Here is a 233,172-nt window from a genome sequence, read left to right as displayed (position 1 = left end):
ATCAGGTGAGTGAAACTTGGCTCTGCCAGGCTCTCCACTGCACACAACATCCCACAAAAGAAATCCATCACTGCCTTATGTTGTCTGACATCAAATTATCCACCAGCTTTCCTCAGCATTTTGATGTCATTTTGTGCTGTGGTTGGGCTAGAAAATCCAGCTGGTGTACAGGAACATGGGAAAGTGCTTTGTTTCTTTAAGTCACTTGGAGTTGGGTATTTTGATGGTTTCTTTTCCAGAGGTTAACCTTGTAGATACTTTTCACCAGACCAAAGCAGCCCATTCCTTCAGCTAACCATTTTTCAAAAGCTCAGACAGCTTTGACTCCATTCTTCACATTAAGATATGACTCTGTGAGTGATTTGGCCAAAGGTCACCCTGACAGCAGCCTGCAGTCATGCAGTGAAACCTGTCTGTGTCTCCCCTGAACCTCCAGAGGAATGTGCAGCTCTGATGGCTTGGGTTAGCTCATGCCACCTCACGTGAGGATTTATTGTCATGCTCCACAGCCAGCAGCAGCAGCTGTAATACATGTGATGCCAAAGCAGCCCCTGCTTGAGGAGCTGTAAGCCTCTTGTTTGTTGTAACTCATTGAGGAGATAACCCTAGCAGTGCAGTGTGCACTGGAGTGCATACCAAACCCAAGAAATCTTCATGGTTGTCTCCTGCTGAAAAAACAATACAATACAGCCATTGATTTCAGGGGAAGTGCTGTGTCAGCAAAACCAGCAGGGCTCCCTCAGGAAGTGCTAGAATAGAACAGAAGAGAATTAACCAGCTTGGAAAAGACCTTTGCCATCATCCAGCCCAACCTCTCACCCAACACCATCTGATCAACTCAGCCACTATAAATGTTTTCTAAGAGTTTTGACCTTGTACTGAACACAGAGGTGATACTCAATCAGAGGTGATACTCAATCAGAGGTGATACTCAATCAAAGCTGATACTCAATCAAAGCTGATACTCAATTCAAAGAATTCCAAGTTCTCTTTAGTGAATTTAAATAAAGAGCAACTCTGGATGTACCAAGCAGCCCAGCCAGGCTCCTCCTGAACACCTCCAGGGATGGGGACTCCACCACCTCCCTGGGCAGCACATCCCAATGGCCAATCTCTCTTGCTGGGAAGAACTTCTTCCTCACATCCAGCCTGAACCTCCCCTGGCACAGCTTGAGACTGTGTCCTCTTGTTCTGGTGCTGGTTGCCTGGGAGAAGAGACCAATCCCCACCTGGCTACAACCTCCCTTCAGGGAGTTGTAGAGAGCAAGAAGGTCTCCCCTGAGCCTCCTCTTCTCCAGGCTAAGCAACCCCAGCTCCCTCAGCCTCTCCTCCCAGGGCTGTGCTCCAGACCCCTCCCCAGCTTGGTTGCCCTTCTCTGGACACCTTCCAGCACTTTTCTGTGTGGCCACATCCTGAGTGAGGTCAGTAGCCTTGCTCATGGCACTGCCACTCCTTTTGGGGAAGGCCCAAATTCCATCTAGGGAAAAAAGAACAGAACCAACATGTCTCCCATGGTGGAGCCAGGGGAGCCACTGCCTGCCTGTGGCTGACTAACTGCATTCTCTTAGGGACAGTGTGCCTCTGTGGCTGGGGTATAAAGTTTATCTTCCTTTGCATGGGCTCGTTAGTAGAGACCTGTGATATAGGAGAGTAGTGTTACCCATTCAGGATTCATACAGGATTCCAAGACAGTACTCCTGCACTTGGCAGGTGTTGTGGGTTTGGGATAAAGGCCCAGCCTTCTCCCCCCACAAAGTGAAGGAAAAAAATGACCACCGCTAAGCACAGCCGGATGAGCAAAGGGACGCTGCGTTTACAGGCGGGTTTAGGGGCTGCAGGGCATATGTACACAACCTGCAGTGTGTACAATATATGCACAGAGATGTACAGCAAAGGAACACAGGAGTGAGATTCCCCTCCCCCTGCTGGAGGAGGGTTCCCCCCTGTGCCCCCTTCTCTCCCCTTTTCCCCAGAGAGGGTTAGACAGAGAGGAAAGGAGCAGTTGTTAATTAAAAGCAGTTATAAATCAGAGCAAAATGTTCGTAGTTTGCAGGCCTCACACTTACCAGTCCAAGGTCAGTCTGGCAGAGAGCCCAGAAGCCACAAGCTGCAAAAAGGGAGGAGGGAAAGGTGCACACTGAGGAACATCTCAGTCACATTCAAAACTTAAATTTGCACTCTACCAACCCACCAATGACATTAGTTTAGACCTGTCTTTTGTTTACAAAACATCCAGCCACAGTGTCCCTTTCCTAAAGGCACAGCCTCAAACAGTCACAGCAGGTCAAAAGATGCACAAATACAGACATCATGATAAGAATTAAGGAGGTGCATTTCTGCAGCCTTTTCCATTTCATTTGCTCTGTTGCATGGGTTGGCCATTCTCTCTTTAGAATCATAGAACCAGTCAGGGTGGGAAGGGACCACAAGGATCAGCCAGTTCCAACCCCCCTGCCATGGGCAGGGACACCCCACACTAGATCAGCCTGGTCACAGCCTCAGCCAGCCTGGGCTTAAACACCTGCAGGGACAGGGCCCCAACCACCTCCCTGGACAACCCATTCCAGGGCTTCACCACTCTCCTGGGGAAGAACTTCCTCCTCACCTCCAGCCTCAATCTCCCCACCTCCAGCTTCATTCCATTCCCCCTAGTCCTATCACTACCTGAGATCCTGAGCAGTCCCTCCCCAGCCTTCCTGGAGCCCCCTTCAGATCCTGGAAGGCCACAATGAGGTCACCTGGGAGCCTTCTCTTCTCCAGACTCCAACTCCTTCAGTCTGTGCTCATAGCAGAGCAGCTCCAGCCCTCTGCTCATCCTTGTGGCCCTTCTCTGGACACCTTCCAGCACCTCCAGATCCCTCTTGCAATAGGGGCTGCAGAACTGGAGGCAGTGCTCCAGTCTATTTGAAGTCTGTTTGTTTTTTCCAAAGCTCTTTTTGAACATTCCTCTAGTAAAACTTTTGCCCTCTTGTCCCTTTTGCATCTCCCCCAACCCTGCAGCCCTTCCTGCCATGCAGCAGGGTACTGTGCCTGAGTTTCCTCAGCTCCAACCAATTTCTTTACCATAGTCACTATGCAAAGTCAGTCCTCAGTGTTCATACTGGCTGCACTGGATCTGGTAGCTGTTCCTTGTAGTGGCAGATGACAGATTTCTCACAATGTGAATCCAGAAAATCCTGCACAAATGTTTGCACTGGCACAGTAGGGACAAGAGTATATGGCCAGGGACACCCAGGTGTAGGACTTCCCTTTGAGATGACAGCTGACAATGTTTATAGGCAAAAGTGAATCTGGAACCATGAGGGCAAAAGGAACTCATGAGGGGACAATGATGTGACATGGGGACACAACTAGAGTGGCTTCATGACAAAAGCCATCACCTTGTGAAACCCTGGCAATCCTGACGTTTCTCTTAGCAGCATTACAGCATCAACCTAATTTTCCAGGTGAAAGTGCCATAAACAGGTTTCCCTAGTGCTCATAACAACTCTTTTTGGGTGACTTTAGTGGAACTTTATCGCTACAGGAGGGAGAAGAAGTGTTTCCACTCTGACACCTGTCAGGAGGGAAGCAATGCAACTCCTCAGCAACCCCAGTGTGGAGATACCTGGTATATTTGGATTTGCTTCTCCCCATAAAGTTGACTCAGAAGTGTCCTCTGGGCTTGCCTCAACCATTCATCTTTGTGTGTCAGCTCATGCAACCCTTCCAAAGCCTTGGCAGGATGCCATCGCCCTCAGAGATGCTGGAGAGCTGCAGTGGATAAAAATAACTTGCTACTTAATGGCTGACACTGGTGGCAGTCACTGCAGATGAGTTGCAAGCAATTCCTCTACAAAGATCTGCTTACCTCCAGAAGAAATGTGTTTAAGGCTGCAGTTTGTAGCTAACATCATCTACCATCCTCTGCTGTGGCCATGTCTGCCTTCACGGCGTTCCTACGGGACTGCCATTCCCATGACTGACACGCTGGAAGGCAGTCATTATGTCCCCTAGGGACTGCAAGGTCATGAGAAGCAAACTTGTTCCTAAACTTCGTTGTCTCTGGTGCATATTCATCCATTTGCAGTCTCAAATAGTGAGGCTGGAATGATTCTGGGTAGCTCTGCCAAGAAGAGGCAGAGCAGTCGTGGCCTTGCCTGTGCCGGCCCTGCTGGGTGGCCGCAGGGCAGCAGGCAGGAGTGCAGCGATGGGCTGGCTGCCTTGGAGAGCAGAGAAAACCTTTTCACCCTGGCTAATGTGACTGTTAAGACAGCTGGATAGTACTGATGTTACTCTCTGGTTGCATGGGAAGCGTTGTGCACCTTGCTACTCAGGTGAGAGTTTTGCCAGCACAGAGGCTGTGTCTCAGCATCTGCTGCAGCTGAGTGGGTTGGTTCAGCTGGTGTACAGTGCAGCAGCAACAGCTTTGTGAAGCACTCACATTCCCTGGCAGGAGCTCAAGGAGCATTTCCAGCAACCTCCAATTACAGTACTAATTACAAGAGACTATCAGGTTGCCCAGAATAGGCCCTGAGCTCCGTTTTGCATGCAAACTAGCAAGGACTTTCTTGTCCATGCAGGTAGAGCACTCTTCGGCATATCATCAGCCTGCTGACACAGCACCCATCGCTGTCAGCTGCCCTTAAACAATGACACCTTACACAATTGCCCAGTATGCAGAGCACATGCCTTTGAGAAAGCAAAGGCCATGGTGACTGAACTGCCAGGCTGGAGGATTTGAAAGGATATCTTAATGTCCATTTTGATGATTAGTAGCTGCTTTCTAATTCTGTCCCATGCATGGCCTTCTATGTGATGAAGTCTGGAGTCCTAATAATATAGGCACAGGAACTGCTCAAAGAGAAGCATCAGGTGCCTTAAGCAGAGAGCAGATTGCAGCACTAAGTGGCAGGAATGAGCAGGTTATCTTCAAGCAATATTTGTGTCTCTCTGCAGGAAGCCTACATCAAGAAATGCTCACGCTGATGTGGAGCTCGGCTTCCTTCCGCCAGTCCGAAGGCAGACTGCTTGGCTGCCTTACAAGTGGTGTGCTGCTGATCCACTGCAGATGGAGGAAACTCTGAATATTAAGTGACCTCAATGTCTTCTCACTCTCTTCAACTTAGATACCTGAAGACCTGAAGACAAAATGAAGTACTTATGGTGGCATACATCTCATCAGTCTTCTGCCATCTAAAAGTCGGAGGTGAAGTCCATAGCTGACCATCCTGTTAGAGGAGTGGAATAAAGGCACTGCCAGGAGGCAGCTCGTCCTAGAATTCCTACTGGGTCCTCTCCGCTGGCTTCATGGAAAGCTTGCATGATGGAGCATTCATTAGGTGGTTTGCACTCCTTTTTACCCCTACTGGCTTCACTGTGGCTTTTGACTTCTTTGCAGGTAATACTGAGTATGCCACAAATAAATACATGAGATGTCTTATCTTCACAGCTGGTGCCTGCAGGCATGTGGCATTTCATCCAGAGGCATACCCTTTTGGGTGACACATCAGGGACTTGCCAGTTACAAAGGCAGAACTGCCCAAGGGCTGGTTTAAATTTTGCACCTGAAGCAGAAGAACCTTTAGATTTCCAGTAATAAATCAGTGGTGGGATCTAGTTCATACCTGTCTCTTCTGTCTCATCTGCTCCTCTGTCTCCTTTCTGTATTCATGTTTTTGTCATGCCCTCTCCATTTCCCCGTGCAGATCCGTCTCTCAGAGGCTTGTGTTTCCCTGTAGCAGACATCACTACATTGGGATGCATTACTCCCCTTCCCAGACACCAGTATTAATCCAATTTTATTTGAACATGATGGGATTTGAACACAATTTCTGCTATCAGTAAGTGGAGATATTATGTCAGCACACCCCCCCGGGACAGTGGCTTGTGCCTGATTCATTGGCATGAGAAGTTGTTTTGAGAGACTTGAATGTGAGTGTGAATTTATGTCTTGGGCTCCATGCTCCAAAGTATGGGGCACAGCTTGAAGATGTCCCTGCCCATGGCAGGGGGGTTGGAACTAGATGATCCTTGTGGTCCCTTCCAACCCTGCTGATACTGTGATGACACTAAGATGTCACAGGGGGAGTTGTTGCCCATTGGAATGTGATGCCTTGGGAGATGGTGGAGTCACCATCGTAGGAGGTGTTCAGAAAGGGATTGGAAGTGGCACTTGAAGCCATAGTTTAGTAGTCATGAGGTGTTGGGTGAAAGGTTGGACTTGATGATCTCTGAGGCCTTCTCCAACCTCATTGATTCTATGATTCCATGTCCTTAAGTGCTTGGTAATTCATGGACAGAGTTTCTGTGTTTTACAAGGTTGAGCCAAAGTTTCTCCCTTTTGTTTTCAGTCACTGAAGTTAACAGAAGTACTCCTACTCCTCTCTACAACTACCTGCAGGGAGGTTGTAGCCAGGTGGGGGTTGGTCTCTTCTCCCAGGCCCCCAGCACCAGAACAAGAGGACACAGTCTCAAGCTGTGCCAGGGGAGGTTTAGGCTGGATGTTAGGAAGAAGTTCTTCCCAGAAGGAGAGATTTGCCATTGGAATGTGCTGCCCAGGGAGGTGGTGGAGTCCCCATCACTGGAAGTGGTTAGGAAGAGCCTGGGTGAGGCACTTGGTGCCATGGTTTAGTTGATTAGATGGTGTTGGGTGATAGGTTGGACTGGATGATCTCAGAGGGCTTTTCCAACCTGGTTAATTCCTATTCATAGTTTCATAGTTTCATAGTTTCATTCAGGGTTGGAAGGGACCACACGGATCTCGTTCCAACCCCCCTGCCATGGGCAGGGACACCCCACACTAGACCAGGCTGGACAGAGCCTCGTCCAGCCTGCTCTTAAACACCTCCAGGGACGGGGCCTCAACCACCTCCCTGGACAACCCATTCCAGTGCCTCACCACTCTCATGGTGAAGAACCTCCTCCTCACATCTAGCCTGAATCTCCCCACTTCCAGCTTCATTCCATTCCCCCTAGTCCTGTCACTACCTGAGATCCTGATCTATTCTATTCTATTCTGTTCTATTCTATTCTATTCTATTCTATTCTATTCTATTCTATTCTATTCTATTCTATTCTATTCTATTCTATTCTATTCTGTTCTGTTCTGTTCTGTTCTGTTCTGTTCCGTTCTGTTCCGTTCCGTTCCGTTCCGTTCCGTTCCATTCCATTCCATTCCATTCCATTCCGTTCCATTCTGTTCCATTCCATTCCATTCCATGCCATTCCATGCCATTCTCCTCAGGGATGAGTATTGCATCATCAGTTAACTTCATCTGCAGAAACAGGACGGCTGTGAAGAAAGAGGAAAGACAACTCTCACTGTGTCAGAGAGGAAGGATAAATTCCCTTCCTGAATTTGGAAAGAATAAGCATTAATTCCCTCATCAGCACTGCCTCAGCCCCATCCTGCCTCATTTTCCTCCAGGTGGTTAAGGGACCAAGCACTGGGCAGTTCTTTCAGACGCAGAGCCACCACAGAGTCCTCAGACACAGAAGTGGTTTATCAACTCTCCAGCTTCTGTAGGGCAGCTGGTGCTGTGCCTTTGAGTGAAGCACTGTGTTTTTAAAGAGTCCTTGGCTTAATGGGCAATTTCCCTTGAAAATGGTAAACTGCAAATTAAATGGCAAAAAGCAATTAATTATTGAAATGATAATATCCTTGGAAAGGTTAAGAGGAAATATAAATGAAGTTCCTGTGAGCACATTAATGGAATTGCTGTCTTTCCCCTTACAAGTGGCAACTGTAACAACCTGGCTAATCAGCTTTTTCATCAGGAAAAGGAACACTGACACACGTAGCTGTGCTGCAGAAGCACGATCTGGCACTCAGATATTTTGCTGCAGCACAATACAGGGACAGCCCTTCCACATGCAGCTGGGAGCTCTTCCCACAGCATGGCAGACTGGTGGAAAGAGGAACTGGTGCATTTGAATAGCACAGAAAGAGCCACTCATCATTTGGAAGGGTAACACAAGCCAAAGAGAAAGATTAAGAGGGACATGCAGGCCGAGATACACCTCTGTTCAACTGGCTGCAGCTTCCCTGTGAGCACAGGGCACGGCAGAACATGATCCAATCCTCTGTGGCTGAATAGGTGCCTGTCACTCGCCATGCACAGTTCAGGGCATGTGGCTGTGGCCTGCAGTCCGCTCTGAGTCTCAAGGACTTCCTGTGTAGTATTTTTCACATGTGGAGGTATAGGTGTTTATGGAGAACACATCAATATGTGCCCATGGGGGTATATGAATGCTGTATGCACACTGAATTTCCTGTTGACAAGCCTTTTAGAGAGCTTTCAAAGAGCGAGCCTGCATCTTCCCCACTGTGAACATGTTTTGGACACTGACATAGCAGGAATTTGGAACTGTTTGGGTTACAGCTGACAAGATTTGTCACTATGATTTTCTGTGAACGAATCTGTGTGGTATTTCAGAGGTTCCAGGGTCATGGAGTGTCTGAAATCTGTACAAAGCTCAGGGTCTGATGAGGAGGAAATCAGTTTCCACTTGTAATACGAATTGGCCTTTGTCTCTAGCAAGAGGATTTTCAGCTTTCATTTCTAAACCCCCCAGAAATCATTAGCCTCCTCCTTGGGAATGTGATCTAATATGGTGACCTAGATGCAAATGATTGCTGTAGCTCGGGGGAAAGCATCTCAGCTCCACTTTTGCAGCAGAAGCCTGGCAGGAAGGAACAGGCTGATGCCCTGCATCCTGTTCACAGATGCACACACTGTATGCAAATGGTGCCACTGAAATCCCTGTGGCATGATACACAAACACACCTCAGGAACCTCAAGAGAGTGGCACAGGGTGGTTTAGATCCACACACATTTTCTGAAGAACAGAAACAAGCTCAGCACTCTGCCCCAGCTTTTCACTCTCAAACCCTTCTCCATCGGCAGCCTGCATCAGACGCTCCTCTCCGTGTGCAGCCCTCCTCAAACGCTTCGGGAAGGGAGCAAGAACTACATCCGTGCCCTTTCACCGCGAGGTGTGAAGCCTCCCTGTGCTTGCAAGGCGGGCTGCCTTCGATTCCCGGCCGTCCAGCGAGTGTCACTGTCGAGCAGCGCAGGGCTGCAGCAGCCGCCGGGGCTGCAGCAGCCGCCGGAGCCGCAGCCGCTGGGCCAGCCAGAGGAGCAGCACGCTTCTGGCCCCGCTCTGAAAACGTCACTCTCCGCTGAAAGCCGATCCCTACCTGAGGCTTTAAATCAGAAAGAAAAAGCTTCTTACAGCTGCACGTGTAACCAGTCTCATTTCTCCAAACGTGCACAGGACAAAGGGCAAGAGGACACCAGGGAAAGTTCTGCTCTCTGGGTGCATTCCCTGCACCTTGCTTTGACAGCACCTGGGGAAGACAGACACACGTGTACCTGAGAGAGAAGATGCCACGGCTAAGTTATTTGTGTGGGGTCTGTATGCATGGAAACCAGGCTGCCTGTAGATGAGTGTTCCTTGTTGGGACATCACTTGCTCGCATCCATTTGTTAGGTTTTGAAGTCCACTTGGGAAGAGTGGAAATTCAGGATTGAAATCACACTCTTTTGTCTCCAAGTTTGTTCAGGACTATGCCGATTGGCCTGTGGGACGAGAACAGGTCTGGGACCTGTCATCCCGAAGCTCTGTCACCTTGGCAGTGTTTGTGAGGACAGAGCAGGCATTCCTCCCTTCAACTGCAGGGCTGGTGCAGAACAAACCTCTCTGGCCTTTCCCACAGCCACCAGGCTTGTCAGCAACAGGACACAAAAGAGATAACCAGTGGCTTGATTTGTTGTAGCTACTAGCTTAGAGCTCTGCAAAACAGAGCACCTGGGGCTTCATATGATAGATGAGCAATGGAAGAAGATGAAACAGCAAAAGGAGGGTTTGGGGCAAGTAATGAAGGATGCTTCTCTGCTTTTGTTTCACATTGAGGTATTATTTGTATGTGCATCCAGAGAGTAAAGGCTGATGCTAGCAACATAGCATTCTATCTGGTGAGACAACTGTCCTGCAGAAAAGTGTTAGCTTCTGTCCTGGAGCTGCCAGGAATAGGAGTTATAGAATTTATCAACACGAGAATCACCATAAAAATAAGTACTGATCCTTACATAGTACTGGAGTGGAAGTGGAGAGAGAATCTTTGATATAGAGCTAAGTTTTTAGGCCAGGACTCAGGTTTAGATGTGACAGCCCAACACCTTGGAGCTCTGGTTCCACCTGCAGTGGGAAACACACGATGTGTTTGACTTGGGAGAGACACTGTATGGATGTATGGGCTCTAATGACACGAGTTTGATTCTTACAAGCCTTCCTCTGGCAAATCTGCAGGTGCTAGTCTTGGGGTCCTCTTTCTGTCTGTTCAGCTGCTTGGTTGTGGGGGGTTTGGTGGTTTTCTTTCTTCCTAGCTGCTGCTGTGGATTAGACGTAATTTCAGGCAAATATATTCATCATCAGATGCTTTCCCTAACAGCTCTTGTCGGTCTGCTGTTTAGTGACTGCATTTGAATAACTGGGTCGACTCTCTGTTGTTCCCAGTGCACAGCCTCTCGACTTGGTGTGCCTGCACCTTTCTTTTTGATTTAAAATCGAGTGCAGACACGACCTGAAGATCCAGTTTTGTGAGATGCTTGGAACCGAGGCGGTGTAATGCCTCTCCTGTGGACCACAGGTGAAGGCAAGGTGGCGGCCTGCAAGATAACAATGTCTTTTTGTCTTGTCAAAGACTGAAGAATGAAATGGAGGCTGGCCAGCTGCTTTGTTTTCCCCAGGGTTTGGGAACATATATACTCCTCTGTGGCATTTCATATGACAGTGATTGTCTTGCAGGATATGTAGCAATGGAAGAGTCTGTGGCTGAGGCTGGGATGTGTGTATTAGCCAGGATTGATTTTGGTACAGTGACAGGATTTTCTCTGTTCTCTTGTGCTGATTAGCTTCATGGAGTTTGTAGGCCCCAGCTGTAACAGCTGCTTAGTCAATGGAGTGGGGAGAAGAGAAATGGTAAAATCTATAAGTACATTTTCCTGTCTCACTGCTGGTGCAGCCTTCTAACAGCATATTCATGGGTGTTTGATCCAGTCTAACTTCCAGTGGTCCCAGCATCTGCAGCTCAGGTTCCCTTGACCAGCTCTTAAGCTTTCTTAGAAGCAGACTCTCTTACATTTTGAAACACCAGAACCAATTTTCAAGCCAGCTGCTGTTTCAGCATAGACAAGGCTCTGAGGACTTTTGTCACCACTCTACTCTGTGGAGCTCTCTCTGCTTTGTTGGTACAAGAAAGACTGCAGATCCTGAAGCACCGTGTAACAACTCCCTTTGTCTTTCAGATAAGTCAGATGTGGATGGAAATGTTTTGGCTAACTTGCCCAGTAAAACTAATTCTAAGCACAATGTTCCCTGAAAGGGGCAGCAAACGCTGAGACACTTGAAGCATGCTGAGATGTAGACATTAGGGGAAATGGAATAAGGATCTGGATGTTACCTCATGCACACACTGAGTTGAATTTGTTTCTAATCAGAACAGAACCCCTCTGACAGCAAATGAATTGTAAAATAAAGCTTATTACTCTGCAAGTGATTGTGTCATGTAGCCAGCTTGCAGGGGCATTCAGAGAGGGTTGGCAGATAAGATGCTTCAGGAAAGATGCAGGATTCAGTGTATGGCTTCCATGAGGGAATGCAGAACGGCAGCAGCTCAGGGCATGAATATAAAACCATATAAGGGTAATAAATGAACTGCTGTAGAGATGCCATTAGCAGAGCTAACACTGACTTGGGGACCTTGGCCTATCTCATGGAAGAGATAACTTGCCTAAATAAATGCATACTTGTTTGCCTCTCCCTAGGTTTGCAAAGAGTTTTAACTGAGAAGCTGTTTCTGTGTGAAACAGAAGTTTTTCCACAGTCATTCCAATGCCAAGCAATTTCTACCCTCGTCTGATCCCAGTGCATGCCAAATCCAGACACATTTATCACAGGTTCTTTTTAACTGAGACCCATGGCTAAGGAGAGAATGTCAGACCAGCTCTTCTAAACAATTGTGGACTCACTAGTGGCACTTGATTCTTCTCTTTCTTTACACCTACAGCTCAGTTGTCACAGTGTTAGCTTAGTATCCTTGCCATTTCAAGTGTTGGTGAGACGAATAGCAGGAGGTAAAACACCTGAGTGAGCCAGGTGAAGGCACGAGAGCAGTCGGTGAAGAGCATCGGCACTCGGGAAGTGCGCAGTGCCTTGCAGAGGTGGAGACCTGAAAGCTGGGATGCTCTTGGAGGCAGAGGCTTGGCATCAGCCAGAAAGCTGATTTGAGGGAAGGGTGCTACAATGGTGCACTGCAGAGCAGGGTCTCAGCCTTGAGAAAGTTACACCAACTCCCTTTCTCTTTGCCACCCTCCATGGGCACATCCACCACATTCATGTTTTGGTGGGGATCAAGGGCGTGCTATTGGAGCAAACCTCCTGGTCATCCTTGCTTGTCACCTCTTGATTTACCCAGCAGTGGTGAGTACACAAAGTCAATGACGAGGACATTACAGCAGCAGGTAGGCACCAGGGGTTCGTGTAACGTGTTCTGAATGCTCACAGGGTGCTCAGACCCAGGCTGGAGTGAATCCAAAGAAAAACCCATGGAAAGGAGTGAACGTTGTTCAGGTCCTCAGCACCAACTGCTCGAATGAGATTGATCCCATCACATGCTAATATAGTTGTATGCCAGGTGGAGGTAGCACAGAGGTAGCCGTGGGGGGCATGGCTGTTTGGGGCACACAGCTTCGTTGTCTCCCTTGTGAGCACATTACTGCATGGATCCTAGCACTCAGCCTATCTTTAACCTACTTCTTTGATTTGAAGCACTTTTCCTTAAATGCACTTGAAATGTTTGGATGGAAAACTTGATCTTGCTAGAGAGTTTCCAATCCATTTTTTATCCCTTGAGAAAATGTGCCTGTTCAGTGGTGTTCTGATTTGAAGACTCTGCATTATGAGGGAAAAATTGAAAGCCTTCTTTTTCAGGTCCAGTGAAGGTGCTCTGTAATTTCATTCTGAACATGACTGTTGTTACTATTAAATGGTGTAAACACAGACTGAGTGCAATAAACCTCACTTCCATTTAGCATTAATAATATTAATGAACAGCACTTAAATCACATGCCGTGTTCCAGGACTGCAAAAGAAACATTACCAAAGAGGTTTTACATGTCTGGTGTTGACATAATTTACACTTGGCAGAAAATTGTCAACTGTCTTAAGGAATTTATTCAAGCTGCAGGGCGGAGAGGCAGAATAGGCAATCTCTTTCTCTCCCAGAGGCTCTGCGTGCACCACCCCTCTTCGCCCTCAGAAGGCAGCCCCTCCCCAAAACTTTACCACTTCAGACATTCTGGGAAAGGACTAGCGCTCCTGTCTCTCCGCTTGACCTAACTCAGCCAGGATGAGCTGCTTAGTACTCTGGTCACATTTACTCTCGCTGTAGACCAGCTCCCGAAACGTTGCAATCAAAATGCTGGATCAGCAGCTCGCATGCAGGCACACACACACACACTTATCACACGCACACCACCGGGAGATTAGCCCGTACTTTCCCATGTAAGGGCTGCAGCCTTCCCCCTTTCCTTCTATACCCCTTCCCCGCCGGCTTTTTTCCTCTCCTGCCTTTTTCTCTCCTCCATCCCCGGCTCCACCGCTCAAGGCACCCACCAGCTAGCGACGGAGCCGCGGCGGGTGGAACAGAACTGGGACCCACCTCTCGAGTCCCGTGGAACCGGGACCCACCGCCCTAGCACCACGAGGGCCGCGAGAGACGGGACCCACGTCCCGCCCCGACCCCTCGGAGTCAGGACTCCCGCCGCGTCCCGAGAGGGCTTGGGGAGGCCCTCCCCTTCCCCCGTCCCCTGCTCTCCCCCCGCGCCGTCTCTGCCGCCCGGCCCCTTGTCCCTGGCCCCGTCCGCGGCCCCGCAACTGCGCCGTCCGCGGCGGGTCCCGCCCGGGTAGGCGGCGGCGGGGTGAAGGGGAGGAGAGGCGGCAGAGTGTATTTTGCTTCCCGAGGAATCAAACCCGGGGAGAGAGAGGAAAGTGCAGAGGAAGGGAGGGAAGGACGGGCCGGGCTAGGGAGGGTCCGGGTCCCGGTCCCGCCCGCCTCGGAGCGCCCGCGTTGTCTCCGCGCCGGGACCGCGGTGGAGTCGCTTAGGGCGGCCGCCAGCCGCCGGCCCTGCACCCATGTGCTCCCGGCAACTGCAGAGGGCAACCCCCGCGTACGGCGTATCAGTAAGTAGCCCTTCATGTCCCCGGCACCTTGTCCAGCCCTATCCTGGCAGTCCTGGACCTCCCGCATTCCCTGCCCCTCCCGGTCCCCCTGCACCGGTTACTGTCCTGGACCTCTGCCCTCCCGCACTCCGTGTACGCTGCATGCCCTGTGCGACTCCAGATCCCCGACCCCTCAGAACCTCCTTCCCCTCCCAGGCCCCTACCCACCTTGCACGGCAACATCCCCTACATCCCCGGACCCTCATCCTCTCCTGTATCGCACCGACACCCTGCCCATCCCATCCTTTGCCCGTTCTACCGGAGCCTTCAGATTCCCTTCCCCTCCTGGATCCCCACCCCTCCCATCCTTTTGCCTTCCCACATGCTACCCCTCCCGGGCCCCCGTCCTTCCCGGATCTCCCTGCCACCCCAAACCACTCTCCCTTTTCGGCCCCCACCCTGTCTTCCTGGCTCTGTACTCTAGTCCTCTCGGATCCCCTGTTCTTCCAGCATCTCTGCCTTGCCAGCCCTTCCCCGCCTGCATCTCCCTTTCTACCCTTTCCTCTCCCAGCCTGTTTCTCCCGGGCCCCCTGTCCTCCCAGCCCCTGCCCCTCCTGTATCCCCTGCCCTTCCCGGACCCTCTGCACCCCAGCCTACCCCTCCCCGGACGCCCATGCACCCTCCCGGCCCCGCGGGCGCGGCGCTTCTCGCCCCGCAGCCTTTCCCTCCCATCATCTCGGCGAGTTTTGGTTCCCGGCCGCCGCCTTCCCTGCGGGGCAGCCGGATATCTCCTCCGCCCCCTCCTGCCCCGGGAGGGAGAGGAGTGGGGTTTCGGGGCCGGAGGGGCGATCCCGCCTCCCCGGAGAGCGCCTGGGCTGTGGGCTGGCAGTCTCCGGAGAAGCAAAACTAATGCCCCGCCGGAGCGGGCTGGTTTGCAGGGTCCTATCCCTGGAAGTCTGGATGTTGTCCCCTTTTTCTAGCCGTGCCTCCTCCCCCGATTCAAGGATGACCTCCCCCAAGTGCCGTGACCCACTTTTGCCTTAGGCGTTTGTTGTCGTGGCAAGACCCAGACAGACTTCTCCAGAAGAAGCGTCTGGCGGGATGGAGGCACCCTGTGCCCCACGCTCTTATCCTCAGGGATATGGTCTCTTGCCGGTTGAAAGGCATTTTCGTGGCTGGGCTAGGAACAGATAGGTGTGTGCTTCTTGAGTAGCCTCTCTTAAAATTATAGGAGAGACTTCTTAATGTTTGAAAAGTAAGCAAAACTTTTGTGTGGTGCACATGCTTCATTTGACTTACGTTCCCTCCTTGTGCTGAAGTAGTATTAATTTTATTGCCTGTACATCAATTAAATTCACTGACTGGCATCTAATCATGCTTAGGAAAGAGTCCCTGTAAATAGCTACTGCAATTAATTTGGCAGCAGCTGTCAGAAATGATCATAAGTTCACAAATGCAGTCAGAGTAATGATCCAGCATGGATCTAACAAGACCCCCCACCCCAGTCTCTGGGAAGCGGCATATGGGCTTCTTGACAGTCAAACACATTTGGTCACACTGATACTGAACTCAGAGGCTGGGAGTTGTCCAAGAGTGATGTAGAGAGGTTAAGGGTCCTGGATTTGGGCTGGGAAGAGGCAAAGAAGAGAAAGAGCTGAGCAAGGGCTATCAAGAGAGATCCCTGTGTTTCAGTCATGTACTGCTTGAGGCTGCATGAGGGTGACTCCAAAAGATGTGACTGTATCTGCTCCTACCAGGAGCCCACCTGAGGCTGGGGTTCCTGGCACTTCTGAACCGTTTGTACGGAGTTGCCAACAAGGGAGGGGTGGAAAAAATGTCATCTTAGACTTCTCATGGGGGTGTGCTAATGAGGTTTGCCTCTGCCACAGGCATCTGATCTGGAAAAGCCTTAGGCGCAGCGAGCAGTTTCCCTGAAGCTGCGGGGCCATGCCAAATGGGAAGTACTTTCCCTGCAGCATCACAGGAGGAAGGCCTGACTAGCTAAGGAGAGAGACCTCACCTTTTTTCTCTCTTGGTGCAGGAAAGACCAAGAAAGGTGTTGGAGAAATGTAAGTAGGCAAGTTCACAGGGAGCCCCTGAAGGTGGCTGCAGAGCATTCCTGTACATGCCAGCCCGCTGCTCCCACCACCATCCTGCTATCCGCAGCAGCCACTCTCCTTGGCAGTGATTCTAGTGTCTGCTTGCAAGGATGGGGCAGAGAAGTGAGGTGTCCTGATGAGCAGTCCGTAGGAAGGACCCTGGCAGAGAAACATTTTTCCCTAACATTATTTCTGAACCTTCTTTTTCTCATTTGTTTTTTGTGTGTGTTACTTAATTAGGAATCTTTGACACTTCATGATGGGAGGAAACATCCCCTCGGCTGTTAGGATCCAATCTTCTCCCAGTGCGAGGATTTGCCAAGGCTGAGAGACTCCGGATTATCCCTAACCCTCCTCTGACAGACACAGCTGCTTCTCTGTTGCCCGCTGGAGAGGTCTCTTGGAGCAGATACAGAGATGGCCTCCAGCCTCACCTGTGCTGGTATCATCTGGGCTTTCCTCTCCTTCCTCTGTGCTGCTGCCTCCTGTGTGGGCTTCTTCATGCCCTACTGGCTCTTGGGGTCTCAGCTGGAGAAGTCGGTTTCCTTCGGCACGTTCCGGAGGTGTTCGTACCCGGTGCGGGACGAGAGCCGCCAGGTGACCGTGATGGTGGAGCAGTGCGGCCGCTACGCCTCCTTTCAGGCCATCCCCAGTGCGGAGTGGAGGATCTGCACGGTGGTGACGGGGCTGGGCTGTGGCCTGCTCCTCTTGGTGGCCCTGACGGCGCTCATGGGCTGCTGCGTGTCTGAGCTCATCTCCAGGACTGTGGGCAGGGTGGCAGGAGGCATCCAGTTCCTGGGGGGTAAGTGCTTGTGTGAGGAGGCGATGGGAGTGTCCGGGCTCTTGATTTGCGTGTGTGGAGACTCCCCATCTGCTTTAGGATGGGGAGGGGCTGAGTCAAACGTCCTGCTGGTGTCAGAGTCCCCTTGGGCTCCTCAATGGTTGTGCTGGTTGTCTGCATGTCTGATTGTGGCCCAAAGATACAGGCACTTGTGGTCACTCATTTGTGCTTCAGTGCCTGCTTGGCTGTTGTGCAACCTTTGAGAGCTGCGTGGTAAGTCAGCTTCTGTGTGTCAGCATCTTCACAGTGGTTCTGTGGCTGTAGTTTGCAGCAGAGTTGAGCCAGGATGGAGATACCTGGAGAAGTGTGGGGGCTGCAGAGCCCCATGGAGTGCTGAGGATTTGCAGAGGAGATGCTATCTTCTTTCTCTTTCCTACCTCCACCACTGGCACAGCTTCCTCCACCTCTGCTCTCCGCAGCTGTGTGGATCTGGCAGCAAGTCTTTGGCCCGTGTTTGAAGCAGGGGTTGTTCATCCTCGGTGGAGGTGACCCACCATCTCCAATGGAGCCCTGCCAGGCCATCTGACCTGTGCTGCCTGCCTGTGGTGCTGCAGGTTTGTCCATGGGCTCCTCTCCTGTTTTACCTTGTGATTGCACGGAGCATTCACAACTGTGGAGTGTTTGAAGGGTATAAGACCATGAGCAGGATCCCCAGGCATGCTTTGCAGGGCAGTTTTCCTGGTAAATCATCACTCTTGTCATGTGTGACGTGGCTCAGCGGCACTCGCTTTCGCCTGGTGCAAGCGTTCCACCGCCCGCCGGTGCCTGGCCCTCTACGGGATGTCTTTCCCTGAGCCTGGGTGCTGGGGCAGCTCAGCTGCCAGTGTTCCAGGTGCCCGATAGAGTCTGGTCCCTGCAGGGTGCCCTGGCTCATGGCTTGGAGGAGCAGGCTGCAGTGGGACCCCCACCTCTCTCCTCTACCAACAGAAACTTGCTCTGCAAGGGCAGTCAGGATATATCCCAGATCTGCAGCAGTAAGGAAGCAAGAGACAAAAGCCCAGTGCTGTCCGGTTCAGAGTGGACACCTGAGACAAGGAGTGGGCCCTTTGCCAAGGCTCCAGCCAGGTGATGCCAGCAGAGCTGCTTCCCAGCTGCGCAGAGCCCTGACTACTTTTTGAGTAGTTTCTGCGCTCCAGAGCACTTCACCCTTCCCTCGGCTTCGTGACCCACAGGCATTCCTCTGCTTAATCTGGCTGACAATATGAATGTGCAGCAGCTGCTGGAGAGTTAACTCTGCTGGGAGCTGCAGCTTCTTGAAGCCTGCTCCATTATGCAATTCCAGCCAGGCAGTGAGGGGGTGGAGGCATTTTCAGTTCCATGACACGCTGTAAGCCTGCTTAGTCTGGCTGTATTCAGGCCATCTCAGGCTGGTTTGTCTCCTCTGGCTTTATTTTGTGTTTGTTCCCTTCCTTGTGGCCAGACTCTCCTGCCTGCCCACAGAACGGGGCCAGATGAGCTCTTGTCTGCTTATAGCCACCCTAAACACCACGCCAGCTCCAGTGGGGTGGGTGGCTGCCAGGGGATGCAGGAGGAGCTGCGTGCCCCTGTGATACTGATACGGGCTGAAAGTGTGCCTCCTTTTTGGATGTAGGACGGTGACTCCTGTGCAAGGAGGTGAGAGGTCACTTCAGACCACACTTTGGCCACCTCTGGAACTTGTCCCAGCTGACTGGGCAGCATGTCATCCTGGCTAAGTGTGAGCAGGTAGTGCATGTCCTTGCTAGGTGGCAATTCAAAGAAATGTGAACTGGTGACAGGAAACAAAAGAATTGCCAACAACTTTGCTTACAGTTCAGAAATTAGTTACACAGCATGTCTAATTTTCCACTCTGCTGGCTTGTATGGTTGCCTCTCATCTCACTCAGCTCTGCTGGAGGTGTGTCAGAAATGAGCACAGTGAATTCCCATCACTTCTCTACTTGCTTAAACCCCACTCTGGGGACGTGAGGGTGAAAGCCAGCGGTTTGGGTGAACCGAAGTGACATGCTAGGGCAAAGATCAAATCCTCACTCTCTTAAACAGGTCTGCAGCTGCTATAAATTAGTATAGCTTCATTGTTTAAACAACATGACTCTGTTTATTCAGATGCCTAAGCCAGGCACTATGATTATTAGGTCATTTGATGTCAAGATAGCCACAAGGTGATTGTTTTATTTACTAACCAGGAATGCCAGCTCTTTGTTCCTGGTGCTGCAGTTGTAGATTCAGTTACATGCCATGATGTGTGCTTTGAATATGTCTCAGTGACAGCACAGTAACTCTTATTTTAATTGACCTCCACTTGGAGATCTAACCAAACAAAACCCTCACAGATACATTTTTGACTAGGTAAAAGAATTTTCTCCTATCTTGATATGAAGAAAAGGCCTGGTGAAATAAACAGCCCACTGAGTGATGCTAATAATTCATCCTCTGTGTTAGGGAAAGGAGATGGCTCAGTGGCTCCACTTGGTTTTCAGCTGCGTCACCTGAACCAATACCCTGTGGTGGGGTTGCTCCCGTGGAGGATGATGAGTGTTAGAATTAACCATGTTGCTCTTGAAGTTAGAAACCAGTGTGAAGGTGCACTCAGCATAGCCACTTTGTGACCTCAGTGGTGTGCCGTTCGCCTGGGATCCCAGGGGCTTGCATAACGTGATTTAAAGACATGGACTCGATGAGGAGCTGAGCTAGCTGACGGTGGAGTCACCCCCCAAAAGTGGGTGACATGTACAAGTCCCTGAAGCTGTAGTGAGTCAGAGCACCAAAGCTGCTACAACTAACTTACTGCAACACTGGAATCATTTTTACTGCTGTGGTGGGGTGGCAGAGGTTTGCTTACCAGAGGCCTGATCCTCTTCTTACGGCAGTGCAAAGGAGGAGTGACTCCAAGTGGGTCAGTGGAATAACACCTGTATAAAAGTAGTGCAGCTTGCACCAGCTAAATGGTGCCAAGCTTTTACTGCTGGGATTTCCCCAAGTTGTGTAATTCACTCACAGGAGTGAATTATTCATGAGTGCTTGTACCATAATCTGCTGTTCTCATAGAGAGTGACTGGCAGAACCTGCAAGACACTGCAGATCCGTGCAGAGTGGAAAGGGTTCCTTAGATATTTGTGGATCATACCTACTTGGGCTGCATCTGCTATTTCAGATGATCCTGGCTGTAGAGCATGCATCTATTTTGAGCTGACAGGGATGATACATCCTGCTTCTGCTCCTAGGAGGAGGACTGCGTCATAGACTTTTCCTTCCAGTTGCAATTATGGGAACCACTTCCTCTCCCATGCACAATCAGGTGGCAGCACTGAAGCCATTCAAGCAATTGCTTACCAGAAAGACAATGACTGTTTAGCTTTTTCTGAGGCATTTTGGTAGTGGGTAACAAGGGGCAGCCAGCACCCCAAGGCCAGCCATTTCTGCAGTGGCTGGCAGTGGCTTGCAGTCCACGGCTGCTGAGCTGCTGCTACGTGTCTCAGAACATGCTGCATGGACCTTTCTGTTTGATTGCTTTGGAGAACTGACAACTGAGGTGAAAGTTATGCTGTCTGTAACCTCTTGAGGGCACAGCTAAGTAGATGGATACAGTCTTCACTGATAACAGTAAGTGCAGTGCTTCCAGCTGGTTTCCTGCGAGAGTGTGGAAGGCTTAGGAAAATGTAATGTAGCCAGAACAGGTTGCAAGGGTGTATCTTTGACCATAGCTTTGAGGACATTGACAGCTGGAAGTGAAGTTTAACAGATCTATGGCAAATTGGAGCCTGTAATTATTGATCCTCTTTCCATTGTGCCATGGCAAGTCAATTCCACTTTAATGGAGAGACAGAAATTTGCAGGTAGGTGACTCAGATGTGACAAACTAATTTGGTGAGTAGTTTCACCCTCTGAATGCAGAACAATGATTTTAAGAGCACAGCAGTAATTTTAAGAACATAATGAACTTAAAGGTTACCTAGTTTTATGAGAGGCAGTGGATCAGAGGACACAAGTATTACAAGGATGGTCAATTCAAATAGCGTTGTGCTGGCAAGGGGAAGCTCCTCATTAAAATGGACAGCATGGAGGAATTACAGATGAAATCTGCATTAGCTCAGAGCTGCCTTTGACTGCATAGGACAGCTAGGCCAAGCTCAGAGGGGCACTAGTCCAAGGGAACAAAGTATGAAAGAGCCTGCTGATGTAGACCTCTCCCTGAGCCTGGCAATTTGGCCCTGAGTCTGAGTGGCATGTGAGAGGTGAGCCCTTTCCATGATGGCTGAGTAACCATGAGGTCTGTACTGTTGTCTGTAGTACTGATAGCTCATTGATTGCACTCAAGCAGAGCACAAGTTGTGCTACTGCCTTTGGTAAATAAGCAAAGTTTCCCGCAGTGCCTTCTCTTCCTTTCCCTGTTTCTCTGTTTTGTTTCCCTTATGTCTCTTGGGAATGCTGAAACTCCTGAAACTGTGGTCCTTGAATTGCTGGCTGGAAACTCGGGAGAGCTCTTGAAGCAGAAGGTGTTGAGAGGAGTGTTTGGTCGTTTGAGAAGAGGAGGACTCAGATCCCAACAACTTCTGATTTTTTTCTCAGTTAAGAAAGTGAAGGGAGAAACCTAAGTCACGTCTGAAGCAGCGTGCCTGGCAGTTAAAGACAGCCTGTGGGGCAAGGGGAACGTCTAGTTTAGATTCTGAGACTGGCTAATCAAAAGTCATTAGGGACTTGGGTGAGAGTGGTTCCAGCTGGCTACAGGGACTAGAAACTCCTACAGAAGCTTGATGTGGAGCTGGAGGAAAAGAACTGCAGGCATTGACCAGTAACCTTTATTTTGTCTGACAGCTGAAGTGAAACTCTCTGTTTTCTGTCTGGAAGACTGAGGGCAGGATTATTTTCTGCCCATGGGGAGAAAATGTAACTGGGAAGAGACTTGCTGGGGAGGGAAGATCTGAGGTGATCAAGAGAATTCCATGAACAAATGGTTGCCCCAGACTCTTTTGCAGTTCTCCCAGGCCTATCTCAGCCATTTGCCCATCTATTCCTGTTCTTCCCAACTCCTCCTGAAATTTGTACCTGAAAAAACCCTCAGGTATGAAAGCATTCATGACCTTTTAGTCCTTTAAACCTAAAAATATGCTTTGAAGGGCTTCCCTGTTGGAAGAGGCTGTGGAGAAGCATGTGCTTCTGTCCAGCACCAAGCAGCCTTCACCACCTGCAAGTTAGCTGCCTGGGGCTGTGTTGCCACATCTTCCTCTTTTCTCTTGTGAGATACAAAGCTTTAGTGACTTTGCTGTGCTCAGGTGACAGGGCAATTCTCATTCTAGGCACAGGCAGGCTGCAGGCTGGGTGTCAGTACAGTGTAGCACCACAGGAGTGGCTAATGAAATGCCTTGCCCGGAGGTGAGGAGGAAACAGGGAGCAAGGTGCTGCCAGTCATTACTAGTGAGCGATTGCCTGCCGTGTCCTGGGCTGCCAGATGCAGCACAAGTAAGGTCAGCAGAGAACACTGCAGCGATTGATCTGCCTAGCATGGCTCATGGGACAGCCTTCATGTGATTTTGGTTTGGAAAAATGTATCTCTGAGTAAAAACCTTCTAGTCTGGATCGAGTTTGCTAAAGTCAGGATCTCCATGAGTGGTTCCAGTGGTGAATGACTGTGACTGGTTTTCTTCCAGGTCGATACCATGGCCAAGTCCTGTTTGCCTGAGGATCATTACATCGTTGTTATTTTTTGAGGTACAATGGTTAGGATGTTTTTAATCCATTTAAGCTGTGCTATGTTGTGATTTCTTTATCAGAATAGCCTGTGTAGAAAGTGCTTCACACCTCTCCAGTTTTCAGTAGACATCCACTACAAGATTAAGGATCGTTTATGGTTTTGCAGCTTCATCCCTTCTCAGGCTCACTCTGCCTTGCTAAACTGCATCCTGTGACTGCTGGTGCTATGCTCAGTATTTGCTTCCCCAGGCTGTGGGCTACCTTCACATGCTGTGGTAGAGCACAAAGTCAAATTCTTGGATTTAGACTTGGAATCCAGGTAAGTAAGGAAAGGAAATGTTACTGCCTGGGGAGAGGTGCAGAGCAAGAGGCTTTAAACACTGATGTTACCTTAACAGATTTCGTAGCATATGTTTTACTGATGATTAGCCATCTCCCTCTCTGCTGTATTTAGACAGCAATTAAAATACAAGACAAATTCAGGAGTGAATCTGAACTGATGCATTATAAGTCCTCTGTCACTCCCAGTGTATAAACAACATTCATTAGATTCCTGCTCTAGCCTGTGTTGCTTAAATCTTTCCTCTATGCACGGGACCCTGAATCTGCCTGAAGGGGAATGCAAGTTAGCAGGTGCTTATCTGAAATAACTGAAGAAGAGGTGCAGGCTTAGATACTGGATGCTCTTACGAGAGGATCCCATTGCCCGTGGTTGCCTTCTCCTTGCTCACAGAAGTTTGTGCTTCAGGCTTGCTGAAAGCTGCTGGCCCAACAGATCTAACAGCACAACTTCTGGTTGAGGTTGTCTCCTGAGGAGTCCTTCTGAAGGAGACTTGAGTGAGCCAATGTTTCCCATTTAAGCTAATGCCAACTGCTTTAACAGATCAGGTTAGCAAGGAAGACTTGGTAATAAACATCACTGGTCATAGAGTGCAGACTCAGTAGCTGTGAGTGGCCCATCTCTGCCAGCGAAGTCCATGGGCAGCACAGAGCAAGCAGGGAGCTGTAGTACTATTGGAACAGTGGAGATGCAACTTGAAGACGACAAATGATGTGGAGAGGATCCTCCATGTCTAGCAGTCTGTTTTTTCCCTTTCTGACTCCAGCAGCTTCAGATGTATCAGCTCTTAGTGTTTCTCTGATTACTGACAAAGCAGCAGGGCCCTGGTGGGCTGCAAACGCTTGCATGTCCTTTGAAGTCAGTGACAGCACAGGTCACACCTGGATTTCTGTCCTAGAAGTAAGATGAGTTGATTGTGACACTGGCCTGACAAAGGTGTGGTTTGAAGGCTGTTTATTCATGAAGATCTGCTCTAGTGAATTAGCCTGTTGATACTGTATTAGTAGTATCAGTCAGTCAGGGTTGGAAGGGACCACAAGGATCAGCTAGTTCCAACCCCCCTGCCATGGGCAGGGACACCCCACACTAGATCAGGCTGGCCAGAGCCTCACCCAGCCTGGGCTTAAACACCTCCAGGGACAGGGCCCCAACCACCTCCCTGGACAACCCATTCCAGGGCTTCACCACTCTCATGGGGAAGAACTTCCTCCTCCCCTCCAGCCTGAATCTCCCCACCTCCAGCTTCATTCCATTCCCCCTAGTCCTATCACTCCCTGATATGCAAACACAGTCATTTTGGGGGTGGTTGGTTTGGTTTGGTTGGTTGGTTGTGGTTTTTTTGTTTTGCTTGTTTGGGTTTTTCATTTCAAGACTCTTTTCTCCTAATGTAAATTTGGGCTAAATACATGGAAGGAGAGAACATGCAGAGTTTCAGCCTGAAGCAAGTTCTGCAAGTTAGATTTTAGGTGCTTTGGAAGCACATTTACAGTGGAAATGCTGATGTAGGAGGAAAATAGAAGGAAGACTCGCTCTGTTTTTGTTCCTTTTCCTGTTGATGTCGAGTATAGAAGTGGTGCTTTGAATATTGTTGCAGCTGTGTTGGATGGAGCAGAATTTTGCACTGAGAAGAGAATTTTTGATCTAAAGAAGTCCTAGAGTGCTGTTTTATTCATCTGTAGAATGAAGTTCAGACTTCTTTCCCCACCCCCCCTCTTTCATTAGAGAGGAACAATGATGCTCAGCACTTCTGTGACACTTTTAATTTCCAAAGGCTTTGCTTGCATAACCTAATGAAACTTCAGAAAATGTGAGGCAAGGGAGCAAATAATGTATTGTGCTGATGCAGAGTCAAGCTAAATTCAGAGTTCCATCACTTCAGATCCTTTGCATTTGTGTTGATTGGAGCAGAGTCTGGTGTGGAATTAGCCATTTTGTTTCTGCTCTGGAATGCCTGGCTTCTTGTGCTCCCTGAGCTCCATGAGGTATTTGAATATTGCTGGGAACTTCACTTAGGCATCAAAATGCTTCAGTATTTCCCAGTGCAGATGAGGTCATGTGCCCCACAGAGAGGAGAGAATTGTTCCTAGTGTTTTCCAGGGTTGTGCCCAGTGTTCAATGTCCACATAATCTGCCTGTATTGTTGTTGCTGTGTGTGTTTGCTTGGGTTTAATTTCTCTCAGGAAGCTGCTGAGCATTCCAGTTGGCATTTTTCACAGTACTCAATTGCATTTCCTACTCCTTGCTCCCACCCCTTGATTTCTCCAGTACACATTTTCCCTGTTTAAGCTCTTTGGCCCTGTAAAGTACAGTAAGACAATTTTCAGTCTCCTTCCTCATTTCAGTGAGGCCAGGCACAGAACTTGAGGGCAGGCAGTGTATTGTTTCCATCCAGTGAGCAGTGAGGAAGGAGCATGGCATGCTAAGAAAAAGTGCTGTGTTTGTACCACCAGAGGTGCCCCCACAGCTGCATCCCTTCTGTGGCCATCGTGCTGCCTGCGCCCCCTTCAAGAATTTTCCCTTGCTCTGTGGAGTACCTTCCTTGACTTCAGTGATGCTGAGCTTTCTGTGTTGCCAAAATGCAGTGTCCTTAAGTCACAGAGGACCAAGAAGGACATCCTCTCCTTGGTCTTGAAATGACTCTGCCACCACAAGACATCACAGGTCAGAGAGACAACACTGCATTTGACAAATCCCTTCTAGTAGCTGTCCTGTATCTTCTCAGGCGTGAAAAACTGGGCATGGTCAATGCACCCTGACAATGCTGGTGATAAGGCTGATTCACTAGGCTTGATTAGATCTCATTTACATTGTTTATTCCACTGTCAGTCCCCTGATGTCACAGGTGCATCTGAGAACAGAGTCAGACTTTCTTCCTTAGAGCCTGACCTGCTGCAGTCAACAGCAGTACTCCCCCTTGGGACTCAGGGGAGGGCAGGATGTGGAGCTCAGCTCCATTGCTCCTCATTGTGGCTAGTGGGATTTGGAAGAGGTTGCTGCTGTGTAGCCACTCAGAGACCTTCACAAGATGGCAGACCCTACCTGATTTCTCACTACAGGATATTAATTACAGCAGGACAAAACTCCTTGTCAAGGGAGTTGCTGTGCCATGAGCTGAGCTATGCTTTCCTTCATAATCCTGGTAACCTCCATTCTTCCATGGAGGCCATTCTGAATTGATTTAAAGGTACAACTCTTCCCTGGGCTCACAGACTCTTCAGTACTCTTGGCAGTGGTTTGTAGGAATATAAGGAAAATGTTAATGGAGAAAAGCCTAAGCAGTTAGCTCTTGGAAATCCTTGTTATTTTTATCTTGTCACGTGGTCCTGAAGGCTCTGGAGAGAATGAAGCAGGAAATGCAGAGTTCTGACAAACACTGTCTCATGTCTGTAGCTATGTAAAGGTTTGACCCTCTCCCTTGCAATCTGGCAGTTCAGATGTCTTGTCTTGTCTCCCAGTAAAGATGCTTCTGTGTGTGAAGTGCAATTACTGATTGGAGAGGAATGGTTCCTAATAAAAGTGAAGGGATATGGAGCTTGTCCCTTGCACTGAGGAGAAAGGCTTTGAGATGAAGCCATGAATTGATCAATCTAGAGTGACAAAAGCTGCTTCTGAAACACAGCACCCTGTGAAAGGCTGTGAAACTCACTGACATAGTAGAGTGTAAGAGAGAGCCTTGCAGCTTCTGCGAGTGTGACTTCTTCACAAAGTCAGCCTTCTGTCTGCATCTGCAGCTAACTGAAAGCCTATTTATGCAGAGATGTTTAAATTTGTTAAGTGTCTCTTTAAATCAGAATGACCTTGGTGCTCAGACGTCACCAGCAATGCAGGCCAGGTACAGTGCATCTGAGTGCCAGTTACTGGGAAGGGTTTACCAGGACACACTAACAAACGTTTGGCTTTCGGACTCTAGCAGCTGGGATAGAGTGATGGCGAGGGACCTTTGTGAGTGTGTGAGAGGAATTGTCTTTGTACTTTGAAACTTTCCTCTGACTCAGCCCAGGTTCTGCTGCATGCCTACAGCACTGAAATGCTTCCTGGAGATTAGCACATCTGCCTGGCAAATTGGCACAAACGTCCCCAGTTGTACAGTGCTGCTTCTGCTGTGGTGCTTGCTGTGATGGAGCAAAGTCTAGAAACCTGTCGTGCTGGGGGAAGAAGCAGAGACAGTTGCTGCTCCAAAGAGATCCTAACTGAAACAGCTGGACTAGGAAATTGAGGGTGCTTTGGGTATTCTTCATTTTTGACATGGTTAGAACTGCTGCTGACTGATTTCTTGTGCGCTTTGTAGAGGAGGGAATAAAAGAAAACCTCTAAGTGTTGGCCTAGCAGTAAATGACATGGATAGAGTTTCCTTTTCAGTAACCTGCATCCCCCAGAGGCCAGGGTTGCAGTTGGCAAAGCCAGCCAAGGGAGAGCATGGTGCTGTGGGGGAAAGGAAGCAGCCGGAGAGGGACAGGAGGGAGCTGCAAGAAGACCTTCACCTCCTTGATAAAGCCGCACTTGCCGTAGCCGCAGACAAAGGTATCTGCTGCTGCTGAGCTGCAGAGGGCCTTTCAGATCTTGTGTGGATTATGTACAGGGAAATGTAAGACTTCTGTGTTGCAGCATGTTTTAGATTTCAAGGAATGCTGTTAGTTTTCAAGTCCTTTTTCTGGCACAGCAGTGGGACCATGATGAATGGCACTAAGGGCTGAGATAAAGCTCTTACCAGCCAAGACAAACCTCCAAACTATTACAGGTGCATGTCACAAAATCAAGAGGCTGTCATGTAAGTCAGGATATTTGTATGAGAAGTTATTTTTGTACAACCCTGGTGGCTGGCTTTGGAGAGCTTTGTTCAGTTTTTAATTGGACACTTTCCTCTGGAAAATAGTCCAGGTTGTGGGCAGACCAGTGAAAGCAGAAGGCATCCGTGTGGGCCAGGCTGCAAGTCTGAGCAGACTGCAATGACAAAACTCCTCAGGGATGAAAAGGTGCAGACCCCGAGCCTCTGTATGGCCTGGGGCCAAGGCAAACACCAATGGTCCATTCCCAGTTGTCCTCCAAATTACTGGTAACTCCCCAAGCCACTGAAATGCCTAATGTAGCTGAAGCTGTTTCCAACAAAGAGGCTGCACAGCTTGTTTGCCTGTTGGTCTTAACCAGAGGGGTTACTCCCATGGATGAATGCAAGCACAGCTCTGTTTGTGAGATCAGGCTTTTCTTAATGCTATTTCAAAAGAATGCTGCTATAATAATAGAGAAGAAAAGTGAATTTTTACAGGCTGAAGTGATGCTTTAGAGACTGTGCTGCATGAGAGCACCGAGCTTCCGCCTTCCACATTAGTGTTATCTTCCACTTCCTATTCCCCTCCATTGCCTTCAGTTAATTTCCCAGGCTATGAAAGGGGACACGGTGGCTGCAGATAGCTTATGCTGAGCCATTCACAGCTCTGCTCAGCTTGTTCCCCTTTTCCATGACAATTTGCAATAACTACTGTGTCAGGAACGAGCTCGGTGACCTGCGAGGGCTGGGACAGCCTTGTGCTGGAGACGGCAAATTCCATTTGAGGCCATTGAGCCAGAGATCCGGTGCTAAGAACACAGGAAGCTGGGGGAATAAATACTGTAACTTTTCATCTCATGCATAAGAATTGCAGTCTATTTTGATCTGGTGATAGAGAAAAGTCATCCTGCTTATCTCATCTAGCATAGTGGCTAGTCTGATTACAAGCCTCTCTGCTTGGCATCTCTTTAAATTCAATTTGGCTGCCTGTGCCCTTGGCACACAGAGGCTTTCATTAAATTTCACAGCAGTTAGTTTTCATTCCCTCTGTGACACCTTTTTATCAACATTTGTCTCTAGTGTAATTTCAAGCAATTGTGCTCCTTTTGTGAAGTGCTTGTACCATAATAATTTACTGGAGCAGGTGGGGGAAGAAGATTCAGACACTGTGGCAAGTCTGTGTAGAAAGCTTAATATATGGGAAGCCAGGTCATCTTGCAGGTGTGTTTCACGTGTGATGGCCACAAGAAGGATCTGCATCCCTTCCTTCTCAGGTGGTATCACTAAGGGCTGTCAAAAGTGCAGTTGAAGAGCTTGCTGCAAGAGGGAGATTTTATTCCCTTCAGGCTAATCACAGTTCTGTTCTAAAAGCAGAGCTAGTAGGCTGCTGCTGGATTGACAAGTCAAGGTTGTGAGGCAGGCATTCTGCAACTTGGGCTGCTCAGCAAGTCTGTGTGAGTTTTCCTTTCAAAACCAGATGAGAAGGTTGCTTTGTTAGGAAAGTGTGTGTGTATGAGTGCAGGAATCCAGAGAACAAACCCAGCTGCTTTCCTTTCAGTCTCCAATACTCAGTTTTTGGTAGGTGGAATGAGGGAATGTGAGCACCAGTGTGGACCCAGCATCTCTGGTTCACATGATTGCCACCTCCTCATTTCCTCAAGTCTGTGTCTAAGTCTGAGGCAGATGCTGGGCAGATTTGTGCAAGTCTAAGTGGGTTTTGTAAGTACAAGTGGTTTTGAAGTGCACTCTGAAAGGCCTTTATTTGCAGAGTGCCAGCCCTCTGAAACGCCATCCCTTTCTCAGTCAGGCAAACCGAGCATCCAAAAACGATGTGCAGTGGCTTCCCAGTGGCATTTTTAAAAGGACCTCATTAAGAATTAATTCAAAGTGAAGTTTAAAAGCTTTTAAAAGTGAGCTTCACATTCAGGGGTAACTCAGAACTGACAGGCCTGTGCTTTCTGCAGGCCAAGCTTGTGAGACTGTGAATTATTTTCAGAATGAGACTACTGAAACTTTTCCTTGTGTCATTTAGAAGGAATTAGTTCAAGTCCATTCAGTTTAACTAATGGAGCATGTTGCTTTCCTTTCCCTAAGGTCTCTTTGGTCCCCTCCTAGACCAAATATTTCCAAAGGCTCACAGTCTTGAGCCTCCTTAAACCCTTCAGGTTTTCCTTGAACACCTCGGGAAATTTGCAGGAGGGACCTTTGTGCTCTGTCGCTGCCAGGGGGAGAAGACCTGCTGAGTGTTTTCCTTGGCAGGGATCTCTTGCTGGGAGATTTCCCATGGAATGGGACTGGCTAGCCCTGTGCGTGCACGGATTCAACATGCTTTTAGTAGGTGATGTCTCAGGCAGTGGCTTGAGTATGCTGAGGAGGAGGCCTCATTGTATCAAGAAAGCGAAGGCGTCTTGCCAGCAGGAGCTGCTGACGTCCCTCGTGTCTCCAGAGAGCAGTGGCTGCAGGGTACTCCAGGTGCCGCTTCTGAACTGGGTACGTAGCAGTGCAGATTGGCACAGTGCCTCTGAAATCAGCCTTGACTTGGGTCTGGCTGGAAGAGGTGGCCTCACACTCTCTTCTGGGCATGGAAAACATCTTTCCAGAGTACAGTTTCAGTACGTGGACTTCTGGCTGCAGCCTGGAGTCTTGCTTGTTTTTTCCAGGTTGGCTGAGTGCATTGGCTCCTGGATGAAGGCATCGCTAACAGCTTCGACACTTTCTTTTTGCCTTATTAGGTTGAAAGTAGGGATACAGATTATTCTTTGCTTAGTGGAAGGGATGAAGTTCAGCATATTTACTCTGTGTTTCCAGCCCAAAATGCTGCAGTGCAAGTGCAGGCAGACCTGGTACAGCAGACTGCTCAGCACTGCAATTACTCTGGGGCAAACTTTTTCCTCCTTCGCACAATTAGTGATTAGTTCACATCCTTCAGTCTGGAGATGCCTGTGAATTCTATACCTGGTGTAATGGCAAAGATCTGAACCACAGAAACCATTTTATGTTTGTAATCTGGTTATGCAGATATCTGGTAGACAAGATCACTTTAGTCATCACTACTTGCAGGAACGTTTTACAAGTGTGCCCAATGGCATCTCTGAAAGAGTAAATAATTAGAAGATCACTGACAATCCAAGCACACGTGAATCCTATGAGAGTTACACCTTAGTGTCTTATATCTCAGAAGACTTTAATGCAAGACTGCTTCCTTTTGTTTCAAGATTGTATGTTTCATGATCAGTGCTGGCGTACACCTGATTTGGTGGGTAGAAGGAAACCAGGCTGTTAATGCCATGTGGGTCCTGACTGGTGTCTCTGAGTATTTATGGGCCTTGCCTGTGGATGTTTCAAAACTGATTAACATTTCTGAACCTAAGTTTGTACTTGACATTTCAATAATATCGTGGCAAATTTGATCAGAGCTCCAAAGATATGCAGTCTTGCTGGCATGTTAGTGACAGTGAAAACAGAAACCATTGTGAAACAGCCTCCTGAAGTATAGAATCTAAGCTGGGTTTTGGAAGGGGGTCTGCAGAGCTGGCTTACTGCCATGGACAGACTGAGGTGGTGTGCAGTAGAGCAGCTGGCATTTTCTGACTCAGGTACCAATCACTCCAGGCTCTGCAGAGTTGTGTGTCCTGTAATAAAGTCACTTGGAAATCTTCTTCTGTGTGAAACATGAACATACTAAATCTGCAAACTAATCTCTTGATTCAGGTTCAGGTAAATGCTGTTTTTAAGTGCAGCTATTCAAGGTGTGTTTTTCAGCCAATGAAGCTCAGCAAGAAAATGCTTTCCTTTGGGTGGCCCTCACAAGAACAGTAAATGTGTGGCTGGTCGTGATTTTAGGCTGTGTGTCTGTCTGTGTAGTAAAAATGAGAAGGCTCAGGGGAGACCTCATTGCTCTCTACAACTCCCTGAAGGGAGGTTGTAGCCAGGAGGGAGTTGGTCTCTTCTCCCAGGTAACCAGCACCAGAACAAGAGGACACAGTCTCAAGCTGTGCCAGGGGAAGTTTAGACTGGAGGTGAGGAGAAAGTTCTTCACAGAGAGAGTTGTTAGCCACTGGAAGGTGCTGCCCAGGGAGGTGGTGGAGTCCCCATCCCTGGAGGTGTTCAAGAGGGGATTGGATGTGACACTTGGTGCCATGGTCTAGTCATGAGGTCTGTAGTGACAGGTTGGACTCAATGATCTTTGAGGTCTCTTCCAACCTTGGTGATTGTGTGATTCTCTGAATGAATTTGTCCTGAAGAGGTGGTGGGGTTTTTTGTGTGCTTGTCTTTGGTTTAGTTTAGTGATAGTCTTCACACATTTCAAAAGGCTGTTGATTCCAGTGGTGTCCCCCAGGGATCAGTGCTGGGCCCTGTCCTCTTCAACATATTCGTTGATGATCTGGATGAAGGGGTAGAGTCAGTCATCAGCAAGTTTGCAGATGACACAAAGTTAGGGGCAGATGTTAGTCAATTAGAGGGTAGAAAGGCTCTGCAGAGGGACCTCGACCGACTGGAAAGATGGGCAGAGTCCAATGGGATGGCTTTCAACAAGTCCAAGTGCCGAGTGCTGCACTTTGGCTATGGCAATCCCATGCAGAGGTATAGGCTGGGGTCGGAGTGGCTGGAGAGCTCCCAGACAGAGAGGGACCTGGGTGTGCTGATCGACAGCCACCTGAATATGAGCCAGCAGTGTGCTCAGGTGGCCAGGAGGGCCAATAGCATTCTGGCCTGCATTAGGAATAGTGTGGCCAGCAGGAGCAGGGAGGTCATAGTGCCCCTGTACTCTGCTCTGGTTAGGCCGCACCTTGAGTACTGTGTCCAGTTCTGGGCTCCTCAGTTTAAGAAGGACATTGAGACACTTGAGCGTGTCCAGAGAAGGGCAACAAGGCTGGTGAGAGGCCTTGAACACAAGCCCTATGAGGAGAGGCTGAGGGAGCTGGGATTGTTTAGCCTGGAGAAGAGGAGGCTCAGGGGTGACCTTATTGCCCTCTACAACTACCTGAAGGGTGGTTGTAGCCAGGAGGGAGTTGGCCTCTTCTCCCAGGCAACCAGCACCAGAACAAGGGGACACAGTCTCAAGCTGCGCCAGGGGAGGTTCAGACTCGAGGTGAGGAGGAAGTTCTTCACCGAGCGAGTCATTCGGCATTGGAACGGGCTGCCCAGGGAGGTGGTGGAGTCATCGACCCTGGAGACGTTCAAGGGGAGATTGGACGTGGCACTTGGTGCCATGGTCTAGTCATGGGGTCTGCGGTGTCAGGTTGGACTCGATGATCCTCGAGGTCCTTTCCAACCTAAGTGATACTGTGAAATACTGTGAAATACTGTGAGATTCAGCTTCTATGAAAGCTGCTGTGATCTAGTTTGAGTAGCATCAGGTGGAGCACCATGCCCTTCAAGAATTTATCCCTTTTATTTGTTTTGCAAAATAGAGCCCCAAATGAGGGATAAAGAGGAGTTTCCTTTCAATAGCACTCTTAGTACGGAGGAGTGATGGGCTGTGTGTGTAGGTGGGTCAGTAGGCATGCAGCCCTTTCGGATGTGATGGACCTAGGCAGCATTTTTAGGTGGAGAGGGAACATAAGCTAATTGTTAGATCAGTTGTGAAACTGCAAATCATTTGCCATATTTCCAGTCTCGAAGAAACCACCCAGGAAACAGGGCAGAAGTAACTAAAGAGGATTTGCAGAGAGTCAGCTGCCACTCAAACAGTAAAGCCAAGGTAGCTAGAGAGCACTTAGGAGGGGAAGAAATTTGGGATGGAAGAGGGATTGGACTACAGTATAGTTATTTTTCGCCTAATCTCTCCTGGTGTTCTACTTAGTCAGTGTGAAAGTTCTCTTAACTGAGAGTTTGACAAGAGTGTAACAGCCTCCAGTGCTTCATTTACCTCTGAGGTTGGTACCTGGTGACCTATGCACTGATCCACTGACACAGCAACCTGTATTTGATCCTAAGTCTAGAAACCATTCACATGTCTCCCGTGATACCACTTTGATTGCTTTTCATGTGTTTCCCCTTTCCTCCCAGGATGCTCTCTGAAGTACTTTATGCCTTATCCAGCAAGCATTCCTTAGTCACCCTGTGAGTGATGGTTCCCAGCTCAATCCGGATTGCTCAGATTCTCTTTGGAATATCAGAGCTTTTTCTGAAGCTGTAAGCACTCGAGGACAATGGAGAATCTCCAGTCCTGCAAACAAATGGTGAGATGTGGCTCCTCCCCATCAGGAATCCAGGTCCACTTTGAAAATAGAGTGGGACTGCTGTGAACCAAAGGGAAGAGGCAGGGAGGTTGGCGGTGATCTTGGAACAGGAGCAGAAAGCAGATGTGGACACGAGCCTAGGGTCTCAGCCAGTTTAGATGTGCATTCACAAGTTACAGTCAGAGTTCTCATTGTAGTAAAACTGTGAGGGCAGGTGCATCTTCCACAAAGCTAATTAAACTTTGAAATGGATAATGAGGGCAAAGCAGGATGGCAGCAACAACAACAAAGAGATTTGAGGGAGCTCAAGACTGCCTAATTGTGGGGGTTTTCCCCTTTGCTCTTTGAGTACACAATTTCATGTAGGCTCTGGCAAAGCTGATGGACAGAATTCAATATTCTAAGTTCTAAAAGCACACCTTTCTGCAAAATCTTTATCTTCACAGTGCCTCTTAGATTAGATGCAAGGAATATTATTTCCATTTTAAAGGTAAGAGGCTAGAAATTCACTGAAGTTTGTCTGTAAAACTTATGTTTAAAGGAGTGTTGAGCAGAGGCCTTGCAAGTCTCAGGTCCTCTGGACAAGCTGTCACAGGGGAGCACTGCCCAAGTACACAGGTATTGGGATGTGCCTCTTCCCTGCACAAGGCTACAGCTAGGAGATTTTCTTTCTGGTGTTTTCGAGGCAGACAGAAATTTATTCTGTGTGTAGCCTGAGCTGATGGGTGGCTGTGAAGAGTGTTGATTGCAAGCTAACACTCACTGTGTCTCAAGGCTATTTACCCCATTGAGCTCCTTGCTGCCATAATTAAATGGCTTGTTTTCAGTCTGGTTGCAGGGAAGACGTGTCCTAAGTGAAAGACACAGCTGATTTTCTGTTCTTCCTCAAGCTCTTGTAATAGTCAATGGTGTCCTGTGGTTCAAAAGAGGTCACAGCTTCTTTTATGTACAGAGATTATAATCTTTCTCCATGCTTGTTCAGGTGACTGTTTTTCAACCTTTTCCTGACTGGCTGACTCCTTAGACTGCTGCAAGGCAGGGCTGAGCTTGCTGTGCTTAGTTGCCTCTTGTGGATCCCTCACAGAGATCCACACAACCTCCGCAGTGTTTGGTCGCAGGCTGAAACCCACCCAAAGGCCACAGTGAAGGACGCCCAGCTTTCCATCCATGGGTTCATGGGCTAGAGCTGCTTTGTTGTGTCTGAGGAGTTTCAGTAAGGACATTTTCTCCTTCCTCTGTACAGAGTGCAATAATCCTGTATTCTTCTGGCCAGAAAAGCAAGCAAGCAAGCAAGTAGTGTATCTGCCACACGGATCAGCAAGGGGATCTTTAGATTAGAGATCTCATGGAGTCATCATGTGCTCATCCTGTGTCTTTGTAAGATATACAACTCCTGCATTTGTGATCTGTTGTGCCAATATGCACCTGGAAGGTTAATGAAACGTGGGTTATCTATTTCCAAAGAGTTAGTAGGGTGTTTCACCACACTTTCTAACTGCAGCTTTCACATGAGCAGTTAATGGCTCTGCAGATTGCATGGCACTGAACAAACAGTGCTTTGCAGCAGGCTGCACAACATCCCATTCACAAGGGAGGAAACGTTTAAGAGCAGTGGTGGACTGAACATGATTCTTCAACTGGCACTACTTCAAACCCTGTGTGATCTTTGAGGTCTCTTCCAACCTTGGTGATTCTGTGATTCTGAGCTACTTTTGAGATATCCCTGTGTTAGAGGAACATACACAGCAAGCCCTGCACAGCAGCTCTCACCACACACACTGTCTTCAGCATTTTAATCTTCAAGCTGCAGGAATCTGAAGTTTGTCTTCGTCTCAGATCTTCAGATTTCAGATCAGATGCTCTGTTGAACATGTCAGCCAAGGGTGAACAATCTCACTGAAATATTTAGAATAGAATAGAATAAACTTTTAGAATAGAATAAACCAAACCAGGTTGGAAGAGACCTTCAAGATCATCGTGTCCAACCCATCAACCAATCCAACCCACCCAAACAGCTAACCCATGGCACCAAGCACCCCATCAAGTCTCCTTCTGAACACCTTCAATGACGGCGACTTCACCACCTCCTTGGGCAGCCCATTCCATATCTCCCATATCTCCCTGACAGTGCAATGAGAAAAATCTTCTCCCTCACAGGATTTTGGGGGGCAGCAGGAAAGCACAGGTTGGTGCTTGCTGCCCTTAGACAGCTGCACGAGGCAAGAGTTTGTTATGTGAGGAGCATGGCAGCACGATCGATTGCCATGGCTTGGTGCTTGCACCTGGGGCACCTGGTGAGGTACAGCAGTGCTTGAATGTTGGTGGAAATGGTACCACTTACAGGAGTGGGGCCTTGCTACACTGTGTGACACGGTGACTTGGGGCCTACGCCTGATACCTGAGGAGGAGTGAAAGCTTTGGTACAGCTCACTGCAAAAGCCACAGGAAATGCTGTGTAGCTGAGCCTGTCGGGGAAGATCCAGCATAGCTGAAGTGACAGGGATGGCATCTCTATGGACTTGTGCCCAGGAAGAACTGGGGCAGCTCCTTCATGTGCTGGGAAATAAGGAGAAGTGCCAAACAAGAGCTGTGTGATGCTGTGACTGCAGTATTAATTAGCACTTAGCAGGGGACACGGAGGATTTGCGTTTGCATGTGGGAAGAGTGAGTCAGGATGGCTTTCTGGCTGCTGTCTGTTATGCAGGTGTCATCTACATCTCGTGGTGTTGGTTTGATTCTTCACTTTATTGTTTTCCTGATTATTGTCACTTTCTGAATTACCTCAGTGTGGAAACACATCACAGACAATGGTGATACTTTTTGTTTATGTCAGATGTTTAGCTTACACTTCTGAAGTTACTTTCCCAGCATTGTATTTATCTTGCAGTCATAATTATTCATTGCCTCTCCCACCTGCTTTTATTCAGTTATCCCTGCATAGGTAGCAGCCACACAGAGAAGTCTCTTCAGGTTTCTCAGTTGCACAGAGTGCCTTCCATGCACAGTCATGGGGTGACTAACACCTGGCAGTTAAAGGGAACAGACTTTTGTTGCTGTTCATGAAGGTTGGTGTGATACTAAGCATCCAGTGGTGTGGCTGGGTTCATAGAATCACAGAACCAACCACACTGGAAAAGACCTCAGAGATCATCAAGTCCAACCTATTGCCTAATACCCAACACCTCCTGACAACTAAACCATGGCTCCAAGTGCCACATCCATTCTCCTCTTGAACACTTCCAGGGATGGTGACTCTACCACCTCCCTGGGCAGCACATCCCCATGGCTAGCAACTCTCTCAGTGAAGAACTTTCTCCTCACCCTCCGCCTAAACTTCCCCTGGCACAGCTTGAGACTGTGTCCTCTTGTTCTGGTGCTGGTTGCCTGGGAGAAGAGACCAACCCCCACCTGGCTACAGCCTCCCTTCAGGTAGTTGTAGAGAGCAAGAAGCTCTCCCCTGAGCCTCCTCTTCTCCAGGCTAAGGAGTTCTCAGATGCGTGGCAGACTCTGCCGGTATGAAGAGGAGAGGTGAAATAAAGGATGGAGCTGCCAGCTGCCTCAGGCAGTCCTGTTTAGCTCCATAGCCCTGCCCTGCCCTGTGTCTGAGGTTTGATGCATTTTGTGTCAATGTCTTCTTCAGCCATTTCAGCTGTTGCCAGGGAGAGCCTCCTACTGAAGCCATTGCTGCATAGAACTCAGCTGTGCTTTCCAGTTCCTTTCTGAGGCAGGCTTTTCTGCAGAATAAAGCTAGTCTTTGTCGTGCTGCTGTATTTAATGCTTTCCTCTAGATGCCATCAGCAGTGGTGGAGTGACTGCTGTCTGTATGCTTGTCAGGTGAAATTATACTCTTGTACACCTGTTTACTGCTGGGACAATGCCACTGAGTCCTGTGGGATTTCCCCAGCTTCGCTCCTCAGGTAGCTGAACTCCAGATGGGCACCTGCCTGCTTCCTGGGGTGCAAAGGCTAATCCCAGTTCCCTTTGCATGAAAGGAATTTGACCCATGTGGGGTTTTTGCCTCTGGCTTGTGTGTATCCTAACACTTCACATACGTGGCTTGGATCTACAGAGTTGCTAAGATCAGTGGAAATAAAATGCTAAATTAAGAGTTTATTGACAGTTTTGTTACTGAAAATGTCTGTACTCCATGTCCACAAAGAGGCTTTGCCTTTCCTGTTACTGTCATTGTACCAATGTACTTGAAATCAGCCTCAAGACTTTGAGCCACTAACCATGTCCAGAGGTGAGTTCAGTTTGACATGGCAAAAGCACACACTTTCATTAATTTAGCAGTAAGCTACAATCTGTTTATTCGATCAAAACAGCGGAAAAACCTCCTTGAACTTACCTTAAAACAGTGATGAACCAAACTCATTTCTCAGCGGTTTCTAATGTGACTTTAATTTGCTCTGCCTTAATCCTCATCATACCACTCAGTTACCTACTGGGAAATATAAAAGGCAGCTCCCAGAGGCAAGAATTGCTTTCAAAACTTGTTTTTTATAATTTAGAGGAAATTAGATATGTATTTTTTAAACATTAAAGCTTCTTTCTGCCTGGTCACATCCTCCTGTTGCTTTTATTAGCAGGCTGCTGCTGCCTCACTCATCGCAGGAGCAGCAGCCTTTCCAAACAGACTGACAGGCAGCCATGCACACTGACCCCTGCCCAGAGAGCCTGGGGAAGTGCCTGGGGAAGTGCCTGGGGAAGTGCCTGGGGAAGTGCCTGGGGAAGTGCCTGGGGAAGGGGAGGCAGGTTTGTGCAGCTGGGCAGGTTTTTGCTGCTTTTGAGGGTCGCTGCTGAGCGAGCTCTGTGCTGGCTCATTGCTGGGCCCACATGGCTTTGTCTAGCAACTGTGACTCTGGTAGTTATCCCCTTCCCAAAGCTTAGTGAGAAACCCACCTCTTGGACTGAGGCTGCAAGATGAGACCATCGAGTGATCAAAGGACTGGTGGATGAATACTGTGGTGTGACCAGCTGACACGGTGGCTGGCTACAAGAGAGTTGTGTGTGAGTGACAGACTCGCCTGCAGGACAGCAGGTTTGAGCTCCTGACAGCCAAACCATTAGCACTGTCCCCTCCTGATCCTTCCACAGGCAGAGGGTGGACTGGCCAGGCTGTAACACGAACCAGTTTCAAGGCATGCTAAAGTCTGCTGAAATGACAGATCCACGGGTGTGAGAAACGTGTGCCAAAGCACGGCTCTGTCCTCCTGTCTGCAGAGGAGAAGCCTAACAGGAAGGGAGATGAAGGGAGCTGTTGGAAAGTAAATGAAGTCTGGATATCCTGTGACCAATTACAGAGTGCCTCTGTTGGCCAGAAGACTCTGTGGCAAGGAGACAAGCAGATGTTTGGTGCTGATGGCTTTGGTCTGTCTGCTGGGAGAAAAGAACTGTTTCCATTCTGGGTGGTTTTATATGCCAGACTTGCACATCTCCTCAAGAGAGAAGCTTAAGTTTGATTGTGAGGAGTAGTAACTCCAGGAGGGATAATCTGAACAGTTAGATGTACAAGTAGTGCAAAGCTTCCCAGAGTGGCATTTTGATGCTCCTTTCTACACGAGACAAAGCATTGTTCTGTGAATGATCCCTGTCCCCTCGAAGTGCTTACCCTGCTGCTTTTGTCTTGCTCCTTTGGTTTGCTGTCACCTTTGTTTCACATTTCCACACTGCAGATGACTTTGTTCCCCAGGCAGCTGTCCTGCTGCTGAGCCAGTGGATCACCTCACAGTCCTGCAACATCCTCCTCCTGAAGACAAAAAATTCAGAACATGTTGATAGATTCTTGGCCACCTTTGAACATTGCTTAGCAACTGGCAGCTAGAATGGGCCCCAAGACTTGCAATAGAGAACATATCCTGCAGTATCCCTGGAATGCTGCAGACCCATCGGTATCTGAGGAGCTCAGTGTTTACTTTACTGCCCAAGACTGACTCTGAGGTACTTCCTGTAATGCTCACCTGCCTCTCCATGCTTCTGTTTCTGCACTGTTTGCACTTGGGTACACAGGACAGTGTGAGAGACCAGAGGGTACTTGAGCCCAGTTCCGGCAGGCCTGTGGGAGACACTCAGTCTGGAAGTGTTGGCACCGTTCTGGTTGCCAAATCCTCACCTCCCACAATCTCTGGAACGTTTTCCAGTGCCTGCAATGCCTCTCACTGTTACCTTGCTCATTTTTAGCCTTCTTTCTGCTTCCTCTGCCCCTCAGCCACCAGCTGCTCATCTTCTGCTGTTTCTCCTCAGTCTTTCCCAGAGGCAGCTTCTGTTTCTGTCCCTTTCCTTGCACTGATAGCTGTCTCACCTGCCTTTTTTGTACTCATGTGGTCTGGATTATAGCATATGCTTCATTATTTTCTGTCTTCCTCAAGAGGGAAACACCTCACACCATGCCTGTGCTTCCTGGTATGCTTTGTAATGCTTCAGAAAATGATTACAAGCATCAAGAAGTTCTCCTCATGTTCTGTTTTGTTATTCAAGCCAGCACAATAAATTGCAAGCTTAAGAATCATGCCAGTAAGGCATCCTGCTCTCCCAGCTCTACCTCCCTGCCCACCAGCTTCCCACCACCCTCTACATCAGAAACAGCTCTGCCTGAAAAACCAAACAAACTTATTTTTAGCTGGATCAATTTCCCTATCTGATTTCCAGCACAACTGCATAAATGTTTGTGCTGGCACAATTGAGTGGATGCTGTGGGAGTGGGAATGAGCAGTCAGAGGTAGAGGAGGAGGAAGCCAGGGACTGTATGCATGGCCAAAAAAGGGTCTGTGCACTTATAGCCTGTCTGCCCCTGAACTCAATGGGAGTCTCTGTGGGGTCCTAAAAGGACTGATGTTTAAGAGTAATAGATATAAATGTAGGTGATGATGAATGTGGAAAGAGAGCATTTTCAGCTGAGGATGCAGCCAGGACAGTCTGAGAGGCAGTGGCAAGAGTTACAGAGTAGGAAGTCGTAACAGAGCTGTGCTGAACCCGAGGGCTTTTTTCCAGGGAGTGCAGCAGTATTGTCATGAAGTCAGCAGGTTGTCTTCTGTGGCCAGATGTTTCTGAGCACACACTGGAAGTGAGAAGTCATGTGATAAACAAGGCTGGATGCTGAATTGTTTAGAAAGGAAATAATTTCTATTATAATGATTTTTTCCAGTGGCAGCCCCTGGGTTCCCTGCCTTGTAGCATCTGTGACCCAGTCCTTAGTCACAGCTCAAGGCTGCGGAGCATTGTCATTACTCAGAGGATAATGCAGAGATTTCGATCATCCTCAAGGGGTGGTGAAAAAAAACAAAGAAAGAAAGAAGCCTCCTGCTGAGGAGATTTCCAAAGCCAGAATTTGTGCACTGTATATTTAATGAGCACGAGTGAAACAATTGTATTGATTCTTTGCAGGGTGGTGTGGAGCTTGTGCTGAGGAGTGCTGGCCATTGGGGTTCCTGCACCTAGCATTTGAGCAGTGCTTTCTGAAGAGAATAAAACAGAGATGGAATTCAGTGTCCTGGGTATTTTGTAATGCAGTTTTTCAAGTTTAATTTTGCATGTAATCATGGTGCAGTTTGACTCCCTCAGCGAGGCCTAATGCCACAATGCATCACAGCACTTTTCTCTGGGAGGTGATTTCCGCTGAACGCCTGCAGGTTGTGAAAATCTGAGGCTTTTTCTGGACAAAGTATGCACATAAAGCAGACGTTTTCCAGAGCTGTGTCAGCTGAAGTGTTTTGTTATTATGCTTGGTTGCTTTATGGTGCTCTTAGCATCCTCCTTACACACCACACCCAACTGATCCATCATCTCATGCGAGTAGCTTCACTGCTTAATCTGCCGTGCATTCGTGGTCTTGCATGTTAAACTTCAGACATGGTCCTCCAGATGTAGCAATCTTTTCTCTGTGGTTGTAAACCCCACGGAGAACAAGTTCTCTGGGGACTGCAGTATGGAAGATCTTTTGTTTACCAAGGGAGAATGGCAGAGGTGTCTGATTTCCCAGAGACTTTGATCCTCTGGAAGCTTTCTTTTCCCAAATAACGGAGCAGAAGGTCTCAGAGGCTCTAAAATTCTTAGCAAGCTACAAAGAAGTGCATTGGTATCCCAGAGTGAAGGGAATACGCTCAGTCTGTTACTAAGCACCACTAACTAGGACCATGGCTCTCTGAGTGTGTGCAAACATCAGACCCCCTCGCAGAGAGGCAGCGGATTTCAAGCCTCTCCCTTGGAGCACCTTTCAGTGTGATTTCTTTACACGTTTCTCCCTTTGATCTGCTGTCTGTTTGCTTACTTAAAGTCTGGCCTGGTGTCTGGCAGTGCCCGGTTACTGTGTAATTTTCAGAAGAACATAAATATCAAAACCACCATACCACAATTACAGCTGAACTTCAGTGTGCTCTGATTTAGCCTTCTCCTCCCAGCTCTAATCTGCAGTGGGCTGCTGCAGTTGGCTCCTACTGCGTGGCTGCCCATTGCGGAACCGGTGCCCAGCATCACTTGCTTTCTCTGTGGAACCAGCGGGGCACGAGGGGCAGCTCGTGATCTCAGGGACAGTGGCAACAATGCAGGACCAGAGTCTGATGTGCAGGGAAGCTGGAGGTGAAATTTGGCAGCCAAACAAAAAGAGGCAGTTTGGAGCCTGCGTGATGAATGATCTTAGCGCTTAGCATTACTGTGGAGCTGTGTTTGACACGTGCACAGTCTCTCACACTGGGGCAGCTCATGTCTTGGTTCAGAATAGCTACCTGATATTTGTGTATCCTGCATTTCATTACAACAAGGGTTTCACAAGCAGCTCTAAATGCCTCTTGATAATCTCCTGAAGCATGCCATAGACGTGGCAGAGCAGTTTCTCTTCAGGCAGTGACATTCCAGCAATAGGAAATTTCGCTCTTCTAGACCCTTGATCCTTGATGGTAGAAATGATTTTGTAACATCCAGGGTTAATTTATGTATTGTTAGTAAGCATTTATTTGGTCTTGGGCCAGCTGTTTTATTTATACAGACAACAATCTCAACTCAGACTTAGCTTTGATGTATTTTTTGTGAATCTTGAATTGTTTTATCTTCTAAGGCAGAGTTTGCAGTTGCTTGTCTCACCTTGTTAGTCCTTGTCACAAATTTGCACAAGTTTGTTGTTGCTCCTGGTTTTAATTTTGGCAGCCCTCAGTTCTTCAGGTGAATGATTTCAGCCAGCTGTCAAGGTTCTCCATGTTTAGTGAGAGGAGACAAACACTGCCAGTAGGAGCCTGATCCTACCTATATCCCACTAGTTAATATATTAAGAGAGACTAAATAGTCTGGTCAATAGGGAGAGAGCCTGAACAATTAGCTCATGTAAGATTCTTCATTATCAGTGGCTGAATTTTGGTGAGGTGAACCCTGCCCCCTCTGAACAACCTTATTGGGTAGCACTTGGTGTCTTGTGAGACTGGGGGATGATCTGTGAGTGCAGCTCTGCAACATGTTGATACAGTTCTCCAGCTTTAAGCTGTCTTTGTAAGGCAAGAGAGCACTCACAATCTTTCATAGCATCAGTTCAATGACACCACGGCATAACCCTTTATCATGCTACGCTGTGCTGCACCGAGTACATCCCATAGGACAGCTCTGCAAGGAAGTGGTTGCCTGCCGTCCATGAGGAAGGGCCATTTCCCTGATTGATTATCCAGCTGCACTTCACACTTCAGATCACCCTGGCCTGAGAGAACTCTGCCTGGTGAACGCTAACACCGGCACTCCAGGTTGTGCCTCACTTCACAGGAGGGTTTACATTGCCATTTCCTTACCTTAGTTTCAAGATCCTGGCTGGGCGATGCCGTGTCTGTGTGTGCGAATGATGGGAGGCACAGCACACCTGCCTGAAAGGGCAGTGCCAGCATCTTCTGTTCATTAATTGAGCTGCATCATCATAACCTCAGGATACTGTGCAGGATGTAAGCCTTAGACTCAGGATTAAGTGGACCTGTTTTTTTGGGAGTCACTCCAGAGGCATGGAATTGTGCCATGAATGGCAGGATGTGGTTGAAAAGACTCAAGTGGGATGCCGAGCAGTGTGGTTGTTAATGCCTTGAACAACTGTGGCTGTTGCAGTTATTTATGATGATACCTTCGAGCCTGCCAATAAACAAACTGTAATAGGGTTTCTTAAAAGTAATGAATTCCTAGAAATATGGGCTCTTCCTCCTGGCATAAATTAAAGCTTTGCTGAGAAGTGGGATGCGTCCCCGTGGGGGTAGGGGGGCTGGTGGGTTCTTGAAATGTGTGGATGGGGAAGCAAGAATTAATGAGCTGTTGTTATTTTTAGAAGCAACATCTGATCAGTGTTTCCTCTTCATTTATATTTGCAATAAACCAGGATTCACTTTGCTTCTCCTCAGCTAAAGGCTTTAGACTCAGGAATATTTCTTCCACAGAACTAAGATCCATCAGTATTTTAAGTGGGGTCTCCATTTTGTGCTAGAGTAATTATTCCTGATTTATGTTCCATCTGTTTTGCATACAGTGGTCCATATTCCTGCTTAAAATTCATCTGGCCCCACTCATGGGAAAGAGGCCTGGAACAGTTCAGAAGCAGAACAAGGTAGCTGTAGAGATGCCTGAGACCATGATTCACCTGGGATTTCCTTTGTGATCCTGAGCAAGTCACTCGGGGTGGGATTTATCCATGTGCAGACAGGGGAAATGCCTCAAACTATTCACCTGGTCTCTCTCTCCAGTCAAAGGAGAAAGCAGTTCATGGATTGGATGTTATTTATTCTACTCTAAAATTGTTGTCCTAGGTGATAGAGGCTTGATCATTTCCCGGTGCTCCTGCATGAATGTCAGGGACTGGTCCCAGAGACACCCTACTTGGGTGCTGATTCTCCACTGACAACCACTTCTCAAATCTTAGAGCCTTTTGAAATCCATTGTTTGTGCAAGTCAATGGTATTGATGTTGTGATAACTCCTACCACAGCTGCAGCTGCATCTCATCTGTGATGCCCCATCCGCAATGCTTATCTGTGTTGCTGCTCTCATGCCCAGGAACAGTGAGCAGTAACTGCCAGTCAGTGAGTTTTGCACCAGGAAGAAGTGGAAGATTGTACTATACACACCAGATGTCATGCATGATGTCTGTCTGTCTGCAGTGCTATCCCAGCACCTCTGATTGTGTTTCATACTGGGAGCCAGGGAGTGTCTTAATCACTGGGGTCCACTACTAGAGATTCTCCCTTTGGTGCTCATTTGTAAGCTTTAGCCTCTGTGATTATTTCTGGTCCCTGATTGCATTACTTAAACACTCCTGTATTGAAGAGCCTGAGTCAGTTATCATCCTGTAGATGAATTTATTCCAGTCTCTTCTGAACATGGCAACTTTTGTCCTCTGCTGGACAAAACCACCTTTGTGCCTCGTCTGACGCTGCTCTAATCGCCTCTGTTCCTTCCCTCGCCCAGTCCCAGTGCTCTCACAGGTAGCTGCTCTTTCCTTAGGTGGAAACCCTCTCTGCTGGCTTCTTCCAACTCCTGCCTCTGCTCTCTTTTTATTTTCTCTTCAGTCTTCAGTCTATTTTCTCTCTGTCTCCTCAAAATGGTATTTAGTGGTTTGCTTGATGGTTTCATTCCCTGTACATATGCCATGTTACAATAACACTAACTCAGATATGTAGATATCTCTCTCTGTTATTACCATTATTATGCCTGCCACTTTCATTGCTATCTGGCAGCCACAAGCTTTGCATAATAAATATTTTCCCCTTGAATACCTTTTATTTCTCCTCTTTCAAGTTTATTTTCCTCTCAGTGTACAGGACAAATGGTTTGCATAGCTGCTGTTAATGGTAATGGGAATTTTGTGTGCGTGTCTCCCTCCTCTTGAAAGGAGAACAGGCCTCCGTATTTCTTGTCACCTTAGATGCCATCCTGGTGGGCTTTCTCAGTGCTCTGCTTTTGGGGTTTCCCTCATCCTCATTCCCCTGGTATAGAGCACGCAGCTGGCAGAGGGCAGATGTCGCACAAGACACAGGACATTAAACCGGTGTCAAGATCCATACTGAAGGATGGCTAAGCTACAGTGGGGAAGTGCAGCCGCAGGGAGTCACTAAGGAGGATGAATGCAATTTGTGCCTTGAATAATTAGGTGAAACACAAATAAAGCAGTGACATGATTTGTTTCCCCCCTTACCTCACAAACAGGAGACACCAGCCCTGACTCTTCCTCACTGGAGGGGAAGCATTGAGTTCAGTGGTGTTACTCCTGATTTGTGCTGGTAAGAGTGAAGAAAATTCTGCTTTAATCTGAGAGGTGATGTTGAGGGAGCTGTTGAAGAATAATGAAGTTATTTGACTGTTTCATGTCTCCTCTTACAGCCTTGTGTGTGGGCAGAACTGACACTTGCCCTGTGTGATAAATCAGTATTTATCCTGGAGCAGATACATATATGTTATGATACCTATGTGTCTTGTGAGTGAGATGGGAGGATGAACCATGGCAGAAAGGAAACTGCGAGGGAACCAAGCCACTTGGCATGATAAAGAGAGCTATATTGTGAGAGAGAACAGATTTTAGTGCCAGAAAAGACCAGTGCCACGTGACAAGTGCAGTAGGGTGCTTAGCACCCTGAACAAAGCTGCCTCACTGAAACAAAAACATCTGACCACATTAGGAGATATCTTGGAAGGGGTGGGGGGCTGTGTGTTTTCTGTTTCAGAGGTCATAAACAGCAGACTGACTTTTCTTTCTGCATGTAATGAAGAGCTTACAAGTTGTCCTCTTGGTTTTGGGAGAATGAGTTGCTTCATGAGGGCTGTTTTTTGTGCAGGTTATTGTTCTCTATCAGTCTGCACAGCATCCAAACAGACACTGTGCAGTCATACACAATCAGGTGGTTTTGCCCCCTGAGGACCCTAGGAGTGCAGTTCATCTTAGCAGTGATTTTAGTGGGACATTTCAGGCACTTAAAATGAAATACCTATTGTGTCTAGAGTCAGACCTACAGAAGAGGCAGAGCTCATTCCTGCAAGGCTGTGCCACCTCCCCCACAAAACCTAAGTTCCTTCTTTCCCCTGTCAGCAGCTCGTGCAATCTATTGTCTGCTGACCCTTTGTATTTGGGACCTGACATGCAGGAAGTCCTGGAGCTGCACAGCTGCAGTTCTGCTCTTCAGAATACCCCACTAGAAGGTGGTGATGGAGCTGTTCCCTCCTGGTGCTTGTCTTGACAAAGATGCAGCCGTTGTGTAGGTCATGTGCTCAGAGGTGCTCTCCATCCTCAGCAGAGGATAGCAGCAAACCACCTCATGCTGCATCTAGACAGCAGGTAGATCACTGTCATTTCACAGATAGTTGGAAAGTGTTCCAGTGAGACGCAGTGAAGCTGTTACTGTGATGCATGAATTAGTTCTAACAGTGCTGTGGGGGTTATGTTTATTTATTCAGGACCAGTTCAGTCCAGGAATCAGAGCAGCAACAAGGCAAAACTTAGGATCAACCATGAAGTAAGGCTCTAAAGATACACATTTGATGTCATTTGGCAAGGAGATGGGTGCTGGTATGTGAGGAGAGGGCATGACTCAACTTTTGCACCCTTTTTTGGCTTTGTTATAATTCTGCTGGTGTCTGTGCTTGCAGTTATATGGCCATGTAAGGATTTACATCCTCTGAAGTGTTGAGCCTGAAAAGCACCTTTCACAGGCTGAGGGTTCTTCACAGCTCGGGCACCATTTCTATTTCACTTGAATGAAGCAATTCTGAACACAGAATTACAGGAATGAAGGTTTTGCTCAACCTGAAGTGAGTTTAACTGACTTCTTTTTGATGGTCAGCCTTTAAATCCTTCTAATTGAAAAAGCAACATTGTGATCTGCATGAAAATGGCAGGCAGCAGTCATAGCAATGATATCCAGATTTCATGTAGCATTTGTGTCTCTTGTTAGTGGTAGTTTCCAGCTACGATGGTAGTGTGTGAAACCATTTCCACAGGCTCATCTTCTTGCTGGGAAGATAGGAGCTCAAGCCATGGTTTTCAGTGAGGACTTTGTTATAGAGAATCTTGATTAAAAAAGGGTCACTTGGGAAGCAATTACTAATAATTACAGAATCCTTCATCACCGCTTTTGATCTTTCTTATGCATGGATCCAAGCCCCTAATATTCATGTTGCTGACAGTACAGCACAGTTCAACAATAGCTTTGATGCCAGTAAGAACAAAAGGGCTTTTTAAAAGTACTCAATTCAGCAATTACTGTCACAGCTCCACTCCTTGAGTACAGCTGTGTGTGTTCTTTGCAGCTCATGAATTCCTGCTGCCTTATACAGTGCACAGTGCTTTCTCCAGCTCTTACAGTTCTTAGATGCAAGCTGTCTCACCAGCGATATCCATCATCACTCGATTGCTGTCTTTGTCTGCAATGTGTGCAGTTGCTGTTGATCCATAGACCAGATAATAGTCAGGCCACTTCATGCCTTAGGCAGGGCACATCTGCCAGGCATGTATTGTACTCTACCCATAGGCCTTCAATCTTTCTCATCCCCATGAAATTAGCTTTTCCTGGGGCTCTAGATAGTTTGTCTTGTCTAATGAAAGTGCAGTCCTTTCACAGACAGAAGAGAGGATGACTGTGGGAGCTTGGGCTGTGGAAAGTGCTTGCCTTCTCTGTAGATGTTAAAAGCTGATTTGTTAAATGAGAGTAGTTTTCTGTGTCATTTTCTTGGGAATTGTGAAAAGAAAATGTAGGATGAGACAAACAGAATGATGTGCTAGGACAATGGTATTTGGAATGGTTCTGGAATGCAGAATATATCCATGAAATACGCAAGGCCTGTGTCTCCATGGCCCATGCCATGCATGGCTCATGTAGCTCATGTAAGGGGAAACACTGCCAACATCATTCACTCAGCTGTGAGTAATTTTAGACTATGCTGTCTTTGGGCCAAGACACCATCCCACCATGTGGCATCTCAACAGCTTCTCAGAGTGCTTCCAGCTGTCTTTGAGGTTGCTTCTGCCTGGTCACTGGAAGGTCTTCAACCACATAGAGAAGGTCACTCTGGGCCATACTGCAGCGATACAGCCTTTGCCTCCTCCACCATGAGGCAGAGATAATGTTCTGTGCCCAGGGGTCACCCAAGAGCTGGGCCTTGGCTGATGTGTGCACCATCTAGTAGAGCTTCTCAGAGCATGGGTCTGGGTTTGCTCAATTCTCCCTTGTCTGATGCATCTTTAAGATCACCTGTCCCACCTGTACCTATCTAGCAGATGCCCGGGCAAACTAACTCCTGTACCTTGCTGTGGGGCCATGGAACAGGAAAAAAGTTGTTAGACCAGAGCTCTTCATCCTGGAGAAGTCAACACAGGTGGGGTATGCTAAGGGACTACACAATCCTTGATGAGGAGAGGGTGGATAGGGGCTAAACATGCTCTGTTTGTTTTGGGCAAGGATGAACTTCCACCACGTTAAGCTACTGGGAGACAGGTTCAAAAGTGACAGAAGAGGGTGGTTCTCTGTGTCACAATCAGGAGCCTGTGGGACTCTGCAAAGAATGCAAAAGTTCAAGGAGACACTGGACAAGTACTTGGAAGAGAGGTATACAGAGAATTATACTGACTTCAAGCACATGGGGCTTAGAAAACCTCTGTGTGTAATGTTCTTCACTGGGCACAGGCTTATGACCACTGCTGGTGGCTGGGACTGAGCTGGGCAGACACTTTGAGCCAAGCTCACACATCCTCATGTGAACCAAAGTGCTGTGGTGGAAGGCAGTGACCAGGTCCATCCCCGGTACCGAGACAGCCATCGCTTAGTGCTTGTCCTGGAAGGATGACATGACTGGGAATCAGCTGAAGCTATGCATGTCTGGGGCTTTTGGGAACAGGCCCTGAGATCTGTCTAGCTTGGTTGTCCTTCCATATCCTTTCAGAGCCTTGAAGCCATTTGTTTCCAGAGGATTTTGAACGCCTGCTATGGCAGGCTGGAAGTTTGCCATGGTTGTTCTGCATCTGTGTCTCTGGGGATTTGTGAATGCTTTGGTTGAGTCAATGCCACTTCCAATACACTTCAAATTTTGAATCCCAGTGGCAAATTGAATCAGCAGCAATAAAACCAAACAGGTCTCCTTCCTTCCTGTGTGGACTCCTACGCCACACTTCCTGATACACTGCTCCCAGAGGATGAAGGGGCTGGAGAGTTTCAGTGACCTGGCTTATCTCCTTCTGGCAACTTAAACAAGACAAAACTCATTAACTGTGTAATTACAAGTTACACCCAGATAGGAGTCTGGAACCTGCTGGATTAGGGAGTCCTACCTGTCACTTTCTCCCCTTGAAACAAAACAATTTACCTCTGGCATCCACCCTGCTTCCTTGCCTTGCCTTTACAGTGGGCTTGTGGGCGTTCTTCCACATGAGGCAGTGCAGGTTTCACTCTCCAGTGAACCAGTCTTTTGTCATGTGTTGTTTCTGCTGCTGGGCTAATGCTGTGCTTCTCTGTAGAACAGTTAGGATACTCAAAGCCTCCGAAGTTGTATCCTAGCTCTAGCAGCTGCTTCACTAAGTAACCTGTTTCTTTCTGCAGCAGTGCCCATGCTCAGCTGTATGTGCTGAGAAGTGGCCAGTGCAGCAGGAGGGCTGTCACTGGCTTATTAAGAAACCCTTCCATAAACTCTTTTGATCTTAGAATGAGTTCCTATTCTTATGAACTTGGGTTCATTTGAAAAATCCTTTTCAGAGGCCTCTACAGTGAGAGACTAATGTCTGCCTTTTGTATTTCCTTCCTGTGCAGAATGCTGATAGCCTGGTTCGAGCCCATAGCTCACCTCACACTTTCTGAGTGAGTGTAGAAACAAAGATGATCACAGACCAGGCAATACCGAGGAGCTCCTTACTTTTATCTAATAGACATATTCCAGATCTGACTCTCTGTGCATTGCAGAAGGGAGCTCTGGCTTCACAGAGAGGCAAGGCCACATCCTGACTTGATGATGGAATTAGTGTGAGACCAGGTGCTGCCACAGGATTGGCAAGGAGACACAGTCAGTGCAGCCCTGAGCAAGATCTCTGGTGTACAACAGCCTGGTGAGAGGTTTCTTGGGCTGTGAAGACCTGAGATCTCCTTTGCCTTTCTCATCATACTGAAATGCTAGTATGCCCTGAAGAAAAGGCCTTGGGGGTGCTGGTGGATGAGAAGCTCCACAGGAGCCAGCAGTGAGCACTTGCAGCCCAGAGCGCCAAGCAGAGCCTGGGCTGCAGCAAGAGAAGTGTGGCCAGCAGGGCCAGGGAGGGGATTCTGCCCCTCTGCTCCACTCTGCTGAGACCCCACCTGGAGCTCTGTGTCCAGTTCTGGAGCCCCTATTACCTGGAAGGATCTGGAGGTGCTGGAAGGTGTCCAGAGAAGGGCCACAAGGATGAGCAGAGGGCTGGAGCTGCTCTGCTGTGAGGACAGAGTGAGAGAGTCAGAGCTGTTCAGTCTGGAGAGGAGAAGGCTCCCAGGAGACCTTATTGTGGCCTTCCAGGATCTGAAGGGGGCTACAAGAAAGCTGGAGAGGGACTTTTGTGGGTGTCAGGGAGTGATAGGCCTGGGGGGATGGAGCAATACTAGAAGTGGGTAGATTCAGATTGGATGTTAGGAAGAAGTTGTTGCCCATGAGGGTGGTGAGAGCCTGGCACAGGTTGCCCAGGGAGGTGGTGGAAGCCTCATCCCCGGAGGTTTTGAAGGCCAGTCTGGATGGGGCTCTGAGTGAGGTGTCCTTGCTCATGGCAGGGAGGTTGGAACTGGATGATCCTTGAGGACCCTTCCAACCCTCACCATTCCATGATTCCCTGAGTGCATTTGTTATGCTCGTCACCATACTGAGTGCCTGCAGGAGTCATGCTTGGCTTTTGTGTTTTGGTTGGGTTTTTTCCCCACACACTCAGCAAAGAGTAGATTAATGTCACTATCTGTTCCTCCTACTTTTCCTCTTACTCATTCATTTGCTTCAGGCTGCAATAAACTCAGCAATTGTAGCAGCAGCAGCCGCTGCTGCCAGCTTCCAAACAAGACATTTGGCTGGGAAGAAAGGCACTCTGCTCACCTGTCCCCTGCTGCCCAGCCCACAGTCAGGGCAGTCTGCACCTCCCAGCAGCCAGGAAGGCAAAGGTGCTAAGACAGAGGTTTGCAAACACTCTTGGCTTCCTCCCCTGCCAAAGGTAAACACTGACCTGGGTTGCAAACCCCTCTGAGGACAAGGAGCTGCTGTTCTCCACGTGGCTAAAAGTGCTTCCTCTTCCTCTGCCTGGGACAGCACTGCCACGTGGGTGAATCTCCAGTACCCTGCACAAAGTGACAGGTGATGCTGCGCCACAGCTCTGTTACTCACCTGGTGGTGTGCCTGTCACTGCAGTGTACGTGCTCTTTGCATGGTTACTCCATTACCAGCTTGTGATAAGCAGTGGTGAGCGTGGAACAGAGTCTGCTGGATCTCACCACTAGGGACAGGAGGATCTGCAGTGGCCATCAGGCCTTACCCTTTTCAAAGCTAAAAGGAAAATGGGGTTTTCCTTTCACAATAAATGATGTTAGCTCAGGAGCTGCCAAGATTTATGATGGGAGACTTTGGCCTCTGTTGACTTCAGTGGCAGCACCTCACATGCATCTAAGCATCGTCCACCTTGCAATGAGTCTCCTTCTTTCTATGTCAGCAGGTAGTGTTTTGAACTCAAATTGAAACTGCAAAGCCAAAGTCAAGTCCTTAATGAACATTTCTTCTTGGCTTTGTTTCCCCTGTCAGGGCCAGGTCAAATAACTGTCACTCACACTGAAAATGTGTTTATTTTTAGCTCCTGGGTGTGAGCTGGGGGAACCCTTTGCTCTGACAGTCATTCCTCTGTCTGAATCAAGAGTGTGAGTTCCTCCACCAGCAGGTCTCTTCATTTGCTATTGCGCTTTCTGAAGGACTAGTCTGGGGAATCCCTACTGGTACTCATTAACTCATTAACCCTAGCTCTGTTGTGCCTGCAAGGATGCCTCAGGACAGATGAGAGCTGTGCCTTCTGTAGCTAAAAATAATCAAATAAAATAGTACTGCTAAGTCAGAAAGTCAGTGAGGCCTTTAACCTTCAGAACAAGCACTGCCAGAGACAAAACACAGTGTCAGGGTGTTGTAAGAATTGAGTGTGCTCCTGAGCTCAGTGGGAAGAAAGCCAGCAGCTTAGGTGGAGGCTCTTGGAGTCTCTTGTTGATGACACTGCGATGAAAATTACAATCCCACGTTGCAGGCTCCTCTGTTCACCTCCCCCCACTCCAGGGATCTCTCTGTGATTACTTCACTTGGAAGAAGGAATCAGGTGTCCCAGAGATGCACAGCAGCCCCAGCAGCCGAGCCAGATGGGAACCCACAGACTCGGGAGGAGGTGAACCTCCTGTTGGGCAACAGGAAGAGAGAAGGCATGGAGGAGTCTGCTGCTTGGCAGGTGTAGGGCACTGCTTTCTAGGGCAGCTCTCTGTAGGCTGACAGAGGGGAAGCAGAATAATAATTGGAAATCAGGATGTTTTTACTGACTTAATATTCCTCTCCTTCTGCCTTTCAGAAGACTTTGGAGAGGTTGCCTCTGCCCCATTCCTTGCATAGCAGGATGGAGGATTTGTTATTTTAAGAGCATGGACAAATGTCAACACTGTCTAACTCCCCATTACATGGTGAGGATCAGCATTCTCTCTCTGTGCTCATACCAGGCCATGAAATGCAACATTAGCCATCCTAAGGCTGATAGCTGATGTTCCAGGAGTACATGAGGAGCCAAATAGGACATAAATCCCCTCTTCTTCATAACCAAATGTAAAAGCTACTGCAACTCTTCTGTAGAAAAGCATTTTCCATTCACCCATGTGTGACAGAAGGTCTGTTAAATAGCTCTCATGCTTAGACCTTCAGAAAGGAGTGCAGCAGGATCTCTGTGGACAATATATTACACTTTAAATAAATGAATTACCAGCAGAATAGGGAGGAGAATATACCTGAGGCCAAATGTCTCCATAAACCATCATAATGACAAGGAGACTGATCCTCCCTGTCTTCTGTTTGGGCTCTCTGTAGCTGCCCATTCTGCAGCACTCATCAGAAGCACAAAAGCCACCCTGACTTTTACTTAGCAGACACCAGCGACCATTGTCCTGTTAAGCTGAGCCATTGCTGCTTTCTCAGCCTATCCTTACAGATAGGAGAACAATACTGTGAAGAATAGAAAGAACAGTTGCCATGACTCTTCCTTGAGAGGCTGAGAATTAACTACTCACTTGCCCCATGGGCTCAGTCACAGCTGGGACCGGGGGGTTCAGTGCTTGGGTAGTCCGCTGATTTGCACAAAGGCAGAGGGCAGAGGCAGGAGCTGAGCTCTGGAATTCATGCCTCTCCAGACAGACCTTCTTCCACCCTGACCTTGAAAATGATGAATTCCAAATCCCTCTCCTCATATGCATTATTTAATAATGAGAGACCTTTTCTTAAGTATTCAGGAAGGCAGACACCTTGCATCTCCTCTCTGTTCTGCTGTGTCTGCGACTCTCACTCAGGAGCTAAGCCTATTTGAGTTCCCCATAATGATGCATATTGTAAACGTTGATTACAACAGAACTTAATGGCTGGGAAGCAGAAGTCTGCAGGCTGCAGCATTATATCAAAGGTAACCTTTCAACAGAAAATTTTGCAGACCTGGTAAATTTAATCCGAGTCAACTGTTCTGCTCCTCACTGTGTCTCTCTGACCTGGGGAGGGAAGAGGCCTGACTGCCCCTCTGCCTTGCAGAAATGTTTATGCTTCTGCAACACAGATGTGAAGTTCCTCCAAATCCTGGTGTCAGTTGACAGATAAGCTGAGAAGTGCAGAAGGAATCAAGAAGGAGGGGCTGGAAGAAGGACCTGCCCATGGTGAGTGAAGATCAGGTTCCTGGGCATGTGTTCAAGTCCATGGGGCCCTATGGGATACACCCATGGGTGCTGAGGGAGCTGGGGAGGAGGTTGCTAAAGTGTTCTCCATCATATTCCAAAAGTCCTGGCAGTCCAGGGAGGTCTCCACTGACTGGAAAAGGGGAAACATAACTCCCAGTTTCAAGAAGGGAAAGAGGGATCACCTCGAGGGAGGTGATTCTCACCCTCTGCTCTGCTCTGGTGAGTCCCCACCTGGAGCACTGTGTCCAGTTCTGGAGCCTCTGTTACAGGAAGGATCTGGAGGTGCTGGAAGGTGTCCACAGAAAGGCCACGAGGATGAACAGGTTGCCCAGGGAGGTGGTGGAAGCCTCTTACCTGGAGGTGTTTGCAGCCAGGCTGGATGTGGCTGTGAGCAACCTGCTGTAGTGTGAGGTGTCCGGGGCCATGGCAGGGGGGTTGGGACTGGCTGAGCCTTGAGGTCCCTTCCCAGCCTGACAGTTCTGTGATTCTGGATAGGTAAATCAAAATGAAAAATAAATGCAGTTTGTTATAGTCAGTCTTGTTCTAGCTTTTAGTTCTTGCCCTGAGGAGCACTAAATGGGCATCACTTAGACGCTCCCACTGCATCAGACCTGAGCTCAGAGGAGAAGGGGAGCACAGGCTCCTTTGAAAGCCTACTGCAGGCTTTCTTGCCTTGCCATGCCTTTGGCTTGCCTTGCCTTCCATTTGCTTGGGACACAAGCACAAGAGCTGCAGAAAGGATTGCCTGGACATCATAAGTTCTTGCTTTTCTGATGAGCTCCTGGATGGTCCTGACTAAATCTTCTTACAGCTCTGTACCTCAGCTGGTGTTAGGTTGATATTTGGACTTGATGGTCTCAAAGCTCTTTGCAAAACAGAATGATTCTGAGGTTCTGTGATTCCTTTTCCATAGCTGAGGCTCTTGACACTGACTTCCATTCTCAGAAGCTTTACCAGGTTATGGAAAAGGTCATGGGACTGTTTGATTTTGAGGGGTACTTGTCGTCTCCCATGCCCTGGAGAGGCAGCGTGTTAGCTATGCTGGGATATGCCATGACTGTGCTGTGGGTGTGTGATCTCCTCCTCCAGCAAGAGAATCCTGCATCCTGTTACTCTGAGAAACAAAGCACAGCATCTGGCTGTAGGCAGAACCAGAAGAGAAGCGCAGAAGTTCTCTGGGATGTGATTGCTGCTGGCTTCGCGTTGCAGGTGTCATAAAGCTTGATCCAGCATATATCACAATGTGACATTGATCTAGTGAAGTCCTTGCCCATCTTGAACAGAATTTCATTTCTCTGCTGCTTCTACTGTGGTTCAATCCTTTACCACTTCTGTCTTCTGATTACCTTGGAAACCTATTGTGTTCCTTCTATTACTCAGAAATTCTTCCACCCAGGGCTGTCATGATCTGTAGTGCACATCCTGAGCTCCAGGTGACGAATCACCTAGAGAGCGAGCCTAAGATTTCCCATGGCCAGGTGAATGCAAATTTTCTAGTCCCAGAGCCATGAGCTCCTCTATCAAAAAGGACATTGACCCCACACAGTTGGCAATACTACATCAATGTGGAGCCAAGCTTAGTTCCCACACAGCGTTTGGCCTTGCCGCTCTCTGGGTATGACTTCCCAGAGGGATGGAGTTAGCGCTCTGCCAGACTCTCTGACAGGGGCTACACAAATTGTCCTAAAATTGGGAGGCAGTTAAAGAGTTTAATGTCCTTTCTAAATGTAGTTTGGACCATTTTGCATCATGCCATGAGGCTGACATCACAGTATCACAGAGTATCACAGAGGCTGACATCAATCTCAGTGCAGAGAAATTGTTCAGAAATCCCCTGGAAAATGTTGGTTTATGTTAGGTTTTCCAGATGTTTGTAGCAAGAGCTTTAGGAAGTTTCATTACTGCAGCTCCCCAGTGGGTTGGGTTTTTTTTTCCTGAATGGAAACCCTCTGTTTAGTCCATTAAATCCTTTCTAAGTGTAATGCTCTCTGGACTCTTGGTTCTCCCTTGGTATGTTGATGTTAGATAGCCTTCACAGCTAATTCTCCTTTAAGTGCAAAGAAGGCCATTCCCAGGCTAAAGGGCAGCTCCTAAATAGATGTTTAATTTGGTTTAATGACTTCAATTTCAATGATCAGGTTCAGGTACTTTTATTAATGTTCTTAATTGCTTCCTGTGAGTAGGAATCTTGCCCTTATACAGACTTGCCTGCATTTGATTCCACAAAAAGCCTGCACAAAGCCTCGTTCAGACTTACTGGCACACATCTTTGTAGTGTGGAGGTACAAGGAGGACCGGATCATGAGGCTGAGGGAGCTGGGGTTGTTTAGCCTGGAGAAGAGGAGGCTCAGGGGAGACCTCATTGCTGTCTACAACTACTTGAAGGGAGGTTGTAGCCAGGTGGGGGTTGGTCTCTTCTCCCAGGCAACCAGCACCAGAACAAGAGGACACAGTCTCAAGCTGTGCCAGGGGAAATTTAGGCTGGAGATGAGGAGAAAGTTCTTCCCAGAAAGAGAGATTGGCCATTGGAATGGGCTGCCTGGGGAGGTGGTGGAGTCTCAGTCCCTGATGGTGTTCAAGAGGGGATTGGACGTGGCACTTGAAGCCATGGTTTAGTTAGTCATGAGGTGTTGGGTGACAGGTTGGACGTGATGATCTGTGAGTCTTTTCCAACCTTATTGATTCTATGATTCTGTGTTAAATAGATGTAGAGAAATAACATAACAGGATGCAGCAGCAGGTGCACGGTGTGCCTGCACGCGTGCTGGAGGTTTGCACAGCACCTCAAACCCATAATAATGGCTCTCAGCATTGTGGTGGAGGCTGTGCAGGACCTCTAATGAAGCTTCCCCAGGTGATAACTCATTTATCAAAAGAGATCTAAAATGTATCACTTTGTTATAGGGCACTCATTACACAGAATGATGGGGAATGGATTGATGGCCACCTCCTGCAGTGCTGTAGTCTTTTGTCTTTATGATATATGGGCGTGCCATCCTTCCAGCCCCTTGTAGCAGACGTGATACTCAGCGAGCAGCTGGGGCTTGAGGGAGCTGCTGGAAAGCTGTGTATGATGTGCAAATGAAAGGTCCTGCTCAACAGGGTACACATGTCCCAAATGTGGGTACATGAAACTCCACTTAATTCCTGCCTCAGCCTGTGAGGAACGCAGTGTATCAGATAAAGACTGAACCCCCCTGAGGAACTGCTTATCTTAATGTCACTAGCAGGGGTAAATTGAGTTTTCAGTCTGGGAAAGCTTTTTATTCAAAGTGAACAGCTTGACAAGTGCTGTAGCTCAGATGCAGGAGTGAACTCGTGAGCCAAAGGTTGGAAGTTATCATACCTAAGCAGAACGAGCAGGGAAAAACAGCCAAGTGTATCCTGAATGCCTAGCCTTGGAAACAAAGCTTGTAGCAAAAAACCCAAGCAACACATTCCTTGATAATCTTTTCTTCCTAGAGGTACATTAAAAATGCCTTTGCATTTACCCAGCTCTGTGGAGGCAAGAGAAGGAAGGGAGATGATGTGCCACTCAAAGAAAGACACATATCCTATGTGTGTCTGTTTCCTGCCAAACTGTGAAACACAGAGAAGCTGCTGCTGTTTGCAGGGAGGCTTTGTACCTGCCAAAGATCTACTCTGAACATCCCAAAACTAAGACAGGGTGGCAGATCTTGTTCCCAGCGTAGAGCATAATGCTTGAGATGATGTATCTTGGACTTCCATGTTACACAAACAGTGAAGTGGTTTAGTACAGTGGGAGGAATCAGATGATGCCATTAGAAGGAGCAGCTGTGTGTGAAGCCAAAATAATTCAGATCATGCAGTGTGCCTCTGTTTAAGCCACAGTCAAGACTAACAACCTGTGTTTGATTTGAAGTGAGTCACTTGGGAAATAAGGACAACTCACCCTGGGTAGAGCTGAAGAAATCTGGCCCTGCAACACCAAACCAACTGAAGCCAATCTTCCTCCCCCAAAGGCAGGAAGTAAAACAACTTGTTAATAAAAAAACATCTGCTTTGCCATACTCAGAGGCTGCATTAAATAGTCTCCTAGTGGGGGGCAGATTAAATCCCACCTTTGTTCAGGAGCACTTGAAACAGGGAAAACACTTGAAGTGAAATATTGAACGTTAGATCCAGAAGAGTAAGGACTAGTGTGCGAATCATCAGCTGGCCCAAAGGCAACCTGCACCTCAGGGCCTGGGTTTGTGCTTTGTCATTGTTGTAAAAACTGATTCTTCCATGCTTTGTGACTAATGAATGGAATGGAATGGAATGGAATGGAATGGAATGGAATGGAATGGAATGGAATAGACCAGACCAGGTTGGAAGAGACCTTCAAGATCATCCTGTCCAACCTATCAACCAATGCAACCCACCCAAACAACTAACCCATGGCACCAAGCACCCCATCAAGTCTCCTCCTGAACACCTCCAGTGATGGTGACTCCACCACCTCCCCAGGCAGCCCATTCCAATGGGCAATCACTCTCTCTGTGTAGAACTTCCTCCTGACCTCTAGCCTGAACCTCTCCTGGTGCAGCTTGAGACTGTGTCCTCTTGTTCTGGTGATGGCTGCCTGGGAGAAGAGACCAACCTCTGCCTGGCTACAACCTCCCTTCAGGTAGTTGTAGAGGGCAATGAGGTCTCCCCTGAGCCTCCTCTTCTCCAGGCTAAGCAACCCCAGCTCCCTCAGCCTCTCCTCTCAGGGCTGTGCTCAAGGCCTCTCCCCAGCCTTGTTGCCCTTCTCTGGACACCTTCAAGTCTCTCAATGTTCTTCTTAAACTGAGGGGCCCAGAACTGGACACAGGACTGGAGGTGTGGCCTGAGCAGTGCAGTTCATAGGCCAGGCTCACTGGTGGAATGGGGGATTCAATGAAAGCTTTTGTCTGCCCAGGTAAAATAAGGCTCAGGCACATGTTTACAGTGCCCTCGCTGCTCTGTACCAGCTCTCCACAGTCTCTTTACTGGTGAAATGTGTTGCACATATAAAAGCACCTGTCCTGCTTAGGCTGACTGGGACAGACTCCCTTGACATCCAAGAGGGAGAAATGGGTGCCTCCATGACAGAAGAGAGGAGATGATAGCTCTGTGGCGGTACACACCTTCCTTCCTGCATGCTGGGGGTCCACAAAGGGCTGCTGAGGCAGAATGTCTTGCTGCTAGGTGTAGGACAAATTGTGTTCACCTTCTGGACACGGCAGTTGCTCCTGCACTGCGTCTGCAGCAACCCATTTCAGACTAAAGCATTTGCAGACATCCCAGACTAGGGGCTTGTGTTTATTGGGGAGTTATTGTAGATTTGCTTAGGAGTAACTGAAAAGAGGTTTTTGGCCTATAGTGGCCAAAGGTTACTTATTCTGAAGGTAAAATTTTGGCATCTGCAGAGATACAGAAGGCACAGCCTGGAGCTTGGAGCATTAGGTTTATATGGAAACCTCCAATAAAATAAAGGGTAAAATACAAATTAATTTACTGGGATAGTGACAGGGGTGATAAAAAGTGGTAAGAGGGAATAAAAGTGTGACATTCAGGAATCCTGGCCAAAGATGACTTTCATTTTACGGATGCAGTGACCTAACAGGAGCAAATCTGGCTCCCTAGGCAGAGGTCAGACTTCATTCATCCCACTGTCACAGGAGTGATCACATAATTTCCCCAGGGAAGGCATTGCAAATGGCAAACCACGAAACATCATCATGAGATGTGCGACCCCTCTGCTGTCTTACCCTGGGATTTAACCCATTCCTGTACACTTGGCTACAAACTGTGCTGCTCTGCAGTGTCCTTGGTCTCTTTTCTCTGGAAGGATACAGACCAAGACAAAAGCCAGCCAATGTGGTGGGCCAAATGGCTTTTCTTTGAGCCACGTCTTGTGGCTTTTTGGTAAGAGGTGAGGATTGTGCAGCACACTAATGCCATTAATGTCATTAATTTCTTCTTCCTCTTTTGTATCCATCAGTGCTGTGAGCACTTGTGGACAGGAGGCAGAAAGTAGGGCAGTGCAGAAGCATCCCATTGTGCTCCTTTTTCTGGAGACGTGTCTTAGGTCTCTGGTGAGCACTGGAGCTTGCTGTCTTGAAGTCAGGCTTCTCTGTGGCACACTGAGTGCTCCTATCCACTACCCAGGACGTGCCTCCAGTCCACTGGATTGCAAAGTCTGCCTTTCAGGGGCTGCAACAAGACTGTGTCAGCACTGCAGGGTTTGTGATTTAGCTCTCCAGTTAATGTTCTTTCATCACAATTATCCAGCTCTTTTCCACAATGATTTAGTGCTGATTGCTGGGAAAATGATCGTTTTCCATGTGAAGTGCTGCTGCTGCTCAGTGCTAAGCTGACAGCATGTGTAACAAGAGACAGATTCCAAACCTAATTGATTAGGCTTTTTTCCCCCTGGACTGTCTGGGCCTCTGAGGGACGAAGGTGCTGTGATCTCATGTTCAGATTTCAGGATTCACCTTCCTCTCCTCTCTGTTTTTTATCTATTCTCATAACTATGTCTGGCACTTGATAGGGATGGAAGGAGATGAGTGGCCAGATATTTACAAACTGATTTGCATTCTAAGCCCCCCATGGTATTCAATTTACACAGCAAAACCTGACTGCAGTGCAGATGGTGTGGCTGGAATCTGGCACCCGAGGTCTATATGCTTGTGGGATGGTGCAGGAAGGTACAAAGACCCTGTGACAGCCTTTGCCAATAGTGAGACCTTTGGGTACTTGTTGCTTCTCCCAGGGAGTGATTTTGTCCCCAGGAGTGGCCATGGCCACATGTCTCTTGGGTAAGCATTTCCTTGCCCTGTCCCTCCTTGTCTGCCCTCTCCATCCAGGGACGTGGCCTCAGACGTAGCCGTGTGGGATTCAGTGAGAAGATGGAGATGCAGTTAAGGGCACAACTGGGCTGTGAGTCTGCTGAGGTTGGATGGTGATTGGACATCTGAAAGCTCCATCTTGAAGGCTCCTGCCTTAAAGCTGCTGCCATTAACTGGCACCACCTTGCCTTAAGGTTATATCTGTACCTGCATGACCATTGTTGCTGCTGCACCCCGCTTTCCAAAGGTGCTGAGCGCGGTCAGTCCATTCTCAGGAGCTTGAAGGTTACAGGACATGTTCTCCCAGACTCTTGCAGCCTGTGTCTGTGGCTGTCAAAAGCTGGATGGTGATATGGCATTTGGGAAAATGCTGTTTGCCCAGCAGTGCAAAGCTGTGCTTGTCTGAGGCAGCCTTTGATCTTTTGTTCTGCTGTGTTAAGAGGCAGGTAGCCAGTCTTCAGCAGCTTGGTAGCCAGAGCCTTTGGTAAGTAATCTGCTTTGAAAGCCAAGCCTCCCTGGCTGCCTGAAGACTCTTCCTCTATAAATTAGATGATTTTCTGGGAAGTGGATTCACATTTTAATCTTCATTTGAGCATCCACCTCGCAAATCCACTTAAGCAGCTTGCATTGCTTGGCATGGCAGCAGAGCCCCAGAGAGCACCTTAGCTTTCCCAAGGAAGAGTCTCACTCATGCAAATGTGGGCTCTGACTACTGCCAGCGAAAAAGCAGAACAAAGCAGGAACTCAGCCACCTCAAGAGGGATCCCACACTGCACCTGGTTGGCTTTGTTTTCCAGGTTGTGAATGAGCCACTGCAAGAGTGCACAGGAGCTCTCCCATGCCCGGGTAATGAACATACCATAACTCATTTAGGAAAATTAGAATACTGCAGGGCCCCGGGCAGCCAATTAAGCATTTTCCCCAGGTTCAGGTAATGCCTCAAGATCTATTTTTATACCTGCTGACATATTATACCTGCATTTTTTTTCTTCCTGAATATAATTCTTGGGCAGTTAGGCACAAAGTAACTTTCCATTGCTTCACTCAGGTGTTTTACTGTTTCCTGAATCAGAGCACTGTACTTCAGAGAGAAACGGGCCACTGAGGCAGGTAGCTGGGTAGGTGTGTGATCCTCCTGTAGTCTGATGCCTCATGAACTGCTGCCCTTGTAACAACTTTTAATTACTCTGCTCTCCATAAGTAACTCTCAACAGAACAGCTGTTCCGGGGGGGGGGGACTGGTTTTGTGCACCCCTCACAAACAGCAGCGTGCATATGGGAGAAGGCAGAGTTTTAGAGACACTGCTTTAAGAAGTGTTGTGTTCCTGGAGCTGCCTCTTTCAAGGATGCCTTTCTTCCCCCAGCCTCTGCTTATGCAGCATTACTAATTTACCTTGACAGCCGACACTTGTCACGTTTCCCACAACAGAATCCGTAGTGACTTGGTGCTCCTGTGTGTGCTGGGCGAGCAGAGGCACTTGTGTGCTCATCACTGCCTGACCCTCATTGTGCATTGCCTGTGTTCTGGCTGGGTGCTGCAAGGAGTGGTGATCCCTGTCATGCCATCTGCCTGACACTGTCCTAGTCCTTCAAAGTCACAAATGGATTTGTGTTGTTCAACACAATTTATGCATTTAACTGGCTCTCTGGCAACCTTTTGGGTCCCACGTCCTTACTGTAGGGTGGCAGGGAATGTGAGGGGGCTGTGCAACCTCCCACCTGCCCTGTGAGTAGCTGGGTACCAAATCCTTCTGATGTCTTTTGGATAAGAGAGAGGCTTTGGGTCTGTGCTACACACACGTGGGAGATGTGCCTCTGCTCATGGAGGAGCACAGATGGACCGCACGTGTGGGAGTCCTGAAGCCAGCCTGTGCCACCTGGCAACTCAGCAATGCCACCAGTCCTGTCCTACCACCTTTGCACTTTGTTTAATAAACTCAGGGAAACGAGCCTGCCCTTTTATCTCTGCTCTGGGAACACGGTCCTGGGGCTTAGGCTGGAGGGCAGGGTGAGAGGAGAAATCGCTCTGCTTGAAAATCCAGCGTTAATTACTGCCTGTCTCCCGCACGGCCTCCACCCCCGCGACTGGCACGAGCTTCAAACGGGGACCAGGGTGAAGCCTCCGAAACCGAATCAGCATTCATCCCCACCCTCGTGAACCAGAGCCCTGTGAGAGCAGCTGCTGCGCTGGTGGCACCCGTGGGGTGTGCGAGCCGGCAGCCCATCTCTCCACTGCAGCTGCTGCCTTTGTAAGCTCACTGCTCCTGGCTTGGCTCTCTGGTGGAGGAGCCACAGAGAAAGAGCCACCAGCAGACAGAAAGGATTTTGATTTTAGAGCACCCTGAGAGAATCTTCTCCAGCACCAGACACCACCATGCAGGGCCAAGCTGTCAGCAGCTTGGCGGAGCGTATGTGCAGCACAGGGAGCCCTCATCTACCTTAGATTGCCCTGGAAGAAATCCCATTTGTCTTCTTTCTTGCCTGTTCCACTACACAGGGTCTGATCCTGCGTGGCAGCTGCTTCTCTGACAGTGTGTGGGTGCCTGGAGGCCACAGCTGCCTGGGTGAAGGGTGGGGAAAGGCCATGCTGCAGGGAGTAATCATAGAGTCGACATTGGCGGAGTCGACATTCTCTCTGAGTCAGGAAATCTCAGCTGCAAAATCATGTTACAGGATAGGGAGAGGTTTTGTGCACAGATTTCTCTCTGCATCTCCTCTTCAGTCACACTGGCTTGTCAGCACCGTCCTCTGGCCCATCTGATAGAGTCCTGGGCTCGATGAACCTTCATTCTCCATCCACCTTGGCAAGGGGTAATGGTCTGCTCCTCACTTGGCATTTCTCGACAAAGCAAGTGATAGCTAAGGAGTTCAGTGCTGGCATTAAACATTACCAAAGGTATTTCAAACCATTATATAATTATAGTTCTTTATAATTATATATATAGATATAATTGTGTTTGTATATAATCATATACTTTTAAATTGTAATTGCATTTCTTCCTGAGGACACAAACCTGTGAAAGCCATTTGCATGTAGCGCTTGGCACAGGAAACTCTGGGAGAATGAATTTGTAGGCGAGTTTGTATGGCTTTTAGCAGCTAGGTTGCCAGTAAGAGCTTTGACATGGGCAAAGGAAGTCAAGCACACGTAAAGCTAATGAGAAAATTCCCAGAAGCCCAGTAATTAACAACTGCACTGGGTCACACACGTGTGGCTGCATCGCTGCAGTGTGCATCAGAGGTTACATCACAGTATCACAGTATAATAAGGTTGGAAGAGACCTCGAGGATCTTGCTGGATCATTCGATTAGGAGGAGAACAATGGACACACAAAGTCCTGATGAGGAATGGGTGGGAGGCATCAGCCCCCTGTCCTCTGAAGGATGCAGGAATGAGAGATGCCCTCCATGGGGAGCAGCTCCCTGTTGCCAGCGCTGCCTGGTTTGCTGTTGCAAGGGTGAGGAGAAGCACGGACAAGGCCCTCAGTGCTACATGGCCAGCGTGGACGCCATGCTTCACAGCACAGCGTGGCTGTTGCTCCTGCCCAGCTGCCCAGCTGAATGCCAGGAAGCTCTTCCCCTTCCCTCCAGGAATAATTAAGATTTTTCCTAAAGCAGGCCCGGTGAGGAGCTGGGATTGCCGCAGGTCATTTGGAAGCATTCGCTAATGACCTCCTCAGTCCCGGCGCTGAATGCTAATTTGCATTATGAATTTCACTTGACAGTTGTGCCTGCTGCCAGAAATGCTGACTCAATATGTGACGAGGGGAAGACACTGGAGCTAGCAAAGACATTTAATGAACCCACACAGGCTGCCCCAGCCAGAAAAGAAAGGGCTAAAGGTTCTAATTGAAAGCGGCATCGGTTAACTTCACCTAAGTTTTGTAATGCTTCTGAGGATGCCGTCACACTGAGGGGTCAGGTACTACCTGCACCTTAAGCTTCAGCTGTTAAACCCCCCTTCATTTCCTATCTAGATCTGATCTTGCTCTGTTTCCAGGAAAAGCAGTGAGGGTCTGAAATTCAGCAGCGTTTAGGATAATGTGCAATTGATGCCAAGAGAAGAAAACGTGGAATTAGCTGTAGTAACTTTGAAGGGCCTGAAACAAAGGGGGAATGTGCATGAGTAGCTGAAGATCCCTCAGATAACAGGAGTGTCATGAATTCAGAATGTTATAATGTACTTGGTAAGGCAAAGTCATTTTATATTCCAAGCTGAGAGCAAGTGCAAAGAGCTTTCCTAGGGCGTGCTGCAGATTAATGGATTTCAAGCAGGCACATCAAAGTAAATCTAACAATAGCACTGCCACAAATAAAAACCATGACGTGAGGAAACTCAAATATAAAGACAAAGGGCCAATTTTTTGCTGTCATTCTCCCCCTGTAAGCCCAGTATAACTTTGCTGATCTCTTCCTTGACTCCAGGTCCAGAGACAGGAGAGGAAAGGAACGGAATTCCACCCACGCTTGCAATAAAAACAGGGAGAGTGTGTAGCTCTGAACACAGAACACCCCGGGGCTTTAGGAGAGGAGAGATCTTGAAAGCAGGGAGAGGAGGAAAGCCCTGGAGGAAACGTTCAGAAAGGCAGAGCTGTCCTCTGCTGTTATCCTGGCTATAGGATGCCCATCTAGACTAATGCTGATCCACAAAGTGCAGGAGGAGTTGCTCCGGACGCCTGATGGATCAAAAGGGAGCTGGAGAGAGGGCCAGCTCTCAGAGATTTTGGAATTGTATGGGGGTGGGTGAGAATGTTAAGGGCAAACATGTCTTTGCTCCGAGAGAAAGCAAGAGGAAGAGGAGGGACACCCAAAGCAACTTACAGAATCAGAATTGTTACAGTTGGAAGAGACCTCGAGGATCATCCATTTCCAACACCCCTGCCATGGGCAGGGACACCTCACATTAGATCATGTTGCTCACAGCCACATCCAGCCTCTGGGTCATCTGCATGCAGGCTGCCCATGCCAGTGTGCAGAGTGCTGAGTGGGTGTGGGCTGGCAGCTGTGATGGGCAGGGCAGCTCCAGGGGGTGACAGAACAGCAGGCCACTGGTGGGTGAGTGCAGACACCATTAAGCTGGGAATAGAATAGAATAGAATAGAATAAACCAGGCTGGAAGAGACCTTCAAGATCATCACGTCCAACCTATCACCCAACACCACCTAATCAACTAACCCATGGCACCAAGCACCCCATCAAGTCTCCTCCTGAACACCTCCAGTGATGGTGACTCCACCACCTCCCCAGACAGCCCATTCCAATGGGCAATCACTCTCTCTGTGTAGAACTTCCTCCTGACCTCCAGCCTGAACTTCCCCTGGCGCAGCCTGAGACTGTGTCCTCTTGTTCTGGTGCTGGCTGCCTGGGAGAAGAGACCAACCTCTGCCTGGCTACAACCCCCCTTCAGGTAGTTGTAGAGAGCAAAAAGGTCACCCCTGAGTCTCCTCCTCTCCAGGCTAAGCAGCCCCAGCTCCCTCAGCCTCTCCTCACAGGGCTGTGTTCCAAGCCCCTCACTAACTTCATTGCCCTTCTCTGGACTCGTTCCAGCAAGTCAACCTCCTTCCTAACCTGAGGGGCCCAGAACTGGACACAGTACTCGAGGTGTGGCCTAACCAGCGCAGTGTACAGGGGCACAATGACCTCCCTGCTCCTGCTGGCCACACTCTTCCTGATGCAGGCCAGGATGCCATTGGCCCTCCTGGCCACCTGGGCACACTGCAGGCTCATGTTCAGCCTACCATCAACCAGCACCCCCAGGTCCCTCTCTGCCTGGCTGCTCTCCAGCCACTCTGACCCCAGCCTGTAGCACTGCATGGGGTTGTTGTGGCCAATGTGCAGAACCTGGCGCTTGGATGTGTTCAATCTCCTGCCCTTGGACTCTGCCCATCTGTCCAGCCTGTCGAGGTCTCTCTGCAAAGCCTCTCTACCCTCTAGCAGATCAACTCCTGCCTCTCTCTAGGCAGTGAAAAGGAAATGAGGGAGGTGGCTTTTGTGTCCTCAGGGTCATCAGTACTGCTTGGGACTGCTGAACATTTCAGATAAAATGAGTATGCAGAAGCAGCCACTTGCTGGGGTGACTCCAGTGACCAAGTGAAGATAAGCACTGGAGCCTGCACACAATGAAAGCAACAAAATATTTTTGCTGGAAGCTGTTCAGTTGTTACAATCAGGGAAAGCACAGCTAAGGCTGACGTGTCCTCTCCCTTCTGTTCACTTCATTCTCCATTGCAGTGGCTCTGTCATAACAAGCTCATGCACACACACACAAGAAAGGAGGCTGGGTAATGATGGGACCTGGCATCACAGCCTCTCTGGGTTCTGCAGCGACCTACTGAAGTGCCACTTGCCAGGCTGCTATTCACCCCGAAGGGATCAGGCAGGCAGCCTATCACACAGCAAAGGATTGCTTCAAAACAGAGAGGACTTGTGTCAAACTCAGAGGAAGCACTGATTGAAGTGAGAAGGGGAGTTAGTGCTTCCTTCAGTATTTCTAATCTGTCTAAATGACCTGCACAAAGAAACCAGCTGCAGACTGCTTGAGTTTGCTCTTACCTCTCAGTGCAGAGCAGGCAGCAGAAAGAAATCAAAGGGATGTCAGATGTACTGTGAAACTGGGTCATTGCACAGCAAATGGAACTTAATGTGGAAATATAAAGAGAATGGTAGGTAAAAACATGAAATAAATGAAGCTAATGAGAAGAGCAGACAAAGAAAGCCTTTGGAGCAGCAGTTCCTGGTTTACTAAAGGGACTGAACACTGGAGAAATTGTTTTCCTGGAAATAAGTCAAAGCCTGGAAAGCTGCTAAGAGTGACCACAGCAGTGGGCTCTCCAGCGTGGGAGCATTGCTTGCATCACAGGGGCTGTGGTCAGGGAGCAGAGAGCCAGGGTGGGGCACCTGCTCTGATTTTCTTAGCTTCCCCATCTTAGCTGCTCCTTAGAATGTGAGGAAACTTGGACTTTCTAGGGAGGGCTGCAGGGCTGATTGTGTCTGTAAGGGCAGGAGGAAATGGACTCTGCGAGGCTCTGAAAGAAATCCCATCACAAAGTCCACGGGGAATTGTAAAACATCCATGATTAGAGTTCTTGTAACATCCAGTGCAGTGCTTGATAAAACAAAGAACTCCTTGTTGAGAGCTGTGGGCTGCTGCAGGGGAGTGGGAGAAGGAAGCAGGGCAGGTCCCATGGAGGCAGATTGCTCTGCTGTGGTGTGGGATGGTTGGGAATGCTGCAGGCACATCCTGATGTGAGCAGGCAGTTGCAGGTCAAGGAGCTTTGGGGGATTTGCAGAGGAAAGTGGGAATGGAAAACCAGGGAATTTAACTTTAAATAGAGAGCTGTGAAAACTTTTTCCTCCTTCCAGCTCATGGCATTTAAACTCAGGATTAACCTCAGGGCATTTTGGCCAAATGGGTAGGACACGAGATGCCAGGTTTCAGCAGCAAAGAGGAGTCTGAGCAGGGACACACCTGCTCATTCCTCTCCTTTAGTCCAGGGCCAAAGGAGTTCTGGGGGGGGTGTAGTGTTGGGCCATGGGGTGGCAAGGGTGGTAAAAGCAAGGCTCTGTGTTACCTAACCCGATGGTAACTCCCAAGAGGGGCAGGGGCAAGTAGAGAACGGAGGAAGGGGTGGTTTGTGCTGGGTGCCTTCACCGCCAAGCTGGGCACGTGCAGGGCAGACCATAATTTCGGCTGGCTTTCCAGGCTGCAGCCACTGAGGGAGAAACACAGTGGAGTTTCATAGTTTCATAGTTTCATTCAGGGTTGGAAGGGACCACAAGGATCATCTAGTTCCAACCCCCCTGCCATGGGCAGGGACACCCCACACTAGATCAGGCTGGACAGAGCCTCATAAGCTGCCATCTTGGAGGAACTAGAGCGTTAAATGGAAAAGCTGAGAGAGTTGTGATGAACCAAATGGCCTCTGCTTGTTCAGTCATTTCTTACTCATTGCACCAGGTGGCTCCCTCTGGCTCCTGCGAGTTTGTACCCAAGTGCTCTGCTGTGTCTCAGAACTGTCACCTGGACTCTGATTACTGTAGGCCTCAGGTGACAGTGACAATCCATCCTCCCCAAGGGTTCTCTGATAGGCACCTTTGAAAGAAGAAGGACCACATGGGTATGGGCCATGGAGAAGTGCCCAGGGTGATGCACAGATAAGGGTGCTGGGAGTCACAGGCTTTGCTGCCGCCCAGGAACTGAGCAAAGCTGTTGGGCTGTGAGCCAGCCCCTCCAGTGAGCCACTGTCCCTTTCCTCTTCCCTGCTGGCTTTTTCATATTGCTTCACTCAGATTCTTACCTGGGCATGGGGGTCTGTGAGTGGGGGCAAGACAGCAAATGCCTTTCTGCAGCAAGCCCGAGACCATCACCCCCCTGCCTTTACTTTTGGGAAGCAATTGCAGATTAGAGAGCTTTTCTTCATGCCTTCAGCTTATGTTTTGCGTTACCTCAGATGCCACTGAGCCACCACAGCAAGGACAGTTTGTCCTTTAGATAGAGGATGTCAGTTGCCAATACAGAGTATTGATTTCTGCTGATTGCTAATGAACTGCAGCTTTGCATGGAGAAATGGAGCTGATTCAGGCTATTGGAAGAGTCCCTCGGAGTGCTGGAGGTTTCCTAGCTCACATTAAGCTGTGTACTTCTTTGGCACAGGCAGTTCCCAGGAGAAAGCTTCTTGTCCTATCTTCCCCTTGGTCTCTGAAGCAGGTTTTCGTGAGACTGGTGCCTCACCCTAGCCTGGGGCAGGGAATTCAGTGGCCAGGATCAGCCTTCTCATCAGAAAATGAAAGGACTTGACACATTAATATTTGTTAAGCAGCTGCTTCCGGTCTGCTGAAGTTCATCTGGCTTCAGAGCAGTATTTAGCATGGCTAATGGAGTGCACCTCCAAGGACAGTCAGTCACCTCCCACCCCTCTGGGCTAAGCAGCACCCTAATCTTATTTTCGTGGGTATTTAACCTGTACCAACTGCTAGCGTTAGGTCCCAGCCTCTGCCCTGCATGGAATCATTTATGATGGGTGCTGAAAGTACCTGGCCACATGTTGTAACAGGACTCAGCTGTGAAAGGCAAGCAAGCAAACAAAACCCACCAGCCAACCAATCCCCCCCACTCCCCTCAAACCATAAAAAGCCCAAAATGAACAAACAAGCAAAAAAACAGACAACAACAACAACCAACCAACCAACCAAACCCCAAACCAGCAGAGATCCCAAACCCACAAAGCAAAAGAGAAGAAAGGCACAGCAAACCTCCTGGAACCAAACCCACCCAGAGTTAAGAAGGCTGCTTAATGCAAGCAGGACAAGAAATCCTTCTGCATGAGTTGTGAGTGACAGAGCTGCTCTCATCCCTGGAGCTCTGTTCAGCTGAACGTTGATATTTTGATGTAACTCCTCTGTGCTTTGATGTTTTCCTCCCTGTCAGCAGTTGCATCTGAAGCAGCAGCTTATCCTTTGCAATTAAGCAGCACTTGGAAGAGTCACAGGCCCCCTTTCCCCCCTTTTCCTTCCAGTTTTCATCTCGTATTACTCTTGCAAAGTCAGTGGCAACTGGGAAACTAATCCTGTTAACCTCTCTGTAGCACTTCTGAAATGAACTTTCTAGGAAGGAAACTTGCTGCAGGTTGAGACTTCAGCATTACTCACTTCCCTTGAGCTGTGCTGCTTTGATATTCCTGGGATGGATGCTGTGTAAAACTTAAGGCAGGTATTCATGTTAACAACATTAGTCAAAACTCATGCTAGGATGTTGGTGTAGTCATATGGGATAAGACTAGGGTCAAGATTCACCTTCAAGTTGCTGCAGCAGAGCTCTTCAACTGATTACCCTGGGCAACCATGAATGTTTTCATGCCAAACATGATGGCTACTCTAGCAGCATATCAATCTTTCAGGTCTCTTCTGAAGGGGTGGACAGCTCAAAAAGCACCCTCTGTTTAGTCATGGTGTGTTCCCACCCACCCAGCTGCCTTATTCTGTGCTTTTGTGGTTTGATTTATTAAGTTTTAAGAAGGTCAGATGACTTTGAGGGACATAAGGTTTCAGCTTTGGTGAAATATCTGGTCCCAGTGAGCATATGGATGCTGAAGCCTGTGGAAAAGCTTTTGAGATGCCCTTTCTGTGCTGAGAAGGCAGGGCTGCCTGCAGAAGAGCTCTGTCTGAACATGCTGTAGCTGTGTGCTTTGTTTTCCCCAAGTGAGAGGAAAATGGCATATTTGTAGCCAAGGGGTGCGTAGCCTCATGCTGGAGTCCTTGTGTGAAGCACGCTTCAGGGCTGATACCTCCTTGTCTGCAGCCTGGTCTCTTCAGCAGGACCAAAGGAATGCAATGTGCCTTGTAAATAAATGACAACATTTGGGTGGTATGAAAGCTGGCTGGAAGTGTTCTGTGTTTTCTTTCCTGGAGGCTCCTAGATATGCAGGATAGCTGCTTAGGGCCCTTGTTGTTGTTGTTGTTGCTGCAGGGCCCCAAGTTTGCTGATAACATATGTTAAGTGCCACCTACAAGAAGATGTACCAAGGGGGGTTGGCAATCTGAAACCGTAATTAAGCCTCCTCAGAATTTGGGCTTTTGGGGCGTGTAAGTTATCACAGGGAACACTTAGTGTCATTTCAGTGGAAAAATGCATGTGATGAACAAAGAAGAACTTGTAATGAGTTCCCCAGGAAGTTCTGCATTGTGGAACCTCTTAGAGTTATTCATGTGTTTTGAAACCAAGGATTTAATTACACCAGATAGACTTCGCAGTGAGTGACAGCGTTCAACAGTCACGAAGGAGATATCTTTGCTCTTGGGCATCTTCCATGCCTAAGTGCCTTCCATGCCTAGGTGCCATTCATGTCTTATATAAGGTCAAAAGGAGGCCAGGATCACCCAGTCCAAGCCTCCAATGTCCTGATGACACTGGCACCAGTGGAACCTCTTCTCTAAACGTCCCTGCGGCATTCATTGGCAGCATTGGTTCCTCAATGCGGCACAAGAGGGGAAAGGACCTGGAGTGCAGAGGGCATGCTGGGGTGAGACAGCTGCTTCTGGGACCCTGCCACCTCCTCCAACCCATTTACTTAGCTAGGTAGTGAAGGAGTCTGAGGCAGAGCCCTGGAGCATGGCAGTTTCTTACAGCTGGAGGGAAAGGTTTGAACTGCTTAATCACACCCACTGCTGCAATTTACATGCAAGGGAGGTGTGGGGAAAGAGCTTGCTCCTGCCATCAGATATGCTATCCATCTGTTATTGAACTTGCCCTTAATAACCTGTGATCAACTCTTTCTTTTCTCTCCTCTGCTTCTGTATGTAGCATGGCACTGGGAAACTATCTGATGTTAATACACAGATAATCAGCAAGCTAGTTAATCACAGCATTCAGATGGCTCTGAGCCTGCTCCCCTGCCTGGCAGAGACAAATTAGGGAAGGACAGGGATATAAGCCAGTATGCTTAAAGTGTTAAAGCCTAAGCCCACATCGCTAAAGTTACTCTACCACTACAGTTCTGATAGAAGGTGGAAGGCTGCAAGGCCTTTGACTGGTCCCCCACCACATCTTCCTCGCCCCCCCTGGAGAGAGAAGGCTTTGCTGGGTGGACTGTTCAGTGGATAAGGAGTTGGCTGGCTGGTTGCATGCAGTGGTGCTCGATGGCTTGAAGTCCAGATGGAGGGCAGTGACAGTGGTGTCCCTCAGGGGTCTGTACTGGCTGCTGTGCTGTTTAATATTTTTGTCAGTGATCTAGACAGTGGATCAAGTGCACCATCAGCAGGTTTGCAGATGACACCAAGCTGAGTGGTGCTGTTTGTACACCAGAGGGACAAGCTGGAGAGGTGTGTCCAGGTGAACCTCATGAGGTTCAACAAGAGCAAGTGCAGGGTTCTGCTCCTGGGCTGGAACAATCCTCACTATCAATACAGGCTGGGGGAGGAGGTGATGGACAGCAGCCCTGGGGAAAAGGGCTTGGGGGTGCTGATGGATGAGAAGCTGTACATGAGCAGGCAGTGTGAGCTTGCAGCCCAGAAGGCAAATCACATCCTGGGCTGCATCAAAAATGCATTGCCAGCAGATCCAGAGAGGTGGTTCTGCTGCTTTGCTCTGGTGAGACCTCACCTGGAGTACTGTGCCCAGGTCTAGAGCCCTCAACACAGGAAGGACATGGACCTGATGGAGTGGATGCAGGGGAGGGCCACAAAGATAATCAGGGTGTTGGAGCAGCTCTGCTACAGTGACAGGCTGAGGGAGCTGGGGTTGCTCAGCCTGGAGAAGAGGAGGCTCTGGGGAGACCTAACAGCAGCCTTCCAGTACCTGAAGGGAGCCTACAAGAAGGGTAGAGAGACTCTTTGCAAAGGTCTGTGGCAATAGAACAAAGGGCAACAGTTTCAAAGTAGAAAATAGCAGATTTAGATTGGATGTTAGGAGCAAGTTCTTTACCATGAAGGTGGTGGAACATGAACAGGTTGCCCAGGGATGTGGTTGGGGCCCCATCACTGGAGATATTCAACGTGAGACTTGCCAGGGCTCTGGACAGACTGATCTCCTTGAGGATGCCCCTTCTGAGTGCAGGGGGGTTGGACTAGATGACCCTGGGAGGTCCCTTCCAGCCCAGCCCGTTCTATGATGTCTGGTTTTCTATTCTTTGGGCAGAAGATGCTTGCATATGTGTGTGAGTAATTGAGCTGCTGGCAGTTTTCTGTTTGCAGAGCTACTGTTTGTCAATAAAAGTGATTAGTAGCTCCACTGTCACCAAATTACATGAGGTCATTCAGTGCAGAGCTTGTATCTCCTTCCTCTGTATCTCTGGGAAGCAGAAACCTCTCAGTCTCTTCAAAAAGAGATGAAGCCCTGCAGGAGGGTGCAGCCTGCAGGGCTGCTGGGCGCCGGGATCTGCAGGAGAGATGGCAGCAGTTCTGCTGTCTCTGCAGCTCTGCCATTCAGATCTTTGCAAACATCCTTAGCCTGGAGAGGAGGAGACTCAGGGGAGACCTTATTGCTCTCTACGACTACCTGAAGGGAGGTTGTAGACAGGCAGAGGTTGGTCTCTTCTCCCAGGCAGCCAGTACCAGAACAAGAGGACACAGTCTCAAGCTGTGCCAGGGGAGGTTTGGGCTGGATGTTAGGAAGAAGTTCTACACAGAAAGAGAGATTGCCCATTGGAATGGGCTGCCTGGGGAGGTGGTGGAGGTGTTCAGGAGGAGACTTGACAGGGTGCTTGGTGCCATGGGTTAGCTGTTTGGGTGGGTTGGATTGGTTGATGGGTTGGACACGATGATCTTGAAGGTCTCTTCCAACCTGGTTTATTCTATGTATCCCTACAAAGTTTTCTGGACAAGACCTCTGCCTTTGTGGCCTCTGTGTCTTGTGGGTGCAGAGGCAGAATTAAATGCTTGAGCTTATAGGGAAGCTTGATAGAATCTGACTTGCACTTTTCAAGGAGACCAGTGCTACATGACTGGTTCAGAGCTTCTGTGAGGCCCTTGCAAAGCCCTTTGCTAACTGCTTTGCACAGAACATTTTGTGACAAAGGTCAAAAATGAGACCCTTGCCATGACCCTGTTATGCACTGATGATGTCTGCTTTAGTAAAGGAATCTTCCTGAAGGTCTCTGATTTCCTCAAAAGCAACCCTGCTAAATGTTGGTGCTTAGACATTCAGAGAGGCCTCTGCAGCATTCGAGTCAGTGCAAAACCTCAGTGTCCTCAAAGCTGCACACCCCCTGGACCTGGTAGTGGAAGTCTTTGATCAGCTGTTGGGTGATGCTGGGATGAATTGGCTTTTGCTTCTCGCAGCACACATCTCGTCATGCAGTTGTGAACAGTGCTGCTGCATGTTTGAAAGGGCCACTAACTTTGAGAGATGAATCTGAGAAGAAGCCAAGGAAAGTAATGTTTGCAACAGTACCATCCAGCTTTCTCATCTCTGTGGCTGGTCAAGCAGAGAGAAAACTGCTCCCATTCCCGCTCCTGTGCTGGCTGACTGGCGTTTACCGCTGTACCTCACCATGACACTGAGGTGCCTTGTTTTGTACCCTGAGGACCAAAATACTCTGACACCCCTCAGGGCATTGCCCTGGAGAGAAAAGCCTATGGAGAGCCAGCTAGAGCAGCAGAGGTGGCTGGGGATCTCTAGCAGCTTGTTCCACACCCCAGGTAAGCCTTATGAACCCTCAGCTGTGTTCTTGGTTTGGCAACCACCAGGCTTTTGTCCTGTTGCTGCAGCACTGAGTAACAAAGTGTTTAAAATACCCAAGCATAAACTCGTGACCTCCGAGAGTCTGTGCAGAGCTGCCTGCTCCCTCTGTTGCAGTTTTGGGGCACGGCCCCAGAGTCTCCCTGAGGAGAGACCAGAATGGCATCCTCAGAAGTGTGTGTGAGTTGGAGGGGATTTATGAGGATTAAGGAGTGCTCGTAGTGCTCCTGAGCTAGAGGCCGACTTGCAAATCTGATCCAAGCCCCAGTTTTTAAAGTCACTAATTTTAAAAGCTTAATGCTGCCTTCCAAACAGCATCCCTCAGTGCTGCTGGTAATTAGTTGATAATCTTCTGTAAGGCTTTATTCCTGGGAACACCTCTCCGAGAGAGCCCAAACCACAGCCCTTAATCGTTCTAATAGCACTTGTGCCATTGATGTCAGCTGGCTTTGGATCAGCCCCTAGGTGTGTATAGTATCAAATTATGTGGCAACTGTGCACTTTCTGTGAGCCAGGCAGCAGCAGGGCAGGCTCCCACTGTGTGCTGTGGAGAGACGTGGGCTCCAGAGAAAAGCCAGCGAGGAAAAGCCTCCCGACAGCATTTGTGCAGCTGTTGGCTACCACTGCTCTGCTTTCATCCCAGGAAATGTTTCCTTGGAATGCTGTGCTGCCAGTGCCACCCATTCTCTGACCACTGCCTGCCAGGATTAATAAGCCACTGACAAAGTTGTGTCAGAGAGTTCCAGCTCTGATTTTATTTACCCTTGAGGGCAGATCCAGTCTCGAGAGGAGCTCTGAATCCCGTCATGGCAAACCATGTCTGCAGAGGGAGGCTGCTGAAATGGAGAAGCCCACACTTCCCCATCTGGAAGTGTTATTAATAATGTTCCTGGGGGTTGCTCACTTATTTTCTAGTTCTTCTAAACTGAAATGCCACCTGCTCTGTGTTCTGTTTAATATTGGTGCTTTGCTGGGGATGCCTTCCATGGTGTGTGAGAGAGACTGCTGTGAATGACTGCAGGGAATTGCTTGCTGCTCTTCCTGGAGCCAAACCAGCCCTGCAACTGCCAGCTTCACAGGGCAGAAATGCTGCAAACTTGGCACCTAAGGCCACCCCGAGATGTGACAGGAGCAGAGAATGCTGACCCTGCTCCACTTTGACACGAGTGGAAGCTGCCCAGATCCAGCTGCAGCAAAGGACACTGAGGTGGTGGTGAGGCCACAGCAGGCCACGCTGGACAGTGCTGCTCTTGACAGCCAGGCAGCACTGCAGCCATTTGCAGAGGGCAGCCCACACACCACTGGGTAATTCGATTTGCCCTTGCAGTCCCTGCAAGAGATTTGTTTGCTCAGGGGACAGAGATGCACAACAGGACTTCTGAGTCTACAAATGAGACTGTGTCTCTCCTCCTCATATATACAACATGTCTGGCTCTGTCATCTTGGACAAAAGCACCAAAAGGGCTGTGTGCTCGGAAAACAAGCCCTCATTGTTCAGCAAATTGCCATTTAAATTTATACTGTTTTATTAAACCTCCACTGCTTGGCTGCCCACGGTGTGGGAGCACTGGAACCTGTACAAAGCAGCAAGACTGCTGAAGTCTAAATCAGACTTTAATAAGGCAATGTCATGTTTCATTTAAGTCCTTCTCCTCACCTTCCTTTTTCATGCCATCAACTGAAAATAAAACCAGAGTTATAATTACATTGCTGCCTCTGCTCCACATTATCTGTGAGATCTCTCACATTTCTTTCCACACCTTTTCCACTCCTCCCTAGCTTGGCTGCTTGCTTAACAGGTTGTCAGGATCCCAGTTCTCCCTCGAATAAGCAGATGACTAGCTGTGGTCCTTGTTCATTGTGGGTTGACAAGCTCAAAGAATAAATGCCTACAACGTGGAAAGTTTTGTGCCACAGGGAGTCAGCCTGACTTGGCTGGGTGGAAAATGAGGTGGCCTGAGCTTCCCTGCTTCCTCTGGAGCGTGAAATTGGACAGAGGCTGACTCTGACAGATGCTCACCCTCTTTGGGATTTCGTTGCTGTTGTCAGGGCCACCCTGCCACATTGCTGCATTATGCTCTTACAAACCACTTCAGGTATTGCTTCTCCATGGAGTGCTTGACAAACGTTTTGGCTCAAATTCTGCTTTTTACTCTCCCTAAGCCTTTTCTTTTAATGCCTGTATCTTACACCTTTCCTCCTGCCTCTGCCTTTTGGGCTTCTTAGCCCTTTTTCTACTTCTGTCCTCTCCCATACTTCTTAATTTCATTTTCCTCTGAACCTTCCTTGTGAACAAGCCTGTTGATCCCCAAAGATTCTAGATCATTCATTTCTTTGCCTGACTTGGGTTCCTGGCTTCCAGTTTTGCTCCAGACTGCACACTTCATGGTAGTGCTGTAGGGCTCCCAAGACTTCAGAGGGGCTCTGTGCCCCTGCTGACACAGCTCTTGGGTAACAGGGGCTCCAAACCACAGTTTCTTCAGGCAGGGATTTTCTGTCTCTGTGTCTGCTAAATCCCTGGCCCTGGGGCTAAATAGTGTTGAGTGGTTGCAGCTGTGATACTTAAGACTTCTAGAGCTTGGAGCAAGCTAGATGGCCTACACAAATTGGAATGGGAAGGTGTGTAACTTTGGTAGTAAGGACAATGGGCGGCTCAGAGATTCGGCTCGGTCCCTCCCCAGCTTGCATTTAGTGGCTTCTGATTATGTTTAATCTTTTGGGGCCTGTCATTATTAGAACTGAACAACGATCCTGGAGCCAGTAATGGGATATTATTAATAGGCAATATGAAACAAAACTCCTGAAGCAGAAATTAAGCTCCTGAGTCACTGAATTTAGTCTTCTCTTCCCACAAATGATCATGCCAAACCCAGCCTGAAAGGTAAATACTTGTGTTTGAGACAGCTGATTGCCTCCTTGAATTTGAGAAGTGTAACCCTGAGAATGCTACATTCATTGTGGCATGTTGCCCTTTGGACATTAAGCTGTGATTACTCAGCCTCAGCCCAGAGAATCAGTGCTGCCTCCAACAGTGGCAGGCCCACCTTCTCTGCTCAGTCTTGCCACTGCCTGTGACCATCATGAGCTTTCATAGACTGCACTGCACGACACAGCAGGTCAGTGATGCAGCTGGAAGCTAATTTGGCCAGGGACAAAAAAGGGAGGGAAAGGAAGGGAGGGAAGGAAGGAAAGGAAGGAAGGAAGGAAAGGAAGGAAGGAAAGGAAAGAAAGGAAGGAAAGGAAAGAAAGGAAGGAAAGGAAGGAAGAAACCACCCAAAGATGGGGGGCATGATGAGCCCCTCTGTGTAGCTGTTTTTTGAGCACTGGAGGTAGGACCTTGCTGCAGCTGTAAGGAAGAGCCAGGGGACTGCATGAAGAATTCTTCTGAGCAGTCTGGATTTCAGCCAGGCTAGTGTGACTCTACTGCCAGCTTAAAGTTGCCTCTTTTGCTGGCCTTCACAAGAGAGAAGAATGAACCAGCTGCACTTTCACTGTGCTTTATCTGACGAAGCTCCTTTCAAGCTTTTCATAAAGGCAGGTGACATGTTCTGAGTGAGAAAGAAATGCAGTTTAATGGGGAAAATAGTGGCTGAGCACTTGAGAGTTGAAGCAGCAGCTCTCGGCATGGACAGACACGCGCTGCATGCTGAGCATTTGTCTTTAGCCCAGGCAGCAGACAGGAGAGCAGAGGTTATGTGGCACAACTGGCTGTTCTTTGGTTCTGAAGCTCTCTGGTTATACAGGTCTCTTCATCTGGAATATCTGCTTGAATGTATCACTGTGACAAGAAGCCATATTCTGCTTAAATTGCTCTGGGCTGGTACACTTAGCAATTTACCATGCTCCAGCTTTTAGTAAACACTTATCAGCAATATTCCATGGTAATTTTTGATCAGATCCCTGCAAGCATCCAGTAGCAGCATTCCATGGAAATTTCAGGAGCTTTACCACCAGTGCTTCTCAGTGGGTCTGAATTCATTTGTAGGCAGATCAAAAGGAAACCACTGTTGGCTTCTACATGTGAAAGATTCAGTTTGTAAGTGATCACAGTCCTTTGTAAAGCCCAGTGAATAGGAATGGCTTTAAAGACTTCAAACAGACTTTAGTTTCTTATCTTGCTTATTAGTATTATCTGTGGCAAGATACTCAAGCAAGGCACAGGATTAATCTGACTGATTTAGCATTCACTGTTATGATGTTTATTTATTGTACATGGAAGTGCATGGATGTTCCAAATGACATATCATTTACTGAAGATAGGATAGGATAGGATAGGATAGGATAGGATAGGATAGGATAGGATAGGATAGGATAGGATAGGATAGGATAGGATAGGATAGGATAGGATAGGATAGGATAGGATAGACCAGGTTGGAAGAGACCTTCAAGATTGTTACGTCCAACCCATCATCCAACACCACCTAATCAACTAGCGCCAAGCACCCCATCAAGCCTCCTCCTGAACACCTCCAGCGATGGTGACTCCACCACCTCCCCGGGCAGCGCACTCCAATGGGCAATCACTCTCTGTCATTAGTCTCCTGGTGTGCACAGCTAATGGGCTGATCTTCAGGAAGCAGTATCATAGTATCATAGTATCATACTATCAGTCAGGGTTGGAAGGGACCAGAAGGATCATCCAGTTCCAACCCCCCTGCCATGGGCAGGGACACCCCACACTAGATCAGCCTGGCCACAGCCTCAGCCAGCCTGGGTTTAAACACCTCCAGGGACAGGGCCCCAACCACCTCCCTGGACAACCCATTCCAGGGCTTCACCACTCTCATGGTGAAGAACCTCCTCCTCACCTCCAGCCTCAATCTCCCCACCTCCAGCTTCATTCCATTCCCCCTAGTCCTATCACTCCCTGAGATCCTGAGCAGTCCCTGCCCAGCCTTCCTGTAGGCCCTCTTCAGATACTGGAAGGTGAGCCAGAAAAGCCCACTGCTTGATCCCACAGGAGGTATACAGCAGCTAATGCAGTTCAGGACCAGTCAGTAGCCCCTAAATAATGATCCATGAAACAGAATGAGAAGGACAGGCACATGCCAGACCTGCCACGTGTAAAAGGATGGAATTCAAATTCAGCCCAGAAAGTACCTGCCAATCCAAAGTTTCCCAGAATTAGCCCCAATTTTAATGATCCTGCCTTGAAACAAGGGCTGGATTCTATCTTTGGTCCCTTCCAACCCAATGTTATTATTCTGCAGAGTCAGTGGAAAAACATCATGGGGCAGATCAGAATTTCACTCTCGAAAAAGGGTGAAAAGATGAAGTGATAGCAGGAAATGTGATACTGTGAAATGGTGTCACAGCAGAACACGAGATACAGGCAAAAACAGTTTCTCTTTTGCTGTCCTTTATCTCCTGGTGGGGTTTTGTCCTGCTCTATAATTTCTTCCTGTTTTGTGCTTCATGTAGGCTACACTGATTTGCTGGTTTGTAGCTGTGGCACTTTTATTACCCTTAATATTACCCAGTGAGTGGAGCTCACACAGGCATCACTTCTCAGACAGGCACCGCTGTGGAAATGGAATAATGCAGTGGGCAAACACTTGCTGCTGCGTGTTTGTGCAGAAGTATGGCTGCTGTGCGTCACTGTCACAGGCTGGGGTTTGTCTGGCTTGTTCATTAGTGTAGCTCTGTGCAGTGTCACCTCTCTTATCTCCAGGTAATGTCTGGGTTTCGTGCTTCTGAACTGTACAGCACCCTGTGTTTGTTGGTTTCTCATGGTCAGTCCAATGGAAACTCAAAACACATTCACCCGGTGGTGCCAAGTGCCAAAGTCATCAATACCCTTTGGAGATGCAGAATGCTGCTGCCAGTGCGGTTGAGGCATGCAAACAAAGACAATCAGCTTGTGAACATGCACTCAAAAGAACTGTGGCACGTTTTGTACTTAGTGCCTTTGCTCACAGGACGAGCACCTCAGGCTGTTCTCCTCCCACACCCCTGAGTGATCCATAACAGTTGTATTGGCATCAGCCCTACTTGCTGGCTTCAGCTGTATGGCAACAGCTTTTCTAGTACACTGTCCATATGTGATGGACCTCAGAGTGCTAAAAATCTGTTCTTCCATGTCAAGGTTTCTCTCCTGGATGCTGTGTGTTAGTGTCACAGCACTGTGCCTGTGGCTGCTGGAGGAGTCTTTGCTGCTGCTGTGCAGTTCTGGTGTTGGTGCTTGCTCTGCTGTCTCCTGCTTCTGGTGAAATCGATGGTTTTGGGTCCTCTTTGATCTAAGTTAATTACAGAGGGGCATGAAAGCAATGTTAATTGCTTAGCTTCTGACTCCAGTTCTTGTCCCCAGCAATACATTTCTCCTCCTCTATTGACTCTGTGGGTGCAAATGCATGGGTTTTGTCCACTGATGGGCCATACCCTTGCCGGTCCTCTGTGACCAGACTCTGAGCAGCAACTTGTTCTGCTCAGTCGTGTGCTGGCTGCTGCAGAAGCAGGATCTTTGCCTCAGAATTGCTTCCTGTTGGGTGTGAAACCTGAGCAAATAATTCCTTTTCCAGAGAGAAAGGTTATATTGTTTTCTGGGTGTTTATCCCCCACTGTGTAGGTATTAATCTCTCTATTATGGGTGATATTAATAATTGACAGAGGGCAGGAAATGCAAACAGTTTTAATCTGAGCTTCATACATTTATGTAATGACAATGTATTAATTTTTAATGGCATTATGGATTTTTAAGTAGGGGAAAAAGTGCATTCTCTCGCTGTGGTGTGATTGAGGGCTTACATTCCTGCATGGGAGAAAAAGTTCAGACCTGATCTGAGGGCGTTTAAGCACAATCTGAAATACTTGTGATCATAGTGAAACCTACTAGTTCTTATCAAATAGCTTCAAAGGAAAGTGTGGCAGGGTGAAGTCGCTGGAATGTATTCATTATTGGTCGATGAATTGTGACCTAAACCCACAACAAGCAAGACTGCCCTTCAGGTGACCTCTGTTAGGTACCCCATGCTTTGAAGGTCAAGTTACAGGCTCTAGATTTAATGTCTTTTGGGGGACTGCACAAACAAAACCCCTCAAATTAGCTCCCAAAGCCAAACACGGTGCCAGAGTCGACTGTACTGTAGAGTCTCCCCTCTTGTTCACAAACACCCAATCCTCTGTTGGGAAATACAGGCCTCAGGAAGCTCTTCCTACCAGGCTTCATCCCCTTCTTGTGCCGAATGCTCTGCAGGACGAACTCTTTCATCTGAGTCTATTTCACCAGCGTTGAGCAGTCTCCATCCACAGCTCTTGGTGACCTCAGCCTTGTGCTGCTGCTACTCTTTGTGAAAATGCTTAGTGACCTAACCCAGGGAACTGGTAGTGAACTAGTCCAGGGAACTGGTATTGCTGAGAAGAAAAGGGGGGGGGATGGGGAGAGGGGAGGGAGGAATAAAGATCACTGGATTCCATGCATTTTGCAGTCTGTCACTGATGGCACAGTTTCAGTTGGCCATGTTAGAGCATAAATTCCTCGATCAGGGCTGTCAAAAATGGCCTTCAACAGAGCTTGCCATGGAGACCTAGTCAAACTGTGCTTGATGGCAGATCAGTTGGAGGTCACTGTCACACAAAGCTCGCCAGCAGCAATTGTCTCTAAAAGGGTCTCACAGTCATGTTTAGTATCTTACTAGCTAGAAAGGCTCCTTACCATTATCTTCCAAGATGAGCCTACAGAGCTTAAACCTTGACTCTGGCATCTTGGTTGACTAATTCATAAACCAGATTTAAACAGACTTGCTGCCTCTGTCGTGAGAGGAGAAGCATAACAAGCAGAGGTGCTGGGGGTTGCTGAGGAAATACATTCACTCCATCAGAATCAGATGTGAGAAGCTCTGGCTCAGGTCTTTTATCTGAATTGTTTGATTTTAGACCATTGGCTGCAACCTTCTAACCCAGACAGAAGGTCTGACCAGCCTGCCTGTGCCAGCTCTATGTGAAATTGTTTCAGTTTGAAAAGACCTCTGAGGCATCGAGTCCACCCATCCACCTAGCACCCCCATGGCCATCAGACCATGTCCCACAGCGCTATGTCTCCCTGTTTTTTGGTGCCTCCAGGGACAGTGACTCCATCACCTCTCTGGGCAGCCTATTCCCATGCCTGACCACTCGTTCTGTAAATATCCAATCTAAACCTCCCCTGGTGCAGTTTGAGGCCATTTCCTTTGTTCTGTCACCTGATGCTAGGGAGGAGAGACTGACCCCTACTTCACTGTGACCTCCTTTCAGGTAGTTGTAGAGAGCAATCTCCCCTCAGCCTCCTCTTCTGCAGACTAAATAACCCCAGTTTCCTCTGATGTTCCTGATAAGACTTGTTCTCTAGGCCCTCACCAGCTTTGTTGCCCTTCTCTGGACATGCTCCATCGACTCAGAGTCCCTGCTGTAGTGAGGGGCCCAAAGCTGCACGCCGTGTTGGAGGTGCAGTCTCACCAGTGCTGAGAACAGGGGCACGGTCACTTCCCACCTGCTGCTAGCCACAGGTCAGGATGCTGTTGGCCTTCTTGGCCACCTGGGCACACTGCTGGCTCATGTTCAGCTGTCTGTCAGATAGCACCTCTAGTCCTGTTCTCTCAGGCAGCTTTCCAGATGTTCTTCCCCAAGCCTGTGGTATTGCAGAGGGTTGTTGTGACCCAAGTGCAGGTCCTGGCACTTGGCCTTGTTGAATCTCACATGACTGACCTTGGTGCATTGATCCAGCCTGTCCAGATCCCTCTGCAGAACCTTACTACCTTCAAACAGATGAACACTCCCACACAATTTAATGTCATCTGCAAAGCTGCTGAGGGTGCACTCAATCAGATCACTGATACATTGATCCAGATCATTGATAAATGTATTAAACGAGATGGACCCCAAACCTGAGCCCTGGGGAAGAGTGTTTAGGGGTGTTTGGCGTTGGGATTTCATGATTTGTCAGGCAATAGTTCTGAGATAATTCTAAAGGAGAACAGGAAGCACTCTGAAGTCCCAGGAATTTTTGAGGATGGGAAGACAAGTTTCCAGATCAGCCTCATCTTGAACAGCCAAAAGCCTGGGTAGGGATTGGAATTTTGGGTGCCAGGAGGGATATAAGTGGTGATAAGTGGTAACATGCACACACTGATTTTATTTTCACTCTCTGTGATGATCTTTGGCCAACAGATACAACAAGAAAGCCTACTGCATTCTTTGGCATGGAGACATTTCTGTGTCTGTGGGCAGAAGCTGGAGGTGCCTGCAGCTGACTATGGGTGGTAGCTTGTATTTATTGTGTGCTGGTTGTTCTTAGACAAAGGTCTGTGGGGATCAGGGGCTTTCCCAGCTGGAGGTAGACTATCAGAGCCAAGGTGAGAATGTGATAGAGGTGCTGCCATCTCAGCATTACAAAGCCTGTCTCTTCCAGGCTTTACTCCTATGGGTAAGCCTTCCTTGGGCTGTCTCTGAACAGGAAGAACATTTCCATGCCAGTGAGAGCAGGCTGAGGTGGCATCTTGTGCTTTCTCTTTGTGTTGGTCACATGCAGAACAGCAGCATGGCTTTAGGCACTGTCAAGCTGCTGTGGTGCCAGGTTGTGTTTGAGTTGAACTTGCCTTCTTTCATAGCATGTGACCTGCAAGAAGATTAAGTGTAAACACATTACTTCAGAGTATGTCTGTAAGAGCTCCCAGATCAGGACAGATAGTAGTCTGCTCAGCTCATAGCACATTTAGGGGTGCTTAAGGGTCTGCCTACCTGCCTGTTAGATATGCTCTAAACATCTCTCTCAGTTGCAAGATTGGACAAGATTGCAGCCAACATCATTCCTTGCCTTGGAAGATACATGCCTCTGCAGTGACAAAGTACTCTTACCCAGCCAAGTGAGATCCCACAGACAGTCTCCCGGAACCCAGAAGCAGAAATCCTATCCCCTTAAACCCTGCCACTCCTCACAACTTTCTCTACCTAAGCAGGATCATCAGTATGATTTAGAAACCAGGATAAAGAACAGGCAAGGCCTCTTCTGAGTTAGTGGGGAGAAGCCTAACAATAGAGAACTATTGCTGAAGTCCAGCCATTGTCCCTGACAAGAATGACTCTGTCCAGGCCCAGTTTTGCTGAAGGAGAGAGAGCAAAGGAAATAATGATACAAAAAAGAGCTGCTATAGGCATGAACACTCTCATTTCTCTTCATCCAGGACATTGGAGCCTGAGGAGCTGTGTGCCTGTGCCTGGCTCTCGTCACTTGTGGCTCCTCTGTCGTTTTTGGGTGTTGGGTTTTGTGTGTTTTGGTTATTTATTTATTTTCCAATTTGAACCTCTCCAGTCATTCCCAACCTCTGAACAGCTGTGGTGACACAATGGTTTTCCCTGCCCCTTGTCACTACCACGGTCACTCCAATGATTTTGCCTCTGGAAGCCCATGTGTGCCCTCAGCGCACAGACCGCAGCCCTTTGAGTCGCGTCTGGGGGGGCTTTGCCGCTGTGGAGTCATGTTAAAGCTGATCTGTAGCTCAATCTACACTGCTCACAAAAAGTGATTGTTCCATTTTATTTTTATAGTGCTCCAATTTACAGCAGGCAGTTAGGGTTTGTATGGGCTGACGCATTTCAGGTGGCAAAGCCCTATCATTTGAGTGCAGAGGTTTCGTGCAGCCACCTGCAGGCTCTGTTCTAAAAGGCCTGGCAATTTTCTGTTCTGGGACAGCTTTGCTACACCTGTGGTTTAATGTGATGTAGAATCAATTATACCCTGTAGGCAGCTGTGCAGCTTTTGTCTTTGCCTCTGAGAGGAATGCTTTGGAGGTGTCCAACCATATTAAGAAGGTAGAACACGCTCTACGTTATTACTTTAGCCATTTTCCAGCAGTGAGCTGGCCATGGCCGTGGTGTGATGCTTCTGCAGCCTCAGCAATTGCATAGGAATTTTTCCTTCTGATGGGCTTGATGATCTCCAAGGTGTTTTCCAACCTGGTTAACTCTGTAGTCTGTAAAAGGTGATATATTAGGGCAAAAACTGTAAAGACTATGTTTGTGGGGTCCCAGGCATGTTTCGAGCGTTGGAGACTAGCCCAGGCCATGAGCACCACCACGTGCCGCACTCATTTCCCTCAGAGCAGATAAAGCTTTTGAGGCACTAAAAGGCAAAGAAGATGCCAGTCTGTGTATTGGAAGACTTGGATGACAATTACGAGATAGAGAAGGCAAGCAAACTTCACAGCAGGACTTAATTTAATGGTACTCCATTAAATAAAACCAATCATAGAAGGAGAAGGAGTGGATCTGAAAACAGCTCTGGATGCTCCACATTGGTGCTAATGAGAAGATCACTTTAAAAGCTTTAAAATCAGTTGGGAACATGTACATGATACAAAACCTCATCTGCTTTTCCTTCTCGTGTCTTGATTGCTGCTGAAAGGTTAAGCATCAATAATGTTGTCAATGCTGCTGGTGCTCTTGCCTCTCTATCATTAATAATAACCAATGGCTCTGGCACACAGTTTGTGGGCATCCTGCTGTTGTTAATCTTTTGCCACAGTAAGAGCAAGCTATCTTGATCTCAGTCTCTTAGCTGCTTTCCAATGCATGACAAAGTGTTACCTCTCATCCCATGACTACTCATTTTTCCTAACACTCTTTAGTCAGGGACTTGGTCAGAAGCTTGTGCAAACTTAAATAAATGGCCTCTGGTGGTTGCTAAGGGACAGGATATTTCAGCTCTCCATGTGAGATGTAAAAGTATGTGAAGGCCAAGCTTTCTTACCATCCAGATACAACTACAGGAGGGGGATTAATCTCAGCTGCCTTCAGCTGTCTATGTGCCAGCTGTCTAATGCAAGTTAGACCATGTCTTTTATTCACTATAGAGGGAAAGAAGTACCTCCAAAGGTGTGTTTCAATGTTCATTTGCAGAGATGCCAATTTCAATGTCAAACTTGTCTTAAGTAGCTTCCACTCCTGAGTCTGTGATTTCCCTCCCCATGTATGTGCTGATACAGCTGCTGCTAGCCCAGTGCTACAAGGGTTTGCCATGCTTTTAACCTTGCAAGACACTCTTGTGGAAATTAAGGATGTGGTTGCACAGGGAGCTGAGCTGATTTAATAGCTAATTAACACTTAAAGGTGAAGATCTGAGTCATCTTTCTTCCTCCCTTCCAACAGGATGGCCTGGTCCTCCCTTATATGTCCAGCCAGGTATTTCCATTGTCTCTCTGTCAGCACAGTGCTCCTGCACTTGCATGATAAACTGCTCAGGGAAATCATCAAACAGAAAACGAACACTGCCAAGCACAGTGGGTTTTTTTTAGAGCTACATTATGTCCTTGATTTTTCTGTTGTTCACTTATCAGAGTGATACCACCAGTGGAGAAGGAAGAGAGTGGGTAGGAGGCCGGGTCAGACCACGTGGTAGTACTGTGTGCTGCCATGGAGGCAGAGTGACTCAGGAAAGGTGATGTCATGTTTCAAAGCAGGTTGCCCAAGACCATGTCCAGATATTCAGAACCTAACTGGACATGCTCCTGGGCAAAAACTGGTCTAGTTCACCCTGACTGAACAGTGTTTGAACGAAGTGGTCTCGAGAGGTCCTTTCCAGCCTCAGCAGTACGGTGGTTCCATGACAAGAGACTGTCTTCCACAAAGGATCAAATCAAAGCAGTGGTAGGCTCTAAAGCCTCGTGCCACACACAGCTGTGATGGTGCAATTGAGAAGGGGCAGGCATGACCACAGGAGTGTGAAAGCTTGACTGAGGGGGGTAGGGAATGGAAATTTCATAAATCATTTTTGCTGCCACAGTCAGCATCTTCTTAAGCAATGCCTCACATAGTTTGGAGTAATTTTGTTGACTCCAGGCACCTATTTCGCTTCACTGATTGCAGGGGTGACCTAAAGAGTAGCTTAGATTCAATATCTGACTTCCAGACAAGTGAAGTTTGGCAAGATGAATGCTGCTGTAAGCTGCTACCTAGCAGTGCTGCTTGGGGCCCAGGATGAAGCAGTTGTGGAGGGCTGGCTGGTGTAGCCCCAGAGGGCTCAGGGGAAGCCTTTCATAAGATGGTAAAATAATTTTGAGCCTGTTTTTTTTGATGTTAATGTTGTTCTGGGAACCCTCAGGTGATCACTGCACTTTCCTGATTTCCTGTCTGGAGCTGGTTTAAGTGGGGACTCCATTGCAGATGATGTGGTAATTTGGTATGCTCAGAGCCTCTTCACTTAGTCAAAAGGAATTAAGGCATTGGTGAGTCACCCATTAGTTATTGACAGCAGTTAAGAAAGTGGTGTGGTAGATGCTGTTGCAGATGGACATATCATGTGATTAAGAAACCAAAGTCTGTGGATGACACTTTGTAAAGATTGTTTCAAAAGGTCTTTCAAAGGGAAAAGCTTGGGCAGCTTTGCAAGTTCTTTGCATGTTGCATGAACAGCTATTTCAGATGGCACCAAAAGGCCACACAAATGTCTCTACATCTTCAGATGCCCGGATAGTGTAAATACCTCTTCAGTGAGGAAGGCCAGAAGGTAGCTAAACTACCTCCTACATAACCTCCCTGGTGTTACATCTTTAGGGATGACCTGTATCCCTAGATCAGCATCTAGGGGGGAGTAAGACCTGGAGCCTACCTTCTCCACAGTGCCTTCAGGGTATTTCCAGGAAGGGCAACCTTCTTAGAGGGGCTGCAGATGTGGTGAGTCACAGCAAAGGAGGGACTCGAGAAGAAGTGCCCTTCCCTTCTCTGTCTGGAGAGGCCTTAGTCAATTTATCTTGCCTTCTTGCCCACCAGAGGTATTGCTGTCTAAAGATACAAACTTGCTCACAAGTTTGGTTTTAAGCTAAACCAGGGAACTTTCACCTGGGTCTAAAGGAGAAATTTGTTCCACTGCTGGTGGTGAGACACTGGCCCAGGCTGCCCAGAGAGGTGGTGGATGCCCTGTTCCTGGAGACATGCCAGCTCAGGTGGACAGAGTTCTGAGCAGCCTGATCTAGTTGGTGATGTCCCTGCTCACTGTGGTGGGGAGGATGGACTTGATGTCTTTCAAAGGCCCCTTCCAACCCAAAGTATTCTGCGGTTCTGTGATTCCTTTCTTGTGTGCCGTGTCAGAGGTGGAATGTATAATGTGTTTGTGGAGTGGAGTCAAACTGGCAACCAATGGCCCTAGGAGCAGTGCCAGTAAGTTACAGAAATGTGGGGCTGGAATGTTAGGGCTGGGAGTCCTCATGCCAGCTTTGAATGCTCACAGCATGATGATTGTTTCTGAAACAGTTGTCTAGACCTACCCTCTATACTCAAGGGGAAGAAGTGGACTCTTCTGGGCTGTGCTTCATCTGGCTGGCTGTCTTTGGTGCAGAAACCTCTTTCTCTTAGCTGACTGCACAGGAAGACTAGATGAGCAGGTCAGAGGAGAGCATCCATGTGGGGGCAAATGTGTGTAGCAATCACAGCACATACGTGTGAGTAGCCCAACTTTCTCTGTGTGTGAAAATTTCCTTCCACAGAAGCCAGACTGCTGCAACCCAGCAAGCACAATAAAGAGCTGATTTCAGCTGTTTTTCAGGAAATGGGAAGATCAGTGTGTGACTGGAGCAAGGACATGAAGGATGAGACTTGAGTAGTTTGAAAGCACCAAGAAAAACATAAAACTCCTGGCCTGTTCTTCAGACTCCTGGCAGATAGGTCCAGTCTGCTGCTCCTATGAGCATCTCACTGAAAAATGCACACCCCTTGCCAGGTGAGATATCTGCTCTTCAGTTTCTGCACAGCGTGGAGCCATCCAAGCTCTTACTCCTCTCTGATATTTTCATCTGTTGCAACACTCCATTTTGTCTAAGTACCTTCCTGGTGTGCAGACAGGTCAGTAGGTGCAGCCCTGAGCCAGCTGAAGATTCTCCACCTGCTCTTGGAAACTGCAAAGCTGCCTTGTCTCTCTGGACGTAGATCTGCAAGCACTGTGCCAGACTGGTGTGTCTACATAGCTTCCAGATTACATCTGACTGGCTGGGTGAGCTGGAGCCTTTAGAAATGCAGGCATCTGCTCTGCTGGACTGAGAAATGTGTTTGGGATACCAAATGCAATTCAATTATTCTTTTCTGTTAACTGTTGTGTAAAATAACTAACTAGAAATCATCATTAGTGTGAGGTCTGTAACAGGTCACGGCTCACTGCTGAAGTCCTAGGCTTACTCTTCAGGGGAGCTTTGACCCTTGCTGCTGGGCTCTTTTCTGCTGTGAATATCTCAGTATCTGTTCTGTGCAGGCAGTCTTCATTGTTATGCTGCGCTGGTACCTGGGTAAAACTGAAAACTTGTCATAAATAGGCAATCAGAGGAGATAAACTCAAGGCACTTTTTTACTTTCTGTGGAATTTTGCAAGTCTGCCTCAAACTTGTGGTTTTTTGTTTTCCTACTGCTCTTTATGCTTTCAGATAAGCTGGGTATTTCCAGGCAAGGCCTTCAGCCACCCATAACAAGCACACAGATTTGTTTGGCTACTCTCCATTTCTACTGTTGGTGCTGCATTTTACTGCTGACAGTATTTTCCTCTTGATGCTGGAAGACTATAAGGTCCTTATCATAGTATCACAGTATCAGTCAGGGCTGGAAGGGACCACAAGGATCATCCAGTTCCAACCCCCCTGCCATGGGCAGGGACACCCCACACTAGATCAGCCTGGCCACAGCCTCATCCAGCCTGGCCTTAAACACCTCCAGGGACAGGGCCCCAACCACCTCCCTGGACAACCCATTCCAGGGCTTCACCACTCTCATGGGGAAGAACTTCCTCCTCACCTCCAGCCTGAATCTCTCCACCTCCAGCTTCATCCCATTCCCCCTAGTCCTATCACTCCCTGAGATCCTGAGATCTCCTGACTTTTCCCACCAAACCCCCCCTCCAATCTCATACTGCTGTGCAGGGTTTCTTGGAGCTTCCCAAAGCTTTGCCTGTGTGAAACATTTTGAACAGAACAAATCAGCAACTTCTGCAGAAAAGTTTGTGGCATTGCCCCATCACCTTTGTCTTTCTGCTGAAGCCACTGGCAGTGCTTCCATCCATATAAACAGGAGGGAGGTTTCATCCACACTTGTGACAGTGATACTCTGCCTCTAGTTTTGCTGTGTGTAAAACTTAGGTGAAAAATATTGCTGTGAAAAATGTAATTTTCTTCTCTCACCATCAGCCTGCACAGGAAGGCAACCCATAAGCCTTGTGTTTCCAAGAGAGCCCCAAACCTGCCAGTACCTGCTAGTAACATTTGGTTAATGCATGATCAAACAGCAGGTCCTGGGCAGCCTGCTCATGCACACTTCCAGTGACCTCCTGTGAGAATCATAGAATCAATAAGGTTGGAAAAGACCTCAAAGTTCATCAAGTCCAACCTGTCACCCAACACCTCATGACTGCTAAACCATGGCTTCAAGTGCCACATCCAAACCCTTTTTGAACACCCCCAGGGACAGTGACTCCACCACCTCCCTGGGCAGCACATTCCCATGGCCAGCAACTCTCTCTGTGAGGCGTGGGAAGAGATGTAAGCTGTTTGGAAGCAAAGGAGGTAGACTCTGGGGTGACATGTTGAGACTGCATCAGCCTCTTTGGAGCTGAAGGAGTTGGGACTTCTGAGGAGTCCCTGAGGGGGAATCTCATGTTTTCATGGATAAATAGCAAAGTGGGCCAAGTGCTTCAGTTCAGTGCTCAGTGACAAATGATGCTAGAAACCCACCTGTCCAGAGCAGCCATCCAAGTGACTTGGAAAGCCTTGGTTCCCATTACTGCTACAGGAAAAGCTGTGCTTTGTACACGGCCTCTTCTTTGTCTGGGTAGCTCTCACTGTGAGTGGCAAAGGAGTGGGGCAGCGTGTCTGGACGAGTGAGGCTCCCTGACAGGAGGGATGGGCTGTGTCTCAGGTGATGGCAGCTCTGTGAAGGTCAAACATCTACCCTAAATCCACCATTTCTTCAGTATTTCTCTTGGTGGTGCTGCTGCTTTAAAGCAGTTGCTGCTCTGTCTGCTCCTGTCTGCCCTTGTGTGTCTCCTTTTGATGGGTCCATGCTGCTCTTCATTTGGCTATACATTGAGATGCATCAACCTCACCCAAGGCTGGAGTGAAACAGCCATACAGAACAACATTTGTATCTCTGTTTTCCCCCCATTGCTTTTCAGCTGGACTACTTCTGTCATCTAATTCACAGAATGTCCTCTCAGAAGGCTGGGCCAACAGCACTGAGGAGCAGTGAGGAGCAAAGAAAAGGGGTGGGAATATAGTGTGCTGCCAGTGCCAAAACTGTAAACTGATGTTTAAGATACATATCTTGCAGCATGGGATGAATCACAGGGTAGAGGTGCATGTCTCTATCTGCTGACCACACATCAATGCTCAGCAGCTAACTCAGAGGAGGGAAGCTGTTCAGGTGTCAAAACATAGGTGCCTCTTACCCACTGTGTGGTTCAGGGTATTCTTGTCCTCAGCTGACACTCCCAAGGGGAAGTCCTGTGTCGTTGCTGCCAGGCCTGTGCAGACATCTTGTCTCTGAAAAGGTACCTAAAATAGCACTAGAAGGGTGTGCTTGTGCAGCTGAATTACTCTGAAAGTTCAAAGTTAGGCAGTTGCAGCTAATTTCAGCTCACCAAGTGTGTGAAAACATCTTGTCAGTGCTAAGAGCACACATGTGGACCCCCTCTCCCAGCCTGCATCACCTAGTTTGGAGCAGTGCACAGGAGGGCTCATCCTGTCTCCCTGTGAGTGACAGGGAGCAGAATCCACAGAACAAATGTGAGAGCAGTGCATTCAGGGCATTGGTGACCCACCCCTGGTTCTGTACTTCAGTGACTGGAGAAAAGCAAAGCAATAGCTTCAATGATTCTTGAAGGAAATGACATTTTTAGTGGCTGTGCAATGAAAGAAAGGAAAACACTCTGAAGGGAGACAATACTGAGGAAGACTTACAGCTCTGAATCTCGTTTCTCTTTGCTGCCATGGCTTGGACATAATGGGTGGTGTTGGGAGCATGAGTCTGTGGCTTCCAGCAGCGTCCCCCAGAAAGAGCAATTATTCCACTTGTGCACCTGGGAAGCAATTTGCTGCTGCCCTGAGCTAGCAGTAGAGTTTCTCATGTTACTAGCCAGTAGGCTCGAAGGCGTCACCTGTTCCAATCCTTGGCTGCCTACCAGCCCTGTAAAGGGAAGGCATATCATTGACTCTGTGCCTACACAAGCCACAGGAGGCGAAGCAGAGGGGAAGGAGTTTTCTATTCCCTTGCAAGAGTGTGTGGTCCAAGCTGTAGTCTCAGCCCATGCACATACATTCTAATTAACTTGTAAAAGCTCTTTTTCACTGATGAACTTGCTCAGAATCTTCACTCTTGCTTTGCAGTGTATCCATGGGAGACCCTTGTGGTTAAAGACATTGGGCATGCCACGGAAGATGGGACCTGCTTTAAATATATGTTGTGTGCTGACCATTAAATAAAGATGAACTAAATTGCCCCATTTTCTGTCTCTGAGGCTGGTGGTTTGAGCACAGTACTCATCTGGGGAGAGTACATTTTGCTGCCAAGGCTGAGAGCACACACATTTATCATTAGTAGCAGCAGAGGGATGAGTTGCTTTCCCGTAGCCGTGTCTTTTGTTTGTGAGATTAACTTGTTTTCAACATTGAAAATGCAATGTTATGCAACAATTCCACACTCAGTCATTTGAGAACTGATTATGGTTTTCTCTCCTGTGTGAGTGCAGTGTTCTCCTCTCTTGAGCAGCATGCATTTGAGTTATTATTTACTGCAGGGATGGTTTATCAGGCTGTGAGCACAGGGAAAGACAGGGTCTTTTCACTGTGCAAGTAGACACATACTTTCTTTGCTGTCTTCCATTGGATCTGTTTTGTTTGCTGGTGAGAATATTTAATCTGCAGAGTTTATGGTCCCAGGCATCTTTAACCCAGAATCTGATGCTGCCTCAAAGCCAGAAGCAAAGCTGTTTGATGTGTGAAGTCTGGCTCTTGCCCCTACCCTAATGTTGGGTGTCAAATAGGGATTTAAACACATGATGTTGTGAAGCCTTTGGCTTCTGATGGTGATAGGTCTGTTGACTTTGAGGACAGGATGGAGGCATGGACGAGGAGCTGATGCAGATGAAAGTGATTGTTCATTCTGCTCCGCCTGGTGCGATGCCTGTTCTGTCTGTACTATTGTATCGCATTCTGTCTGCATTAATCCTTGGTTCTCCCTAATGCTGTGGAGCATCTTCAGCAGAAATTCACACATGCATGATGAAAATTGCCTCAGCAATTGGATTGAAGGCAAGATGGGGGAGAATGTGTGGGCAGCAGTGGGAATCTCTTCACAGATGTGAGGAGGAGGTTCTTCCCCATGAGAGTGGTGAAGCCCTGGAATGGGTTGTCCAGGGAGGTGGTTGGGGCCCTGTCCCTGGAGGTGTTTAAGCCCAGGCAGGATGAGGCTGTGGCCAGCCTGATCTAGTGTGGGGTGTCCCTGCCCATGGCAGGGGGGTTGGAACTAGATGATCCTTGTGGTCCCTTCCAACCCTGAATGATACTGTGATACTATGATTCAGCTGAGTAGATTTTTTGGATGGAGAGAGGAGAGAGTTCATGGAAACAATCATGCTGTAGTTTGGTTATGAAACACCCTGAAATGTAACATTAGGCCACACCTCGAGTCCTGTGTCCAGTTCTGGGCCCCTCAGTTTAGGAATGAGGTTGACTTGCTGGAAGGTGTCCAGAGAAGGGCAACGAAGTTGGTGAGGGGTTTGGAACACAGCCCTGTGAGGAGAGGCTGAGGGAGCTGGGGTTGCTTAGCCTGGAGAGGAGGAGGCTCAGGGGAGACCTTCTTGCTCTCTACAACTACCTGAAGGGAGGTTGTAGACAGGCAGAGGTTGGTCTCTTCTCCCAGGCAAGCAGCACCAGAAGAAGAGGACACAGTCTCAAGCTGTGCCAGGGGAGGTTTAGGCTGGATGTTAGGAAGAAGTTCTATGCAGAGAGAGTGATTGCCCATTGGAATGTGCTGCCTGGGGAGGTGGTGGAGTCACCATCACTGGAGGTGTTCAGGAGGAGACTTGATGGGGTGCTTGGTGCCATGGGTTAGTTGTTTAGGTGGTGTTGGATGATAGGTTGGACATGATGATCTTGAAGGTCTCTTCCAACCTGGTCTGGTCTGGTCTGGTCTATTCTATTATCTCTATTCTATTCTATTCTATTCTATTCTATTCGTAGAGTAGAATAGAATAGAAGTAGAGTAGAGTAGAATAGGGTAGAATGGAATGGAGTAGAATAGACTTTCTTTTTAAGTGTTTGCAAAATGGGAGTCTAATGAAAGTTGTAGCATGTTCCAAGTGTTACAGAATAGCTTCTCCTTAAGGGCTGAGTAGGTAAGACTGTTCAGCCAGGAAAATGTGTCACTGAAAAGGCTATGTGAAAGACTTCTAAACCAGCGAGCTGTGAGGAAAAGTGAGTAGTGAACTCTCCTATTAATTGTAAAAACCCCTAAAATACCTGAAAGAATCATAGCAGGCAGTCTGTTTGAACCGAGCAAAGGGAGATGTTTCCTCACACCAGCAATAAGCAGCGTCCTCAGCAATTGCTGAAAATGCTGAACTGCTTCTTTTGTAAGAACAATTAATGGCAGAACAATGCCCCAAGAGCTGCTGGGTATTGGACATTGCCTCATGCTGGGAACGTTTTTGAGCTGCAAAGGCTGCAAGCCTGGAGGAATGATATGGGGAGCAGCTATCCATGCTTAGTCTGTTCTTCAGGTGATCAAATAGGAGACTAGGAGGATTCTGTGCTCTTGAAGTTCAGTTTCTGTCCATCTGCAGCTGTGGGAAGGTCAGCCTGAAACTTCTGGTAAGGTTTTCCTGTTCTTCCTTGTGCACACTGCTGCTGGCCAAGCCATATGGGTGTCTGCTGCATGTTGTTGGCATGCAGAAAGGAACAAAATCCTGTGCTTACTCTCTAAAAGTATGTTTGGAGTGCCTTTTAAAGCATGCTTTTTCTTTATTCTTTTTCCCCCCTTTTTTTCCCCCCCAAGCATAAAACCACAGCTGTGCACTGATGATCTGAGTGCCTTGGGTTTAATTGTCTGCTTCTATACTAGGGAAAGACATGGAAAGGTAAAGATAGCATAAGCTACCGTGGGGAATTCTTGGGTCCCTTGTTTTCCAGGGTGTATTGGACGGCCTGCCAGTTCCTGATATGAAGATAGCTACTCCAGAGCTGCTCTAATTTATGCTTATCTTTCTACAGGCTTTGGGAAGCAAATAACAGGAGAGCAGCACACTCCAATTATGCCCTTGATATGCCTCTTATCCTGGGGACCATAAGCGTGACAGCCCATATTGTATCTGCTCCTTGTGTCTGCTCCTTGAGGAGGCACAGCAAAAGGGAGAGAGGGAGGAAGGGAGGGGAGTCCCATGTAGTTAGCAGCAGGGTCATTGCTCCTGGTTTTAACTACCTTTGGGATTTTCCTTGCTTCTTGGATTTTGCTGTTTATGAAAGTGCAGCTGGTAAGGTAAGCTCATTTTAGTTTGTGATAGCAGGATGGAGAATCAAGTCTGCTAGACTGCTGCAGGCAAATGGAACATGGGTTCAGAGATTTTCAGAGCTGCTTTGTCTTTGTCACTTGGAATTCCTCCATCCTTATCATCATCAGCTCACCCCCTGCATCCTACATCCACTTCTGTAATTCACATCAGCAAAATGACCAAGACAAAGCATCCATCCTTTGAAAAGTAAAGTATCAACTCTGAACCCACTGATGTGTGCTTTCCCTCCTCACCACCTCTCTCACTCTCAGAAGTGTTTATGCTTTCATTCCTCCCTAGCTGCCAGGAGCAGCCACTAAGGCATTTGACTTTAAATGATGAGTCTGCAGCCAGAGAGGGCAAGAGGGTGGTCTCTTAAGCGTGGCTGGGAGTCATTATTCCAGGTTAATTACTGGGGGAATTCACGTGGTGAGCATCCATCAAGGCTTAGGCACCTCAGATTTCTTCTGTATACACTGGCCTGTGCCCTCACTGAGTGAGATGTCTTTTGTCTTAATGCTGTTGCTGTATTGTCAGCTGAATGTATAGCCAAGAATACTCTGAAAATGGGAAACTCAGACCAAAAACCATCAAATACCCCAAGACTGTGAATGTTAGTTTGCATAGCACAGGGAATAAATGTGGACTGCCTGGGGTGAGTTATAAACTATAGCAATTTGGCACTGATGGGAAAAGGGCTCATAATGGATTGTAACATGTTCCCCTTGCTTAGGGTTGCTGAATCCCGTGAAGGAATGTGGAGTGCAGGAGAACATGCACAAGCCAGCTTCTCTGGTGGGACTGAGGCAATGCACTGGGTGAAAGCACTGGCACTGCTATTTCCTTCAGCCAACCAGTGGTTATTTTAAACACTTGGGAACAACTGAGTGTTCCTCCCTCCTGGAACTGTCTTCTTTTTGAGAGCAGCATCTGTTAAACAAAAGAGATCAGGTGATCCATGGGAATAAATGGTAGTTTTAACTTTTCCATGCAGAATACTGAAGAACCAGAGGGGGAGAAGGCTTCAAAACATAAAATGTCAGTTGCACCCTTGAAATGGTGCCCAGGCCAAGGAGACAGCCTGGCTTCAACCTCCCCCATCATAACATGTTCCATCTCTCACAGTTCACCATTAGAAGCAGTTTGCAGTTGTCCCCCAGCCTTTTGTCTTGGGCCCTTGTTTGACACAAGCTTAGGAAAGGGGTAGGGTGAGACTTAAGAAAGCTGTGAAAAGAAACTCTTTGCTTTCTTTGACCATGCTGCTGGAACCTGCTCTCTCACCTACCATAGAATCATAGAGCTGTTGTGGCTGGAAAAGACCTCTGAGGTCATCAGGTCCAACCTCCAGCCTGACACCACCATGGCCATCAACCTATGTCCTGGAGTGCCACAGCCACCTGATTCTTGAACAGCTCCAGGGACAGTGACTCCACCACCTCCCTGGGCAACTTGTTCTGAAGCCTGACCACTCTTTCTGTAAAGAAACATTTCCTAATATCCAATCTAAAACTCCCCTGGCACAGTTTCAGGCTGTTTGCTCTTGTTCTGTCACCTGACACTGGGGAAAAGAGGCCGACTCTCACCTCCTCATAGCCTCCTTACAGAGAGTTGCAGAGAGCAAGTAGGTCTCCTCTCAGCCTCCTCTAGGCTAAGCAATCCCAGCTCCCTCAGGCACTCCTTGTATGATTTCTTCTCTAGACCCTTCACCAGCTTTGTTGACCTTCTCTGGACACCCTCCAGCAACTCAGTGTCCTTCCCGTGGTGAGGGGTCCCATACTGAACACAGTGTTTGAAGTGTGGCCTCAAGACTTTATGGCTGCAAGATGCAGAGCACACAACAGTGGACTGGTAGATGAGTTCTGGGGTGCACATAGAGCACCTGGGAGCAGGGGCTGGGTGCAGTGGTTGCTTTCTGCCATGGGCAGAATCACTGTGTGCCTGGGCAAGAGGATGAAATGTGCCATGCTTCGGCTGCACCGCGATCAGTGAGCTCAATTAACAGCCCACATTCTGACAGCTCCACTTTCAGCCCTGACAGCAGCACAGAGTGGAAAATCTGCTGAATGCTTGCCTGCTCAGTTTGGTTTCATATTAATATTCCTCCATCATAAACCTTGGGCAAGTGCCATGTAGCTGGGGTTGGGTGGGAAGAGGGGAGGGGGAAACCCAGGCATTATTTCTGTGACAGGACAGCAGTACATGGTGGTGAGGACATCATGTGCTGCTGGTAGGGGAAGAGTGTGAAGTCAAGAGTAGGAAGTTACATGGAGGGGAAGAGCAGGGGAGAAGGAATGCTGGAGAGACACAGCTCACTGCTGGCTTCTAAACCTTTTCATTCACTGTGTTCACTCCCATTGTGGATGCAGTGGCTCATGAGGATGATTTGCTGCACCGTGTCCTGGTGCTGCTGCTCGAGGAACACTTCTGCTGGAAGGGCCCTGTGTGGGACAGCACCACAGGGCATCAGCACAGAGAGAGCAGTGCCTCTTTCACCCTGAGGCTGATGCCCCTGTCTCTGCTGCCTTCCTTGCAAAGGGAAGCAAAAGCCAAGATTGCAAAATGTTGTAAAACAGACCCAGAGGCTATTCTGGGGTTGGTTGGTTGTATCCTTTCTTCTTCTCTTCCCCTCCGCCCCAGGGATTGTGAAGAGTTGCTGGGAGAAGGAATTGGGTCCTGCCTGACCAACCTGATCTCCTTATATGCCCAGGTGACTGCCTGGTGGCTGTGGGGCAGGCTGTGGATGGAGTCTGCCTGGACCTCAGCAAGGCCTTTGACACCATCCCCCACAGCAAACTCCTGGCCAAGCTGTCAGCCCCTGGCTTGGACAGCAGCTCTCTGAGCTGGGTTAGGAACTGGCTGGAGGCTGAGCCCAGAGAGTGGTGGTGAATGGTGCCACAGCCAGCTGGCAGCCAGGCACCAGTGGCATCAGCCAGGCACCAGTGGCATCCCCCAGGGATCAGTGCTTGGCCCCATCCTGTTCATATCTTTATTGATGATCTGGATGAGGGCATTGAGTCCATCATTGATAGATTTGCAGATGACAGCAAGCTGGGGGCAGGAGTTGATCTGCTGGAGGGTGGAGAGGCTCTGCAGAGGGACCTGGACAGGCTGGACAGATGGGCAGAGTCCAAGGGCATGAGATTGAACACATCCAAGTGCCAGGTTCTACACTTTGGCCACAGCAACCCCAGGCAGTGCTACAGGCTGAGTGGCTGGAGAGCAGCCAGGCAGAGAGGGACCTGGGGGTGCTGGTTGAGAGTAGGCTGAAGATGAGCCAGCAGTGTGCCCAGGTGGCCAGGAGGGCCAATGGCATCCTGGCCTGCATCAGGAAGAGTGTGGCCAGCAGGAGCAGGGAGGTCATTCTGCCCCTGTACACTGCACTGGTTAGGCCACACCTTGAGTCCTGTGTCCAGTTCTGGGCCCCTCAGTTTAGGAAAGATGTTGAGATGCTGGAAGGTGTCCAGAGAAGGGCAACAAAGCTGGGGAGGGGTCTGGAGCACAGCCCTGTGAGGAGAGGCTGAGGGAGCTGGGGTTGCTTAGCCTGGAGAAGAGGCTCAGGGGAGACCTCATTGCTGTCTACAGCTCCCTGAAGGGAGGTTGTAGCCAGGTGGGAGTTGGTCTCTTCTCCCAGACAACCAGCACCAGAACAAGAGGGCACAGACTCAAGCTGTGCCAGGGGAGGTTTAGGCTGGAGGTTAGGAAGAAGTTCTTCCCAGCAAGAGAGATTGGCCATTGGGCTGTGCTGCCCAGGGAGGTGGTGGAGTCCCCATCCCTGGAGGTGTTTAGGAAGAGCCTGGCTGAGGCACTTGGGGCAGTGGTTTAGTTGATGAGATGGTGTTGGGTGATAGGTTGGACTTGATGATCTTGGAGGTCTCTTCCAACCTGTTTGATTCTGTGATTCTGTGACTGATAATTTGGAAGGGGCCCCAGCTTCCCAGAAATTTCCTATCTTGCATTTCTCCGTGTGAAAATTCTGGCTTTCATGGTGAAGTCAGGTGAAGGCCACAGCTCAGCAGTGAAGTAAGGCAGTTTGGATGGCTGTGCCCTGCAGAGATGGGACAGAGGCAATGTCTGCTGCTCCTTCTTGAAAGCCCTTTTTTCCCAGGAGGGAAAAGAAGTGGTTGTCTGTGTGGATACCAGAGGAAACTTCATTCCTTGGGTCGCAGCAGCTTGTCTGTGGATGGAAGTGGAGGGCTCCACCTGTAAACTCTATAGCTATCAATGTGTCTACAACCGGTGACCTTACAGTGTAGCAGCTCCTATGCTGTCAGAGGTTGGGGATGCATTGACAGCTATGAAGTTTACAGGTGAAGCCCTCCCCAGCAAGCCCCAGTTTTGCAGAGGAAGGGGAAGACGCTTCTCTCTAGCTGGAGCAATGCAGAGGGAGCTCTGTGCATCAGGACTGACGTTCCCAAGTGCACCATAATCTGCTCTCACATAAATAAACAGCATGCAGCTGTCACAAAAGCTTCCATGGATTCAGGGCAGAAAAAAGAGAGGATAAAGATATGTGGCAATTAAAATATTTAGTATTCAAATGAGCCTCTGTCCTATGGAGTGGACCCAGAGCGTTTTCTTGATAGCAAAAGTAAATCCAGCCAGCTGGAAGCTGTCCCTTCAACACAGTAAGGGCCTGCTGTGGCTGAGCTAATGCCCTCAGATGCTCCATGACTGCCATGCTGAAGGTGAATCAGGCACTGTTTACAGTGTCATTGGAACACAAGGCTTCAGTCATTGTCCTCAAGACTGTGAATCTTGCCCTCTTATCTGACCAGTTCCTTCTTGTCCTGCTTTCCTCTGTGGTGCCCAGGCAAAAATTACTCTTGCAACTCTCTTCATGAAGTCTCTAAAATGTCTTGATGGGTAAGCACACACCTCCAATTCAGTGGGCAGCTTGAAAAGTATTTTATAGCCAGTGTACAAAGAAACACTCTTCAATGTCTGCTCTGAAGCAGATGAGGTGCTCGAGAGTGCAGTCGTTTCAGGGCTTTTGCCAGTTTACAGCTGCAGTGGTAGTTTTGGTGGCTGTGGCTGGAGGCAGGAGCAGCGTGGATGCTGCCCTGGTCGATGTACAACACAATATTACTGTGATGCCAACTGGAGATAAACTTCTTAATTAAAAACTGAGGAAAGCATGCTTAGATGTTTCCTAGAAAGTAAGATTGGAGTGTAACCTGAACCTTTATCAATAGGATGGGTGATAGGAGGTAATCTTGGTGCTCTGAGTCCTTTCACTTGCAAACAGCAAAGCCCTTCTGCACAGAAGTGGTCCTGCTTTCCAAACCACTCTCTGCCATGTTGACAAAAGAAATCAGTGTTTGTACTCCAACACAAGGCATGCCACTGCTGCATGCCTCTGGACATGAGGAGCATGTTTGCTAACAAAAGGCTAACAGGCTGCCTGTAAAGCACTAAAAATTGAGACACTTCTGGCAAGGGTTTCGCTTGCAGTGGGGCTGGTGTGGTCACACGGGCACATTCGCTTTTCCTTGTCCTTCACAACTGCCTGCTCTTAAAAGGTGACAGCAAAATCAGGCCTGGTACAGGCAGAGCTGCTGAGTTCCCTGCTGCCCACAGGTTTGGGTGGGTAAAAGCAGAGGGAGTCTACTGAAGCTCTGCTAAAGACAGTCAAGATCAAACAGCCATGGCTTGTAACAGTCGGCTGGGTATTTCCTAGGCGTCACTGGACACGTCCCCAGGTGATGCAAATTGGTGGGGCTTCGCTCAGCTCTGTGGGCTGTGTTGGTTTCTCTTCAGGTGCTGCCTTTCTGACAGCTTCTGAAGAGGCTTTTTTGCATCAAAAGGTTGAGAATTAGACCTCTGGGATGAATAGTGCAATGAATTTAGGAGCAGCTACCCAGGAAGCTGACTTAGCGATGAGAACTTGCTAATAAAGTGTTTGACGAGGAAGGGAACTGGTATTTGAGAGTAATAGGCCAACAATGGAGCTCAAAGGAAATGTTTGAGACTCTCAGATGTCTCAGCTGATTTTTGATGCTGAAAAGATATCAGGTAGTCAGAGCTAGCTGCACGCTGGAGACTGGCATGAAACGTGCTGTGCAGTCTGTCTTCCAGCTGACAAAACATCCAGGCCATTACGAGGCAATCAGGCCAGCGTTGTGTCTTTTAATACATTTCCAGACTTTAGTTCCTGAAATCTCCAGAGGATCATGAGTCTCCAAGGTCATCAGGGTTTCGACCTTCTTTTTTATTGCCATGGCAACCAAAGCTGTCTTTAGTGTTTAAATTAGTTAATCAATTGCAGTCCTTGATTTATGCTCGTTGGCAGCAGCCATCCTTGAAAGCTATTTCTCGACTAATATGTGCTTTTATCTCAGGAGGGTATTCCCACACCTCAGTTGAATAAGGCCCTTTGATAGAGGTATTCAATTCATCATCTGAATTCAGTACCTTGTCTGAGGCCAACTAATATGAAGCACTATTATAGATTCCCCCCAAAGAATCATCCCAATTCTGCTTTGCAGCCCCTTTAGGAGAAGCAGGGGGTCACTTAATTGGGAAAAAGCACAGGCTCTAATTGCTTCCATAAAAAAGGAGAAGGCTCCACCTTTGAACTGTGTGCAAATGAAATTACAATGCACAAACAAGTTAATCACTTCAAAGAACTCTCCCGAATGAGGTCACAACATGAATGGTTTTCTGTTTCACTGACATGTTCTAATGCTCTATGACTCTTCTGAGAAGCAGCATGGGATAAAGGACTGAGGGCAGGGTCGCTGACTGAAATGCCCCAAGACCCAGGCCTGTGTGGCTTTGGGTACGTCCATCCAGCCCTCTGTGACTCAATTCCCTGAGCTGTGAAGTGCAACTGATGCCTACCTTGCTCGTGTGGAATCACACAGGGTCGGTGGTGAGTGTTGTCCTGTTTGCAACTGCACCTTCTCTGTTTCTTTCCTTCTGTTGAGCAGACACACCTGCACAATCACAGGAGCTTGCAGCCAGTTCAGACTGTGCTCCAAGCTGCTTCAAGAGAGTCACAAACTCCAGTGGATGCCCAGTAAGGGACTTCTGGAGGTCTCTAGCCCAGGCCTCTTCTCAAAGCTGATCCCTCAAGTTGTACAGGCTGTGTCCAGGAGATTTTTCTTTTTAATACTTCCAAGAATGGAGATCCTACAACCCCTGTGGGCAGCCTGCAGCCTGCACTGACACTGCTTCACCTCTGCAGAGAGGAATTCCTGGGAGCTGTGCTCTCCAGTGATGTGTGCTCACACGGTAACGTATTTTAATAGTTTTGCCTTTAAACCTACTTTGCTTCCTCGGGCAGTTAGTGAAGCCAGGCTTTGTCTGGCTCATGTCTGCACACATCCTGAGACATTGCCAGTTCATGCTCTATGTGGTAGCTCTGTCTTAAAAGTGATTTCCAAATATTAGTCAAGCTTTGATCCGCGAGTAGAGTTTTCTGTCTCTTCTAGCCATTGATAGCAGATTTAAGAATGAGAAGCTTGGAGAAAGCTGGGAACTTCTTGATGAACTACTAGAAAACAAAACCAATGTCTTGTTTTGAGCTCTCTTCTCAGCTAGAGTCCTGGATCTCAAAACCAGTGGCATTTGGTGGAAACAGAACTTCTTGTCGTGTCTGTCAATGCCTGTTATTCATTGACTTGTAGAGAAAGACACGGACTCTGCAGTGCCCAGCAAGCCTGTGTGCTGCTGAATGGTGGAGAGGTGCTCTGCACCTTAATTTTCACTAATGGAGAGTGCAGCACGCTGCCTGCAGAGTTAGGGAGCAATTCCTGCAGTTCAGCATGGTGATTCTCTCTGTTGCCTTAGACCAGTGGTCCCTGGGGACACGTCTGTCTGGGCCAGCTTCTGATGTGACCTCATCGTGATGTTAAACCCATGTTCTTCCTGCCCTTATGCAAACAGCCTTGCAGTCCAGATGAGCAGGCTCTCTGTTGTTTAAAGGGTGGCTGATGCCAAAGCGAATCGCTTCTTTTGCTGAGCAATTCCAAAGGATAACCTCCATCAGTGTTCCGCAGGGGCTGCTGCGGCCGCGCAGTGCCTCTGCTTGAGCTCCAATTGTTTAGCAGTTCTTGGCCCCCAAATGCTCTTCTTCCTGAGACTCCTTGAAAGTTGTCACATGATGGCCAGTGGGCACAATGCCTTCTCCTGCTGTGCACTCACTGTATGCTAGGCTCATGTTTTACTCTCTCCTCATGGCCAAGAAGGCTGTTGTTGGGGTGAAATGGAACCAAAGAAGCGGCATACGTGGGGACTGGCAAAAGTGCACTGGCAGCCTATCTATGGAAGGTGTGGACTGATTCCCTGTTCAGGGAATCAACACAATCAGAGTAATTTTCATATGTTTGCTTACAGCCTTGGACATATTTCCCCTGTAACTCGAAGAGGGCTTTAATTTGGATGAGTGTTGACGCAGCTTTGATCACAAAGTTGAGGCTTTGCCACATGCATCGACTGAGTGCTACCAATTGAACTGACGAGCACCATGTTTGCAGTTCCTCTGGAACAACACTATCTGTTTTCAGAGGGACTAATTAGTTGTGATGCTCAGAGAAAGGATTTCAGCAGTAACTTAAGGAGTTTATTACTTAATGCACAATAAATGAAGTGGGAAAAGGGATGGAGGTTAGGGTGTAGCTTTCTCTCCTATAATGTTTGAGCTAATTGCAGATACTCAGAATAGTTTGAATGTCATTTTGGCACCAGTCCTGAGCTTTTTAATCTGACCTTATTCTCTGATGTGATTATGCAGCTGAGAAGCACCCAGGTCCTTTATGAAGTTAACAAAACAAGACAAACAGTGCTGGTGCTGTGCCAGACAGCCATGGTCAGCGGCTGTTGGTGATCCCTGCTGCTGGGAGCTGCACCGGGAGCAGTGGCAGAATGCTTTTTGTTGGGGTCAGGATCCCTTGGGTCTGCTGGAGACTGCTTACAAATTACCTGTAAGAACAAGATTCTGTGACAGTCTCTCCCTAAAGATGAGCTAAACCAACAAGATTTGGAAACACAAAGTCATGGCACCTCAGAAGAGGTTTGTGTTGGGCTTTTGAACTCCTTGGCTTTTTGGTCTGACATGGGCTCCATCTCCTTCTGGAGCACCAGTAGTGAGTGGTAAACTATTCAGGCACTTGGCAGGTCACTGTTTGTAGGAGTGAAACTTGTGTGTAGCAATTGGCTGAAAAGGAAAGCAGGGTGAAAGGAACCTTTCAAGTGAAAGGCAGGATTTGGTGTTTTCTCATTTCAGGAACTAAAGCCATAGGACACCATCTGAAGTGTCAAACTAAGGAGAAGTTGCTGAATGAAGAAAGCTGTGTTAACCATCAGATGCCAACTGCAAAAAGCAGAATGTGCCTTTGATGCCCACACTATCTGTAGGGAATGTTTTAATTGTGCCCAGATCAGGAGTGGTTGTCTTACACTGACTTAGACCGGGACAGCCTTTCATTCTCCATCAGGCTTTGCTCTCATTCTCATTTCATTTTTGCTCTGCTCTTTGCCTTTCTGCTTTCTCTGCTTTTCTTCCCCAGTTGTTCTTATTAAAAAAAACCCCAACCAAACACCCAAACCCAAACAAGCCAGCTACAGAAAGTTCCTATTTCTGTCTTGCCATCTGGTCCCACTCCACAGTGGCTTTCCTGCTAGATCGCTACCACTGGAACTGCCGAGCAGGTGTACTCCGTTCCAGGCACACACATTTGCCAGGGGCTTTTGCTTGGAAAATGCAGTTTGTAAGACACTTAGGATGGTAGTGCTTGGGACCCACAATTAAACCAAGATTTTATTGTTGTTAATGAAAGAAATCCAATCTTTGTTGTTGTTATCCCCTGCTCCTGTTAGGTACCAGAATTCTCTCATCTCATTTTCTCCTTTCATTTTTTTACACAGAAGCTCTGCTTTCCCTTACAGACCATCATCCTTCCTTCCCTTCCTTACTTACTGTGGTATCCAAGTGTCTTCTCCCATGTAATTAATCACTGTCCTGTGTTCTCTTGCTCATTCTCTCTGCAAGAGCAGTGGGATGTTCACTGACATCATTTTGCAAGGAAGAGTTTCAGTTTGGGTTGTAGTTCTGTGTTTTCTTTATTCTGCTTTTGTTTATTTCTTCCCCTCCCTTCTAGTGAGTGCATGGAGACTTTATTCTGTTCTCTTTCTTTGTCAGTTTGCTCTAGTAGCCTTCAGTGTCTCCAGTCATTCACAGTGCCTCTCCACCTCACTAATGTCTCTGGATGAGAAGATTGATCGTGGTGTCACAGTTTAGTTTCTCTAAGGTATAGATAACTGAGTAAGATTTAGTGGGCTTCAAAGGACAAACTCTCAGAGGAACAGCAAGACATTTAAATTCTGTGGAAGGACTTGTCAAGGAACAGTAACAGTGATAGAGATTGATACTACAGTGAGAGCAGTGTGGAGAGTGGATTTATTTGTGAAACACATGAGCAGAAGACTCCTCTGCTGCCTGGCACCTGATGATGCAGGTTATTGCTGGAAGCCTGGCTTTGAAGCTGGCTGTAGCCACGCTGAGCTCTGTGTCCAGGACCATTCCTAGCAAGTGAAAGCTCACAACAGATTGACTTTTCCAAATTAACCAAGGAGGGTATTTCCTGTTGATTGCTGAAATCTCAGCAGTCAGGAACCAGATGATGACAAAACCAGGCTCGTAAAATGCTCCCTCCAGTTCGTGCAAGCCTGTGTGCTGAGCAGCCTTCCTCCTACTCCTTCCCCTTTGCCGAGTAGCTGCCGTGTTGACAAGCACGGCTCTTAGTCATCCTGAAAGCATTTGCCGGCTTGCTCGGATTGCTGAAGGCGTTTGCAGAGTGAGGGTCACCACGGGGGGTGGTGAGGAGCTGGAGGTCTCTGAAAGGACTTGAGAGATCAGACTAGGTGCTGCCATTGCTGCTGTGGGGTTTGAGCCTCTGTCCCCTGTGGAAGCTAAACTGCTCCTGGGGGATGGCCTGGTTTCAGTCCTGCTTATAGATGTTTTATTAAGTATAAAGTACTTCAATAGTCGGTGTCCTGGGCGGACTACAGGCTCTTGAACTCTTTGTCTCACTGAATACTTATTTCTTCCGGGCAAAGTGGGACAAGTCTAAGCCCTGGAACTTGGTTGGGGTGACCTGGGTGTGGGGTAGGGAAGGCAGAGAGGGAGCCATAATCTGTGGCCGAGGTGCCCTGGGTGGGTGCACGTACCGCTGGCTGTTGGTACTGTCCTGGATGTGCCCAAAAGGAGCTTTCCATGGCCTTGGCTGTTGCTCACAGTGCTGACACAGAAATGAATCTGTTTGGAATGTTTGTGTCGTTGGCAAATACTTTAGATAAAAAACAAAGCCCTTTTTAAAGCATCCAATGGGTGTATTGTTTTGCAAGACAGTGCTGCTGCCAGGTTTTGTTCAGGGCAGTTATGACAGAACCCTGCTGCAGAGACTTCTCTCTGCATTTTCAGTGCTAAGCTGTTTCAGTTTCAACTCTGGTGTTTTACTTGCTTGTCAAGCAGCCTTCATTTTATACCTTAATGATGTTAAACAATGCTATCATCTGCTTTCTCATTTGGTAATGCTGTTTAGCACTAATGATTCCTTCAGATAATGTATACTCTGCAGAACAGAAAATAAATGCCATGGGATTTGCCTGGAGAAAGGTAATGCAATATTTGAGAGCCTTGCTCCTCTGAGAAAGCAAACTGTAATTGTTTCCATAATGTGCCTGCCTGATGACTTCTGAGTTTCACAGTCTGTGGGATTGAGCTCTTTCTCTCTGCTGCTTTCCCACAACAGGCTAAATTCAGCCCTGGGAAAGGTCTGGAGCACAACGCTCCATCTCTAGTGGGGAAAGAGGAGCGCTGCTCAGCCTCAGAGCTGTTGACCCCAATGGGCTATGAGTTCACAGGTGGCAGCTCCCTGGGTCTCTCTTCAGGGCAGCAACATTGCCTCAAATCCTGCAGAGGTTCATGCAGAGTAGTGAATAGCAGTGGTTTGAGATGGCTTCTTCATGGTTTTTCTCCAGTCTGGGGAAAGTCTTGTCTTACCTCTGTGGTCCCTTCTCTGCTACCCCAAGTATTAGTGACTGCTGGAGTTTGGTGGCTGTGACTCAGTGCTGTAGTCACAAGAGCACACTCTATCCATCAAATACTTTGACACTTGAACATGTCCAGAGAAGGGCAACAAGGCTGGTGAGAGGCCTTGAGCACAGCCCTGTGAGGAGAGGCTGAGGGAGCTGGGGTTGCTTAGCCTGGAGAAGAGGAGGCTCAGGGGTGACCTCATTGCTCTCTACAACTACCTGAAAGGTGGTTGTAGCCAGGAAGGGGTTGGTATCTTCTGCCAGGCAACCAGCACCAGAACAAGAGGACACAGTCTCAAGCTGTGCCAGGGGAAGTTTAGGCTGGAGGTGAGGAGAAAGTTCTTCACCAAGAGAGTCATTGGTCATTGGGCTGTGCTGCCCAGGGAGGTGGTGGAGTCACCATCCCTGGAGGTGTTCAAGAGGGGATTGGACTTGGAGCCATGGTCTAGTCATGAGGTCTATGGTGACAGATTGGACTTGATGATCTTTGAGGTCTCTTCCAACCTTAGTGATACTGTGATACCTCAGGAGTGATTTGCTGAGTTTCTGAGGCATGCTGGTTTATTCTTCATGGCCCCCAATGGTTTAGGTGAAGGAAGCACAAATCACAGTCACAGAGGTTTTGTTCCTGAAATCCAGAGAGCATTATCCATGGGCAGTCATGGCCTCACCTCTAATGGGGATCTTCTTACAGAAGGCTGCATTTCAGAAGCTACCTGCTTACTGCCAGTGACAGACTCAGCTGAAGCGTGTTAAGCTCCTCTGGTTGCATCAGTGGTGGCTGCTGCAGAGTGTGTGTCTCCGGACCTGCGCTGGCGGAGCAGCTCTGCTTGTCACCAGTTAGTTACCAGAACAGAAATCAGGCCATCACTCCTGACCATTAATGCTGGATCTTTGCCTTGCAAAATCACCTGGCTGTACCAGAGGAATCCAGGACAGGTGCTAAGCCGTGGCCACGTTTCTGTTGCCTTTGCCAAGGTTCACAGTGAGTTTGGCACTGGCTTTTGTGTGACAGGTGGCACATGGCCCAGTCTCAAATCAGAGTACTTTAGGTCATTTGGTATAAAGTCATCAAGCAAAAAGTAAAGCTTTCTAAATCTCTATCAAATGTGAATAACCAGCAAGTTTCTACCCATTCAGTACTTTATGTAGTGTGGCTGTTGCAGTTTTTGCTCTGATACAAGGAACCCTGAAACCCAATACAGAGTCTTCTGGACCTGTGCTGCCATTTCATCCCACAGAATACTTCAAATCTGAATATGCAAGCTGCACCCTGTAATGACAGTTCACAGTCTTTGCTGAAAATGCTCTCCTGCTCTCCTCTCCCCCAGCTTCCACGTTTTTGTCATCTGCTAAACAGATTTTGCTTCAGACAAATAGCTTTCCCATAATAACTAGAGGTGGTAGCAGCCGTGTCAAGGATATTATCAAACCCTGCTGCCTGAGTTGTTTCACGTAATCTTGACAGCACAGCCAAGAGAAGCAGGCACTGAGCAGGAGGGATGTGAAAGCTCCCAATTCAGAGCATACTTTGCCCTTTTGCAGATCTTCAGAATGGTGAAAGTTATGGCTAGGCTTGGATTAAGCAGCGCTTCAACCAAAACGCTGCATTTGGGTCTTGCAGACACTCAGTCACTTGAAAGGTGGGGGAACACTTAATCTCACGCCCACACAGGCATCTTCGTTTCCAAACCAGGATCTCTCCTGATGTTTAATGACTCTCCAGCCTGTGTGAAACTGGATGCTGAAAGGAAAACAGATCAGTCAGCAAGGGAATGCTGAAACTCTCACTGTAGTTGTTCAAACATCATTGTCAGCATCTCTGGCTTGTGGGGTTTCATACATGCTCACTGTTCTAGACAATGCTCTTTATAGCCTGGAAGATCTTCATTATGCATATTTCATGTGGCAACTCCTCTTCTTGTTCGTGAATCCCACATCACTATTTCATTAGCCAGATCCTCATTGCTGGCCACAGTGAAATTCTCTGATTCTCCAGGAGCTGGTTCTCAGCCTTGCCTTGGTAACTGATTTCATTCATGTCTGATCCCTTCTGGCAAGCTATTTGTTGCTCTTGAACTTGACTTGGACCAGCTGGAAAATGGGATGAAAAATGGAAACTCTGGGAGCTGCTTATTACTGTGTCTCCTTGGAGCTCTTCTTCATAGATGGCATTCATCTGTGCCACAGTGGAGTATCACCTGAGCCTAACCACTTCCCTGTTTTAATGGCAGCATGTTCTCAATTAGATTTTTTTCAAGTGATGGAGATTCTGTGTGAGTGCCACAATGTCACTCAGTCACTGTTAAGGCAGAGTGCTGCCAGCAAAAGGAAGGTTTTAGATGAACTCTAATTGTAGATGATTTGGAGCCCAGTTAATTATATACTTCTTTAATAGACTGGGCAGCTTCTGAAGATGTCAGTAGCCCTCATGAGGATCAGAATATCCTCAGAAGTGTTCTGCAGTACTGGGACCAGACTCTCCTGAAACTGCCCCCAAATAACCAGCTCATTTTTGCATGGCAGTAGAGCAGGAAGCTACGTAGAATCCCAAAGAGAGGTCATTTAATCAGCTGGGAAGTTCACATGATGTTGTTTTATTTTCTGTGTTATATCCTATGTCATGCCTAAAAGAATGGGAAAATCTAGGGAAAACTGAAGCCCAAGGGTTAGAGGTGGTAGCTGTGGGGCAGCAGCACATGCTGTGGGCATGAGGTGCCTTCTCTGGAGTCCTACTTGAACACCCACCCGCAGCATGAGCCACCTTACAAGGCTTTGTAAAGTTCATTTACCTCCCCTGGCAAGTCTGTGAAGGAAATTCACCTGGAGGGTCAGTTCTCCACTCCTGGCATGGATATTTGACTTGAGATCCTCTGAGGTGAGTGAAGTTGCAGAGGCTGTAACCCAATCCTGAGGAGTTGCCACTAAATCCATCTCCTCTGAAGCCCTAGAGACCACGCATGCAGCTGCTGGGTGACTCAGCCCAGGTCGCTCTTCCACTGCAAACCTCCCTCTGGGTGTCCTACTGTCACTGGGGAGGATAACACAACTCTGACTGCCAAATGGAATAATGTGGTAACTCTCCCCTTCCCTCTAATCATTATTTGTGTCTCACTGAGTCCTGGCAGGAAGAATTTAGCTTTTCCTGGAGGTAGAAATGTCAACATGAAACCCAGCAGCAGTTTTTTTTCCCTCCAGCAGCTTCATCTGTGCTATTATTCTGGAAAGGAACATTTTATCTTTGCTTTCTTTATGTTCATTTTCATCATGTGTGGTTTTTGGTGGTCGTTTTTTTTTCCCTTTTGCTCATGGAAAGAGAAGAAAAGCTGTTGGGAGTTTAGAGCAGAAGGTGAAATGGTAACTGTGATTTTTCACTAGCTGCAAATGACTTTGAAATATGGTTGATAACATCGAGAGTGTCCACATGTATAGAACACCAGCAAACAGTTTTGTCCTTTCTGCTCTTTAGCACTGGCAGCTTCATTCAGAAGTGCTTTGTTAAAGACAGGAGAGAGGGAGAATGGCCTTGGTTCAGTGGCACAGACATGGGCACCTGTGTCGTGCCAAGAGGTGCCAAGAGGTTCATTATGACCCTGGTAATAAAGGCACTCAGGCTCTGTAAGTATGATTTCAGATACCATTTGCTGGATCCAACACTATAAAGGCAAGAGCAATAGCACAAGTAACCTTGTCTGCTGTGAGATGCTGGGGATGCTGAGCTGTGTGAAGCAGTGTTGAACTCCAGCCTGAGCTCATAACTCCATGTGGACCCTGTCTCTGCAGTGATTAGAATCATAGAATCATCACAGAATGAATCATAGAATCAACCAGGTCAGAAAAGACCTCAGAGATCATCAAGTCCAGCCTATTACCTAGTACCAAACACCTCATGACAACTAAACCATGGCTCCACGTGCCATGTCCAATCCCCTCTTGAACACCTCCAGGGATGGTGACTCCACCACCTCCCTGGGCAGCACATCCCAATGGCCAATCTCTCCTTCTGTGAAGAACTTCTTCCTAACCTCCAGCCTAAACCTCCCCTGGCACAGCCTGAGATTGTGTCCTCTTGTTCTGCTGCTGGCTGCCTGGGAGAAGAGACCAACCCCCACCTGTCTACAACCTCCCTTCAGGGAGTTGGAGAGAGCAAGAAGGTCTCCCCTGAGCCTCTTCTGCAGGCTAAGCAACCCCAGCTCCCTCAGCCTCTCCTCACAGGGCTGTGTTCCAAATCCCTCCCCAGCTTTGCTGCCCTTCTCTGGACACCTTCCAGCATCTCAACCTCCTTTCTAACCTGAGGGGCCCAGAACTGGACACAGGACTCAAGGTGTGGCCTGAGCAGTGCTGAGCACAGGGCAGAATGACCTCCCTGCTCCTGCTGGCCACACTGTTCCTGATGCAGGCCAGGATGCCATTGGCCTTAGGGCCACCTGGGCACACTCTTGGCTCATGTTACCCCATGCTGGTCATTCAAGATCTTTGAGGGTTTTCTTACAAGAAAATACATCCATTCATCATTTGTACTGTTCAATAGAGAGGATGTTCTGGTACTGCTGCCTGCAGGCTCTGCTGTGATCATCACCCAGCTGTGTCTGGGCTCTATCTTGAGAGCTGCAGCAGGGCACAGGCCTGAAACAAGTCTGCACTCTACGTGCATGGTTTGTCAGACAGCTCTTGTTCAGAATAGGTGCCTTAATTTTGTTCCTGCAGGAGCAGCAGTCTCTGCACCATCATCTGTTGGCTAATGCCCCTCTTAAACTCAGTCGTGGTGTCCTGTGGTGGCTTAGCTGTTGTTTCTTCTCTTCTTGGGAAAGGTGTGTCTCTGTCAGTACGTTTAGTGCTCCTGTAAAGTTAAATCCTTTAGTGTGCAAAAGGTAATCTTTATCATTTATGCCTTGAAACAAAGTCAGGGCTCAAAAAAGCTGAGGTGAAACAGTCAAAAATTCCAGATTTTTGTAATCTTATAAAATCTGAGTCCATTGAAACTCACAGATTTGGAATAGATTCAAAATCTGATGAATCAATAGCAATAAATATGGAATGGTTTATGGGTGTAGTTCTGGCATGGCATTTCCTTGTTTTCAGTCGCTTGTTGTGTGCAATTGCTCAGCAAAAAGGAGTATTTGAGAACGACCAGAGGGGGAGATAGAGCTGGATCCAGTGTGAGAGTGGGAAGGGAGGGAAGAAGGAAGAGAGGAAGGGAGGAGGAAAATGAATTGCTTTTTGGTGTGTTTTAGCCATACATCTATTGCATTTCCTGCTGCTGGCACGTGTTGCCCGCTTTCATTTTCTTCACATTAAAAAGTCAGCAGCAGAATCGCCATGCTGAAGCTGCAGACACCTCGTTCTGACTGCAGCCGTCTTCCACACATTCTGTCTCTAACTGTTGTCCCTGCTGCTCAGTACTTGCATTATTCAAATCTGAACTTTACATCTGACTTCCTTTCTACGCTTGGTCCAAACTATTCAGTTCAGGATTTCAAGTCTAAATTTGTTTTTACTGAGGCTAAAGCCTGTTAAAACTGTTAAAAACAAGTTAAAACCTGGAAAGTTTTGGGACATTTGTTTCTCTGCTTCATGCACAGCCAGTACAGAAAAAACCAAACCACCTCTTAAAAGTATTTATAGGAGTGACAAGTCTCATCTTTTAGTTGGCTCCACTTGTTTATTCCCACATCTTTTCCTAACTGTCAGGAAGGTTTCCTTCACAGCTTTCCAGGCTCTGTTTAAATTACAAACTTAGAATGCTCAGACCCCAAGGATAAGTTCTCCTTTGCACATATTTTATGAGACCATATAATCCATTGGAGGTGTTCAGGAGGAGACTTGATGGGGTGCTGGGTGCCATGGGTTAGTTGTTTAGGTGGTGTTGGATTGGTTGATGGGTTGGACACGATGATCTTGAAGGTCTCTTCCAACCTGGTCTGGTGTAGTGTAGTGTATTGTATTGTATTGTATTGTATTGTATTGTATTCTATTCTATTCTATTCTATTCTATTCTATTCTATTCTATTCTATTCTATTCTATTCTATTGACTTCCCTTCCCTTCTTTTGATAAGATTGATTTTGATCTCTGAAAGAAGAGACAAGGTGGTCTGTCATTGGCATGTCTCGTGCCTGGAGCATCCCTTCATGACATACAGGCACACTGATTTGTCTTTTCTGAGAACTGTTGGCCAGAGCAGAAACCCAAGTGTCTCAGTTCATGGCAGGAGCTCTGTCAGCCTCCATGTAATTAGTGGAAGCTTAAAACCAGCTAATTCTAGGTGGTCCAGCAGTGTTTGAAGTAGGGTTAATTCTTTCCTAAAGTTGTTCTTACTCTTGCTTTCACATTTAGAGCTCCAGAAGTCGTGGGGGTGGGGAAGACAGGGCGTTAAAAGCTTCTTCATTTGTAAAGCATTAAGACATCCTTCACCTGTACTTCCCCTTGTGGTGCCAGTAGTAGTTTTATATTTGGTGCAAAGATAGAGCTGTGGCCCAAATATCAGAGCATGAGGAAAAGACAGGCTCTCTGCTTGCTCATTAAGAGGACTTTCTTCTTATCTACAAATATATGCAGATAAGATGCTAATTATGTGGATCCATCTGTTGTATTTAAAGTGTCATAAATGTAGATCCTGAGTCTAAAGCTGTTCATAGAAGCTTATTATAAGTTCTTTCTAGAGTAGTAAGAGTAATATGTGTATCTGGAAGTGTGTTTAAGAGGCTGGGAAGGCCTGCAGCCTGCCTGGTGGATAACTGTAAAGCACTGGCCAACGTGGTGCCCATCCACGAGAATGCCAGGGAATTACAGGCCTGTCAGCCTGACCTCAGTGCCAGGCAAGGTCATGGAACAGGTCATCCTGAGTGCAATCACACAGCACTCACAGGATGGCCAAGGGATCAGGCCTAGCCAGCATGGATTTAGGAGGGGCAGGTCCTGCCTGACCAACCTGATCTCCTTCTATGATCAGGTGACTGCCTGGTGGATGTGGGGAGGCCTGTTGATGTAGTCTACCTGGACCTCAGCAAGGCCTTTGACACCGTCCCCCATAGCAAACTGCTGGCCAAGCTGTCAGCCCATGGCTTGGACAGCAGCACTCTGAGCTGGGTTAGGAACTGGCTGGAGGCTGAGCCCAGAGAGTGGTGGTGAATGGTGCCACAGCCAGCTGGCAGCCAGCACCAGTGGTGTGCCCCAAGGATCAGTGCTGGGCCCTGTGCTCTTTAACATCTTTATTGATGACCTGGATGAGGGCATTGAGTCCATCAGCAGTAAATTTGCTGACGACACCAAGCTGGGGGCAGGAGTTGATCTGCTGGAGGGTGGAGAGGCTCTGCAGAGGGACCTGGACAGGCTGGACAGATGGGCAGAGTCCAAGGGCAGGAGATTGAACACATCCAAGTGCCGGGTTCTGCACATTGGCCACAACAACCCCAGGCAGTGCTACAGGCTGGGGTCAGAGTGGCTGAGAGCAGCCAGGCAGAGAGGGACCTGGGGGTGCTGGTTGACAGCAGCTGAACATGAGCCTGCAGTGTGCCCTGGTGGCCAAGAAGGCCAAGGGCATCCTGGCCTGCATCAGGAACAGTGTGGCCAGCAGGAGCAGGGAGGTCATTCTGCCCCTGTACACTGCACTGGTTAGGCCACACCTTGAGTCCTGTGTCCAGTTCTGGGCCCCTCAGTTTAGGAAGGAGGTTGACTTGCTGGAGGGTGTCCAGAGAAGGGCAATGAAGTTGGTGAGGGGTTTGGAAGGTTTATTCACATATTCCCTCTCCTTTGGGAATATCTGTGACAAAGCATTTCACTCCTCCTGGCCACAGGTCTCCCCACTTTTGTGATGTCCTCTCCCAGCACGTGGGCTGTGCATCTATCAAACATCAGCAGGGGTGGGGAGGAGGAGACACTTTCCTTCTTTCTTCATCAGTAACCTCTTACACTGCTAGAGGAGACCTTTTATCTGGACATTTCTGCAAATGCATTTGTCATGTCTGATTTGCAGATGTTTTGTGCCATTCTCTGCCACGGATGAAGCCTTGGCAAGGAGAGGCAAAAGGAAAGAAGCTTCATTTTGAAGTGCTTGGTGGTCACGGGATACAGCTGGGAATGCTTGGTGCAGCTGGACTGTCATAGCCACAGTGGAACTTTTCTTTTAGATGCTGCAACATAATCAAAAGAGAGAGAATGCTGCAAAGGTCCAGGCAGTGCATTGCTACCTCAGTGGGAAAGTCTCATGTGTAGTACCCTTTTATTCTCTTCCAGTGCAAAGCAAGCCCACATAACTCTTGGCTTGCTTAAGGAACTGAGCTAAACATTCACCCTTGTCTCCAGAGTATGCACTTGAAATTGGAGATTGCTTGTGTGACAGCTCTGACAAGAAGCCCCCTGAGGCAGCACCGTGGGTGTTCCCTGCTCCTTGCCCCGTCTCCCAGCAGAGGTCCAGACCTTGGCAAGCTTCTTGCATTCGCTGTCCCTCACCGATATATCCTTGGAGAGCAGAGTGACATAGGTCACATAGGTTAGACACAGGTGACACAGGCCAGACATAAGGAGGAAGTACTTTACAATGAGAGTGGTGAAATACTGGAACAAATTTCCCAGAGATGTGGGACATTCAGGGTCGAACTTGATGGATGCCTGAGCATCCTGATCAAGTTGAAGACATCTCTGCTCGCTGCATGGGAGGTTGCACAAAATGACCTTTGAGCATCCCTTCCAAACCAGCGCGTTCTGTGGCTCTGTGGCAAGGAGACAGGGACAGTTACAGATGTGTATTTTCCTCCTGTGGTACAGCAAGGTGTGCTGCTTTATGGAGATGCCAAATATATTCCAATAGCTGATAAGAATTTCCACCAGATGACATTTGAGAACACTGGGCACCTTTCAAAGAAGGGAAGCAACCATTCTCAATAAGGAAGGGAGAAATAAATCCATGCACGTGTGGCTCCAGTCAGGAAAAGCAGGACAGAAGTGCTGGAGCATTGCAGTAAAGCAGATCAGTGCCATCCTGTTCAGCTGCTCTCTTGGAGAGACCTGGTGTGAGATTAGGGGGCTACAAACCAGCAGTGAGATAGTTTGCAGGTAGTCACTTGGCATGTGCGGAGGCCATCTGATGTTGATGCTGATGCTCTGTCCTCAGTTCTGTTGCAGGTCAATATCTGTGTAAGGAGACAGGCTGAGACCAGTGAGTGTGAGTTGAAGTCTAACCACTGGGAATTCTTTATTATTAGAATAAACCAAACCAGGTTGGAAGAGACCTTCAAGATCATCGTGTCCAACCCATCAACCATTCCAACCCACCCAAACAGCTAACCCATGGCACCAAGCACCCCATCAAGTCTCCTTCTGAACACCTTCAATGACGGCGACTCCACCACCTCCCCGGCAACCCATTCCAATGGGCAATCACTCTCTCTGTGTAGAACTTCCTCCTAACCTCCAGCCTGAACCTCCCCTGGCGCAGCCTGAGACTGTGTCCTCTTGTTCTGGTACTGGGTGCCTGGGAGAAGAGACCATCATCAGCCTGTCTACAACCTCCCTTCAGGTAGTTGTAGAGAGTGATAAGGTCACCCCTGAGTCTCCTCTTCTCCAGGCTAAGCAGCCCCAGCTCCCTCAGCCTCTCCTCATAGGGCTTGTGTTCCAAACCCCTCACCAACTTTGTTGCTCTTCTCTGGACTCGTTCCAGCAAGTCAACAACTACCTCAGAGAGATGTTTTCTTAACAACATGATGTACTCTGCCTTGTTTGTTAGAGGAAAGAAGTGTTAAGGGCAGTATTTGTTGTATCTCTGCATTCTTGCTTGTTCATAGTAGCAGCTACTGGCATTAGCCAGGAAGCTTGCTGAGGCTGTCTGAGGAGTGCACAGGTACTAGAAAGAAAGAATTGGTAAAATTTGGTTGGGAAATCAGCATAAACATCCTTTTAATTTTCTCAGGCCGACTGCAGTGGTGGAAATCATTGTTTACTTTGATTGCTAAGGCAATTCCCAACACATCAAAGCTCCCACTCCACAAGCAAAATGTGGCTGAGTTAAAGCTGAGTTCTTATTCAGAGTCAGAGGCCCTTGAGTGTTTGTGATCCACAAACTTCCAAAACCTGCAAACCTAATCCAACCTTGAGTCCTCCAACGTGAGCAGTCTAAGCAGCATCCTGTGAATCTCTCATTGCTCTCAGCTGCTGACGCTGTGTTGCGCACTACATGATGTTTTGTCATCAGCCTGCACAAGGTAGTGTGCTTCCTCAGGAAGCCTTGTGGCTACTGGGAGTGAAGCTCTGTGAATAGCTTCTCAGACAGGGTAAGACAAATGTGACAGGAGATAGGTAATGTCTGTGGAAAGCATGTCCTGCTACGTCACCCAGGCACTATCAGGAATGCATAATCAGGTCTGAATAGCTTCAGTCTGACAGGCAACAGCCATTAAAGCTGCAAAGAAATGTAATCAGTTTGTATTTTGCATACAGACTGCTGCACTTTCCAAGATGCACCTTCCTATGCTGATGCTGTCACAGAGCATATGCCAGCAGCAGTAACACTTTTGGCTTCCCTTCTCAGGGATGGAGCAGTGAAAGAGTAACTAATACAATCTGACAGCCAGCCTGAGCCGCTCCAGGATCTGCAGCAGAAACTGGTTCACATGTTCTGAGAAGGTTTAGCCGAGGCTCTCCCCCCACTCAGTGACTGAGGGGGTTATATAAAAGACTGTTTAATATTAAAATATTTCCTTTCTTTCCTATGTGGTCTTTAAAATAAAACCTCAGGGGCTGTTAATATCTCTGATGCTGTTGCTTTGAGGACTGCATGAAACGATTTAAAGGCCTCGTCCATTTCTGACACTGGCAATCAGTCTGACTTTGTAGTGCTGGATGTAAGTGGAAACTTTGCTGTAACAGAAGTTCAAGGAAAGAGGCTTTACATGACAGTTGGAACAGATGCACATTTCCAAGTGCTGAACTTCCATTTGTTAGGATTTCACTTGGTGAAGGATGCTCTATCAACTGCAGCTCTCTCACTGCATTTGACTGTAGCTTGCTGAGCACAAAAGGTCTTTTCCTCCCTTTAATCTAGCTAATTCAATAAAGAGAAAAACGAGCCTTTTCTGTCCAATAGCAAGGAGTCCACGGGAAATTGAGCACATCAGCCCCTGTGTGAGCCTGGGAGGAAGAACCAGACACATTAAGTAATACCTTCTTTAGAGAGCCCTGGAAGAAATGTCTGATAAAAAATGTAAAAGGTGTATAAATTGACTTCGGTCTGCTGGGGCTTACTCTTACCTGTCGCTGTGTGGAAGAGGTCAGGGAAAAAGCCTCCTGTTTTGCAGCAGGGTTTCCTCCTTTCCACTGCTGAGAATTCAAAATAGTTCTCATACTTCGAACGATTGGTTCAGGGACTTGCCAAAACAAAAAGACCGTGGGTTGAGTGAAAAGCACATAAGCTGTGAGCATCGAGTGGTGGTGACAGACTTTTACACTGGGGATTAGAAAGGTCAAACAGTTCTACAAGGAGAAGAGGAAGCAGCCTCTGAGGAGTCCCTAATCTGACTGCAGAGCATTCATCTCTGGGAAAGAAGATCTTGAGTTCTGTTGTGAGACCCTCGTCTTCACATGTCCTGTGCATTACCACGGAGCACAATCCTGCAGAGAAAGGCGTTACACCCTCCTTTTAGGGCCCTGCTTCCATATGCACTCTGAGAAACACTGTAGAGTGTAAAGGGGGACAAAATACTTCCTCTTTGATGAATGACAGATTCCAGTCTGAAATGATTTCATTCAATCTACTTTATTCTACCATCTATAACTGAGTTCTATGTCTTGGTTGTTCCAAGGTGGCAGCAAGAGCACCGTGACCACAGAAAGGCTAGGTGATGGATTTCTTATTTCCAGATCAATATAAATCTTCTGATATGGTTGAATTAATCTCAGCCTGCTCTTCTAGAACCTTTTCTGTCATTCTGCCCTTCCCTGTCCATCACTTCTTCAACCTCTTCCACAGTTCTGGGCCCCTCAGTTTAGGAAGGAGGTTGACTTGCTGGAACGAGTCCAGAGAAGGGCAACGAAGTTGGTGAGGGGTTTGGAACACTGCCCTGTGAGGAGAGGCTGAGGGAGCTGGGGTTGCTTAGCCTGGAGAAGAGGAGGCTCAGGGGAGACCTTCTTGCTCTCTCCAACTCCCTGAAGGGAGGTTGTAGCCAGGCAGAGGTTGGTCTCTTCTCCCAGACACCCAGCACCAGAACAAGAGGACACAGTCTCAGGCTGCACCAGGGGAGGTTTAGGCTGGAGGTTAGGAGGAAGTTCTATACAGAGAGAGTGATTGCCCATTGGAATGGGCTGCCTGGGGAGGTGGTGGAGTCACCATCACTGGAGGTGTTCAGGAGGAGACTTGATGGGGTGCTTGGTGCCATGGGTTAGTTGTTTAGGTGGTCTTGGATTGATTGATGGGTTGGACACGATGATCTTGAAGGTTTCTTCCAACCTGGTTGTTTATTATTATTATTATTATTACTACTACTACTATTATTATTATTCTTAATTATATTTAAGTGCTACCTTTCCTTAGAGGTATCTTTGAGGGTTTTGCACTTTCCATCTTCTAAAGGAAGAAACACGATGTTGGCTGCACCTTTCAAGTGGAAAGGACATTATGATATGAATTCCATGTCTCCACATCTTTGTCTCTCTGCAGATGTATGTCTGTCACTGGGGAACATGTTTCTCTTATGGCTGAAATTACTTTCTTTGCATTTGTGATACTGCATCTCTTTAGATTACTTGTCTCCTTCCATGTCTCTGAATCATTCCTTCCATTTACATTTTGCCTCAGAGTCTTTCCTTGTTAGCTGACAAGAAACTTGTTATTTCTTCTGGAGCTCTGCACCATCGTGTAGGAGGAAGGCTATGCACCTTTGCAATGTGAAAAATGCTGTATTACAGATAAAAAAAGATGACTAAAAAAGGGTTCTGGTTTCACAGCACAAGTGCATGGTAGCTGGCAGTTATGTGATGTGTCAAAGTCTCAAGCTCCTTGTTTACAGAGAAACAACACAAGTGTAACATTTAGCTGTATTTCCGACCATTATTCAACCCTTTGGCAATCTGATTTGATAGAACAAATATTAATCTGGCTGATACTGTAACCAGCCTCTTAGAAAGCAGTCTTCCTCAAAATGCAGTCTACTGATATCCTGACATCTGGTTCTATTGGATGTATGCAATGTATCAATGCTTGGTACATTGCTGTGTGCAATACAGAATGAGTCCCATTCATCTATTACAGAAGCTCTGCTTTGCAGTCTTTGCCAAAGCAGCAGCATTCAGCTTGCCAGGTCAGGTGTAGTGAGAGCTCCTGAAAAGCTGAAGCTGTAGTCCCTGGTCTGAGTTTACATCTGGTCTAACTTTACAGTTCCAAACAGCATCCATTCCAAAGTGCATTCTGCACATAAGAGAGAAAGCTTGCCTTTGAGAAGGGGACCAAATCCTTCCCCTTGCTGAAACACAAGCCTTTGTGTGTTTGCAAATGTGATTGGGAAACCCTGAGAAAACAAGAAAGCCCAGTGGAATACTACAAATATGCCCTTCATCCTCCTCCCCCTCAGCCTCCCCGCTGCTCCCCAGGGCTTTGGAGTTAGCCTCTCTGCAGAGCAGACCAACAGCATTTCCAGTGCACTGTGGGGTCCAGTCCCACAGCTAACCCTTCCTGCTCATGTCCCTGAGTTAAGCCAGGGGATGCTCTACCCATTCACATCCCTGCATGTAGTCTGGGCACAATAAAACTTGCACAGAGGAGGGAAAACCTGGACAGTCCCGCAGTCAAAGTGTGAACCTACACAGAGATGTGAATGAACTTGCTGGGTTGTTTCAGCTGGTGACAAACATGTCCCAGGACAAAAGATGTGTCCCAGGAGGTTCAATTTACCTGAGATCATAGAATGTTTTGGGTTGGAAAGGACCTTAAAGATCATCTAGTTCCAACAGCCATGCCATGGGCAGGAGCACTTTCCACTGGACCAGACTGCTCAAGGCCTCATCCAACCTGTCCTTGAACACCTCCATGGAGGTGGCATCCACAGCCTCTCCTGGCAACCTGTTCCAGTGTCTCACCACCTTACTGTAAATAATTTCTTTCTAGTATCCAGTCTAATTCTACCCTCTTCAAGCTTCAATCCATTTCATCTCATTCTATCACCACAAGCCTTTGTAAAGTCCCTCCCCAGCTTCCTTGTAGGCTCCATTCAGGTACTGGAAGTGTGCTCTAAGGTCTCCCTGGAGCCTTCTCTTCTCCAGGCTGAACAGCCCCAACTCTCCAGCCAGTCCCCATAGGGAAGGTGCTCCAGCCCTCTGATCATCTTTGTGGCCCTCCTCTGGACCTGCTCCAGCAGTTCAATGTCACTTCCCTCACTGTGCACTTTTGATGCACCCCAGGATACAGTTGGCTTTTCTGCAAGTGCATGTTGCCAGCTCATGTTGAGTTTTTCATCAACTGGCATTCCCCAGTCCTTCTTCCCAAGACTGCTCTTGAGCAATGGCCTCACCCAACCTCTATTTGTGCTTGGGATTGCCTTGACCCAAGTGTGGGACCTTGCACTTGGCCTTGTTGTCCCTCAGGAGGTTGGCATGGATCCACCTCTCAAGCCTGTCCAGGTCCCTCTGGATGGCATCCCTTCCCTTCAGCATGTCAACCAGACCACACAGCTTGGTGTCATTTGCAAACATGCTGAGGGTCCACTCAATGCCACTGAGAAAAACAGCATTGGTGCCAGTACCACCCCCTGGGAGATGCCACTGCACACTGGTCTCCATTTGGATGCTGAGCAGTTGACTGCAACTCTCTTGAGTGTGGCCATTCAGCCAATTCCTTCTCCACCCCTCAAGGCCATGCTTTTCCAGTCTGGTGACCAGGCTGTCCTGCAGGACAGTGTCAAGTGCTTTGCACAGGTCCAGGTAGATGGCATCAGTTGCTTCCCTTGGGGAAGGAATGTTGGTTACCACCAGGCTCCTCCTCATTTTCCATATGCCTCAGCAAAGCATGGCAGCTGCTCCATGATCTTGCCAGCACAGGGGTGAGACTGCCTGGCCCATAGTTTCTGGTGCCTTAGCATTTTTGAGGATGGGGTTATGTTTCCCCTTTCCCAGTCAACAGGGACTTCACCAGGCTGCCATGACTTTTCAAACAGAATGGGCAGTGGCTTGGCAATTTCAAGTGCCCTCAGGACCTGTGGGTGGATCTCATTGGGGCCCATGGGCTTGTTCACCTTCAGACTCTTCAAATAGCCTCGAACCTGACCTTAGCTTATACTGAGATTCCTTTTCCAAGTCCCTGTCTTTGCCTTCTGGAGCTTGGCTGGTGTGGCTGGAGCCCTTTCTGATGAAGATCGAAGCAAAGCAATTATTGAGTACCTCAGCCTTCTCTGTATCCCTTGTAACCAGGTCTCCACTTTCCTTTGGAGAGGCCCCACATCTTCCCTAGCTGCCTTCTTGTTGCTGAGCACCAGCCTAGTGTCTGTCACAGCGTGGAAGACCAAAGACATCCGAGACAAATCAGCAGGGCAGTGTAGCAAGGATTGCTGGCACATGTTAGAGATGCTGAAATCATGTTTTTATGATGTTGATTAGCTTGATGGCCTCATGGCTCTTCCACTGAATGAGCACAGTGGAGCAGGGAAGGGCTGCTTCTCCTGTGCTCCTCTTTGCTTGCCTTCAGGAGCCAGCTGCTTCCTGGTGGCAGCTATTGGAGTGTACATTTGATTCATGGCATCCAACATATCACCTAGGATTTATGTTATGTCGAGGGGACGCTAATCCTCTGTTTAAAGTGCCTGGGGGGAAAGGCTTTGCAGAAGTCAGGCACTTTGTTGCATTAGTGAATGTTTATTGCTTTTCTAATAGAGAACTTTCAGGTACCATAACTTTTGTCAGACCTGAGCTCTGAGCAGGGAGGCTGCTCATGCTGCACACACTCTCTGTGTTGGTGAGCATTCACCTCTTGGCAATTCTGGGATGACAAAAGGATGCAGAGAGATTTGCTAACACAGGTGTTTGTCTCAGCAGGTCACTTGGAAAGATGCAGGAAGGACAGTGAGGAAAATGGGAAGACCTGCCCAGTTACAGAAGGTTTAGGCTGACAGAGATGTTGGTTTAACCCTTTGTTGTCTTCCTTGCAGTCTCTCCAGCTGCCCCAGATCCTGGCTGTTCACCTAGAAAGGCCCGATTGACAATCACTACTGAAGCAGGCATACTTCAGAGATAAGGCCAGGCCTGTTATCTGCACGTTCTACAGCAGTGTCAGAATGGGCAGAGAGCAGAGACAGCGAATACAGCGTGACCCTTGGCACCCAGTAGTTGGTGTGGTTTATTTAGCAGCTGCTCTGCCAAGGGAGAAAATCACACATGATTGCCCTTTCTCCTCAGAAGCACTGGTGCTTGCCCTGCTGTCTCGGAGTAGCTGTTCAGGGTGCAACAGACACAACAGAGCTATTTTAGCAGATGTCTTGAGCTTAGCATGAAACAGAGACCGGCTCTGTGCCTCCCTGATGTGTTGGCCTGCCCTCTGCTCTCTGGAGGGCAGTGAGCTTGGGGCCAGGTTAGTCACTCACCCGTAGATGGAGCAGGGTTAATGTTCAGATGGAAACAAAAATAGTTATGTTTTGAGTCGATCACATTTCTGAGAGTATGAAATAATCTCCTGGGCAGAAGCTGTACCTCACCCAGCACAGTCTCCCACCGCTGGCATCTCCCGGTGTTCCCGAGGGACTCGGAGATGTATAAGGCCAGGCTGGATGAGGCTGTGGCCAGGCTGATCTAGTGTGGGGTGTCCCTGCCCATGGCAGGGGGGTTGGAACTAGATGATCCTTGTGGTCCCTTCCCACCCTGACTGATACTATGATACTGTGACTCCAAGGCAGTGCACCATGAGATCTGGATGTGTTTTGTTAGCATAACCCTGTGTTTGATATGGGATGAGCAGCAGCCCCTGGGCACGGGGGAAGCAGCCGGGGGCTTTCTTACAGTGTTTTCCTTGTGAGGTTTATTGTGTGATGTATTCTTGTGCCTCACAGTTGTTTTTCAGAACTGAGGCCTGTGAATGATGAGTATTTTTCTGCCTGATAATGTGGCTGGAAAGAAACCCATGCAGAAACAGTTGTGCTTCTGTAGTGTACAACTGCAGTTAATGCTCTTACTGCAAGGAAAAAGCTTCTTAGAAATGTTTTTCATGTCACAATATGCAACTGCTCAATACACCAAGTGATCTTGCACAAAGAGACTCCTGTGATGAGGGTTTTGATTGTTCTTAAACAAAACCCCAACCTTACAGATTTCATGACAGAGCAATTCATAGTAGTGGGCTGTTTGGATCTTTGAGGAAGCTCAGGGCCTGGATCTTGCATGCATTAGAAATATTTTCCTCCATTTTGATGGATTCAAGGAGCAGCGAGATGGGCATCAAGGGCCTCTCTATAAAGTGCTCCTGAGTTGTAAGAAGTTGTTGGGCAGGTTTCTGGATGGCTTCCCTGTAGGACTGTGCAGAGCTAGTGCTGAGGGGGGCAGCGTGGCCCAGGTAGAAAGGTTGAAAGCTTTGGAGTGGTGGGTGGTGTGGGCATTCACCGTACCGCGCCCCTCCTTCGTGGCCTGGGGTGTGTTGAACACATGATGAAGCCTTTGAAAACAGCTGCATTTTGCTTATCTCTGTGAGCAAAAAATACCCTTTGCTTTTTGACTTTCTTGGCTCTTCCTTCATCTACTGAAAGGACACTTTGTGAGTGCGTGTTCCTTGCTCTCATGTACCCACAGCAAGTTCCCATAGGAACTTTTTCCTCCATCATTCCATGTCCTTGCTCGCTCACGTCACTTATCTTATCTCTCTTCGCTGTTCAGCTCACACAAGTTGCATTTCCAAGCTAACAAGCATTTCAGCCATCCCTTTGGCTCTTATCCCCATCACTCCTTCTCAAACTGTATCTATTTTTGGTGCCTGTTGGTACATTTGGTTAAGGCTGTTATGAGGGAAGTTTCTGAAAACTGCCCAGCAAACCCTTCTCGCTCAGGGCTGGGCTGACCGACCGGCCCCAGCAGCCTCAAGAGAGGGAGGAAGCAAGATTCAACTCATTGCCCATCAGCTGCTGATTGCAGCTCCAGATGGACTTCTTGGATAATGTTAATTCATTCAGGCAGATTTGATTTAGGACTGGATCATTCTAGTGGTGTTTAGGTGTATCTCCCTGTACGATCTTAAACCACTGCTCTTTAGCCAAATTATTTCTGCCCAGTGCTCTTGACTGCTGGAAGTGAAAAGCATGGATGCTTCCCTGGGTGAGGTGACCACACTGCTTCTGGAGCAGGTAATAATGATCATTATTGTTAGCTGGGAACTTGACATTCCATGGGAGTATCATCTCTCTACCAAAAGCAGCATTGTCCAGGACTTTAATAAAGCTGAATCTTCCTAATCCATGTGCTGGTCGTTGTGGAATATAATGATCTAATTAAACCATGCTTTGCACCTTTCTGCTCTTTTGTGGTAATCTCTCACTGAGCTCTGAATTAATTTGACTGTTTACATGCTACAAATCCCACAGTAGGTTTTTCCTCTGTGGGGCTTTGTTGCTAATGCACAAGAGCCAGTGAGTCCTGAAAAGTCAAGGCAGTTTGATTTCATTGAGATACCACAAGACTGAGGGTTTGGTGGTTGGAGAAGTTATTTTGTTTGGAAAGCTTAGGAGAACTTGCAGCTGTACCACGGTAGCTCAAAGACTCTGGCAGCTCAAAGACCCTGGCTTTAATGAGAAGCATGCAGATGTCTATTATTCAGAGCAGGAGATAATCATCAGTGTCTGAACAAATTCAAACTGATATCAACTTCTGTTCATTTTGTTATGCAGTTCCCACTTACTCCATCTGTCACTCATATATAAGGCAGGAGATGCATTGATAAAACAGGATCTACATGTTTCCTGGAAATAAAGCCTCCACAACCAGAGAGCAGCATCTGTTGACAGCCATTGAGGAGAACCCTTGTGCTCTCTTTCATAACACAGGCATGGTCAAAGGACACTGAAATTGGGCAAGAACTCCTCCATCCTTGCAGCCCAGCAACTTGACACTGAACCCTTGAAGCCACCAGTGCAAAAGCTAGCCCCACAGCATGTCCCCCTTCCAGCTTTAATGTAGCTGTACTTCAGTCCTTCTGACTTGCATCCCAAAATGTGCCTGTGTGGTAGGTTTTAAACTGGGAAGTCAAACTTTAAATGTAGATGCAAATCCAGATGCATTAGGTGTCTAACAGGGTTGCACAGCAGGTATCCCTCACAGCACTTGTCACATCTGGAAAATTAAATTAGGATCTGGTGTAGTTTTTTAATGTCCTTAAAAAGATCAGATAGAAAAAATAAACTCAATTAATGAGATACTTCAGTGTCACCAAGGCTTCTTCCCACTTGTTTGATGCCAGTGTATCACCTAGACTGGGCTGCCTGTGATGGAGAGGGCCTAGAAACAATGGAACATCCATTAAGCCCACTCAACCCATTCTTCCTCCTCGTAGTGTTTGAAACCCTCTGATGATGCCATCTCAATGGCTGAAAACCTCCAGCCTGTGTCTAAGCTGAAGAGCCCTGAAGAACACACAGACACAGGCAAGGGGCAGCCCTGGGTCTTGGTCCTGCTGGAAGGCTGGGCAGGGTGCTGTTTTCACTCACTGCTGGACTGCAGCATGGTCCATGGGCACACGTGAGACTGAGGGAGGAGGTTATAGTTCACCAGCAACTTGTTGGAACCTGTTGGAGGCTCAAGACAGAAAAGAGGGAGGGCAAAGAAGGCAGAGCGAGCTTTGGGAGCAGTTTGCTCACTGCTGCGTTTCTGGGGGCAGGCAGGCGGGATTCGGCTGTGCTTGGGTGTTCTGCTTGAGACCAAGTAAATGTCTTCCTCCTCCATTGCAAGGATTTGGGGCCTGTTGTTTAATGCAGTAACAGACCCTGCGTTAAAGTAGCCGGCTGAATGATGCCAATAAATGATGTATGTCTCCCACGTGCTCAGGCAAGAGCCTAACCCAGCCCCCACACACAGCATAGCATCCCCTGGAGCTGGCCACACCACTGCTGCTCCTCCTCTGCACTGCTTCTTCCTGCTGGGCTTTGATGCAGTGATGTGACCTGATTCAGCTCTGCCCATCAAAGGGCTACTCAGTTTGAGAAGGCAGGGAGGAGGGCTCCCCACCCAGTCTGTCCTGTCCCTGGCTCAGGCTGATGTCTTGTGGGAAGGGTGCTCCTGTGCTCCACATCCATGAGAGGAGAGGATCAGCGTAATCTCCTTGGCTGTGACACTGAAGCCAAGCAGCAGAATCAGTTCTTTTCTCACTGCTCAGGTGAGGAAGGACCCACAAAGAAACCCTTTGGACTTTTTGTTTTCTTTCAGAGGCATTTCATTTGCTCACTGTGGAGCCTAATATTCTTCCCAGGAACTGAAATAGGATTTGATGTAAATTAATGTCTTTTTTTTTCTACTTTTCATCCATAGCTTCTTTCATCTGTATTAAGTCAGTCACACTGGCTGACCTGAAATGCATAAACTGAAATCTTCTTGTACTGAAACTCAGGAAAAACGTAGTCTTGCCAAACCAACAAGAAGTAGGCTTTCCAGTATCTTAAGGGGGCTCCAAGAAAGCTGGGGAGGGACTTTTGAGGGTGTCAGGGAGTGATAGGACTGGGGGGGATGGAGCAAAACTAGAAATGGGGAGATTCAGATTGGATGTTAGGAAGAAGTTCTTCCCCATGAGGGTGGTGAGAGACTGGCACAGGTTGCAGAGGTTGCCCAGGGAGGTGGTGGAAGCCTCATCCCTGGAAGTTTTGAAGGCCAGGCTGGATGTGGCTGTGAGCAACCTGAAGTAGTGGCTGGGGGTTTGGAACTGGATGCTCCTCAAGGTCCCTTCCAACCCTAACCATTCTGTGATTCTAAATGTGTAGTTTTTCTTGGCTATCTGTTAAGCAAGTGTCCTAAGCCTTTCATTTCATGCTGACATGTAGCAGCCACCAGTGCCTCCTCATTCAAGGACTGAGACACCTTGTTTCTGGATACTCCACCTTGAGATTTCACCTGGAGAATGCTGTCATACATAGATCATCCACTTTCCCATCACCCCTTTAACAGCTGGGGAGGATGAGTGAAAGCAGAGCAGGTACAAGGGGACACAGAGAGTGCTTGTGTTCTCCACAGGATCCCTGTGTAGTCTGCCTTCCTCTCATAACTGCAGAGGCTGCAGAATGGACTTGCTGGAAGTACCCATGACATGCAGGAATCACATCAGCTGTTAAATATGAAAGGCTTTGGGTGCCCCGTATCAACTGAGCTGTGGTAGTCCAATGGCAAGCACTTCACCTGCCACAAATGCAAACCAGTTTGACTTTACCTTGACCTTCTCTCATTGTCTCACCCACTGGTATGAGACAGATTATTCCTGCAGGCAGCTCACTCCTACCTTCTGATTCAAACCAGTGTGTTGGTAAAACATCATGCTACCTTTCTCTGTTTCCACTCCCATCAAGAAGTGTCAGTATTATGGCTCTGCCTGTGAGGGCATCATCTGCCTAAGGAAAGAGACTTGCTGGGGAATTTGCTTCAGTTAGTGGTAACAGACCAAGGGGTGCTCCTGATTTCAGATGCTCGAGGAAAAAAATGATTGCATAGCATTCACCAGAGCTAAAGGGCTTCTTAAAAAGGGCAAGCTGCAAACTGAGTCAATTCCAGCCCCAAGAACTCTTCAGAAGAGAATAAAAGTAACAGTTTCCCTGCCCTCACTTTTCATGGACCCTGCTGGCAAGAGGATTTTACCAACGTTCATCTTCATCATTCACTTACAGCATTCACCCTCTGCATTCCAGAGGCACTTTAACTGACAGAGAAAAGCCGAAAGAGACAGAGGTACTCACTGGGGAGGGCTTCCATAGAACTGAACATGTGAACATTTGCAAGCTACTGTTGTTTTTACAGTTACAGGACTAAAGTTATCTCGACTTGTGCTCATAGGCCTGTCAGGAGCTATGAGAAGCTGGGCACGAAGCAGCTCCCTGCTAACTCACCACAGGCAAGCTCAGGGCACACAGTGAATGGTGACATTGTGCAGTGCTTTGTGCACCCCTGCCTCAAGGCACCGTAGCACAACAAGCACTGGAAGGTGGGTGAGAAAGACACCTTTTACCATGGCTCTGCAGAGCAAAGACAAGCTGTACCTACCTCAGGGACTTCACATTGCAAACTGTCCACCCAAATCCTTTCTATGGTGTGAAGAATCAGTGAGGCTGTGTATGCTCCTGTGCTGCTCTGCCTTTGGGATTGTCCAAAGTCAGCTGCATTAGTGTCAGCTGAGCGGCAGGGTAGTGCTGGGGGTGTCCTCAGAAGGTCCATCTTGTTACAGCTCCTAAGGAATTAGAAAAGGTTGATCTTGCACAGCTTGGAGGAGGACTTTTTAAATGCATGATGCAGTAAATGTATTTGATGATTGTCAGCAGCACTTTCTCAGTGCTGCTGCGTGCTGGAAGCAGCTTCTACCCGTTGAAATTTGGAAGGATCTTCACCCCCCAGTCAGAATAATAAGTTTTGAGTTTTGATAATGCTCTTTGTGAGTCCAGTGCCTGTGCTCAAAAGGAGTATTGCAGGGAGACCACCCTTCTCACCCTGGGAGTTAAGCTCTCTCCTGTGGCATACATCTCTCACCATGGCAATGGGAATTGAATTTTCCGCTCCCTGAGTCCTCCTGGATACTTAAACCAGCCTCGTGTGATACCATTGTGGCCAGTGCCACTGCACCACTGAAAACTAAATGGATGAATAAATTAGAGCTGTGGCATTTTGGATTGCTGAATTGCATCCAAGTTTTTTATTGTAGTCATGAACTCCTTTTCTGATGACAGACAGAATGCTGCTTGCTAGGCAGTTAGGCAGAGCGTTGTAACGAGTGAGCGTGAGAAGTGCAGTAGCAGGGCTGTGTGTCAGAGAGCTGAGAAGGGATTATCTCTTAGGAAACCTATTTCCAACACCAATTGCCTTTTGGCTGCAGGGCCCCTTCATATTACACAACAGTTTATTCTCCCTTATTGATGCAAGTAATCTAAGTTTATGGCTTCTATCACAATCTTTTCCTCCTTGGCCTTTTAACTGCCTGTAATATAGAAGCTATTCCCATCTTGAAAGTTTGTGCTCCTTCAGCTTTCAGTTTGGATTCTGCTCCCAGTTCAGGTGCTTCTGGATATCCCTCAATGTCACCTTTGCAGCACCCTCATTTCTGTGCAGTTGTCTCCAAGATTGCTCTCAGCCATGGGCAGTACTTCAAGTTCCCGTGGCTCTGCCCACCTCCCCAGGACTTGGTCGGGTACCAGACCAGTATCTGGATGCCCCTTTATCCCTTGATGTGTCTAGACTGGAATCCAGACCTGCTTGGATTGCTATATGGAGGGCTCAAAACAAACTGACCTAGTCTAGGGTTTGACAATTTGCCCAAGATGACTTGTTTGCTGCTGAGGAGGAGGTGGCCCTTTGCATGTCACTTATGTTAGCTGTCAGTATGCCAGTTTGGAGAGTTAATGCCAGCAGAATAATACAGAAAAGTTGTGATTTTAATATTTGTTTTTTCTGGCAGTGTAGCTCCTGGATCTGGTCCATGTTAGCCTCGAGAAGGGAGCAAGAAGATATAGCTGGGAGTGTACAGATTGTCTGACTGTCCATTTCAGAGATGACACAACAGTAGATCTGCTCATCTGTGATAGGAAATTCACTCCAAAGAGACATTTTGTGGCCAGCACAGGGCAGGCAGGTCTGGAGCAGAGCAGTTCTGTTAGATGCCACTCCCGTTGCCACCTCTGCCTGCTGGTGCAGCCAATTGCACGCTGTGTGTGGTGAGCTGGAGCCGCTGGAAATCAGCCCGAGGGAAAGGGAAGCCCCACTGCTCAGGTACCACACAGCCACAGTGAGTGGCACCCACCATTTCCAAAGGTCGATGATGAGCTGTTTTGCTTTGGAGGAAGTTGCTGAGCCTAGGGATGATGTCAGTGTTTTGTGCTGCTAGTTCTCACAGTGTGGTGTTCAGTGAACGTGAGGATGGGGGCAGGCCGAGTCTTTGTCACCTCAGTGGGAGTGAAAGGTTAATGTGATGGGACAGAAGATTGTCATGTAGCATTGGGAAGCAATGTTTTCTTCATCTATATATAAAATTGTTCGAGGAGAGCTCTGAAGTGGAGGTGTATTTTCCTGGTGAGACACAGATGTAAGCTTCCATTTAACTGCTCCTCCAAAGTCAGATCAGTACAATCCATTTGGCTGTTGAACAGTTGCCCCAGGAAAGCCATAAACCTTAATTGCTTGGAGACCTTTGAAATTGGACTGGACACTCCATGGTGTTCAGCACAGACGAAAGCAATGTGCTCCAGGGAGCAAAACAACAACAGGCTACCTTAGGGAACAAGCCACCCCTTGCGAGTTGGGGACTGGGTGCAAATTGTCCTTTCCCATCTCAAATTTGTGCAACTCTGCTGGATCTATTAAGGCTCAGAGCCCTGGAGGACAGAGATGTGCTTCAGGGTGCAGTAGCACCATTTTCTCAGTGTTTGATAACTTCAGCTATCACTTGGCACTGTCTCATTCGTGACTCTGTGTTGCCTTTTGTCCTCAGCAAGTGAAACAAATGCTTGTGTTCTCCGGTACGGATTCCTCGGCAGCTTGTGGCAATATCCCGCCTGAGAGGCTGAGGAAGAAGGGATGGAAGAGTTGTGAGCAGAAGGGTGCAGGCAGGCAGAAGGAAGCATTTCAGTGACAGCCAGGTGGGAAGATGGCCTTGCTCTGATTCCTGTGACTGACCTTGTTGAAGTTAGCTTGACACTGCTAACGTGTTTTAGAGGGTAGGTTCAGACCCAGCCTGGAAGCACCCAAACCTTCTCTTGATTAGTTTTAATGTAGAAGCTAATTTCCATGGAATTTTAACCAAAAATAGCAGATGTTTAGGCTATCAAGTTTTGTTGTTGTTGCTGCCTGCAAATTGCAACAAGGATCTAATAAATATTTAATTTATGCTTATTTCACATACTTCAAGCAAACAAAAGATGCATTCATCAGCTGTGAGGCAGAGAATTGTATCTTTAACTGACACTATTGCATTTTTTGTCAGGGACAATGCTGTTCACAGCTGAGGTAGGTAGCCACTGAGATTATCAGAAGGGGAAAACATAAGTGGAGTTTGCCAGCCTGCTGGATTGTACCTGCTGGTCACATCCACTGGCCAGTCCCTATGGTGTTTCAGCCTCTTCAGGTCACAGTTTGGTCTGCAGATCAGCAGATCACAGCCAGGTTAAGTGACTAATTGAAGGTGAGTGCTTCAGTGTGAAGTAGTCAAATCCCGTAGTTAAAATGCCAGATAATTTCTTTGTAGCTGCACACAAAGGCAAAGTCTCTGACTCCTTTGTGGCCATCTCCAGAGCCAGCTGTGAAGAGCTGCTGATTTAATTGTGTAACCTAGCAGGACTCAAGGGGCAGGGCTTCAAGTTAACCACGTGTCCAGTTCTGGGCTCCTCAATTTAAGAAGGACATTGAGACTCTTGAACATGTCCAGAGAAGGCCAACCAGGGTGGGGAGAGGCCTCAAGCACAGCCCTATGAGGAGAGGCTGAGGGAGCTGGGGTTGCTTAGCCTGGAGAAGAGGAGGCTCAGAGGAGACCTTCTTGCTGTCTACAACTCCTTGAAGGGAGGTTGTAGCCAGGTGGGGGTTGGTCTCTTCTCCCAGGCAACCAGCACCAGAACAAGAGGACACAGTCTCAGGGGAAGTTTAGACTGGAGGGGAGAAGAAAGTTCTTCACAGAGAGAGTTGTTAGCCATTGGGCTGTGCTGCCCAGGGAGGTGGTGGAGTCACCATCCCTGGAGGTGTTCAAGAGGGGATTGGACGTGGCACTTGGAGCCATGGTCTAGTTGTCATGAGGTGTTGGGTGCTAGGTTGGACTTGGTGATCCTTGAGGTCTTTTCCAGCCTTGTTGATTCTATGCTTCTATGCTTCTATGGTATCAAGGCTATTTGCAGCATGCTGCCAGTTTTCCTTCTGCCTTCTTTCCATGCACTTTGTTTCTCCTCTGCGTTAAGCTACACAGTCACTGGAAGATGCTGCAGGCCCAGATGCCTGCTGGAGTGTCACAGTGTAATCAGCTGTAGCCACGTGGACACCAGCTGGAGACGTGCAGCTTATTGAGTAGTGCTTAGTTTTGGTGCCATGGGTTGTTCAGGCTCTCAAAGTAGCTGTGGGCAGTACTCTGGGTGCAAGGCCTGTGGTGGGCTCTGCCCTTGGAAAATTTGGGCTTGTTTAGTTGCCTGTTGGTTTGACTTCTTAAGGTGTTCCCTTTCCCTGTTACACAGAAGGATAGAAGGAAAAAAATGGAATGAGTGTGAGTCTAGTCTAAATCCAACAATAAAACTGGCATAGTTCAGCCAGTTGCTTGTTTTACTTTGATTCTGGGTTGCAATGATCCATACATGAACACCTTCCTTCCTCCTATGTTCTGCCCCTCAAGGTCTCTGAGCATTACACAGAGGCCAGAAATTCCTGTGCCTTTTGAAACTATGATCCCCTCTTCATCATGTAGGGAACAGAAGGCTTCCAGAGATGCTGTGTGTAATGCCCCTGGTGGGGACAAAAGTCAGCTGTAGCCTTCAGAGCTCCCAAGGTCTCTGCAGTGATCTTGGTAACATTTATCAGTCATTATAGTTGTAGCTTCCTTTTGCTTCAAAAAGCAGCAGCATGTAAATTAAAGACAAACATAAAGCAGAGCTGCTGAAAATGTGTGTATTCAACCCCATGTCTTTCCTGAGTGCCCCACTCTCCTCTTTGAATCCTACCATCTGAGGGACAGTCAGAACTACTTTGCCTTCCTCCAGAGTCCTGACCCGAGCGCTAGTTGTGTCTGGAAGCTGCACTAGGGAGGCAGAGGAGGAAGAGTGGAATGTGCTCTTTGGGCCTTGGCCCTGTCTGCTTCCTTACTGTGAAAAGCCTACAATTGAATATCAATTCATTTGTATTCAACCTGGCTGCTCTGCTTCCTGACCTCCTTTCTTGTCTGCATCTGACAGGATGTCATGAGGAAGTGACAGGGCAGTGACACTGTGTGTGTCATGGTCCACTTCTATTTGAGCTTGATTTTTATCTACTAATGAATCAAGCCACGGGAGTCCAGTCTGGGAAAGAAAGAAAGTGTCCCAAGGAAGCAAGCAGAAGCTGGAAAGTTTTTCAGTCCATTTGGAACTAAGAATGCATTTCAATGTGCTTCTCCCTCCACACCAGACCTTTGTATTCTCACAAGGTAGACTGGGTGTAAAAGGGGGGTTGCATTATTTATTAGTGTGCCTCTGTCACACATAATGAGGGCTATAAAGTATGTAAGAGCTTGTAATTGGCTATCTGCAAGAAGTAATCCTAAGGGGGCTGTGTAAGGATCAAATGAATTGTGCTTCATTATAGCAGTTGTGCCGAGAATATTAGAAAATTGGTTTTAGTTGGTGGCAGAAAAAGAAGCAGAAAAGGAGGAAACCTTCATCACTTCCCAGACCCACTTCTGTCAAACCTGTGTTACCATTTGAGGCAAGATTTCAGTCATCCTCTTTAAAATTCCTGATGTGTTCAAGATGCTAAATAAGCAGTTGCCAACATACTTGTACAAATAATGCATAAATGAAGTGTATCTAAATTGTTTTATTAATAAACTTTACTGATCTCTCCCTTGCAGTTAAGAAGGAATCCCAGTTCCCCACTACCCACCACTGGCACAGCAGCTCTCAGAAATGGAACTTTTATCTCCTCTTCTCAGGGGATATGAATGCCTGCCCCCACGTCCCCCAATCTAATTATTGTTCTGGTAATTCAGAACAAGGACTCAGTGCAGTGAAACACAAAGAAAAAGTGAAGAAAGATGAGCAGCTGGTCCTGGAAGCTCTGATGGTATCATTTTGAAATGAATATTTACACTTCAGAAAAGCCAAGGCAAATGGGATCTCCATGCTTCTGGCTTAGTTGTAAGGCTCCTCTGATCCTTCTGGATATAATTTGTGCTACAGTGGAGGTTACCCTGGAGTGCATAAGTTAGACAAGGAGAGGTTTTGTCAGAGCCAGGAGGGAGGGAATATCCCTTCCCTTGAAGCAGTTACTAGGTATTGTTCCAGTTTTAAACAGAAAGCAAGGACGGACAGAGTTTCCCTCAATATGCTTGGGGTGCAAGAACTGCAGGCAGTGGAACCTGTACAAACAGTGATCTGACTGTGGCTAAAGCTCACTGAACTCAGCTTCAAAGCTGATCTCCCAGGCCTGTTTCTCCACATGAGATCTACTGAAGTGGCTAGGGTTACAAGGCTGGGCCTGCAAGGTGATGTGCTTCTGTATGTTACATGTAATCTTTTCACAGGTCTAAACAATATATGCCATAGCCCTTGTGGTGGCATAGCTGCTCCAGCTCCTGTCCAAGCCAAAAAGTCAACTCATGCTTTGGAGTATGGACAAAGTTGAGTGAAAACTGCAGAGAGCAGGAGCAGCAGAGGGGCTGCAGCATCAGCAGGAAGTAGCTCACATGAGTTTGCACACCAGAGAGCTCTCCCGGGATTCAGTCCTGGGCTGTTTGCTGAATGCATAACTCCATCAAACAATTCTGTCCTGGGAACACTTGCAGGGACTTTTTATTTCAGTCACAGCAAATACAGGTCACTCATTTAACATCTGAAGTGTAAATTGAGGAGATTGAAGCAAAGATCAGCAGCACAAGGAGCCAGTAAGGAGCTAGATGTGCTGCAAGAGTCAGCTGGTTCTAAATGAATAATGCAAATGATATAGAATAGAATAGAATAGAATAGAATAGAATAGAATAGAATAGAATAGAATAGAATAGAATAGAATAGAAGTAGAGTAGAATAGAATAGAATAGGAGTAGAGTAGAATCGAATAGAATCGAATAGAATCGAATAGAATCGAATAGAATAGAATAGAACAGAATTAACCAGGTCAGAAAAGACCTTTGAGATCATCAAGTCCAACCTATCACCCAGCACCATCTGATCAACTCAACCATGGCACCAGGTGCCTCAGCCAGGCTCTTCCTAAACACCTCCAGGGATGGTGACTCCACCACCTCCCTGGGCAGCACAGCCCAATGGCCAATCTCTCTTTCTGTGAAAAACTTCTTCCTAACATCCAGCCTAAACCTCCCCTGGCACAGCCTGAGACTGTGTCCTCCTCTTGTTCTGGTGCTGGCTGCCTGGGAGAAGAGACCAACCCCCACCTGACTACAACCTCCCTTCAGGGAGTTGGAGAGAGCAAGAAGGTCTCCCCTGAGCCTCCTCTTCTCCAGGCTAAGCAACCCCAGCTCCCTCAGCCCCTCCTCCCAGGGCTGTGCTCCAGACCCCTCCCCAGCTTTGTTGCCCTTCTCTGGACACCTTCCAGCATCTCAACCTCCTTCCTAACCTGAGGGGCCCAGAACTGGACACAGGACTCAAGGTGTGGCCTAACCAGTGCAGTGTACAGGGGCAGAATGAGCTCCCTGCTCCTGCTGGCCACACTGTTCCTGATGCAGGCCAGGATGCCCTTGGCCTTCTTGGCCACCAGGGCACACTGCAGGCTCATGTTCAGCTGCTGTCAACCAGTACCCCCAGGTCCCTTTCTGCCTGGCTGCTCTCCAGCCCCTCTGACCCCAGCCTGTAGCACTGCATGGGGACAGTAGAAAATAAAGGACTTTTCCTCTTCCCCTTTGAAGACAAAGCTGTTGTCCAAGTGCCAACATTAGCTGCTTCTGCAGCCATGTGCCATTCACCTCATAGCTTTTTCATTTTCTGTTGGCCTCCATTATTTTCTGACATTTTCTTCTGGTCCTTGCAGGAGGTCCATCCAGTGCTGCTGAGTGAGTAGTGCTCAATCCTCCAAGGGCTGAATAAGAATGCCTTCTTGTATCTACCAATTGCATGCTCCAGTCACCACTCAGCCAATGGTCTTGTAAATTGGAGCAGAAACATGAAGTGCTGAAGATGGGTTCAAAGCACTGATAGACTTTAATGAAGGATAGCCTTTATAGCAGAGATGTATTTGATGAGTCTTCCACTGCTCATAAAGCAGTGAAAAGGTTTTGGGAAGAGAGAGCAGTAATGAGCTCCAAGTCACACAGTTCCTTCTAGGGTTTTGCTGGTTAGTGTTCCCACCACCTTCAAGGTCTTCCCTTAAATTTGGTTTAACTTTCCCTTTCGTTTCTTTCAACTGAGCACCATGAGTTTGGTTCATTTTTCAGCTGCTCTTATAGCATCCTGGCATTGCTTTTTGTTTTCTAAGGGAAACATTCCAACAGATTGCTGAAGCCAGCAGCCACAGCAATCCTCTGGATAGAGAAGGCTGTTTGGAATGACCAGTTCCAGCAGGAAAAATGAATAAATTGGGAAATTGGAGAGAGAGGTACAGCAAAGGGGGAAGAAAATGAACTGCTCTCGCAGAACGTAGGTAGGGGCTTAGCAAAGTCTGTGGGTTAAGGAGCAGGCTTATGTTACAACACAGACGATAGAGGTTAGGCAACATGGAAGGCTTTGTTGCAGACACAGAGCCAGAAGGACAGATTGCCTGGGAAGGAGGTAGGGTCTTCACTGTCAGAGGCTTTTTAAGAACAGACTAAACAAATATTTCTCTTGGAAGGTACCAGTACAACTTACCCTGAATTGGAGGCTGAGGTATGGGTAGGATCACTGCTTGATGTTCTCTTCCAACTCAAGCTTCCAAGGCTTTTTGTGAGTGTGTGTGCTTTAAGCATGCTCTCTGCATAAAAGAATTGACTAAATGATGCTGGAAGAAGGCTGGATGTCAGGAAGAAGTTCTACACAGAGAGAGTGATTGCCCATTGGAATGGGCTGCCTGGGGAGGTGGTGGAGTCACCATCACTGGAGGTGTTCAGGAGGAGACTTGATGGGGTGCTTGGTGCCATGGGTTAGTTGATTAGGTGGGTTGGATTGGTTGATGGGCTAGACACGATGATCTTGAAGGTCTCTTCCAACCTGGTTTATTCTATCTATTCTATCTAAGAAGATGGGAATCGAAAGACTCTCCACATAAAGAGCTGGGCAGTGCTGAGATGTTACTCCATTGCCTTGGGATAACTCACAGGTGGGTTTAGATGAAGAAGATTTCAGATTGAGAGCAAAGGTGGGCTCATGAGCTCATCGTGGGAGAAGTGAACTCTGCTCAGTCCTTCCCTCTTATGTGCTGGTCTGCATCACTAGAAAGAGTTAAGTGCATTTGAGATCTTAGTGCAGTTGTCCATAGGGGTTTTCCCTGGAGAGGACAGGCAGCAGTGCCAAATACTGCAGATGTGAGATATATTTGTAACAAACTGTGGCTCCTGTCCAAAATTAAGATTTATCACATTCTGTGGCAAACTGAAAAATGGAACCTATTTGAGAGAAATTGACCTGGAAGAGCATTTCTCCCCTCCAAATTAGGTCAGTTATTGAGTTTGAATGCCTTCAGATAGAGATCACAGAATATTCCACATTTGTCATCTCTTTTTGAAAATAAAGAATGTCCTTTTTCTGGGTATGTGAGATGAAGGAGACTTTGGAGCATGTGGAAGTCGTGCACAACACAGCCCAGGCAGTCTGGCAGCATGCCAACAGTGTTTGGAGTGCACAGTTCCCTTCAGAGCTGCGTAGAACTGCGTAGAACCCCAGACTGGGGTAGAACAGAAGCAGGTAGCTGTCCAGGTATCTGGCTGTAGGGAATGCTGGAGCCTGGCTCTTGAGAAGCAGGGTTGTGGGGGCAACTCTTGTATAAGGTGTGAGCAGGTTGACTATCTGCTTAATATGGTGGCCAGACTGAAGGATAAGGTTGCTAGCCTTAGAAATGTAAGGGAATGTAGGAAAGAGATGAACCAGAGGAGGAGGGAGATGGACCAAAGGAGGAAAGAGGTGAATCAGAGAAGGAAAGAGTTGAACCGGAGTAAGCAGGCTCTGCAGGCTCCCCCAGCAGAGGCTGGTTATTCAAAAAGCAGAGGGCAATGGACGCAGGTTCCTCTCAAAAGATGCAAAGTTAAACCTCCTTGCCTCCCCTCACCTTCCCCACTGCTCTTGGAAACAGATATGGAGCACTGGAGATCGAGGGTGAGGTGGTCCTGATGCCGGAGGACACACCATCTGGGGTTCTCCCTGGGGATGTGGCGAAGGCTGTGGATGTAGTCTACCTGGACCTCAGCAAGGCCTTTGACACCGTCCCCCATAGCAGACTCCTGGCCAAGCTGTCAGCCCATGTCAGCTCAGCTGAAATACAACAAACTAAAGAACAAAGAAAGAAAGGAACCCAACAAAAGCCTGGTGCAGGATTTCACCTTTGGATGTATGCTTTGTATCCATTATAGTTCTTCTGTCACTTTGGGGATATGCCACTGAAGGCAGGAATTGGCTGGACACTTGTGTTGCTTTATCCAATCCCTACAAGCTATTGTTTTTCACAGATCAGTGAGCTCACAGGCACAGAATATCAATTATTTGGTAGTTCAGTTCGTGCCTGAATCTTTCCAAAGGCTGCGACGACCTAGAGGCAAAACCACTGGAGCTGTGCTCAGGAGTTGGGTCGCTGTAAGCTTTTCCTTAGTGCTCATAGCAGCCTTAGTCTACCCAGTCTGTATTAAATAGGTGTGTCAATACCTATCCACTTATCCATTGTTATGCTTAGGCAACTTCTGTGACACAAGATAGATTTCCCTGGTGTGCTCCTCATGATGCTTCCCGAGATCAGTTCACATACTGCAAATCCTTTGAGCATGGAGCTTGTGCAAAGCTCTGTCAGGTTTTGTCCAGTCTCCAGCTGCTGTTGAGATTCATGTTAATGTAAAAGAATAGTACTTCATCTACTGTGACTGCATATTGTGGGAAGCTAGTTATGAAAGCGCCTGCTATTAATTGCAGTAGGCACCCTTGTGTTTGTAACGGCGTGCTTCCTATTTAAATGCAGGGTGTCACATGCCATATGCTGCCCGAGACTCTCTGAATTGTCAGGCATTTGATTCTGAGCCACCAAGCAATGAGGTGAGCACACAGATGGGCTGTCACATAAAGAAGTCTGATGGCATGTGATAATGCTCAGGCACTTCTGATGTACAAGCAGAGATCATGGCTTGCCACACAAAAATGAGCTGACAGTCAAACTCCACAGCGTTTTCTGGAGTTCTTCAAGCGTTTCAGTTCCACTCTGCAGATTCACTCTGCCTTGAACTGGACCCTGTCCTTCTCTGAACAAACGGTGTCAATCAATTTGTTGTACCACAGGCTCTGGGAGGCTCACCAAAGCTAGTCCTGAGTGGTCCAGCTCTGTGGTGTTGTGGATTGAGGCAAATCAAGGCCATTTGGAAGCAACAACTTGTTTCCATAGAAGTAGCTTGGGTAGGACATACAGGTTTACAGTCAGGAGCAAGACAGCTTTTCCTTTAATCTTCTCTTCTCCCCTAACATTCAGGTTATTTCCCACGAAGGAAGGCAGAATTCATGACAGGAATTAAGACATTTTCATCCTAAGGCCAGAATGAGGGCAGAAGAATAGAAGATAAGAGATAAAATAGTGTCTGGGTAACTTCAGGCTGGATTCAAGTACAGATTCATAGACTTGTTAAAGGTGTGTACAAAACAGGTATTTGCCCTTGTGTCAGGTTTCTAAGCTCACATTGAGATCAGTAGGTATCTAGGGTGAAATTCATTAGCCTAAATCTAGTTGCTTTACACTGTTAGAGATACCCTAGGGTCTGCAAGACCTCTGTGTGGGCTGGCAGGTATGACAGGGCAATTTGCAGTGCTCTGGAGAGGCTGCTGGGGGCTAAGGGACATGCCAAACAGCACTTAAACTGACAGAAAGTGACATATTTAAGTGACTAAGTCCCACTCTGAGTCAATTATACCAGCATCTAACAGCCATGGCTGGGAGAAATAGACATGATGAAAGCCTTCCTTGGTTCCACCCCCTTCACCCTCCTCTGTCCCCCCTTGTTTTTCACCTGATTTGAACCTGAGACCTGTGGAACTTCTGTCTGCAGGGCGTTCTGCTTGGCATCCAATGCATGTACTATTGACTGAGAGGATGAGAATGAAAGAGGGACAGTTTGGCAAGGGGCTCATCTTGGAGTCTCTCCTTCAGTGAATTCTTTAACCAGTTAATACACCCTCCAGATATCCTCCATGTTGACTCTGTGCCCAGCCTTAGCCTCACTTAACCATAACCAGTGAGAGGTGAATTGCACAAGTTACCTCTTTGCTTGGATCTGTCTAAATCCTCTGCCTGTGAATGGTGCTATATAATAAGGGGAAATAAAGGGGGTTTAGTGAAACATCTAGCTACAAATTCTGATCCAGCAGTTTCTGAAACATCATATTGGAGGTGTTCAGGAGGAGACTTGATGGGTGCTTGGTGCCATAGTTTAGTTGTTTAGGTGGTGTTGGATTGGTTGATAGGTTGGACACGATCTTGAAGGTCTCTTCCAACCTGGTCTGGTCTGGTCTGGTCTGGTCTATTCTGTTCTATTCTATTCTATTCTATTCTACTCTGCCTACTGCCTATGCAAAATGGGATTAAACTCTTGGCTTTCTTAGTAACTACTGCCAGCCTGCACAGCCTGTGGAGTCTGTTTACTTTGCTGCTGCTCTGTAAAAGTTAGTTTCAAGAAGTACTTCCAGGAGTGATTTTCAACAGCTGGAACTGTTGAGAGCTGCAGCCTCTTGTTACTCTTTGCACTAGCACCTATTTTGCAGGACTTTGAGCTTGGTGCTGGACCTTTCCTGTCCACAGCAGCAGCTGCCACTGCCCTGTTATTCATCCATTTACCCAATGGCCCTTATTATTTCACTCCCATTTAGTAGTATCTCTGTGTAAGAATTCTCCACTCTTCCTGCTTCACTATTTTGGGTTTCTCCCAGCCTCCAGCCCTATTTCTGAAGCCCTCAGTATTGCTTTTAAAAATGCCCAGGGCCAAATAGAGCAGACAAAGCTGTAAGCTTTTGGGTAGCAATTTAGGGTCTCTGGGTGGGTGGATTTCCCCCTCTGATCCTAAAGAACTTCTAGTGAGCACCTTACCAGATGATGCTTCATCTGTCAGAAAACTCCTGTCTGAACCCTCTGCTGCCCCGTGGCCTCAGTCAGGGACAGAGCAGGGACTGTGGCTCTCCCATGACACAGCACTTTGTCACGCTGAACCCTGGCAAACATTTGTAGTGCCTTTTTTAGGCTTCCTTTGCCACCAGCCCTGCTTCCTGAGAGCTCTGGGAAGTAGTAGCAGGCAGGTGGCAGCTCTTTGCTGTGGCTGTTCACTTAGTTTCAGAGCCAGGCAGCTGCCAGACAGTGGAGGCTCATGTTGTGGAGTAACCCAAAATAACAGAAAAAGACTCATTTGAGGGATGGGAGTTGGCAGTCATAAGAAGAAGGGAAGCTGAACAAAGCCAAATGGATTGAATTAATACCTTGGGATCAGAATCAGCAGGGAAAAGGTGATGGGGTTTTTGCCCTTAGCTGGAAACCCATTAATACTATTTCCATCCCACTTAAGATGAAGCAGTGTTACTGGAGGCAGGATCTGCAAAGCTGAAGGCTGTAGTAGTTTATTTTCCCTGGTTTTTTTGTTCTTACATTTAATTTTGATTTGCATCCTGAGTGCCTCTAATGTCTTGCTATAGCATAGTCTGTGGCAGAAACACCTTGATCTTGGGTGAAGCCCTGAACTGAGTTGCTGTCTCCCATGCTGTGACTCTTGTGATGAGAAGTGAGAGGAAATTTGGTGCAGCATAAATGTACTTTGTATCTGCATGCCCCTGGGGGACCCCTGCCTGCACAGTGAGGGAGCAAGAGAGTCCCTTCTTGTGTTCATTCACTGTGTAGGCAGTTGTCCTCTTCCCCACACAATGCACTCTCAGTTCAGGCTCAATAAGGAAGCAGTCAAATGCCCCATGTTCAGGGAGTACTAGCTCGATAGAGAGCTGTTGCCTGAAGTGCTGATCTCATGTTTCAGGCCAATAAAAGCCCAGGTCAGGGGCATGCCTGGGAGTCTGAGGGACAGGTATTAACAGCAGTGGTAAGAACTGGTGCAATACCATTTGTCTAGCAGAAGAACAACAGAGAAATCAAATAACACGGTGATGATGTCAAGAGAAGCAGCAGGAGTGTGACCTTAAGGGATGTGTCTGGGTGAAGAGCCGGGAGCTGTCACCATGCCTCACTGACTGAGCTGTGGTTGGACTCCTGCAGGCACAGGAGCTGGGCTGCCTGCAGCCAACAGTGCTCCGCTCTCCCTTCCCCTCTTTACTCCCTTTGTTCCTGCTGCTTTGCCCAGACTCTGGAGTCTCTCTGAATCTGCTCTGGCCTGCTTCTGTCACTCTGTAGCCACTGCTTGGCTACAGCTTCTGGAGAGTTTCTTGCGCACGGACTTCAGAAGCTGCCTCTGCTGAAATGTTTTAAGCCAATTCTTCTTTAACCCCCTTGTTAGTTTGCTAAGGTGCATCTGAAAGCAGCAAACAACTTCATGTGCCAGCTCAATTTGACTTTCACCCTGCAGGCCCTCTTCTGTAGCAGGTAAATGTTACAGAACCTTTGCAGTAAGGATAGTTTTTAAATCAGAAGAGCTGGAGAGTCAGTCTGTGCAGCATCTAAAAAGTGGTTTGGTTTTGTTTGTAGAGATCACTGTACCTTCAAGTGACAGATGGGACTGTGAAAACTTTCTATCATCCTTGAAGATTCAGATGGGCTAATAGAGAAAAAAATGTGAAAGGAAAAATCATCATTAAAATGGTTTTGAAAGGGATGACTTCCAAATGATTCTGTCATCTCCTCCAGATGGCCTGGGTGCCTGGCAAAAAATACAGCAAGGTTCTTGGTTTTTTGGTCAGGTATGAAAATTTAAGGGGGAAAAGTGGAAGAAGGGAGTGAAAAAAGGAGGAAGGATTTTAAAGGAGATATTTTTCACTGAAAAGTAGCTGTACAGAAAAAGTATGGCAAGGTTCTTTTCTTAGGTATGAAAAGGGAAAAAGGGAAAGATGAAGGGAGTAAAAAAGATGGAGATGTTTTGAAGAAGATGGTTGTCACTAGAAAGAGGCTGCACAGAAGGCAGCATTTGTCTCTGTATTTATTTTGACTCTGCAGTACAGATATCAAACCTGACCCTTTCCTTCTATTTTGCTAGGTGGAAATACAAATTTGACTTCCCCCTGCCCTTACAGTGATGCAGACCACCTCTAACTGCTGGCCAAGGAGGTCCTTCATGGTGCCCAAGCTGTCCCTTTCACTGCACTCACAGGGTACAGCTGTGACTGGAGCTAGGGAAATACAGAACAGGAATGCAGTTCCTAGTTCCCAGGTCAGAGGCACTTCAAAAGCTCGTAAGGAAAGGCACCATTGGTTTGTTTCCCATTTGAAACTGCATTCTCTAGCAGCAAGTCTCTGAGGCTGAATGTAAAGCTAGCTGCCTCATTTACTGTCATCCACTACCTCTCTTTATTGATCAAACTGATTCTTTTCTCCATCAGATTTGTCTGAATCACGTGCTTAGGTTTACCCTTTGCAAGGGAGAAAAAGGAAGACTGGGGAAGATTGGTTTTATTTAACAGGCTCTCGAGGATGCAATGATTTAATGGGCTGACAACTCAACAAGAATGAACCAGATAGCAGACAGGGACACACTGTGACCTCAACAAGTGAGGGGAAGTGCTGAGTCTGTAAGGCAGGACTCCTTAGCTATGTACTGTCAGGGCAGTTGCAGACAAATAATTGATTGTGTGATGTCAACATGGGCTCTTGAGTGGCTGGAAGGTGTCCAGAGAAGGCAACAAAGCTGGGGAGGGGTCTGCAGCACAGCCCTGTGAGGAGAGGCTGAGGGAGCTGGGGTTGCTTAGCCTGGAGAAGAGGAGGCTCAGGGGAGACCTTCTTGCTCTCTCCAACTCCCTGCAGGGAGGTTGTAGCCAGGTGGGGGTTGGTCTCTTCTCCCAGGCAGCCAGCACCAGAACAAGAGGACACAGTCTCAGGCTGTGCCAGGGGAGGTTTAGGCTGGATGTTAGGAAGAAGTTTTTCACAGAAAGAGAGATTGGCCATTGGGATGTGCTGCCCAGGGAGGTGGTGGAGTCACCATCACTGGAGGTGTTTAGGAAGAGACTGGACGGGGTGTTTGGTGCCATGGTTTAGCTGCTTAGATGGTGCTGGGTGATAGGTTGGACTTGATGATCTCTGAGGTCTTTTCCAACCTGGTTCATTCTGTATTCTATTCTGTACTCTGTCCAATGCACACTGGATATTTGAGTGTAGGCTCCCATTTAAGCCACAGCAGCAGTCTGAAGGTTGCCCACCACACAGATTTGCATTTCCCTGTTCGTGTGCATTGGCTTTTCCCAGCCAGTCTGGGTCTTTCTGAGTGCAGTCAATTTGCCCATGGCAAAATCTGGTTAACGTCTCTTAGTTATTAATCCTTTGGTATTTATTGTTTGAGACTTTACTATATCCAAACTATTGTTAGAAATATTAATAGTGGTTAATATTTTACCTTTTAGAATAAGCTGATTGCTACGGGCCACTAATCATTTCTTTATCAGTTCTTAGATGAAACCCAGGTCTGTGCCAAGCCACTAATGTGATTACTGTCCCTTCCCTGTCACATCCACCCTCTGCAGAACCTGTGACATTCAATTATTTTCAATCACAATCAAGTTCCACTATGGACAGAAAAGATCATCTTTCAAGTACCAAGTGTTAAGAAATTGTGATCACATTTGGTACCTGCAGCAGGAGTGACTGGGTGGGCAATCTGGAGTGAGCAAGGGTTGCTCTGGGCAGACACCCACCCAGCGGGTAGGTCTGGGCAGCCTCACTTTGCACACAGGCTGGCTTTAGCTCACTACTTGCAGGTATCCGGCTCTCTTCATGGGCTGTGGAAAGAGCTTGGTGGCTAAATGGGATGTTGTTAAATATTGAAGCCAAGCACTTAATTCCAGCTCTGGGCTGCCAAAGCTGGCTGCATTGAGACAGCCCCGTGGCGTGCTCCTGCACGCCTCACTAGCGCGCCAAGCCAGCTACAGCACTCGCAACAGCAGTGTGTCACGGCTCAAGGAAAGGAGCCCGTTTCATTCCCAAATGCAGAGCTAGTCTCTGATGGTGCCAACACCTCCACTGGTGCATGGCGTGGCATCCGAAACAGCAGCCAAGTTCCACCTCTGGTGCCAGCTGGCTCTGTCCTACTGACTGCCTCCCTTGCATCTTGAAGCTGCAGCTGGTTTTGTGAAGGTGCTGTTTATGGACCTGCACATTTCCTTCCCCTTTCTATTCCTTTCTCTGACTGTCATGGATAATGGGAGATGACAGATGATGGTAATTACAGCATGGTGGCTTGGGTTTTTTTGTTGTTGGTTATGTTCTGCAGAAGGGTTAGAGTCATCCTAAGCATTTGAAGCATCTGTGAAAATGGGTGTGGTGTCCTGAGCTGTATATATATAACTGTAGGGCAGGCCATGATGTGGCTCCTGAGCTGGGCAAGTAACTGCTCTCTGCTGAAGCTGCAAAACTAGCTTGAGGTATTCTCTTGGGTTTGCAGTCCTTGGATTTAGCTTAAGACTTTCAGTGGAGGTTGCAGCTGTTCAGCAGGATCTGCATTCTCTGTGATCCAATGGCATGGCTGAAGGTGTCTGAGTTATTAGCAGCAATAGTGTGCAATATTTTGCTTTTCCAGGGTCTGATTTACACTCTTCGTTGCTTTACAAACCGGAGTGGATTGATTAGAAGGTAAAGAAGAAGCTGAGGGTTTTTTGTCCAAGTCCTATTACTACCATGGGCTTTGGGGCACACTCTGCAGTTTTAGCACACAAAATAAGAGAGCTGAAATGACAGCTCTCAATTTCACTTCCCATGCAGACTGAGGCAATACCAGCTCTGCTGAGGCCATGGAGGATCCTGCTGAAAGCAATGAGGCATTATGCACTCACACAGATACACGTGTGTGTCTATATGTACATACCTCACACACATCTATGCATACCCCAGTGCATAAAGCAAAATGTGAACGTTTTTCTTACCGACTGAGTGGTTCTAAGTCTTCACAGAATCCTTGCACCGAAGGCAAATGCCTGAGTTTGGCATGCACATGGCCTGCAAGAAGTACTGGGGAGCACAACTGCTTTGCTAAGAGACCTAAATCCGTGACAGACAGATGTGCAAGACTACAGGGGAATGTTTGAAGGTGAATCAAAACCAGCTGACAGCCAGTGCTACTGAAAGAGATGTCAGAACAACAGCTTTTGAGACTTCAGGAAGAAATTCTTCCCAGGAAGAGTGATTGGCCATTGGAGGGGCAACAAAGTTGGGGAGGGGTTTGGAACACAAGCCCTATGAAGAGAGGCTGAGGGAGCTGGGGTTGCTTAGCCTGGAGAGGAGGAGGCTCAGGGGAGACCTCATTGCCCTCTACAACTACCTGAAGGGATGTTGTAGACAGGCGGAGGTTGGTCTCTTCTCCCAGGTAGCCATCACCAGAACAAGAGGACACAGTCTCAAGCTGTGCCAGGGGAGGTTTAGGCTGGATGTTAGGAAGAAGTTCTACACAGAGAGATTGCCCATTGGAATGTGCTGCCCAGGGAGGTGATGGAGTCACCATCATAGGAGATGTTTAGGAGGAGACTTTTTGGGGTGCTTGGTTGGTACCTGTGGGAAAATGAGTACTTCCAGGCATAAGTCTTTTAGCCAGGTGGGAATCTGGCTCCATGGTCCTGGCAGCACCTTTGGTCTCCAGCAAGTTTTGTATTGACTAAATGAGGTGTATGAGCTTGTCTGTGGATTTGTACCTCGTCCTTTGCAAGTAAACACCCTGCCCTGTCACTCATGCTCTGGGCTCATGTGGCAGCACCTTTGGAGCACTTTAATTTACAGTGTATTGTGTTGCTAATGCATTTTTGACTGAACCCCAGGATATATTTTCACTGAAGCTGGGATTTGGACTAACAGAGCTGGGAAAGAGGCTGTAACAGGGGGGTGAAGAGGTCTGGCTGAGGAAGGAGCTACAATTGCCAAGGCTGTGATCATTGTATCCAGGGTCTCACTGGAGGCAGAAAGAGTGAACAGGTACAAGTTTGGAGAAGGGTGACCTGTGTTAGGAGGGTGCAGTGGAAGGTGGTGTGGGCGACAGTCAGATTCATAGATTCACAGAATGGCTTAGGTTGGAAGGGAGCTTGACCACCATCCTGTTCCAACCCCCTTGCCACAGGCAGGGACAGCTCCCACCAGCCCAGGTTGCTCAAGGCCTCATCCAACCTGGCACTGAACACCTCCAGGGAGGGGGCATCCACAGCCTCCCTGGGCAGCCTGCAGCAGTGTCTCACCACCCTCACTGTGCAGAATTTCTTCCTAACATCTAGATCTACACTCCTCAAGCTTAAAGCTGTTCTCTCTTGCCCTATCACTACAAGCCCTTGTAAAAAGTTCCTTCCTGGCTTTCTTGTAGGCCCCCTTTATGTACTGGAAAGCTTCTGGAAGGTCTCCCCGGAGCCTTCTTTTCTCCAGGCTGAACAGCCCAAATATTCCTTGGGAAAAAAGCCAAATAACAACCTGTTACTGCAACACAAGCTGAAGAGAGCTGAAAACAAACAGTCCTGTGAATGCAGTGCGCTCTAGACACTTGCCACCTCAGGAAAGTACTTGGCAAGTGCTGAGTAACAGCTTGTTTTGAGTTTGGAAGGGCAGCATTGTTATGCTAATAGCCCTTTCACTTGTCCACAGTGCCACTGTTGTGCCCTCCTGGAAGAACTGGGCAGGAGGCTTTCCCAGGACCTGTTTGTGGGGAAGGGCTGGCTGCCCTTTCATCTGGTCCGACACAGGCGGCTGCAAGCCTGCCTTTCTTCCTTCTGACCCCCTGCACTCATCTCCCTGCCCCTCACAATCACAGTATCACAGTATTACCAAGGTTGGAAGAGACCTCAAAGATCATGGAGTCCAACCTGTCACCACAGACCCCACGACTAGACCATGGCACCAAGTGCCACGTCCAGTCCTCTCTTGAACCCCTCCAGGGATGGGGACTCCACCACCTCCCTGGGCAGCACATCCCAATGACAAATGTTGCCCTTTGAGCATTTGCGAGGTCTCCCAGAGTATCTGTTCAAGGAAGCAAGGTGATTGAAAGCAGCCCAGTCAGACCAGTTCACTTCTGCCCAGAGAACCTTTTGATCTGTGCTCTTCTTGGGCTGGCACCAGGAAGGTAATGGGCATCACAGCCAGTATGGGAAGGGGTCAGAATCATGGCAGGACTGGCTGGGGCAGCCACGGTTCACTGGCCTGTGAGGCTACCTGTGGCACCTGCATGCTCTTCCTCCCTTCTCCAGCCATTCTCAATGCTCAGTGGTTGCATTCTTCCTTGCCCTGTTGCATCGTGCCCACTCCATCGGCTGTGCTGTCAGCGTTTCACAACACTCCTCTTGCTTTAGCAATTCAAGTGAGAAACCAATCAGTTTTTTCCCAGAGTCTTCAGCTGTCTTTAACAAATGTAGAACTAGTTTTGGCTTAAGTTCTCTTGTCTGAGAAACATCTTTCCTGAGAATTTAATTAGAAGTGACTCTCATTCACATGGATTCTACCGGCTGCCATTGGCTCTGCAGCCCTGGGGATAGAAATCCGACGATACTGTGAAAGCCATTAGCAAGGGCATTAGAAGCAACCATATCCAGGTCAGGCCCTGGTCTGAAAATACCTAGCATTCATGTGTCCTTAATTGGTTTTCTCCCTTTACAGCTACTGGATAAATGCACCCCCTCAGAGGGAGCTGCCTCAGGGACTTCTTTTTATGTTATGTGATGCAGATATGGAGAGAAGCCTGCAATAACTGCTATACAAGGAAAGGAAGAATCAAACTTGAGTAGCAAGAAGAAACTGGAATCTACTGGAAAAAGATCCAAGGAGCTAATACTGAGCCTAAACAGGGATAGATGTGCTTAAAGAAGCAGCAAAGGAGCTGCTGAGCTACTTTGCTAACAGCTAAGCTGTTTAAGCATTGAACATCTTTTAGAGAAAGATGAGATACCACTGCAGAACATCTGTGTCTAGTTCAGATGTGTCTTTGAGCAAGTCAAGAACATAATCAGGTGATTTCTATATCTTAAAGGAGCATCAGAATATGAAAATCTGAGGCATTTGAGGATGGAGTTAGTAGAAATGCACAGCTAGCTCCAGGCCTGAGCCAGGATCACTCTCAGGATGCATGAGACTGCTGCGGAGTCCACAGCACTCCTGTCACCACATCTTCAGCTTTTCCTGTGTTAGGAGCACAGCAGCAGAAGTGCTTTTTCAGTGAGCACCTTGTCCTCATTCTCAAGGCAGGAAAAGCAAGGTGCCCAAAGTCAGGCAGTGACAGCTGCAGGACTTGAAGCCTTGTACCAGTCCTGTACCTAAGGTAAAAGGCTGCAGACTTTTGGAGGAGCTGCTTGCCTTTACAGCCTGCAAAGCATCAGGCCATTAGTGATTTGTTTCCAATCTTACAAACAAAATCTGACACACAGGAGGCAGCATTTAAATGCTGCAGCATGGACTGAAATGTCCTCTCTAGGCTGTTGGTGTGAGGAGCTTTGCCAGCTACACCCACTTTTTGGCAGCTGCTGCAGTGACAGCTGAGAATGCAACATGATAAAAATGCCACTTCTGCAAAACAACCATGGCCCATTGGGTGTTCCCCAGCAAGATCTGGGGAAGGATAAGGCTTAGCCAAACACATCTGTTTGGGGCAGCATGAGGGCTGGGGAAGGCAAAGAATGTTGTGAATGTTGAGCCAAGTGGGATGATATGTCGATGGTTTGAGACTTCTGTTGGTTTAGCTGAAATGATTTGAGGAAACTTTGAGTGTGTACCTGTGGCATGAACTGAGCAGGTGACATGAAGCCATTCTTCCCTGGCTTTTGAAAGAGGGAAAGCCAAAGGAAAATGACAGCAGATTAGCACAACCGTCAGTTTACTTTTCCTGCTAGAACCTTGATAAACCCTGGTTGATTGTTGTTTTAATTAATCAGAAGCAATCAGCCTGTAAATGCTGTAATTAACACAGCTTCTATTTAACCCCACGTTGAGTTTTCCAAACAGTATGTGTAGCAGTTCTGCAGAGGAGAAGGGCAAGTCTAAAAACTCTCAAGTAGAAGCTCCAGAATCTGAGGAAGGCTTCTGGTGTTGAACTGCCAGTGCTGCCTCCAGCCCACAGACCAGCTACAACACAGCCTAGCAGAAAGCAGCAGTAAAAGGCCAAATGATTTTCCACTGTTTTTAGGAGAAGATGACTTAGTTTTTCCTCTGAGATGCCCAAAGGGTAGTTTCACACTTTGATTTCCAAGCCATACCCTGTGTTTAAGCTAATGCAATTGCTTGTCTAAACTTGTATTTTCTTTTCACTCCGTAGGTTTGTTGATTGGCTCTGGTTGTGCCCTTTATCCTCTTGGCTGGGACAGTGAAGAAGTCAGACAAACCTGTGGCAACCTTTCCAACCAGTTTGAATTGGGTGAGTCACCACCAGAGGATCTGAGCCACGTTGCACTCTTCTGTGCATTTTCCATAAGCAAACAAGGACATGAGCCCAGGCTTGGAGTAGCTACCCAGTTGTGTGCGGTAGAGTATTCCCACTGCCTCGCTCTGCCATGATGCTAAGGCAGGGAATTGCAGAGAGATTTGCTGGGAATATTTTCCAGAGGAACATTATAGAAGAAAATGAAGGCATGTATGTCTGCTTGTATGTTTGCATGTGTGTATTTAAGACATCAGATTTAACAGTCATGCAGATATGGAAGCTAACTCTCCTGGAGGTCCTGACGGAGCAGGCGGTCATGGTAGTTCGTAATGAGTGCAATTAGCTGTCTTTGAAATCTGACATGTTTATGGCCTTCTAACCCAAGCCTAAAGAGTATGGTTTTGGTTACTCACATCCTTGGGAAGCCAGTAAATAACACTTGCTCCCTGTTTCAGCCTTCTCCCAAACAAGCCACTGCTCTTACTGCTGCTGACTGCAGTGAGCACTGAATGAGAGCCGGGGTTATGGCCGCGCTGGGCTTGCATTCATGTGATTTGGGGCATGCTGCCTCTGGCGAGGGCTTTAGAGAGAAAGGGCCCAGGAGTGACCTAAGGTTTAAGCAATGTGGATGATCAGATATTTGAATGCAAATGCAGGTCCATGTTTAGTTAGAGAGATCAATGCAGCTGCTGATACCCTACTTTGTAAGCGCTCTCTAACCCTTTGTCACTTGAAAAAGGGGGGGATCTGCAATCCTGCTGAGGAGCAGGGGAGACTGACCACCCTGACCCTCTGAAAGCTTGAGAGCTCCTACTCTCCAGCACAAACACATGCAGCTCCCCTTTTCCACCCTATACAAGCTAAGCCTTGCAGTTAGCAATAGAAATTCTTCCCATAGTTTTAAGTGCAGGGTTTGTGGTGGCCTGGCAGTAACCCCAGTGCAAAGTACAGTGGCGAAAATGATCTCCTAAGGTTAAACACAAACCTGCTGCATTATCTTTTAATTTTACAGTGATATTTCTATCAGGCTTCAGGAGTAAGGAGTTTAGTTTCTATCTCAGAGATTATTCTTGTCAAGATATGGAAATAAATTGAGGTTGAGAGGTAAAAACTTTGGGAGAGATAGGCCAGATCACCCTCCCTTGCACCATTCCTGTGGTGTTCTGGAGTGCATTTGATCTGGCAAGGGACCAGAAAATCTCACTACCAATCATCTCTACTATGGCTCCTGATGTTGTTATCAGCAGCCATTAACAGTTTTGTCCAAGGGATGTGTAACATGCTCTAGAAGCTTTACCTTGTTATCTGAACTCTGACATCCTTCTGTGCTATTGATACTAGTTTTTCTTTTCAGTGAAGTATAAAAACTTCCTGAAACTCTTTCATTCACCTAATGACTGAAAGACATGAACACAAGGGAAAGATGGCAATGAGAACAGAAGTATATAGTTAACAGCAGGAAAAAAAAGTCCCATAAGTTATATTCCCAGCTCGATGGAAAGGTGCCTTAAAGGATTTAGTGGAAAGAGTAGGCACAACACTGCAGCAGCTATTGCAAGGAGCAGTCAGCTCATCACTGCCCGTGGTCAATCCTTCTGCAGAAGCCTGAAGTAGTTCTTAGCCCATTGTAGCAGGACCCCATTTGAAAGACCAGCTGACCCCTTGCTGGTGCATGCCAATGCCTGCTCTTCCACACCAGCCACGTTAAGAGCTCTGCTCCTGTGATTCCTGCTTGTCTTGCTCCCAGGATGCAGTTGCTACTCTTACCAGAGTGCAGAAACTTGTTACCTTAGCAGGTTATTTCTCTGCTAACTTGCAGGAAGGTGGGTATTGTGCCAGTTGGAGCTCCTTGAAGACAGCATATAGGCAGCTACACACTGTGACTTCAAACACAGTAGTGCACACAAGCAGAGCAGAGTCTCTGAGACCACCTTCACCATCCAGTCTCGACTCATGAGCAAGTTATTTGCATAAATTGAATCACTCTCCCATTAAAGTCAGTGAAGAAACCCATGAGAAAATTTTCACTGACAGCTGTCCTTCCAGGCAGGTGTAAGGACCATGCACTCTATGGCATTCACTGTCAGGGAGTGTGCTCTCACTGTGCTTTCTGGACCCGGAGCATGCAGGGTGTGTTAAGCGTGTCTAGACGAGACGGGTGTGCTGGTCTTGCTGACCTGCTGCAGCTGTACCTTAACACGTTCAGTAACGGGTTGTAATGAGAGCTGGAGTCTTCTGTAGTGATTTCTGCGGGGCAGCTCTACCACTAAAGATCTCTTTTCCACGGACACTGGCAGTGGAGCTTTGTTACTTAATGTCAGTCCTGGCTGATGCTGTGTTAGCAAACTCCTCTGCAAAGCAGAGGTGCTGACCGAAGGCTGCTCAACATCCACACCGATCATCGTCTTTCGTAAGTACCTCTTGGTTGGTGACAGCTCAAGCCCTCTAGGCTTTTCTGAAGCATTAGAGACTGGCTTACTCATTGTAGCCCACGGGCCAAAAATGAGGTTTCAAAGACTTAATCTTGCTGAGTCTCAAGACAAATGTAAGTAATTATCACTTTCATTTGAAAGTTTAATTTGATTAAGCCGCAATGATACGCTCTCTTTTCCTGAGTCTGTGAATGAGTTGTCTGAGAACCACATACACACATGCTGCATTCCAGTCCGCCCTCGGGAAAGCTGAGCTGCCTTGGGCCCTGTTTGCTGAGGGTAGAAATGGTGGTGGTGGTGGGAGTACTGATCCTGCACCTCCTGCTGTTGTGGGGACTAGCAAGGATGAGCCTAATTCAGTGTGTGTGATTACCCCCAAAGGAGAAGATGTGCGAAGAGATGTTGATCAGCAGAGAGCATTCAGCCTCCTCTTCAAGGATGGCAGAGCAGCTGCTGCAGCTTGGGCCACAGGGAATGCATGCATGCTTTTACAAAAGGAGGGTCAAAGCACCACAGGTTTGACCACAGAGCCAGCAAAGGTTGAGATTCAGCACTGAGATTTGTTCTGGACTTCCAAGTCTTATGGGAGAAAAAGTGGTGGATGTTTGAGGCAGGAAAAATAAGGCTAGGAGCTTCAATCTGTGTTACAGGAGGATAAGAAGGACAGGAGTCAGGCACAGAGGAGGGAGTGCAAGGACCCTCCTGAGAAGCAGCCAAATTGTGCACGGTAAAATCAGTGCATGGTAAATTCTGTCCATCAGAAATGCTTCAGAATTAGCAACTAAATGCAAACTCTTGCTTTAGCAGAACAAGACAAACCTCCACCAGCTCTGTCACATACAGCTAGATAGAATAAATAAATAGCAATATTAAGAACCAATAAAAAAGCCTCATCCTTTGTAGGTGTGCTAGGCAAGAGGTGCTTTGAAATGTGTCCTCAGGCACTCTAAAAAGGCATTAGACTAATAGGCACTCCAAATAGTGCTGAGATAGCCATATTGTGAAGAAGAAACTCACCTCACTCCACCCTCACCCAACATACACAGTCAAAAAAACCATGCCTTTAATTTACTTCTAAGTTGATGCAAGTATTCTTCTCTAGAAAACCTGAGCTGGCACTGTGAAATGCCCAGCAGTCTGCTGCTCTCTCCAAAATTAGACATTTATTTGGTTTTTATTAAGTGAACTGTGTCCAAAGGGTTTACTTCAACATTTAGGTATTAAATTGGGCTAATTTCTTTCAACCAAATGAAAGTGGTTGTGCAACTCCATCTCTGCAAAGGGAAGTCATTCTTTAACTGCAGATACCCTGCCAAGTACAACCCCATTTGTTGATTGAAGTACATTCAGAAGATGAGCTATTTTGCTAATCAGAATGGAAAGTAACCTCCCATAATTGACAGACAGAGAGAGTGCTGCACCTATAGAGGAGCCTTCCCTCTACTCTTCCCTAGCAATCTGGTTTATCCATCATGAGAAAACAAAGAAAGGAAGCACACTGATGTATTAGGGCTTTGAGCAGGAACCAGCTCTGGCAAATCTTGCTGGGGAATTAAGGCCATGATAGGTCTTTGTTGTGTTGCACAGAACACATAGCTTGCAGTTCCCAGCTCCGTAGCCATCCAGTCAGACACGTACAGAAGTCTTGAGGCCCTCCTCTGTACTGTGGCATTGTATCTCAAATCACAAATGAAACAAGGTTCTCACAAAAACACTAGTCTTTGAACTGGGGTTATCATTTGCTGCCTGTTCTTTAGGGTGGTGATTCCTAGAAGCAGGGAAATAGGAGTAGATGGCAGCCAGAGTAAAGAGATGTTCTTTTTACAGGCCAGTGCAGCTGCTTGCTCAGTGACCGAGTCAAAGTCCTTAGCCTAATGCCTGAGGTGGGGACTGGAGCTGTAAACTGACAGTATTCAAAGGGACTGCCTGTCACTTTCACCAGTTGTCTGAGGATGGATCAAAATCATCTTAATCTCTTGTCACCACACAAGCTGTTATTGTTATGCTGCATTATTTCTGCTCTGGAGTTGACTGTGGGCCCATTCAGGACTGCCCTGATGTGCTACAGTGGGACAGAGCTGCTGACTGAAGGGTGTGAGAATGAGTGAGAGCTACACAATGCCACGGTCTGCAGGCTTTTCTAAAAGGGCAATATGAGGATGTTCATATGAACACATCAGCGTTGGCTTGAATGTCTAAAATGAGTATGAGACTTCCTGTTAGGCTGTTGAATCCCTCAGATGTGCGTGTGGAGGCTGCTCAGTTGTTGCATCCTCACTTCCGTTGTGATGGGTGCAGAGGCAGTTGAAACGCACAGAAGGTCCCAGAGAGGACAGGGCATGCTCAGCTTAACTCACAAAGCTGAGCCTCAGTTGGCACCTGGGAAACAGCACTATGAGACCAATACTTAAGAGCCTGAATGGCAAAATTATTGTCTAGATTAAAAAAGTCATTTATCTAACTGTAGATGACTCAAGCCATTGTAGGTGCCCTAGGAGATTCCATCTGGCTTCCATCTGCCACTTCCCTACACTTACCGTATTAATCTGAAAAATCTGAAGATACTAAACGTAAGACAAACTCCAATTTGTAACTTGAGCTACTTGGAAAACAATTTCTCTTCCTTTGAGGAAATTGGGTGTGCCTGGGCAGTCAGGACTCAGCCTGGGTGATCAATGCTCCATAATCTTTTTATGTCCTACCTGTTTTTTGTGAGATTGCTTTTTATGCCACACATGTCCTGCCTAGGACCTACTTTTTTGTTCTGCAGGGTGATCCTTTGTGCTAAGACACATCCTGCGAGCACAGCGTGGTGTTTGCTGCATGTAACTACCTTCAGAGCTCCTCTTTGAGTTTCATTATGCTTTCCTTTGCTGCTAAAGCCAGTGAAAATCACAAGCCTGGCAGCAAGAGCTTGCACGGCTCAGGTGTGGCCATCAGCATGCCATGCCCTGCTTCCCCACCTGGCAGCTGCTGTCACAGCCTGCTCAAAATACATTCTGTGCCTGCTTGCCTTCCTGCCATCTTTACAAACAGTTTCTCCTGCATGATCTTTTAGATCCTCTTCATGTTCATGCTCTGTCACGTGCTGCCACACTCTATTGCTGCCTGTCATGCACAGGGACATTCTAGGTCTGGGGGCCCAGCTGCAGCAGCAACCAAAGCAGATGGCTCCAAATGCACACCTTTGCTTGCCCTCCCTGGCAGTCCATCTATCTGTGAACTGCTGTGAAAGGGCTTTCCTGGCCAAACTGGCTGTCTGGAGAGCAACTTAAAAGGCTGGCTCCCATCAGGAAATAATCAAGCAGTTGAATTGTCCTCAAAAGCTCTCAGAAACTTCTCTGTCGAGGTGTATTTGTTTCCAAAGATCATTATTATTAAGGTTCCCCTTTGCCACTTTTAGAGGGCTTGAAATGTCTTTGAGAGAACCATTGTCTTGATAATTACTTTTGCTATAGCAATATTAAATCATGTTTAAAACACTTTAAAAGCAGACAGTGTAGTTACTAAAGTGATAACATAAAATCCACACAGAAAGCAGGGAATGTGTATTAAAAAAAAAGCTTTGTCAAGTAGTTAATTTGCCTTAGGTGGCATCATTGCAGCATCTGGCTGAGTGTTGACACCTAGTGCCAAAACGATCAAGTGAAGGATTTAGAGGGTAGAACAATTTATAAGACTCCTATTAAAGGCAAAGACTTCAAAGCTGTGTTTTTCTATGAGCATCTCTCTGACAAAGCCAAGTTTTTTGTTCACAGATCCTCTGCAGACAGCTCAGAAATTTTACCCATTCTGGTTTTTGACTGGTGCTGAGAAGTCTTTATGAGCAAACCTGAGCTGCAGCTGCTGAGCTCTTAGACAGATGAATGCGTCAGACTGTGTGCTAGGAAAGAAAGTGCTTCATCAAGGACCATTTCCTCTTCACTGCTACTTGGGTAACTTCGGTTCTTAATGTCTTTGTAAGACTTTGGAGACTGTCTCAAGGCACACATGTACTCAAGGCACACATGTACAAGGCACACGTGTACTCAAGGCACACGTGTACTCAAGGCACACGTGTACTCAAGGCACACATGTACAAGGCACTCGTGTACTCAAGGCACACGTGTACTCAAGGCACACATGTACAAGGCACACGTGTACTCAAGGCACACGTGTACTCAAGGCACACATGTACTCAAGGCACACATGTACAAGGCACACATGTACTCAAGGCACACGTGTACAAGGCACACGTGTACTCAAGGCACACATGTACAAGGCACACGTGTACTCAAGGCACACGTGTACTCAAGGCACACGTGTACTCAAGGCACACATGTACAAGGCACTCGTGTACTCAAGGCACACGTGTACTCAAGGCACACATGTACTCAAGGCACACATGTACAAGGCACACATGTACTCAAGGCACACGTGTACAAGGCACACGTGTACTCAAGGCACACATGTACAAGGCACACGTGTACAAGGCACACATGTACAAGGCACACGTGTACTCAAGGCACACATGTACAAGGCACACATGTACTCAAGGCACACATGTACAAGGCACACGTGTACTCAAGGCACACATGTACTCAAGGCACACATGTACTCAAGGCACACATGTACAAGGCACACGTGTACTCAAGGCACACGTGTACTCAAGGCACACGTGTACTCAAGGCACACATGTACAAGGCACTCGTGTACTCAAGGCACACGTGTACTCAAGGCACACATGTACAAGGCACACATGTACTCAAGGCACACATGTACAAGGCACACGTGTACTCAAGGCACACGTGTACTCAAGGCACACATGTACTCAAGGCACACATGTACAAGGCACACATGTACTCAAGGCACACGTGTACAAGGCACACGTGTACTCAAGGCACACATGTACAAGGCACACGTGTACTCAAGGCACACGTCTACTCAAGGCACACATGTACAAGGCACACGTGTACTCAAGGCACACGTGTACTCAAGGCACACATGTACAAGGCACATGTGTACTCAAGGCACACATGTACAAGGCACACATGTACTCAAGGCACACGTGTACTCAAGGCACACATGTACAAGGCACACGTGTACTCAAGGCACACGTGTACTCAAGGCACACGTGTACTCAAGGCACACATGTACAAGGCACACATGTACTCAAGGCACACGTGTACTCAAGGCACACATGTACAAGGCACACGTGTACTCAAACTACACGTGTACTCAAGGCACACATGTACAAGGCACACATGTACAAGGCACATGTGTACTCAAGGCACACGTGTACTCAAGGCACACGTGTACAAGGCACATGTGTACTCAAGGCACACGTGTACTCAAGGCACACGTGTACTCAAGGCACACATGTACAAGGCACACATGTACTCAAGGCACACGTGTACAAGGCACACGTGTACTCAAGGCACACATGTACAAGGCACACGTGTACTCAAGGCACACGTGTACTCAAGGCACACATGTACAAGGCACACGTGTACTCAAGGCACACGTGTACTCAAGGCACACGTGTACAAGGCACACGTGTACTCAAGGCACACGTGTACTCAAGGCACACATGTACAAGGCACACATGTACTCAAGGCACACGTGTACTCAAGGCACACATGTACTCAAGGCACACATGTACAAGGCACACATGTACAAGGCACACGTGTACTCAAGGCACACATGTACAAGGCACACATGTACTCAAGGCACACATGTACAAGGCACACGTGTACTCAAGGCACACATGTACAAGGCACACATGTACAAGGCACACATGTACTCAAGGCACACGTGTACTCAAGGCACACATGTACAAGGCACACGTGTACTCAAGGCACACGTGTACTCAAGGCACACATGTACAAGGCACACATGTACTCAAGGCACACATGTACAAGGCACACATGTACTCAAGGCACACGTGTACTCAAGGCACACATGTACAAGGCACACATGTACTCAAGGCACACATGTACAAGGCACACGTGTACTCAAGGCACACGTGTACTCAAGGCACACATGTACAAGGCACACGTGTACTCAAGGCACACATGTACAAGGCACACGTGTACTCAAGGCACACGTGTACTCAAGGCACACATGTACAAGGCACACGTGTACTCAAGGCACACGTGTACTCAAGGCACACATGTACAAGGCACATGTGTACTCAAGGCACACATGTACAAGGCACACGTGTACTCAAGGCACACGTGTACTCAAGGCACACATGTACAAGGCACACATGTACTCAAGGCACACGTGTACAAGGCACACGTGTACTCAAGGCACACATGTACAAGGCACACATGTACTCAAGGCACACGTGTACTCAAGGCACACATGTACAAGGCACACGTGTACTCAAGGCACACGTGTACTCAAGGCACACATGTACAAGGCACACGTGTACTCAAGGCACACGTGTACTCAAGGCACACATGTACAAGGCACACATGTAAAAGGCACACGTGTACAAGGCACACATGTACAAGGCACACGTGTACTCAAGGCACACATGTACAAGGCACACGTGTACTCAAGGCACACATGTACTCAAGGCACACATGTACAAGGCACACGTGTACTCAAGGCACACGTGTACTCAAGGCACACGTGTACAAGGCACACGTGTACTCAAACTACACGTGTACTCAAGGCACACATGTACAAGGCACACATGTACAAGGCACACGTGTACTCAAGGCACACATGTACAAGGCACACGTGTACTCAAGGCACACGTGTACTCAAGGCACACGTGTACTCAAGGCACACATGTACAAGGCACACATGTACTCAAGGCACACGTGTACTCAAGGCACACATGTACAAGGCACACATGTACTCAAGGCACACATGTACAAGGCACACGTGTACTCAAGGCACACGTGTACTCAAGGCACACATGTACTCAAGGCACACATGTACAAGGCACACATGTACTCAAGGCACACGTGTACAAGGCACACGTGTACTCAAGGCACACATGTACAAGGCACACGTGTACTCAAGGCACACGTGTACTCAAGGCACACGTGTACTCAAGGCACACATGTACAAGGCACACGTGTACTCAAGGCACACATGTACTCAAGGCACACATGTACAAGGCACACATGTACTCAAGGCACACGTGTACAAGGCACACGTGTACTCAAGGCACACGTGTACTCAAGGCACACATGTACAAGGCACACATGTACAAGGCACACGTGTACTCAAGGCACACGTGTACTCAAGGCACACATGTACAAGGCACACGTGTACTCAAACTACACGTGTACTCAAGGCACACATGTACAAGGCACACATGTACAAGGCACACGTGTACTCAAGGCACACGTGTACTCAAGGCACACGTGTACAAGGCACACGTGTACTCAAGGCACACATGTACAAGGCACACGTGTACTCAAGGCACACGTGTACTCAAGGCACACATGTACAAGGCACACGTGTACTCAAGGCACACGTGTACTCAAGGCACACATGTACAAGGCACACATGTACTCAAGGCACACGTGTACAAGGCACACGTGTACTCAAGGCACACATGTACAAGGCACACGTGTACTCAAGGCACACGTGTACTCAAGGCACACATGTACAAGGCACACGTGTACTCAAGGCACACGTGTACTCAAGGCACACATGTACAAGGCACACGTGTACTCAAGGCACACGTGTACTCAAGGCACACATGTACAAGGCACACGTGTACTCAAGGCACACATGTACAAGGCACACGTGTACTCAAGGCACACATGTACTCAAGGCACACATGTACTCAAGGCACACATGTACAAGGCACACGTGTACTCAAGGCACACATGTACTCAAGGCACACGTGTACAAGGCACACGTGTACTCAAGGCACACATGTACAAGGCACACGTGTACAAGGCACACATGTACAAGGCACACGTGTACTCAAGGCACACATGTACAAGGCACACATGTACTCAAGGCACACATGTACAAGGCACACGTGTACTCAAGGCACACATGTACTCAAGGCACACATGTACTCAAGGCACACATGTACAAGGCACACGTGTACTCAAGGCACACGTGTACTCAAGGCACACGTGTACTCAAGGCACACATGTACAAGGCACTCGTGTACTCAAGGCACACGTGTACTCAAGGCACACATGTACAAGGCACACATGTACTCAAGGCACACATGTACAAGGCACACGTGTACTCAAGGCACACGTGTACTCAAGGCACACATGTACTCAAGGCACACATGTACAAGGCACACATGTACTCAAGGCACACGTGTACAAGGCACACGTGTACTCAAGGCACACATGTACAAGGCACACGTGTACTCAAGGCACACGTCTACTCAAGGCACACATGTACAAGGCACACGTGTACTCAAGGCACACGTGTACTCAAGGCACACATGTACAAGGCACATGTGTACTCAAGGCACACATGTACAAGGCACACATGTACTCAAGGCACACGTGTACTCAAGGCACACATGTACAAGGCACACGTGTACTCAAGGCACACGTGTACTCAAGGCACACGTGTACTCAAGGCACACATGTACAAGGCACACATGTACTCAAGGCACACGTGTACTCAAGGCACACATGTACAAGGCACACGTGTACTCAAACTACACGTGTACTCAAGGCACACATGTACAAGGCACACATGTACAAGGCACATGTGTACTCAAGGCACACGTGTACTCAAGGCACACGTGTACAAGGCACATGTGTACTCAAGGCACACGTGTACTCAAGGCACACGTGTACTCAAGGCACACATGTACAAGGCACACATGTACTCAAGGCACACGTGTACAAGGCACACGTGTACTCAAGGCACACATGTACAAGGCACACGTGTACTCAAGGCACACGTGTACTCAAGGCACACATGTACAAGGCACACGTGTACTCAAGGCACACGTGTACTCAAGGCACACGTGTACAAGGCACACGTGTACTCAAGGCACACGTGTACTCAAGGCACACATGTACAAGGCACACATGTACTCAAGGCACACGTGTACTCAAGGCACACATGTACTCAAGGCACACATGTACAAGGCACACATGTACAAGGCACACGTGTACTCAAGGCACACATGTACAAGGCACACATGTACTCAAGGCACACATGTACAAGGCACACGTGTACTCAAGGCACACATGTACAAGGCACACATGTACAAGGCACACATGTACTCAAGGCACACGTGTACTCAAGGCACACATGTACAAGGCACACGTGTACTCAAGGCACACGTGTACTCAAGGCACACATGTACAAGGCACACATGTACTCAAGGCACACATGTACAAGGCACACATGTACTCAAGGCACACGTGTACTCAAGGCACACATGTACAAGGCACACATGTACTCAAGGCACACATGTACAAGGCACACGTGTACTCAAGGCACACGTGTACTCAAGGCACACATGTACAAGGCACACGTGTACTCAAGGCACACATGTACAAGGCACACGTGTACTCAAGGCACACGTGTACTCAAGGCACACATGTACAAGGCACACGTGTACTCAAGGCACACGTGTACTCAAGGCACACATGTACAAGGCACATGTGTACTCAAGGCACACATGTACAAGGCACACGTGTACTCAAGGCACACGTGTACTCAAGGCACACATGTACAAGGCACACATGTACTCAAGGCACACGTGTACAAGGCACACGTGTACTCAAGGCACACATGTACAAGGCACACATGTACTCAAGGCACACGTGTACTCAAGGCACACATGTACAAGGCACACGTGTACTCAAGGCACACGTGTACTCAAGGCACACATGTACAAGGCACACGTGTACTCAAGGCACACGTGTACTCAAGGCACACATGTACAAGGCACACATGTAAAAGGCACACGTGTACAAGGCACACATGTACAAGGCACACGTGTACTCAAGGCACACATGTACAAGGCACACGTGTACTCAAGGCACACATGTACTCAAGGCACACATGTACAAGGCACACGTGTACTCAAGGCACACGTGTACTCAAGGCACACGTGTACAAGGCACACGTGTACTCAAACTACACGTGTACTCAAGGCACACATGTACAAGGCACACATGTACAAGGCACACGTGTACTCAAGGCACACATGTACAAGGCACACGTGTACTCAAGGCACACGTGTACTCAAGGCACACGTGTACTCAAGGCACACATGTACAAGGCACACATGTACTCAAGGCACACGTGTACTCAAGGCACACATGTACAAGGCACACATGTACTCAAGGCACACATGTACAAGGCACACGTGTACTCAAGGCACACGTGTACTCAAGGCACACATGTACTCAAGGCACACATGTACAAGGCACACATGTACTCAAGGCACACGTGTACAAGGCACACGTGTACTCAAGGCACACATGTACAAGGCACACGTGTACTCAAGGCACACGTGTACTCAAGGCACACGTGTACTCAAGGCACACATGTACAAGGCACACGTGTACTCAAGGCACACATGTACTCAAGGCACACATGTACAAGGCACACATGTACTCAAGGCACACGTGTACAAGGCACACGTGTACTCAAGGCACACGTGTACTCAAGGCACACATGTACAAGGCACACATGTACAAGGCACACGTGTACTCAAGGCACACGTGTACTCAAGGCACACATGTACAAGGCACACGTGTACTCAAACTACACGTGTACTCAAGGCACACATGTACAAGGCACACATGTACAAGGCACACGTGTACTCAAGGCACACGTGTACTCAAGGCACACGTGTACAAGGCACACGTGTACTCAAGGCACACATGTACAAGGCACACGTGTACTCAAGGCACACGTGTACTCAAGGCACACATGTACAAGGCACACGTGTACTCAAGGCACACGTGTACTCAAGGCACACATGTACAAGGCACACATGTACTCAAGGCACACGTGTACAAGGCACACGTGTACTCAAGGCACACATGTACAAGGCACACGTGTACTCAAGGCACACGTGTACTCAAGGCACACATGTACAAGGCACACGTGTACTCAAGGCACACGTGTACTCAAGGCACACATGTACAAGGCACACGTGTACTCAAGGCACACGTGTACTCAAGGCACACATGTACTCAAGGCACACGTGTACTCAAGGCACACGTGTACTCAAGGCACACATGTACAAGGCACACGTGTACTCAAGGCACACGTGTACAAGGCACACATGTACAAGGCACACGTGTACTCAAGGCACACATGTACTCAAGGCACACATGTACAAGGCACACGTGTACTCAAGGCACACGTGTACTCAAGGCACACATGTACAAGGCACACGTGTACTCAAGGCACACGTGTACTCAAGGCACACATGTACAAGGCACACGTGTACAAGGCACACGTGTACTCAAGGCACACGTGTACTCAAGGCACACATGTACAAGGCACACATGTACTCAAGGCACACGTGTACTCAAGGCACACATGTACTCAAGGCACACATGTACAAGGCACACGTGTACTCAAGGCACACGTGTACTCAAGGCACACATGTACTCAAGGCACACATGTACAAGGCACACGTGTACTCAAGGCACACGTGTACTCAAGGCACACATGTACAAGGCACACGTGTACAAGGCACACATGTACAAGGCACACGTGTACTCAAGGCACACATGTACAAGGCACACGTGTACTCAAGGCACACATGTACTCAAGGCACACATGTACAAGGCACACGTGTACTCAAGGCACACGTGTACTCAAGGCACACATGTACAAGGCACACGTGTACAAGGCACACGTGTACTCAAGGCACACGTGTACTCAAGGCACACATGTACAAGGCACACATGTACTCAAGGCACACGTGTACTCAAGGCACACATGTACTCAAGGCACACATGTACAAGGCACACGTGTACTCAAGGCACACGTGTACTCAAGGCACACATGTACTCAAGGCACACATGTACAAGGCACACGTGTACTCAAGGCACACGTGTACTCAAGGCACACATGTACAAGGCACACGTGTACAAGGCACACATGTACAAGGCACACGTGTACTCAAGGCACACATGTACAAGGCACACGTGTACTCAAGGCACACATGTACTCAAGGCACACATGTACAAGGCACACGTGTACTCAAGGCACACGTGTACTCAAGGCACACGTGTACTCAAGGCACACATGTACAAGGCACACGTGTACTCAAGGCACACGTGTACTCAAGGCACACATGTACAAGGCACACGTGTACTCAAGGCACATGTGTACTCAAGGCACACATGTACAAGGCACACGTGTACTCAAGGCACACGTGTACTCAAGGCACACGTGTACTCAAGGCACACGTGTACTCAAGGCACACATGTACAAGGCACACGTGTACTCAAGGCACACGTGTACAAGGCACACATGTACAAGGCACACGTGTACTCAAGGCACACATGTACTCAAGGCACACATGTACAAGGCACACGTGTACTCAAGGCACACGTGTACTCAAGGCACACATGTACAAGGCACACGTGTACTCAAGGCACACGTGTACTCAAGGCACACATGTACAAGGCACACATGTACAAGGCACACGTGTACTCAAGGCACACATGTACTCAAGGCACACATGTACAAGGCACACATGTACAAGGCACACGTGTACTCAAGGCACACATGTACTCAAGGCACACATGTACAAGGCACACGTGTACTCAAGGCACACATGTACAATGCACACGTGTACTCAAGGCACACGTGTACTCAAGGCACACATGTACAAGGCACACGTGTACTCAAGGCACACATGTACAAGGCACACATGTACAAGGCACACGTGTACTCAAGGCACACATGTACAAGGCACACGTGTACTCAAGGCACACGTGTACTCAAGGCACACATGTACTCAAGGCACACATGTACAAGGCACATGTGTACTCAAGGCACACGTGTACTCAAGGCACACATGTACAAGGCACACGTGTACTCAAGGCACACGTGTACTCAAGGCACACATGTACAAGGCACACGTGTACTCAAGGCACACATGTACTCAAGGCACACATGTACAAGGCACACGTGTACTCAAGGCACACGTGTACTCAAGGCACACATGTACAAGGCACACGTGTACTCAAGGCACACGTGTACTCAAGGCACACATGTACAAGGCACACGTGTACTCAAGGCACACGTGTACTCAAGGCACCCCTGTACAAGGCACACGTGTACTCAAGGCACACGTGTACAAGGCACACGTGTACTCAAGGCACACGTGTACTCAAGGCACACATGTACAAGGCACACATGTACAAGGCACACGTGTACTCAAGGCACACGTGTACTCAAGGCACACATGTACAAGGCACACGTGTACTCAAGGCACACATGTACTCAAGGCACACATGTACAAGGCACATGTGTACTCAAGGCACACGTGTACTCAAGGCACACATGTACAAGGCACACGTGTACTCAAGGCACATGTGTACTCAAGGCACACATGTACAAGGCACACGTGTACTCAAGGCACACATGTACTCAAGGCACACATGTACAAGGCACACGTGTACTCAAGGCACACGTGTACTCAAGGCACACATGTACAAGGCACACGTGTACTCAAGGCACACATGTACTCAAGGCACACATGTACAAGGCACACGTGTACTCAAGGCACACGTGTACTCAAGGCACCCCTGTACAAGGCACACGTGTACTCAAGGCAGACGTGTACTCAAGGCACACATGTACAAGGCACACATGTACAAGGCACACGTGTACTCAAGGCACACGTGTACTCAAGGCACACATGTACAAGGCACACATGTACAAGGCACACATGTACTCAAGGCACACATGTACAAGGCACACGTGTACTCAAGGCACACATGTACAAGGCACACGTGTACTCAAGGCACACATGTACTCAAGGCACACATGTACAAGGCACACGTGTACTCAAGGCACACGTGTACTCAAGGCACACATGTACAAGGCACACGTGTACAAGGCACACGTGTACTCAAGGCACACATGTACAAGGCACACGTGTACTCAAGGCACACGTGTACTCAAGGCACACATGTACAAGGCACACGTGTACTCAAGGCACACGTGTACTCAAGGCACACATGTACAAGGCACACGTGTACTCAAGGCACACGTGTACTCAAGGCACACATGTACAAGGCACACGTGTACTCAAGGCACACGTGTACTCAAGGCACACATGTACAAGGCACACGTGTACTCAAGGCACACGTGTACAAGGCACACATGTACAAGGCACACGTGTACTCAAGGCACACATGTACTCAAGGCACACATGTACAAGGCACACGTGTACTCAAGGCACACGTGTACTCAAGGCACACATGTACAAGGCACACGTGTACAAGGCACACGTGTACTCAAGGCACACGTGTACTCAAGGCACACATGTACTCAAGGCACACATGTACAAGGCACACGTGTACTCAAGGCACACGTGTACTCAAGGCACACATGTACTCAAGGCACAGATGTACAAGGCACACGTGTACTCAAGGCACACGTGTACTCAAGGCACACATGTACAAGGCACACGTGTACAAGGCACACATGTACAAGGCACACGTGTACTCAAGGCACACATGTACAAGGCACACGTGTACTCAAGGCACACGTGTACTCAAGGCACACATGTACAAGGCACACGTGTACTCAAGGCACACGTGTACTCAAGGCACACGTGTACTCAAGGCACACATGTACAAGGCACACGTGTACTCAAGGCACACGTGTACTCAAGGCACACGTGTACAAGGCACACATGTACAAGGCACACGTGTACTCAAGGCACACGTGTACTCAAGGCACACATGTACAAGGCACACATGTACTCAAGGCACACGTGTACTCAAGGCACACATGTACAAGGCACACGTGTACTCAAGGCACACATGTACAAGGCACACGTGTACTCAAGGCACACGTGTACTCAAGGCACACATGTACAAGGCACACGTGTACTCAAGGCACACGTGTACTCAAAGCACACATGTACAAGGCACACGTGTACTCAAGGCACACGTGTACTCAAGGCACACATGTACAAGGCACACATGTACAAGGCACACGTGTACTCAAGGCACACGTGTACTCAAGGCACCCCTGTACAAGGCACACGTGTACTCAAGGCACGCGTGTACAAGGCACACATGTACTCAAGGCACACATGTACAAGGCACACGTGTACTCAAGGCACACATGTACAAGGCACACGTGTACTCAAGGCACACGTGTACTCAAGGCACACATGTACAAGGCACACGTGTACTCAAGGCACACATGTACAAGGCACACAGGTACAAGGCACACGTGTACTCAAGGCACACATGTACAAGGCACACGTGTACTCAAGGCACACGTGTACTCAAGGCACACATGTACTCAAGGCACACATGTACAAGGCACACATGTACAAGGCACACGTGTACTCAAGGCACACATGTACAAGGCACACATGTACAAGGCACACGTGTACTCAAGGCACACATGTACAAGGCACACATGTACAAGGCACACGTGTACTCAAGGCACACGTGTACTCAAGGCACACGTGTACAAGGCACACGTGTACTCAAGGCACACGTGTACTCAAGGCACACATGTACAAGGCACACATGTACTCAAGGCACACATGTACAAGGCACACGTGTACTCAAGGCACACGTGTACTCAAGGCACACATGTACTCAAGGCACACGTGTACTCAAGGCACACATGTACAAGGCACACGTGTAGTCAAGGCACACGTGTACTCAAGGCACACGTGTACTCAAGGCACACATGTACAAGGCACACGTGTACTCAAGGCACACGTGTACTCAAGGCACACATGTACAAGGCACACGTGTACTCAAGGCACACGTGTACTCAAGGCACACATGTACAAGGCACACGTGTTCTCAAGGCACACATGTACAAGGCACACGTGTACTCAAGGCACACGTGTACTCAAGGCACACGTGTACTCAAGGCACACATGTACAAGGCACACGTGTACTCAAGGCACACATGTACAAGGCACACGTGTACTCAAGGCACACATGTACTCAAGGCACACATGTACAAGGCACACATGTACTCAAGGCACACGTGTACAAGGCACACGTGTACTCAAGGCACACGTGTACTCAAGGCACACATGTACAAGGCACACGTGTACTCAAGGCACACATGTACTCAAGGCACACATGTACAATGCACACGTGTACTCAAGGCACACATGTACTCAAGGCACACATGTACAATGCACACGTGTACTCAAGGCACACGTGTACTCAAGGCACACATGTACAAGGCACACGTGTACTCAAGGCACACATGTACTCAAGGCACACATGTACAAGGCACACGTGTACTCAAGGCACACATGTACAAGGCACACGTGTACTCAAACTACACGTGTACTCAAGGCACACATGTACAAGGCACACGTGTACTCAAGGCACACGTGTACTCAAGGCACACATGTACAAGGCACACGTGTACTCAAGGCACACGTGTACTGAAGGCACACATGTACAAGGCACACGTGTACTCAAGGCACACGTGTACAAGGCACACATGTACAAGGCACACGTGTACTCAAGGCACACGTGTACTCAAGGCACACGTGTACAAGGCACACGTGTACTCAAGGCACACGTGTACAAGGCACACGTGTACAAGGCACACGTGTACTCAAGGCACACATGTACAAGGCACACGTGTACTCAAGGCACACATGTACAAGGCACACATGTACAAGGCACACATGTACAAGGCACACGTGTACTCAAGGCACACGTGTACTCAAGGCACACATGTACAAGGCACACGTGTACTCAAGGCACACATGTACAAGGCACACGTGTACTCAAGGCACACGTGTACTCAAGGCACACATGTACAAGGCACACGTGTACTCAAGGCACACGTGTACTCAAGGCACACATGTACAAGGCACACGTGTACTCAAGGCACACGTGTACAAGGCACACATGTACAAGGCACACGTGTACTCAAGGCACACGTGTACTCAAGGCACACGTGTACAAGGCACACGTGTACTCAAGGCACACGTGTACTCAAGGCACACATGTGCAAGGCACACATGTACAAGGCACACGTGTACTCAAGGCACACATGTACAAGGCACACGTGTACTCAAGGCACACGTGTACTCAAGGCACACATGTACAAGGCACACGTGTACTCAAGGCACACGTGTACAAGGCACACATGTACAAGGCACACGTGTACTCAAGGCACACGTGTACTCAAGGCACACATGTACAAGGCACACGTGTACTCAAGGCACACATGTACAAGGCACACATGTACAAGGCACACATGTACAAGGCACACATGTACAAGGCACACGTGTACTCAAGGCACACATGTACAAGGCACACATGTACAAGGCACACATGTACAAGGCACACATGTACAAGGCACACGTGTACTCAAGGCACACGTGTACTCAAGGCACACATGTACTCAAGGCACACATGTACAAGGCACACGTGTACTCAAGGCACACGTGTACTCAAGGCACACATGTACAAGGCACACATGTACAAGGCACACATGTACTCAAGGCACACATGTACAAGGCACACGTGTACTCAAGGCACACGTGTACTCAAGGCACACATGTACAAGGCACACATGTACTCAAGGCACACATGTACTCAAGGCACACATGTACAAGGCACACGTGTACTCAAGGCACACGTGTACTCAAGGCACACATGTACAAGGCACACGTGTACTCAAGGCACACATGTACTCAAGGCACACGTGTACTCAAGGCACACATGTACAAGGCACACGTGTACTCAAGGCACACATGTACAAGGCACACGTGTACTCAAGGCACACGTGTACTCAAGGCACACATGTACTCAAGGCACACGTGTACTCAAGGCACACATGTACAAGGCACACATGTACTCAAGGCACACATGTACAAGGCACACGTGTACTCAAGGCACACATGTACAAGGCACACGTGTACTCAAGGCACACATGTACAAGGCACACGTGTACTCAAGGCACACGTGTACTCAAGGCACACGTGTACAAGGCACATGGGTACTCAAGGCACACATGTACGAGGCACACGTGTACTCAAGGCACACGTGTGCAAGGCACACATGTACTCAAGGCACACATGTACTCAAGGCACACGTGTACTCAAGGCACACATGTACTCAAGGCACACATGTACAAGGCACACATGTACAAGGCACACGTGTACTCAAGGCACACATGTACAAGGCACACATGTACAAGGCACACGTGTACTCAAGGCACACATGTACAAGGCACACATGTACAAGGCACACGTGTACTCAAGGCACACGTGTACTCAAGGCACACGTGTACAAGGCACACGTGTACTCAAGGCACACATGTGCAAGGCACACGTGTACTCAAGGCACACATGTACAAGGCACACGTGTACTCAAGGCACACATGTACTCAAGGCACACGTGTACTCAAGGCACACATGTACAAGGCACACGTGTACTCAAGGCACACGTGTACTCAAGGCACACGTGTACTCAAGGCACACATGTACAAGGCACACGTGTACTCAAGGCACACGTGTACTCAAGGCACACATGTACAAGGCACACGTGTACTCAAGGCACACGTGTACTCAAGGCACACATGTACAAGGCACACGTGTTCTCAAGGCACACATGTACAAGGCACACGTGTACTCAAGGCACACGTGTACTCAAGGCACACGTGTACTCAAGGCACACATGTACAAGGCACACGTGTACTCAAGGCACACATGTACTCAAGGCACACATGTACAAGGCACACATGTACTCAAGGCACACGTGTACAAGGCACACGTGTACTCAAGGCACACGTGTACTCAAGGCACACATGTACAATGCACACGTGTACTCAAGGCACACATGTACAAGGCACAAGTGTACTCAAGGCACACATGTACTCAAGGCACACATGTACAAGGCACACGTGTACTCAAGGCACACATGTACAAGGCACACGTGTACTCAAACTACACGTGTACTCAAGGCACACATGTACAAGGCACACGTGTACTCAAGGCACACGTGTACTCAAGGCACACATGTACAAGGCACACGTGTACTCAAGGCACACGTGTACTGAAGGCACACATGTACAAGGCACACGTGTACTCAAGGCACACGTGTACAAGGCACACATGTACAAGGCACACGTGTACTCAAGGCACACGTGTACTCAAGGCACACGTGTACAAGGCACACGTGTACTCAAGGCACACGTGTACAAGGCACACGTGTACAAGGCACACATGTACTCAAGGCACACGTGTACTCAAGGCACACATGTACAAGGCACACATGTACAAGGCACACATGTACAAGGCACACGTGTACTCAAGGCACACGTGTACTCAAGGCACACATGTACAAGGCACACGTGTACTCAAGGCACACGTGTACTCAAGGCACACATGTACAAGGCACACGTGTACTCAAGGCACACGTGTACTCAAGGCACACATGTACAAGGCACACGTGTACTCAAGGCACACGTGTACAAGGCACACATGTACAAGGCACACGTGTACTCAAGGCACACGTGTACTCAAGGCACACGTGTACAAGGCACACGTGTACTCAAGGCACACGTGTACTCAAGGCACACATGTGCAAGGCACACATGTACAAGGCACACGTGTACTCAAGGCACACATGTACAAGGCACACGTGTACTCAAGGCACACGTGTACAAGGCACACATGTACAAGGCACACGTGTACTCAAGGCACACGTGTACTCAAGGCACACGTGTACTCAAGGCACACATGTACAAGGCACACATGTACAAGGCACACGTGTACTCAAGGCACACATGTACAAGGCACACATGTACTCAAGGCACACGTGTACTCAAGGCACACATGTACAAGGCACACATGTACTCAAGGCACACGTGTACAAGGCACACATGTACTCAAGGCACACATGTACAAGGCACACGTGTACTCAAGGCATACGTGTACTCAAGGCACACGTGTACTCAAGGCACACATGTACAAGGCACACGTGTACTCAAGGCACACGTGTACTCAAGGCACACATGTACTCAAGGCACACATGTACAAGGCACACATGTACAAGGCACACATGTACTCAAGGCACACATGTACAAGGCACACATGTACTCAAGGCACACGTGTACTCAAGGCACACGTGTACTCAAGGCACACATGTACAAGGCACACATGTACTCAAGGCACACATGTACAAGGCACACATGTACAAGGCACACGTGTACTCAAGGCACACGTGTACTCAAGGCACACATGTACTCAAGGCACACGTGTACTCAAGGCACACGTGTACTCAAGGCATACGTGTACTCAAGGCACACGTGTACTCAAGGCACACATGTACAAGGCACACATGTACTCAAGGCACACGTGTACTCAAGGCACACGTGTACTCAAGGCACACGTGTACAAGGCACACATGTACTCAAGGCACACGTGTACAAGGCACACGTGTACTCAAACTACACGTGTACTCAAGGCACACATGTACAAGGCACACATGTACAAGGCACACGTGTACTCAAGGCACACATGTACATGGCACACGTGTACTCAAGGCACACGTGTACTCAAGGCACACATGTACAAGGCACACGTGTACTCAAGGCACACGTGTACTCAAGGCACACATGTACAAGGCACACGTGTACTCAAGGCACACATGTACTCAAGGCACACATGTACAAGGCACACGTGTACTCAAGGCACACATGTACAAGGCACACGTGTACTCAAGGCACACATGTACTCAAGGCACACATGTACAAGGCACACATGTACTCAAGGCACACGTGTACTCAAGGCACACATGTACAAGGCACACGTGTACTCAAGGCACACATGTACTCAAGGCACACATGTACAAGGCACACGTGTACTCAAGGCACACGTGTACTCAAGGCACACATGTACAAGGCACACGTGTACTCAAGGCACACGTGTACAAGGCACACGTGTACTCAAGGCACACATGTACAAGGCACACGTGTACTCAAGGCACACGTGTACTCAAGGCACACATGTACAAGGCACACGTGTACTCAAGGCACACGTGTACTCAAGGCACACATGTACAAGGCACACGTGTACTCAAGGCACACGTGTACTCAAGGCACACGTGTACTCAAGGCACACATGTACAAGGCACACGTGTACTCAAGGCACACGTGTACTCAAGGCACACGTGTACAAGGCACACGTGTACTCAAGGCACACGTGTACTCAAGGCACACGTGTACTCAAGGCACACATGTACAAGGCACACATGTACTCAAGGCACACATGTACAACGCACACGTGTACTCAAGGCACACGTGTACTCAAGGCACACATGTACAAGGCACACGTGTACTCAAGGCACACGTGTACTCAAGGCACACATGTACAAGGCACACGTGTACTCAAGGCACACGTGTACTCAAGGCACACATGTACAAGGCACACATGTACTCAAGGCACACGTGTACAAGGCACACGTGTACTCAAGGCACACGTGTACTCAAGGCACACGTGTACTCAAGGCACACATGTACAAGGCACACATGTACAAGGCACATGTGTACTCAAGGCACACATGTACAAGGCACACGTGTACTCAAGGCACACGTGTACTCAAGGCACACATGTACAAGGCACACATGTACAAGGCACACATGTACAAGGCACACATGTACTCAAGGCACACATGTACAAGGCACACGTGTACTCAAGGCACACATGTACTCAAGGCACACGTGTACTCAAGGCACACATGTACAAGGCACACATGTACTCAAGGCACACGTGTACAAGGCACACGTGTACTCAAGGCACACATGTACAAGGCACACGTGTACTCAAGGCACACATGTACTCAAGGCACACGTGTACTCAAGGCACACGTGTACAAGGCACACGTGTACTCAAGGCACACATGTACAAGGCACACGTGTACTCAAGGCACACGTGTACTCAAGGCACACGTGTACAAGGCACACGTGTACTCAAGGCACACGTGTACTCAAGGCACACATGTACTCAAGGCACACATGTGCAAGGCACTCGTGTTCTCAAGGCACAAGTGTACTCAAGGCACACATGTACAAGGCACACGTGTACTCAAGGCACACATGTACTCAAGGCACACATGTACAAGGCACACGTGTACTCAAGGCACACGTGTACTCAAGGCACACATGTACAAGGCACACGTGTTCTCAAGGCACAAGTGTACTCAAGGCACACATGTACTCAAGGCACACATGTACAAGGCACACGTGTACTCAAGGCACACGTGTACTCAAGGCACACGTGTACTCAAGGCACACATGTACAAGGCACACGTGTTCTCAAGGCACACGTGTACTCAAGGCACACATGTACTCAAGGCACACATGTACAAGGCACACGTGTACTCAAGGCACACGTGTACTCAAGGCACACATGTACAAGGCACACGTGTACTCAAGGCACACGTGTACTCAAGGCACACGTGTACTCAAGGCACACATGTACTCAAGGCACACATGTACAAGGCACACGTGTTCTCAAGGCACACGTGTACTCAAGGCACACATGTACTCAAGGCACACATGTACAAGGCACACGTGTACTCAAGGCACACGTGTACTCAAGGCACACATGTACAAGGCACACATGTACTCAAGGCACACGTGTACTCAAGGCACACGTGTACTCAAGGCACACATGTACAAGGCACACGTGTACTCAAGGCACATGTGTACTCAAGGCACACATGTACAAGGCACACGTGTACTCAAGGCACACGTGTACAAGGCACACATGTACAAGGCACACGTGTACTCAAGGCACACGTGTACTCAAGGCACACATGTACAAGGCACACGTGTAATCAAGGCACACGTGTACTCAAGGCACACGTGTACAAGGCACACGTGTACTCAAGGCACACGTGTACTCAAGGCACACATGTACAAGGCACACGTGTACTCAAGGCACACGTGTACTCAAGGCACACATGTACAAGGCACACGTGTACAAGGCACACGTGTACTCAAGGCACACGTGTACTCAAGGCACACGTGTACAAGGCACACGTGTACTCAAGGCACACGTGTACTCAAGGCACACGTGTACAAGGCACACGTGTACTCAAGGCACACGTGTACTCAAGGCACACATGTACAAGGCACACGTGTACTCAAGGCACACGTGTACTCAAGGCACACATGTACAAGGCACACGTGTACTCAAGGCACACGTGTACTCAAGGCACACATGTACAAGGCACACGTGTACTCAAGGCACACGTGTACAAGGCACACGTGTACTCAAGGCACACATGTACAAGGCACACGTGTACTCAAGGCACACGTGTACTCAAGGCACACATGTACAAGGCACACGTGTACTCAAGGCACACGTGTACTCAAGGCACACATGTACAAGGCACACGTGTACTCAAGGCACACGTGTACTCAAGGCACACGTGTACTCAAGGCACACATGTACAAGGCACACGTGTACTCAAGGCACACGTGTACTCAAGGCACACGTGTACAAGGCACACGTGTACTCAAGGCACACGTGTACTCAAGGCACACGTGTACTCAAGGCACACATGTACAAGGCACACATGTACTCAAGGCACACATGTACAACGCACACGTGTACTCAAGGCACACGTGTACTCAAGGCACACATGTACAAGGCACACGTGTACTCAAGGCACACGTGTACTCAAGGCACACATGTACAAGGCACACGTGTACTCAAGGCACACGTGTACTCAAGGCACACATGTACAAGGCACACATGTACTCAAGGCACACGTGTACAAGGCACACGTGTACTCAAGGCACACGTGTACTCAAGGCACACGTGTACTCAAGGCACACATGTACAAGGCACACATGTACAAGGCACATGTGTACTCAAGGCACACATGTACAAGGCACACGTGTACTCAAGGCACACGTGTACTCAAGGCACACATGTACAAGGCACACATGTACAAGGCACACATGTACAAGGCACACATGTACTCAAGGCACACATGTACAAGGCACACGTGTACTCAAGGCACACATGTACTCAAGGCACACGTGTACTCAAGGCACACATGTACAAGGCACACATGTACTCAAGGCACACGTGTACAAGGCACACGTGTACTCAAGGCACACATGTACAAGGCACACGTGTACTCAAGGCACACATGTACTCAAGGCACACGTGTACTCAAGGCACACGTGTACAAGGCACACGTGTACTCAAGGCACACATGTACAAGGCACACGTGTACTCAAGGCACACGTGTACTCAAGGCACACGTGTACAAGGCACACGTGTACTCAAGGCACACGTGTACTCAAGGCACACATGTACTCAAGGCACACATGTGCAAGGCACTCGTGTTCTCAAGGCACAAGTGTACTCAAGGCACACATGTACAAGGCACACGTGTACTCAAGGCACACATGTACTCAAGGCACACATGTACAAGGCACACGTGTACTCAAGGCACACGTGTACTCAAGGCACACATGTACAAGGCACACGTGTTCTCAAGGCACAAGTGTACTCAAGGCACACATGTACTCAAGGCACACATGTACAAGGCACACGTGTACTCAAGGCACACGTGTACTCAAGGCACACATGTACTCAAGGCACACATGTACAAGGCACACGTGTTCTCAAGGCACACGTGTACTCAAGGCACACATGTACTCAAGGCACACATGTACAAGGCACACGTGTACTCAAGGCACACGTGTACTCAAGGCACACATGTACAAGGCACACGTGTACTCAAGGCACACGTGTACTCAAGGCACACGTGTACTCAAGGCACACATGTACTCAAGGCACACATGTACAAGGCACACGTGTTCTCAAGGCACACGTGTACTCAAGGCACACATGTACTCAAGGCACACATGTACAAGGCACACGTGTACTCAAGGCACACGTGTACTCAAGGCACACATGTACAAGGCACACATGTACTCAAGGCACACGTGTACTCAAGGCACACGTGTACTCAAGGCACACATGTACAAGGCACACGTGTACTCAAGGCACATGTGTACTCAAGGCACACATGTACAAGGCACACGTGTACTCAAGGCACACGTGTACAAGGCACACATGTACAAGGCACACGTGTACTCAAGGCACACGTGTACTCAAGGCACACATGTACAAGGCACACGTGTAATCAAGGCACACGTGTACTCAAGGCACACGTGTACAAGGCACACGTGTACTCAAGGCACACGTGTACTCAAGGCACACATGTACAAGGCACACGTGTACTCAAGGCACACGTGTACTCAAGGCACACATGTACAAGGCACACGTGTACAAGGCACACGTGTACTCAAGGCACACGTGTACTCAAGGCACACGTGTACAAGGCACACGTGTACTCAAGGCACACGTGTACTCAAGGCACACGTGTACAAGGCACACGTGTACTCAAGGCACACGTGTACTCAAGGCACACATGTACAAGGCACACGTGTACTCAAGGCACACGTGTACTCAAGGCACACATGTACAAGGCACACGTGTACTCAAGGCACACATGTACTCAAGGCACACGTGTACAAGGCACACATGTACAAGGCACACGTGTACTCAAGGCACACGTGTACTCAAGGCACACATGTACAAGGCACACGTGTACTCAAGGCACACATGTACTCAAGGCACACATGTACAAGGCACACGTGTACAAGGCACACGTGTACTCAAGGCACACGTGTACTCAAGGCACACATGTACAAGGCACACGTGTACTCAAGGCACACGTGTACTCAAGGCACACATGTACAAGGCACACGTGTACTCAAGGCACACGTGTACTCAAGGCACACATGTACAAGGCACACGTGTACAAGGCACACGTGTACTCAAGGCACACGTGTACTCAAGGCACACATGTACAAGGCACACGTGTACTCAAGGCACACGTGTACTCAAGGCACACATGTACAAGGCACACGTGTACTCAAGGCACACATGTACTCAAGGCACACATGTACAAGGCACACGTGTACAAGGCACACATGTACTCAAGGCACACATGTACAAGGCACACGTGTACTCAAGGCACACGTGTACTCAAGGCACACATGTACAAGGCACACGTGTACTCAAGGCACACGTGTACAAGGCACACGTGTACTCAAGGCACACATGTACAAGGCACACGTGTACTCAAGGCACACGTGTACTCAAGGCACACATGTACAAGGCACACGTGTACTCAAGGCACACATGTACAAGGCACACATGTACTCAAGGCACACGTGTACAAGGCACACGTGTACTCAAGGCACACGTGTACTCAAGGCACACATGTACAAGGCACACATGTACAAGGCACATGTGTACTCAAGGCACACATGTACAAGGCACACGTGTACAAGGCACACGTGTACTCAAGGCACACGTGTACTCAAGGCACACATGTACAAGGCACACATGTACAAGGCACACGTGTACTCAAGGCACACGTGTACTCAAGGCACACGTGTACAAGGCACACGTGTACTCAAGGCACACGTGTACTCAAGGCACACATGTACAAGGCACACGTGTACTCAAGGCACACGTGTACTCAAGGCACACATGTACAAGGCACACGTGTACTCAAGGCACACGTGTACTCAAGGCACACATGTACAAGGCACACGTGTACTCAAGGCACACGTGTACTCAAGGCACACATGTACAAGGCACACATGTACTCAAGGCACACGTGTACAAGGCACACGTGTACTCAAGGCACACGTGTACTCAAGGCACACGTGTACTCAAGGCACACATGTACAAGGCACACATGTACAAGGCACATGTGTACTCAAGGCACACATGTACAAGGCACACATGTACAAGGCACACATGTTCTCAAGGCACACGTGTACTCAAGGCACACATGTACAAGGCACACGTGTACTCAAGGCACACATGTACTCAAGGCACACATGTACAAGGCACACGTGTACTCAAGGCACACGTGTACTCAAGGCACACATGTACAAGGCACACATGTACTCAAGGCACACGTGTACTCAAGGCACACGTGTACTCAAGGCACACATGTACAAGGCACACGTGTACTCAAGGCACACGTGTACTCAAGGCACACATGTACAAGGCACACGTGTACTCAAGGCACACGTGTACTCAAGGCACACATGTACAAGGCACACGTGTACTCAAGGCACACATGTACTCAAGGCACACATGTACAAGGCACACATGTACTCAAGGCACACGTGTACAAGGCACACGTGTACTCAAGGCACACGTGTACTCAAGGCACACATGTACAAGGCACACGTGTACTCAAGGCACACGTGTACTCAAGGCACACATGTACAAGGCACACGTGTACTCAAGGCACACGTGTACAAGGCACACATGTACAAGGCACACGTGTACTCAAGGCACACGTGTACTCAAGGCACACATGTACAAGGCACACGTGTAATCAAGGCACACGTGTACTCAAGGCACACGTGTACAAGGCACACGTGTACTCAAGGCACACGTGTACTCAAGGCACACATGTACAAGGCACACGTGTACTCAAGGCACACATGTACAAGGCACACGTGTACTCAAGGCACACATGTACAAGGCACACGTGTACTCAAGGCACACGTGTACTCAAGGCACACATGTACAAGGCACACGTGTACTCAAGGCACACGTGTACAAGGCACACATGTACAAGGCACACGTGTACTCAAGGCACACGTGTACTCAAGGCACACGTGTACTCAAGGCACACATGTACAAGGCACACGTGTACTCAAGGCACACATGTACAAGGCACACGTGTACTCAAGGCACACATGTACAAGGCACACGTGTACAAGGCACACGTGTACTCAAGGCACACGTGTACTCAAGGCACACGTGTACAAGGCACACGTGTACTCAAGGCACACGTGTACTCAAGGCACACGTGTACAAGGCACACGTGTACTCAAGGCACACGTGTACTCAAGGCACACATGTACAAGGCACACGTGTACTCAAGGCACACGTGTACTCAAGGCACACATGTACAAGGCACACATGTACAAGGCACACATGTACAAGGCACACGTGTACTCAAGGCACACATGTACAAGGCACACGTGTACTCAAGGCACACATGTACTCAAGGCACACGTGTACAAGGCACACGTGTACTCAAGGCACACGTGTACTCAAGGCACACATGTACAAGGCACACATGTACTCAAGGCACACGTGTACAAGGCACACGTGTACTGAAGGCACACATGTACAAGGCACACATGTACTCAAGGCACACGTGTACTCAAGGCACACATGTACAAGGCACACATGTACAAGGCACACGTGTACTCAAGGCACACATGTACAAGGCACACGTGTACTCAAGGCACACGTGTACTCAAGGCACACATGTACAAGGCACACGTGTACTCAAGGCACACGTGTACTCAAGGCACACATGTACAAGGCACACATGTACTCAAGGCACACGTGTACTCAAGGCACACATGAACTCAAGGCACACGTGTACTCAAGGCACACGTGTACAAGGCACACGTGTACTCAAGGCACACGTGTACTCAAGGCACACATGTACAAGGCACACGTGTACTCAAGGCACACATGTACTCAAGGCACACGTGTACAAGGCACACGTGTACTCAAGGCACACGTGTACTCAAGGCACACATGTACAAGGCACACATGTACTCAAGGCACACGTGTACAAGGCACACGTGTACTCAAGGCACACATGTACAAGGCACACATGTACTCAAGGCACACATGTACTCAAGGCACACATGTACAAGGCACACGTGTACTCAAGGCACACGTGTACTCAAGGCACACATGTACAAGGCACACGTGTACTCAAGGCACACGTGTACTCAAGGCACACATGTACAAGGCACACGTGTACTCAAGGCACACGTGTACTCAAGGCACACGTGTACAAGGCACACATGTACAAGGCACACATGTACTCAAGGCACACATGTACAAGGCACACGTGTACTCAAGGCACACATGTACTCAAGGCACACATGTACTCAAGGCACACATGTACAAGGCACACGTGTACTCAAGGCACACGTGTACTCAAGGCACACATGAACTCAAGGCACACGTGTACTCAAGGCACACGTGTACAAGGCACACGTGTACTCAAGGCACACGTGTACTCAAGGCACACATGTACAAGGCACACGTGTACTCAAGGCACACATGTACTCAAGGCACACGTGTACAAGGCACACGTGTACTCAAGGCACACGTGTACTCAAGGCACACATGTACAAGGCACACATGTACTCAAGGCACACGTGTACAAGGCACACGTGTACTCAAGGCACACATGTACAAGGCACACATGTACTCAAGGCACACATGTACTCAAGGCACACATGTACAAGGCACACGTGTACTCAAGGCACACGTGTACTCAAGGCACACATGTACAAGGCACACGTGTACTCAAGGCACACGTGTACTCAAGGCACACGTGTACAAGGCACACATGTACTCAAGGCACACGTGTACAAGGCACACGTGTACTCAAGGCACACATGTACAAGGCACACATGTACAAGGCACACGTGTACTCAAGGCACACGTGTACTCAAGGCACACGTGTATAAGGCACACGTGTACTCAAACTACACGTGTACTCAAGGCAGACATGTACAAGGCACACGTGTACTCAAGGCACACGTGTACTCAAGGCACACATGTACAAGGCACACGTGTACTCAAGGCACACATGTACTCAAGGCACACATGTACAAGGCACACGTGTACTGAAGGCACACATGTACAAGGCACACATGTACTCAAGGCACACGTGTACAAGGCACACATGTACAAGGCATACGTGTACTCAAGGCACACATGTACAAGGCACACATGTACTCAAGGCACACGTGTACTCAAGGCACACATGTACAAGGCACACGTGTACTCAAGGCACACATGTACTCAAGGCACACATGTACTCAAGGCACACGTGTACAAGGCACACATGTACAAGGCACACATGTACTCAAGGCACACGTGTACTGAAGGCACACATGTACAAGGCACACGTGTACTCAAGGCACACATGTACTCAAGGCACACATGTACAAGGCACACGTGTACTGAAGGCACACATGTACAAGGCACACATGTACTCAAGGCACACGTGTACAAGGCACACATGTACAAGGCATACGTGTACTCAAGGCACACATGTACAAGGCACACATGTACTCAAGGCACACGTGTACTCAAGGCACACATGTACAAGGCACACGTGTACTCAAGGCACACGTGTACTCAAGGCACACGTGTACAAGGCACACGTGTACTCAAACTACACGTGTACTCAAGGCACACATGTACAAGGCACACATGTACTCAAGGCACACGTGTACTCAAGGCACACATGTACAAGGCACACGTGTACTCAAGGCACACATGTACAAGGCACACATGTACTCAAGGCACACGTGTACTCAAGGCACACATGTACAAGGCACACGTGTACTCAAGGCACACGTGTACTCAAGGCACACGTGTACAAGGCACACGTGTACTCAAGGCACACGTGTACAAGGCACACATGTACAAGGCACACGTGTACTCAAGGCACACGTGTACTCAAGGCTCACGTGTACTCAAGGCACACATGTACAAGGCACACGTGTACTCAAGGCACACGTGTACTCAAGGCACACATGTACAAGGCACACATGAACTCAAGGCACACGTGTACAAGGCACACGTGTACTCAAGGCACACATGTACAAGGCACACGTGTACTCAAGTCACACGTGTACTCAAGGCACACATGTACAAGGCACACGTGTACTCAAGGCACACGTGTACTCAAGGCACACGTGTACAAGGCACACGTGTACTCAAGGCACACGTGTACTCAAGGCACACATGTACAAGGCACACGTGTACTGAAGGCACACGTGTACTCAAGGCACACATGTACAAGGCACACATGTACTCAAGGCACACGTGTACTCAAGGCACACATGTACAAGGCACACATGTACAAGGCACACATGTACAAGGCACACGTGTACTCAAGGCACACGTGTACTCAAGGCACACATGTACAAGGCACACGTGTACTCAAGGCACACGTGTACTCAAGGCACACATGTACAAGGCACATGTGTACTCAAGGCACACATGTACTCAAGGCACACATGTACAAGGCACACATGTACAAGGCACACGTGTACAAGGCACACGTGTACTCAAGGCACACGTGTACTCAAGGCACACGTGTACAAGGCACACGTGTACTCAAGGCACACGTGTTCTCAAGGCACACATGTACAAGGCACACGTGTACTCAAGGCACACGTGTACTCAAGGCACACATGTACAAGGCACACGTGTACAAGGCACACGTGTACTCAAGGCACACGTGTACAAGGCACACGTGTACTCAAGGCACACGTGTACTCAAGGCACACGTGTACTCAAGGCACACGTGTACAAGGCACACGTGTACTCAAACTACACGTGTACTCAAGGCACACATGTACAAGGCACACATGTACAAGGCACACATGTACAAGGCACACGTGTACTCAAGGCACACATGTACAAGGCACACGTGTACTCAAGGCACACGTGTACTCAAGGCACACATGTACAAGGCACACGTGTACTCAAGGCACACGTGTACAAGGCACACATGTACAAGGCACACGTGTACTCGTGTACTCAAGGCACACGTGTACAAGGCACACGTGTACTCAAGGCACACATGTACAAGGCACACATGTACTCAAGGCACACGTGTACAAGGCACACATGTACTCAAGGCACACGTGTACTCAAGGCACACATGTACAAGGCACACGTGTACTCAAGGCACACATGTACTCAAGGCACACGTACTCAAGGCACACATGTACTCAAGGCACACATGTACAAGGCACACGTGTACTCAAGGCACACGTGTACTCAAGGCACACATGTACAAGGCACACGTGTACTCAAGGCACACGTGTACTCAAGGCACACATGTACAAGGCACACGTGTACTCAAGGCACACATGTACAAGGCACACATGTACAAGGCACACGTGTACTCAAGGCACACATGTACAAGGCACACGTGTACTCAAGGCACACGTGTACTGAAGGCACACATGTACAAGGCACACATGTACAAGGCACACGTGTACTCAAGGCACACGTGTACTCAAGGCACACGTGTACAAGGCACACATGTACAAGGCACACATGTACTCAAGGCACACATGTACTCAAGGCACACATGTACAAGGCACACGTGTACTCAAGGCACACGTGTACTCAAGGCACACGTGTACAAGGCACACGTGTACTCAAGGCACACATGTACAAGGCACACGTGTACTCAAGGCACACGTGTACTCAAGGCACACATGTACAAGGCACACATGTACAAGGCACACGTGTACTCAAGGCACACATGTACAAGGCACACGTGTACTCAAGGCACACGTGTACTCAAGGCACACGTGTACAAGGCACACGTGTACTCAAGGCACACGTGTACAAGGCACACATGTACAAGGCACACGTGTACTCAAGGCACACGTGTACTCAAGGCTCACGTGTACTCAAGGCACACATGTACAAGGCACACGTGTACTCAAGGCACACGTGTACTCAAGGCACACATGTACAAGGCACACATGAACTCAAGGCACACGTGTACAAGGCACACGTGTACTCAAGGCACACATGTACAAGGCACACGTGTACTCAAGGCACACGTGTACTCAAGGCACACATGTACAAGGCACACGTGTACTCAAGGCACACGTGTACTCAAGGCACACGTGTACAAGGCACACGTGTACTCAAGGCACACGTGTACTCAAGGCACACATGTACAAGGCACACGTGTACTCAAGGCACACATGTACAAGGCACACATGTACTCAAGGCACACGTGTACAAGGCACACGTGTACTCAAGGCACACGTGTACTCAAGGCACACATGTACAAGGCACACATGTACAAGGCACACGTGTACTCAAGGCACACATGTACAAGGCACACATGTACTCAAGGCACACGTGTACAAGGCACACGTGTACTCAAGGCACACATGTACAAGGCACACGTGTACTCAAGGCACACGTGTACTCAAGGCACACATGTACAAGGCACACATGTACTCAAGGCACACGTGTACTCAAGGCACACATGTACAAGGCACACGTGTACTCAAGGCACACGTGTACTCAAGGCACACATGTACAAGGCACACGTGTACTCAAGGCACACGTGTACTCAAGGCACACATGTACAAGGCACACGTGTACTCAAGGCACACGTGTACTCAAGGCACACATGTACTCAAGGCACACATGTACAAGGCACACGTGTACTCAAGGCACACGTGTACTCAAGGCACACATGTACAAGGCACACATGTACAAGGCACACATGTACAAGGCACAGGTGTACTCAAGGCACACGTGTACTCAAGGCTCACGTGTACTCAAGGCACACATGTACAAGGCACACGTGTACTCAAGGCACACGTGTACGCAAGGCACACATGTACTCAAGGCACACGTGTACAAGGCACACGTGTACTCAAGGCACACATGTACAAGGCACACGTGTACTCAAGGCACACGTGTACTCAAGGCACACGTGTACAAGGCACACGTGTACTCAAGGCACACATGTACAAGGCACACGTGTACTGAAGGCACACGTGTACTCAAGGCACACATGTACAAGGCACACATGTACTCAAGGCACACGTGTACTCAAGGCACACATGTACAAGGCGCACATGTACAAGGCACACATGTACAAGGCACACGTGTACTCAAGGCACACGTGTACTCAAGGCACACATGTACAAGGCACACATGTACTCAAGGCACACGTGTACTCAAGGCACACATGTACAAGGCACACGTGTACTCAAGGCACACGTGTACTCAAGGCACACATGTACAAGGCACACGTGTACTCAAGGCACACGTGTACTCAAGGCACACATGTACAAGGCACACGTGTACAAGGCACACATGTACAAGGCACACATGTACTCAAGGCACACGTGTACTCAAGGCACACATGTACAAGGCACACGTGTACTCAAGGCACACGTGTACTCAAGGCACACATGTACAAGGCACACGTGTACTCAAGGCACACATGTACAAGGCACACATGTACAAGGCACACGTGTACTCAAGGCACACGTGTACTCAAGGCACACATGTACAAGGCACACGTGTACTCAAGGCACACGTGTACTCAAGGCACACATGTACAAGGCACACGTGTACTCAAACTACACGTGTACTCAAGGCAGACATGTACAAGGCACACATGTACAAGGCACACGTGTACTCAAGGCTCACGTGTACTCAAGGCACACATGTACAAGGCACACGTGTACTCAAGGCACACGTGTACTCAAGGCACACATGTACAAGGCACACATGTACTCAAGGCACACGTGTACAAGGCACACGTGTACTCAAGGCACACATGTACAAGGCACACGTGTACTCAAGGCACACGTGTACTCAAGGCACACATGTACAAGGCACACGTGTACTCAAGGCACACGTGTACTCAAGGCACACGTGTACAAGGCACACGTGTACTCAAGGCACACATGTGCAAGGCACACATGTACAAGGCACACGTGTACTCAAGGCACACATGTACAAGGCACACGTGTACTGAAGGCACACATGTACTCAAGGCACACATGTAGAAGGCACACATGTACTCAAGGCACACGTGTACTCAAGGCACACATGTACAAGGCACACATGTACAAGGCACACATGTACAAGGCACACGTGTACTCAAGGCACACATGTACAAGGCACACGTGTACTCAAGGCACACGTGTACTCAAGGCACACATGTACAAGGCACACGTGTACTCAAGGCACACGTGTACTCAAGGCACACGTGTACTCAAGGCACACATGTAGTCAAGGCACACATGTACAAGGCACACGCGTACTCAAGGCACACGTGTACTCAAGGCACACATGTACAAGGCACACGTGTACTCAAGGCACACATGTACAAGGCACACATGTACAAGGCACACGTGTACTCAAGGCACACATGTACAAGGCACACGTGTACTCAAGGCACACGTGTACTCAAGGAACACGTGTACTCAAGGCACACATGTACAAGGCACACGTGTACAAGGCACACGTGTACTCAAGGCACACATGTACAAGGCACACGTGTACTCAAGGCACACGTGTACTCAAGGCACACATGTACAAGGCACACATGTACAAGGCACACGTGTACTCAAGGCACACATGTACAAGGCACACGTGTACTCAAGGCACACATGTACTCAAGGCACACATGTACAAGGCACACGTGTACTCAAGGCACACGTGTACTCAAGGCACACATGTACAAGGCACACGTGTACTCAAACTACACGTGTACTCAAGGCACACATGTACAAGGCACACATGTACAAGGCACACGTGTACTCAAGGCACACATGTACAAGGCACACGTGTACTCAAGGCACACGTGTACTCAAGGCACACATGTACAAGGCACACGTGTACTCAAGGCACACGTGTACTCAAGGCACACATGTACAAGGCACACGTGTACTCAAGGCACACGTGTACTCAAGGCACACATGTACAAGGCACACATGTACTCAAGGCACACGTGTACAAGGCACACGTGTACTCAAGGCACACATGTACAAGGCACACGTGTACTCAAGGCACACGTGTACTCAAGGCACACATGTACAAGGCACACATGTACTCAAGGCACACGTGTACAAGGCACACGTGTACTCAAGGCACACATGTACAAGGCACACGTGTAGTCAAGGCACACATGTACTCAAGGCACACATGTACAAGGCACACGTGTACTCAAGGCACACGTGTACTCAAGGCACACATGTGCAAGGCACACATGTACTCAAGGCACACATGTACAAGGCACACATGTACAAGGCACACGTGTACTCAAGGCACACATGTACAAGGCACACGTGTACTCAAGGCACACGTGTACTCAAGGCACACATGTACAAGGCACACGTGTACTCAAGGCACACATGTACAAGGCACACATGTACTCAAGGCACACATGTACAAGGCACACATGTACAAGGCACACGTGTACTCAAGGCACACGTGTACTCAAGGCACACGTGTACAAGGCACACATGTACTCAAGGCACACGTGTACTCAAGGCACACATGTACAAGGCACACGTGTACTCAAGGCACACGTGTACTCAAGGCACACATGTACAAGGCACACGTGTACTCAAGGCACACGTGTACTCAAGGCACACATGTACAAGGCACACGTGTACTCAAGGCACACGTGTACTCAAGGCACACATGTACAAGGCACACATGTACTCAAGGCACACGTGTACTCAAGGCACACATGTACAAGGCACACGTGTACTCAAGGCACACGTGTACTCAAGGCACACATGTACAAGGCACACGTGTACTCGTGTACTCAAGGCACACGTGTACAAGGCACACGTGTACTCAAGGCACACGTGTACTCAAGGCACACATGTACTCAAGGCACACGTGTACAAGGCACACGTGTACTCAAGGCACACGTGTACTCAAGGCACACGTGTACTCAAGGCACACATGTACAAGGCACGCGTGTACTCAAGGCACACATGTGCAAGGCACACATGTACTCAAGGCACACGTGTACTCAAGGCACACATGTACAAGGCACACGTGTACTCAAGGCACACATGTACTCAAGGCACACATGTACTCAAGGCACACATGTACAACCACACGTGTACTCAAGGCACACGTGTACTCAAGGCACACATGTGCAAGGCACACATGTACTCAAGGCACACATGTACTCAAGGCACACATGTACAAGGCACACGTGTACTCAAGGCACACGTGTACTCAAGGCACACATGTGCAAGGCACACATGTACTCAAGGCACACGTGTACTCAAGGCACACATGTACTCAAGGCACACATGTACAAGGCACACATGTACAAGGCACACATGTACAAGGCACACGTGTACTCAAGGCACACGTGTACTCAAGGCACACATGTACAAGGCACACGTGTACTCAAGGCACACGTGTACTCAAGGCACACATGTACAAGGCACACGTGTACTCAAGGCACACGTGTACTCAAGGCACACATGTACAAGGCACACATGTACTCAAGGCACACGTGTACAAGGCACACGTGTACTCAAGGCACACATGTACAAGGCACACGTGTACTCAAGGCACACGTGTACTCAAGGCACACATGTACAAGGCACACATGTACTCAAGGCACACGTGTACAAGGCACACGTGTACTCAAGGCACACGTGTACTCAAGGCACACGTGTACTCAAGGCACACATGTACTCAAGGCACACATGTACAAGGCACACGTGTACTCAAGGCACACGTGTACTCAAGGCACACGTGTTCAAGGCACACATGTACAAGGCACACGTGTACTCAAGGCACACATGTACAAGGCACACGTGTACTCAAGGCACACATGTACAAGGCACACATGTACTCAAGGCACACATGTACAAGGCACACATGTACAAGGCACACGTGTACTCAAGGCACACGTGTACTCAAGGCACACGTGTACAAGGCACACATGTACTCAAGGCACACGTGTACTCAAGGCACACATGTACAAGGCACACGTGTACTCAAGGCACACGTGTACTCAAGGCACACATGTACAAGGCACACGTGTACTCGTGTACTCAAGGCACACGTGTACAAGGCACACGTGTACTCAAGGCACACGTGTACTCAAGGCACACATGTACTCAAGGCACACATGTACTCAAGGCACACATGTACAACCACACGTGTACTCAAGGCACACGTGTACTCAAGGCACACATGTGCAAGGCACACATGTACTCAAGGCACACATGTACTCAAGGCACACATGTACAAGGCACACGTGTACTCAAGGCACACGTGTACTCAAGGCACACATGTGCAAGGCACACATGTACTCAAGGCACACATGTACAAGGCACACGTGTACTCAAGGCACACATGTACTCAAGGCACACATGTACTCAAGGCACACATGTACAAGGCACACATGTACAAGGCACACGTGTACTCAAGGCACACGTGTACTCAAGGCACACATGTACAAGGCACACGTGTACTCAAGGCACACGTGTACTCAAGGCACACGTGTACAAGGCACACGTGTACTCAAGGCACACGTGTACTCAAGGCACACATGTACAAGGCACACATGTACTCAAGGCACACGTGTACTCACGGCACATGTGTACAAGGCACACGTGTACTCAAGGCACACATGTACTCAAGGCACACATGTACTGAAGGCACACATGTACAAGGCACATGTGTACTCAAGGCACACGTGTACTCAAGGCACACATGTACAAGGCACACATGTACAAGGCACACGTGTACTCAAGGCACACGTGTACTCAAGGCACACGTGTACTCAAGGCACACATGTACAAGGCACACGTGTACTCAAGGCACACGTGTACTCAAGGCACACATGTACTCAAGGCACACGTGTACAAGGCACACGTGTACAAGGCACACATGTACAAGGCACACATGTACTCAAGGCACACATGTACAAGGCACACGTGTACTCAAGGCACACGTGTACTCAAGGCACACATGTACTCAAGGCACACATGTACAAGGCACACGTGTACACAAGGCACACGTGTACAAGGCACACGTGTACTCAAGGCACACATGTACTCAAGGCACACGTGTACTCAAGGCACACGTGTACAAGGCACACGTGTACAAGGCACACGTGTACTCAAGGCACACATGTACTCAAGGCACACGTGTACTCAAGGCACACATGTACAAGGCACACATGTACAAGGCACACATGTACAAGGCACACATGTACAAGGCACACGTGCACTCAAGGCACACGTGTACTCAAGGCACACATGTACAAGGCACACATGTACAAGGCACACGTGTGCTCAAGGCACACATGTACAAGCCACACATGTACAAGGCACACGTGTACTCAAGGCACACGTGTACTCAAGGCACACGTGTACTCAAGGCATACATGTACAAGGCACACGTGTACTCAAGGCACACGTGTACTAAGGCACACATGTACAAGGCACACATGTACTCAAGGCACACGTGTACAAGGCACACATGTACAAGGCACATGTGTACTCAAGGCACACATGTACAAGGCACACGTGTACTCAAGGCACGCATGTACAAGGCACACGTGTACTCAAGGCACACATGTACAAGGCACACATGTACAAGGAACACGTGTACTCAAGGCACACGTGTACTCAAGGCACACATGTACAAGGCACACGTGTACTCAAGGCACACATGTACAAGGCACACGTGTACAAGGCACACGTGTACAAGGCACACGTGTACTCAAGGCACACATGTACAAGGCACACATGTACAAGGCACACGTGTACTCAAGGCACACATGTACAAGCCACACATGTACAAGGCACATGTGTACTCAAGGCACACATGTACAAGGCACACGTGTACAAGGCACACGTGTACAAGGCACACGTGTACTCAAGGCACACGTGTACTCAAGGCACACATGTACAAGGCACACGTGTACTCAAGGCACACGTGTACTCAAGGCACACGTGTACTCAAGGCACACATGTACAAGGCACACGTGTACTCAAGGCACACATGTACAAGGCACACGTGTACTCAAGGCACACGTGTACTCAAGGCACACATGTACAAGGCACACGTGTACTCAAGGCACACGTGTACACGGCACACGTGTACTCAAGGCACACATGTACAAGGCACACGTGTACTCAAGGCAAGGCACACGTGTACTCAAGGCACACGTGTGCAACGCACACATGTACAAGGCACACGTGTACTCAAGGCGGACGTGTACTCAAGGCACACATGCACAAGGCACACGTGTACTCAAGGCACACGTGTACTCAAGGCACACATGTACAAGGCACACATGTACAAGGCACACATGTACTCAAGGCACACATGTACAAGGCACACGTGTACTCAAGGCACACATGTACTCAAGGCACACGTGTACAAGGCACACGTGTACTCAAGGCACACATGTACTCAAGGCACACATGTACAAGGCACACATGTACAAGGCACACGTGTACTCAAGGCACACGTGTACTCAAGGCACACGTGTACAAGGCACACGTGTACTCAAGGCACACGTGTACACGGCACACGTGTACTCAAGGCACACATGTACAAGGCACACGTGTACTCAAGGCAAGGCACACGTGTACTCAAGGCACACATGTGCAAGGCACACATGCACAAGGCACACGTGTACTCAAGGCACACATGTACAAGGCACACATGTACTCAAGGCACACATGTACAAGGCACACGTGTACTCAAGGCACACATGTGCAAGGCACACGTGTACAAGGCACACATGTACTCAAGGCACACATGTACAAGGCACACATGTACAAGGCACACATGTACTCAAGGCACACATGTAAAAGGCACACGTGTACTCAAGGCACACGTGTACTCAAGGCACACATGCACAAGGCACACGTGTACTCAAGGCACACGTGTACTCAAGGCACACATGTACAAGGCACACATGTACAAGGCACACATGTACTCAAGGCACACATGTACAAGGCACACGTGTACTCAAGGCACACGTGTACTCAAGGCACACATGTACAAGGCACATGTGTACTCAAGGCACACGTGTACTCAAGGCACACATGTACAAGGCACACGTGTACTCAAGGCACACGTGCACTCAAGGCACACATGTACAAGGCACACATGTACAAGGCACACATGTACAAGGCACACGTGTACTCAAGGCACACATGTACTCAAGGCACACATGTACAAGGCACACGTGTACTCAAGGCACACGTGTACTCAAGGCACACATGTACTCAAGGCACACATGTACAAGGCACACATGTACTCAAGGCACACATGTACTCAAGGCACACGTGTACTCAAGGCACACATGTTCTCAAGGCACACATGTACAAGACACACATGTACAAGGCACACATGTACTCAAGGCACACATGTACAAGGCACACATGTACTCAAGGCACACATGTACTCAAGGCACACATGTACAAGGCACACGTGTACTCAAGGCAGACGTGTACTCAAGGCACACATGCACAAGGCACACGTGTACTCAAGGCACACATGTACAAGGCACACATGTACTCAAGGCACACATGTACAAGGCACACGTGTACTCAAGGCACACATGTGCAAGGCACACGTGTACAAGGCACACATGTACTCAAGGCACACGTGTACTCAAGGCACACATGTACTCAAGGCACACGTGTACTCAAGGCACACGTGTACTCAAGGCACACGTGTACTCAAATCACACGTGTACAAGGCACACATGTACAAGGCACACATGTACTCAAGGCACACATGTAAAAGGCACACGTGTACTCAAGGCACACGTGTACTCAAGGCACACATGTACAAGGCACACATGTACAAGGCACACATGTACTCAAGGCACACATGTACAAGGCACACGTGTACTCAAGGCACACATGTACTCAAGGCACACATGTACAAGGCACACGTGTACTCAAGGCACACATGTACTCAAGGCACACATGTACAAGGCACACATGTACAAGGCACACGTGTACTCAAGGCACACGTGTACTCAAGGCACACATGTACAAGGCACATGTGTACTCAAGGCACACGTGTACTCAAGGCACACATGTACAAGGCACACGTGTACTCAAGGCACACGTGTACACGGCACACGTGTACTCAAGGCACACATGTACAAGGCACACGTGTACTCAAGGCAAGGCACACGTGTACTCAAGGCACACATGTGCAAGGCACACATGCACAAGGCACACGTGTACTCAAGGCACACATGTACAAGGCACACATGTACTCAAGGCACACATGTACAAGGCACACGTGTACTCAAGGCACACATGTGCAAGGCACACGTGTACAAGGCACACATGTACTCAAGGCACACATGTACAAGGCACACATGTACAAGGCACACATGTACTCAAGGCACACATGTAAAAGGCACACGTGTACTCAAGGCACACGTGTACTCAAGGCACACATGCACAAGGCACACGTGTACTCAAGGCACACATGTACAAGGCACACATGTACAAGGCACACATGTACTCAAGGCACACATGTACAAGGCACACGTGTACTCAAGGCACACGTGTACTCAAGGCACACATGTACAAGGCACATGTGTACTCAAGGCACACGTGTACTCAAGGCACACATGTACTAGGCACACGTGTACTCAAGGCACACGTGTACTCAAGGCACACATGTACAAGGCACACATGTACAAGGCACACATGTACAAGGCACACGTGTACTCAAGGCACACATGTACTCAAGGCACACATGTACAAGGCACACGTGTACACAAGGCACACATGTACAAGGCACACGTGTACTCAAGGCACACGTGTACTCAAGGCACACATGTACTCAAGGCACACATGTACAAGGCACACATGTACTCAAGGCACACATGTACTCAAGGCACACGTGTACTCAAGGCACACATGTTCTCAAGGCACACATGTACAAGACACACATGTACAAGGCACACATGTACTCAAGGCACACATGTACAAGGCACACGTGTACTCAAGGCACACATGTACTCAAGGCACACATGTACAAGGCACACGTGTACTCAAGGCACACGTGTACTCAAGGCACACATGTACAAGGCACACATGTACAAGGCGCACGTGTACTCAAGGCACACATGTACAAGGTACACATGTACTCAAGGCACACATGTACAAGGCACACGTGTTCTCAAGGCACACATGTACAAGGCACACGTGTACTCAAGGCACACGTGTACTCAAGGCACACATGTACAAGGCACACGTGTACTCAAGGCACACGTGTACTCAAGGCACACGTGTACAAGGCACACGTGTACTCAAGGCACACGTGTACTCAAGGCACACGTGTACACAAGGCACACATGTACAAGGCACACGTGTACTCAAGGCACACGTGTACTCAAGGCACGCATGTACAAGGCACACATGTACTCAAGGCACACGTGTACAAGGCACACGTGTACTCAAGGCACACATGTACAAGGCACACGTGTACTCAAGGCACACGTGTACTCAAGGCACACGTGTACTCAAGGCACACATGTACAAGGCACACGTGTACTCAAGGCACACGTGTACTCAAGGCACACGTGAACTCAAGGCACACATGTACAAGGCACACGTGTACTCAAGGCACACGTGTACTCAAGGCACACATGTACTCAAGGCACACATGTACAAGGCACACGTGTACTCAAGGCACACATGTACAAGGCACACATGTACAAGGCACACGTGTACTCAAGGCACACATGTACTCAAGGCACACATGTACAAGGCACACGTGTACACAAGGCACACATGTACAAGGCACACATGTACAAGGCACACGTGTACTCAAGGCACACGTGTACTCAAGGCACACATGTACTCAAGGCACACATGTACAAGGCACACGTGTACTCAAGGCACACGTGTACTCAAGGCACACATGTACAAGGCACACTTGTAACCAAGGCACACGTGTACTCAAGGCACGCGTGTACTCATGGCACACATGTACTCAAGGCACACATGTACAAGGCACACGTGTACTCAAGGCACACATGTACAAGGCACACATGTACAAGGCACACATGTACTCAAGGCACACATGTGCAAGGCACACGTGTACTCAAGGCACACATGTACAAGGCACACGTGTACTCAAGGCACACGTGTACTCAAGGCACACGTGTACAAGGCACACGTGTACTCAAGGCACACGTGTACTCAAGGCACACATGTACAAGGCACACATGTACAAGGCACACGTGTACTCAAGGCACACATGTACAAGGCACACATGTACTCAAGGCACGCGTGTACAAGGCACACGTGTACTCAAGGCACACGTGTACAAGGCACACGTGTACTAAAGGCACACATGTACAAGGCACACATGTACTCAAGGCACACATGTACAAGGCACACATGTACTCAAGGCACACATGTACAAGGCACACATGTACAAGGCACACGTGTACTCAAGGCACACGTGTACTCAAGGCACACATGTACAAGGCACACATGTACAAGGCACACATGTACAAGGCACACGTGTACTCAAGGCACACGTGTACTCAAGGCACACATGTACAAGGCACACATGTACAAGGCACACATGTACTCAAGGCACACATGTACAAGGCACACGTGTACTCAAGGCACGCGTGTACTCAAGGCACACATGTACAAGGCACACGTGTACTCAAGGCACACGTGTACTCAAGGCACACATGTACAAGGCACACGTGTACTCAAGGCACACGTGTACTCAAGGCACACGTGTACTCAAGGCACACGTGTACAAGGCACACGTGTACTCAAGGCACACATGTACAAGGCACACGTGTACTCAAGGCACGCGTGTACTCAAGGCACACATGTACAAGGCACACGTGTACTCAAGGCACACGTGTACTCAAGGCACACATGTACAAGGCACACGTGTACTCAAGGCACACGTGTACTCAAGGCACACGTGTACTCAAGGCACACATGTACAAGGCACACGTGTACTCAAGGCACACGTGTACTCAAGGCACACATGTACCCAAGGCACACATGTACAAGGCGCACGTGTACAAGGCACACGTGTACTCAAGGCACACGTGTACTCAAGGCACACATGTACAAGGCACACGTGTACTCAAGGCACACGTGTACTCAAGGCACACATGCACAAGGCACACGTGTAATCAAGGCACACGTGTACTCAAGGCACACATGTACAAGGCACACATGTACAAGGCACACGTGTACTCAAGGCACACATGTACTCAAGGCACACATGTACAAGGCACACATGTACTCAAGGAACACGTGTACAAGGCACACGTGTACTCAAGGCACACATGTACAAGGCACACGTGTACTCAAGGCACACGTGTACTCAAGGCACACATGTACTCAAGGCACACATGTACAAGGCACACATGTACTCAAGGCACACATGTACAAGGCACACATGTACTCAAGGCACACGTGTACTCAAGGCACACATGTACAAGGCACACGCGTACTTCAGGCACACATGTACTCAAGGCACACATGTACTCAAGGCACACGTGTACTCAAGGCACACATGTACAAGGCACACGTGTACTCAAGGCACACGTGTACTCAAGGCACACGTGTACTCAAGGCACACATGTACAAGGCACACGTGTACTCAAGGCACACGTGTACTCAAGGCACACATGTACCCAAGGCACACATGTACCCAAGGCACACGTGTACTCAAGGCACACATGTACTCAAGGCACGCATGTACAAGGCACACATGTACCCAAGGCACACATGTACCCAAGGCACACATGTACTCAAGGCACACGTGTACTCAAGGCACACATGTACAAGGCACACATGTACCCAAGGCACACATGTACTCAAGGCACACATGTACAAGGCACACATGTACAAGGCACACATGTACTCAAGGCACACATGTACAAGGCACACGTGTACTCAAGGCACACGTGTACTCAAGGCACACATGCACAAGGCAAACGTGTAATCAAGGCACACATGTACTCAAGGCACACATGTACAAGGCACACATGTACAAGGCACACATGTACTCAAGGCACACATGTACAAGGCACACATGTACTCAAGGAACACGTGTACAAGGCACACGTGTACTCAAGGCACACATGTACAAGGCACACGTGTACTCAAGGCACACGTGTACTCAAGGCACACATGTACAAGGCACACATGTACTCAAGGCACACATGTACAAGGCACACATGTACTCAAGGCACACGTGTACTCAAGGCACACATGTACAAGGCACACGTGTACTCAAGGCACACGTGTACTCAAGGCACACATGCACAAGGCACACGTGTACTCAAGGCACACGTGTACTCAAGGCACACATGTAGTCAAGGCACACATGTACAAGGCACACGCGTACTCAAGGCACACGTGTACTCAAGGCACACATGTACAAGGCACACGTGTACTCAAGGCACACATGTACAAGGCACACATGTACAAGGCACACGTGTACTCAAGGCACACATGTACAAGGCACACATGTACAAGGCACACGCGTACTCAAGGCACACGTGTACTCAAGGCACACATGTACAAGGCACACATGTACTCAAGGCACACATGTGCAAGGCACACATGTACAAGGCACACGCGTACTCAAGGCACACGTGTACTCAAGGCACACATGTACAAGGCACACATGTACTCAAGGCACACATGTACTCAAGGCACACATGTACAAGGCACACATGTACAAGGCACACGTGTACTCAAGGCACACATGTACAAGGCACACATGTACAAGGCACACGTGTACTCAAGGCACACATGTACAAGGCACACGTGTACTCAAGGCACACGTGTACTCAAGGCACACATGTGCAAGGCACACATGTACAAGGCACACGTGTACTCAAGGCACACGTGTACTCAAGGCACACGTGTACAAGGCACACGTGTACTCAAGGCACAGGTACTCAAGGCACACATGTACAAGGCACACATGTACTCAAGGCACACATGTACAAGGCACACGTGTACTCAAGGCACACATGTACTCAAGGCACACATGTACAAGGCACACGCGTACTCAAGGCACACGTGTACTCAAGGCACACATGTACAAGGCACACGTGTACTCAAGGCACACATGTACTCAAGGCACACATGTACAAGGCACACGTGTACTCAAGGCACACGTGTACTCAAGGCACACATGTGCAAGGCACACATGTACAAGGCACACGTGTACTCAAGGCACACGTGTACTCAAGGCACACATGTACAAGGCACACGTGTACTCAAGGCACACGTGTACACGGCACACGTGTACTCAAGGCACACATGTACAAGGCACACGTGTACTCAAGGCAAGGCACACGTGTACTCAAGGCACACATGTGCAAGGCACACATGCACAAGGCACACGTGTACTCAAGGCACACATGTACAAGGCACACATGTACTCAAGGCACACATGTACAAGGCACACGTGTACTCAAGGCACACATGTGCAAGGCACACGTGTACAAGGCACACATGTACTCAAGGCACACATGTACAAGGCACACATGTACAAGGCACACATGTACTCAAGGCACACATGTAAAAGGCACACGTGTACTCAAGGCACACGTGTACTCAAGGCACACATGCACAAGGCACACGTGTACTCAAGGCACACGTGTACTCAAGGCACACATGTACAAGGCACACATGTACAAGGCACACATGTACTCAAGGCACACATGTACAAGGCACACGTGTACTCAAGGCACACGTGTACTCAAGGCACACATGTACAAGGCACATGTGTACTCAAGGCACACGTGTACTCAAGGCACACATGTACAAGGCACACGTGTACTCAAGGCACACGTGTACTCAAGGCACACATGTACAAGGCACACATGTACAAGGCACACGTGTACTCAAGGCACACATGTACTCAAGGCACACATGTACAAGGCACACGTGTACACAAGGCACACATGTACAAGGCACACGTGTACTCAAGGCACACGTGTACTCAAGGCACACATGTACTCAAGGCACACATGTACAAGGCACACATGTACTCAAGGCACACATGTACTCAAGGCACACGTGTACTCAAGGCACACATGTTCTTAAGGCACACATGTACAAGACACACATGTACAAGGCACACATGTACTCAAGGCACACATGTACAAGGCACACGTGTACTCAAGGCACACATGTACTCAAGGCACACATGTACAAGGCACACGTGTACTCAAGGCACACGTGTACTCAAGGCACACATGTACAAGGCACACGTGTACTCAAGGCACACATGTACTCAAGGCACACATGTACAAGGCACACGTGTACTCAAGGCACACGTGTACTCAAGGCACACATGTACAAGGCGCACGTGTACTCAAGGCACACATGTACAAGGTACACATGTACTCAAGGCACACATGTACAAGGCACACGTGTACTCAAGGCACACATGTACAAGGCACACGTGTACTCAAGGCACACGTGTACTCAAGGCACACATGTACAAGGCACACGTGTACTCAAGGCACACGTGTACTCAAGGCACACGTGTACAAGGCACACGTGTACTCAAGGCACACGTGTACTCAAGGCACACGTGTACACAAGGCACACATGTACAAGGCACACGTGTACTCAAGGCACACGTGTACTCAAGGCACGCATGTACAAGGCACACATGTACTCAAGGCACACGTGTACAAGGCACACGTGTACTCAAGGCACACATGTACAAGGCACACGTGTACTCAAGGCACACGTGTACTCAAGGCACACGTGTACTCAAGGCACACATGTACAAGGCACACGTGTACTCAAGGCACACGTGTACTCAAGGCACACGTGAACTCAAGGCACACATGTACTCAAGGCACACGTGTACTCAAGGCACACGTGTACTCAAGGCACACATGTACTCAAGGCACACATGTACAAGGCACACGTGTACTCAAGGCACACATGTACAAGGCACACATGTACAAGGCACACGTGTACTCAAGGCACACATGTACTCAAGGCACACATGTACAAGGCACACGTGTACTCAAGGCACACATGTACAAGGCACACATGTACAAGGCACACGTGTACTCAAGGCACACGTGTACTCAAGGCACACATGTACTCAAGGCACACATGTACAAGGCACACGTGTACTCAAGGCACACGTGTACTCAAGGCACACATGTACAAGGCACACTTGTAACCAAGGCACACGTGTACTCAAGGCACGCGTGTACTCATGGCACACATGTACTCAAGGCACACATGTACAAGGCACACGTGTACTCAAGGCACACATGTACAAGGCACACATGTACAAGGCACACATGTACTCAAGGCACACATGTGCAAGGCACACGTGTACTCAAGGCACACATGTACAAGGCACACGTGTACTCAAGGCACACGTGTACTCAAGGCACACGTGTACAAGGCACACGTGTACTCAAGGCACACGTGTACTCAAGGCACACATGTACAAGGCACACATGTACAAGGCACACGTGTACTCAAGGCACACATGTACAAGGCACACATGTACTCAAGGCACGCGTGTACAAGGCACACGTGTACTCAAGGCACACGTGTACAAGGCACACGTGTACTAAAGGCACACATGTACAAGGCACACATGTACTCAAGGCACACATGTACAAGGCACACATGTACTCAAGGCACACATGTACAAGGCACACATGTACAAGGCACACGTGTACTCAAGGCACACATGTACAAGGCACACGTGTACTCAAGGCACGCGTGTACTCAAGGCACACATGTACAAGGCACACGTGTACTCAAGGCACACGTGTACTCAAGGCACACATGTACTCAAGGCACACATGTACAAGGCACACGTGTACTCAAGGCACACATGTACAAGGCACACATGTACAAGGCACACATGTACAAGGCACACGTGTACTCAAGGCACACGTGTACTCAAGGCACACATGTACAAGGCACACGTGTACTCAAGGCACACATGTACAAGGCACACATGTACAAGGCACACATGTACAAGGCACACGTGTACTCAAGGCACACGTGTACTCAAGGCACACATGTACAAGGCACACATGTACAAGGCACACATGTACTCAAGGCACACATGTACAAGGCGCACGTGTACTCAAGGCACGCGTGTACTCAAGGCACACATGTACAAGGCACACGTGTACTCAAGGCACACGTGTACTCAAGGCACACATGTACAAGGCACACGTGTACTCAAGGCACACGTGTACTCAAGGCACACGTGTACTCAAGGCACACATGTACAAGGCACACGTGTACTCAAGGCACACGTGTACTCAAGGCACACATGTACCCAAGGCACACATGTACAAGGCGCACATGTACAAGGCACACGTGTACTCAAGGCACACGTGTACTCAAGGCACACATGTACAAGGCACACATGTACTCAAGGCACACATGTACAAGGCACACGTGTACTCAAGGCACACGTGTACTCAAGGCACACATGCACAAGGCACACGTGTAATCAAGGCACACGTGTACTCAAGGCACACATGTACAAGGCACACATGTACAAGGCACACGTGTACTCAAGGCACACATGTACTCAAGGCACACATGTACAAGGCACACATGTACTCAAGGAACACGTGTACAAGGCACACGTGTACTCAAGGCACACATGTACAAGGCACACGTGTACTCAAGGCACACGTGTACTCAAGGCACACATGTACTCAAGGCACACATGTACAAGGCACACATGTACTCAAGGCACACATGTACAAGGCACACATGTACTCAAGGCACACGTGTACTCAAGGCACACATGTACAAGGCACACGCGTACTTCAGGCACACATGTACTCAAGGCACACATGTACTCAAGGCACACGTGTACTCAAGGCACACATGTACAAGGCACACGTGTACTCAAGGCACACGTGTACTCAAGGCACACGTGTACTCAAGGCACACATGTACAAGGCACACGTGTACTCAAGGCACACGTGTACTCAAGGCACACATGTACCCAAGGCACACGTGTACCCAAGGCACACGTGTACTCAAGGCACACATGTACTCAAGGCACGCATGTACAAGGCACACATGTACCCAAGGCACACATGTACCCAAGGCACACATGTACTCAAGGCACACGTGTACTCAAGGCACACATGTACAAGGCACACATGTACCCAAGGCACACATGTACTCAAGGCACACATGTACAAGGCACACATGTACAAGGCACACATGTACTCAAGGCACACATGTACAAGGCACACGTGTACTCAAGGCACACGTGTACTCAAGGCACACATGCACAAGGCAAACGTGTAATCAAGGCACACATGTACTCAAGGCACACATGTACAAGGCACACATGTACAAGGCACACATGTACTCAAGGCACACATGTACAAGGCACACATGTACTCAAGGAACACGTGTACAAGGCACACGTGTACTCAAGGCACACATGTACAAGGCACACGTGTACTCAAGGCACACGTGTACTCAAGGCACACATGTACAAGGCACACATGTACTCAAGGCACACGTGAACTCAAGGCACACATGTACTCAAGGCACACGTGTACTCAAGGCACACATGTACAAGGCACACGTGTACTCAAGGCACACGTGTACTCAAGGCACACATGCACAAGGCACACGTGTACTCAAGGCACACGTGTACTCAAGGCACACATGTAGTCAAGGCACACATGTACAAGGCACACGCGTACTCAAGGCACACGTGTACTCAAGGCACACATGTACAAGGCACACGTGTACTCAAGGCACACATGTACAAGGCACACATGTACAAGGCACACGTGTACTCAAGGCACACATGTACAAGGCACACATGTACAAGGCACACGCGTACTCAAGGCACACGTGTACTCAAGGCACACATGTACAAGGCACACATGTACTCAAGGCACACATGTACAAGGCACACATGTACAAGGCACACGCGTACTCAAGGCACACGTGTACTCAAGGCACACATGTACAAGGCACACATGTACTCAAGGCACACATGTACTCAAGGCACACATGTACAAGGCACACATGTACAAGGCACACGTGTACTCAAGGCACACATGTACAAGGCACACATGTACAAGGCACACGTGTACTCAAGGCACACATGTACAAGGCACACGTGTACTCAAGGCACACGTGTACTCAAGGCACACATGTGCAAGGCACACATGTACAAGGCACACGTGTACTCAAGGCACACGTGTACTCAAGGCACACGTGTACAAGGCACACGTGTACTCAAGGCACAGGTACTCAAGGCACACATGTACAAGGCACACATGTACTCAAGGCACACATGTACAAGGCACACGTGTACTCAAGGCACACATGTACTCAAGGCACACATGTACAAGGCACACGCGTACTCAAGGCACACGTGTACTCAAGGCACACATGTACAAGGCACACGTGTACTCAAGGCACACATGTACTCAAGGCACACATGTACAAGGCACACGTGTACTCAAGGCACACGTGTACTCAAGGCACACATGTGCAAGGCACACATGTACAAGGCACACGTGTACTCAAGGCACACGTGTACTCAAGGCACACGTGTACAAGGCACACGTGTACTCAAGGCACACGTACTCAAGGCACACATGTACAAGGCACACATGTACTCAAGGCACACATGTACAAGGCACACGTGTACTCAAGGCACACATGTACAAGGCACACATGTACAAGGCACACGTGTACTCAAGGCACACATGTACAAGGCACACGTGTACTCAAGGCACACGTGTACTCAAGGCACACGTGTACTCAAGGCACACATGTACAAGGCACACGTGTACTCAAGGCACACGTGTACTCAAGGCACACGTGTACAAGGCACACATGTAGAAGGCACACGTGTACTCAAGGCACACGTTTACTCAAGGCACACGTGTACAAGGCACACATGTACAAGGCACACGTGTACTCAAGGCACACGTGTACTCAAGGCACACATGTACAAGGCACACGTGTACTCAAGGCACACATGTACAAGGCACACATGTACTCAAGGCACACATGTACAAGGCACACATGTACAAGGCACACATGTACTCAAGGCACACATGTACAAGGCACACATGTACAAGGCACACGTGTACTCAAGGCACACATGTACTCAAGGCACACATGTACAAGGCACACGTGTACTCAAGGCACACATGTACAAGGCACACATGTACAAGGCACACGTGTACTCAAGGCACACATGTACAAGGCACACATGTACAAGGCACACGTGTACTCAAGGCACACGTGTACTCAAGGCACACGTGTACAAGGCACATGTGTACTCAAGGCAGACGTGTAATCAAGGCACACATGTACAAGGCACACATGTACAAGGCACACGTGTACTCAAGGCACACATGTACAAGGCACACGTGTACTTAAGGCACACGTGTACTCAAGGCACACATGTACAAGGCACACGTGTACTCAAGGCACACATGTACAAGGCACACGTGTACTCAAGGCACACGTGTACTCAAGGCACACGTGTACAAGGCACACATGTACAAGGCACACGTGTACTCAAGGCACACATGTACTCAAGGCACACATGTACAAGGCACACGTGTACTCAAGGCACACGTGTACTCAAGGCACACATGTACAAGGCGCACGTGTACTCAAGGCACACATGTACAAGGTACACATGTACTCAAGGCACACATGTACAAGGCACACGTGTACTCAAGGCACACATGTACAAGGCACACGTGTACTCAAGGCACACGTGTACTCAAGGCACACATGTACAAGGCACACGTGTACTCAAGGCACACGTGTACTCAAGGCACACGTGTACAAGGCACACGTGTACTCAAGGCACACGTGTACTCAAGGCACACGTGTACACAAGGCACACATGTACAAGGCACACGTGTACTCAAGGCACACGTGTACTCAAGGCACGCATGTACAAGGCACACATGTACTCAAGGCACACGTGTACAAGGCACACGTGTACTCAAGGCACACATGTACAAGGCACACGTGTACTCAAGGCACACGTGTACTCAAGGCACACGTGTACTCAAGGCACACATGTACAAGGCACACGTGTACTCAAGGCACACGTGTACTCAAGGCACACGTGAACTCAAGGCACACATGTACTCAAGGCACACGTGTACTCAAGGCACACGTGTACTCAAGGCACACATGTACTCAAGGCACACATGTACAAGGCACACGTGTACTCAAGGCACACATGTACAAGGCACACATGTACAAGGCACACGTGTACTCAAGGCACACATGTACTCAAGGCGCACATGTACAAGGCACACGTGTACTCAAGGCACACATGTACAAGGCACACATGTACAAGGCACACGTGTACTCAAGGCACACGTGTACTCAAGGCACACATGTACTCAAGGCACACATGTACAAGGCACACGTGTACTCAAGGCACACGTGTACTCAAGGCACACATGTACAAGGCACACTTGTAACCAAGGCACACGTGTACTCAAGGCACGCGTGTACTCATGGCACACATGTACTCAAGGCACACATGTACAAGGCACACGTGTACTCAAGGCACACATGTACAAGGCACACATGTACAAGGCACACATGTACTCAAGGCACACATGTGCAAGGCACACGTGTACTCAAGGCACACATGTACAAGGCACACGTGTACTCAAGGCACACGTGTACTCAAGGCACACGTGTACAAGGCACACGTGTACTCAAGGCACACGTGTACTCAAGGCACACATGTACAAGGCACACATGTACAAGGCACACGTGTACTCAAGGCACACATGTACAAGGCACACATGTACTCAAGGCACGCGTGTACAAGGCACACGTGTACTCAAGGCACACGTGTACAAGGCACACGTGTACTAAAGGCACACATGTACAAGGCACACATGTACTCAAGGCACACATGTACAAGGCACACATGTACTCAAGGCACACATGTACAAGGCACACATGTACAAGGCACACGTGTACTCAAGGCACACATGTACAAGGCACACGTGTACTCAAGGCACGCGTGTACTCAAGGCACACATGTACAAGGCACACGTGTACTCAAGGCACACGTGTACTCAAGGCACACATGTACTCAAGGCACACATGTACAAGGCACACGTGTACTCAAGGCACACATGTACAAGGCACACATGTACAAGGCACACATGTACAAGGCACACGTGTACTCAAGGCACACGTGTACTCAAGGCACACATGTACAAGGCACACGTGTACTCAAGGCACACATGTACAAGGCACACATGTACAAGGCACACATGTACAAGGCACACGTGTACTCAAGGCACACGTGTACTCAAGGCACACATGTACAAGGCACACATGTACAAGGCACACATGTACTCAAGGCACACATGTACAAGGCACACGTGTACTCAAGGCACGCGTGTACTCAAGGCACACATGTACAAGGCACACGTGTACTCAAGGCACACGTGTACTCAAGGCACACATGTACAAGGCACACGTGTACTCAAGGCACACGTGTACTCAAGGCACACGTGTACTCAAGGCACACATGTACAAGGCACACGTGTACTCAAGGCACACGTGTACTCAAGGCACACATGTACCCAAGGCACACATGTACAAGGCGCACATGTACAAGGCACACGTGTACTCAAGGCACACGTGTACTCAAGGCACACATGTACAAGGCACACATGTACTCAAGGCACACATGTACAAGGCACACGTGTACTCAAGGCACACGTGTACTCAAGGCACACATGCACAAGGCACACGTGTAATCAAGGCACACGTGTACTCAAGGCACACATGTACAAGGCACACATGTACAAGGCACACGTGTACTCAAGGCACACATGTACTCAAGGCACACATGTACAAGGCACACATGTACTCAAGGAACACGTGTACAAGGCACACGTGTACTCAAGGCACACATGTACAAGGCACACGTGTACTCAAGGCACACGTGTACTCAAGGCACACATGTACTCAAGGCACACATGTACAAGGCACACATGTACTCAAGGCACACATGTACAAGGCACACATGTACTCAAGGCACACGTGTACTCAAGGCACACATGTACAAGGCACACGCGTACTTCAGGCACACATGTACTCAAGGCACACATGTACTCAAGGCACACGTGTACTCAAGGCACACATGTACAAGGCACACGTGTACTCAAGGCACACGTGTACTCAAGGCACACGTGTACTCAAGGCACACATGTACAAGGCACACGTGTACTCAAGGCACACGTGTACTCAAGGCACACATGTACCCAAGGCACACGTGTACCCAAGGCACACGTGTACTCAAGGCACACATGTACTCAAGGCACGCATGTACAAGGCACACATGTACCCAAGGCACACATGTACCCAAGGCACACATGTACTCAAGGCACACGTGTACTCAAGGCACACATGTACAAGGCACACATGTACCCAAGGCACACATGTACTCAAGGCACACATGTACAAGGCACACATGTACAAGGCACACATGTACTCAAGGCACACATGTACAAGGCACACGTGTACTCAAGGCACACGTGTACTCAAGGCACACATGCACAAGGCAAACGTGTACTCAAGGCACACATGTACTCAAGGCACACATGTACAAGGCACACATGTACAAGGCACACATGTACTCAAGGCACACATGTACAAGGCACACATGTACTCAAGGAACACGTGTACAAGGCACACGTGTACTCAAGGCACACATGTACAAGGCACACGTGTACTCAAGGCACACGTGTACTCAAGGCACACATGTACAAGGCACACATGTACTCAAGGCACACGTGAACTCAAGGCACACATGTACTCAAGGCACACGTGTACTCAAGGCACACATGTACAAGGCACACGTGTACTCAAGGCACACGTGTACTCAAGGCACACATGCACAAGGCACACGTGTACTCAAGGCACACGTGTACTCAAGGCACACATGTAGTCAAGGCACACATGTACAAGGCACACGCGTACTCAAGGCACACGTGTACTCAAGGCACACATGTACAAGGCACACGTGTACTCAAGGCACACATGTACAAGGCACACATGTACAAGGCACACGTGTACTCAAGGCACACATGTACAAGGCACACATGTACAAGGCACACGCGTACTCAAGGCACACGTGTACTCAAGGCACACATGTACAAGGCACACATGTACTCAAGGCACACATGTACAAGGCACACATGTACAAGGCACACGCGTACTCAAGGCACACGTGTACTCAAGGCACACATGTACAAGGCACACATGTACTCAAGGCACACATGTACTCAAGGCACACATGTACAAGGCACACATGTACAAGGCACACGTGTACTCAAGGCACACATGTACAAGGCACACATGTACAAGGCACACGTGTACTCAAGGCACACATGTACAAGGCACACGTGTACTCAAGGCACACGTGTACTCAAGGCACACATGTGCAAGGCACACATGTACAAGGCACACGTGTACTCAAGGCACACGTGTACTCAAGGCACACGTGTACAAGGCACACGTGTACTCAAGGCACAGGTACTCAAGGCACACATGTACAAGGCACACATGTACTCAAGGCACACATGTACAAGGCACACGTGTACTCAAGGCACACATGTACTCAAGGCACACATGTACAAGGCACACGCGTACTCAAGGCACACGTGTACTCAAGGCACACATGTACAAGGCACACGTGTACTCAAGGCACACATGTACTCAAGGCACACATGTACAAGGCACACGTGTACTCAAGGCACACGTGTACTCAAGGCACACATGTGCAAGGCACACATGTACAAGGCACACGTGTACTCAAGGCACACGTGTACTCAAGGCACACGTGTACAAGGCACACGTGTACTCAAGGCACACGTACTCAAGGCACACATGTACAAGGCACACATGTACTCAAGGCACACATGTACAAGGCACACGTGTACTCAAGGCACACATGTACAAGGCACACATGTACAAGGCACACGTGTACTCAAGGCACACATGTACAAGGCACACGTGTACTCAAGGCACACGTGTACTCAAGGCACACGTGTACTCAAGGCACACATGTACAAGGCACACGTGTACTCAAGGCACACGTGTACTCAAGGCACACGTGTACAAGGCACACATGTAGAAGGCACACGTGTACTCAAGGCACACGTTTACTCAAGGCACACGTGTACAAGGCACACATGTACAAGGCACACGTGTACTCAAGGCACACGTGTACTCAAGGCACACATGTACAAGGCACACGTGTACTCAAGGCACACATGTACAAGGCACACATGTACTCAAGGCACACATGTACAAGGCACACATGTACAAGGCACACATGTACTCAAGGCACACATGTACAAGGCACACGTGTACTCAAGGCACACGTGTACTCAAGGCACACATGTACTCAAGGCACACATGTACAAGGCACACGTGTACTCAAGGCACACATGTACAAGGCACACATGTACAAGGCACACGTGTACTCAAGGCACACATGTACAAGGCACACATGTACAAGGCACACGTGTACTCAAGGCACACGTGTACTCAAGGCACACGTGTACAAGGCACATGTGTACTCAAGGCAGACGTGTAATCAAGGCACACATGTACAAGGCACACATGTACAAGGCACACGTGTACTCAAGGCACACATGTACAAGGCACACGTGTACTTAAGGCACACGTGTACTCAAGGCACACATGTACAAGGCACACGTGTACTCAAGGCACACGTGTACTCAAGGCACACGTGTACAAGGCACACATGTACAAGGCACACGTGTACTCAAGGCACACGTTTACTCAAGGCACACATGTACAAGGCACACGTGTACTCAAGGCACACGTGTACTCAAGGCACACATGTACAAGGCACACATGTACTCAAGGCACACATGTACTCAAGGCACACGTGTACTCAAGGCACACATGTACAAGGCACACGTGTACTCAAGGCACACATGTACTCAAGGTACACATGTACAAGGCACACGTGTACTCAAGGCACACGTGTACTCAAGGCACACATGTACTAGGCACACGTGTACTCAAGGCACACATGTACTCAAGGCACACATGTACAAGGCACACATGTACTCAAGGCACACGTGTACTCAAGGCACACATGTACAAGGCACACGTGTACTCAAGGCACACGTGTACTCAAGGCACGCATGTACAAGGCACACATGTACTCAAGGCACACGTGTACTCAAGGCACACGTGTACAAGGCACACGTGTACTCAAGGCACACATGTACAAGGCACACATGTACTCAAGGCACACATGTACTCAAGGCACACATGTACAAGGCACACGTGTACTCAAGGCACACGTGTACTCAAGGCACACATGTACAAGGCACATGTGTACTCAAGGCACACGTGTACTCAAGGCACACATGTACTCAAGGCACACATGTACAAGGCACACGTGTACTCAAGGGACACATGTACAAGGCACACATGTACAAGGCACACGTGTACTCAAGGCACACAGGTGCAAGGCAAGCAGGGACACGGAGAGAGGGTCTCAGACCAACTAGAAGCAGGTACCTGGTGCTCATTATTACTTGAAAAGCACAGCTAAACTGGTTGTTGGAATCTCTTTATAGTAAAAGCAGGGTGGGGGTGGAAACAGGAGCTACTAGGGCATGGGACAGCTGCTGTGCTTTAGATGTCTACCTTAAGATTTATGTGTGATGCTTTCTCCTTGTTGACTCCAGCAGGAGTCTTGGAGACTGGTTCAGTGTGAGTAACTGCCCCGTGGATGTCCAACCTATCATCCAACACTATCTAATCAACTAAACCATGGCACTAAGGACCCCATCCAGTCTCTTCCTAAACACCTCCAGTGATGGTCACTCCACCACCTCCCTGGGCAGCACATTCCAATGGCCAATCGCTCTCTCTATGAAGAATTTCTTCCTAGCATCCAGCCTCAACCTCCCCTGGCACAGCTTAAGACTGTGTTCTCTTGTTCTGGTGCTGGGTGCCTGGGAGAAGAGACCAACCCCCACCTGGCTACAGCCTCCCTTCAGGGATTTGGAGAGAGCAAGAAGGTCTCCCCTGAGCCTCCTCTTCTGCAGGCTAAGCAACCCCAGCTCCCTCAGCCTCTCCTCACAGGGCTGTGCTCCAGGCCCCTCCCCAGCTTTGTTGCCCTTCTCTGGACACCTTCCAGCACCTCAACATCTTTCCTAAACTGAGGGGCCCAGAACTGGACACAGGATTCAAGGTGTGGCCTGAGCAGTGCTGAGCACAGGGCAGAATGACCTCCCTGCCTGTGCTGGCCATCAAGGTACTGTTTGTCTTCCATTGTCCCACGATAAATGCACACCTACATCAAATTTAGGGATTGATTAAACAAAATTATGTGTTCCTCCAAAGACAGGAGGATTTGTTAATGCGAGTGAGTGTCTGAAGAGAGCAGAATTGGATAATATGAAATTCACATTTGTTTTTCCACTTTTGTACACTTCTGTACTTCATGAAATGTTATGCATCTAATTACAGATCCAAATGAGCATGCAATTTCTTTGGCCAGCTCTAAGTACCCAAAGTAGCTTGATCTGTGGTGTAAGAAATATGTTTTTTGTAAGGAGGAACCAACTGAGACAGGCACATCCAGGCATTCAAAGCAGGCAGGTTCACCACATTCATTACTTGGTATCGAGCTGTTCCTTAGGCTGCAGCCTCACCTTAGATAGTGTTCTTTGTTTCACATAACTCCTTTAATCCTCTCTGGATGCATTCCAAGTTTTAGCTTCCTCCCCTGCTTTGGTGGCTGATTTCACGTGACAGGTTTTCATTGTAGCTCTGTCAAGAAAAAAAACCTTCAGCCATTTAATTTATCTTGGCTTTGTTTCAAAGTAGTTGTGCTTTCTTATTAATTAGCTGATTATCTTTTACATTCATTTGTGGCTTTCATATCTCCAAATCCCTGCGTATCCCTTAGTACCACACTCCTTGCTCTTGTCTCTGATTGCTTTCCCAACACACTGATGGATTACATGGCTTCACATTCCCTGTAGTGCTGGACTCTCCTGTGGAGCTGCTAATTAGAGTTCCTGCACAACTTTCTGCAAGTGGGAATTGTAGTTTTCACTTTTGAAGGTGTGTCATTTGTATCATTCAGCCTGGCTAACGCTGAAGCCTTTTTTTCCCTTTATCTTGGAAAACAGGCTGTGCTTGAGGTGAAAGGATTTGTCAATACTGCAGGCTGCAAGCCCAGGATAGTCTGAGCACTGACAGCAGAGAAGGTACAAATATTTAAGATACTGAGTGTTCCAATTAACAGATTTGCGTCCAAGAGACTTTCATACTCTAGATACTGTTCATAAGTGTCAGTTAGTGGATCTTTGAGACAAAAATCATATGTTATTTCCAGGACCTTGATAACTCTATGTGATAATTATTTATAAGACAGCACGGGTAGGAATGCTGATGAAATTCCCTTGTGCCAACAGGATCCTGGCACAGCTCCGCAGCTGACCAAGTATCTGCAGATTTCCTGTTGCAGATTTTCTCTCACTCCCAAATTTGTCTTAATTTTTATTTGCCTTCCATATTAAAGCATAAGGAGGGAGCTAAGGGACACATAGGATGGCCTTGAAGATCACATTAGAAATGGGGAAAAGGCATGGCAGAGTTAGCCTGTCAGGCATGGCAGAACTACCTTTTGATTTCCCTCTTTGATTTATTTCAATCTGGTAAATATTGTCTGCTCTGCTGAATGCTGTCCTCCCTCACCTTGCTTCTCCCTTTATCCTGGGGGACTGCAATTTTTGTACATCCTTTTACAAATGGGAGGAATGTGTGTTTCCACTCTTCTCCTTTTATTTGCTTGGGAAACGGCCATTCATCCTTACACCTGCAAGCTCTGTTATTCCATCATTTCAGCGTTCATCTTTACACTCTCTTGCCTCCAATCCCAGGAAAACAAATGCAAAACAAAACAAAAGTTCTTAATGCTGACTGCAAATTTACCTCAGCCAACTTGGACATCCACTGAGCAGCCAAGAGCTCTGGTTATTTATGCTCTTCAACCACAACAACAACAAAACCCCACCAAAACAAGAACCAAACCCAACAACAGAACCAGAGCTAGCAAAGTGCTGAAGCAGCTTCTCCCTCTCTACTGACCTGCCAGATAAAGACTGATTGGCTAAAAGCAGCACCAGTGCTGTGCAGAGAAGGAAGCTGCTGTGATGTGTGTCATCTCTATCTGCTGGGGAATTTACTTTGGCATGAGAACACATCCAGCACATCTTATGAGCAAGAGCAGGTACACATTCTCGCACACACTCCACACCCTAAATGGACTGACACGCTTCTACCTGTGCATGCATACTCCTATGGATCCTTAAGGAAGAAACAGCTTTCCAGCTTTTGTGTGTGTGTGATAATTGGTGAGATTTCAATAGCTGTTTTAATGCTATCAAGTATTTAGGTGCTCTTGCTCTTCATTTTAGAGTTGTGACCTTAAAAAAATTAAGGGAAACTGCAATGCAGCATTTCTGATCTGTAATATGATGGGGGCTATGAGGGCAAACTGCTTGACCTGATGGCTGAATTTAAGCCCTAGTTGTGCAAAGCTCTTAATCATTTGCTTACCCCTGAATATATGACTAGTCCTCCTGATGCCCGCACAATAAACATGAACGTGACAAAGGGTCTTTCTCTAGTACCCATTATTAAAGCCTGAAGGCAAAGTCTATCTTCTCTGTCATATAACATTTCTATAGGTATGTTTCATTTAATTTGCTGTGACATTTAATCACCCATCAACTTTGCTTTATATGAAGCTTCCTGTTCCTTTTAAAAGAAGTGTTTTGTGTCAAAAGGAAGCTGAAGTCTTTCTACAATTTGAATTGCAACTATATTAACCAATTACTGACAGCCAACAATCTTCCTTTGGAGTGCAGTGGATTAAAACAGGTTATCTGTGTAGTAAAATGAGGATATGAGAGCAGAAACATCAACTCCAAAATATTTTCCCCCCCTTATGCAACACAGGATGACCAAAGGGGTAATGTTTTGTGTGGTGTAGGCAGTCCTTCACTGCAACAGGTACCTTCAAGATGGATTATCTCTGGCCTTACAGCTATGGAAGCAGGACTTACCTACACTTAAAGTGAAAAGTATAGCTAAGTCCTGTGCCCTCAGACACCTTTCCTGCTGCAGGCTGTTCTTCAATACAATAGCATGAAGCTCTGTTCTGCTCAGCATCATCCAAGCACAGATCAAGCTATTCTGTCTGAGGCCTCCCATTGCTCCTGCCACAGGCTGGAAATAATGGCCAGGTTTATTGCTGTGTTATTATTGCTCTAAGGTCAGGCTCCCGGATCTTTCATCCATTCTCCTGCACTCTTTTATTCTTTCATTTGTTCATCTTGACCCAGCTCACACTTGTGAACTACACTGCATTTGTTAGATGAAGGGGCTGCCTGCCCTGTCTCAGAGCATTAAGTAGGACAGTGGTCCTTAGGGTAAATGGAGCATGGTATGGGGAAACAAATGTCATTCTTTTCAGCCAGGACCGAGTGTGTGTGTTTTATCTGTTGAGTACATCTCTGACACTGCTGTAAGAGCTCTTTTTTCTTGATCTGTATTACATACACCCCCTCCCCTCTCCCATTGCCAAGGCACAAGAGCTGAAATCATGCCATGCAAAACTTCAGGTTTGCTTCAGTCTGTGCCTCTTTGGTCAGTGCTATCCGGTGAATCTTCAATCTATTTCTAAAGCAGTGTTTTGACATTTATTTTCTTTACCTGGAAGCATCATAATGAGAAAGATTTTCAAGCTGCAATTACAATTCTCTAGTTTGAGGAATACTCAATAATTTAAAAAGACCTATCAATCAGAGTCCATTTTATGATAAGAAATACTTCAGCACGTTCCACATGGGTGTAAACATGGTAATTTTCAAAGCAGACGTCTGCTGTATGGTCTTTCGCAGTCTGGTTTTCACAGTTCCAGTAGAAGCTACAGTGTGTGTACACAGGCAAAGCAATAGATCACAGAATCACAGAACCAACCAGGTTGGACCATCAAGTCCAGCCTATCACCCAGCACCATCTAATCAACTAAACCATGGCACCATGGTCTTCTCTTTAGGAAGTCAGACTCTCTGTGTGGTCTTTGACGTGGAAGCCAAGAATGGTGTTGATGTACAGATCATAACCAGATTTCAATACCAAGTAAGCCTCTCTGTCTGCTCCAACACATTAACAAGAGAGGCTAATGAGCTCAAGCCAAGGTCATAGTTCCTCAGGGTCTCACCAGGATCTTTGTTTCACTAGACATCTTTTGAAAATAAAAGAAAAAGAAGTGAAAAAAGTACTGTGCTTCCTGCTCTGGTGCCAACCTCAAACCTTCAGTGCCTTAGAGCATAGGTGTTGCTTCCTCTCCTTTCAAAACTGGCCTGACAATATCCTGCAGACAGTCAGAGCTCACGTTGTCTTCCTTGAGGCATGTTAGTGCTTTGGACATGTTGAGAGGCACAGACATCTTGTGTGTCAGGAGTAGCTGATCTGATAATTGCCTGAACTCAAAGCTTGGCCCCCGAGGATGCCACTGGTTCAGAGTCTGGACATGCCACTTGTTTCAGCTCTTACTTTCAAGCTGGAAACTCTACTGTTAGCATCTGTTCTCTGGAGGGAAGAGTGGTTTCTGCTGCCTTTCCAGGGTGTGGAAAGGAAGCATTGTATTGCTGCTCGTGCTTTACTGAGTGCACTCACTGCTCAAACTAGGGCAATGTTACCCAGCATGGCAACTGCAGGGAGACTCTCAGTTGTAATGAGGCCCAAGTAAAATGAGCAAGATGATGCAGCCCAAGTGAAAATTGCTTTTGAGGTTGGCTAAACTCCTGAGGAATAATAGCAGCCACCCCCTTGCTTTTAGAGATCTCTGTCAGAAGGCTTTTCCTGATCTCCTCCTCTGCCCCAGGCACACCATGGGATTCCACAGCACCATTTGCAGGTGATGAGCTTGGCTGTATAAAGGCCCTGAGGCCACTAAATGTACTGAAGGCCACAGTGTGACACTGCTAAGCACATCAGACAAAACATAAGTGAAGTTTTCAGCAATGAGTTGTGACTTTGGGTGAGGATAGGGACATTTCTCTATTTTTGTATTTCTGGACACAGTTCCCACAGCAGCTGCCATGACTGTGGTCCCCTGACACCATGCTCCTTTGTGGAGGGTCAGGAGTGATTCCTGTGTGAGGGTGATGTGAGCAGGTTCCCTGTGTTACTGACACCCAGCAGCTTGCAGCTGGGTCTGGTTTTGAGCCCCGTTGCTGCAGTGGTGAAGCTGGACCCACTCATCTCCTTCTGAGGGGAGCAGGCCCTGGCCCAGTTTGGCTTCAGACTCTCAGTATTTCATTTGAAAGCAGTGTGGAGGAGAAGAAAGAGAAATGTGGGGAAAATCCCACATTCCACTGCAGCTGCTTGTGGACAGTGGTGCCATGGGCGCTCCTTGGGCTGGGCAGGCAGAGGGACGCTTGCTGCGTGGCTGGCATGCTTGTGGAAAACAGCCACTGGCCAAGCAAAGGAGCTCAGAGTCCAGGCTGCTGAGCTGGCACGGAGGGCTCGGGGGAGCCTGGCTTCTGCCATTGCTCGGCTCGCACATGCTGGTCCCTGCCAGCGGGCAGAAACCTCGTAGCGTGCTTTTGCCTGGGTGCTCAGAGTGGAGTCTGACAGCAGCATCTCTTCCCCAGCTGATCCTGTGTTGCTCTGTTTGCCTTGCAGGGACCTGCCACGTCGGCTGGGCCTACTACTGCACGGGCGGGGGCGCGGCGGCCGCCATGCTGGTGTGCACCTGGCTGGCCTGCTTCTCGGGCAAGAAGCAGAAGCAGTACCCCTACTGAGGCGCCCCGGGGCACGGCCGCTGCCAGACCCCCAGCGGCCTGCCGGCTCTCTGGACAGCCACAACGGACGAGACGTTTTTCAGTGCTTTCTCTCTGGAGCGGGTGTGGGGAGGGACGGGGGGTGGCTGCTGGGAGCAGCGGTGCGGAGCTCCCGGCGGGGCTGGACGGAGCCTGGCGTTCCTACCCACGCCTGCTTGTGGTGTACCCTGCGGGGGTGCAGGCAAGGAAAACTCCCCTTTGGAAGCAGTGACCGTTGTGTGCACCGAGGAACGGAGAGGCTGGTGAGGGGGGTGGCGGTGCCAAGGGTCTGGGTAGCGCCCCGCAGCCCCTCAGCACAGCGCTCCTGAAAGCACACGTGCACGCACGGGTGGTGACCCTGGCACAAAGCGAGAGGAAGCTTCTTCCGGTGCGACTCCTCTTTACCTTCTTCCTTTCCTTCCTTTCTTTCTTTTTTACTTCTCTCCAGTGGTTTAAAGCCCAGTGTTGCAACACTTTTTAATTAAACTTAATAAAAGGACCAATAAGCCACTTTGTCAGTATTTTGTATATTCTCTACACCTTTCTCTTCCCAAAGCATTTAGCCACTGCTTATCCAGCCCTGTATAACTTTTGTTAAGCCTCTGTGTCTTCAGCATTATTGCAAAGGTGCAGCATCATTACCTGGCACATGTAGCCTCTCCCTACAGTACTTGTATGAGGTGCAGCAAATGGGCATTCCTCTGTCCATTGGGAATTCCACTCAGGGTACTGTAGAGCTCTGTTGGTTGTGTACAACTAACAGGAGACTTCTCCAGACATAGCTTTCTGTTGCTGTTACATTTAGCTCATGGGTGTTGTGTTGTGCTGTACCATGTTTATTACTTCAATACTCATTTTTGTAAAGATATATATATAATATGTGCTATTTTATGTTTGTATTTGGAAAATCTCTGTAAATAAATTTTTCCTTGATCAATACTTGCAATGCATAGTCCTGTCAATAGATCAGAAGGTTCCTCCCTACATCCCCACTGCAGAAAGCCTTATCAATGATCATGACTTTCATAACCGTGGTGTATCCTTTTTCTCTGTAAGATACACGAGTTTAGGGTTCAGTTACATCGCCTGAGGACGGACATCATTGTCACTCCATTGTCACCAAAGGCATTCTGGCACATTCCACATTGTTGCCTGATACTGGCCTGTGTCTTGTAGGACCTCAGCAAGATCTTCCCCTTTTTGTCCTGGGTGCTGTGGACTCAGCTTTTCACACATCACTGCATATCATTTTTCAGGTGACTGAAACAAGCCTTCACTTTCTTAATAGCATTGACACTGGTCACATATCGACCAGGTGGCATTTTGTGTGCCTGACAATGGCCCTGTACATAGAATTGCAGAATCACAGAACTGTCAGGGCTGGAAGGGACCTCAAGGATCACCCAGTCCCAACCCCCCTGCCATGGGCAGGGACACCTCACACTACAGCAGGTTGCTCACAGCCACCTCCAGCCTGGCTGCAAACACCTCCAGGGATGAGGCTTCCACCACCTCCCTGGGCAACCTGTGCCAGTCTCTCACCACCCTCATGGGGAAGAGCTTCTTCCTTACATCCTATCTGGATCTACCCATTTCTATTTTTGTTCCATTCCCCCCAGTCCTATCACTCCCTGACACCCTCAAAAGTCCCTCCCCAGCTTTCTTGTAACCCCCTTCAGACACTGGAAGGCCACAATAAGGTCTCCCAAGAGCCCTAACACACAAAACACAAACCCAGTCTTTTAGTTTCTTTAAGAAAAGCAACACGAACTTAGAGCATGGGAACTTGTAAGGGGTTTACAGACATTTGACTAACTGATGTTGCTCCCTTTCAAATGTGCTGTTCTGCTCTTGTTTTGCCAGTATGATACTCCTGTCCTGTATTTCTGATTGTCTGTGTTGTAGTTGTGGCTCTTGCAGAGGTTGCAGTTGCTGTGTACAATACATTGAGCAGCTTCTTGGAGGTATCATAGTATCATTCAGGGTTGGAAGGGACCACAAGGATCATCTAGTTCCAACCCCACTGCCATGGGCAGGGACACCCCACACTACATCAGCCTGGCCACAGCCTCAGCCAGCCTGGGCTTAAACACCCCCAGGGACGGGGCCTCGACCACCTCCCTGGACAACCCATTCCAGGGCTTCACCACTCTCATGGTGAAGAACCTCCTCCTCACACCTAGCCTGAATCTCCCCACCTCCAGCTTCATTCCATTCCCCCTAGTCCTAGCACTGCCTGAGATCCTGAGCAGTCCCTCCCCAGCCTTCCTGTAGCCCCCTGCAGATACTGGAAGGCCACAATGAGGTCACCTCGGAGCCTTCTCTTCTCCAGACTGAACAGCCCCAACTCCTTCAGTCTGTCCTCACAGGAGAGGTGCTCCAGCCCTCTGCTCATCCTTCTGGCCCTGCTCTGGACACCTTCCAGCACCTCCACATCCCTCTTGCCATAGGGGCTCCAGAACGGGACACAGTACTCCAGGTGGGGTCTCACCAGGGCTGAGTAGAGGGGGAGGATCACCTCCCTTGCTCTGCTGGCCACACTTCTCCTGATGCAGCCCAGGATCTGATTGGCTTTGCGGGCTGCAAGTGCACACTGAGAGCTCATGTTGAGCTTTTTGTCCACCAGCACCCCCAAGTCTCTCTCCTCAGGGCTGCTTTCCAGCCAGTCCCTGCCCAGCCTGGATTTGTGCCTGGGGTTGCCTCGACCCAGATTCAGGACCCTGCACTTGCTCTTATTGAACTTCATGAGGTTGGCTTGTGCCCACCTCTCCAGCCTGTCCAGGTCCCTCTGGATGGCCTCCCTTCCCTCCAGCGTGTCTGCTGCACCACACAGCTTGGTGTCATCAGCAAACTTGCTGAGGGTGCACTCAATGCCACTGTCCATGTCACCCACAAAGATGTTGAATAAGACAGGTCCCAGGACTGATCCCTGAGGGACTCTGCTTGTCCCTGGCCTCCACTGGGACATGGAGCCATTGACAGCCACTCTTTGGGTGCGGCCATCAAGCCAGTTCCTTATCCATCTAGTGGTCACCCATCACACCCATGTGTCACCAGTTTGGAGACCAGGATGTGGTGTGGGACAGTGTCGAAGGCTTTGCTCAGGGCCAGGTAAATGACATCAGTTGCTCACCCCTCATCTATTAATTTTGTCACCTGCTCATAGAAGGCCACCAGGTTGGTCAGGCAGGATTTGCCCTTGGCAAAGCCATGCTGACTGCTCCCAATCACCTCTTCACTATTCTTCTGAGCCAGTAGTGCCTCCAGGAGGATCTGCTCCATGATCTTTCCAGGCACAGAGGTGAGACTGACTGGCCTAATGTACATGGAAATAGCAATCTCAGCTTAGGGTGATCAATCCTGATACCACTGAACTGAATTTTATTGAGTTTCATGATAGGCTAAGCACTATATATTCACTTTATTGTGCTGTGCAGTGAAAACAAAATTGTACCTTACCCCTCACAGTTTAGGCCATAATAGCCCTATCACACCTGATTGTATTTCTGAGGAGAAGCACTGCAACCCTGCCATGGGGCCTTGCTGCTCCACATGCTCCTCCAGTGGCACTTGCAGCAGTGGGACCTTCAGCTCTCCCCACCTGCTTCCAGGTTTCGGCTCTTGCCCCTTCTCCCCAGTGCTCAGGACCATACCCAAATCTCCTGCAGGAGGTTCCACACACCCCTATGGTAAGTATGAATATGCCTGTCAGGATTGTGGATTGCTGGTTTCATAAAACCAAAGGAAATACAAAGTCAGCTTTGGCTGTGGCTGCTCTGGCTGCAGTAAGATCTTTGATAGGTAGCTCAAAACAAAAGCTGCTGCCTCTGCACAATATGCTCCTGTGCAAACATGTCTTTCCTGCCACTTGAACTGCAATTTGCTCTGCAAAGGTGAAGGGACTAGACTATAAAAATACAAGTGTTACTATTCTGAATTTGACCCTCTCAGCAGTGTGACCTGGAGCATGCATCGAGGAGATCATCTTGACTTTCTTTTTAGATCCTTTTCTCAGTTTTGAGCTTCATTTATCATGACAAGCTGGTACTATGCCATTGTTCCATGAATAAAATGAGACTGACTTCCTCTGAATTTGGGTACAAACTCTTCTTTTTGTCTTTTTCACATTTCACAGAATCACAGAACTGTCAGGGCTGGAAGGGACCTCAAGGATCATTCAGTTCCAACCCCCTGCCATGGGCAGGGACACCCCACACTACATCAGCCTGGCCACAGCCTCAGCCAGCCTGGGCTTAAACACCCCCAGGGACGGGGCCTCGACCACCTCCCTGGACAACCCATTCCAGGGCTTCACCACTCTCATGGTGAAGAACCTCCTCCTCACACCTAGCCTGAATCTCCCCACCTCCAGCTTCATTCCATTCCCCCTAGTCCTAGCACTGCCTGAGATCCTGAGCAGTCCCTCCCCAGCCTTCCTGTAGCCCCCTGCAGATACTGGAAGGCCACAATGAGGTCACCTCGGAGCCTTCTCTTCTCCAGACTGAACAGCCCCAACTCCTTCAGTCTGTCCTCACAGGAGAGGTGCTCCAGCCCTCTGCTCATCCTTCTGGCCCTGCTCTGGACACCTTCCAGCACCTCCACATCCCTCTTGCCATAGGGGCTCCAGAACGGGACACAGTACTCCAGGTGGGGTCTCACCAGGGCTGAGTAGAGGGGGAGGATCACCTCCCTTGCTCTGCTGGCCACACTTCTCCTGATGCAGCCCAGGATCTGATTGGCTTTGCGGGCTGCAAGTGCACACTGAGAGCTCATGTTGAGCTTTTTGTCCACCAGCACCCCCAAGTCTCTCTCCTCAGGGCTGCTTTCCAGCCAGTCCCTGCCCAGCCTGGATTTGTGCCTGGGGTTGCCTCGACCCAGATTCAGGACCCTGCACTTGCTCTTATTGAACTTCATGAGGTTGGCTTGTGCCCACCTCTCCAGCCTGTCCAGGTCCCTCTGGATGGCCTCCCTTCCCTCCAGCGTGTCTGCTGCACCACACAGCTTGGTGTCATCAGCAAACTTGCTGAGGGTGCACTCAATGCCACTGTCCATGTCACCCACAAAGATGTTGAATAAGACAGGTCCCAGGACTGATCCCTGAGGGACTCTGCTTGTCCCTGGCCTCCACTGGGACATGGAGCCATTGACAGCCACTCTTTGGGTGCGGCCATCAAGCCAGTTCCTTATCCATCTAGTGGTCACCCATCACACCCATGTGTCACCAGTTTGGAGACCAGGATGTGGTGTGGGACAGTGTCGAAGGCTTTGCTCAGGGCCAGGTAAATGACATCAGTTGCTCACCCCTCATCTATTAATTTTGTCACCTGCTCATAGAAGGCCACCAGGTTGGTCAGGCAGGATTTGCCCTTGGCAAAGCCATGCTGACTGCTCCCAATCACCTCTTCACTATTCTTCTGAGCCAGTAGTGCCTCCAGGAGGATCTGCTCCATGATCTTTCCAGGCACAGAGGTGAGACTGACTGGCCTAATGTACATGGAAATAGCAATCTCAGCTTAGGGTGATCAATCCTGATACCACTGAACTGAATTTTATTGAGTTTCATGATAGGCTAAGCACTATATATTCACTTTATTGTGCTGTGCAGTGAAAACAAAATTGTACCTTACCCCTCACAGTTTAGGCCATAATAGCCCTATCACACCTGATTGTATTTCTGAGGAGAAGCACTGCAACCCTGCCATGGGGCCTTGCTGCTCCACATGCTCCTCCAGTGGCACTTGCAGCAGTGGGACCTTCAGCTCTCCCCACCTGCTTCCAGGTTTCGGCTCTTGCCCCTTCTCCCCAGTGCTCAGGACCATACCCAAATCTCCTGCAGGAGGTTCCACACACCCCTATGGTAAGTATGAATATGCCTGTCAGGATTGTGGATTGCTGGTTTCATAAAACCAAAGGAAATACAAAGTCAGCTTTGGCTGTGGCTGCTCTGGCTGCAGTAAGATCTTTGATAGGTAGCTCAAAATAAAAGCTGCTGCCTCTGCACAATATGCTCCTGTGCAAACATGTCTTTCCTGCCACTTGAACTGCAATTTGCTCTGCAAAGGTGAAGGGACTAGACTATAAAAATACAAGTGTTACTATTCTGAATTTGACCCTCTCAGCAGTGTGACCTGGAGCATGCATCGAGGAGATCATCTTGACTTTCTTTTTAGATCCTTTTCTCAGTTTTGAGCTTCATTTATCATGACAAGCTGGTACTATGCCATTGTTCCATGAATAAAATGAGACTGACTTCCTCTGAATTTGGGTACAAACTCTTCTTTTTGTCTTTTTCACATTTCACAGAATCACAGAACTGTCAGGGCTGGAAGGGACCTCAAGGATCATTCAGTTCCAACCCCCTGCCATGGGCAGGGACACCTCACACTACAGAAGGTTGCTCACAGCCACATCCAGCCTGGCTGCAAACACCTTCAGGCATGAGGCTTCCACCACCTCCCTGGGCAACCTGTGCCAGTCTCTCACCACCCTCGTGGGGAAGAACTTCTTCCTCACATCCAGTCTGGATTTACCCATTTCTAGTTTTGCTCCATCCCCCCTAGTCCTATCCCTCCCTGACACCAATTTGTGACTGAGTAAAATGCCAATTTTTAATAATCAAGGTGATTAATTTGCTGCCCCTGCTTTGTAGCTGTTTATCATGAAGCCTCCAACTGATTTTGAGTAGAAAATTCTCCTATCCATACCCCAGAGAGGTGAGTACCTTCTTGGCCTGTGCAGCGTGGTGCAGCTTCCAAGGCTCTTGTCCTGAGCAGTAATACAGTATGTCCCGAGAGGGAAGATGCAAATTGTCCCTTTCAGGGAGAAGCTTTTCTGCACAAACATGAGGTCTGTGAAGATCCTGTCTGCAGATTGAGGAGTTACTCTCTTTCTGTAAAAAGAAACCCAAGTCATTACTTTCCAGGACTTACATGTCAAGAAATGACTCCAATTTTCATGCATGCTGTAGAACTTGCCCCCCCCCCCCCAAAAGACAAATATCTGTCTGTGAAGAAAGAAACCAACCAAAAAACTTTAACAATGTTTGTCAAGGCCTCTGCAGTGCTTTAACCCCTCCACCTCCTTTCCCTTGACAGCACATCCAGAAATCAGTCACAGCTGCAATTTATCTGTCACGCTGGAGTTTGAACTAGTCTGTGACAAATACCACACTGCATGACAAGAGAGGCGAGCTGTACATCAACATGTGCATTAATGCTGCCTAACCCTTCAGGGAGACAATGGTGAAACTGGATGTGTCTTTTATTATCAAGTGACATTTTAATGTACTCCTTTAAGGAGACAGGGTTTTAAATGTATGCTTTTGAGTGTTAAGTGGTTTTCTTTATTATGATTATTTAAATAATGATGGATCAGGGAAAATGAGGAAAATGTGCAAAGAGTTTCCAGTTCAGTTCTCTTTGTGGCAGGAAAGATGGCTGTTAGGTCAAACATCAATAGGTGACTTTTTCATGCTCCTCACCAAGGAACAGGATGTTCATTGAGATTTATGTGGATCCTTTAGCTGTGACTCCTTTTGTGGACCACTTGTGTGACTTTTCAGTCTGTTAGAGTGTCTGCTAAGGATATCACTGTGTCAGGGATATTCTATGTCATGCCAAACACATTCAGTTAAGCCATCACAAGGAAAATTACAGGAACAGAGCACAACTTAATTGTACATGCCTGCATCACCAAGGCCCAGAGCATCCTTGTGGAGTCTCCTTCCCTGGAGACTTTCAAGACCCATCTGGATGTGTTCCTGTGTGACCTGTGCCTGATTCTATGGTCCTGCTTTGGCAGGGGTTGGACTCAATAATCTCTGGAGGTCCCTTCCAACCCCTAACATCCTGTGAGCCTGCCACCTGCTTTCCTGGCTGCCTAAGAGCAAATGAACGATATATTACTCTCGGCATCTCCTGTCAGACAGGAATATCTTGTGGTCCTCAAAATATCTTCTCAACAGGCACTGTGGACCATACTGAGTATCCACAGACATATCATCATCTCCAAACATGCCTCAAGTATGGTTGTCACCCCAGCGGTTATAGAACAATTTGACTCAGAGAATCATTTCCGTTGGAAAAACCATCTTAAGATCGATGAATACATCAGTCCAATGCTACCACGACCATTAAACCACGTCCCACGTTCTACACATTTGTTGAACACCTCTGAGGATGATGACTCCACCACCTCCCCAGGCAGCCTGTTCCGAGTGGAATGTATCAGAAAGTCAGAGTGGGAATGGTAAAGCAATGGCAGAGCATGGGAAGGCTGCCTCTCACCTGAAGCCTACACCCAGAGCAGATCTACAGCAACAGACAGAAAGCTGTTGCCTCATGCTCTCCATGGGGATAGGGGGAAAGTTTTCTCTCACCATGGCTCCTATATGGAGCAAGACTTAGCAGCCCAAGGAGTGATTCTATGAGTCTGTAATCATGCAAGTAACGTTCCAGACATTTTTCTTACAAGACACTCTTGGAGGCCACTGCCTGAGTAGCCAAGATAACATATTAATGACAAAGAGTGTTCCAAACATACTCCTCCCCCTCAGACACAGTTCTGTGTGGGGAAGAGGGGGATTCTGATATATGGCTCTTCCAGCAGCCCCATGTGTGACTGCTGCACCAGTCCTCAGCTCCAGGACCAGAGGGTAAAGCCAATGGCAGTGGTGAAGGTGCACCAGGTGCTTTTGAAGGCTGCACGCAGCCCTCCTCTGCATACATGAAGGCATGCGTCTTCTTTTCATTCTCCAGCAGTTATAGGTAACTTTGACTCTCTTCACACCAGCCAGCAAAATCAATATCTAAGGACACTCAATAAATAAAAGTTGCTGAGCTGTGTAGACAGAGTCATGCTGCAAAAATGTTTTGCTCCAACATGTCACCAAAATGAGTGCTTCATCCAGCAGTGGCTGGCAGCCTCAGGACTCCTGAGTGGATGGCTTTCTACAAATTCCTCTGCCTCTCAGCCCAATCATTTCATCCTCTTCCCTAAACCTTTGCCAGATGTGACCACTTTACAAAGCCCTGGGCACTGCAAGTGTGCTGGCTTCTCAAGGGAGAGCAAGCATTTCAGATGAACACTTCGTTTTCTGTTTAGGATTGCAGTTACTTCAGTGGTCTTGAAACAAACTCCATGACCCCAATGCAAACGCTACAGAAGGCACTCCACTGGCTTAATTCTGGCACAAATTCAAGAGGCAAAATCTCCTAACTGTTCAATGTGTTTCTATGGACAACATGCACACAGATGCACACAGATGCACACACACACAGATTCTCAGCAAAAAAAGTCCTAAATCTTTCTTGGTTTTGTACTTATCCAAGTGTTGCTTCTCATCTGAGAATTACCCAAACCGAGATCCTACAAATGCACAACCTGTGTGGCATCTAACGCTGGCAATTAGCACTCATTTAGGAGTCATGTCTTCAGAAAGTTTTTAAAAGATAATGTTTCTTATTGATTTTTCAAACCCACAAGCTGCTGGGTTTGGATAATAAACACATTTTCTTTGCAAAGCAGGAGAGCTGTGTGTCCTTATCTTGCCTGTTCCAGAGGAAGAAGATGAAAAGTGGATTAACTCCCATAATGAATGTTTCAAAGGATATCAAACAAAATCTGTTACGTGATGTAAGGCTGCAGTTCTTAGCTGAGTGGGCCTGAAGGGAGCTTTCTACTGTCAAATGGAAAGAACAAAGAATAGAAAGTAGAAATGTAGCTATATGTTGGGGAGACTCCCCCAATTATTGGGGAGGACCCCACTACGAGGTGATAATAGAGGCTTGGCACCTATGACTGAGTGTGGCTTAGCAACTCTCCATATGAAGCATTGGGGTTATTCTCCTCCACATAAATACACTTCACAGTAAGGGTTAATGAAGGACTTTCTTCTACTGAACGGTAGTGTCTTTTGGTAAGGAAGCAGAGAAAGGAAATCTGAGGCAAAACACAAGCTGTAATTAGGACAGTATATTTGAAATGATGAAATACTTCATCGTTGCCTGGAGCTCAGTGGCCATATTAAGAATGGCAGTGTGAGATACTTGTTTGCAAGCAGCTGTCAACATACAATTTGGGTTTTATGCTTCTGGAAGTAATACCTAATTGTGGTACACAGAGGAATTAAAATGACTGAGTGCATTACTAAACCTCTGTGGTTAAAATCAGGACTCCCTTTCAAAGAAACTGCTTCACCCTGCTCCTGCACATTGACTTCAGCCACTCCAGGAAGTGCCTGATCCTGCCTCTCCTCCGAAGTCTGTTGTGAGTGGGCTCTCACTCTTGTTCTCCACATAACCTTTTCCAGCCCTTTGCTAAAACCTGCTGGTGTAGAGCATGGCTGTCACTTCTGGAAGGTTTCAAGCTGCTTCTCACTAACTGACCGGAGTGCCTCGTTTCAGGACAATCCATTACGGAACGATGCCACAGTACACCGTGGCAAGGTGTTTAGTACCCAAAGGTGTCGCTGCATCGCTTTCTGTTGGAGACCATTCAACAGCATTAATGTAGTAGCAGCCATCAGTAAGACCTTCTCTCTGTTTTTTTTCCTGGATCCTAGGGGCAAGAGTGCCAGAAGTCACACCTCAGGCAAGACTCGTTTGTGTGAGAGAGAAGTTAACTTTTTACAAGGCAGCAGTGTGTAGAAAAGAAAGTCAGTCATGCCCAGATGTGCAGTGACATTTCAAAGAGGAAGCACATCAAATGTTTAGCTCTGCAGTGAAATACTGAGCAATCTGCATTTGCTGTGAGCATGTGGAAATGGCATTCACCTCTCTCTGAAGAGTGGGTGCTTGCATCCTGTACCCGTGAGCAGTGTCATGATTCCTCAGTCTGTAAGTTGCTATGCCTGTGCATCCTGTCAAAAGGAAGGAATGTGAATAGGGCAGCATCTACACTAGCCCATCCCTCAAGGGGGTTCTGAACGAGATTTTGGCTAATGGTGTCAGGTCACT

General features: G+C 48.4%; 1 protein-coding gene across 1 annotated transcript; it reads left to right on the top strand.

Annotated features, from left to right (window-relative positions):
- Positions 1 to 13,895: 13,895 nt before the first annotated feature.
- On the top strand, positions 13,896 to 223,149 carry LHFPL6 (LHFPL tetraspan subfamily member 6). The gene is made up of 4 exons (XM_068168618.1): positions 13,896 to 14,226; positions 16,545 to 17,106; positions 153,856 to 153,954; positions 222,081 to 223,149. Exons 2-4 carry the CDS (start codon positions 16,722 to 16,724, stop codon positions 222,197 to 222,199), a joined length of 603 nt encoding a protein of 200 aa, XP_068024719.1. The 5' UTR covers positions 13,896 to 14,226; positions 16,545 to 16,721; the 3' UTR covers positions 222,200 to 223,149.
- Positions 223,150 to 233,172: the final 10,023 nt, after the last annotated feature.

The sequence above is a fragment of the Melanerpes formicivorus genome, unplaced genomic scaffold, assembly GCF_026170545.1.
Source record: "Melanerpes formicivorus ecotype bairdi unplaced genomic scaffold, bMelFor1.0.p_v2 SCAF_144, whole genome shotgun sequence".
Classification (NCBI taxonomy): Eukaryota; Metazoa; Chordata; class Aves; order Piciformes; family Picidae; genus Melanerpes; species Melanerpes formicivorus.
This window is presented reverse-complemented; position numbering and strand designations above follow the sequence as displayed.

Excerpts from the sequence above, each read along its gene's own strand:
- LHFPL6 (XM_068168618.1), top strand. The coding sequence starts at position 16,722 with ATGGCCTCCAGCCTCACCTGTGCTGGTATCATCTGGGCTTTCCTCTCC. Across the intron at positions 17,107-153,855 it reads AGGCATCCAGTTCCTGGGGG|GTTTGTTGATTGGCTCTGGT; the intron begins GTAAGTGCTTGT and ends TTCACTCCGTAG. Across the intron at positions 153,955-222,080 it reads TTCCAACCAGTTTGAATTGG|GGACCTGCCACGTCGGCTGG; the intron begins GTGAGTCACCAC and ends TTTGCCTTGCAG.